This window comes from Camelus ferus, chromosome 2 (assembly GCF_009834535.1).
Source record: "Camelus ferus isolate YT-003-E chromosome 2, BCGSAC_Cfer_1.0, whole genome shotgun sequence".
Lineage (NCBI taxonomy): Eukaryota > Metazoa > Chordata > Mammalia > Artiodactyla > Camelidae > Camelus > Camelus ferus.
In genome coordinates this window covers 97,786,053-98,074,410 of record NC_045697.1, presented here as the reverse complement: position 1 = coordinate 98,074,410, position 288,358 = coordinate 97,786,053, and the positions used below count along the sequence as shown (strand labels likewise).

The following is a 288,358-nucleotide window of genomic DNA, read 5'->3' as shown; positions in this document are numbered from 1 at the left end:
AGCATAAGGTGTAAGAGAAGTGAAAGAATCCCGGGGAAATAGAGGGCATTCTTGACCCTATCAGAGGGATGATACATTTAGGGGATGAAGGTGCCTGTAGTGGTGACTGCCAGTTGATGAGTGAAGCCTGAAATCTTGTGCCCTGAAACTTTGGAGAGACTAGATTTATCTGTGTATTTGCTTGACTGTAAGTCTGTGCTAATGAGCACATAGTCCAGCCCATAATCAGTGTGTGTGTGTGTGTGTGTGTGTGTCCTTTTCTGTCAGTTCTAGAAATCTGGAGTTTCGCTAGGGTTATAAAACAATGCTGGGGCCGTCTGAAGTATTCCAGGAACTATACAACCAAGCAAATGGCTCTTAGACCTTTTGAAATGTCTTGGATTCTTCTAGTTAGGGAAGGAAGAGGAAAGAATCTGTAAAGAATTCATCAGGTTTCCATTGGTTCTCTTAGGCCAGGAATTGTCCCCACGGAGTCGGTCTTGGTGGAGTTTAAGCCGCCCTTGTATTCCCAGTTTTGAATCCCAGCCTCAGAAACTCCTGGACTGTTCTGGGATCTTGGTAAGAGTTAAGTAGTTCAGTAGAATCATGGGCTTTCAAATGACAGTTAACAAAAGGGACTTTGATTATCATTACCTCTGACTCAATTGGCTTCAGTCATGGAGTAAAAGACATTGTGACTCCTGAACAGCTCTGTTCCTATGGAAGCATCTCTTCTTTACATTTGAAGCAAATATTGGGAACTAAGGGTTCCAGTTTATGTTAGCAACTTTACACACACTTGAAAAATTCTATTTGATATATCTTGAGGCTTTGAAAGTAGCCACATACCATTTTAAAACACATTATGCCAAATGCTATGACTCTAATTAGACCTGCAGGAATTAGTGGCTTTTTACCATCAGAGACATTTGCCTTTTTACTATCTAGGGATGCCAGACTAATCACGAAGCACAAATGGCATATGATAATTGCTTTAATAAAATTCCATTTGACTTATTTGTCACCTAGATACAGAGTAGACCTGCATGTATATTTTCCACATATTAATTAAACTTGTTTTCAGCATCTTTTAGAATTCTTCTTTTTAAAAATCTGCATAATATTTTTATTTACTTTAGAAGACCAGAAGTTAAAGAAAGATAGCTTCTGGGAATTTCTTTCCATGAATAGGATTCCAGATCCAAATAGTATTTAGCAAGCTAATGTTGTAAATCTATTTCAGATTCCTGCCATTTTGTTGATTTATAGAAAGAAATGAGTAAATAGCAAATGATTTAGCCATACACTTTATTTTTCATGCTGATTTGTGTTTATAACCTGTATCATCAAGGGGATGAAATCAGGGGTCTGGCAAAGTATTGGTCAGGGTACTGTTAATTCACAAATGATGAGAAGGGAAGAGTTAAAGGATTTTTTTTTTTTTTTTTTTTTAGTATGCTGAATAGTGCTTTTCTGTTGAACAGCACTACATTGTCTGGAAGCAACAGCCCTTGAATGTTAAAACGGAACCATTTTGTCTTGTCCTGTTGCCATGGAAGATGAGAAGGTGAATTTGGAAAAACAAACAGGAAGAGCCATGAAGAAATTAGATAGTGTATTTGAAGGCAATTTGCCCAGTGGTATTCTTTCTTGCCTAAACTGTGTATGTGTGTGTAGCGGGGTGAATAAGCCCTCCTTATAGTGTTTTGAAGACACATTAGAGCTCTCATTGTTTTCCTTGGGCAGTGCAGACTGGGAAGCTATGGTGAAGTGAGACTAGCAGGTCACTGTGTACATGTGGGTCTGTTCTTCTGTTGGGTATTGCTAGGTACACTTACTGCACCACCTTAGGGGCAGTGCAATTACTTTTTGTGTTTATATGGCATACCTACCATACTTTGTCTTTGCAAAGGACATTTGAAAAAATATTTTATCTCTTTGGATCAGAAACCTTTCTCTTTGTTATGCCTTAATGAAAAATAAGTTCAAGATCTCAGTGGTTTACAAAAATAAGTTTATTTCTCACTCTGTCCATTGTAAAAAATTAATAAATAGAAACCTTAATTTCATAGAGTCTGAAGCCCTGAAGGGGGAGCTCTCATACCCTTTGATGATAGCAGATTCCAATAGGAAGAAGAAAGACCCCCCTCTTTTTTCTTGGCAAGGACTCAGTCAATGGAAAACCATGGACTCTTTGTTTATCATAATCCCTTCAACTACCCTTCCCCCTCTGTAAAAGTGTTCTCCTTCCCTTGCTGTGGGGGGACTTGTATGTGGCTTGCCATGGTTGCAGACCCTGAATTTCAGTTCTTTTCTGATCCTGAATAGACCCATTTTTGTTGGAGACATATCTGGCAGTCTGTTTATTTCAGGTCAACACCACGCAGGTTCCACCAGAGCTGTGGCTCTGTATCACATATCTTCTTCATTTGGGGATCCAGACTAAAGGCAAAGGCCTTATTTCAGTCTTGCAGCAGGGGAAAGAGCAATGGTGGAGCCATGCAATGGCCACTGGAGCATCTGCCCAGGTGTTGCAGGTATTCTTTACCTACACTGCATTGGCCATAGTACAGTTACATGGTCAAGTGAGGTGTAAATGAGGTGGTGGTAGAGGTGCCTTTCCCAAAGAGAAACACTGCCAGTCACATGGCAAAAGAGAGGGACATATTGTGAAGGGGACTGAAAATGAATAATTGAGATGAATAGTGCCAGTTTCATCACTCCTGGTCTGTTTTGAAGGCTTATGGAAGTAAAATGGGATACATGGAAGTCTATGAGCCTTTTCTTCCAGGACTAGAAGATTGGCTTGCAGTGATTCCCAAACTTTAGAGTTCATAAGGCTTACTTGAATAACTTGTTAAAAATGCAGATTCTCAATGCCACCCCACCTCCACCCTATCCCCACTCTTGCTACGAATGTGATAGGTTAGCAGTAAGGCCCAGGAACCTGCATTTAAAAAGTATCTTTGTGATCTGACCATGGCTCAGATGACCTCTATCCCTTTGTTTTCAGTCACTGTACTTTGTTTTCAGTTACTGTAACGTTTGTGGTTTGCAAGGTAAGAAGGAGAAGATCCAGGTAGCAAAGAGTTTCTATAAATTCCCATTCCCAGTTTTATATATTTCATAGAATTTTTGGCCTTGTCCAAAAGTACATATATTTTAACATCTCTCTTATTCTTCTCCATTCTCACTTACAGTGGGAAGAGAATTAGAAAAAAAGAACACAGGAGAGATGATTAATATTATTGAGAGGGAAGTTTCTTTGTCATGTAGAAATTCCACTCTGAAGAATTGGAAATAGACTAGGAGGCAGATTCCCTGAAAAGACTCTGGGGTCACTGATTTGTGGATTCTCTGTCATCATGTCGAGATGGAAGGTTGACAGAAAAGACAACCTTCCTAGCCTGATCAGGTTCACTACCAGGATGAAACTGAGATTCTGCGAAGAGAACAGATAACTATAAAAGGGGGAAAGAGATGGAGAGAGAAGGGAGCAGAGGGGAGGAGAAAGATATGGAGAGAAGGAATTCCAGGCAGATTGACCCTCTGTTTCTCTGGATATGACCATAATCCATGATTGGGAAGACTAACATATTCTTTCTTGTCATGGACCATACTGGTGCATCATTTGGGGTATAGTTGAGAGAGGGTGAGGCTTGGAGATTCCTTTACCTTAGGAATCAGCATGGGTTTTGTCTCCTGTTTTGATTTCTATTAATACCAGGATCTTGCCACGCCAGTACTGCTTCGCCCTGATGTGTTTCTGAGAGACTGCTCTACGGAACTGTCGAGCATCCACCTGTGCCTGGTGCTGGAACTGGGATGGAGTGAGCACTAGCATTTTTGCTGTGGAGAAAAGGGCAGAAATAGCAACTCCCTTGCACTGTCATCCTAGACTGAAAGTGTTTTCTATCTTTTTCACTCTACTTTATATCATTTGCATTTTTCCTTGATGCTACAATCTATTCAAACTCGACATTGAAAATGATTGAATTCATGTGATACACTGTCTAGTTAGTATGTTTCATTCAGCTAGTTTGGGAACCACTGCAGCAGGTCTGTCAGGCCTCTGTGATGTGACTTCTGTCTTGCGTGTTCTCCTGAGCACCACAGATGGCTTCATCTCTCCTCTTAACAAGATGAGTCCATTCATGCTCATTTCTCCATTGGAAAAGCCAGTCCAGATTGTGTAACCCTACCTTACATTTCTTGTTGAGAGAGATGTATCTCTTGGTTCAGTTCTACACAATTTCATGGATCCAGGCACGTGAGTTATTGTAAGGAGGAAAAAAGGGATTTGACTTTTAGAAGGTCCATATCTGGTAATCCACAATTCTTTCTTTCCATATCTTATCAAAGGAGTATACCAGCACATTTTAGAATTTATTTGTTTGTATAACAGATCTTAAATAATGTGTGGGCTTTAAATCTGGCTGGCATTTCTGTTATACAGTATATCCTACATTTGTGAGTAGGAGTTAGGGGCATTGGTACTTAGGACCAGGTCAGATCTTCTAACCTCAGTGTAATTTTCCACCACACCAAGTTCCTTCTCATCTCAGGGAAGTGCTACAGTTCCTCCTTTGATTCATGACCTTTCTTGACCCTGAGCATTCATACATACTTTGCACTTTTCTAGAATCTTCTTTTTCCCTCTTTTTCACTTGTGAACTGCTAACCCTGTAGGCCTAAACTTAGAAACATTTCCATTGCTAAGTCCTTCCTGACCATCAGGACTACGGCCAGGTGTCCATCCCAACTACCTGCTCAATAATCTTTACCTGTTGTAGCAACAATATTTCAGAAACTGAATGTCTGCTTAGGTGTTTTTCTTACCACTAACCTGAAAATTCTCTGAAAATGGGAATACCTGTTTTGTAATTTTTGTATTTCCAGAGCCTAGGACAGTCTCTGGGCACAGAACAGGGTACCAAATTGCATTTTGGTGACTTAGGAATCAATAAATGAATGGATAATGTACTCTCTATATATCCTTGCATGAGGATGAGGTTAACTTGTGCTTATTTTAATAAACCCATGATGGACTTGAATTTACAGGCACACATTCGGTTCCAAGGAGCTACCTCAGTAGAATATCCTGTGCTGCTTTTTGTGATAATATTTGACATTGAAGATTACATTAAAATTGATGTTGATGTTTGTACAGATATTTTTCAACATTAATCAAACACGTGACAGGAAAATACTGCTACAAGTTATGAAATTAAGTAGTTGAAGAGTAACACAACCCAAGTAAGTAGTAGCAACTCTAGTCTGTGTTCAGGGGGAAGATGTATAACCAAGGCAGCTGAGTCTACTTTCATTTACCATCTACCTTCTAGAACCATAAAATATTAATAATTTACAAACAACCTTAAAAATCCTCAGTTTAACTTCCAAACAGTGTAAGAATTCCTACAATAATATCTGTGAAAAGTAGCCCTTGAACCATGATTTTGATTCTTCAGAACTATCTCAACATATTAAAATCATTAGAAAACTGCAAATAGTGATAATAATGACATAATAAATACCTTACCCGAGGTTCTAATCTGTGCTGAGCGCTGTGCTGAGTGTTATATATACATCATCTCCTTTAGTTTTCAAAGAAACCATATGAAGTAGGTTTTATTATTTCCATTTTACTAAAGCATAATAGCCAAGGCAGAGAGAAATTACAAAACAAGTCCAAGGTCCATACCTAGCAGTTACTAGTGATAAGATTTTACATTATTCTTTCAATGGCTGCAAGATACAAAACCTGTCTTTTAGGATATTTTATACCCTCTCAAAGGATGTATTTCCTTCTATTTAGTTGTAATCTTTTATTTCCCTAACTTCGTAGATGCATTTTAGTTTTGTTTTTTAGAGCAGCCCAGAAAAATCTCATCCCTCTTTTTTCAGCCCAGTTCTTCAGAAATTTGAAAATATATATTACGTACTTTCTGATACTTTTCTCACTAAACAGATATCTGTTACGGGTTGAACTGTGTCCTCCCCTAAATTCACATGTTGAAGTTCTAACCCCTAGTATCTCAGAAAGTGATTTGGTGATAGAATGATTACAGAAGTAATCAAGTTAAAGTGAGGTCATTACTGTGGACCCCAATTAAATATAACTCATGTCCTTATGAAAAGGGGAATCTGGACACAGACACCTGCACAGAGGGGAGGTGATGTGAAGATACAGGAAGAAAACCATGGAACAGATCTTGTCCTCACAGCCTTCAGAAGGAACCAGTCCTGCCAACACCTTGATTTTGGATATCTAGCCTCCAGAACTGTGAGAATAAATTTCTGTTGTTTATGCCATCCAGTTTGTGATAGACACTTTGCCATGGACGCCCTACGAGACTAATACAACATCCAGCATCCAGGGATTCTTTAGCTACCTTCTGCACCACTACTACCCCGTTGCCTTTGACCACAGTCATTCTGATGTATCATCATTCTACTTGAAATTTGATGCCAAGATTAAACCACTTATTCTGGATATGGTCTGACAAGTGAACAGAAGAAAGCAATGGTTGGTTTAATTTTTTTTTCCTTTTTGTAGCTTCTGTTTCTCTATTAACATAACCTACATTACATTGAGTTTTAACAGCTAAAACTATTTTTTTCACCCTAGATTCTTTTATTTATTTAAAAATTTTTTTTCTCCTTTTTCAGTTTTATTAGGTAGAATTGTTACAGTTTGATTACACATACACATTATATTGCATGTAAATACACATATGCACTATACTGCACATTTTTTTCATTTACATTTATGTACTAATTATTTTTTCTAAGAACAGATTAGAGCTTTAGCCTCTTAAACTTACATAGTTATCAAAGGAATAAAGCCAACTGCAAAATAAGAATCAACAGAATGTGGTAATCCAGTCATAAAGGACAGTCAAATGTGCTTACACATATTCAAGAAACAATCATCTTAGTTATAAATAATGAGTAGTCCATTTGTGTCCTTATTACTATTGTTATTATTTTTTAGATTCCTCATATAAATGATATATGGTATTTTTCTTTCTCTTTCTGGCCCACTTCATTTAGAATGACAATCTTCAGGTCTATCCATATTTCTGTAAATGGCATTATTTTATTCTTTTTTTTAATGACTGAGTAGTGTTCCATTGTATATATGTATCACATCTTCTTTGTCCAGTCATCTGTTGATGGACATTTGGGTTGTTTCCATGTCTTGGCTATTATATATAGTGCTGCTATGGACATTGGGGTGAATGTGTCTTTTTGAATTTTATTTTTCTCTGGCTACATACCCAGGAGTGGGATTGCTGGATCACATGGTAACTCTATTTTCAGTTTTTCAAAGAACATCCATACTGTCCTCCATAGTGGCTGCACCAATCTACACTCCCACCAACAGTGTAGGAGGGTTCCCTTTTCTCCACACCCTCTCCAGCATATATCATTTGTAGACTTTTCAGTGATGGCCATTCTGGCTGATGTGAGGTGATATCTCATTATAGTTTGATCTGCATTTTTCTGACAATTAGCGATGCTGAGCATTTTTTCATGTGCCTATTGGCTATGTATGTCTTCATTGGAGAATTGCTTGTTTAGATCTGCCCATTTTTGGATTGGGTTGCTTGTTTCTTTGATATTAAGGTGTATGAGCTGTTTGTGTAGCTTGGAAATTAGTCCCTTGTCAGTCACATCATTTGGAAATATCTTCTCCCATTCTGTAGGTTGTCTTTCAGTTTTGTTGATGGTATCCTTAGCTGTGTAAAAGCTTTTAAGTTTAATTAGATATACCTCATTTGTTTATTTTTGCTTTTCTTTCCAATACTTCAGGAGCTGGTTCAAAAAATATTTTGCTGTAATGTATGTCCACAAGTGTTTTACCTATGTTTTCCTCTAGGAGTTTTATAGTATCTGATTTTGCATTTAGGTCTTTAATCCATTTGGAGTTTATTTTTGTACATGGTGTTGGAGAATGTTATAATTTCAGTCTTTTACAGATAACTGTCCAGTCTTCCCAGCACCACTTATTGAAAGATTGTTTTTTCTCCATTGTATATTTTTGCTTCCTTTGTCATACATTAATTGACCATATGTGCGTGGGTTTATTTCTGGACTTTCTATCCTTTTTCATTGATCAATGTGTCTGTTTTTGTGCCAGTACTATACTGTTTTGATTACTGTAGCTTTGTAGTATAGTCTGAAGTCAGGGAGCATGATTCCCCCAGCTCCATTCTTCTTTTTCAAGATTGTTTTGGCTATTCGGGGTCTTTTGTGTTTCCATATAAATTTTTAACATTTTTTGTTTCAGCTCTGTGAAGAATGTCATTGGTAACTTGATAGGGACTGCACTGAATATGTAAACTGCCTTGAGCAGCATGGCCATTTTAACAATATTGATTCTTCCAATCCAATAGTATAGTATATCTTTCCATTTGTTTATGTCACCTTCAGTTTCCTTCATCGGTGTCTAACAGTTTTCGGCATACAGGTCTTTTGCCTCTTTGGGTAGGTTTCTTCCCAGGTATTTTATTCTTTTTGGTGCAATAGTAAATGGTATCATTTCCTTAATTTCCCTGTGTATTTTATTAACAGCTAAAACTGTTGACTCACTGTGAGCTTCTGCATTTTGGATCCACAAGTGGTGCTTTGAAATCCTTGTGGACTGAAATCTTTCTCTACACAGTCAGCAGCTAGTTCATCATAAAATTTGAGGGAAAAAAATCCTATTTTTCCCCATCTGTTCTCTTTGATTACACAGAAATGGAGGTCTTTTGTAGTACATCTTCTCTCAGACTACTAAAGTAGGGATAATCTCAATAACCATGTGCTTGGAAATAACAAACACAAAACATTTCATAAAAAAAGGAAGAAATTTGTATAAAAGAAGTGGCTAGTGAGCAAAAGTATTTGCCACAACTAAAGTGGGACTCTTTCAGTAAACATATTAAAAGTAGCATTTCTCATTAAATATGTATTTGACAATATCAGAGTAGAAGTTGAATAAGTGTTCTTAAGAAAGTATTATCTTTACAAGCAAATGATTACTGTTGAGAAGAAATGTATAAATCATGATGTTGACTCTCTCTTTGTAGCTAATGTACCTGAGTTGTTTTCATAAGAGCAGTAATACATTTTTCCTCTAATCTGTACACATTCTTTATATACTCACAAATAAATGTTATACAAATACATATATAAATATACATGTATGTACATATACACATATACACACAGCAACACAGAGATGGAATAACACTTTCAGCAGCAATTTTTTTCTCTTGCAAAACTAGGTAACTTACATGAGTATTAAGCATACGACTTTGAATTAACACCATGATCTAAATGAAATAACTGATCAGGTTCTAAAAACATTCCACATAGGAACATTTATGAAATATAGGCCTTATCTTTACAAACACATTCACACACAGAGACATAGAGTGTGGTCACATCTTATACAAATTTGAAATAGTGTGACATGGCATGTTAAGTCTCACTTATGATTATGAACTAATGCAAATTTAAGCTTTCTTCCCCCCAAATATTCAAGAATTGCATTATTTGCGAGCCATTATTTGAAAACACATTTGAATGAATCATAAACTGAGTTGATGCTATTGTCACAAAGTAATGCCCCTTTATCCTTTGCACAGATGCCCTGCCATCCTTATTGGTCTCCTGCAAGTTGCACTCTTGGTGATACGTCAGGGCTCCTGTACTTCCCTGAGTGAGGGTCTTTTGTGGTGTTGTTTTCATTCACTGTGACACTTTAAAAACCCTTTTACATTTTATAACAATGTCATACAAGTGTTTACTAAGTAGTAAAGCTTATGCTAACACTGAAAAACACTCTTGAATGTCAATTATGTTGCAAAGGAAATCAGATGTAGTATAAGGTAGAGAGGAGTCTGTGGCAGGTAGCTTTCTATTGTGGCCTCCAGTGATGCCGATTTTCTGGCGTTCATGGATATGTGTAATCTCCTCCTGTTGATTGTGTGTTGGACCTAGCAACTCACTTCTAATTAGTAGAATATGCCAAAAGAGATACATGTCACATCTGAAATTAAGTCATAAAAGACTGACTTCAGTCTTGCTGTCCCCCCCCCCCCCCCCCGCAGTTCTTCTTGTTTACTTGTTTTGGGGAAACAAGCTGCTGTGTTATGAGCTCCATATGCAGAGGCCCATATGGTAAGGAATAGAGAGTAGCCTCTGGCCAACAGCTAGTGAGGGACTGAGGCCCTTAGTCCAACAGCCCATGCAGAGCTAGATTCTTCCAACAATCATGGTCCAAATGAGGGTGGAAGCAGATCCTTTCTCACCTGAGCCTTGAGATGATTACAGTTCCTCTTGACATCTTGACTGCATCTTGATTATGAAAGACCTTAAGCTAGAGAACCCTACAAAGCCATGCCCAGGTTCCTAACAAACAGGAACTGTGAGATAAGAAATACTGTTATTTCAAGCGACAGGTTTTGGGGTAATTGGTTATTCAGCAATAGGTAACTAATTCAGTGGACAAATAACCACCATGTTTTGTATTGTTGTTAATGTAGGAAAGCAGGCTCTGTGAGATAAGAAAAATAATGCTGAGAAAAGAGGCAGCAGCATGGAAATAAATATGCATTATAACGGTTTTAAAGTTAGTCTTTCCAAGAATGCATTTCCCCTGGTTTACATTTATTCCCGTGGGAAAATTAATCTTCAATCGAGTGAATTTGGAACTATGTATGATGTTCCAGAGCACATCCCCTCACCTACCTATAAGTGACTCAATTCTATAAATTTTAGTTGTATTGCAAAGATGACAGAATCTTAATGTTCTGTATAATTTAAAATGGCACTTTTGATAAAATCTCCAGATACCAAGAAGTCTTATCCTTGAACTGTTGGCAATTATAATTTGAATTTTTCTCCAACTGAATATATCTGTAAATTGTTGAAATCAATAACAAAATATGCTGATAAGGCTTAGTAGGGACAGTGCTCAGAAATGCCAACTATCTTCAAACTCAAACATTCTTTTATCACAGACAGAAACAGTATGATTATTTTGGATGAAGTCAGTATTTTTTTGTTGTTGTTTTAATTTTTGTTTTCCGTTTTCAGCCTCACATATCTTTCATTTATGTCTTTGACTTCCTTTGGGGGCCAGATCAACACTTTCAGGACACCTGGATACCCCAGTCAACCATCTCTTGCCCCTTGTGCAGAAATAGTTCTGGGTAACTTAAGTTGAAAGAGTTACTATATCTGTAAAGAATTTGAAACTTCATTCTGCCTATCCCTAAGATCAGACCTGTCAGATGTTTAATTCATATACTAGCCTTCTGAGGTCAGGATTATTATCTCTATTTAGAGGATCTGGAAACCCAGGGGAAAAGGTTGAGTCATTTATCCCAGGTCGCAGGAGGGATCAGTGTCTGAGCTAGGATTACAGTTCAGAAAGCCTCAAAATTCCAAGACCTGTGCTCAGTCTGCACATATTTCAAGCTGCCTTGGCCTATTTAATAAGCCCTCCCTCCCTCCCTCATCCTGCCCTAGAGCCCTCTGTTGAGTATTTGAACTCTGTCAGCAAATGTGAAAGAGGTCTACAGGCAGGCTAGAAGATACACGCGATATTCGCTGGTTGTAGTTGCGCTCCATGAGAGTTTAACTTGCAGTTTTTCCTGGAAAACTGGTTTTCATATAGGGACATTTCAAAGGTTTTTTTTTTTTTTTTCCATTTAGAGATATTAAAATAATTTAGAACAATTTAGTCCACCTTCATTAGTCTTCATTATGTGTCAGAATTCTAATGATTCAGGAGTAGGAAACATCCGAAAGGAAGTTGTGTAATCATGGCAAATAATACCAAAAGGATTTTGCATAGCTTTAGGAATATATGTTGGTGTCTGACTTTCTATTTATAATTCTTCCCAACAAGAGCTTCTGTATTTATCGCCTACATTTATTTTGGTTTCTGGAATTAATTGAGACATATACTTTATAAGAAAAGATAAGAGAAAAATGTATGTGTCCATATTTGGTATTATTGTTAATATTATTAAAAGTAATAAAGTTCTTGGGCAGGTGTGAAAGAAGAAAGGAAGTTCAGAAAAATATTTTCAGAGCACTGGACTTGCAGGCAGAAAATCTGGGTTTGCCTTTGCTTTTTTGCCAGCTTTGTAGACTTGAGCAAATCACTTAAGCTCTCGTAAGGTAAAAAGACAAACCAAACAGCTCTTTCTCATTAAAGAGTCAGGGTGATGGGAGAGATGGACAGATATATTATTAGCTATGGGACAGTGTAATTCATGCTATATTAGTGTTATGAACAAAGTGCTCAGGGAGCATGGAATTAGGAACATTTGAGCCTAGTCTTGCTTTTCACTGCATGCAGCACAGAAAGTATTTTGATTAGAAAGATACAGCCTATGTGAGAAAGGATAAGTCCTGGATGACTGGGCCGTTTGAGTGACCAGACAATTTGAGGTAATTTACGGAGATAAAGAGGAAAAAGGAGACGGGGTCAAGTCTGAAATCAGGCTACCAGTCTAGACTATACTGTGAGAAGAAGGGAGCTGTTCATGAATACAGCCATTTATTCATTCATTCAGATGTGTAATTTAGGTACCATGATGAGTATGTAGCAGAGACATAGAGGTTAAAAACAGAGGACTCACTTAGAGGGAACTCTCAGTGTGGCTGGCAGAATTGTTTGAAAGATAAACAAGTAAACAGGCAATTACTGAGTAGTAGTTAGGACCACCAACCATCAGGGCAGAGGAGCATGGAGGCAGAGAAACAAGAAAAGGGGTGCCTTAGTTGAGTCCCAGTGGAGGAGTAGGAGGAAGGGAAGGAAGACTACAGAAAGGAAGGAATTTGAGGCATAAAAAACAGCATGCTTTGTGTCAGGGGACATGGAAATGAGAGTCCCTCTTTAAATTGTTGGTTGAACTTTGTGGCAATGTTACTTATTTCTCCATCTCACCTCAGCATTATAGAAAACGTAAGATACCATAGACTTATGATGCACAGGGAGGTGTGCCAGTAAAGAAAGATTTGAATGGAGCAGTAAGGAGCAATCCTTGTAAGTTACAGAGACACCCTCTGAATTCAGATAGCCTGTTGTTATGCGCAGAATGTTTCATTGCTTAGCATCAGGACAGTTGAACATTAATTTGTTAAATTAAATTCTGATGATGTTTGCCTCTTTCAATTGCTTTTCTGGCCACAACATAATTTATTATTCTTATCGAATTAATTGTAAATTTAGAAACTAAGAAATAAGAAGTTGAGGAAGGGGCTTTAGAGAGCTGACACTAAAGAAGAAGAGACCATTGAGAGGGGACTGGGCTGGAACTGAGAAGTGGGCAGACTTATGTGTACCTATTACAGCAGTCTATACGTACATGACTCCATTTTCAAAAAATAAAAAGGAACTCAAGCCTTCGAGTCTATTTTATATAGTTAATTATGAAACATATAATTAATTATTTTCAATATTCTTCTTAGTATCTTCTATTCTTAAAAATTCCCTATTTCCTCTGTATTTTTAAAATAACTTCACACTTTTTTAGTTACAATTACTTTGAAGAAAGCATATATTATTTACAGAGCAAGAACTATTACAATGGAGAGAAGCTTTTAAATCTATAAAGCTCTGATATTGATAGTCAAAAATGCAGTGTTTTAATCTATAAAGCAATTAGAAGAGGTGCTTATTTGTCATCAGGTCTTAAATAAAAGTTCAATTGTAGAGATTAAGTAATTGACAATTACATATATATGTGTGTATATTTATCAAATTCCTTATTGACAGTCTTAAAATATTAAATAGTGATATTTCTCTGCAGATGATGGTAAAAGTATAAATCAGTCCCAATAAAATTCACATCCACTAACAGTTACATACTCTATTTTTTCACAGTTATTTTTATCCCTTTGCTTTATACATGAATATTAAATATTTTTGACTGATGTACTTCTTTTAGAGACCTCTTTAAGATAAAACAAAGTAACAAAACTTTTAATTATTACCTCAATTTTAACAATTTTTAGGAAGTTCAAAAGGTTATGCTTTTCCTACAAATACACTTAATTTAACAATAGAAACATATTCAGTGTAATAATTTATCCATAGATTTGTAAAATGGGAGAAAATGTGACTTTTTAAAAAATACGTGTTTTGTTGATGATTCTGTGATTTAGTAAGAGGGCTACTTCACTAGGCAAAACTTTCAGAACCCATGAGGATAAATTCAGTGAGTGTACCTAAGGAGCAAAAAAAAGAGGACATACTAACTCATGGTGAATGCCTAATTTATTGTAATTATCATAACAGAATTAAATTTATTTAAATATTCTGACTATAATGGGGGGGAAGTACATTATTTGATTACTTGATTTTTAGAAAAGGAAACTGGGCAAATACTAGAAATAAAACTGAAATAAGAAATTTACAAAAAAACCTTAAAATCTTCAGGAATTGGGAGCTTCTTAAAAACACCATATTGGCAATCCAAGACAACATATTAAGTAGTCTGGCACATATTAAGTAGTCTGAGCTATTAATAAAATCCCTGTATGGCTATGTGATAAAGTAAAAATCACTCTTTTGGGGAAAAAAGTGTATAGTGGATCAACAAACTGAGGATAGAAGAGACCACAGAATGTGACAGAGCATATCAATCAGAAACCAGGTCAATCTACGTTTCCTTAGATTTCATGTTCTTATTTTGTGAAGGATACAAAGAAAGTAGAAGGCACAGGCCCTGAGCTAAGGGAGTTTATTATCTACTTGGGGAAGTCAGATGTACAATAAAAAACATGGAAGAATAGCATGAAGTAATAGGGGTTTACCAACATGATAGTGTTATTTAAATTACATCTGCTAAAGGAAAGATGGCTACACAGGGCATCAGAGGGACTTCCTGGAAGAGGCAGGGTTTAAGGATAGATTTTAGTGAGGTGTGGAATTTAGATTGATCAAGAGGAAGAGAAAAAACATTTGCCTCTCATGGTTCAGAAAGTAAATCAAAAGAAAGTAAAGAACTTCCAACAAAAAAATGAAAGATGAAAACATGCCAAAACAGAACATTACCCAGAAAACCAGAGGATCCTTTGTTTTTCATCCAGAAGTCAGCCCATGAGCATTTATTTAGTGTAATTTGCGCCTAGCTCGCTGCTAGCTACAGTGAAGAAATGTAGGAGCAATCCCTGCGGTCAAGAGGCTCAGTTTCTCAATATCAGAGATAAGAGTGACACGTGAAAATCAACATCAGAGGTAAGAGTGACACGTGAAAATACGTGTACCACCTCACAACGTAATATAAACTTGTATGTGCTGTATGTTAATTTGTGTGGTAAAACCCTACATTTCATAGCATTTGGGAAATGGAGAACTAATGGCTTGAGGAAGGAAATGCAATGACCTGAGCTTTGAAAGATGGCAGGTACCACAGAGCAGGGAGGACATTTCCTGAAATTGGGTGAATGTGTTCTTTTGCAGCTGTTCCTATGAGAGATTGCATATCCAGGGGTCCCGAATTTAATTCTGTTTGAATGGATGACTTGTTTTTTGACAAGCTTATGCCAAGTTCATATTTCCTATGGTAATTTTGTTTCTCTTTCATTTTCCTTCTGATCATAGTAGACTGTGCTAACTGCCTGTGTGATCCTTGTGGCAAGGGAATTTCTAAAATCTAAGCCTTCCTTGTATTGTTCTAATCAGCCAGGGAGAAATCATTGACTCTAATAAGAACTGGGTCCTTTTACTAGTGCTGTTTAAATATTAAAACTTGTTCCAGATTCAGGAGTATTTGTTTTACTATTTTTTTTAAATATTATTACCACCATTGTCTTAAAACTGTTTTCAGTAAAGTTTGACTGTAAGATTTAAGCAAAGTGAATAGAATCTTATGAGTATTTTAAACAGAAGCTGAGGTTTAAATTTAATTCATTTATTCAATTTAAAAAGCATGGAATATCTACTGTGTTCACAATGCCCTGGAAGATGCTCTGTGGGAGAAAGTGACTGGGGTCACTGAAACCATAGATGATACAGGTGTGGGATCATGACTAAACTAACATTCCATTCCCAAGAAAATCTCAGATCCTGGGAAGTGTCTGGTCTTCTAGCAGAAAAGAGTGAAGAAAAGAAATGTATTACATTTTGGATATCCTATAACACATCCTGAGGTACCTCTGCTTTTATTCTAGCTTAAAGTGAACCTTATGATGAGGGTTAGATTGCTTGTGCTAGGTAATGATTATAGAAAGAAATTGTAACCCTTCCCTCCAACATCCAAGTAGAGCTGAGTGACTGGTGCAGTGGGGACAGCTTAGTGAAATGGCTTAAGTTTATGAGTGATGGTGAAAGCTTGTTTGTCTCCCTTTGTCACAGACTCAGTTGGCCAGCAGTGCTGGCAATGACTGAATTCCCTTCTGAATCAGCGACTTGGACTTGGAAAGTGCTATCATTCTTTGTTCTTTCAACTGTTGACAAACTGCTAAATATTACGGGGTACTGATAAAATTTTACATAACTACAACTTTACTTTGGATATGGTCACTTAAAAAGTATCAGGAAGACTTTCATATCATATTTATAGATGCATTATAAATTTTAAAATGACAGGCTTAGGAGTTGGAAAGAAAGATCAGGAACTGAATTCCTAATCCACTTGGGTTTAGTCTTGGGTTAGTGGCTCTGTCTCTCTTAGCCTGAAATTTCTGGTCTGTTAATTGACGTTGACAAGCTTGACCTCAGAGGCATGTTTAGAGAATTACATGAGATAACCAACGTGATGGCCCATCTATATTGGTGATGGCTCTGTAATTATTCCCTTCCCTTACTCAACAAAGTATAGGTCATCAGAAATTGAATTATCAGCAGAAACTGGAGGTTATTGCCAACAAATTCCAGCCTAAGAATCCCAGATAACAGGAATGACATATGAAAGAGGCTATATTTAACTACTTTCCCCACTCATTTTTATTAATCACACTCTTCTCCCCAAACCTTTTGATACTTCAGTGAAAGGTGAAAAATTGTAATTAAATGGGAGGAGTTGTACTTTTAGAATTAAGCATGGGTAAGGCTTGTAAGAGCACAGATGGATGAATGTTAAGAATCCCATTTGCTAAGTGGCTCACTGCATGAGCTTTGGGGAAATGGCTCGTTCATAATTTTCACCAGTTTGTGATTTCCCCTTCAAAGCAGGATCTTCAAGGGGAACGGAATATAACCTCTGTCTCATTCCACTCGGTATTTCAATTTCTCTTTTGTTTGCAAGGTATTAATTATTAAATGTGGTTCATATTGATAATTATATTGCATCTTATTTATTAATGACTCACTATTAAGCTTAAACTTAATATCTCCAGAGGTTTTCAGGTCTCCATTTTTGCAGGTCATTGCTCTTTTTCTTTTTGCAGGACTGAATGCTGAGGTTTCAAGCTTTGGGGCTTAAGGTAGATGCGTCTTGATGGTGTGATTATCCACGACACAGTTCATTACCACTAATGGAGTCACCCATGCAGCCAAAGAGAGAAAAGTTGGCCTGCAAAATAGTGAATTAATAGGCAATAAATTATTACACCAGAGGAAGGCAATCATACATATGAGCAATAAGTGAGCGGAGCGAAACAGAAAGGTATACACTTTTTATTTTGCCTGAAGTATGTGTGTTTCCTTTTGGTTCCTTTTCAGAAGAACACATTTCACTTTCAGAAAAAATTGTTTTTTTCTCATTTCTTCTTTGATCAGTGTAGATATGGCAAGAGATACAAAATAATCAAGTCAAAATTTGAGTTCACTTCTCTTGACGCTGCTTCCTCTAATCCTCATTTCCTTGTTTGGGTTTCTCTTAAATTGAGAATTATACCTGATTCCTGACATTCAAGTTTTCAGTGACACAGATTATAAATTTACATTATGAGAGGATGAAAATTCACTGGCTTATTCTACATGGGAAAAAATACATCCCAACTTGAAAACATTCTTTTTTTTTAAATTGAAGTATAATTGATTTACCATGTTGTGTTAGTTTCAGCAAAGTTATTCAGTTATATATATATGTATTCTTTTCCAGATTCTTTTCCATCACAGGTTATTAGAAGATATTGAATATAGTTCCCGGTGCTCTACAGTAGGTCTTTGTTGTTTATCTATTTTATATACAGTAGTGTATATCTGCTAATCCCAAACTCCTAATTTATCCCTCCCCACTTCCCCTTTGGTAATCATAAATTTGTTTTCTATGTCTGTGAGTCTGGCAAACATTTTTTTTTTTTTTTAGGTTTATTACTTTAATCATTTTCTTTTAACTTTAAGGGAATTTTTTTTTCTGTTGCATGATTTCATTTTTTTAAACTTTATTGACTTACAGTCATTTTACAGTGTTGTATCAATTTCCAGTGTAGAACATAATTTTTCAGTTATACAGGAACATATATATATTCATTGTCACATACTTTTTTTTACTGTGAGCTACCACAAGATCTTGTATACATTTCCCTGTGCTATACAGTATAATCTTGTTTATCTATTCTATATATACCTGTCAGTATCTACAAATTTCGAACTCCCAGTCTGTCCTTTCCCATACCCCTTCCCCAATGGCAACCACAAGTTTGTGTTCTATGTCTATGAGTCTGTTTCTGTTTTGTATTTATGTTCATTTGTCTTTTTCTTTTCTTCTCTTTTCTTTTCTTTTCTTTTAGATTCCACTTATGAGCGATCTCATATGGTATTTTTCTTTCTCTTTATGGCTTACTTCACTTAGAATGACATTCTCCAGGGACATCCATGTTGCTGCAAATGGCATTATGTTGTCATTTTTTATGGCTGAATAGAATTCCATTGTATAAATATACTACATTTCTTTATCCAGTCATCAAGCATTCTTAATACAGACTTTAGAGAGAGATTTAATTAACAACAATAAGCCCTCATAGACCTCAGATCTACAATGCCCATATGGCATTTATGGGACCCAGATGCCTTTGGGTCTTGATCTCCCTCAGTCAGGAATCTTTCCCTCAGAGCACTGAGTCACATTCCACTGAGCAGACAAGCTTTTCTGCCCCTGATGCTCAAGTCCTTTCCAGCAATTGTTTACCTGTGATCTACTGCTCCCAGAGCTCCTCTCTTTTGGAGTGTACTCTGAATATTTCCAAAGTAACCACTTCTTGATTTTTATCCTAAGTAACAGAAATTCTTAATGAGCCCTTTCTCATGCATAAGGAGGAAATCTTCCCTGTTGCTCCAGTGCTCAGCTGAAATTTAGAAGCTCTTATCCATCCCTGAAATTAGAAAAACCAAAATCTTTCATCCAGGTAATTATACCTTTCAGCCTCTCTCTTATGCCTAACCAGTAAAGTCATCCCTTCTTATCCAAGGCAAACCACTCTCCATGATGGTTCCAGTTTGAATGTCTTGGACTTCATTTACATCAATTTTATTGTTGTTGTTGTTGGGGGGTGTGGTAAATATGCTTGGGAATGGGTATGTTTTCTTTGCATTTTTATCTAAGGGGTGAAATACACATTTTTAAAAACTTTTAATTTTAGATTTGCAGAAAAGTTCTAAAGATTAATACAGTGGATGCCTGTCTACCTCTGCCTCAGTTTCCCCTATTGTTAACATTTTATATTACTACAGTACATTTGTCACAATGAAAGGGCCAACATTAGTTCATTATTATCAACTAATCTCCACACTTCATTTGAATTCCACTAATGTTCCCTTAATATCCTTTACTGTTTCAAGATGCATATTACATATAGTTGTCATGCCCCTTAGTTGTGTGGGACTGTTTCTCTGACTTGCCTTGTTTTTGAGGACCTGGGCAGTTTAGAGTAGTACTTGTCAGGTGTTTTGTACACTGTCCTTCATTTTGGATTTGTCTGCGGTTTTCCTCATGATTAGACGAGGCTTATGTGTTTTGGGAGGAAGACCACAGAGATGAAGTGCTGTTCTCATCACATCATGTCAAGTACACTTGCTATCAACATGACATTGCTGATGATATTAGCCTTGATCACTTGCTAAGGAAGCGTGGCCAGATGTTTCCACTGTAAAGTTCCTCTTCCCCTCTCTCCCTTTTCCACACTCTACTGTTTGGAAGAAAGTAAGTACATAAGTGGAGCCTACACTCAAGAATAGGGAGGGGCTTAAACTCCACATCCTTGAAAGAAAAATATCTACATAAATTATCCCGAATTCTTCTGAAAGGGAGATTTGTCACTTCTTCCCTTGTTTATTTACTCAATCATTTATTTTATCAGTACCTATTTTATTCTCTGCTAAGTACCTAAGCAATGTCTGCATATAGTGATAGCTCAGGTAATACACCTTACATGAATTATTATAACCACAGGGTCAGAAGGAACCGAAATGTTCTCTGATCACTTCAACATTAATTCAGTGCAAAATTCTAGTACCTCTTTTTTTTTTTAAATCTATGAAAATGGAAAAGAAAAACTTACCCTGCAGAATTGTTATAGGATAATGGTTAATTCAAGCAGAGCTCCCAAAACGTAGAAAGTGCTATGGTGATAGTGATTATTCTTATCTTCTAGACATGTTTATTTTTCACTTCAGAAGTTGAAGTCTGTTAGAACAGAATTCTCAGCCATCCTTGTGGGCTACATACATATAATTCAGATGATCTTTCTTTTAAGTCTTTTAAATTCTTCTCTAATTGAAAAATAAATTCAATATTTATAAGAGTCTGTTGATTTTCCTATTTAATTTCTCCATCTGCATTAAGTTTTGGCCCATAAAGCTTTTTGTTTTCCTATAGTTTGCATGCTAGAGGGATTAAAATTGTAAGTAGCTTTCTTTTGGTGATACGTAAAAAAAACCCCAAAATCCTTTCCTCCTGATATTAGAATAATACAGTTGTTAAGATTCAATAAAAGGATTGTGCAGAAGTAGTGTTTACTATGTTTAAACACAATGCTTTTTATTTTGAGGGGCAGTTATTCTAGTTGTGGTTTTGCAATGAATTAATGTTGAAGCTATCAGAGAACATTTGGGTTCCTTCTGACCCTGTGGTTATTTTTACTTATTTAAGATTTATTTATTAAGCTATCACTCCATGTGGACATTGCTTTTGATGTTCAGGATATAGCAGTGACTAAAATAGATAATAATCCTGCTCTTATGATAATATATAGACAACAAAAGATTTAAAAGTATATATATTCTCTATCAGGTGATGATAAGGGCTGTGGAGAAAGGCTAAGAGAGAGAAGAAATGCTGGATGGAGGAATGGAATGTAATTTGCTTTTTTATATTTGAAGGACACACTTACACGGTGGTATTTAAGCCAAGGCCTGAAGAAAGTGAAGGAGTGAGCCTTCCTGATTATCAGGGAGAAGAACATCCCACAGAGAGGAAATAGCAAATGCAGGGGCCCTGAGATAGGTTGATAACCAAAGTATTTTAGGGACAACAAGGGAACTGTCTGTACATTAGAGCAGATTTGGGGATGTGGATATTTAGTATTCATGACCAAAGTAAAGTGGAGTTAAATTTAAAAACTCATCTACAGTTATTTTAATCGCCCACCTTTATTTATTCCTATAAATATGCCTTCTTTCCTTATGCAATAGATGTTCTAGAATATTTGAGCTCCTTGTGAGCTAACATTCTCCTTGCTTTTGCGTAGAAATGACATTTTGTTTACTGTCGTTACTAACATTTGATTCAAGAGTCATAAGCTTTATAAAGGTTTTATAAGGGCTTTTTCTTTCCTACAGAACATGTAGCAAATGTATATGCTATTTATGTTGTATTGCTGGCTGTAGCCTTCTTCTCCCAAAATGGTGCACAGATTGCCTTGCTATACACAGATTAACTGAGACCAGGTCAATTTTTAATATGAAAAACAATTATATGAATACTGTAATGCTTCCAAAAAATACATTGATCAGTATTTATGAAAATTGTAAAAAGAAATTGGTTATTTAGGACCCATTTAGTCCCCTATTTGGACTAAATTCATGCTTTAAAATGTCTTGGTTTAAAAAAATCTTTTATATTTTTTCTCAAAACATTCACATATGACATCTTCATATATAATAATCTTAGATCAAGTCAGACATTTTATCCTCTATCCTCAATTCAGGGTTCACAGAGGCCTGTGTTTTCATTGGATCAGGCAGTCAGATTTCAAGTGAGGGAATGTTGTTTAGGACCTTGTGATGTCTTCAGGGAGCCATGTCTAAATGGGTCATGCTCAGTAGGACCTCTGCTGTCTTCTCTGTAGATTTCAGATACCCAAAAGGGTGTGTTCTTTGTGGATGATAATCACTGTATTTGGATTGGAAGATTATGGCCCATGTCAGTGTGTGTGTGTGTGTGTGTGTGTGTGTGTGTGTGTGTGTGTAATTTAGTTTTAATTTAGAACAATAGTTCCTACATGGTTTAAGGTAAGAAGACTTCATGTATCTTTAGAACTATTGACCAGCAAATATTTTTAAATGATATTTGGTTAATGAGGCTAGGTCAGAACTAGGTCAACTTGTTTTTTGATCTAAGATACTGCTTGTAGAGATAATGAATTTTGTCCCACCAATAGAGTGTCATGTGTTTTGCAGATAATCTCTAAAAACAGAAACATAAAAAGTTAATACATTTTGAAAAAGAGAAACAGTTGTCCCAAAGCATATGTTTTTCAATAAAAAAGATAGTTTTTACCTCTTTCTAAAATGCAAACATCCGACTGTAACATGCTTCTGCATGTGCTGTGCAGGTAAATTGGCTCATAGGAGAACAAAAGGCCCAGACTTGTACCATGTGCTGATTTCCCTGTTGTAGATACTCCCACTATGGCTGATTTCAAGTTACCAATAATTTAACAACTGGCTCACAACGTTTCTGAAAATTTGGCAATCAGCTTGAGGGAGCCCATAAGAATAGGTTTTATTTAACACACTTCAAAAATACTTACTCTCTTTCTCTGGGAAGTGTGAATATGGGACCTACTTTGTTTGATTTTAGAACTGTTTGAAGTTTCTTCTTTCAATTTATCTTTATTACTTTTCTGGAACCACCCAGTTTTTGTTAATCTAGGAGGGACAGGGCAGTACCCTTCTGACTGTATGGGAACTGAATGAAGTACTGAATAGCTGTGAACTTTGGGTTGCCCAATAAGTTGTTAAATTAATTGTACCTGGTTGAAGTGCATGGATGGTATCATCTTGATCTTACCCCAGTTCTTCTCTTGATTTCCAAGAAATTTCCTCTTTCTCCAGGCCTAGGCTCATAGCATCAGTGTAGCACAGTTTCATTTAAGCAGAAAAACTAATCATTAGCTAAATTTGTGACTTGAATACAGTATTTTCTCAATTCTAATATGCCATCAGTTGCAAAATATACCCTTGACTTATAATTAGTTTTCATGGAAAATTGTATAGAATATGCTCATCAATTGTAAAATGAATCCTCCTTCAGAAAGAAGTATGTGGTGTGTGTGTATGAAAATTAAAAGACATAGATGGTAACATTATATGAATAATTTGAAAGCTTTGATATGGTGTGAGTAGACCTATTCCAGGTTTTGCTTTTTCAGCTGGGGGAAATAGACATTTTTCTCCTTCAGAATTTTCAAATCACTGGAATTCTTATGTCATAACAATTGTGGGTATTGTGCGGACTCCAAACTTTCCTGTTATCTTCTATCAGAAAATGAGCTTTACCACAACTTTCCAGTTCTTAGCTTTCTTCAAAAATATCTTGTACCCTGTCCATTAAGTTGTTAAACAAAGCTAATACTCCAACTTAGAATCTCATGAGCAGATAATAAATGAAAATACAGAAGCCACCTTTATTATATCACCATCTGAATCAGAACCACATAATTATATGCTAGAAATTGGCATTATTGCATTTACGATAAAACAACAAATGAAGCATTTATACTGGGAAAATCTGTATTTCCCTTTTTTTGTAATTAGATTTTTTTATGTGGCATGTTTTAAATTCTAAGGTTCCTTACTGTCCCTTTTTCTATATCTCAATCATTTTTTTTCTAACTTTCTATTGATCAAGTAATTGTCAATTGATCTATTATAGTATTTAAGGTGAATGCAAGAAGACAACTACAGAGTGAAAGTCTGAAGCATGAAAACAAAATTTTCTCTATTATGTGTGCTGCTGTTACATATCATCTGTCCATTAATGATATAATAAAAAGTCATTTATTCAGTACTTTTTTCCTTTCTTTTTTTTCTTTTTTGCTATTGTTTTGTTTTTCTTAGTGGAGAGCCTTATTTTAACCATTCCCTAAGTTTTCTGCTTATTGGGCATGATGACAAATGTATTAGGTATATGTAACACTGGCATTGTGAGGATTCATTTAAAGGAAACCAAAGTGAAAATTAGATTAGATTGAACCATATTGATAAATTTTGAATTTCTGTAGGTAAGAGACAGATATTACATTGTGAACATATTATTAATTAATTCAGTAAGCATTAAAGGGTTGAAATATCGATAGAAGTAGAAACTTTCCTCTAGGATTCTAATGTGTTGTGGGAAATGTAATAAAAATATATATTTCAAAGTTCTACTCATACCAAAAATATCAGAATATCCAGAGGTTGAACCTGAGCATGTATTTTCAGGATTCTATAGTCAAGTTTAGAAATCTCTGGTCAATACCATATATGATCCACAGAATAAGGCAAATTATTACTGAGTCCATGCTCATACTGCTTGCTGTGTGACAGGCCAATAAATCAAGAGACGAGTTGTTGGGACAAGGAATAGTGACTTTATTTGGAAAGCTAGCAGACTGAGAAGATGGTGGACTGGAATCCCAAAGAACAGTCTTACCCCAGTTAGAATTCTGGGATTTTTTTTAATACTAAAAAGGGAGATGGTATGGCTGGTTGTTGCAAACTTCTTGGTACCAGAAGCCTTTGTTCTTGCAGCTGTCCATGTAGATCTGGTCACAATGTCCCCATAAACCTCCAAAAAGACAAATGCTATTCTCTGTTCTGTAACTTTTTATCTTTACATGAATGGAAAAGTGTTATAACTTTAAAGATCAGAGCCTTGTGGATGGGCTATCATGTGTATTTCAGCCTATAGGCAACATTCTGTTATAAAAAGGCAGCAGAGCACAAGGGTTAGAGCTAAGGAAATGGGTCCAATATGGAGTCAGATCTGGTCTTCTCTGTAACAAAATTAGCATTAAGCGTACCTATTTTCTCTTTTTTCAAAAGGCAAATATATTCCCTCCTTTAATTTTTTTTCCCCAACCTGAGGTTTTACTACAGAAAAAGTTCTTTCCATTTTTCAACTCCATTCACAACTATTCTGAGCATCAACTCCCTGACATACTTCACACCCTTCCCCACTCCTAACCGTAAAGAAACTGTTTTCAACTGGGGAAACTCAACTAGACAAAATTATTTATTTAGCCCTCAGCCAATTCTGTATTGCTTTTTACATTGAAATAAAGATCATCATTTTTACACAGTCTTCCTGCTGCTTCTGAAATCATTTTTCTCCTTAATTTAATGAGCCCCTGCCCTGTAATACACTAACATGGTATAGGAGAAATATAAATATGACATGTGCTTACACTCCACTGGGGGAGGTCAATGTGATTTAAATAAGTATAACATGAGGCAGAAATCAGGTTTGTAATAATAAGCTGAAAGTTTCCAAGTCTCCAGGGCTTCTTGGGGGCTTTTTCTTTTATGTCCAAATAAAACACACAAGACCCACATGCTGTGAGTTCAGTGTCATTTTTCTGGTTTCTGAGAATTCCCGCCTACTGACACTTACGCTTTCCCAGCAGATGCCTGCCTGCATCTTCAACTCCAAACTCTATCCTGGATCACTTCTCATCCTCTCCTGCCTGTTTCTACCCGGTTCTCTGGGCTTTACCCTAAGTGTAGGCATTTCTTCTTCGTTTCCTAAAGAATCATTAACCTCAGGCTGATGTGTTGGGTAACTGAAAACCTAGAAACAATGGAAATTACAGCACAGAATAAGAAACCAACTAAGCTTGAATATTAGATGTTATTCTGAAATTTCTCACTTGGGTCAGATAGTCTTGGTGTATGGAAATCACTGACTCATGTGTTTATTTCTCTGGGTCCCAGACTTGCCACAGACTGCCAGAGATCACCCTCACATTGTCCAAAATCCACCTTCCATCTGTTTCCCAAATGTTAGGCAAAAGTTTCCAAGTCACCAGGAGGGATCAAAAGTTGATAGTACTTAGTTGTGTGGAATAAATTGTTCATTTTAATTTCAGCCTCTCTCCTATCATACCATCCTGAGAGCCAGCCTGTGTACAACCAATGGGCCCAGACAAATATTTTAGCAGCCAAGCATACCATCCTTCAGCATCAGTTGTAACAGTAGCCACTTTTCTTTCTTTGTCCATTCAATTATAGACATTCAGTCATCCCTCCGTATCATGGGTTCCACACCCACAGGTGTGGATGGCTTACTGTATAAACTAAATGCCACTGGGATGTATAGTTTTTGGAATGGGACCTAAAACATATAAGAGAGAATGAGAGAAAAGTGAGCTTTTTGAGGTCAGGAACCATCTTTTTTTCTATACTCCTCAGTTCTAACATAGTTCCTAACACAAAATTTTCATATGTTACCTGCTTGTAGAATGAATAGGTAATTGAACAATTAAAAAATGTGTCTGGCTATTCTGATCATTAAGTATGAGTGCCAAATCATGTTTGAAGTCTAGGAGACATGGAACACCTGTGTGGGCTGAGAAGCGATATGTGGTGGGGTGTGGTCATCTAATTAAGCAGGCAATTACTTTTTCAACATAATTAGTTATTTAATTGACCATTCCCGTGATGTTAATGCATCTGAATTCCTAATTAATCTCCATTTTATTGAAAACATTTTATACCTATACCCCCAATTCTAATTTAACAGTTAAGTGGCCTTGACTTTTGAAGTGCAATTACCACTAAGCACACACATGTACATTCACTCAAAGTACAGTGGAAATAAGAGAAGTCAAGTCAGTTACATTGGATTTCTAGAAGACATTTTTAAGAGATTAGATAGATCTCTTTTCACAGAATTTTATTAAAAAACACAGTTTAATCAAAATTTTAACATCTTTTTCTAGGTCAAAGTTTACTAAACTCTTTCAGTAAAGGGCCAGATAGTAATTTAGTTTCTGTAGGCCACAGAGTCTCTGCCCCAATGGCTGTATAAGTAAATTAAGTGACAATAATGTGTTCCACTAAATCTATGTTTACAAAAATAAACAATGGGATGAATTTGCCCCCTGGGCCATAGTTTGCCAATCCCAGGTCTTGACCCCTTTGTGTGATTTACTCATCTGTTGCCAAATCATACAGGCTCTGGCTTTTAACTTTGTCTTCCTTCCTTTGTATGCAAGTTCATTTCTGTCTTTAAATATATATGGTATTTTGATCTTAAAAAAGATTTTTTTTTTTTTTGGTTAAGAAAGTGCTATTTTAACTAAGATACCTCCTTTCAAATATTCAGTCTCCCTCTTCTTCCACCATCTGTTATTTCCTGTTGGTATCTGGTATTAAATGCCTAGAATCCTCTGGAAGTCAGCAACCCTGGTTTTATATTCCTCTTGTACCTAGCATGATAAAAATTCCCATAGTTCTTTTTAAGTAGATTTTTAAACTAAACTTTTTTATTTAAGGTGAAACATACATATGGAAATATGTACAAATCATAAGTCTACAACTTGAAGAATTGTCACAGAAATTTTTTGTTTTTAAATCTCCATTACCTAAGTACTTTAGACACAGTCTATAGTGGTTAGGAGCATAGACTTGGGAGCCAGATTTCACTAAATCAGTGACTTTGGGCAAATTATTTAATCTCTCTGTGCATTGGTTTTCTCACAAATTATTTAATCTCTCTGTGCATTGGTTTTTTCTCTTGTAACACAGGAATGGCAATACTACCTATTTCATAGGTTATCCCCCCAGTTTTATTGAAATTTAATTGATATAACACATTATGTTAAGTTTAAAGTATATCACGTGTTGATATGATAACACATATTGCCAAATGATTACCAGAGTACCATTAGTTGACAGTTCATCATTTCACATAGTTTCCATTTCTTTTTTGTGGTGAGAACATTTAAGATCTTAACAATTTTCAAATATACAATATAGTATTGTTAACTACAGTCACCATGCTGTACATTAGATTCCTAGAACTCTTCATCTTATAAGTAGAAGTTTGACCCTCTGACTATTATCTCCCCATTTTCACCAGCCCCAGCCCCTGGCAACCACCATTCTACTCTCTGTTTCTAGGAGTTTGGCTTTTTTAGAGTAAATATACATGTGCGATCATACAGTATTTGTCTTTTCCTTTCTGGCTTATTTTACCCAGCGTGGTACCCTCCAGGTTCACCCATGTTGTCACAAATGGCGGATTTCCCTCTTTGTCATGGCTGAATAATATTCCATTGTGTATATATGTACCACATATTCTTTATCCATCCATCCATAGTTGGAATCTTAGGTTGTTTCCTTACCTTGGCTGTTGTGAATGAACATTGGAGTGCAGATATCTCTTTGAGATCCTGATTTAATTTCTTTTGGATATATACCCAGAAGCAGGATTGCTGGAACAAATGCTAGTTCTATTTTTAATTTTTTGAGTAACCTCCATACTATTTTCCATAATGATTGTACAAGTTTACATTTCCACCAACAGTGCTCATATGTTCCTTTTTCTCCACATTTGTTATCTCTTGATCTTTTTGATGATAACCATTATAAAAGGTATGAGTTGATATCTCACTATGCTTCTGATTTATATTTCCCTGATGATTAGTGAAATTGAACACTTTTTAATGTTCCTGTTGGCCACTTGTATGTCTTCTTTGGAAAAAAATGTCCATTTAGTTCCTGTGCCCATTTTAAAAATTAGATTGTTTGATGTTTTGCTATTGAGTTACATGAATTTTTTATGTATGTTGGATATTAACCCCTCACCCAATATATGACTTGCAGATATTTTCTACCATTCTGTAGATTGCCTTTTCATTTTGTTCATTTCTTTTTGCTATGCAAGAGCAAAATATTTTCTTAGTTCGATGCAGTCCCATATACTTATTTTGTTTTGTTGCTTAAGATTTTGGTGTTAATAACCAAAAATCATTTCCAAGACCAAGGTCAAAGAGTTTTTCCCCTATGTTTTCTTCTAGGAGTTTATGATTTCCTGTCTTGTTTAAGTTTTTAATTAATTTCAAGTTAATTTTTGTAATTAATGTAACATGGGGATCCAACTTCATTCTTCTGTATGTGATTATCCAGTTTTTGCAGCACCGTTTATTGAAGAGACTGTTTTTCCCTCAGTAGGTTTTCTTGTCTCTTTTATCAAATATTAACTGACTTTTATATGTAAGTTTATTTCTGGGCTCTCAGTTCTGTTCAGTTGGTCTACGTGTACATTTTTATGCTATTTGGAATTCTGTAGTATTAAAGTATAGTTTGAAATCAGGAGGTATGAAGCATCTAGCTTTATTCTTCTTAAGATTGCTTTAGCTATTTGTGATTCTGTAATTTCATATACATTTTAGGATTTTTTTAATATTTCTGTGAAAAATGCCATTAGAATTTTGATATGAATGGCATTTAGATGGCTTTGGGTAATATGAATAATTTAACAATATTATTTCTTTTCATTCATGAACATAGGATATCTTTCCATTTATTTGTATCTTCTTCAATTTCTGTCATGAAAGTCTTAAGAGTTTTCAGTGTACAAAACTTTCACCTCCTTGATTAAATATATTCCTAAGTGTTTTATTATTTTGGATGCTGTTATAAATGGGATTTATTTGTTTATTTTTCAGATAGTTTTCATTGTTAGTGCATAGAAACACAACTGTTTTCTGTATGTTGATTTTGTTTCCTACAACTATTATTTGTTGATTAGTTCAGTTTTTGGTGGAGTCCATAGGATTTTCTCTATATAAAAGCATATCGTATGTAATCAGAGACAATTTTACTTCTTCCTTTCTGATTTGAAATGTTTTATTATTTTCTTGCCTAACTGCTCTGGCTAGGACTTCCAGTATTATATTGAATAAGCATGGTGAGCGTGAGCACTCTTGTCTTGATCCTGACATTAGAGGAAAAGCTTTCAACCTTTCACCATTGAGTATGATGTTAGCTATAGGCTTGTCATTTATGGCTTTTATTATGTTAAGGTATGTTCCTTCTGTATTCCAGTTTGTTGAGTGTTTTTATCATGAGATGATGTTGTCTTTTGCCAAAAGCTTTTCCTGCATCTATTTTTATTTTTCATTCTATTAATGTAGTGCATGACATTTATTGATTTGCCTTTGTTGAATATTAAATTTGCTAAGACTTGTTTTGTGACCTGTTATATAATCTACCCTAGAGAATTTTCTGTGTGTACTTTAGAAGCGTGTGTATTCAGCTTTCATCCCAGGGATAAATCCTATGTGATCATGGTATATACTGCTTTTTGTGTGCCATTGAACTTGGTTTGCTGATATCTTGTTCAGAGATTTTGCATCTATATCCATCAAGGATATTGGCCTGTAGTTTTCTTCTCTTGTAATGTCCTTATCTGATTTAGGTAAGGGTAATACTGGGCTTATTAAATGAATTTGGAAAATGTTTCCTTCTTTTCAACTTTTTGGAAGAGTTTTAGAAGGATTGGTCCTGGCCTTTTCCTTGTTAGAAAAATTTTAATCACTGCTTCATTATCCTTACTTGTTATAGGTCTGTTCATATTCTCTATTTTTTCTGATTCAGTCTTGGTAGGTTCTGTGTTCTAAGCATTTATCCATGTCTTTTAGATTATCCAACTTGTTGAAGTATAATTGTTGATAGTAGTCTCTTACGATTCTTTCCTTTTCTGTGTCACTAGTTTTAATGTCTCCTCTTTTATTTCTGATTTTATTTATTTGGGTTTTCTCTCTTTTCCCCTTAATTAGTCTAGCCAAAGTTTTGTTAATTTTGTTAATCTTTTCAAAAATCCAGCTCTTAGTTTTGTTCTTTTCTATTGTATTTCTAGTCTCTATTTTGTTTATTTATGATCTGATCTGTGTTATTTATTTCCTTCCTTCTGCTAACTTTGGCCTTGGTTTGTTTTTCTTTTTCTAATTCCTTGCTGTGTAACCTTAGGTTGTGTGTCTTAGAGCTTTCTTTTTTCTCAAACGTGGGCATGCAACACTATTAACTTCACACTTAGAACTGCTTTTTATACATCCCATAGGTTTTGGTATGTTGTTCTTCCATTTTTATTTGTTTCAAGATATTTTAAATTTCTCTTTTGATTTCTCTTTTGGCCCATTGATTGTCCAATAATGGGATATTTAATTTATACATGTTTTGAACTTTCCAAATTTCCTCTTGTTACTGATTTTTAGTTTCAAGCCATTTATTCTTGGAAAAGATACTTGATTTAATTTTAATCTTAAATTTGTGAAGACTTGTTTTTGCCCTATTATATAATCTACCCTAGAGAATTTTCTGTGTGTACTTTAGAAGAATGTGTATTCAGCTGCTATTGGATGGAATGTTCTATATATGTCTGTTATATCCATTTGATCTAAAATGTAGTTCAATTTCAACATTTCCTTATTGATTTCTGTTTGGATGATCTTTCCATTATTGAAAACAGAGTACTGAAAACCACTCTTATCATTTTACTGTTACCTATTTCTCACTTCAGATCTGTTAGCATTTAGAACCTTCAGTGTTGGGTGCATATATATTTATGATTGTAATATCCTCTTGATGAATTGACCCCTTTATCATTATATACTGACCTTTTGTCTTTTGTTACAGTGTTTGGCTTAAAGTCTGTTTTGTCCTTTATAACTATAGCTGCCCTACTCTTTTGGTCCCATTTTCATGGAATGTAATTTTCCATCTCTTTGCCTATATCCTATGTATGTCTTTAAAGCTGAAGTGAATCTCTTACAGGCAGCATGTAGTTGAGTCTTGTTTTTCATCCATCCAGCAACTTTATACCTTTTGACTGAAGAATTTAATTAGTTTATGTTTAGAGTGATCATTGATAGGTAAGAACTTACTAATGCCATTTTATTGTTTTCTAACTATTTTGTAAGTTCCCTTAGTCCCTTTCTTCCTCTCTTGCCATCTTCCTTTTGAACTGATGATTTTCCATAGTGTTATGCTTTGAATCACTTTCCTTTATCTTTTGTGAATCTACAGTGGTTACTATTAGGTTTACATAACACATCTTGTAGATATGACTATTTAATAGAATAAGTCTATTTTATGCTAATATCAACTTAACTTTGGTCATATATAAAAACTATTTTACTCCTGTAACTTACAGTTTTTTGTTAAGAGCTGTCACTTTGGTTTTAATTTATTTCTTTTATTTATTTATTTTGGGGGTTATAGTTGACATATAACCTATTTTATGTTTTTGATATCACAGTTTGCCTCTTTTTATATTGTGTATTCCTTAAATTATTGTAGGCACAGTTATAATAGCTTATTCTTTTACCTTTATACTGGAGGTAGGTAGTTAATATGCCACAACATTGCAATATTAGAGTATTCCAAATTTGATTATATCCTTACCTTTACCAGTATGTTTTATATTTTAGTTTTTAATACATGTTTTAATATATAATTTGTTATTTACCTTCTCCTTTTGAAAGAATTCATTGCCAGAATGACCAGGCAAACATGTTCATACTAAGCTTCAAAGTAGGCAGAGAAATGTAGACCTTTATTGGCTAGGAAGCGCACAGCTAAAAGTTGGAGTTCTGTTAATAAAGAAGGAGAAAATGAATTTTGAGTCTCTGCCACAGGCCTTATTTACCTGCTCTTTATTTCAAACAAGGCAATGGGGAACTAGTGTTAAGGTATCTTGTTATTTTGGGGGGATTGTAGGAGTAAGACTACATTTTAAGGCTTAGTTTAGTTCAACAAATGTTTATTGAGCACATATTGTGTAAAGTTCTGGGGACATAAACAAGGTATTGTTCCTGCCTAATGGGTGCTTATTGTGCACTGGGAGAATAAGTAAATATACAGTTTTAGGGTGATGTGATAAACACAATAATAGGGATACAAGTGGACCTCTATGTACCTGCTGATTCATGGATTTATTTATGTAAAGAATTTTACAGTGATGTACATTATATATCATTATTCTTTTGCAAGTTTCCCTCTTTAAAAAGGATAAAACTACCCGAAAAGAAGTTTTTAAAAGTATACATAGATATATAGATCAGTTCTTGCAACATTCCTCTTGACATTTCAACATTCATTTATTATAATAGTTGATAGTTATTGCTTTTCTTACATTTGATTGAAGAAATGTATTTTCAGATCTCTCTTGGCAAGTCTCATAATAAGTCATGTTTTAGATTATTAACAGTTATTTACTGTTTCATTTGTCAATTATTTGGTTTCCAGTTCCTAGGATTTGTTAAATATTGAAATGACCCCTCAATTTTAGTATTCACACCTTATAATGAGAAGATAATTCAACACATTTGCTTTATGTTTGGCATGCTGATGTTTTCTTATTAAAAGCACTGAATAGTTTCAGCTATTTATGATTACATTTACTTTCTTCAAGTCTCATTAAAATATGATTTAAGGTCACAGATGTTATTACAAAGATTTTTGGAGTACAGTGATTCCATGTCAAGCAAGCAATCAAGATTTTCTCAGTCAACTTAATCAGATAATTTAACATGGTCCCCTCTTATTACTTGCTGCCTTAGGTCCAAACCAGAATGAATACTGTGACTAGCAAGTTCATTCTGTATATCTTACTCAGTATATAAAAGAAAGTCATGATTCAGAAAAAGTAAAGACATTCACGTGCAGCCTTCAGTATTGATAGATTTTATCTGACCATTTGAGAAATCAGAAAAATGGAAAATAGAGGAAAAATTATACAAGTATCATCATAGAATTCTTCTTAAGCAAGGTGTATTAAAACCTCTTTCTTTATGCTTTCATTATGAGAGTCCTAAATTATAGAAACTATGAAAAGGGCAGAAAGTTGAAATAATCTCTTTCAAATAGTTGCATATTTAAAATGTAAATCTTAAAATGTAATTCTTAATTTAAGAGCCATCCTCAAACAATAAATTACTTTTTTGGGAATTAGTGTTTTCTCTATAACAAGTCTGTTATTTTTTTTGCTTTTATATGAAATTTATATAAAATAAGAAAAATATATAGGCATTATTACAAATTGAATATGCCTGGATAAAACACCAAGGTCAAGAACTAGAATAGCATCAGCAGTCAGAAGCCTGCCTGGTGACCCTCCAATTAATATTCCCTTTTTCTGTCCCTTAAAAGATAGCCACTGTTCTGACTTCTGACATTATAATAAATTTTTCCTGTTGTTGAACTTTGTATTACATACACAGATCATTAGTATGTACTCTTCTGTGTTTGGCTTCTTTGCTTCAATATTATGTACATAAGATTTATCTCGTTTTGGTGTAACTGAAATTCACTTATTTTCATTACTTTATAGTATCTCAGTGTATGATTGTTAACTGTTGGAGGCAATAGAATATTGGAAATGTATTGCTGTAACAGTTCTTAGCTATTATCTCTTCCAGTATTCCTTTTGTCCCATTACTTCTATCCTTTCCAATCACACATATAATAGACAATTTAACTTTTAAAAAAATCCTTTCTGTCTTCTATACTCTCTTATGTATATTCCATTCATTTGATTTTCCATGCTTTAGATTGCTTATTTTATTGTTTCCTATCTTATTGTGTGCTAATTCTTCCTTCAATTGTGTCTAATTTTCTGTTAAATCTATCCACTGACTTTTACATTTTGGTTATTGTGCTCTTCAGTTAGAATTTCTATTGTTTTTTAAAATAGTTTCTAGTTTTCTGCAAAAATTATTATTTGCATCTTTTAGTTTCTTGAACTTAAGCAGCATATTTATTTTAAAGTTTATTATCTATCTGAATCTTTAAAAGTCAGTTCCTACTGTTGATTGCTTATCTTGTTTCTGATCAAATTAATCCATCTCTTCATGTGCTTATTTATTTGTGATTGAGTGTTGGATATTAGTGTGAATGTTTATAGGAATAATTTGAGACTTAAGATTCAGAAGATTTGTCTTGGCTTCTCTCAGTTAGATAAGAATTCTTTCTATCCTAGACTGTTTTAACACATTTATTTCAGTAAGCTTCAGTCTCTCTGAGGGCTGGTGTATTTCCTGTTTACTCTTACTACTAAGTTGTAACCTTTAGCTTCTCAATCTAAAGCATGAGAGATTTACCAGGACCTTAGACTGAAACTTTTCCCCTTTGCCTCATAAGGATGTCAAAAGCTCTGCTCAGCTTCTAGGCCTGATAGATGCTAATTCAGAAACAAGGGGATTCCCTTTTGAAGAAAAGAGAGTCTAAATGCCAGGTTCAGTTTTCACGTTCTACTCAACTGAATAGAATACAGTGGTGCAATGATGTAATGGTTTTTCAGAATGATGCTAATTCCAAATCTCTCATAATAGTGTTCAGACTTATAAATAACTTTCTTGGCCAGCATAAGCTTTATTCTCTCCCCACCCTAAGATGTTGGCCTTGAAATTCATGACTGCTTAGTTAAGATCTTTGAAATCTTTAAACAGAGTTTTAAAAAAAAGTGTTTATTCTAAATTTTCAGTTGTTCTTAGCAGGAGGGTTGATCCAAATTACCTGCTCTGCCTGTTGCTAAAATCAGAACATATAAGCACATTTTTGTAACAATAATATCTTTAAGTTAAATAGAATCGTTTTATTATAAACTTAGATAACCCAGAAGAGGTTTTAATTCCAAGAAAAATACTCTAGTGGATTGATATGACAAGCTATTAAATGGAGCACTGACTATATTTTGGAAAAGGATACTGTTCTTACTGACTTGATCTGCATGCCTGCATGAGGCATCTGTGTTTTCTGGTTTAAACCCCACACCTGCCACATACTGACCTTTTAACCTTCACATGTAACTTAACCTAATCTAGGCCTCAGTTTCTTCACCTGCATAATGAAAATAATAAATATTCTTACTTCAAAGTTGCTGTGGGGAATAAATTAAATATTTCATTCAAAACATTCAAAATGGTTGCTGCTCCATAATACACACAAAGTATTGACTGTCATTATTTTGACAATTAAGTGATAATTTTACAATCCATCATTTTTGTTTATTGATTTCTTTGTGTAATTATTTTCCATTAAGGAACAGATAGTGGGTATCAAATAGAGAAAATGTGGTCACTCAGTGGTACTGTTCATTTGAATGATATAGAATGGTGTAATCATTTTTGGAATTATGGTATTTTTATATCTTTCATAGAATGCCATTCAGATTTTCAAATAACTCTGTTTCCACTTGACTTAGGGTAGTTGGCAACTGGATGGTTTCCGTACCCACTACATGCCGGCATTAATCTGATAATCCTGAGGGAATTCCCATCAATTTGCTTGTAAATTTACCCCCTTGCTAATAATGAGGGTCTTCTTGCAAGATTTACTTTTTATACTTATTTTGGATTTTCATGAAAAAAAAGTTCACTTCTGTTAATATTGCCTTAATACTACCATAAAAGGGGAAAATAGGTTTAGGACGATTCAGATAATACAGAATGTGATGAAATTTTACTCTAAACTAAAATTTTCTCACATACTAAGTTGCAGATGGCATTATCCCTGCCGGCTAATTTACCTGTCTCCTAAACTAGTAATCTGTCTCTGCATTTCTTCATTTGTTTACAGGTAAACACACAGACACATTCATTCATTCACTCATTCATTCATTTCTTCTTACTTTTTTGGTGCAACATTTTATATTGATAATAATAGAATATTCTTAATATTCTAGGGGGCAATTTAGCCAGTGACACCACTATTGCTTCAGCAAATGTCAACTGTCAAATAAATCTCAAGAATCAAATAAAAATCTATCCTCTAAACTCAAATTCTGCAGAAGCATGCAATTTTAGATATTATTTAGGAATTTAAAAAAAGAACCATTGTCTTTTTAAAATAATTTTCAGTAAACTATAATGTTAGTGAGCTTGGTACTTAAGTGAGCCAGTTTCAAGATATTTTAAATACTGAATAAATAAATGGAAAACTAGAAATACCAATGCAGTGTGCTTAATCAGTACTTTCTTTGCAATAAAAAACGATGTTACTTCTGAAGTAGAAAATGACAAATATGAGTATATAAACATTAACATTTTCTATATAGTAAAATATACTTATAAAACATCAAATATAACAAAATTATTTCTGAGAAAATATTTGCAATGCATGTGGTAGAAAAAGTATAACTATCCCTACATATCAAAAGCTCCTACCAGTTAAGAAGGAAATGTAAATGTAAATATAAAACTGCTGAATACAAAAACTGAACAAAAGACAAAAGTAGGTCATCTACAGAAATAGAAATGAAAATAGAAAACAAATGTATGAAAAGGTACTTAATCTGAGAGAGATTCAAGTAAAAGATCAGCAATATTCCATTTTCACCTATAAGATAGTTGAAAATTAGAAGATTGAAGCATTCAGTTATTTAGAGGATAGAAAAATGGGTGTTTTTATGCATTGCTCTTATGAGTTATATTCCACAACTTTTGGAGTGTAATCTGCTAATATCTTCTAATATTAAGAGTGTACATTCCATTTAACATAATAGCATGCTTTTGGGAATCTATCTTAAGGATATAAATCATAAATATGTAAGGGTACATTAAAAAGATGTGAATCAGCACTGTGTTCTGTGGAAACAATCTAAAAGATTCACTAACTGGGAAATATTGAAGAAATTAGGGTGCAGTTACTATCGAAACTAGAGAATATTATGCAGCTAGTGACAATATTGACATCCATGAAATATTACTAAGAGGAAAATAAAGGCAGGAAAAAGATGAATTTTCATAACAAAAGACCACACTTTTATAAAAATAACAACACATTCTAATACTTAAAAATACATTTTTGTTTGTATTAACATAGAGAAAAGTTAGGAAGAACATTTGTCAAGCTATTAATATTGGTGTCTTAATAGAGAAAGTGATAGAAGAAAAATTGCATTTTTTTCTTTACCATATTTATGTTATTCTTCATGTTTAAATAAACATTTGTTGCTTTTGTAATTTCAAAGTGAACTATAATAAAACATACCATGCACAGCAAAGGAAACCATAAGCAAAACAGAAAAACAACCTATGGAATGGGATAAAATATTTGCAAGTGATGAGACTGACAAGGGCTTAATTTCCAGAGCTTAATTTCCAGAATATATAAACAGCTCATACAACTTAATAATAATGTTAAAAAAAAAACAACCCAGTCCAAAAATTGGCAGAAGACCTAAACAAGCAATTCTCCAATGAAGACATACAAATGGTGAATAGGCACATGAAAAAATGCTCAGTATCCCTAATTATCAGAGAAGTGCAAATCAAAACTACAATGAGGTATCACCTCACACCAGTCAGAAACACCATCATTCAAAAGTCCATAAATGATAAATGCTGGAGAGACTGTGAAGAAAAGGAAACCCTCCTACACTGTTGGTAGGAATGTAGTCTGGTGCAGCTGTTATGGAAAACAGTATGGAGATTCCTTGAAAGACTAAAAATAGACTTAGCACATGATCCAGCAATCCCACTCCTGGGCATATATTCAGAGGGAACCTTAATTCAAAAAAGTTATATGCACCCCAATGTTCACAGCAGAACTACTTATGATAGCCAGGACATGGAAACAACCTAAGTGTCCATCAACAGATGACTGGATAAAGAAGCTGTGGTATATTTATATAATGGAATACTACTCAGCCATAAAAAGAATAAAATAATGCCATTTGCAGCCACATGGATGGACCTGGAGAATGTCATTCTAAGTGAAGTAAGCCAGAAAGAGAAAGAAAAATACCACATGATATCACTTACATGTGGAATCTAAAAAAAAAGGACAAATGAATTTATTTACAAAACAGAAACAGACTCACAGCATAGAAAGCTTAGTTACCTGGTTGAGGGGATGGGAGTGGTAAGGGATAAATTGGGAGTTTGAGATTTGCAGATGCTAACTAATATATATAAAATAGGTAAACAACAGGTTCATACTGTATAGCACAGGGAACTGTATTAAATATCTTGTAGTAACTTATGGTGAAAAAGAATATGAAAATGAATATATGTATGTTCATGTATGACTGAAGCATTATGCTATACACCAGAAACTGACACAACATTGTAAACTGACTATACTTCATATATATGTATATATATATATACACACAAAACAACCAATAGTAAATGCAACATACGTGAAGGCAAAAATTCCCAAATAATCAGAGATTTTGTAATATGTAATGAGTAATGGTAGTTTTCTCTTATAAGGGTAGCACTATTCAAATTGTGAGCCATATTTGTTTATTAATAAAGATTGGTATTTATTTTTATGCAATACAAATATAAATCAAACTATTTTTCTAAGAAGTAAGCACTTACATTTATGTCACATGCCTAAAAGGACTACTACTGTATTTCTGGTTTTGAAAGTTTGCAAATATATCAGACTAATTTAATCCTATTCTTTAAAGTGTTGAATAAAAACACCATTTTATTAACGTTCCCATGAATATTTATTAGAATCTTCTCAAATCACTCCATCTGATTTATTCATACAATTCCAACTTTTATTGTATCATTCTTTTTATGTTAAAAAATAAAAATCAGTCTCTTAAAATGGATTATAAGTTCTGTGAGAACAGCTGGACCAAGAGAGCTCAATAAATATTGAGTGATTGATTAGAGTACTTAAATAACTAAAATGGTACAGATTAATTTTATTTTTAAATTTATAATAGGCAATGCAGAAGTTTTAAAGAAGTAATTGTTCTGAAGAAGAGAGAATGTGGCTAGTATAAAACAACATTAAACAAGTTGTATATCCTGTGCATACAATACTGCTTCTTTCATGCTCTTTTGGGAGCTTAATTTGTTGATTTTCTTTTGGAAAGTCTAGCATGAAATTGTTGAGAAGTTAATTTCCAAATTCAATTATTTTTCTTAACTCAATCTTACTCAATATTATTCACAAACCTAGGTGATTGTATATGTATTCCCTTGTCATATATATTAGTTTCCTGTGACTGCTGTAACAAATTACTACTTGGTAGTTTAAAACAATACAAACGTATCATCTTACAGTCCAATTGTTTGGACTTCAAGAGGTCAGAAATCCAAAATGGGTCTCACTGGGCTAAAATCAAGATGAGAGCTGGGCTGCCTTCCTTTCTGGAGGCTCTGGGAGAGGATGTGTTTTCTTGCCTTTTCCACTTGCCCACATGACTTGACTCTGGCCCCTTCCATCTTCAAAGCCAGTAATGGCCATTCAAGTCTTTTTCAGATTGTCTAATTCCGACATGGAATCTTCTGCCCCCTTCTTTGATATTTAAAGACCATTGTAATTAATTGGGCCCATCTGGGTATTTCAGGATAATCTCCCTATTTAGAGGTCAGCTGATTTACAACCTAATTCCATCTGTACAGTAAATTCCCCTTTGCCATGTAAACTAACATTCATAGGTTCTGAGGTTTAGAATGTGGACATCTCTTGGGGGGCCGTCTTTTGCTTACAACATCATTTTGTTGCATAAGAAACTACAGATTGAAATGGATCAGGAAGATTCAGAGAGATGATACATTTTTTACTAGGATCACATTCTCTAAATCAGCAGTTTGTATATTATTTTTTAAAATTTTACCGTCAAGGGAAAAAAATATGTTCCTGACTGTGGAGAAAAAATAATTGAAATATGAGAGCTGATTATTTACCAAGGTATTAAACATATTTTGAGATACAGGATTTTAAAAATTGGCTTGGAAATTTTGATAGCCCAAAATGTTTAGAGTCCCAAACTCTAGAATTACTCATTTTAGTAATTCTTCCTGAATTGCTGCCCCTCTTTAAACAATTTATATTATAAAAATTTAGTTTTGATATTTATACTTATAAAGTGGATAGGTTTGTCTTTGAAATAACAGGGTCATTCAAAATTAATAATTACTTTCTCTGAATTACATTTTGTTGGCGAAGAATTGTTACAGGCCTCTGCTCTGAGTTATCTTACTTTTCTAATAACTGGTAACTTCTGGAGCAAGTTCACTGGGCCATGGTTGCTCTGGCAACATTACAGATGGGATTTTGAAGTCAACGCCTCTGCAAATTACTGTGTGCTCTCGAAGAAGGAGATGTTAAGCTCCCCAAATTTCTCTCTTGCAGGAAATAGGTAGATGAAAACTTACATTCCATTCACTTCATTCATCAATAGAAAGGCTGTTCTTGGATACCACTTCACTTTCTTCAGAGGTTTTAAAGGTTTGTGTATGGTAAACTTGGAGGTAAAAGGATGGACAAGGGGGAGCATACATTAATTAAATTAGTAACCATCAAATCTGTTATAGCTGTCCTTCAGTCACTTGCTTTATTTTTGATTCACTTTCCCAATTCATAAAATCGAGAGATTGATGACTTGTACTTCAAGTTATCTTCCGGTTCCAACATTTAATGATTTAAAGATCTATTTTCTTGACTTACTTCTACTTTGTCTCAAGAAGTTGACAGTTATGTTCATAGTTATCTAAGTAATTCTCAGTATTGACTATATGATACTTTCTAATTTTCAATGGGAATGACTGCCATCTTCTCAAAAACCAGTCACCTAGGAGCTGTTCTTTGCAAGTAGGAAAAACCTGAGCACACAGGTTTTCCCGTAATACCTGTTTTAAGTGATGGTCCTCTTGCAGCTTCATGGAAAGAAACAAGGGAGCTTTTCTTTGCACTGATGCTTTCCAAATGTGGGGGTTCTGGGCAGGGAATCTCTGCTTCACCAGCTTTCTTGAATCAAGGGGAGAAGTCTTTCTTTCTAACCATGGACCCCACACCTACTTTACACATTTATGTCTTTCCCCAAGACTTTAAATTCTTTTCTATTTCTAGTTTCTTGGGGTCCATTTTACTTTTCTTTCCTGTACAAAACAGTTGCTATTCACTTTGTACCTTTTTTCACAAATCTGGCTGCTAAATGGAATGCAAACATCCTTCATTTATTCATTTTCTTGTTTAACTTATAACTTACCTCCCTAACTCCTTTGTGCCATTTGCTCTCTCACTGTGCTCCAGCCAAATGGATTTCCATTCAGTACCTCAAACATGCAAAGCTGCCTTTCACCTTGAAACCATACCACATACTGTTTAGTCTAGTTGCTCTTCCCTTTTGCTGTTGCAAGGCTGACTCCTCATCTTAAATGCTGCTTTCTCAGAAAGGGGTTCTCTGACAATTTTACACAGGTGAATTGATCTCTGTCCCTACAAGGTAGGCCTTCTATATTATTCTTCACCTTGCTTAGTATTCTATCAGTTTATGAGAAGAAGATCTACCACATTGACATCTGATACCTGAACACTCACTCAAGGAAGCAGGGTCAACCTGTCTGATTTACTGAGTCTCAGGTCTTTAAAGTTGTCACTGAACAGTGTTCCCAGGAATCATCTGTTCTACTTAAGGCCCTGCTAGGGTTCTTCATGACTATAAACAGTTTCTCATCTGGAATTCCCTCTTTCAGTTTTCATTGACTTTGACCTCCCTCTCCTGCTTTCCCCAAATTAGCTTAAGTTCAGGAGAACAGTAGGCTTGCATCTCAATAATCCGTTTCAAGTAGGGCTCCCAGTTTTCTTCCCCTAAGACAGATGCAGAATTCCCCGTATTTTTGTGCCTTCCTGGTTTCTATCAAAGGCTAGAGAGAACACACTCTTTGTCCATTGTATTAGATGATCCTATCTTTCTGATTAATGTCAGGTCGTAAGATGTGGGCTATTCTTACAGTTTTTTCCTTCTCTCTTTTGGAAGAGGTTCAGTCTTTTGAAAAATTGAGTATCCGTGGTGGTGTGTAAGTATCACTTTCTAGACATCCCTTTCTTTCACGAGAGATCTCTGGAGGCTGCACAGCAATCAGCATCCTCAGAACACTCTATCAGGGCTCTATTCCTGCTATTCCCACTTGAACCTCCAGCTAAGCACTTTATGTCTGCACAGTGGCTTTAAATACGAGGCTGGAAAGTCCTCATTTTCATTTGCATCTCAGTTCTCTGATATTTCCCAAGCCCTCACTGATCTCTGAGAATCCTCATCAAAATTCTGGCATCCGTCCTCAAAGAATGTCATGGCTGTTGTTCCACAAACTCATTGCATCTATTTCTAGGGATGGTAGTTTTCTGTATGTAGATAGCTATGTTCCACATTAGAATTAATGTTGTATTTGAACATTTTATCAAGTTCTGGACATTTAATTATCTTCCTGAATAAACCTGAAATTGATGAGGCACCAAAACATGAACTTGTTTTGCTTTTTCTCCTTGTCACCCTTTAGAGGGACTTAGGAGACACTGTAGAAATTTCCTTCCTGTTTTTTTTTATCATGGAAAAAAGTCCATTCTGGTCTAGAATAGTTTAGAATTCAATCTCATTTGTGATCTAAAACTTTCTCTTCTCCTCCTCCTCACTGATCAGCTCTAAATTGTGTGTGTGCATATGGGTGGGAGAAGCTCTGATCCTGAGACGCTGTCTCCTTTATCTTATATTAGTTTGTCACATTTAGAAAACAAACAATAACAACAACAATCAAAAAAAAAAAAAAAAAAGCAACGCAAGATGCCCAGTTTACTTTGAATCAGACAAGTAAGTTCTTTTTAGTATAAATATAATCCAGATATTTCATGGTACATATTTATACTAATGTTTTTTTCTTGTTGCTGTTGATCTGAAATTCAAATGCATGGGCATTCTGTATTTTGTCTGGTAACCCTACTCTTACATCCTTTGGATCCTCCAGGGTGTTGGAGCTTGGAAGAGGGGAAAGGAAATAGAAAAAATGTCTTTTGTGTAACTGAGCGCATGATACTAAGCAGTTCCCTCTCGATTGCTTCTCAGGATTCTGCTGTGCTGCCCTTAGTGGCAGGAACTTAAACAGGGGTCATCTCATGGGACACATGCACACTCTTAGGAGGCTCTGCAGGTGACTTCCCGGTGCTCCAGTCCATGACCCGAGGGAATGTGTTCCTGTGTGACCCTTCTGAGTCCCCTCAGCTCCTGCCTCTGGCAGGAAACCCCACAGCTGAGAGGGAAGACCAGCAAGTCCTCTGAATAAGCAGAAGTCCAGAGATATTTAAAAGCCTGTTTCCTCTTTTGGTTGACATCTAATCTCTTTGAGTGATTTTCCTGAAAACCCCTGCACGTAGTTGTTGTAGATATATTGTTTGAATGACAATAAGAAATAGATATGACTTTTCAAGTGGATCAAGAGGGGTTTAAAAAAACCTTGAGGGACAAAGAGACTATTTACTTCCTAGTTAAGGCTGAATGGTATTTCATTGTGTGTATATACTACATTTTGTTTATCCATTCATCTGTCGATGCTGTGTTTTAGCTTTGTGAACAATGCTGTTATAAACATGGTTGTACAAAATATCACTTTTGAGACCCTGATTTCAAATCTTTTGTGTATATGCTTAGAAGCAGAATTAGTAGAACACATGTAATTGTATTTTTTTTTTTTAGGAATTACCATACTGTTTTCCATAGCTGTTGTACCATTTTGCATTCCTTGATAGGTGAGTGCCCTAAAGTTCCAACATCTCCACATTTTTACCTGTATTATTATTTTCTGTGGGTTTTTTAAATGGTATTCTTCCTAATGGGTTTGATATGGTATCTCATTGTGGTTTTGATTTGCATTTCATTAATGATTAGTGATACATCTTTTCATGTGCTTTTTGGCCATTTGTGTATCTTCTTTGGAGAAATTGTTCAAGCCTTTCACCATTTTTAAAATCGAATTGTGTTTTTGTTGGTAAGTGTTGGTAGTTTTCCATATAATCTGCATAATTAATCCGTTATCAAATATATGATATAAGTATTTTTCCCATTCTGTAGGTTGTCTTTTTAGAGACAGAAAGTAGAATGGTGGTTGCCAGGGACTGGGGGAGGGAAGAAGAAGGAGTTATTGTTTAATGAGTGCAGAATTTCAGGTTTGCAAGATGCAGAGTTCTGGAGATGGATGATGGTGATGATTGTCCAACAATATGAATATACTTAATATCACTTGAACTGTACACTTACAAGTGATAAATATAGTCAATGTTGTGCATTTTATGATAAAAAAAATTGGAGAAGAAAAAGCTCAACTTGGAAAGCCTATGGGTGAGAAAATATAACTTGAGATAAAGTGATCCAAGTAAAACAATACATTTTACTTATTCATTAAAAAATGGCCATTTAAAAAGATGTGGGAAGGATATAGGAACATCAAAAAGGAGAATTCAGTACCCTGGAATTCTGACAGCCACTACCTCTAAGACTGATAGATTAGGGAGAAAGTGGTTATTGGAGCCGGAGACAGAGCTGGTTGGAGAGAAGTTCTCCCAACAAGAGTTGTGTTTTTCACCTGATAGATGCAGCCAGCTCTTATAACACTACAGCTCTCCTTCCTGTCTCTCATCTCCTGCCCTCTCTTCCCAAGAGTGGCAGCCAAGGACAGCCAGAGAGCATGAATCCACTGATGCAGCCCAGACAGGCTGCCTCTCAGGGCAGGGGCATGTGAAGGAGGCTTGGAAAGTTAATCTGCATGGGAGGAGACGTACACGTTACAGTCTCTCTTTAGACCAATGACTCGTGATTCTTTCTCATTCTCTTTGAGATGTTTAGTCTGCTTTTATGTAAGGCTAGAAGGCTGAGATAGGGTGTGTGATGTTTGGGGTAGCAGACAGAACCCCTGGTGGGTCCTATGGAAATGTATTGCACTCTGTAGAGTCTGTGTGATATTTACCACCAAGAGTTGTCAACTTCGGGACTTCAGTAGCAATCTCAGACTATTGGAAGAATCCTACTCAGCATCCTGGTTCAGGTATAAATGAGGGAAAATTAGTATTAATACACCACTCAGGGAAAGATATAGGTCTCATCAAACCTGACATTCATATAATTTTGTAGAAACTCTTTAAGGAAAGGATACAAAAGTATGAATACAAATTTAGGCAATGAAAGAGACTACTGATACAGAATCCAAAAACCACAGCATGTTTTAAAAAGTTGACTTAATTCCAAGGACATCAAAAAAATCCCCACACCACTAAGATACTTTTTTCCTCCACTTTTGGGCTGAATATTCTTTGAATACCTTTTCATATAAGAAAGGTTTTATAATATTTTCTGTAAAGTATAGAGAGATAATTCTGTCTTTCCTTTGGGATGGTTGATTAAAATTTGTTTTTATTGATGTTTTCACCACTTAATATTGATACCATCATGTCAATTTTTAGGATTGTAGAATTTCAGAAAATCACTATGGTGTGTTTATAATTGTAGACACTTATTTATCAAGTGTATTTTTGACAGGAGTCAATTCCTTTTGACTAGTTGTCGATGTGAATCAAATTCTCTGCTTACAATTTTAACTTATCTAATGATTGTAAAATTTTCCCACAGTCTAGTTTCTGGCTCTGTACATTTCATATCTCACTTCCTCCCTACCCACAAGCTCTGGTTCCAGGTGCTAAAGAGTTTGCTCACATTGTGATCTGATCTCTGGATCTGCCTGTTTGCGTCCTGAAACTGGGTGTGTCTATGCGGTAGTGTGTTCCTGGAAGCCTCTCCCAGCCGGCAGTAACCTAACCACACACATAAATGACTGAGGACCACAGGAATATATCTCATTAAACCCAATATAAATGCACCCCTGACTCAACTTATACTTTAATGGATCCCAAACATGCCTGCAACCACTTGACCCAGAGTAGAAATTGGGATAGAGAGAGTTGGTGGTCTTTAGTGGTTGGCATTAAAACATCTTATGTTTGGTAAATTTCCAAAACTTCATGACCATTCAAACACTTCTTTAAACTCTCAGGCATATTGAGAGTCCTTGAAGCTTAAAGTTCATTTGCTTCATGGTAAACCTATCTTTGCCTCCCGACCCCTTCATCCTGGAGTGTGCAAAGTGCTTCCCATGCCATTGGAGGTGGATGGGTTCTCCTCTGAAGCGCAGGTCCTCCTGTTAAATCCAGCATCCTGTGCTCTGTGCTGCCTCCTTCAGCCTATATAAGATATACTCTCTCAGGGTACGAGCATCTGTGAGTATGGGTCCTTTTGCTTGCTCTTCCCAGTCCGAGAGGCTTTAGTGGACATTTACAAAGTCAAAGTTTTAAGTTTCATTTTTCCCTCTGGGAGGCATCTCAACTCTCAGGTACACCAACAGGTACAACTTGATATTTGGGGTTGAAGTCACCTGTATATGACATATATTTGAGTCCTTGCTTTCTGTTGGCCAGGAAACCCAGACACATGATGAACTGTGGGAAAGCTCAGGATGCTTGGGACCAGGATGCCTGGGACAGTCTCTTTGCTCACTTGACAAGCATTAGTAATACCCTTCAAATAATATTGGCCAGTATTGTCTATATACTGCACATCTTTACATTTATTTCATTTTTAGTCATCTAGGTGAAGAATTAAATCTCTAAATCACTTTTGCACTATTGACAACTTTTTTGTCAAGGTACCTAAATGAGCTGATACTGCTCATAATTTTAAATAAGGCCAGCATCTGAGGAATCTCAGATTAAAATCCTTTTTTCTTCTCTCTACCAAGTCATGGGTAGAATACCAAAGTCAAAAAGTCAGCTTTCCAAGTCTGGGAATAAAAATACTCCTCATCACATTGAATTTTGCTGCTGCCTATTTTGCAGTTTTGAATTTGTAATTTAAATAGTGATCACATATATACGTAAATACAGATGTTTGTGGCATACATGATTTGCACATAAAGTAGTCTTATTTTTTCAAGCATTTTAACAAAAACAGTATCATGTCCCTACAAGCAGTGAAAAGTCTTTCTCCATAATTGGGCAAACCAATGTTCAGGTATTTAACTCAGGATCAAAGCTAGATTGCTAATACTTCAACTATGACGCATATAAAATAAATTCTTTATGACTTCCCTACCAAGTTAAGGCTTAGGTTCTTTCTTTTGTTGTCATGGAAAAGAACAAAAGACAGTGCTGATTGAAAGCAGAGAGAGAAATTGGCCCAGCAAATGCTCAGGGTATACGATAATAACTAATTAACCTATAATACAGGGTCTGCCAACCAAATAAGGTGAAGTACATTAAAACGTTTTAGAAAATATAAAATGCTGTATAAGCCAAGCATATTATGTTTGTGTTTCACAATTATATTTCTGTTTAAATATAAATACTGACCCAATAATCTGTGCATAACAGGAGTTCTTATTTTAAAAATTCACAAAGATTTAAATAATTTTCTAAAACTCTTGGAAGCCTCATGGTTCTAATTATTCCCATTAAATTCAATGTAGTTTTCTAAAAATAGTTTGCTTTGGAGCAGAGCAGTGCAAATAGTACATTTAGAGACAGTTTTCATTGGGGAAAAAAATTAAGAAGGCCAATAAAGACCCAGTCCTGGGTAGCCTTGAATAAATCCAGTGGAATAAATTTCAGGCTAAAGGTTTACTTTGAAACAGTGTTAGCTTATGTTTTACCTTTCTTTACCTTATTCTTACCTGCTTATTTGTTATAATATTGACAATGGTGTTTTCTCACAAATTTCTTTTAAAACTTTTTTCCCTTGCAGTGGATATAATGATCACAGATGTACTTCCTGGTTTCCTTTTCTCTCTGAACATTACTTTGATATTCTAAAGGGATTCCACAGAATTATTATCAGAAAAAAAGAGAAAAAACTTCTCCTTTTCTGATGATTGTAAATGCCTGTTTGTGGTTTGCAAGGCTACAAGCTGTCAAACTTTATGTGTTTAGTTTACAGACTTCGAATGAAGATAATAAATTACACACAATGTATTAATTTTTGGTTGTGTGACTTGCAATTAATATATATCCAAATGTAGGTGGATGTATATAAAAATAAAAATATATACATATATGTATTTTTAAACATTGGGCCATGAAAGATTAGACTTCTGTTTTGCTATTTTATGATGTTATAACCCAGTGGTAACAATAAGATATTGTTTATAAACAAAGTTTCTTCTTTACTAGATTATTTGAATTGTGAAAACATAATCTTTTTGCTTAAAAGAACTGTGGTCTCACATCTGTCCATACTTTTTAAACCATAAAAAATATAACACCCCAAGTTTTTCTGACAGCTGAAGATTAAGGGAACATATCAAACTAAGAAACAGACATAACATCTGAATTTTCATTCTAGCAACACACAGCCCATATTTCAGATTATGTTGCTCCTAAGTGATTTAGCAGGCCTTACACTGAGCAGCATAGAATACCACCAGTTTGATGGGGTACAACTTATCCTGAGGTCACTGGATAAGTATAAGAAAAAAAAACTTGCACTGAATTCCTAAGTCTAGCGCTTTCAGGTTGGACAGTGTTACTCACAAATGTATTTAAAAATAAAGTTTGTAATTGCTGTGCACTTTTAAGATTTACTTTGCTGAAAAGAATGTTCTTTGGAATAAATAGCAATATTCGAGCCAGAATCAAGGAACATTCATAATGGGAAATACTAAGTTATTGTAGTGCAGAAATAATTTTTGGGGAAAAAAAAAGGATTTTTGCATTCATTAATAAAACAAAAATTTCCTTACTTTAAAACAGGGAGGCGAGTTAGATAATTGTGTCGTTTTCTTTTCAGCTCTGAAAGTCTAAGTAAACAATAAAGATCGATACCTTAAAAATAAAAGCAGTAGTGCCACAGGGAAGTTTTCTTTTGAAATTTCATACCTTGGATCTTTTTTTTTCCTGGTTTTCCATTTCAAATAATGTTTTGCTTTGTTTGTTTGTTTGTTTGTTTCAGTATAATAACTCTCCTAAAAAGGAATCACACTCTTACATCAAGCAAAAACTTAGTGATGAAAACCAGGACAAATCCAGAAAGGTAGCTGATGTGTTTATAGTCATTCTATCCCTGTTCATTTCACTTTGAAAATGGAGTTATTTGTGTGCTGCTAGCAAGTTCCTTAGCAAAACAACCTCTGAAACTGTTTTAAAGTGGCTATAAGGGAAAAGCAAAAAATAATTTGATTTCCACTCTCTCTGATATTTTTCCTTCCATTACAAAAATCCATTTGAAAAAAATCAGAGTGTTTAAAAGCTCCTGTTTGTGAGAACCACTGCAGAGGCAGATACTGTGTTTGCATTCTAGTACAGCTGTCAGACATCAGGACCCGGGAGCATCTAGTTGAATAAATCTCTGGTATTATCTGAAATGAGCTATTTGTAATAAGTCATTATTCTCCCCTGGCATCCTGGTCTTCAGTGTTGAATGTGTCTCCTGTCTGAATATATTTTCTAAAGTTGATGTAGGCAGAGATCGTTATACAGAAACATACCCTTCACAAAAATTACGCCAATGTCCGTGCTGGAAAATGGGTGTGATTTACACTGGTTTGTGTTTGCTTTCTGATATGTTTCCTAGTTCCCACAGCATTTCTAAGTTGAGAGTAGAAAACAGAGGCCCAGAAGCAAAGAGGAGAGAATTTGGCAAGAAAATTTGCATCCTAATAATAGAACAAAAACACTTCTGCATCTCTGAAATATATCTAATTTTTGTAATTACTTTAAAGAGAGAGTTAATTTTTTAAAAGCACCCAGTTAAAAAATTATGTGCAACATTTGTATATTATCAATTTTTTCCTTAAAGCTTTCTTAATATAGATATTGTTTTTTTCTATAGAGATTGAGGAAATATTTATTATAGAAACATTTTAAGTAGGATAGATTACAAAACTGCTTATTGTACCTTAGAATATGATTTAATTTTGTCAGGAATGTGACACGGTAGCGTCTTTTTTTCCCCTGAAGTATAGTCTGTTACAATATGTCAATTTCTGGTGTACAGCTAAGTTTCAATTATGAACACCATAGATATTAAATATACAGTATGGTAACTAAGTGAAATATTCTTATGAATAATATTTTACCAATCTCTTGAAAATTATATGGGCTATTTAGAGGGTTTTTTGAATAGAATTTGGAAACAAATCAGTATTGTGTCGACCAACCCATTTTGTAGATGAGGAAAACTGAGATGGAGACAAGATGAATCATTGGGCTCATGTCCTGTTGGTTCTCAGTGTAGAATGGGCTGCAAGGGCTATTCTTGATCTGTCACACTCACTATCTAGTGTAGGGACCCTTCTGGCTTGTAAGACTATCATAGCAATAGGTATCAAGTATAAATCTAGCATTGAAAGTATAGAAAACTTTATGTAATTTTATGTCGAAAATTTGTGAAATATTTCACAGTCACTGTGAAGTAGCTTAAGTAAAATACCTTATGATTCTAATAAAAGTTTTGATTCGTGGTACAATATTTTATAAATATCAAAGTGATTTATTATTTGAACGTGGTGTACTCCTTCTGTAATTGCACTCACTACTTCACTTATTGGACACAACATACAATTTATTAATGGATAGAAATTGTGCTTTTGCTTTTGAGTTTCACGCCTGTTAAATGGAGGGAAAGTAAATAGATTGAATCTTGGGATGATGTTTCATAATTGTGCGATATTTGGTATAGCTAGGAACCTGAATAATGTAATAATTTTTTTTTTTGTAATTTTGGTGAATATCTTCTTTGGAGCATGTTGGCCAAAGATGCAGCTTCTTGATACAGGCATCCTTCAAAGCTTACAATTTTAATAAATTGGGCTTTTGTAGAGAACAGCCAAGACTTCAAATAAAGTTACAACTTTGTAAGAATCCAATAGAGAGAATGACAGATGTGTTTCTAAGCATACTCTTCAATACAAAGGAAAAAATGAAGAATATTGAGAGGTCAGGGATTAAGAGGTGGGTTAGAGATTGAAAAGAGATAGAGTAAACCCTAGAATGCTTCAGAAAATAGAGACCTTGAAACAAACAATTAGACATAGGATGCAATAAGCTTTCCTAGAATTTGTTCCAGAAGTAAGAAATTGCTTGTTTAGGGGCTCAAAGATCACTCTGAAGCAAGGGACATACTGTCAGAGAGGGTATGAAATTGAGGTGATTGAGAAGTGAGATCAAGGGAGTAGAACTGTATGGGAAGAGAATTGAACTTTAAAGACATGTGGGTCCTTTCTTATGCACATGATTTCTAATTTCATACAGTTTATACAAAACACAGAATTGTGGATGAGAACATAGATACTGTAAGCTCTATAATTTAAGGGTTCTTTCTCATTGTAGAATGTGGATAATAGTTCTACTTACCAAATGGTTAGCACTTTTAGAATTCTTATTATGAACCGGGGACTAAACACTTTACATATATCAACCCATGAGACCTCAAGATAGAATTTGAGGTAAATTCTAATGCTCTTGCTATGAGGATTAAATGGACAAATAAATTCCCAGCACTTAAGTGAACATAGCAAACTCTCCAAAAACCAGCAGTTATGATCATCTTAATGAGATGGTCTTCAAATTAAAATGAACGTAAGTTTAATCAAGATCTAATTAAGTCATTGTTGTTATTGCCATCACCATTGTCAAGAGACTAAATGAATTGTTACAACTGGGATTATTTGTGAATTCAAGACTCATAGTATCTGAAGATCAGTATAAATTATCCTGTTAATGTTGTAACACTTCATATTTGTAGGTCACCTCTCTATATTTGTTCCTTATCTTTTGAGAGGTGCCTAGTTTTACTGCACATAGATGTGCCTTGAGAATGGGTTTCTAATGAACACATTTTTTGTTTTTGGCCACCTAGTTCTGCCCAAAATACAATAAAATCCACCAGGTGTAAAATTTCAGGTTGTGGTTGAGTTTAGTTGATCCTTTAAGAATTTCCACCCCTTGTCCACAGTAGTTTTCAGTGTCTTTTCTCATGGTGCCAGGGGCTACCAAAAATCTCATCTCTTACTGTAGAGCTTTGCAGAAGTGGTTGGGGCCCAGGTTCTCGAACATGTTGGAACAAGCACTGTTTCTAACTGACTGAAAGTTAATGACTTCATCTAAAGCTGAAACTGGCTTTCACATCCCTGACCTATGACATAGAGCAATTAGAATTGAGTAAGACTGGTATAATGATTTCTACTATAACATGCATAAGCTGGTACTGTATCAGTGGGAAATGAAGAAAAGGACAAAAGTCAGTGCCTTCTCAATATTCACCCTGGGGAATGAGGGAGAAGAATTGTCTTTCATATTAGATTTTGTGGCTTTTCAATAAAGTATAATTGTGACCTTAAAATATTTAGTTTTCCTAGTTTTCAAATATTATATTTGTATATTGCAATTTAGTCAATTAAAACAGTTATTAATCAACAAGTGCAAGATGAAATACACGATTAAGTGATTTGCCAGTTAGACACACAACTACTTTCATCAACAAGACTATAATTGGGCGAACATTAGGGTATGTTTTAGGTGTAATTTATTTTTAATAGGAGAATGATACAAATCTTCAGCTACAAAATATCCTTGGAGATTGTTGGAAGTTATTTATGCAGTATATTTAACTCAAAATGATAGTATTTTCTGTTCTGATTAGGTTGCAATATTTTAGACATAATTATTAAAGGTAATATGCTAAACTGAAGAATATATTGTAAAAGTAGGGAAGTTGAGCTCCAGTAGTTCGCAGAAAGCTAAAAAAGAAAGAAGTAGGAATTGATTCTGAAAAATATTTGCGAGACTAAAATAATGATCTCAATAAAATGCAGGAATAAAATATAGATTGTGCTTCTATAAACTGGTAATCTCCCTGGCTGGGCTCCAAGTAACGTTTTCAAACTTAGCATTTTTTCTTTAGGAAAATGCAATATGCACCTTGATTTGTGAAGACAGTGAGCCCCTCTAGAATTCTTTGACAACAGTTCAACTCTGACACTGCAAGCGTTTTGTTATCTGACATTACTCATGCAGATGAATTTTTTTACACACGTGGGATATTTTCTCCGTCTTTATTTTAATTTCTTTCTTAGTACAGAGAATCTGTGTTGACTCAAGAGTTTTTTTTTCCCCTTCCTCCTTTTGTCTTTAGTTTTGTCTGGATTCTTTTGAAAGTGGTTCACTGCCAGTGATTTGCTCTAGTACTGAGTCAACTTTATAAATCAGTTTCTACTTGGATCCAAATTCAATCTTAAATGGATACCCTGATTATTCTTATCCCACCATCCCTTTATCAGCAGAAGTGATGACTGCATTGTACAATGATACAGAGGATGTTTTGCTGAAAAGCTGTATTTGGAGTCTGCACATATTATAAGAAACACTAAAAGAAGGCATTTGTCTTTATTGGAGCTTGTACAGAGTAGAAATACTTGCACATACACTTCAAATACTAATTTGTCTCTAAGGATACAGGAAAAGAATGTGGTTTTAGACTTCAAGACTCTGAAAATGATGTCAAATCTTCCACAGTTGAAGAGGCAATGTATCAGAGTGCCAAGAATGTAGGCTTTGGAGAAAAGACATCTCTAAGTTGAAATCACTCCTCATGGGGCTTCCTAACCTTGTGTCAGGTTTCTTAACGTGAGACTCTGTTCCCTCATCTGTAAAATAGGGATTGTTGTATATACCACGCAGAGTTATTGTGAGCAGTAAATAGGGTAATACATGATGAGCAAAGTCAAACATCAATAGCAGGAGATGACTGTTAACAGGAAGAGAAACATTTCATTACATTATAATGGGAAGGATTTGGAGCTTTTCCCATTTTAGAAGATATTTCAGTTGTATCTGGTCTTGTTCTGTGAGACTTGAGAGGTAAAGTGTATAAGGTAGGCATACATGCAAACTATCAGACGGGAAGCCTCATGAACGGTTTCTGACAGCAGAGGAGTAGGCGAGGTCATCCCGTTAGATGCTGTTAGAAGTTTTCAGTGAATAACAGGACCCTGGTCTGGTTCTGTCTCAGGAGAAAAAACAGTGAAGGCATCAGTTAAATAAGGGCACCAGAATATTTCTATCTCAGTGGCATTGTTCTGGGCAAAGGAGGTGGAGCAATGAACAAAAGAGACAACATTTCCTGATTTCTTAGAGTTTATACATGGGTGGGAAAGAAAAATAATAGGTAAGATAAACAGGCAATGTATAACCTCTAACAGAAAGGGAGTAAGTACTTTGGAGAAAACTCAAGCAGAAAGTGATAGATAGCACTGTGTGGGATAGAGAACCACGTTATCCAGGGTGGTCAGCGAGGACCGCCTCCTCACTCAAGACTGGAAAGGAGGAAGTTGCTGGGAGATTCCTGGGTTTCACATGTTCCAGACAGAGAAGAGAGTAAATGCCCTGTGCATGAAGGAACTGGCATTCCCCCCGGGCTGGGAAGGCCATACTGGAACAGACTGAGGGGGGCAGTAAATGCTGTTAGAAGGACTTTGGGAACTTCCAGGCCATTGTAAGGACTTGTGCTTTCACAGAGCATCAGTTAAAAACTAGGGTAGAAACCAAATGGGACTAACATTTTGGAACAACAATCACTCTGTGTTTCAAGTTCTCAGATATCTGTGAAGGAGATAGGGAAGATGATTTATTTACAATCTTAAAATGTGTAATTGAAAAGTAAATGACAAGAGGAGTAAAATATATTTATGGAAAGCTTTACCCAATGGCTAAGCCCTGTATAGATTTAACATTACATAATCTCATTTAATCTTCACAACCAATATAAGAGTTAGTGCATAGCTTATCCCCATTTTATAGATAGGAAAATGAGTTTACAGAGTTTAGGCAACTTGTCTAAGATTATAGGGCCAGTGAGTCACATTAAGAAGATCTGATTCTGGATTCTCAGTCCAGACTCTAATATGTCTTCCATTCTAGGACATTAGATGAGATTTAAAAATTTTATATGTGTGTGTATGTTTGTGTGTGTTTAAAATTTTTTCTTTAAATTCTGTCTTTTTTTAACTGCTAAGCCTAATTATTAGTTTTTAAGAAAATACATTGCCTTTTGTATTATTAACCATGGGTGAATGAAGATATCCTCACATTTTCATCTACTGTATTTTGTAACAGGACTGAAGGTCAGCAGTTTTCTGTAAATCATGTCTTTCTTTCTTCCTTCCTTCCTTCCTCCCTTCCTCCCTCCCTCCCCTCCCCTTCCCTTCCCTTCTCTTCCCTTTCTTCTTTCCTTTTTTTTTTCATTTTAATGCACAGTTTGGCATCTTAATTATGTCTTTCCAGGAAAATAGCGTATTTTAAAGTAGATTGAAGTAAGTAGATATTCACCTTAAATCTAAGCCCTCTTCCTCATCTTTGAAATATCTTATGTTCAGGTTCCAGTGACATAGGTAAAGTCCAAAGTGCAGTGATTGTTTTCAAAGCTTGTTCAGTTTTAAGTTTTAGTAGAAATGTGACCATAATGACCAATCACAGCCTTATGTCAGTGAAGGCATTTCTTAATTTGTATTTCATACAGAAAGGCTAGTCTTAGCTTGCTTCCTGCAGTAGAATAAATGTTACCCCTCCAATGACATCCGTATCCTAATCTCTGAAACTTGTGAATACGTTATACTGCAAAAAGAATTTTGAAGATGTGTTTAAGGATCCTAAAATGGGAAGATTATACTGGATTATCTAGATGAGCTCAATATAATCACAAAGGTCCTTCTGAGAAGGAAGCAGGAGATCAGAGAAAAGAGTAGGAGGTGTGACTACAGACACAAGAATTTGGAGTGATGTGAGGAGAAGCTGTGAGTCAAGGAAAGCAAGTGGCCTCTAGAAGCTGAATAAAGCAAGGAGATGGATTGTCCCCGAGAGCCTCTAGGAGGGACCAGCCCTGCTGACACCTTGACTTTAGCCCAGTGAGGCTGATCTTGAACTTCCGACCTCTAGAAATGTAAGATGATAAATTTGTGTTGCTTTGAGCCATGGCGTCTGTGGTAATTTGCTACAGCAGCAATAGGAAACTAACACTCACTCTGTTTCCCTTGGATTTCTGCTCCAGTGTTGTTACAGGTGAGCCTTTCCCTGAACTCCTGCTGAACCACAGCACTCTTCTCAACAACCTGCCACCTCTATTCTAGTCCCCATCCTCTTCATCTTACATCCTGCTCCCCAGAGTCTCTCCTTAGTGAGGGCTTCATCCCAGAAGGCGCATCATTTCGTTAGTTTCAGGAGTCCATTGGGTCCAGATCGCTCCAGCACAGCCACATCTTCTGTGGTCCCTCTGCCCTCACCCATCAGTTGGAGCAGCAAAGCCCACCTGCAGTTTTGACGGCTCCTTACAGCCAACCCTTCTAAGCTTTTCAGTGAGCACCTCTTGGCGGTATTTGGCTTCTCCAGCTGACAGTGCCTTCAGAAGTCCCCTCTGCCTTTCCTCTACTTTCTCCTTAACTGTCACTGACACTTTGGTTCTTCGTACTTTTGGTGGCTGCGGCCACAGACTCAAATTTGGGGATTTGTAAGGATTTTGTTGTAGATTTTGTCCGTGGGTTTTGGGTCTTTGCCTGCTGCTTATATGGGGGATTCAGGGAGATCCCAAGAATATGCCTTCACTGCTATCTTTTCCTGGAATCTCTTAATATCCTTTGAAAATATTCACAATTCTGGGAATGGAGTTTTTTTTTGTTCCTTTGTTTTTGTTTTTGTAAATAGATTTTGGAGGAGCACCAGAAAGACAAAAATACATTATTTAAGGATTTGAAACCAAAATTTTTCATTGACAGTTACTAAATAAACTATTGACCCAGTGTAGATTTATAATATTTTCCTATGACAGACTTCTCTTTAGACGGGAAGTCAAAGGCATTTTCCATACTCTGTGAGGCACTGTGCTGAGTAATTTGTGTCCATTAGGTCACGTAATCCTCACGGCCTCTTGAGGCTATGTCAGCCATGTGTGAGAGATAAAGACTTGGGCTGAGTGTGCTTGGATAGGATGTTTACAGAACTTGGGCCCCTGAGAGGGATGGAGAATCAAGGGCTCACGGAGAGATGCAGTCGGGGTTGGGATCTAGTTACAGCTGAAGAGAATATATGGAGAAACTGAGGCAGAAAAGTATTCACTTGAGCTGGGCTCGCATGTTGTGGGTTTGAAACAGTAGTAATAGGCTGGGCATGTGAGTGACCAGGAGCAATCTCATTCCTGATCCTGGAGAGAAATGGTGACAAGACTTGCTCATCCTAACTCTGAGTGAATGAGGCTGAAAGCTGGCTACCTGTCCTCAGTAGCACTGAGGCTGGGTAACAGGGGGGAGGTTGCTGTGAAATCAAGATGCCACTGTGCTACAAACAGAAGGAAAAGTTGCCGGCTTTTAGCAAGGACCAGCAGCCTAACTGAAAAATCTACTGAATTGTTCTGTAATGACTCCAAAAATACGTAGAATAAAAGGCTACTCTAGCAGAGTAAGCAAGGGGTGCTTTGAATGCTCCCATGCCAAACAAACAAAAACCCCAAAACAAACAAGCTTCCTACCCGTATCACCAATTGATTTTAATTAGAAAATTCCCCTTTTGGGCTTATAGCAATCATTCACACTTGAATTGAATTTCTGCAATAAAATTCCTTTTTATATTTGTTTAATGTGAAAGAAGAGGCATTTTCATTGAAGAAAGGATTATTTTGTGTTATTGGGTATTTGAGTGAAAAGTGGGTTTAGCTGGAGGATTCCAATAGACCAAAAACATAAAAATATTCAGCTGAAAGGAGGGAAATGGTTGATTGGAGGATGGAGGCAATAAATTTATCCTAATTTGTTTTACCATTACCATTAGGAAAACCTAAGTGTGCCACTGAAAATGCTCTCCTTGAGAGACTTTACATGCAGTAGATTGCCTGACCTTCATCTTTTAAAACAGCAAAAATATTTTGATTCTGTCAAACCATAAAAAATGATTGACTTCAGTTTCTTCCTCTCTTATATTTAAGATGTGTCAGAGAAATATGAGTTATTATAATTGGATGCTTTTCTCATATGGCGTTCTCAATTAAAATGACCATAAAACACTCAGCCACATATATTTTTTAAAAATGACTTTCTTCTGTACTTCTTTCCTCCCACCCTCCCTTCCTCTCTTTCTTTCCTTTTCTTAAAATGCAAACTAGTGTTGACTCAGTTTTCTAGGAAATATATGAAACTAATAGGAACAGTCTGAACCCTTACTTCATTGGCATATTGAATCCCCAAACTTCAAAGCTGTAATTGGTCCAATTTCCTACCATTCTTAAGTAGAAATCTAAGCCACAAAAACATGGTCAAATGCCTAGTTATCACAAATGCACCGATTATTGCTGCTGGATATTCAACTGCAATGGCTGCATTCTGACTTGATGTTCGTGGAAGGAAAAGGCTTCTTTGCCAAATTAAAAACTCACATTCAACATAGAGCTTGGCAAATTTAAGTTATTGTCCATCAGGCTGTATCTGAATATGTAATCCCCAAGCATCACGTAACTACCTGCATTACTTCAAAATTTTCAACACGCTCTCTCTGCGTCAGCTTCACTTATCATCTTCCCTCTCCTTTTCAGGCTTCTTATGAACACCTGTCAAGTCTTGATTTTTCTTTTCCTTTTCTTTTAAGAAGTATTCATTCTAGATTCATTGATATTTTCTCAGGATGTGATGTATGTTTTTGATCAGCCCTAGCCTGGCTTTCTGGCTTTCCTCCTGGGTTCGTTTACAAGTGTTGTGTTTGATCAAGACAGGCTTGGACGGGACAGACTGCTAGGCTGCAGTTTGCTCGTTAACTTAGCAGATTGATCAACTCAGAGTTTCAAAGGAAAGCAGAACAAATGGTCCATGTTGATGTGTGTGGTATGGTTGTCATTTGAGTGGCTGCATTAGCACTTCTCATGTTTCCCTTCCCCACCTTTTCAGCTAGCACCTCTCCAACACACACACACACACACACACACACACACACACACATACAACTGCACAATCTGTTTGACTTTCAGGGGTCATAATGTAACAGGGAAGAACAAATCTGAGTCCATATTGGATGTTTCTTTTACTTTAACTTTTGTATTCTATTGCTTTTGCTACAAGTTAATCAGTAAAGGGTTGTTGCCCGTAGCTTAAAGCATACATAATGGCCCATCCCCAGGAACCCGGCCTCCCAGACCTGAGAATTAATCTAAAATACCTTTGTTTAGCTCACAGGAAACATCCTGACCAGGCCCACCTGTGAATGGCTGTAGGGGGAGGAGAAATTAACGCATCCCCTCGGGAGTCTGGCCAGAACCAGGAAATATTTGCAATAACTCATTACCTTTTTACTTCACCTCCTCACCCCCCATCTTTGTTCAGTAAAACAAAAAACAAAACAAAACAAAAAACCCACCATCAAAACATGGGCAAGATGGTTCTTTGGAACACTAGTCCACCATTTCTTGGTCTGCAGACTACTTCTTGCTCCAACAGCTCATCTCTCAACTTACTGGCCTGTCTTGCGGCAAGCAGTAGGAGCTTAGGCTCAGTAACAGGAACTGTGCCTGTATTTCTGAGGTTTCTACTACTGCCTGCCTGTTCACCGAAGTTTAACATTCTTTTTCCTTTGTCCTCAGTGTGTTATGCCACATTTTAGACTTTTTATTACTCTTTTAGAGACTGATAGATACACACACACACGCGTGCACACACACATTTATAAACTGAACAAAACTTGTATTTGTTGGAGAGAATTCCATTATAACTGCTTCAAGGAAGTACTATTACAATAAGGCACTAGCCAGGACTTTTAGACATACTTATTACAGCATATTTTACCTTTTGATACTATCTTTTTGAGATTGATTTGTTTTGTTTGCTTTTGCTTTGTTTTTTATTTTAATTTAAAATTATTTAATTAAAAATTTTAATTAAATTATTTTAATTAAAAATTTTAATTTAAATTATTTAATTCAAGATTGTAGCAAGGAGGGAAAAAGAACCTGTTAGTTTAAAAACTAGGAAATAATTCCTTTTTAGTAAATCAAATGCATTCTTGAGACAAGTATTGTGATGGGCCGTTTGGTTTGTGGAATGATGACTCTTGGTGTAATAGGCTGGGCTAGGAGTGAGGCGAAGGCAAACCAGTTTCTCTGATGGCAAAACAGGAAGTTTGAGTTTCTCTAGGCAGCCGGAGGATGAGAGAGAAGATGAAAGCAGGTAGGGGAAGACAGATAACTAGCAATTTTCCAACAGTTGGCATTCTCTCTAGAAGGAGGGCTGCCAGGCAAAAGTCTCCAATGTCAGGAATGGCCAAGAGACTTTAAAACCATATATACCTGATGTTTATTTCAAGTTGTTCGTGGTGGTTCTCTGATTTGTAAATTCCTCCTTTCCAAATCCCATTGGCCCATAATTTCATGCTAGTCTGCTAGACACATGTAAAGATGCAATTTTGAGTTGCCATTTGGGTGTATGTGAAAGGGTTGGGCAGTGTCCTTCTGGTGAAGAGGTGAGGAAAATCAAAAGAATGAGCTAGAAACAGAGTAGTGATAGAAAATGTAGAAGATACAGCAAAAGTAAAAACTCAATGCCAGTGGTGGCTGACAGAAATACAAGTGTTGCCTTCTTCTCTGTCCAAATCTGTAGCAGAGATGAGATGAGAGGTTTGGTCAGCTTTGCTTAAGGGACAAGGTGACCTCAGCTCTATGCAGCAGTCATTGCATCCCGGGGTTGACTGTTGCATTTCAAAGTAATCTGCATGTAGGAAGGAACTCTGAGTATACAAAAACCATGATGTAAGTGTTTTGTAAGTGATGTTGATAGCCAAAGGATATAAAAAAGGAACACAAGGAGAAAGTTGAAAAGAAGATGAAAAAAGAAGGAGGAAAAAGGCATGTCAGTGTTCTCCTATGCTTTCAAAACTGATTTTGAACTTTCTGCTGGTGCCCTTCTCTCCTCCTCCTTTCCTCCTTCTCTTCTTTTTCTTCTTTCTATTCTTTTTTTCTCTTCTTTTAGTCCTTCCTCCTTCCTGCCCTCTGGTTCTCATTTTCTTCCTTGCAATGAAAGAAAATGGATTGAGAAGTAGGAGTGATATGTTAAGAAAATGGGGAAAAGGTAGCTTTCAATCAGCACTTCCTGTGTTCGCTTTGGTTTTACTTATCCGATGCCAGGAAATAACAGTGCACACGTGCTCATGTGAAATTTGCATATTCAGTGGGGTGACAGATACTTGCCTAAATACGGAGATGGAGGCCGAGAATGAGCTCATTACCAAGAGCAGATCAGGATACAGGAGAGAAAGGGGTAAGTGGCAGGATAAAGCTGAGTCAAGTCCATAGGGATACAGCATTGGTTTTCAGAGAAAAGCACTATTGAACAACTGGCGCAAGATAAGGAGGGCTGGTTGGTAGAAACCGGGAATGTCCTGTGCTTTCTCATGAACATCATCCCTGACTTTCAGACCATCGCCCTGTCATCTAGACTCTCATAGAATTCCTTCTTATCCCTTATTATAATTGTAATCAATTTACTACTGCTCCTTCCCTACTAGACTGTGAACTTCATGAAGGCAGCAATGGCAAAGTGCTTATTCAGTGCCAAGCACATAACACATTATTGTTATTGTTGTTGTTGTTGTTACTAACTACTAAATATTCCCACCTAGTATAATGCCTGGCACATAGTAAACAGTCATTAAATGTTTGCTGAAGGAAGGAAAAATGGACAGATGCACAGGGGAAAGGCTTAGATTAAAGAGGTCAAGGAGTTCGGTTGGATCTTCCAAAGTGGATGTTCTCATCTAAGGACTGTAGACATTCAGATCTATGACTTCATATATGCTTATATGCTTTCAGAGGATGTTCAAATGGAAAGAGAATTTGCTTAGCAGAATTAATTCAAATATATACCAAATTATTTGGGAAAAAAACCAATTTTAGGAAAATAAATGTACCTTTTTTTTAATACACAATTTATTTGTAGTTCTTTGGGACACCTGCTAGGGTGAGTTAGCCATCTAATAGAAATTATTTTGGTGAATTCTGGCCCTGAATTTCACAGTGAGATTTTCATGTACCTCATGACTTAATTAACTAGGTTTGAATTCACAGTTGACTTGTTTTGTTTAACAGATAAAATGTGTGAATTTGTTTATGTTAGAGGCAAGAATTCAACCCTCCCTTCCTTTCAGTAATGATTTTATTTTATTTGTAACTGTATTTTGGCAAATTCCTCTATTGGTAGGGGGAGGTAATTTGGTTTATTTATTTATATTTATTTATGTATTTTAATGGAGGGACTGGGGATTGAACCCAGGACCTCATGCATGCTAAGCACGTGCTCTACCACTGAGCTATACCCTCCCTGGCATCCTTTAATAAGCTCTTTCCTGGTACAAAGTATGAAGTACAGGACCTCTAACAAATTATTCTACTGAATGTTGACATAAATCATATTGTAGGTATGCTGTTAATAGTGGTGAAGGGTGTATCCTCTTCAGAGATTATTTCCTGCTTCTTAAAAGAACAAAGAGTGGAAATCCAAGTTGAGACTTGCCTGTACCTATATTGTGATGACAGTGTCATGATTGAAATCAAGGCGCATGCTTCTTTGATAGCTTGACTTTTTGAATGGAAATACACCAAGAATCATGTTTCAATTACATGTATTTTTATCTATATTTATAACTGATATTTATAATTTTCCTTCACTGCTTCTGAATATTTTCTCTGGAGCTCACACATTTTCAAAAAAATTGCAGTATGAAAAAAGATTTTAATTACTCTAGGTGTTTTGAAATTACTCATTTATGAATTATTATAGTTTGTTTAGGTTTAATATAACCTCAATCATCTGTTACAAAGGAGTACTTTCAGGCATTCCCTAATGCCTAATAAAAATTTATATTGCAGAAGGCTAAGTAATCTTCCCAAAATCTCTTTCAAGCCACAATTTAGGCTTAGTTAACTAAAATAATTACAAGCAAGACTGGACACATCATACCGTTCTAAAGAGTCCAGTGATTCCCTCACTGGGATGTGTTATGAATCCTTACTGGAGGTGACAGTACTCACTGCGACTTTAGGTAAAGTTTGACATGTCAGATTACTTGATCTTATAATTCAATTAAATTGTATTGATTAAATAATTCAAACCTACAGAAAAATTAGAAAATAATACAGTAACCTCAGGGTGTACAGTTTGGACTTAGATGCTATTGTGCCATGTTTCCTGGGGCTTAACGTCTTATTTTTATTTGAAGGAAAGAAAACATTAAAGATCCCAGCAAAGCCTCACTCCTGTTACCCTTTCCCCTCTTGCCTCCTCAAGGGTAACCTCTCTTCTGGAGTTGTTTATATCCCCATGTGTGTTTTTGTTCTTTTACTGCATATGGAATGGATTCATAAACACTATGTAAAATTTACTGTGTACTTTTAAACTTTACATAAATGGTATCATACTGTGTGCATCCTGCTGCAACTTGCTTTTTTTCATTTAAGCTTATGTTTTTGAAATGGTAATACATGCAAATTTAGTTCATCCATTTTACCAGTTGTATCACATTTTATAGGAATAAACCACAGTTTATCCATTCCCCTATTATGAATGGTTAGAACATCTCCACGTTTTTGTTACTATAAACATTATTGCAATGAGAGGTCGTGCTTGTTTCCTTTGAGCACTTGTATGGGAATTTTTCAAGGTAGATTTCTGGGAGTGAAATTCTTAACTCATAAGGCAAATGCAACTAACTTTTCTGGAAATTTCTAAATTGCTCTCTAGAGTTGTATACATTAATATCTCAGATCATTATTTAGGTTTCTTTTTCTCCATACCTTCACCAAAGTGTGGATATTATCCATTTTAAATATTTGTCAACCTGAGAGGAGTGAAATGTTCATTTTTCTTTCATTTTCCTGTGTGAACTATCTGGTTAAGACTTGTTACTATGAGACCAGGAGGTACAATTACTTCTTTTTATTTCCTTTAGGATCTCAAGCATTACATTCATTATATACCTCGGTTCAAGATCAAAAGTCATTATTAGTTCATGCGTGGCCATGTTTTTATTCACCTATTTGTTTATAAATAATGTCATGGACACCCATGAACTCTCAAACCCCCTCCCTTTACATCCCATAACCCATCATTTCCTTGCTTTTAGGAATTTAGTGGGTGTGTTTGCTTTTGTTTGTTTTTAAACTTTATGAAAAGAGTATCATTTTGAATGGCTTTTGAGGTTTTATTTTACTTAAAGTAAGATTCATCTGTGTTATTGCATGCAGTGTCATTTTCACACTCCATTGTGTGAATAAAACACAATTTAACGGTTCCTCAGTTGAAGGGAATTTGGGTTGTTTGTAATTTTTTGGTTTCTGGGAGTTCTTGTGGACCTCATACAGTGCACATGTGTAAGCTTTTCTCTTAGTTAAATTGCTGTGAGGAAAATTGGTGGGTTGTAGGGTAAGCAAATTTCCAACTGTACTAATCTTTGGACGTTTTGGTTAGGTTCACCTGTAAAACCATCTGTGTTACTCTGTTAAGATGTTATAACTCTTCAATTTCTTTAATAGTTATATTGCCTTTCAGATGTTCTATGTCTTCACAGGTTAGTTTTGCTAGGTTAAGGCTTTCTATTAAGAATTTTTTCCATTTCACCTAGGTTTTTCAATTAAATTTGAATAAAATTGCTGATCATACTCAGTTATTATCTACTTAATTTCAACTCCATCATTAGTATTATGTCTTCTTTGTTATGTTACCAGGTCCAGACTCATTCTGCTCAATGTATGACAGGCCAGTAAATTGGGAGATGAGGTGTTGGGGTAAGGAATAAGGACTTTATTCAGAAAGCCAGCAGACTGAGTTGGGGGACTAATGTCCTGGAGAACCATCTTCCCCAACCAAGTAAGAATTCAGGCTCCTTTTATACTAAAAAAAGAGAAGGTGGGGTTGTGGTTAGTTGTTGCAAACTTCTTGGTTTTGGAATCCTTTGTTCTTGCAGCTGTCCGTGTAGGTCACATGATGATGTTCCTGTAAACCTTCCAACAAGGCATATGTTACTCTCTATTCTGCAACTTTTTAATCTCTGTATGAATAGAAAAGTGTTATTTACCTTGAAAGGTCAGAGCCTTGAATATGGGCTATCCTCTGTATTTCAGGCTATAGGCAACATTATTTTACCAAAGGTACAGGACCGGCATGACTAAGCACAGGAAACAGAGCACAGGGTTAGAGCTGAAGGAACAGATCTAACATGGAGTCAGATTTGTTCTTCCATATTACAGTTATTCATAGTATTACTTGTTCATCCATGTCTCTTTTTGTCTGTCTATATTACCAGAGGCTTGCTTTTATTTTGTCACCTTTCAAAGATCCAACTTAGTGTTGATCAACTTCTCTATTTCATCTTCATCTTCTATTTCATTATTTGTTTTAATTGAAGTATAGTTGATTCACAATGTCATGTTAGTTTCTGGTGTACAGCATAGTGATTCAATTATACATATACATATATATTTACTCTATCCTTTTTAAAATTCTTTCTCATTATAGGTTGTTACAAGGCATTGAATATAGGTCCCTGTGCTATACAGTAGCTTCTTGTTGATCTGTTTTATATATAGTAGTTTGTATCTGCTAGTCCCAAATTCCTAATTTATCCCTCCCCTCATTGTTTTAATTATTTTTCTTTACTTTCTTTGGGATTATTGTTTGTTTCTGATATCTTATGTTGGACATTTACTCTTTTATTTTCAGTCTTTCTTCTCTTCTAATGTGAGCAGTTAAGGCTGTGCTTTCCCCTCTCGGTAAGGTCTTAACTACTCTTCATAAATTTAGGTATAGTGTTTTCATTTTCATTCATCTTCTAAGGATTTTTAAATTTCTTACCACTTATCTTTTGACTAATAATATTTTCATGGGGATTCTAATTTTATTATTTCCAGGTTCTAGCTTAATTGTGTTATAGTCAAAGAACATAATCTATATGATTTCTTTTCTCTGAAAAGCTGTAAGATTTGTATTACAGCCTAGAGTGTGGTCAATTGTGGAAACTGTTCCATGTATATTTAAGAAGTATGTGTTATTTCTTCTGATTCTGGGTTGGATGAGACTATGTTGACCTCTGGGAGGCTGATGAGGCTGGGTGAGAAGATTTGTTCATGTAGGGTAAGTTGTAATCAAATTGTAGATTGTACACTTCTGAGACTGATGAGATAAAGCTGGCCCAGATGAGGTGGTCCTGGCAGTTATTCAGATTAGTTGACGCATAGAATTACTCCAGGATTATGATGTCAGGCTAGATCTGGAAAGTAGATGTCATGCTTATGGAAAGCCAGGGGGACCTCATTCATCTCATTCAGATGTTATGGTCTACAACTGGTAAACTTGAACCTCAGACTGTGCTGAAGAATGTAGCTGAGATCTCCAGGGTATATTTTGAGTGTTCTTGCTTCCTTCTCTGTGCTTTAGGCACATAAACCTCATTTGATTTTCCTAAGTGGCCCTAGTCTTCCAGTCAAATTTATTCCTGCCATTTGTCAGTAAAGTGATTGTGTATCTAATGAGGTACACATTTTTATGTTTTCTGCCAGATGGGTTTTCTTTTCTGGAATAGTTTGATTAAATCCTTTCTTACTTGTTTATCTTTGTAATCCTTTCTTATTGTTTATCTTTCCTTATAGATTTGCATATATATTTGTATATTCTCAACTTTGTCTTTTACTGGAAATATAAATACTGTCTTTCAGATATTGCCTATTTCTATGTTTAAGGTGATTTTTAATATACAGAAAAATTTCAACTTAATATGATAAATTTATAAATACTTAAAATGGATTTTTTTCTGTATTTTTATAATTCTGTATATGTTATCCAGGGAATACTGTGTGCTAAATACTAGGTCCTGGGGAGAGAGGAGTGAAGACAATAGATAAAATCTCTACTCCCATCTCAGCAGTGATGAAAAACAAATTGCTATGATGAAAAATAAAACAGGATAATTACAAAGAATGTCAAGCATTAAGTATGAGGGCTAGTATTTTATAGCTGGTAGTCAAAGAAGATTTTTATGATTAGGTGAAATTAGAGCAGAGGATTTACTGGATGAGGAAGGAAGCTATGTAGATATCTCTTGTTTAAGAAATCTTATTTTCTGATGGTATAAAATTTACTCCTATACATCCTTATAAAATATTTTTTAAAATTTGCTTTCATTATTTAGGTCTTTATCTGTCTGAAATATTTTTGTGTGTGTCTATGGTATGAGATAGGGGTCTAATTCCAACTTTTTCTCAATGGCTAGCTATTGCTACACCATATGTTAAACAGACCACTCTGTCTCCACTGTTCTGTAATGCTACCTGTCATATACCAATAGCTGTATATATTATTAAGTCTTTTTATAAGCTCTCTCTTATATTCCATTGGTCTGTTTATTTGTTTCTATACCAATATCACACTTATTTAATTACTACATTTTTATAAGAAGTCATGATTTCCAGTTGGATGAATCTTCTTCTTACTAGTGTTTTCCTAATTTGTCTTGAATACTTTTGGATTTTCACCATAACATTAATCTGAGGATGAGCTTGTCTAGTTTTATAAAATATTAAGCTTTGATTTTAGTTTGATGTATCAATTTTTTAGTGAAAGCTGCCATCTTTAAGATACTGAGTTTTATCATGCAAGAAAAGGTATGTATCTACATTATAAATCTTTTCGTAAGTCCTTCAATAAAGACTAAACTTTTCTCTAAACTTTCAATTTATTTTTAAGTATTCTGCCACTTTTTCAATTATTAATGACAATTTTTTTAGAAAGAGTAACATGGCATTTCACATTTATTGATTGATTCTTTTCTAGATGTCAGAAAGTATTCTATGTATTTTCACATTATCAGTTTACTTATCCTTTGCCACAGACTCATCATTTAGCAAATCAGAATTAATAATAATTTTTAATGATACTTTTTAAAAGCTTATATTTTATAAGTGTTATATGTATTTAGAAATGTATTTTTTGGTATAATGATCTTATATCCAGCAACCCTACTGAACATTCTTACTATTTTTTAATACATTTTTGGTAGGTTCTTTTGAATCTTTTATGTAGATAATAATGTAATCTGTGAATAACAAAGATTTTTTAAAAATAATTCTTATGCTTTAGATTTCTCTTCCTTCTGCTTTGTTTGTTAGAAATTCTAATAAAATGTTGAAAAGAATATATATTGTACATTTTACTGTGTATACCTATATAAAAATAATATAGAGAGTATATGAAATTTATAATTTTATCATCCATTAATTACATAATTCAAGATTACACTGAGTTTTCTATTGTGAAAATAACTTTATATTACTGAGATAGCCTGGTGATCATTGTGAATTATTAAATGCATTAAGAGTATATTAAATACATTGGGACTATAATTATTAAGAGTTAGGAGTTTTTTCTCTTTCACTACTTTGGGTAACGGTTTGCTTAAGATGGGAATTTTGTGTTCTTTGAATGTTTATGGATCTTTCCTATAAAACTACCTATATGCTTTTTGTCCATTTGTTATAAATTATTTTTAAACTGCTGATTAATTTCTAACTATTCAAGAATTTAAAATTTCTGTTTACCCTTGAATCATTTTGGTAATAAAAGATTTTTTTAGAAAATTGTTTATTTAATCCAATTTTTCAAATAAATTGTCTTGTATTTATATTTCTTTATCAAAGAGTTTCTAAACCTGTATATTGTTGGTAGATATGACCCCTATTTTTCTTTTACAAAGATTTACATCTACCTTGTCTCTTTTTACCTCCATCCATCTTGTCAACAGTATGTTTAGTTTGTTAGCTTTTCATAGGACCATATGCTGCTTTTGTTGTTTCTTATTATATGTGTCTCAGTTTCTATTATTACCTTGTTATCCTCTTTTTCTCTACATTTTTTGGAATTTTCTCCATTGTTCTTTGTTACAGTTTTTGTGGTGGTTGTTGTTAAAATAGGTACTCATTCACAGTAGTTAAATAGAATATAGCATTTTAAAAAGTATGTACTAAAAAGTTCTCTTCTGCTTTGATGCCTGCTTAGTTTCCATGCAGAGATTTTATGCAGTCATATTTATAAACACTCACACAATTATTAACCCTTATGTATTTTATATTTTATATATCGTATCATATGTAATGTTTTAGAAATCTATCTACCTTAACATTAAAATATTTGAAGTTTTTTTTAAAAAAAAAGATAGCTGCTTCGTATTATAGTGCATATTTAGATAACTATTTAACCATTTCAGTTTTGATGGGCATTGATGTTGTTTTGAAGGTTTTCCTATTACAGACTATGATGCAATGTTAAGATTTTACTACATTTGACTTATTTCTATTTACACATATTTTTACTGAACCATTTGGAGATAAATTGCATACATCATGACATATGTATTTCACACCTATTTCTGAAAAATGATATTTTCCTATGCAATCACAATTTATAATTATACCTAAGAAAATTAACGGAAGTTTCATATGTCATCTAAAAAACAATTTATATTCAAATTTCCTCAATACTCCCTAATTTATCTTTTATATTTTCTTTTAAAAATCTGAAGTCCAATCAAGTTTCATAAACTGCATTATGTCTTTTAGATTCTTCTCACTTAGAATAGTCCTCATCCTCCCTTGTTTTTATTATGTTAAATTTTTTTTTTAATTTAGTTGTTACATAGATTTTCTCCTATTAGGAATTTTTCTGATTATTTCCTCATCACTAGATTTAGGTTAAACATTTTGAGCAAGAATTCTACATAGATGATACTCAGTTATCAATATTGATTCCATCAATAGGCATTATTGAGTATGTTTACTTTGATCACTTAATTAAGGTAGTGAAAATCAGATTTCCATGTTGCAAAGGTATGCTTTCCTCTTTAAATGGAGAGGTAATTCAAGATTATGTGAATATTCTCTTTTTTAACTTAACAAAGTTTAAACCCAGTGGTTTTGATACTCAATGATCTTGTCTGAATCAGTTGTTGCATTGAATTGCAAAATTATTTTCTAATTCTTTCCCTCCTTTTACATATATATTAGCTATGGTTTTTAAAAGAATTTGCCTTTTTTTCATTTCCTTGTCTCTCTCCTAAGTGAACTGTGCTCACCATTTAAAAGTATGTTATCTGTTGTAATTATCTTTTCTCATGCTCAAATTATTCTAAATTTGGACAATAGAAGCTACTTCAAGAAAGTGTCTCTTTTGACCAGCTCTTTTTATTTTTGAGCATATCTTTAATTTATGGAATTTTATTTCTCTAAATATCACTAGTTCGAGTATCTTTTCATATTTATAAAAGCCATTAGCATTTCCTTTTCTGTGGAGAATTTATTAATATCCTTTGTTCTTTCCTGTTGGATTGTCTTTTTTCTTACTTACTTGTCTAAAACTGTTAAATTTAAAAAGACTAGATCTTTGGTTGTGATATTAAATATATAATTCCCATTTTATTTTTAAGTTTATTTATTTATTTTTTGCTACATGGATTTTAAAATTTGTAGTCTCTTAATATAATTATGTTTTATGACTTCTGGAGATTGTGCCAGGTAGATAAACTTTCTGGACTCTTATATTTTAAAGGAATTCTACCAAGTTTTGTTATAGGACTTCTATAATTTCATTTTTATATTTAGATCTTTGATCTATTAGGATTTTGTTCCTATAGTACAGTGTGTAGAACTGATTCAACTTATGTTTTTATAAATGGTTATCCAGCTTTCCACATATTATTATTGAATAGTCCATATTTTCCTCAGCAGTTTGAGATGACACTTTTATCATCTAATAAAGTCCTTAATGTATTTGGGTCAGTTTCTGGGCTTTGTATTCTTTTATATTACTCTGTTTTTAATGTACTGATGCCACATAATTTTAACTACTGAAGAATTATAGTATATTTTGATAACCTGGTATCCCCTTGGTGCTCTTATTTTTCAGAATTAAAAAACCAATATTCTTGTATAACTGCAGAATCACTTTCCTACTTAAAAACAAACTCTTGGCATTTTCATTTGGATCATGTTCTATTTACAAATTAACTTTAAAAATTGACAGCTTAATGCTATTAGTCTTCCTATCTAAGAATATAACATACCTTTCCATTTGGTTAAGCTGATTTTTTAAAATATAAGTTTTACAAATTTTTTGTTCATTCTTTGATTTTAAATTTATTAGTTATTATAAATAGCATAACTGATTTTATTATTTAACATGTTTGTATATATACCACTGATTTTCTATGTTTATTTGTTTTTATTAATCACCTCACAAATTATTTGATTTATAATAGGAATTTTTTATAGTTATTGAGTGTTTTGTTTTTTCCAGTCAACTGATCATAAAATAGTGTGAATTTTTGCCTCCTCTTTTTCATTTTTAAATAGTTAAGTTCTTTTTCTTGTCTAGTTGCAGTGGCTAGTATCTCATACATAATGTTAAATAATAGTGACAGTAAATTTTTTTGTCTTATTCTTGACATTAAAAACTTTATGGTAAAGTTCTAGACTGATCCTGCAGGAAGAACTCTTGAGGGTAAATTATACCTTAGCGTTTTTCTCAACTCAAGGCAAGGCCAGTGAACTTTTATATAATCAGATCAGTGGGTCATTGGTTGGCATCTCTTAAAGGACTTCACATTCTGTGGACCTATGGGAAGTGTGTGACTCCATTAGTCCAAGGACAGCCTTCCAAGGGAGAATTACAGGTATGCCTTTATAAAGCAAAATTACAAGCCAGGAAATGAATACACAGAAACAGTAATAGTGATATGAGGAAACTTGAATATCAATAATTGGCTACAATTGATAAAATTTTTCTTACTGATTCAACAAATAGTAGAATAAGAGTGTTGATATTTCCAACAATTGTGTATCACATTTTCCTTATAATTCATAATATTTGCTTCATGTATTTTATGTCTATATTTCGGGTGTACAAAGATGTTTTGTCTGCACAATCACTCTTCATTCATAATAATTTTTTGTCTTATTTTAACTTCATGTGCTCTTTGTTAATAGAACCTAATTGAATGTTAATTTTTTTATAATTCTAAATTTTTGTCTAACTGGTGCTTTTAATTCATTTAAATTTATTGATATTTTTCATATATTTGGGTATATTTTTATAATTTGATTTTCTGCATTTTTGCTTAACTTCCCCTAACTTTGCCCTTTTCCCCTCTTTCCTGATTGTAGTTTGGAGTAATTGAGGTTTTTCTATTTTCTTTTCCCTTTCTTATGATTTGGGAGTCATAGATTGTTTCTTTTTTTTTCCTTTTCTCTTTATTTTTCTTTCTTTCCTCATTTGTTCCTAACTTCCTTTCTTCTCTTTTTATAATTACTCTTAAATTATTCACATGAATACATGACTTTACATAATCTAAAGGCCTTAGAAATCTTTTAACTGCTTGCTGTTTTTTATGTTATTATGTCTAAATTTAACTATACATTGTTAAATTTGTTTGTTTTATATTTATCAAAGATGAGAGCATAGTTTGAAAATTCAAGTTATTCTATAAGGCTTATAACATGAACAGGTATCCTTGTTTTTAAATATCCCTTTCTATCCTCCCTTCTTTTTCTTACTCCCCAGACACAATACATTCCCCTCGAACCTGATTTTTCTCCTCTTCTTTGAGTCCATATCTTTTAATAGTATGCCTATCATGTTATTTTACAGTTATCATTTTATATGTTATATATTAACTTTCTACTGTAAGAGATGATTATTTGGATATTCCTCTTTCCCCTTAATCCACCCCATTTCACTTTCTCAATGGAGGTATATAATAATAATAGTTATGTTTCTGGGAGTTAATAATTATTAGATATATATCCAGTACTTACTACTCTGTAACAGATAACAGGCTACGCATTTCGAGATGCAGAAATAAAATTCAATCCAAGATCTGGGAGCTCATAATCTCATGAAGGATAGAGAAAATTAATAAAACTAACTGAAATACAATGATGAATTGTGATAAAAGTTAGCGCAGGAGGTAAGAGGATGAAACATGTAGCTATTAAGCGAATAGAATTTCAGGTAGAGGGGATAGCAATTGCAAATGCCCTAAGGCTGGAGCATGTCTGTCTTATAGGAATAACGTTAAGCTCTAAATGTGCAAGAAGATTACTAGTAAAAGAGAAAATCAAAGAAGAAGTGGCATGGCAATTCTGCATGTTCTCTTAAGCCAGGGTCAGCAAACTTTCTACGAAGAGCCAGATGGTAAACATTTTCCACTTTTTGGGCCAATCAGTTACAACAACTCACTTTTCTTACAATGTGAAAGCAGCCAAAGACAGTATAAAAATAAGTGAGCATGTCTGTGCTTTAATAAAACATCATGTACAGAATCATCTGTCATAGCCATTGCAGTGACTTTATGGCCTTATCCTGTTTGCAGTCAAGATATAACTAGACCAAAGGTAGGCAAACTACACAAGAGTGAAGAATAAGTTTTACATTTTTAAAGTGTTATAAAAAAAAACAAATACATGCACACACACATGAAGCACCTTGGGAATGGATTATGTGTGGCCTTAAACCTTAGAATATTTACTTTCTGGCCTTTTATAGAAAAAGTTTGCTAACTCCTACACTAGACTCAAAAGAATGAGTTGGATAGTTTTTCTTCTTTTTTCATTCTAATAAATAACTTCTCTAAGAAAAAGATCATTTCATTAAAAATTGGTAGGCCTTATCTATAAAACAAATAAAGCTTACTTTTGCTTTGTTTTGTTTTTTTGAGCCAAGAGTATCCTTGATTACTACCTTAAATGGTTATTCAAATTTTTTCGGTTTTTCTATTTGCTGATTTTTTTCTATTCTAATACAGTTTCAGTATCTATTTGTTTTCCAGAAAGATGTCCACTTACTGTAGGTTTTCATATTACTGGCACATAGTTGTTCATTATATTTCTTTATTATTTAAAAACTTGCTCCAACTCACTAAGGTATTTTCTCTGTTTTGTTTAGTTAATTTTCTGACTGTTTGTTGTTCATTTTTGTCTTGTTTTATATATGTTAGTTATCTTTGCAAATAATTAGAATTTGCTGTTAGAAATATTTTCTCTTTTTACTCTGACTTTCCTTACTCCTGATTTTTTTTCTTTGAACTAAATACAAACTGATAGGATGTTTTTTAGTTTCCAGACATAAAAGATTTATTTTTTGGTTTTATAATTTCATTATTAATTTCTAACTTGATTACTGCTTTATGGTAAGAGTGTTTCATTAGCATGTTAATTTTGAAACTTATTAGGGTTTCCCTTGTATTTTAGACATGGCATTTTTGTTAATGCTTTATATATGCTTTAAAATCATCTATATTTTCTGTTTGGTGGATAGGAAGTTCTCAATAGAACTGTCCTAAATTTATTAATCATACTCTTCAGATTTTCTATAGTGTTGCTTATTTGTCTGCTTCATCTGTTTTTGAGAGGATACCATACACTTTCAACTAAAATGCTTATTTTTAAAAAATTGAACTTCCACCCGAATATAGAAAAGTACAAAAATATAAGTGTATAGTTCAGTGAATTATCACAAAGTGAAAAGATACAAGTAATTGTACCCAGGTTGTAAAATAGTACATTACCAGGACCCCAGAACTGCCTTTCTAACCCCTTCAATCACAAGTATCCATATACCTCAAAAATACTATCAGAGTTCTCACACCATAGAGTTGTTTTTAAGCTTTATATAGATTGAATTATGCAGTATGTATTTTTTAAAATCTGCCTTCTGACATGTGAGAGTCATCTGTATTGTTGCACATAGCCTATTGTTCATTCTATTTTATTGTCTTGTCATATTTCACAGAATAAATATAATGATGCATCTATCCATTCTACTGTTTATGTAAATTTGCGTTATTTTCAGTACTGGCTTTTATAAGTAAAGCTACTACAAATATTCTCAATTGTGTCTTAGTACATAAATGTCCTGTGTTTTTATAGGGCATATTTGTAGGAGTGGGATTTATTGGTCAAAGGGTATGTGTATATTTAATTTCAGTAGATACTACCAAACAACTTTGCATAATGGATGCAACAATTTAGACTACCAGCAGCAGAATATAAGAGTTCTAGTTGCTCCACGTTTTTACTATTCCTGGTACTGACAGCCTTTCTCAAGTGAGCTACTGTGAAGGCAGGAATTAATATTCCCTTGTGGTTTTAGTTTTAATTGCCCTAATGACTAATACTGTTGAGCAGTTTTTCATCAATGTATTGGCCATTTTCTCAAGTGTCTTTTCAAATTTCTGGCCCATTTCATTTTATGCTGGGTTATCTGTTTCTTTTCTATTGATTTACAGGTATTTATTATTTATTCTGGATATGAGATCTTTGCCAGGTGTAAATACCTTCTCCCATTTTATGATTCAGTTTTACAATCCCTTGACCATGTATTTTGGTAAACTGAATGGTTAATTTTAATGTATTCCAATGTATCTTTCTTTTATGGTTAGTACTTTGTCCCTATTGAGAAATCCCTGCTTACACCAAATTGGGGAATATAGTCAATGTTTTCTCCTAGATCAACATTGTTTATTAGGAACGTAATGTGAGCCACAACTTTGAAACACATATATAAGTTATTTTTTAAGTAGCCACGTGAAAAATATAATGAAACTGGAGAAATTAATATGAATAACAATATTATTAAGGAGATATATTTTGTTTTTTTGTTTTTAAATAAGATTTCAAATTCCAGTGGATATTTTACACTTACAGCACATCCCAGTTTGGACTGGCCACATTTCAAGTGCTGATAACCACATGTGTCTAATGGCTGTCATATGTCATATGTCATATGAACCCAGTTCAGAAGCTCTAATGACATGCCATTTACATTTAACTGTGCTATCCATGTGCAGTTGTGTTTGCGGGTAGAGGCGGGGGTGGTAGCATGAAGTAGCACACGTAGTAAGGACACTAGGTAGCTTATAGAATTAAAGGAAGACCTTGGGGAGCCAGAGCCAGTCTGGGTTCCTTAGGAACTAAAACAGGGCATGATGATGCTGGCACTTTCTATGTATCTCTCTTTGTATAGTCTTACTTCGTGAGGATTTTCTCAATATGGCTGGGAACATGACCCCCAGTTGTTCTGGGGTCACATCTTTACAACTTCCAACAGATGAAAAAAAGATAAATCTAATTCTGTTTAGAAATATCCCAGTTCAGGCCACATTCCTATGCCCTGCAGCTGGGGAGGTGATTAGTTTTGGCCAGGTCTTTCATTATATGGCCATATTTATAATCATGAGACAGAAATGATTACCAGAAAAGGGAAGCTACCACAATATAGCATATCTCTTTCTTTCATGAAATGCTTTTAAGGAGTAGGGGCTATTCCTTGTACACTTTTCCTCTCTTCAATATGTGTATTAATCGGGAGAATTGTGTGAATGAAGGACATGGAGGAAGAAGAGAAGTATAAGAATCTTTCTTTAGCTTCCTTTTTTTAGGAGTTTCAATAAGATTGAGGAAAACTACCTATTTTTATTTTTTGAAAGACATGCAGCTGGGAAAAAGTATTTATTTTAACTTAAAAAACACCCCAACTTGGTATACCCAAAGCAGATTATGTAGGGTTTAGGTAGATAATACAGAAAGGAAATGATGTAGTCTTAGTTATTTGGATGCTGGAACATTGATGTGGTGTAATTTTCTCAGGTGCTAACACAACAGAAAATGTTCTGAACTTCTCCGTGCTACTTTCTGGCTGTTTCTTGTATCATCCTGACCCCTCCCTCTCATCCTCACCTCTCATGCACAAGTTTTTCTGCCTGTTGTTTTTGCTCAGATGTTTAGAAGCATACTTAATAGTGTTTGTAAACGTAGCTTCAGGGTAATGATAACATCCAAATCTCACTGAATCCAAAACCACCTATAACCACAGCCAAAAGTGATATCCAGGATTTCTTTTCTTTTGGTATTTGTTTTATGGGCACTTGATTAAGAAAGCTAATAGAGTTGAAGAATGTTTGGTTTTCCTACTGTTTTAAAGTAACTATTTTAATCTTATCTTACATTTCTAATTTACTTTAAATTTATAATTATAATGAAATGATAGTTGATGCACGTTAGAAAAAAATCATATGTAACATGATCAACGTCCACAATTTTATTCTGAGTATCCCTTTTCAAGCCTTTGTTATATGCATACTTTTATGCCATGGTAAACATTGCTTAATTTTGAAATTAGATTTTTTTGGTCATTTGATGGAACAAAATGTAAATGGAGAGTATATCTCTTAGTTTAGGAGATTATCTTGTGCTAATGAGAATCAGAAAATGGCTATTTTCTGGAGTCACTAATTTTTGAAGTAGTCACACTCAGATGGTGATTTTAAGTATTGGTTTATTTAGGTAGTAAGAAATAATTTTTGTCTTTAATGTTATGTAAGGCTCACAATTGTTATATGCATGATAGCAGCTATACAGAATCATTCTATCTTTGTAAATATTAGATCTGACTGTTGCTAGGAAACCCAAAGTAAAAAGAAATTCAAATAAGCAAGAAGCATTATGAAATCTAAATTTTGTTGTCATAAACAATGCAGCTTTGGGTAACTTTCTATGATCAAAACAATTTTGTAGAAATGGTTTTATACTTCAGTTAAAGATAAAAAGAAACTCTGCACAACGCAGTGATCATTTCCTGTTTCATTTTTCATTTTCTTTTCGAGTGAAGCTCTTTTTTCCCTCACTAGGAGTTGCTTTAAATCTCTGGGAAGGTCTGTTCCGAATTTACTCCTTCTGGATTGGTTAAGATCCCTTTTAAGTGTGTGCTTTGTTCTCTGAAAGCTTTGGCCAGTTGAGCAACTTGCTGCTAGTGTTAAAAAAAAAAAAAAAAAGAAGAAAAAAGGAAAAAAAAAAAAAAAAAAGAGCTGAGTAATGCTGGAGACTTCTCATGTGGCTGATGCAAACCTGGAGAATTTGCATCATCATCTAGCTAGAGTAAGTTGGTGTGACAGGCAGGAGCTTAAATACCAGCCCACGAGGAAGCTGAGCTGGTCTGTAATGATAGGGCAGCTGCCGCAGCCGCCGCAGCAGAGGTAGTCGGGGAGGTGGGGGACCCGAGCACCATGAACGAACGCACAGGTGTTCCTGAGGAGTAATTAGATTGCTGAAGGCGAAAATACACCTTAGAGTCTTACCTGTGAGCACACTAGCACTGAGAAAGAATCTGAAAGCAAACGGGAGATCGATCAGTCACACCAAGAGGCATCCAAGTTGAAAGTTTGTGGGCTTTATTTTTTTCCCTCTGTTTCCTGTTTCCTCACACGTGGGTCCCTGCAATGGTCAGAAAGCCTGTTGTGTCCACCATCTCCAGTGGAGGTTACCTGCAGGGGAATGTTCAAGGGAGGCTGCCTTCCCTGGGCAGCAAGGAGCCACCTGGGCAGGAGAGAGTTGTGCTCAAGAAGAAAATCACTCTGTTGAGAGGAATCTCCATCATCATCGGCACCATCATTGGAGCAGGAATCTTCATCTCTCCCAAGGGCATCCTCCAGAACACGGGCAGCGTGGGCTTGTCTCTGGTTATCTGGACGGTCTGTGGGGTCCTGTCACTGTTTGGTGAGTTGCAGCTGCTTCTCTGGGGGTGTGTCTGTGGAGCTGGGCAGTTTGCTCTCTGGGAGAGCAGAAGGGAATTTCTCAGGAGGGAATGAATGGCAAAGGGTACCCTCAGTTTTCGGATTTTTGGTGAGGTATGTGAACTATACAAACGCAGTGTCCACTGTTGGCAGAATCCTGAATTCCCTGAAATTGCTTCCTGTAGGCTGTGCTCTCTTTTCCTAAAACAGATTATCGTCTGACTTTTCCCTGTGGCCATGAGCACCAAAGCTAACTTTGATGACCCAGTAAAATACACTGAGCTTTCTGTCCCAGGCACTTGTGCTCAGTTACGTCTGTTTGGGGCATCTTGGCAGCTGGCATGCTGAATGAAACACCTGTGAAGTGAAACCCGGTGTGGCCTATTTAGACACAGAACTGAGTGTTCAGCAGAAGTTTTTACTGACTTTTTATTTGGCAAAACAAACGGGTAGCAGTCTTTTCCTTTTTAATTTTTTAACGTTGTGTGCTTGTCAATTTCTGATATTCCTTGAAAAGTCCCTGACGTGGAAAGAAGTGTGATGGCATATAATTTAACCTCTGTCATAAGTGAGAATAGTGCAAGTGTCCGAGCATATTTTACATTTTTTCAACCTTTGATCTCTCCCCAGTACCTCTAAACTTCTACAATCTAAACTGTAAAACTGGAATTAGGTGTTCGTTTGCTGTGTTTGCCCAGGTCTGTTTTCTTCATTAAGAGTTCACTTGGCCTCCAGAGACACAGACAATCTGTCCACCTGTTCACTGAGTTAGTCTCAGCAGAACTGGTAGAAGAAGTATGATTCTTAATTTTTCTTCAAAATCTAGATCTCTATAGTAAAGAGGTAATAAATGCCCCCTCATGAGGTGGGAAAATTACTAGAAAGCTACTTGATTTAGTTGTAAAGGTGACAAAAACTGGTGAACGGTCAAGAAAATTAAATTTTATTTATGCTATGTGAAAAATGTCTGAGATATATTTGCTCTTCTTTGGCAAATAGTGTGCTTTGATTCCAAGAGATATTGGACATTAAAGTTACTAAGTCTTTGTCCTAACTCCAGGACCAAGTACTAACTCTTGGTCCTACATGTACCAACTCATTTATTCTTAAGGCCTTGCCATGTTTTAATGCATTGGTTTGAGCATTCATCTAGAAAACTCAAATTCCTATTATTAGGAAGAAGGTATTTTAAATCAAACTTGTTGAAACAAAGGCTTAGTATAGAAAAATCTACTCTATTTTTAAGTGTTTACAAAGAGTTAGTGGTATTCATATGGTGTGGCGTGCATGTTTATAGACAAAGAGAAACTTAATTGTTGATCTTCTTAAATGACTCTGTGCACCCTCAGCCTTTAATTGTCCACAACACTTGGTATACTCAGAATAAGTCAATATCTACTAGGAGAAACCTTCATCAGTTTCCTGGATTTTGCATACTATGTGCAGGCAGCTCCCACTATGTGATTCCACTTTTGTACACAATAAATGGTTATTCATACATAATAAAGTGAATGGCTCTGAGCATTAAGCTAAAGTGATGCAGATTTGTACTATGAAAATATGCTTTTGCATAATTATATTATCTCAAGAAGTTAACAAAAAAGCTAAAGGGACTAGCTAAACTTACACTGAGTTGGTATTCTTTGATTACTAATTGTAGGGAGTGTGTTCCTGAACTAATGTACTTATCTATATTTTCATTGCACTTGTCTTTTAGGTTACTGGGAACTTTTGACAGGAGTGCATTCCTAACAGGAAGCAAAGCAAAATATAAGAGAAAAAAATGTCATCATCTTAAAACTATAGAATTCTGGAACTAAAAATAAAGAATTTGTATATTTGGTTTACAACCTATTTTAAAGCCAGGGTTAATACATGGATGTTTGACATCCTGTTTTGAAGTTTTTTCATCTGGGGAAAGTGGTTATGGAGTTTGAGACCTTTAAATGAAAATTTCATTTGTCCAGAACTCAATTTAAACCTGGGATAACCATCCTGGAGTTTCAGCAAAGTATACACAGGACTAGGGATTGATTCTCTGGCGATAAATTCTGAGGTAGTTAAGACTCTTTCCAATAATATTTTGTATTAGATGCTTTTCTGTACAGTCAACTAGCATGGCGAATGGTTTCCAGCAGAGAGTGAACTGCAACTAATTACAATCAGTTATAAACAGACAAACTGTATCAGTGATCCCCAAATATCAATCTGTAGACTTGTTACTTTAGAATTAGTTGTGTGAATTTTAAAATCACAGGTTTTCTTGAATGCTTCTATGGGAGAGTCTGGCTTCTCTTGGTTAGAGAGTAGGTCTGGGGTATGGTCTTAGCATTTGTTTTCTGTTTGTTTTTAAATAAAAAAAATTTTCCCAGGTGACTCTGATACACTGGTAGGTTCAGGAATAGGATAAGTGACACTAAGATTTTGCTGATTATCTAAATTATATTCACATTGGAGAGGTCTACCTGAAGCTTTACTGAGTAGTAATAATTTCCTATACTTTTCATCTCCAGAGTAATTCAGGTAAAAGTTACACCTTACCTTTGGGTTCTTAGCAGCATGGATAGAACTTTTCACATAATATCAAGGTATATTTTTTCATTTTCTTGAGAATTAATTGCTTAAATGAGTAGATGCAACTGTATTTCATGAGGTGCTTTCTGTGTGTCACGCCCAGTGCTGTCCTTGACACCCATTTGCACATTTATACACACAAACCCCTTATAAGATAACGGTTGAGGTCTTTATTTTACAGAGGATGAAACTGAGGTTTGGGGAAGTTACATAACTTGTGCAAGTCCTTGTGAGTTTTATTGCTACATGTTAAAATTTGGTTTATAATTCATTTTACTTAATGTACATAAATGTTATAGCACCCCTTTTTAAGAAGTATGTTGTTTCAACCGCCCAGAGTGTATACTTGAAAGACATCCAAGAAAAACTTTCCTAAAAATAGAATATCTGAGTCAAAATTCATTTTGTTGACAAACAAAACATATCCTAAAAATGACATGAAGCCTTGCAAGGCCTTGAGTCCATGCTTTTCTGGGAGAGCAGATAAATCTTACTTATTCTGGTATGCCACAGAAATATCATTTATTAAAAGGATTCTCAATATAATGATAATGAGGTCAATTTAGGATAATTCCTTGATGAGAAGTTATGTTCTTTGAAAAATAAGGATTAGCATCTATTTTATCTTCTTTTCTTAGTCCCTTGTTCTTAAGGTTGAGATTCAAAATTCTCAGTAATATATTGTTTTTAAAGTTTGTCTTTACCATTTCAAGTAAAATTGCATTGTTTGAATAGAATTAACTAGATCTCAAATACGAGGAAGTTACAAGAGGAATTCGGAGGCTCTTAGGAATTGGATGACAGTTATTTATTTTGAAAAAGTGATGTCATTCAGACCAAAGAATGTAATAACATCTCATGCAACATAAACGTTGCTGTATCCATTCTACTGCTGGATGACTTGGTGATATTTTAACTTTGCACCTTTTCATTATAAATGTTTCACAGGAGCCTTGTCCTATGCTGAATTGGGAACCAGTATAAAGAAATCTGGCGGTCATTACACATACATCCTGGAAGTCTTTGGCCCATTACCAGCTTTTGTGCGAGTCTGGGTGGAACTGCTCATAATACGGTAAGATCCTAGATAGAAAAGAATTAAGAAAAAAATAAACCTTTTTGTTATTCCCTTTCTTGAATTATCTTGATTATTTTTAAGTAATTAGAAATGTGCATGTCATGGGACTATGTGGTAAACATGGCTACTTCAGGACATGAAATCTGTGATGAAACACCTTTCTCAATTAATGTTTTTTTTTTCCAATTTTTAAAAAAATGTTTTATTGAAGTGTAGTTGCTTTATAATGTTAGCTTCAGGTGTACAGCAAAGTGATTCAGATATACATACATATATATATGTGTGTGTATATATATATATATATATATATATATATATATGTATGTATATGTATATATTCTTTTCAGATTCTTTTCCATTACATGTTATTACAAGAAATTAAATGTATTTCCCTGTGCTACTCAATTTTTTTTTGCCATTCATCCATTTGTTTTTTTAACATTTTTTATTGATTTATTATCATTTTACAATGTTGTGTCAAATTCCAGTGTAGAGCACAATTTTTCAGTTACACATGAACATGTATGTATTCATTGTCACATTTTTTTTCTCTGTGAGCCACTGTAAGATCTTGTATATATTTCCCTGTGCTATACAGTATAATCTTGTTTATCTATTCTACAATTTTGAAATCCCAGTCTCTCTTCCCACCCCCGCCTCCTTGGCAACCACAAGTTTGTATTCTATGTCTGTGAGTTTATTTCTGTTTTGTGTTTATGTTTTTTGTTTTGTTTCGTTTTGTTTTGTTTTTAGATTCCACATATGAGCGATCTCATATGGTATTTTTCTTTCTCTTTCTGGCAAGTAAGCTACTCAATGTTTTTAATGCGTTTTTGCCACTAGTAGTAGTTTGCCAGCCATGCCAAAGTTTCAGAGCAGCTGCTTTTCTTTAATATTCAGTTATTCTCTATGACATTTTCAGGAAGGATGTTGACCTGAAAAGGAGATGAAACATCAAAATCTACCTTGATGAGTCAGACCTTCTGTTTGATTATAAATCGTAATTAGACAATATTAAACATTATGCTATTAACTGGCATTTTTCCTTCTTGGAGGTTATGCCATGAAGTTATTTTAGTTTACTCAGTTTCGTGACTAGGAAACTTCTGTTCTTAACAGCTGAGTAAGTTGCCAAGTTCTATACTCTCCAAAGAAACAAAATTTCACTTGTCATAAATGACTTATATCCTCATGTTAAACAAATCAGTGAACTACCATTGCAGAAAGCTTTTTTGATTTTATTGTTTTAAGAATGTGTTCCTCTTCCTGATTATCTCGTTTTAAAATCAAACCGAATAATGCTAAGTCATTCTGAATAGCAAATTTCCTCCAACTGTGTGGGAAACTTATGACATCACATGAGAAGTTGAGAGTATCACAGCTCCTTAAGGCAGACTACTCCCCTGAAACGTGACTCGCACATTCCGACGGCAAAGTTTAGCAGAAATAACTGTAGAACCTTGCTCTTACTGCAAACTTATCAGACATATACAGCTGAGAGCTCCTGTGAGCTTTTATCCTGTCCTGTGTGGCTAAGTGGCGAATGTAGAGCTCATAAGTATGGACTTAACACTAATCTTGATTTTTATAGTCCTAGGAGTCCCTTTTTCAGCAGAGAGCTGAGAGTAGTGTTTACTTCTTTGTTAGGTCTGTTCTCATTTTAAACAATTCTGCAATACGTAAAACTTGCTATAACAAAATAATGATAAGGAAGTCTTTTGTTCCTTTTCTAACAACCAGAATTTGCCTGGGATGTGCCTTCCACTCTTTTCTGATAATCTGAATATTACTCTTCAAAGGTCAACTTAAATTCTGTCTTTTCCACAGTTAATTTCCTGTTCACTCTGGTTTATGGTATTTCTTTGCTCTCTTAATTCTTCTGAAAAATGCAGTCTCTGTTTCTCATTTGACATTTAGCATGATGTCCTGTAGTCTCCTTAATATTTCAGGCATCTGTGCTGTTTCCCTGTTAAAACTGCAAGCATTTCAAGCATATATGACCAGGTGTCACACTTTTTATAACCCCTCTACTGCTTACTTTAGTGCCCTAATTGTCAGATATTAAATTCTTTTTGAACAAATGACCGAAAGATTAAGGTTTTAATATTTTGAATACAACATACTCAGCATTCCAGTGAGTGTACTACTTACTTAGATAGAGTGCTGGCTGGTCAGGAAGGTGGGCTTTGGAGCCTGATGTAGCTGGACTTGAGTCCCTCTTCAGCCCCGTATTGGCTAATTGTATTGGCTAATTAGCCGTGCTTTGGCTAATTGCTTAGCAGTATGATGAACATGATTGCTCCAATTGCAATAGTAGCACCAATACAGTGCTCATTCATTTATTCATTCATTCCACAAACTGCTACTGAATGGTGTATGGCCAGTTAAAGAGATCTAATGTGGAATAAGCCGCAATTTCTGTTCTCAAGTAGCTCATAATCAAATGTTACTTGAATCCCAAGAGAGCTGCCTTGTGTGTGTGTGTGTGTGTGTGTGTATACAGAAAAAATTACCTAGATGTATTCTAAAGCTTTTTTAAGGGGTTCATATATTTCTTGGTGATAATAGACTCACATTACATGGTTGGACTTTCAAATAGAATAATGAATGACTTGAGGGGTGACAAGATACTGAGGTGCTTTAATATTTCTCTTCTATTGAAAACACCCATGGTACCTAAGTACTCATTATTAAAATTATACTTCAGATTAAGTTACTCTTGTCAGAAATAATCTGTAACACATCAGTACATTGCAGGGGTCATTCTATGGAGTTCACACATCACCATACAGTCAATATTTATTGGTTTTCTACTGTATGACAGACATTATACTAAACACTGAGGATAAAATAGTGATTAAGATGGACACAGTTTTATACTTACAGACTTTCCTATGGAATAGGTTCCCTATGCTGAAGAACAGTACCTCAAGGTAGAAGAAGTTTAGCGAAGATGCTATTTTTTTTTCTGTAGTTAACCTAAATATATTTTTTTTCTAGCCCTGCAGCCACTGCTGTGATATCTCTGGCATTTGGACGCTACATTCTGGAACCATTTTTTATTCAATGTGAAATTCCTGAACTTGCAATCAAGCTCATTACAGCCGTGGGCATAAGTGAGTATCATAGGTGTAAATCTGAAAAAGAAAAAAAACCCACAAAAGTGACTAGAGACATAGTTTCTTCAGACTTCCTGCACGCAGAAACTGTTCCCCACATGGTATTCTTTTTGCTTACAATACCTTGCCAAAGTTGTTCTGGGAAATAAAAAAATAAGGATTTGGAGTGATCCCTGATACTATGTTACATGCCAGTTTTGCACTGGGTCAATAGATATGATGGCTGATCTTTTTAAATACGCAAACAAAAGCACCTTGTTAGTAAAATAGTATCTGGATTGCACATTTAAAAAAAGACTTTTACAAAAGAAAACCCAATTTTTAATTGATTTTCTGAATTAGAAATTATCCTTCCTTGGTAGTAACGTGTTGAACTGTAACACACGTATCCTTGTGGAGTGATGATTCTGTGTTGAGTGTGTTGTGCTCACACATTTCCTAGTGTTAACGTCTGTCACTCTCATTATGCTTTATGATTTTAACTGTCCATCAATGATCATGATAAGAGTCTTCTTTCAATATTTGATTATTAGTAGCATTTCTCAACTAGGAGTTTTCTTTACGGTCTCCAAATTAGGAAGTTGTTCATTTCATTAATGGGCACAGATACTAGAACTTTTTTTTTTTTAAAAAGGAAATAAAAAAGAAGAACATGCACAACATTACATATGTGGTGTGAAGACAAATATGACTCTAATTTCCTAATACAAGAGTCTAGATTCCAGAGCCTTGAATATGATGGGAAATGATTACTAAATTGTAGATACTGTTTGAATCACTGTTTTAGGAATCAATATGATTCCATCTGATTAAATTTGAACTACTTGGAAAGAGACAGCTACACAGGAATAACTGAATTGCAAACTCAGGAATGAAATTTTAGTTATAGATGGCTGAGGTGTTTCGATAGAGCAGTAAAGAAAGAGATGAACAATTACCAATGGAGAAATGAGTGGTTAGTTAGCAGGAAAAAGTTAGGAATTACACATAATGCATCTCTAGTGTTAAGTACATGTATTTCTGAACTTAAACAGGTTCATCCTGGATTTCACCCTTAATCCAAGAAACATATACACATAATTGTTCTGTGTCACCCTTAATCCAAGAAACATATACACATAATTGTTCTGTGAAGTCTCTAAAGAAAGACAAAGAAAAATACTGGAATTAGATATTTCTAAGTTCTGGAGTGGTGATGGTGTACTTGATTCATCTTGTCCTTAACACACACTACAGATGTGAGACGTGGGGACAAGTCACTTAACCTTTCTGCACCAGTGTCCTTATCTGTAAATCATGCTCGGTCTTATAAGGTGTCTTGTCAGGATTTAATGATATTAAAAGAGACGATGTATATAAAGTGTTTTGGGTAATGCCAGAAATTTTTAGAGAACAAATTACAAATGATAGCTATTTATACCCTTGTGGGAAAACATCATTGGAAGTTCCATGAGACCAGGGGCTCATTCTCTGTACTATTTCCAACCCTTCACATAGCTCCTAATATGTTGTTTGTGCTCAAGAAATATTTGTTGACAACTGATTTTCTATGAGAAGAGGTCTAATAATTTTTCTCTAGTCGAGAAGCCAGTGGAATGTCTGCATATTGAACTTGGAGAATGACACATCCTCAAGTTTCTCAGGTAGCAGGAAATTGGTGGTAAATGAAATAGACTTTGCTTGATGTGATATTCAGATCTAACACCATGAATTTTTGAACCATCTTAGCATAGTGGTTATAGCTCAGGCTCTGGAGGCAAACAACCTGGAATTGAAATTCTGTGCCATAGTTTCTTAGTTATGTGATTTGGGGGGCCAACTATTGAACCTCTTTAAGCCTCAGTTTTTTTATTGGTAAAATACCTGTGAAAAGATAATTTATCTTGAATGACTGGAAGGATGAAATTAGTCAGATTTGTAAGACCTTGAGCAGAGTGCCTTTCCCAAAGAAAGTTCTTGATAAATCTGGTGTTCCTCTAAGGGGTCGGATCAGTAGCAATTGCTGTACCCATTATATTCTTGTCCCTCAACTGACTGAGGCAGAATTATTATATTCAAAAAGAGAAAGGTAGGGGTAGCATTTTTTGAGAGTTCTGTGAATTGCCAGTAAAGGTTACTCATTAAAAGCTACTACAGCAAACTTTCAGTAGATATTATATAAATATTTACAGATCCACAGCTTGGACTGAGATAGACTTGAAATGAGATGGATAATGATAACATATTACTATTTGGGGAAGTCTAAATGACTTCTTATTTATCCCAATTCTACTAAACTTTTTAAAGGGAAAATTTGTATTTTAGAAGAGTAAATGGAAACCGTTCAAACCAAATTTGAAAACAATTATAGGTAGGGCTGATTAAGTATGTTGCAGTTTATTTACAAAACTCCTGCAGTAGAGATTGGTGATAGACTAGATAGCAGACAGCCTGAGGAAATCTTGGATTAACCTAGACAGGTCCTTCTATTTTTGCCATTAGTTACAACATGAGTTTACAAATTTTGATGTTTCTTTTGCAAGCTTGAGTCTCTGAGGAAATATGTTCCTAGGATCAGAAGCACTAAAAGAGGAAGCTGGCTATGCTTATGACTCAGTGGTAGATAATGTAAATCAGTGGTCTAATTGGGAATGCCAGACTGTCTCTGAAAAGAATTTAGCTTTAATGGAGCAACAGTAGGTGGAGATGGAGATAGAGAAGGAGAAACGAACCTGGGGGCAAATCTCTCACATTCTGCAGCTTTCAAAGTGAGGAGAGGGGTAGAAGGTTAGTGAGATAGAGAGAAGAGAGTTGAATGGTATGAACTGCTTCCCTGTCTTCCCTACAGGGGAAGGAAACAGTTTGTAGGAGCTTGAATTCTTTCGTTCAAGTACAGAAAATGAGCAAACCTTGAAGGACCTGGTTATAATCAAATCATAGAGAAAAAGAACTTCAAGGTTGGTGAAATGTGAACCAGCTATTTAAGAAATCAGAGTAGGGTGGGCGTTGGGAGTTACTAAATACTAATTTGCCCCCTGCCTTTAATGTACTCTTTTTCATTTGCATCAAATTAATAAAAATTAAGAGTTTTTGCTTATCCAGAATCCTGTCCATTCTGGTAGACATGTCAGACACTTGAAAGTTTAACAGGGAATCTTAGATATTCACCCGTCAACTCACCTCTAGCCCAGTACTGTTATGACTCCCTTTGTCTTCTATGGAACTTCATGAACTTTCACTCTCCTTGTAGCTTCAGTAAGCATTGAAATATGTTCAGTATTTAAAATGATATCTAGTCTTTTGTTCTGGTCTCCTGAAACTAGACCCTATGTAAGTATACCTTTGAATGGCAGAATATTATAGTAAAAATATTTTCCTTACAATGTGAGATCTACTCCCAGAAGCATCCCTAACTTCTCTGAGTCTCAACTTTCTTGCTAGTTTAGTTTATGTAGGTGAGTAAAGAGCCCTATCTTCTGTTTAATTAATTAATTAATGTTAACACCTTAATTGTGGTATGGTTCCTGTACAATAAACTACTCATATTTCAGATGTACAGTTTGATGAATTTTGATAAATGATACACCCATGAAACCACCACCACAATCAAGATACCTGACATTTCCATCACTCCCTAAGAGGTGCAATTTTTGTGTTCCCAATTTATCCCTTCCCACCCCCTTTAGCCTCTGGTAATCATAAGTTTGTTCTTTTTGTCTGTGAGTCTATTTCTGCTTTTGTAGATAAGTTCCTTTGGGTCCTTTTTTTAAGATTCCACATACAAGCAATATCATATGGCATTTTCTTTCTCTTTCTGGCTTACTTTACTTAGAATGATGATCTCCAGGTCCATCCATTTTGCTGCAAATGGCATTTTTATTCTTTTTTATGGCTGAGTAGTATTCTGTTGTATAAATATACTGTAACTTCTTTATCTAGCCATCTATCAATGGACATTTGAGTTGTTTCCATGTCTTGGCTATTGTAACTAGTGCTGCTGTGAAATTTGGGGCACATGTGTCTTTTTGAAATGTATTTTTCTATGGATATATGCCCAGGGGTGGGATTGCTGGATGATATGGTAAGTCTATTTTTAGTTTTTTAAGGAACTTCCATACTGTCCTCCATAGTGGCCGCAAATTTACATTCCTACCAACAGTGTAGGAGGGTTCCTTTTTCTTCACACCCTCTCCAGCATTGAGCCCTATCTTCTTCTCTTAACTTGTGGGCATAATTAGGGGAAGCGAACAAAATAACACTTGTGATTGCATTGTGAGGAACAAAATAACCATCTCTACAAGAGCATTACTGTATTTTCTTTTCTAAAATTGTGTTTTCCTGGCATCATTAAATTACATGAAAGAAAACCTAGGACCGGTTCTGGGCTAGCATTTCAAATATTGCATGTGGAGCGGCTCTGTTTAAGTCTTCTGAAGTCTGGCTATCCCTACTCCTTTTCTACCGAAACTAAATACCATGACAACCAATTCTTAGGTAGAGAAACATAGTACTGAAATAAACAAGGACTGCAGAACAACAACCATACCCTTCATAAGGGTGACAAATGAAATGTGGAACCAGTGTGTCCTGAAGTCCCAGCCAAGATAAACATGAACCTTAGCAGAGACGAAGAGCCACCAGGAGTTTGGAAGAAATAGATATGCTAGTGAGATCATATAGGTCTTTTGAACTACTTCCTCATTGTTACCTGTGAGGGAGGGGTCAAAAGAGTGGACTAGAAAATCAGTTTACTTGGCCCGGATCCTATCTTCACACTTACCTCTGAGAACATAGGCAAGTTAAGTAGTGTACGGATTTTCAGCTGCTCATCTGAAAGATAACGCCAATAATGGTAACCATGTCCCAGAGACATGAGGATTAAATAACATTATCCATGTAAGGATTACATTTATTGAATGCTTACCATTTTTATTCTGAATAGTGAGATCCTAGATATAGTCTCTCTGTTCTGTAAAGGTTTTTTTGGCTACACAACTTCTCTGAAATTAATGCATCCAGGAAGTGAATGCGAACAAAAAGAGAAAGGCAACCCAGGCAGCTGTCACAAAGAACAGTGGAACAACTCACTTTAGCTCAACCATACGGTGCACATATATTTTGCCAGTTTAGCACAAAGCAGAAGTCAGAAGCCAAGGAGAGCCTGTACCTGGGAGAAAACCCAGTATATCCAGGCTCAGTAATCTCACTCTGCAAAACAAAAGACAGACTTGAATTACGGAAATGCAGAAAGAAATAACTTGCCAATCCTTAAATCACTGCATCGGTTCTTAACACTCCTCTAAACATCCACTTCACATGCAGCTCCCTTCCATATGCATTTCTGATCACCGGGATGTATCCATATAGCTTTCATTGCTGCCTTTCACTTCCTAAGAAACTGAATCATTACTGGGTAAATAAAAACTGTATGTCCCTCTAGTTTCAATTTGGTAACATATAATGCAAGCAAAAAAATAATAGTAATAAGCCTAAGTTGATACAAGTAATTTCTAATGTGCGAAATTACCAATTATTATTCAAAGGAAGTAAAATTAGGAGGAGGAAGGCTTACTCAGATTTCTTTGATTACAATGGGTATAGATAGTATATAAAAAACAAAGTAGATATTATTTGTTTCAGAAATTCCGAAAGCTCTTGCATTTAGTGAATCCCAAATCCCTTTTCAATATTGTTGGATAAGTAACATACATAGACTTAAATTTCTCTGTAAAAACACCTTATGAAACAGCAGTTCCAGCCACTTGAGGACCTTCACGGTGCCTCTGTACTGACTGCCTTGTTACCTGTTAAGCTGTGTTCCTCAGGGTCAGAGAGGTACATCTCATCTGGAATTTGGCATACCAAATAATGAGGGTGCTGTCTGGATGCTCAGATAAAGCAGGGTTTTGGGAAACCTTTGAGAGAAGTCAGTTTTAACCAGAATTTTTATTTCCGTTGTCTGAGAGGAAAACAAGGTGAGATTATCAAGGCATAATATTTGTTCGATTTTTGTTTTCCATTTTTCTAAGAAAACTTTATGAAATATAAAAGAAAATTCTTCAGATTCATTTTTTTTCCTTCTGTTTCATCAGGCATTAAGTTCATACGTGCTTTATGAAAGTAACAAACCCTCTTTTCTCTTCCCAAATACATAGAGGCTCCAAATATGAGAATGCCTTTCTCTTTCCTCTCCCTCCCTCACCCCTCCCTCCGCCTGTCCGTTTCTCCCCTCCTTTCTTTCCTTCCTTCCCTCCCTCTCTCCCTCCCTCCCTCCCTCCCTCTTTTCCTTTTCCCCCTTCCTTCCTCCCTTTTCTCCCTCCCTCTCTGTACAACAGCTCTTTCCTGTTGTGGAGTACTTTCAGAAAGTGTTTGGCATTTTAGGAGCTCTGTTCAAAAGAAAACAGTGCTCTTTTGTTGGTGGTGGGAACATGAGTCCAATTATTTTCAGACCAGTGCTGAATCTCCTTAACTAAAAACATAATCCCTTTCATATGATGACTCATTATCACAGAGTCATTTGCATAGAAAAAGGAAAAGAATCACTGGATGATGAAGATGAAGCAGAGATGCATTAAATTATTTTCAACATGTAAGTGCTTTATATAGGGGAGAGGAAAATAATTTCATTTTCTGTTTTTCCACTGATAAAATAATGCACTGGGCTATTGACAATGGGTCTGTCTATTTCTTCATGTTTTCAGCTTCAAAGATAAAATATTTCCCTTAGCCTCCCATGTAGCTTTATTTAGGGCTCCAGCCTTTCTAATTATTCTCATCAATTACTCCTTCAAAACATTTCTTCATTAGTAACCCTCTGTTTAACTTTGTATGGGATCTATTGGTCCCTTATTCTTCCCATCTTAGAATTTTTTTCAGAAATGAAAGTTGCTTTTGTTGATTTTTGTTACTTAATGCTTCATGTTCATTATAAAAATTATTAAAATACTGTAGAAAAATAAATTTTAAAACTTGAAAATTATTCAGATTTCTATCATCTGTAGACATCTTCTGTTAATGTTTTGGTAAACACTCTTTCAGAATTTTTCCTGTCCTTTTTTCTCTTTGCGTCTTTATCAGTCCATTATGCCTCTGTAATTTGCTGTATTGGTTAGTAATATGTCACGAACACACTTCTGTGTAATAAATGTTTAACTTCTTCAGGGGTCTAGGTTATTTAAAATTTTTTACTATTATATATCATGTGTTGATAACATTTGAACCAATTCTTAAATTATGAAATGAACTAATGATACATCTGGCAATGGAAACACTGACAATCACTCATTACTGTACATATGGAAAACTCCCTATCGCAACTTGAATTATAAGAATTCTACAAGTGTTTTGTCCCCTGAGAAGTCTCTTCATACATTTTTGGTATTTGTTTCAGGGAAATACACCTTTTTAAAAATAAAGCTTACAGATAATAACTATAAATGTCAGATATGAAGTAGCTTTTTTGGGGGGGTGGGTAGGAAGTAGTAACACTAAGCGTAAGGTTTTGGAAAGAGCATAAAGTTGAAATCCACTATCTAGAATAACTCAGTCATTGCAGCAGAGTATAGGAGGCAGGGTATGACAGTATCACCCTTTATTCATGCCTTCTTGACTGAAGGTAGGGTTTTTTGTTTATTTTTTTGTTTTTTGTTTTTTAAGCTGGCGACCCAGCTCATTCATTTATTCAAGAAAACTGTGTTGATTATCTTCCTGGGGCAGATATGAAGCTGGATACTAGCAATACAGGGATGGATGATGCTTGTTCTGTCCTCATGGTGCTCATGGTTCACAGTGGGGAGAGGGGCAGTGGATAGTTGTACTGCTCAGAACACTGCAGACAGCATCAAGACAGGGAAATTCTGCTGGCCTCAGACCCAGTGTGCATCCTGCTCGGGGAACTCTTTTGAATTTATCACTTACAACCTTTTTTCAAGTCCCAAAACATATCTTTAGAGTAGGTTCAAAGTCACTCCTTGCTGTGCTAATTGTAAAGTGGAGAGGAATTGCAAAAACTGCTGGCTAAGGCTAGTCCTGAGAGGGAAGAATAAGGTCCCAGCCATCTTCTCAACATACTGTCCCTTCTTGAGTGTGATCCCAGTTCTTGTGTGTGATCCCAGGCTGGCAGGTGAATACGCCTGCAATCATGGAGCAAGGAAGTAGTTGCCTGCTGTATAAAGCTGAAGAGTTACATTCAGCAATCTTGTAACTGAGCAGGACCCTGTGGGACCTTCCTGGGACAGACCCCTCCCCCATATCCTCTGCTGTAGCTCCTCTCTGAAGTACCCAGGTAATAGTGTCTCATGTGTATTTCCTAAGTTTTTTACATGCTAAAAACCACTACCAAAGGGTAGAAATTAACTACTTGATGATTGAGAGCACATAGCACCCAGACTTTCTGGCGCCGAGGGGTTGATAGTGTTGACTGCCCTCTTACCTCATCGTCAACCAATCAGAGGATTGTGCATGAACTGATCACAAGCTCTGTGATCCCCTCCCTTACTTGGCCTTTAAATATGCTTTGCTGAAACCCTTTGAGAAGTCTAGGGTTTTCTTGGCCATGAACCACCCAGTCCCCCTTGCCGGGCCCTGCAATCAACCTTTCTCTGCTCCGAACTCCAACGTTTTGGTTTCTTGGGCCTCACGGAGCATCAGGCACACAAATTTGCATTTGGTAATAATTTGACTGCATGTGATGACTTAAGAAGTTGCTTAGAAGGTTTTATTATAGGATTGTTGGGGCAGTACCTTTTTGTCCCTTCTTATTGACATATATAGAGAACAGAATGAGTGATAACTTCTTACTGTCTGCAGGTTTTATCCAAGCTTCTCAAACTTCAATGTGCATAAAAATCACCTAGAGATCTTATTGAAATGCATATTTGTAGTTCTTAGGTCGGGGTGGTGCCTGAGATTCTGCATTTCTAAAATGCTTCCAGGTAATGCCAACACTGCTGGTTCACTGATGGCACCTCGAGTAGCCAGGACCTAAGGTGTCTTCATGCCGATGAGGATTTGCCTTTTGTAACTTCATCTGTTTCTTTGTAGCCGTGGTGATGGTCCTAAATAGCATGAGTGTCAGCTGGAGCGCCCGGATCCAGATTTTTCTAACCTTTTGCAAGCTCACAGCAATTCTGATAATTATAGTCCCTGGAGTGATGCAGCTAATTAAAGGTATGGACTGAAAAGTAAATGCTTTTTAAAATACGTATCTGCTGTTGGTCTCTTCTAACACTAACTTTTGCTTGTTCTAGCAGAATCCCTTAATTAGTCTCTCTGCTCATGGAACTTACACTCTATACTGTCATCTAATTGATTTGAAAGCCTGCAACCCTGGGGAGTGGGTTGGTATAATGGCAACAAGAGGATTAAGACTGGGCCAAGCAACAAAATAAGGCATCAGTGAATTTTCTCTCAGTATAAACTGTTCGTAGTGAAAACTCAAAGTAGGAAAAAAAATAAGCTGTTAGTTTTAACTATAGATAAATATGTCCACTTATTTCTACTTTAAAGTAGTTCAACAATAGTATTAAAGATTAGAGAGAAAAAGGCATCTGAAAATACTGAAACATGATGAATAATTTACTTTATGATTATTATTCCTTTTACCTTGAGGATGAAATCTGGGCAGAGACAGTCCAATATGGGAATAGCATTCCTAAAATAACAAATACCATCTGACAATAAAAATAGTTGTAAAAAATTTTTTTATTGTTACATTATTTTTAATGTAAAATCTGCATTTCTGCAGAAATGTAATACCATTTTCTGGGATTATTTGCCTTATAGAGTTGTCTATTAAGTAATAAAAGATGAGAAGGGTGAGGATGATGTCATTTAGAGTGTCAGTTGTTCTAGGGAAGAAGGCACACGCAATTGCTTGCATTCAGGGGAAACTGTTGGAAGAGAAGGAGGACCAGGTGAGTTACTCAATGAGCAATGGATGCAGTGAGATGAAATTGTAAAGAAGTGACTTACAAGTTGGGCATGTTAAGTATTTAATGTTTACATTGATATTGTCTGATCCAAGAACAGGATTTTATAGAGAAGTTTAATGAAGTTGCAGAAGATGAATTACACAAGGCAAAACGAAATGCCAAAATTCAGCAAAACCTTTGCTGGTGGTAGAGGCATTAAACAATAACAAACGTGGAAAGATTCGTCACTCTAGCTGGGGAAAGGGAGCTGCTGCTGTCCATTTAATAAGCCTAGTGGGAGATCTTAGAACTCTCCTGGCTAAATGTTTGCATTAAATCCAGCAACCTCAGCCAACTCAAAATAAACACGGTGGAGATTTTTTATGCTATGGCTTATACTGAAGGGAAGACGTGAGCTCATTCTTGTAATTCACATTGGAGTAGGCCTCCGTAGAGCTGGCCTGCTCATATTTTATCTGATCCATTAGAAATGTAGGGAAATAGTCTGTTTTGTTACTGCTTTCCTTTTCTGAGCCAACTCTTAAGACTTCTGTAAGAAATTTCTTCCATTTTTGGAAAGTGTAGAAACTCTGGTCATTGACCCATCTTTTCCTCTAGTTTGGGTTCCAAAAGATGATGCACTATCCTTTAAGACAAAGATTTTTTCTTTCTTTTTTTCTTTTTGATGTAATGTAAGACTGTAGTCAATTTTTACCACTTATTTATATATGTGGGTAAGGTGAGGTGGGTTTTCCCAAATGTTACTGAATTGTAAATTTCGTGAGAGCAGAGGTCATGATGTATCTTTTGGATTTTTTTTTGGACATTTGCAATAGGATGATTCTTTAATACCTACATTTTTACCAAACCAGCCTTGGATCTGCTCACCTTATAGGACTCAGCAAAGCCAATCTACTGACACTGGGTTGTGGTAAAGGAAAGTACAGTGTTTATTACAGGACCAAACGAGGAGAATGGGCAGCTCGTGCTCAAAATACCTAAACTCCCTGATGGCTTTCAGGGAAGGGTTTTAAAAGACAGTGTGAGAGAGAGGGTCTTGGGATGTGTGATGAGCTCATGCACAATTCTCTGACTGGTTGATAATGGAGTAACCGGTAAGGTCACAGGGGTCAGCATTTTCAATCCTCAGGTTTCAAGCTGGTTTAGGGGTTACATGATTGTGGTCATTGTGCAGTTAGCTTCTATCACTTGGTAGGGGTTTTAGTATCTGTAAAATGACTCAAGGATATGAGTCAGGATAAAATCTTCAGCCCCTGAGGAGGAACTGAAGGATCTTGATTTTGTTTTATGGCTAAACTATTCTAATATATTTTGTCTTGCTTAACTGCTTTCCTTTGTTTCTTCATTCTCTCACATCTCAGATTAAACTTGCTCTTTAAAACTCAGGCCTAGGAGACTAAAGCTTTTCTATAAACAAGAGGCAGGGGATAAAGGGGTCTGCCCCTGGAAAGGCCTCAGTTTCAATCTCAAAGCTTTAATGTGACCAGATTTCCTTATATATCTCACATAATAGAAAAATGACCTAAGAGAGTTTTACCACATTTAAAGTAAATTTTCATATTTAGGAGAGCATTCTTAGCAGGAATATTTATTACTATAAAATGATGATTTTCTTTGTAATTTATCACTTGTTTTTCATATTAATATGAAACTTTAGGAAGAGAAAATTTGACTAATACACATTGTGCATTTATTATTAATATAACCCAATCCAGAAAATGGCTGTATGTTATATATTCTCTTATGAGGATTTGATAAACTTCCCTTTGAATATAATGACTTTGATCTTCTTGAGACCAATGTTATGCAGCCAAAATATTGCCAAAGCTTAGAAATGCCTTTCTTTTGTAACACTCTCAAAATGGCCTATTTCAGGATCTGTGCTAGGAATCTGGTCTTTACAAAATTTGGTATCTTTTATAGATTTTTTCAGTGCCACACTCTTAGGAATAGTTACTTAAGGCCAAGGAGACCACAGATCATGATAATGTAATATTCAACAGAAGTTTTTTATCTGGGTTTTAGTACTTATATTTTCCTTTTATGAGGACCCAGAGATGTTTTAGTAAAATGAGTATGTCTGAATTGATGGTATCATTTTAAAAAATGAACTGTATTTGGGAATTGGATGCTTCAAGGGGAAAATCATTTAGTATATAACTCAGCATTCTCCATTTTTGGTTTTAGAACTCTTACCTTTTTTTGATACATATGTTGTCTTCTGGACAATGCAGGCAAAACCAGATTTGAGTGAAGAGAGAGGATCTCATTTATCATCCACCTCCTTTTCCTCTGTTATTTACATATGTGAAGACCAGTTTTGAAACTTATTTCTCATTTGGATAATCTCATTTGATATTTTCTTTGGGAAATGGAGACATTTTATGCTTAACTTTAAATATTGGTTAACTAAAGTAAATCTGAATTTCTGTTTTTTTAATTATCCAAAATATATACAAGAAAAGTCCCATTATGATTTATAAAGTGGAGAAAAATGTGATGCCTTAAAGTGTTCAATCCACGTGTTGATGCAAAATTTGTTAAAACCTATTTATTTTAGTGTTCAGGAGAGTTTCTTTTCAGTGTTTCTAGAAGGAAATCATGCCATTCTCTAGGAAACAGTCAGTGGACTTCCTCTGTAAATGGCCAGAGAGTAAATGTTTTCAACTTCGTGTGCCATGTGGTCTCTCCCAAATCATACAGTTCTGCTGTTGGAGAGGGAAATTAGCCATAGACTGATAGTGTCAGTCAGAAGTAAGTAAGTGGGCCTGGCTGTGCTCCAACAGACCTTTGATTACAGAAGAAGCTTGGGGGTGGGAGCAGATTTGTTCCACAGGGCTTTCCAGCCCCTCTTGGTATCTAATGAACTGTAGGGGAAAAGCAGAAAGTAGAATGTGAAATGATGTAGGAAGGTGGTTCTGGGGTTTCATGCCACCTCCTCATTGAGAAGTGACCCTTCAATATTTCTTCCCAAGCACTGTATTATCTTCATTTTTAAGAATTCTATCACACTCCTAAAAACTAGATTTTACAGAAGAGCCTTTAGCCTTCTTTTGTGGACAAAAACTCTGTGAAGAGCAGAGGCACGCTTAAACAAGGGATTGTGTTTGAAATGCCATTTTCCTCTTTGCCATCATTTTATTAAAAGAAAAGTGAAGTTGTGTTAGTGGTAATCAGTATACTTTGGGGACTCCTTCTCTAGTGTGGGTGCAGCATTGATAAAGTTAGAAATGAGCAGAGAGTAAGAAATCTGGACCTAAACTCTATGTAGTTCATCCCCAGCCCCTCTGTCTTCCCCTCTTCGTGTTTAAGGTTGAAGAAGGAATAACAACCAATTCTTTGAAAAGTCCTAAATCTTTCTATTCTCACTGCAGGACAAACACAACACTTTAAAGATGCCTTTTCAGGAAGAGATGCAAGTATTATGGGATTGCCACTGGCTTTTTATTATGGAATGTATGCATATGCTGGCTGGTAAGTTTTTATCTCTGTCAACTGGTGGTTTGGATACTTAATTCCTTCAAGTACTGTGATCAAGTGCCAAGCAAGGTGCTGGGCAACAGTGAACAGCCATCATCCAGTGCGATGTGCTTTACGTGAAGTGAGAAAGATGGCACGGCTCCCTTCACCAGGCTGATTACTGCGTACACGACTTCACACCAACATCATTCAGGTTTCCAGTCAAGGTGACTGCTGGATTTAGCCTGATAATATGAAAAACAAACAAATGCTGGGTCTCACGAGCCAGTATAAATCACTTATAAGTATGTATAAGTAAGGGCATAATAGTGCCACAAGAAATTAAAGATTAGTCTTTGCTTGTCAAAAAGCTTTCCAACTGAAGCTCCAAGGGTGTATACAAATAGTGATTAATTGATTTTTTCCACCTTCCCATGAGAAAGAAACAGTTCAGATATAGAAATAAGTAAGATGTTTCCAGGAGGTAAAATAGTACTCTAAAGGCAGGAAGGAGAAACCAGGATAATGAAATCAGGTGTGCTAGATTCTCTGTTAATGATTTAAAGGACCTTACAAATTCCTTAAAATTTCCTCAGCATTTGAAAACAAAATGCGCAGCAAAGATGAATAAAATCACTGGGCTTCAGGTATGTTTCCTTGAATGCAGGTTCAACTGTGATACCTTTCTGGTTGAAGCATTAAAACTTTGTATTTTTGTCTTGCTTTGTTCAGGAACTTGAATAACAATAATCATGTCTGTGAGTGGGATTTCTTCCTAATTAAATTTTATTGATCTAGTAAGATTTAGTTGAGGTGACTGTTGGGAGAAAGCCCACTAGGAAGAATAGTGTTATTTAAACATCAAAATAATTGTAAGAAAATTAAATTTCACTGTTTTGGAGTAATTAGTAGCAATATTTCTTTTTTAGTATTTATAGAGCTAGTAGTTGTACAGTGTTAGCTGTGAGAATGTTCTATGAACCTAAAGATAATAACAAACCACACTAGCTCAAAAATCATATAAGTGCATTTCAAACACAAGTACAATTTCCTTTTGTTCTTTAATTTTTAGGATCTTACCTTCCAGCAAATGCATGGAATATAAAAATACATTTCAAAATAAATGGAGGTTTTACCCTATTAATCTCATTGAATTATGGAAATTTAGCACTACAGGAGGATCAGGAGAGGACAGGAACTAAAAATTTTAACATGGCTTTTGAAGCAAAGTGTCTGAAGTTCGTTGCTCTCAGAAGTCTAGTGTGAAATATTTGTGCATTCTCGGAATATTTTGATAGCCATTGTCTGTGAGCATTAGTCTCGTATCACTCAGTATTTCTGAAGTCTTTATATTTTTGTCCAAAGCACAATGTAGTGCTGAGCGGAAAAAAGAACAGAGTTGTGATCACAGGGTTAGCAGCAGAGTCATCTATTCTGTGGCTTTTCAGCCTGGATCAGAGCCCTGGCACCCTGGGGCAACAGCCAAGCACTGGGAGGGTCACCAGGAGATGCCAGGGTGAAGCAGGGAGGTGGCAAAAAGCTTTCAGGCAGAGCCAAGTGTTGGGAGCTCGGCAGTGTTCAATCAGGAATGTGGAATGTGGAGATAGTCACAAGGGAGATTTGATTAATTCTATTGAATGAAGTTTCTTTTGCCTGTGAGTACCCATGCATCTGTTCCCACAGAATCTTAAAATACTCTTCTCCCCAACTCCCTCGCCTACTACAAGTGCTGAATATTCAGGTCACCTGCTTTATGTAGAGCAAATCTTCTCCACTTCTGTAGGCTTTCGAGGGCTGGTAGATTTCTCCCAGTATAAAGACTCTTTTCATTTTGAATTATCTTCTTATCTTAATATTTAGTTTTATTGATGCTGAACCCAAAATGTTACTGTTGTTAAAATGATTTAAAATGACAATTTAGGTGATACAAACAAAAGTCCAAAGAACAGCAAAATAGAGTGGAGGACAGGAAGCTTTTATAGCATGAGGACTAAGGAACAAAGAAGAGAAAAACAGAAAATGAATATGAAACAAGGAAGTAAGTATAGAGCCCAGTGTTGGCTTGGTGTTTGGAGTCTGGCTCCATCTTGAGCCTAGAAATTTATTCTTCAACCCTCTATTTACAGGGTAAATAAGGTTTACATGAACCTTTATTTATACTTTTACCCGTAGAATCCTCATGTCCACTCCCTATTTTAAAGAATGGGAAATTGTTGATTTTCTTACATTCTGGAGGGTTCAATGGGAAATTAAGTCTAGGATTTTAAACAGAATGTTGTCTGATACAAGTGATTTCTGTAGGGGACAGATAGGTAACTGTACTTCTCTAACAGGCTGTTTGGCTACCTAAATGCTGCTCTGTGGACGGGTAGAAATAATCTGATTGTTAATCTATGGCCATCGGTCTTAGAAAAAGGGAGCTGTGTTTAGAAGAAATTGTCTTTTGGTTTGGAGTTGCAGAGGAAAAGTTACTATCTGGATATAAATGGAACATGATGGGAGCTAAAACAGTTTCCAAAGTGGGGGGCATTTAGGCACTTTCCAAATGTGATCCTGCCTTTCTGACCTCTCTTTGCCTTTCATGATAGAATTAAAAGACTGAGTTGTGGAATTATAAACGGGGCACTGTAAGCCTCCACTCCCTGTGCTGCCTCCCTGACAATGTTTGATGCGGGGGGGCGGGGGTAGTATAGGGGCATTGCAAATAAGAAGGCAGAAACAGCTATTGTCTTTAGAACTTAACCACCTAGAGGGTAAGTAAAAGAAGCAAGACCTTTTTGTTTTCTTTGAGGGCCTTGTTCTGTTAATGAGTCAACCTCTACGTGTTGAATGGGAAAAAGACACTGCCAGACCTTGGATCTGAATAGAGCAGGCTTTTGGCCATGAGGCATGCTGGACCTTTTCCAAATGATGAAAACTCCTTCACAGAAACATGATTGGGGGAAAGAAATCATTAACCCAGCCAGGTCACAGAGCTGGGTCAGAACAGCTTTAATTTTATTGCCAATGTCCACATTCAGAGAAATATGTCTGCCAGTCTCCCTGGGGACCTGGGGAACTCAACCAATTTCAGTCCCATATCCTGATCCAAAGCTAAATATTGCTTGGTGGGATTTTTTTTTTTTTAAACTGTGTGATAGAAAATAGTTTTTTTTGGTGTCTTTTTTTCTTCCTTTTAAATCCTATCCTCAGTGGGTTTAGTCTTTCTAAAACACCTGCTGGGATTATTTTGTAGCATTGTGTCAAATCTAATCTAAAGAATAAGCTTCTTTTTAAAATAATTCACCTCGTTGGGTATTGGAATGCATTGCCAGCTTTGTAGTGCTTTTTCTACACAACCATGGAAAAGCTGGAACAATAGATCTTATGAACATTCTCTAGAGAACTTGAGGAGATGTAAAGCAAGGAGGATGCTCTGGACGCGTTGCTGGAGACCAGGAGAGCATAACGGTGTATTTCCCACAGGATGCAAATGTTTGGACCAAAATAAGCAGCTTTCTCCTTCCCACTCCCCCGCCCTTGCCTTTTCTCTGTGGCAAATGTTTGAAATTGGGTTCTTTTTTCATAAATATTTCCTTTCCTGCCTTAACATTGTTGGAAAAGACCAGTTTAGGAGGAACTGACTATTTTTGAAGCAAGAAGCCCGGAAATATTTCTAAGTGTGTGTGTGTGGGGGGGGGTGAGGTATTTTTGTGTTTCTTTGTTTGTTTGTTTTGTTTTGTTTTTTCCGTTTTCCTCCTGTACTTCCCATTGCCTTGGGCTTAGAACAAACACATCAAATCCCTCCGAGCGCGTATTCCAGATATAAGTATTGATTGTTGCTTGCCTTGCTGATATAACTACAACCTCTATTTTTAGCAACTTACTTTCTAGTCATTAAAAAAATACCCTTGGCTGCTCACTTTTTGGTCACCTTTATTGCTACTGTTCTCTCAGATATTCAAATGTTTCTACTTAGAACAGAGTCCTTAAAATATTAGACACCTTAGCTTTCTTAAAAGATAAACTGAGGGATATTAAAATTTTTAAGAGTTTGAGCAAAAATTGATTTGGTCTGGCAGCATCCCATCTAGCAGGTAGAAAGGAGCTCTGGGAAGCTGTACAAAATTAGAAGACTTTTATAGGCAGAAGTGGTCAGGAAACAAGAAAATCATAAGCACAAAAAAAAAAAAAAAAACAAAAAAACCCACCAGATTGGTTATTGCAAAGTCATTGTCATTTAGAGGATGGCAGAATCTGTCAGGCAGATTATCTAAATGGTGCAATTCCTAATTGACTGGCTCAAGATTCCATTTCTGGGAGGTCTGAAACTTTACATGAGTGAAGTTTTGGTTTGTGATGTGAGACTTAACATAAGTGACTCCAACTTTTTTTTTACAACCATGAGCATCAACTGCCTACTTGTGAATTTAGATGGAGTTTTTATAAAGATAGAATAAGACAGGTTTTCTCATCTTCAAGTTATGAAATACTTTAAGTATAAAGGATGATGGGCTAATATTCCAGCCATTTGGTTTTTGAGAATTTGTACCTATAGACCCGTATGTCTGTGTACTTATATGATGGCTAATTTACCTTCTAAGGAATAGTAAGAACACAGAAGAGTATATTGAAAATATGACTTCATTACTTTGTGAAATATTCTTAAGCCAATGCAGTGAAGAGGTAGAAAGGTCTTTGTCTTCATGACTGTCTCCCTCTGGGGCGATCCTTTAGTTTTCTCATCTTCATGATCCAGTTATCTCTATATGCTTATTTGAGGAGTCTGCCTCAATCTTACATCTTGGAACCTTGAAAAAGAACTTCAAGGATTTTAAAAGGTCTCCAGCAATCCCTTTAGATTGGAAAAAGAAGTCAAGGATGCAAGGCAGTAGACATCCCTGGGTGGGACGAGTAGACTCACCAAGTGAAGGAAAGGAATCTGAATCTCTCTAGGGCCGTAACGTAATGTGAGGTAGTATTTGAGCTCCTGCAGAGCTTGATTGTGTGCCTAGGATGCTTCTGGTCTTGTGCGAGACCCACGGAAGTGTTCAGGGCTCAGGGGAAGTATTCAAAATGTTCTGCTGCTTAGTTATCGACTTACAGTATAATGACAAACAATGTGTCTAAAATTAGCTGCCTAAATATACAAAAAGAAAAATAGCAAGTTCATAGTTGCTGTTTTGCATAAGGCACAGTTGCCTTATGACTTGAGGTTATTTGGGCGGGATGCATCCTGGAAAACAGTGACTTGCAAAGAAGAAGTGCAAATTGAGAATTGATTATCTTTCATCCCATTTTCATTGTCTACTCACCCTCTGTGTTTAAATCCAGGGCAAATGCTATTGTCATATTTCTCTTGCCCTACAAGTTTTGATTGACATGTTACTGCTACTAAAATCTGGATTCCCAGAAGCCAGAGGCCACCTTGTACTTACATTGTGTTCTCACTTCCCCCAGTGTTCTGTGCTGCAGAATACTCAGCTCCTGCTCACAGCCCCGTGCTTGTGTGCTACACTCCATCTGGAGTGTCCTCACGCCACTTCACCAGGGCTAAATGTTAAGCATTTTTGAAGACTCGACTTGGGTGATGCTTCCTTTTGAAAACCTTCCCTGACTGACAGTCTGGGTCTGACTTCACCTCTGGCTCCCGTGGTACCCTGGGCATGCTCTAGCACAGCCTCCTGTGCCTGCGTGTCACATGATTCTATGGACCATTTCATGGACTATGAGCTCCTTGAGATGAGAGATTATAGATTTTCTCCTTTTATTTCCCAAGTGACCAACACATGGCAATCTCATATATTGCTGATAAGAATGCAAAAATGGTAGAAAATAGTGTGATAGTAAATACACATCCACTCTGTGACCCAGTGATCATATTCTGAATATATGCCCAAGAGAAATGATTGCATGGTCCCCAAAAGGACGTGCACAAGCATACTTATGATTTCTGTATTCATATTAGCTATAAATTGGAAGTAATTAAAATGTCCATCAATGAGAGAATATACAGTGTTACATTCATATAATGAAAAGCAACAATAAAAAGAAATGAATTACTGCTACATACAACAACATGGATGAGACCCACAAACATGAAGTCCAGCAAAAAAGCCAGACACATAAGAATAAGTATTGTATAATAGTTGTACAAGCAAATATTAGTCTATTGTGATGAAATAAGCAAAACTAACCTATAGTGGTAAAAGTCAGAATAGTGGTTGCATTTATGTGAGGGTGGAGGAGATGATAGTGATTGGAAGGGCCTTGAGGGAACCTTCTAGGGTGTTCGGAATGTTTTGTCTCTTGATATTTTTGTTGGTTACTTAGATGTATAAATATGTAAAAATTCATCAGGTTATACATTAAGATTTGTTCACTTCACTGTTCATATGTTAAACCTCTATAAAAATGTTAAGAAATAACAAAGAACTCCACAAATACTGTTTAATAGAAAACTGACTTGTGGGAGCTTTTGATGTTGGAGATTTTCATCTTAGGTTAGTTGTTTATAAAGTTTTTATAATTCTGAATTTGATTTTAAATACTTAAAATTTGAAATTTTGGATTATGATTATAAAATACATTGATCATTTGTACTACATTTATATCTTTTCAGGTTTTATCTCAACTTTGTTACTGAAGAAGTGGAAAATCCTGAAAAGTAAGTAGCCGTATTTACTCTGCAATATTTATGAGGAGTGAAAGGTAAGGTTATATATTTGAAGAAGTAGACAACGAAGGAGTACAGTGTGGGCCAATTCACTTTCCCATCGTTGTCATCATCTTCTCTTGGGCAAGTAAAACTTACTTAATTTTATCATAAACTAGTTGTAATTAACTGTATTATATATTCTACTTTCAATACTAAATTATCTGGTAACCTGAAAGCACAAAAGGATAGAGTTGCATTTTAGGTGACCTACTTCATAAAAACATACATACAATTTAACATGGACTCTCAGCTGCCCACAGATGTTCCATAAGATGTGAACTCCAAAAGTTGACTATTTCTAGTAACTCATAGGAGTTTTTTGTAACTATACAATTAGTTACAACTATACAATTGTGGACAATTAATGGACAAGCCTTCAAATAACTGCAGATACTCTAGGGACTTGTAAACTTTGGGAGCTGGATGATTGCTTGTAAAAGCTTTTTGTGGTTAGTGATCCTTTTGGTGATTAGATGAGTTGATGATGACTTCATGTTTAAAAATGAATTATTTTTTAACCTAGAACTTTGAAAAATGAAGTATTTTTATTGTTTGTGTAAAAACCTGATTTTTTACAGGAAAAGCATGTAATCTGTGGCCAGAAGAGGGAAATTTTTAAGTAGTACAGAGTAAGATATAGACAGATTCTTGAAGTTGTTTAGTTCATCTGAATTTTATTAAACATCTACCAAGTTCTAACTATTGTGCATCATTTTACATGAGGAGTAAGGCTTGTATTCAAGAATTGTCTAGTCACTGAGTCAAATGTGCAAATAATCGTAACACAGTGTGATTGATACCATATTAGGTTACTTTCCTAGTTTGACAGAGACTAAAGGAGGAAATATTTAACTCTCTCCAGGGAGACGTTGCTTACATAGAGTCTCAGATGATGAGTAGGTGTTCCTTAGATAAATATAGGAGAGAGAAAGGGAGAGAAAAGGGGACAGACCTCCAAGAAAGGGAAACAAGTATGGAGGTGAGTCAGTAAGAAGTAGACTGGACATCAGAGAACATGCCTTAATTCAAACTAAGGTGGACTAAAATTCTGGCACCAAGTATGTTGGAAGATAGTAAGCTGATTAGATCTGGCCAAGTACCAGGGTTGTGAGAATTTTGAGCACACAAACCAGAAGTTTAGGTTAAAATGATGTTTCATACTATCCGATTTAACTTTTATACAAACACTCTGCAATTTAAACATGAGAAAAGTTTGTTTTATTGAGAAATATGATAAATTTATAACAATGTTTCATATTTACAACTGGAATTGTGGTAGAGAACATACATTTACCAGGAACTAGTTGTTTCTGGCATTACTTTGAAATGGTAAACTACATTATGATTACAGAGATAAATAGGTTGCCTTGTCTTTTATTTTTGAGAATAATTAGTGTGTAGGTGGCAATGCAGAGGAAAGACTCCTCTTTTCTTTAAAGTATTGAATTTCCATTGTGGGAAAGAGATTACTATGGTTTATGACTGTTCCTTTTAAGCCTAAAAACATTTTAAAGAGACCAATTACTAAAATCCAGTATCAGAGAGTGTTTCTTATGAAAAGAATGGCAGACTGTAGGTTTGTGGATGTGACCTATAATATGACGTCTATGATACATCAGTGGCATAGAAATAGTTCACATTCTCTTTTAATGTTATTTAACAGTTTGTGCATAGATTTTGTTTGTAATACATACTGTAATATTCCTGTGTATATTAAGCATATTTAAAACTATCTATGCTATTATTAATTTGATCTGAGTTCTGATGCATTCTGCCTGAGTCATATGGCAGTCAATGATTCTCTCCTTCCTTCTTTCTCTTTCTTAATTTAGGAGCCTTAATTTCACACATTGATAATGTCCATGATCAATTTATATACAAATACTAAAAAATCGTGATGTATTGCTTCAGTGTTTTTGTTGTGGCTATGGTTGTGGTTTTGTTTCTAATTGCAAAGAAATTTCCTTATCTCAAAAAAGTAAGAATAATAATAGTACCTACCTCCCTGAGTTGTGGAAATCAGTTAATATGTGTGAAATGCATAGATTAGTGACTTGTTTTTTAATCTCTACATAATTGGTTGTTGCTATGATTATGGTATCTTTATTTTGGGAACAAAGTAAACTGTAACATAAGAGTGTTTCCTAGGTTTCAATATCCTAAGCAATTCTCTTTCTTCAGTGTTTTTGAAAGAAACATGACAAAATTATTTCACACCATATTGAAGCCTGTTCTATAAGATTAAGGCTAAGATTGTTATCACTGCTTACATTGGATGAGGTATTTTCATTTTCTGGAAACCATGATTCTGCAGATTTCATTATATATTCCTGGAATACTTTTAATTTAAAATTATATTTTGAGCTCTCAAACTAAGGAACTTCTCAGGAGAGATTACAAATTTCTGGATTTTTAGGTCAGGAAAATAAGTAACTCTTAAGACAACCTGAAGAAAGAAACCTCTGATCCCTTTTTATTCTTTTATATTAGGTACTCAGATAATCAACTTTTGCACGGAGGATTCTGTATAAAACTCAGACAACACATTTGTTTTCTCAGAATATGAGAAATCTACAAAATCCCCTAAATGGAAAGTAAAGGTTAAGTTTGTACTATATATTAATCAACCAAGGAAATTCAGGGTTTTGAGCAATTTATTCAATGTCTTCAATTTTTAAAATAACATTTCCTTGAAATGTTGACAATTTGTCCAGTTCTTTTCAAACAAAATCTTATTTTTTTAAACACAGAGAATGCTTTGGGAACAATTGATGGTTGAATATGGATGACAGATGGTAAAATTATGTGGACCTAGTCCAGATGTGTAATTTGTATTATTTTGTGGGGAGACACAGCTCCAAAATAACTTTAGTTACCAGGGAGAATAATTCTAATTCCACCTCCTTTGTGACGTGCCAAGATAAATGTGTTTCCCAATCAGTCACGGGTGCATGTGTCCAGGTGTACTATAGCGTGCAGTGTCCTGGCAGCTGGCGAAATGAACCAGCAGCTGAAGATACAAAACTTTTTACTATCCTTCTCGATCTCGGCAATTAAATTTCCCTAAAATTGTGACCTAATTGAAAAAGGGATCATTTATTTAGATCAGGGAAAATACCAATGTGATTTAAAATATATAGTATGTGGAATAAGGTTTCATGATCACAATTGGGTACCTTTTACATATAGTTTAATTTTAGTGGAAATCTTTCAAATTAGCTAACATTACTCTATGGAATAATTTCCAAGCTGCTATCATGAGTATGACTTATAGAACAATTCCTCAATGTAACAAGTGAGAGAGAAACGGAGAGATTAATGGTATCAAAATAATTAGCTCCTGACTTCTTTAGTCTCTTAAGTCTTACCTATTTTTTAAAGCTTGTAAATCACTAATCCTGAAATTCTGGGCAAAATTCCTGTTATATGATTACATCTATAATGTTAAAAAAATGTTCCCATGGTCATTCTTATAATTTGTATTTTCTTCTCCAGGAGTAGCTTTGGGTCTATGGGAGTAGTAATTCTTTAAGAGGCATTTAACATTTTTATGTGAAAATACCATGGTTCCCATTGAAATTTTGTAGTAATATAAAACTATTCCATTTAATAATTATTTATAGCATGGTGACTGGCCCCGCAAATGATATACGTTAGAGTAAGAATATTGTTTTGAGGAGCATGGATGTCCAAAGTTTGGACCATGAAGGTAATAGAATCCCAAGGAATATGTGAATTTTAAAATGCCATTTCCGCCCCAAATGAAATGTGTAGTGGTAATATGTGCTAATTTGTTCTTAAAAATCAAAATGTTTTTGTTTGCGAATATAATGGGTTTTGCCCTATGATATTACTTTTGTGGCGACTGTGCAATCTGTCATTGTTCAAAAAGTCACACGGTGCAGAGAACATATCATTGAGATGTATAATGTTTGTAATCCTGCTCTCGGATTGATAAATCATGTCTTGTATTGATGAAAGCCAAGAAATGGATTGCTTTACTTTGACCTTGGGGGTCTGAGATTAGTCAGTTTGTCTATTAGACTTGTTCCCATGTTCTTCTCACTTCATTTATTCCTTCTGTTCTGAAGAGTTGGAAACAGTAGACTTGGAGGGAGTCAGTAAAGCTGAGACCATCAGTCGTTGTTGAAGAGCAGGCTATCAACATGCTCTGAATAATCAACTTTAATAGAAGGTTTAAATAATCAGAGTGTCATGTTTAATTAATACTTTGCCTGCTTCCAATTTATATTAATTGATGTCTGAAAGTCATTGCACCTTGTACCAATGATAACTTAGAAGAAAAGAGATTTGATTTGGGAAAAATGCCCGAAGACCTTTAAGGCGATGTGATCAATCAGAGTGGTCCATAAATGGTCCACAATTAAATTACTTACACTCAGTTCAGATGTTGCAGTCTTAAATTCTTGGTATATGTGCTTTTATCTTTATTGACTTGTATTAAGCCAGAGTGAAGGCGATTATTAATAATATTATACTGTTTTATAAGGCCTATTTCTTACATGACATATAAAATTAACCTGATTAAAAACATAGCAAAACAAAAACAATTTAAAAATCTTACCCAAATGAGCTGTAGCAGTTACATGAAAAAACATTAAAAATTGACTTGAAGTCTTTTATCTTGCATTATTTTGGTATTTTAAGGATACAGTTTTCTATGAGAGAAATCTTCTTCTCTATATGCTTTATAGGTTTCTAATGTAACAGTTGCTAGAAAATAGCATATAATGTCTTGACTATATATATTCAGATTACAGCAGTGTTATATTTTGTGATCTTTTTATTACAAAATAATGCTACCTACATTCTTAGAATATTTCCAAAGCACCTTTTACCAATACTCAAGTGCTGTATGTTCTTAAGCTATGTAAACTAATTTTCCCAGAAAGTTACCTCACTGTAAATAAACGTATATAGAAAAATAAGGATTATTAAGCAAAGTTAATTTGTGAAAGTATTTGCCAAATGAATTTCTTAAAAAATGGTGTCTCCTAACCAAGTTATTTGTAAAATTGCGTTTATACCCAAGTTTACAAAGATTTGTCAGAATGAAGCATCTCTTTATTAATGACAACAAGGCATTGCTAGAATTATCTTAATACATGACAGTGTTTCTCTTCAGTTGTTGAAATAATTGAAACCTAAATTAAAATCCTTCTATTTTGTGCCTTTCTTCTGGAAATATATATAAAAAGTTTGGCAAATCCATTTTAAAATATATTTTGCGATAGGAGTATAATTACACTGTTTGAGCCACTGAGGCAGACAAAAGATCACTATTTGTCCAGAAGACACAAGAAGAGATGATTCTGTGTTCAGAGAACAAGGTCACCAAGTTACTCTTCCTGGCCTTTGAGCAGTCTGAAAATTCCTCACTAACGGAACATGAGATTGATGTACCCTGGGATCAAAATTCTTGCATTTCTCAGCTTCACATATGCATAAAAAATACATTTGGCTCAAACACAGTTTGTTCATGTAAGGCTGAAGTGTCAAATAAGTGGTGCAGAAATTATAGGATTATGTTATAATATTTTATCAGGCAGTAATCAAAGAAGACAGATATTAATCCTTCAAGTGCTTTGTGGAAGACATTTAGATTTTTTTTTAAATTTTAAGGATTCTAACCCCATTATGAGGCAAAAATTTGAAGGTCAATGCTTTTGACTGTTTTACATCCTTTTATGTTAGTTGTTTCTAAGTTTGAATTTTAGTTTTATTGAAGTTTATATTTTGAGTCAAGAATCATAAACTCGTCTTAGGAGCAACAACAGTGGCTGATTTAATTCTGCCCTGTGCTTCTGTTTCCCTTAATTATCCATATAATAAGAGACCATAAGTGGTATGATGATAAAGTCAAAGAATTTCAAAACTAAAGGGGGACCTTGGACACTATGTAATCTAGCTTTTCACCAGATGCATGAATCTCATCTATAATGTCTTTAAACAGAATTCATATAAAATACAATGAAAAATTTACAACTTGTTTGAACTTGGTTACAGATATTTTTCACTGGCATATGTTGATTATAAACCTGATAATTTCCATGACTATTTCAGTCTTTGATAAATTTTTTGTTGAGTGGCATAAGTAGAGGGGTTATATGTCTTGACTGTAATAGGTACAACCCAAAGGTCATTTTCTCAAACACCAGGGGTTACAGAGTTAGAATCCTCTTATCAGAAAGGAAATACCTTCTGCAATTAGAAGCAATAAATCAGTCATTAGATTGTCTCCTGCTTTGGAGTTCACACTTTAGTAACTCCCCTCATCCATATTCTGATTTATGCAAATAAGCTACCCTTCTCTATGCCTGGATTTGAAAGTTAATGATTGTACCCAAAAGGTGGCTCATAACTAAATTTTACATTCTGGGTTACACTTGGTGAAAAACTTCTTGGACCACTAAAATCTAGTTTGTGGACCGCTGCTTGGTTTTCATTCAGTTTCATTGTTGTTTAAGATTCTCACAAAAACAGAGTAATATCCCATGTCATTCATTATGGGCAGAGACTAAATGCATCTAGGCCATTGTATATGCACTTACCAGGCACTGAAATAATCTTGATAATTTTGGCCAGTCATATTCAAACACTGACTGAGCTTAGCGATCTACTCCGGAAAATGAGCAACTTTTGAACTTGTATAGGCAAAAGCTCAAACTGTATTACCAATAATGTAAACGTCTAAAGTGAACCCAATAAAGTTGAGACTTTCCAGTGAAGAAACATGTCCTTCACTTTTATGAACTGTAAAAATATTTATTTACTGAGTCTTTGAAAATAACACTGGTTCAGAAAATAAAAATTCTGATGCTGTCTCCTCTTAACTAGATGTTTGACCTTGGGCAGACCTCTAAATTGCTTCTAAGTCTGTTTACCCCTTTGAAATAGAGTGTAATAATCCCTATATTACAGTTCTCATGGGGTTGGGAGGATAAAATATGTGAAAATCAAAAATGTTAATGAGCCTGACAAGTAATATACAAACACCATCTGCAACCCAAACCTATGTTCTTCAAAGATTAGAATATTTCATAATCTTTGGAAAAAATTAGAGGATTAGCATAATTGTTTTATGAACGGGGGTGCCTTTTCAACACACATGACCTATTAATCAGCTTGAAAAGTTGTTCTGCCTCATCAGCAAAGTACCCAATTATTAGTAGTTAAAAGGTTCAGAAGATGATGAGAACTGCTTTTTATTTAATAGTCTCTAACCTCCCTCAGGTAGTAATACGCTCACGCATCCTAATCAGAATGAATTTCTTGGCAGATTTTTTTTTCCTACTGAACCAAATATTTGTATACCCACACCCATACTGGCCCCGTCACACTGTTAGCCAATGGTGCTGGTATGATGGATGGACTGTTTGTACTTCCACTGCAGTCACCTATTTTTAGGTTCACTATCTTACCGAGAAATTCCTTTATGAAATCTGACAAACAAGTTCTTGATCTGAGTGGCTGGTAGCATGTATTTAAATTTTTATTTCCAGAAAGGAAGCTGTCGAATTATCAAATTGGTACAAAACAGGAAAACACAAGTTATTAGTTTACCCCCAAATTTTTTTTAATGCATTTTTGGTCTAATTTAAAAATGCATAGTCTTTATTTAAAATATAAATGGTACTTGTTATCTGAGTAATAGATGGATTGCAGGGTAGCCCTTCAGATTATTTTTAACAATATGGTGTGTCTTAGTCCCATTTTTCAGTTGAGAAAGTTGAAGCATGTGGAAGTGGAGTAACTTCTCATAGGCATGTAATTAGTACATGAGAAGACTAGGATTATAATCCATACTTGATACAATGCAGGGACTGTTTGGCTCCAGAGCTCTTTCCAACATGCCAGTCATTTTCTTAGGGTGCAAAGTGGAAGTGACCCATGGGTGTGCAGGGGGCATGATGGCTGACTAAGGAGGTAACTTTGCTGTGGAAGAGGAAGTTGGGAGAAGAGCAGGACCTAGAAAGGAAGAACAGAAAAGTGAAGGCATCTCAAATGAGGGATGGCCATACACAGAGCATGGAACTGTTTAGTGGTTTCAGGGAATACGATGTAGACTGCTCTGGTGAAAACAAAGCATTGTGAAGAGGAGTGAAAGATATGGTAGTTAAAGATGTGGATGCTGGCATGTGGTGAGCTTTAGCCTCTATTACAAGAATTTTGGGCATGATCCAGTAGCCCGTGAGATGGGGGTGTGGGGATCTGTTGCAGGTTTTTGGTGTATGTGAAGCAGTGCTCGGGGAAGATGACCCTAAAAGCAGGTTCAGTTGCTTTTCTTTTTGTGACATATATACAGTTTCAAGAGCATTGCAATCCAAGAAGTCACCTTTCAGTCTTCTTTTATATCTTTATTTTTAACAAAAGCAAATATCTTGGGAAAGGTAATTGCTTCCTGGACTTGAACCATTGCTAGAGTCAGACAAGGTGACAAATCACATGACAGAAAATTCTAGCAAATAGCACCATAATCGCCACACTGTCTCAGCCCAAAGATATGGACTAAACAAACTGCTTAGAGAAGAAGGGTGAGTCAAGGTAGCCCTTACATCCTCTCCTCAAAAATCCAGGGGAGTTTGTCTTGTTTTTTGAATGAAAAAGGTGATATGATTTATTCTCCATGCTAATAAAAGACCATATGAGATTAAATTTAATAAGAGTGCATTTTAGAATAAAATTTATTTTCAAATGTGTTGAAATAAGAATTTGGTCAGGCATTGAAATTTTCAAAATAGACGTAAAAGGGGTTATCATTCAGCTGCAAGTCTTTAGATATTGAAGTCGAAAAAGTGAGAGGCCATTGCCTCAGTTTGCTTCTATAATATAAAATATTTTAAATAATATGTGTTAAAAATCTGACTTTCAAACATTTGGTGTTCTAGGGGAAGAGTGGGGTAAAGAAGGTGGGGAAAATAACAATGCCAGTCCAGGACGGGAGCCGGGCTGGGAGGCAGCTGAGACTCTTTCTTTGTGGAAAGAGCTCTGAACTTGGAGTCAGGTGACTAAGGTTCTAGTTCTGTTTCTGGAAACATTTAATTCTGTGATCTTAGCTACATCCTTTATCCTCTCTGAGCCTCTGATTTCTCAACTGCAGAAAAAGAATGGTAGAATAGCAAATTCTGAGTTTTCTTTCAACTCTGCTATGTTCTATGATTCTTGTAGATGACACACAACTCCCTAGCTTGACAAATAGAAGGAGCATTTGGGGAGCATGGTCAAGGCATGAAACTTAGGATCTCTGTCTCAGGAAGAAAAAATGTCAAGGACACTGACACAGAGAAAGGGATTCTGTGACCAGTTTCTAGATCTCATGATGACTGGGAGATTAGAGTGGACTGTAGCTTTTTGAGTTATGTCAGAAAGTGGTAAGAAGTTTGGATGGACAAACCGGGGACGGGATAAAGCCAAATCGGCGCTCCGCAGTGTAGGAACTTAATGATTAGATCTGAAGATCTAGGGTTAGAGCCAAGCTGTGGAAACTGATTAAGTGGGATCACCCTAAGTACAGGATCTTGTGATGCACGAAGTGCACTGGAAAAATACAGCTGTTAGTACACTTGTTAGGGTGATCAGCAATGTGCATGATGAATCCGGGATCCTGTTTACTGTTTTTAGCATATATGCCTGCAGAAGGTATTAAATGGTGTATGGAGTGGTACAGGTGTTCATGGTAGCATTTTACTATGTGTTTCATTTTTCTCGAGGGTCTAAGTGTATATTATGAAGGAATTACCTATGCAGAGAAATATCTTCTCTGATAAGTCAACTACTTGAGGCATTAGGCATTTCCAATAATCTGGTTAGAATTGCATTTACTTATTTATAATTTTTTGCTGCCTACCTAAGGAACGAGAGAGAGAGTTTTGTAGTATTTTTTAAATGTGTATTTGTTCCCTTACCCAGCTGTTAAGTGGGTATTCTAATGCTTATTGTGGAGAGTTTTGCAAGAATTAAAAATAATATACTCATGTGTCTGACAATATCTTGCTCATAGTAGATGTTTATTTAATGGTCAACCATTTACTTTTTACTGTTGTCATCAAACATCATGTCATTAGCTCATTTGTCAGATCAAGATTTGTGAACTTGGGCCAACTACCACTTTTTTCTGCACTGGTTCAGTGTTGGGTTTGCATTCCATTATGACGAGGTAAAAGACATCCTTGTTTGAAACACTGCCATGGGAAGCAGAAACGATCTCAGTCTCAGAGTCAGGCATTTCTAAATTCTGACATAGAGGGTTGTTTTTCAAAAACATGGAGTATTTCATTGGTTATCTAAGGAGACCAATTTATAGCTTTTAAAAATAAGATGGTTGCCCCAACTATTTACTGCTGGGTCATGTTCTCATTTTCCCCTTTTCTCATATTCTCTCTCTCTCTTAAAATTGTAAATGTGGAACAGAATATCAAAAACTTAACAATAATCAATCATGATGCAAATGAGTTGAGAATGCAGTAATCAATTACTAAGGCCACTGTTTTATATGGTAAGGTACACAATATTATATGAAAGATAGTTTATGAAATTAAGTCCATGGCATAGCACTCAAATTTTTCTTAGTGTGTGAAAAAGTAAAGCTTATATAGTCATATAACACAAAATGAGATAGAGACAAAAGATGATAATGCATGACTTTATAAGCAGAGGCATTTTTAGAACCTGGTAGGTTGCCTATCACACAGTGCTTTCTATAAGCATCTCATGTCCCACCTTATCCATAGTGTCTCTCCTGTTGACCCTTCATGATACCAGTTTTTTCTTCCTTCCTGACATTCTGCTGTAATGGTCATTTTCTCAGGGATAAATAGGAAAGTGTGTGATTGTCTCTAAATGTCTAAATTAGTTCAATTTTCATGTTACATCTGTGTACAAATAGTTCTCCACCCACTTATCTCCTTTCATTTACATGGTGGCCTGGCTGCCCTAGTTTATTAGACTGACTCACTGCCACGGTGAACAACACCATGAACTTGACCTTGAGAAAATAAAGCACAAAGGCCTGTAAGGTTAGAATTGGAAAAGAAGTAACTATCAACTTTTCCATCCCTTTCTTTGGAAAGATAAAGAAATTGAAGTCATAGAGGTGGATTAATTTGTCTATGTTTACAAGTTAAAATCTGAATCCCTTTCTAGTCCTCTTTCTAAACACTTTGCATTGTTGGATACAAATCTGAGAGAGATGAATGTGGCAAGACTGCAGCCTTGAAATTAGCTGAGGGGAGAATGTAATCATTAGGAGTGACCCACATGTCATTTGAGAAGAGAACAAAACTGCTTTTAAAAATGTGCAAAAGCATTAACATTTGCCTGTGTTCCACTTTCTAAAACTGTTATTCAAACATTATAAAAGAGGTCCCAGGTTAGCTGAATTAAGTAATCTATCCAAGGTCATTTATTGAAGGTCTTTTGGTTATAAGAATAAAACAAAAACTTGATGATGAGGAAATGCTAAAATGTTAGGCTCTTATAAGAGTTGCTTTTTATTTTTTCTAACGTCTTTACAGATATGCTGGTACTTAAAACAGTTCTGATAACTCTCTGGGGGGCAATATTTAATTTTTCTGTATTGATATTGTCAAACAATCAAAATCTCACTTCCTTTATTCCGGCCTGAGGCAGACAAAACAGAATTTGATATAGAAGACGCAATTAATTTCTTTTTTTTTTTTTTGAGCCAGAAAATGACAAAAGAAATGAGAGAGATGGATAGCAACTGATGGTCGTGATGCTAAAATACTGTTTTGTAGCTGCTCAGGGTCTGATGGAAGAAAGGTTAAATGTGTTTGAAATGTGTGTGTTTAGCTGTTTGATCCTCATGATGCTGATGGGTGGATGAGTGTACTCTTGCCAAGGAGAGGGGAGCAAGTGGCCAACGTTGGGGGAACACAGCTACAAATTGAACTCGCCAGTGTCTCTCGCTGGGCCACACAGCCATTTGGCTTTCTGCCAAGCCACAATCTGAACTCTGAACTGCAGCGCAGGAGAAAGCTTCTGTTTTGATAGGTAGGTGCTTTCAAACCATCAAGTTTATGATCTGAGACAGTGACTAAACAGAGCCGGAGTTTCCTGTTCTCTAAAAGATAGTGTGAATTGGGCTCCTGTTGTTTCTGTAGCAGCTCCTGGGCGGAAGTCTCTCACTGCTCAACCCAGCCCCCCCAACTCTGCACCTCTCATCGGGGGCACCCAGGAACACGAGATGTCCTGATGATCTCGTTCTTGTATTTCTCCTGACAGACACACTTTGTTTATTCCATTTTTCAATGGCTAGGACACCAATCTCCATCTCTAGTTGTGGTCAAATGATTTAGTCAAGCGATAGAAACATTTCTTTCTATGTATTCTGTACCCTACTAGAAAAAGTCAAAGTAAAACATTATGACCTTCATAGTATTTTCAATAGCAATATGTAGCCTTTCCCCCTTTATCTTTATTTTTTATTGAAGTACAGTCAGTTACAATGTGTCAGTTTCTGGTGTACAGTATTATGTCCCAGTCATGCATATATATACATATATTCATTTTCATATTCTTTTTCATTAAAGGTTATTATAAGATACCGAATATAGTTCCCTGTGCTATACAAATTTGTTTATCTATTTTTATATATAGTAGTTAATATTTGCAAATCTCAAACTCCCAAATTTATCCCTTCCCACCCCTTTCCTCCAGTAACCATAAGATTGTTTACTATGTCTGTGAGTCTGTTTCTGTTTTGTAGATGAGTTCATAGTGTCCTCTTTTTTCTTTTTTTATATTCCACATATAAATGATATCACATGGTATTTTTCTTTCTCTCTGGCTTACTTCACTTAGAATGACAATCTCTAAGCCCATCCATGTGATCAAATTAGAATATCCAAAAATGTGTAGAAGAAAAAGTCATCTCTCATCTCATGATCACATCAAATGAAAGGCCTCATTTTTATTGTTTTGATAGTGTGTTTTTTCCCCATCTGTATGTATGTGTGTGTGTTTCTGCCATGCATGTATGTGTCGCATTATATTACTTGAGATGAATGTACATGTGTGTTTTTCTTCATAACCCTGCCATTACATTTTATATATATATATATATATTTGTTTATTTGTTGTCAGTTTCCCCTGTGTCATTCATTACTGTATCCCCAGCAGTTTGAAGGCACCTTGAAGTTTGCTCTGCCATCTCGATTTGCTGTGTCTCGAGCTTAGCTCTAGCTCTTTCTGTTCATCTAGATTGATCCTGCTTTTTTCATTTCATGTCATTTCATTAGATTTCCCTAGATCTTTAAAATCTAAGTAAACACCATTTTTAATGGTGGTATAATATTTCATTGGGTAGATGTACCAATAATTACTCCTTTTTCTCTTAGGCATTGAAATTGTTTCCAATTTTTCTTAGCCTAATAATGCTGTGTCATGTGTTTAATATATTAATCTTTGTACATACTTAATGATTTTCTCAGCAAGATTGCTAGAAGAGAATTACTGTATCAAAGGCAATGAACTTTTTAAAAGTTTCTTTCTGCATTACCAAGTTGCTTTCCAGAATGGGTATATCAGTTTCCTCCCACAATAACGAGAGTTAAGAATACTTAATCAGCATTGAGTGTCATTATTTACAAAAATATTTGTTAATTAAAAAGCAAAAATTACTCCCCATTGTTTCAAGTTGCATTTTTTTTTATCACACATGAGTCTGTGTGACTCCCCTGTCTAGTAGCTGTGTGTGGTTGCCATGTGGGGGCCTGAATATGGGTGATTCAGCAGAATTCTTTGTATGTTACAGGCGCTGATTCTTTATTTCTTACATTTTTTTGCAAAATATTTCATCAGTTCTTCATGTAACTAAATTTTCCTTATGATTCAGCTTAAAGAACTTTAAATTTAAATATAGTAATTTAATGTGTTAAATATTTAAATTTAACTACTACATTTAAATGTTGCAATTTTTTGAAACTTCTATATACTGCTTTTATATCGGAGATCTTTCTACATCTGTAGATCATGTAAATCTTACTCACATTTTCTGTTTGTTTTCCCCTGATTTCTTTTCACATTAAACTTTTTATCTTATCAGGAATGGATTTCTTTGAATATGATCCAGTGTAAGCTCTTGATTTCTCCCCAAATTCCCAGTATCCCATCATTTATTAAAGTCATGTTACCCCTTATCTTACGATATTTACTTGGTTTATAATATGTACTACACTTGTATTATATATTCAGTTTTTATGTCTTTTACTAGGTTGTATTTCAAGGTAATCTATTCTGCTCTACTTATCTTTCTATTGCTGTATCAGCCAATGACTATATAATTTTTATTATTAAAAGTTCTAATACTCTTTTTAATCTGCAGGGAAAGATGGCCTTAATTATTATTCTTTTCCTCTGAAGAAATCAACGTTGAGTATAACATATTTGTATGAAGGCAATTTCTACTCCAAGCTTTTTATGCATAGGAGGATAATCTAGATAGTGCTTTGAAATGTAAAGTTCACAGTTTTTCAAATTATCTTGGTCATATTACCTCATGATACAACCTGTACTATATAAAGATATATTCTAAATGTAGGGCTAAATTCTTTATAGTCCAGACATTTCTTTTGCTGACTATGCTTAACTGTTAACTTGGTTTCTTTTTCTTCTATTAGATTTTTAAAATACTAACTAATTAAAGTAACCTACAAGGTTTCTGTCGATAATATTAGTCTTACTCACTTCCCCTTTTGGCCTTTCTTTTTTAACTCCCTGAGCTCTACAAATAGAGCACCTTTCAGAATGATTTTCTATTTTCCAGAATATTTTTTAACAAAATACCAAGTGCCAAAATGTTAATGGAAATATCAATGGAAACATGCAAAAAATATTTCTTTATGATCCTTGTAGTTGTTGAAACTACCCTGTAAAGGATTAAACATGAATGAATTTAACTATTATAAATGTATCCAACTAGTCGAATTTATGTTCCTGAGAAATAATCCTTTGCCACATAGGTTATGAACATGGTCATAAACTCGATTCCTAAGCAACATAAATTAGAAAGGATATTTTTCCCCCCTGATATCCTTCTTATCGATGAACCAAGCATCTGTTGGAAAGTATTTGAGTCATGTTTTTATGCCTCTCTTAGACACTTGCTACTTTTCCTACAAAATGAGGATGGCATTATTGGATTTCATTGATTTCGTTACTAGCACTTGTTTTCTCGTGGTGGTTCCAGTTCATTTGGTACATTCTAAGTTTATGTGCAGAAATCAACACAGGACACAGTTGCAATGCTCTCTCCATCCCATAGTCACTCAGGAAGCTCAGTGCTTTGACCAGGAAAGATCAGCTGTTCTCCTGTGTTTAGAAATGAGCCTTCCTTATGCCCTCTTCCCTTCCTCCGTGACATCATCTCAGTCTGTGGTCCACTCCCCATGGCTGCTCCGTCTCGATTGTGAGCCTGATCCCTTCCCTGGCTCTGACACCCTGTCAGTGTGTTCTGCTGACTCCCTGCTGCTGGCTACCAGCTGACTGTGCCGTGCTGTGTTTGTGTTTTATGGGGAAGTGTTCGTGTGTGGTGCTGTGTTTGATATTAAATCTGAGATGAACTTCAGGAGGTTTCCTGCTTTTTATTAAAAATGATTTTGGCTAGGGGCTGTGTTATCCTGTTCATAAATCAGGTGTTCTCAGAGATTTAATAATTTAGAATTCACATGAGGTTTTGATGGAATAAACATTTCTTTTCTCTGTTAAAGCCGCCTCAACTTTTTTCCCCTCTTTTTCCTCTTCACTGCTTCCATTTATTTTTTTAAGTCTTCTTTTGGGAGATTTGTACAGATTTATCTCATGGCTGTGAAAATAATGTAAAAGGAAGAGTCAAAACGATAGCTTAGTTTGGTTGAAGTAATTTAAATTTGGTAAGTTTCTTTGAGTCTTTCCATCGCTATTGTAAACATACTTCTGTTTCACTTTTTTATCCCAAGTTTTATCTTCCAAAGTAGTTATCCTCTCTCTCTCTGTTTAATGAACCATTTCTTTTAGAACATGTCCTACAAATAAAAGGTTGATAAAAAGCAAAAATAATAATAATAAATAATAATAATGATAATAATAACCGAGGCCAAAGAGGCCAGGAACTCTTTCCATTTGAGATTACAAGCTACATAAAAAATAGACTTATCCTTAAGGGCAACAAATAGTTCTGACAACTCCTCTCAAAAATACTTGCACTAGAGATTTAGAGAAAATACTTTGAGGGCGCTTTAAATGCTGAGTACATGGCCTTAATTTCTTTGTAGAATTTAGTGAATAGAATGTTGCAGTAGATGTAGCCAGTGTCCAGGTTCTTGTCCTGTCCCAGAAAGAATTCAGAGATGAGACATGGAGGTTAAAGAAGTAAAGTGGAGATTTATTGAGGGAGGGATAGTACACTCTCAAGGGGAGAGCGGGCAGGCTCAGGTGAGCGGCTGCCCTGAGTTTCTTTGGCAAGTTGGTTACACAGAGTGTAAAAATGAATGGGTGGAATATTCATTGGGGAGGGAAGGGTTTGGGGTCCTATTCCCTGATTTTCATCCCAACTCCACCTTCCTGAGGGGAGGAGGGATTTTTGTCCTTATTTATTCTGGATCGGAAGTGTCATGGTGTGGGTACATGATGGGCACTTCTAATCTGCAAGGCTAATTTTATTGAAATGAGGGCATAATGAGCAAAAGGTTACATTCAGACACTGGAGATTCCTGCTTTTTTCCACCTTTCTTTGTCGGCCTCCAGGACACTTGTCACCCCTAAAATGTGTGACCCCTTATCAGCCCAGAGGTTCCTGCTTTTCATTCTCTGCCCAGGGACCCCTGGTGCTTACGTGATGTATGGTTTCCTGCATTTGGCCTGTGCCCCTCCTTTCTGCCCAGTTCCTGCCATATGGCCTGGGTCCCCCTTTCTCTGCTCATATCTAGCCATCTGCCTGCTCTAACAGGAATACATAAAAATATTTGAAAAGACTATTGGAGTTAGAAAAGGTTTTGTTTTGTCTCCCTCACATTAAAAATCACAGGGAATGAGGAGCACAGGGGTCGTGGGGCATACTTAGAAAAAGGAGAGGTGATTTCTCTGAGGGAGGCTTGATCTGAGCCTGACTGATGAAAATGAGACAATCATGTGAATAACCAGGTCAGGGGGCATCCATGTCTTGTCCTGTTTGAATTTTAGTTTCCACGAGAGAATGAATTTTTGATTGTAGTTGACGTCTTCATCATTTTTTAGTGCCTAGCATAAAGAAGATATTTGATAAACGTTGGTGAAATGAATGAACTTTTTATAAGGGACTCTGGTAGATGCAAATGACAATATCCATAATATTATTATGAATGTCCTCCTAAAATTCAGATGATTCTTAAAAACATATTTGCAATACATTTAAAAAAATTTTTAGTTGAAGTATATAGTTGCTGTACAATGTTGTAGAAGTTACAGATGTGCAATATAGTGATTCACAATTTTTAAAGGTTATACTCTCTTTATAGTTGTTCTAAAATATTGGCTCTATGCCCCATGTTATACCATATATCCTGGTGGCGTGTTTTATACTGAAAGACATAAACTGTGAGTGTCTATGAAAGTATGGTCCATGTAATGTGGCTTTGAGAGACCTGAACTGCAGACACTGACTGTTTCAGAATCTGGAAGAATGGACAGACCACTTATCCTTTAAATGATCTTCTGTGATGACCAGTACTTTTAGCCAGGCTGCGGCTGTGAAGTTGTAATGATGGAAGTTACTGTGATGTGCTGGTATTCCTGGTTGAGGATAGAATCATAATCTCAAGACCCAGGAGAAGAGTTTGTAAAGTCAGTGTCCTGTTTTTCCCTCTGAAGGACAGAACAAGACAGGTGTTTCTTAGGGTGCTCTGGTACGTGAGCAAGTGCTCAGCTGAATTTTCGAAGTATCCTGTTAAACAGTTTTTACCAATCAGTTTTATTTGCTAAAATGATTGAATAATCAACTTTCCAGTGAAATGAACTTCAGGCTTTGTGAATCCAACAACCTCTGTAACTAATGAGGCCGTTTAAGCCTAGTAGGGTCCAGTGATGTCCTGGGTCCCCACTAGTGACTGGAACATGACTGAATTAGAATCTAGATGATTTTTCATACTTTTCATACTGGGTTAAAACAAGTATCAGAGGCAAAACTGCAGAGAAAAGATGTTGCATGAGGAAAATTTACACTTGGGATGGTTTTTTTCTTGTTAAAGGAATTTGGGGATGGGGCTGAGGAAAAATATGGAAGAGAAGGAAAATTATGGGGTGGGTGAATGTGGGGACCACTTCTCTTTCCAGGGCAGTCAGTCCTTCAATGGTTGCATGCTGTGTTTGACTTTAAAAAATTATCCATAGGGAGAATTTGCCTATGAACCCTGGTAGTTGAAGAAAAGGCATCAGCAAATATAAAATAAAGCACAAATGCTTATTTTTCAAAAGGTTTAACTTTTGAGCTGAGAGATAAAGGATGATAAAATTTACATTTCTGCTGGGAATATGAATCTTTGTGAATGAACAGGAGAGGAGAGGATTCCTTACAGGAGGTTCCTCCATCCTGGGGGCCTTTAAAACCTTTGCAGGCAGCTGTCAACTGTTCCAAGCAGGAGTCTTCATCATCACTTTCTTGACAATGACGTGTCGTCTCTCTAAGCTGGCAAGGTGCTGAGCCCATCAACTCTATTTCTTCTCATCTTCCCCTTTCTCTGTGGCTCCATTAGGCCTCAGTGGCACGTTCTCTGTGGCCAGGCCATGTAGATTTATCACTTTGATTAAAGCCAGGCCAGAGCTATTGACTCCCCTACCAACTTCAAACCCTTCCTACTAAGAATTATTCCCTCAATTACCTATAAGTATGATTTGTGGCAGTGAAAAATTATTTTTAAATGTATAGGATCAAATATATACATTCACAACTTTATAATCATTCATTTATCAGTATTTTATGAAACCAGTTTATATATTTTTTGAACTATTTTAGGAAGCCAGTATTGAGTCCAAAGAGTTACCTAAAGACATGACTTGTTCCATCTAATGGAGTGATTTTTAAATCATTTGAAAGCACTAGATCACTTCATTTGTCTGTCGGAACATCAATACATAAAGCAAGTGTGAGACGGCTGATCTGGTTGAAGTGAGATTAGGTCAGTCTATAATCCTATCAATTGTCCACCTTCCATTCTGATTCCCAGAGCACCCAGTTGGAAGGCCAGCTGTCCACTAGATCATCAGATATCAAAGCAAAATGGTTACTAATAATTCCACTTGTGATGGTTGGTCACAAACGTTGAAGGCAGTGTCTCGTGGTAGAAGCAGTAGTTCATTTGTCATGGTTGAACATCTCCATATTTACCTGTTCCATTTCTTATCACACAGCTGGTCAGAAATGTGACTGGATTTGATTTACCGGTTTTATAGTAGAAGTGTTACTAGTTCCTTCTAAGACACATGTTTATGGCCTGAGTGAATTTTGACGCTAATTCCCATTTACTATGCCAAAGTGGGTATATTTATTTTATGTTGTCTTGTTCTCAGTGTAGAGTGTATTTATTCAATAATGCGTTGTCTTATTATGTATCGTTGACCAAAACAAAAGGCAGTTGTGCTATGATCTTTGTTGGATTGGTGATAATTGTCAGAAGTGCAGAAGATTTTATATTTCAAAATAGTGATCAGTCTTTGCTCTATTCCTGGGAAGACTTTCACTATCCTAACTTTTTCAGTGGTATGTATTTTAATTTGATTTTTGTCATTTGTGACATTATTTTAAAGACATTCTATCATATACTGATCTCTTATAAAACAGAAAATTTCATGTAAGATGAAATTTAATGAGGACCCTTTTTTGTCTACTATAAATTAATTCACTGAGATTGACAAAAGGCCTTGATATAATGAGGCCCTTTATTCTTTTATTAGTTAGGGTAACACTAGCTGCTACAACAAGCCATAAAGGTTCAATGGCTTTAAACAACTGCAAGTTGAATTTTTAAATCACGTGATGATCCACTGTTGGTGCCCCCAACTGATTGGTGGACTTTCTTCCACGTGTTGATTCTGTGGCCCAGATTCCCTCCACAGCGTGGCTTTGCCTCTCTTTAGAGCCTTTGAAACTAGCTGTTAGTTCGTGGAAGGGGGCGGGGAGGGCAGGGCAACACCCCTTTTAACCACCTTGCCTGCACTTATCACATCAGTTGACATATAAGAATGAGTCACATTCCCAGCTAGATATCAGAGAGGCTGGAAAATCTGGTCTTCCTGGGTCACTGCTCCCCAGGAATAACTGATACTTGGGAAAGAGGAACACAAAATTGTGGTGGGTAGTTCTTTCCTCAGCCACACATATCTGAATCTCAGGAACTCTGTTATAAAAAAGAAAAATGGTTTGCTGAGATGTTGTATTACCTTAGAATACTTTAGACAAAATCCTGAGGAAAATGATAACATTTTCTAAGGTACACTGTAAAAACAATATAACAGAAATAAGAGTTGGACATTAGTGGAAATGTAATTTATTGTTATTAAACTATATTGTCTTTGTAGTTACTTGTTAGCATTTTATTGGAAACCAATTTTGTTTTTGTTTTTGAACACTCCAACTTGCCTACTAATATCTTAACGTTCACCCATGATAAATATGGATAACTATAATACATCTGGAAGACACACTCTCAATCTTTAGAAAATTAGAAATAATGAGATGCAGACAAGGCAGATTTTTTTGTTTGTAGGAAATTCAAGCAAATGAAAATTTACTTTCAAGCTACATTTTGCTGAATAATTTTATTTAGGAGTGAATTTATTCTAATAGTAGGATGAAAAGTAAAGTATTACTGGAGCTAAAAATGCTTATACTAATGCTTCTGATTGCTTATTACCCTATGTTTCTGAATTGTAAGTTACCATTTTAGTTTATTTTTCTATGTGGTTTTGCTGCACTTTTCTCTCTCCTTTTTGCATATGTGTACATTTTTCCATGAGCCTCCTTCAGCCTGCGGTCTTTTAATCTGTGTCTGTTCATTTCTCACATCTCCCTACAGGTCTCTCTGTCTTCTCTTTTTGTTTATGGGGTTCTTCATCTGTGGACAAAGGAGAATGGTGAGATTTAGGTTAGGCATCAGTAGTATTGAAATTTAAAACGTCTCAGTGAAAACCCCCATAGCCCTGCCCTGGTGCTGTCAGAAGCGGAGGCCAGGTGTTTAATGCTTGAACTCAGTGGGATCACTGTGTACCTTTATGTGACAATCTGCTTGTCACATCACTGTGTTCAGCCTTGGCCCAGAAATTGTCATTAAGTTAGAACATGAACCATGAACCTTTAAGAATGTTTATAAATAGGTTTATTGAATGTATTCTTCTTCTTGCTACATTTTTCTTTCAGCGACAACCCAGGCCTTCCCCCCAGCTACCTGCTGTGTCGCCTTAAGTGCATTTCTTTTGTAATGTTATTAACAACCCAAGTCTCACTCACAATGTACAACTGGAGATTCAGGGATAGCACTAAGTAACAGTGAGGCAAAGTCACTGAAAACATACAGAACAATCGTTTGATTCCAATCATCTGTCATCTAATTATTTCAAGTCTGGAAGACTATCAAGAACACTTACTCGTAATTCATCCCCTGCTAGAAATGCCAGAAATCACATGATCAGACAGTAGAGTTCCATGTCTAGGGGTCTCTGGAGAATTTGATATGAGCAAGAATCAGGGAACAAACGTAAAAATGTATGGGGAGAAAATGGTATGAATGAAAAATATAAATCTTCTTTAAGATACACACATGACTGAAGTTTGAGAAATGAGGTAAAATTAACAGCAGTGGTAATAAAATGAACTGAATAGTTCTCCAAAAATTAATTGATGGATCAAAAAGAGAAGCAGATGTTTGAGTAACTTCTGGATCAGATCTAGAGAAAAGCTTTCAAGGTCTCTATGGGTCATTATACAGAAAATGTGAAATAGGAATGATTCTAAAATAAATACTCAGAATCTGAAGGTACTTATTTATAATTTTAAGTGCTTTATGTGGAAATAAATCACAGCTTTCTTTCAATTACATACAAACAAATAATCCGTAGTTTACTAATAGAGTTAAAAAACACTTTGAAAAATACGTTTTCCTTTTTCTTTGCATCTCATGTATTAAGAAGTTTGCCATTTTCTTGCCGTTATTAATCCCCGTTTTTCCTCCTCCCTCCTTTTTCCTGACTGCCAAATACATATGTTAAAATAGTAATGATTTTTAAATATAAATGTGAAGCATCACGCACTTACTTCTCTTAGAAGATTCCAGAACACACCAGAGTAGGTTTTAGCAGAACCATTGTCATGCCCAGTCCCATGGCTCGAAGACAGTTTTAGACGCCCCAGGGTCAGTGAGTTCTATGGTCCCCATTATGTGTACTCAACACCGTGGAGTGTATGAAATTTATTTTGATTCACACAGATCTCAGAAGATTTTGTACCAGTTATAAAACAATTTTAGGAATAGCCTAAATACCAGTGATTACAGCATTACTCAGATGGTCTGAATATCGGAAATCCTTTTAACCTTCAGATGTCCTCAGCTCTCTGGAGAATCAAGCTAGGTTTACTCTTTTGGTTTTCATGGTAAGAATCTTTTTAGCCAGCATGAAGCCCTGGACACAATGATCATTTCTGATGCTCTGTCATGTAGTTGGGAAGCGTATTAAGATTGCATCCAATGCTGCATCATTTGCATGATTATTTGTGATGACTGTTAGGTGCACAGTAAAATATGTTTGGTTTAAAATGTGTCACGTTGTGACAATCAGCCATCTGATATTTGTATCATTTATATAAAATAGAATACATGTTTCTCAGCATGTAAGGATCCTAGGAACTTAATACCTCGAGTTAAAGGAAGCACGAAGCAGCCATGATATCATGGACAAGGTGTGGAACTTAGGGTTGGAAGATCTGGGTTCAAGTTCCAGCTTTCCCACTTACTAATTTTGTGACCTTGGCCCCTCACTTAACCTCTCGGAGCCTTGGTTCCCTTGTTTGAACATGGTGGTATAACCTGCTATTTCAGGAGGTAGTTGTGAATTTTGTTTGTTCATATTCTATCTTATTCCACAAAGGATTTGAAATGAAATGTGTGTATTTGGAGATAAAACCTATTTGCTAGTGCTTCACAGATTATACAGCTATAAGCTACCTGCCGTCACTGTTGGGACCATTTATATTCCTGGGGAGCTCTATCCCTGAGGATGGAAGTGCTTCTAAGGAGCTGTTCCAGAGACTTCCATTTGATAATTTCAAGTAAAACAAATATTTATCCATGCATGACATAGACTGGTTATAGATGCCAATTTAAAATAAACCTACACGAAGGCTATACAAGACCTTTTTTCCTTTTTTCAAGTTTCGTTTAATTTTTTTTTTTTTTTTTTTTTTGGTGGGGGGAAGTAATTAGGCTTGTGTATTTATTTTTAGAGGAGGTGCTGGGGATTGAACCCAGGCCCTCATGCATGCTAAGCGTGTGTTCTAACACTTGAGCTATACTCTCCCCTGCCTAGCTAAGACCTTTTAATTGAAGACCATTTGTAGCTAATAAAAATATCAGATGGTCGCTTACTTCTCACGTATTAGTACTTAACTGAAAAGGCTACACGTGACAAAAAGCTCTTAAGGATTAAGTATGTGTTTTCAGTATCTTATTAATCATTAAAAAACACACAAACATTTGGGAAAAGAGTAGAACTCATAGATGTGAGTTATTTTTACTCAGCTTAAAGACTATGCTTTTGTTGCACTTAGAATTGGTGGATACCACCCAATAATACAGGGGCTTTGAAACATCAGTGGCCTACCAGGTCCTTTAATTCCTTTTATTATCATGTGCCATTCGCCTTCATCTTGGGTTGCTAACTGTGCTTATCTGCCCTCTGCATCTAAAGCCTCCAGAAAGATTGCTCTGGCGTGGCCTAATAGCTTTTATCAGCTCACCCAGTGGCTCTTAAGCTTTGATGCTTGAAATCCAGGAGTTACTCACACAGTGCCAAGCCCTTCTGAGTAAGTCAGCTGTTTTCCTCGGTAAATGATTGCTGTTTATGCCAAGGCAGCTGCAAACCCCTCTCCTTCCCTTTGTTAAAGTGAAGTGGAACCTTAAGGACAGGTGGCTATTTGGTCACATCCTCTCCAATTCCCATGGCTTAATCTTGCCTAGAGAGGGATGACTGGGCCTGTTATGATTGGCTGCAAGGTTAGAGCCTTTTTCTCTTTATCCTATATTTTAAGCTCCTTTGATTTTTCTCCCTTTAGCATCTCTATAGTATATTTGGCTGATAGGAAAATGGTTCATAATCTATTTTAGCTTGTCTGATAAGTATGCTTACTTGTCCTCCTTTTCCATAGAAGTTGTCTAGGGAAATTTATTCAGTGAGCTTCTGTTTAAAGGCTAAGTTCAAAATAAACTGTTTCCTAAACCTTGAAACTCTTGAAAACATTCACCTGACATTATAGTCCATGTTATACAGAAAAATTGTAAGAATCATGCAATAGATTTTCCCCTCCTTCATACTACAGGAAACTGCATTTTTAGTGAAGACATGAGGAATACAGCCTTGATGAGAGCTTTCCAATAAACATTATGTTCAACAATTATGATTTCTCTGAAAATTAGTAGAGTTTGGAGACTCACATGCAAGAGAGAGAGAGAGACACTACACTTGAGTGGTTTAGATGCTTTGACTTCAAGCTGGATCGATCTGCAGCTGAATTCTGGGTTTCCACTTGCCAGCTATATATCCTTGAAGAGTTATGCAAACTCTAAGACTTCATGTCTTCATATATAAAACGGTGACGATGCCCCTCACAGGATTTTCCAAGGATAAAGTGAGGCAAATATGTACAGTACCTAATAAAATGGTGGGTTAATAGTAGCAGCTGCTGTTGTTTCTTTCTTTCTTTTTTAATTGATGAGCTGAGGACAGAAGGAAAGGGAAACTAACCTGGGAGACTGGACTTCTTTTAGAATCCCTTCTGCTAAAATCAGTTTAGAAATTCTTTCTCAGAAAGACCATACTCTCGGGGTGGGAAACAGGGAGGCTGCCCTGGGAGAGCTGGGCTGAGAGGTGGGATGCTGTGCTGGGAGAGCCACTGCCCAATTCCAGACAGAGTTGGCTCTTAGCAGCATCATGTGATGTGATGGTACCACCTGTCCTGGACAGGGTAGGTGACTTCGCTGTGCTTGACAATACGTCCCGTCACTTTTTATTAGCAGTCTTCATCCTCTTCTTGTCAGCAAATCTCTTGAGTCTCTTCCTCCCTCTCTCTGCTTCTCTCCTCCATGGAAAGAACTTAAAACCCCATTTGGGGTGTTAGAGAAGCTAAAGGATTTGAGTTTAAAACAATACAGGGAGTGGTTGAGTGCTTCACCCACCCCCATGCTCCTCTTTCTAGCCCTGCGCACACCGATGTAGCGCCTTTCTTTCAAAGAACCAGAATTCATCTTTAATTCGCCTTTTGCCATTTACCCCTTGTATTTAATTGGCCCTGTGATTGCCTTTGCTTACATTTAGCATTTATCAGTCACAACGAGCAATGCGTGTTACAGTGTGAACAGAAAATTCCGCAGGACCCTCTTCGCACTGGGGAAGGGGGACATCTGCTCCTTTCCTATAAGGATGCCAGGATTTTCAAGGTCAGTGTGTTTCCCCATCAAGGCTTAAGGCTTTGGGGATCAGGGGGAAGTGTCAGGCTCCAAGCAGCATAATGAATGGCAGTTGCTGACTGGCTGGGTTTGCCTGTTCTCAACGGGGGCTAGAGAATTCAGCGTAATGAGCTGGGACTTAGTGTGCTCAACACACCCGACTTGGGGAGCGAGGCAGGCTGTGCTTTTTTTTTTTTTTCCCCTGGTTCAGAACTGTATTTTCATCTTGTAAGAAATTATATTGAGGTCTTCATTAGTGGCACCCAGCAGGGTTGAGGCTCCATGAGGGCTGATAAGCTGGATGACTAAAAAACCCATCAGCCTTTGTGCCGGGAGCAGAAGGTTTAAGTTGCTTGGACTGGAAAGAGTCTGAAGAGGTGATTATGTTCAGCAAGTAATGTCTCAGTAACATGGGATCAGATTATTAGGGTCAGTAACTTCCTGACTTTCCTAGTGCATTAAATGAAGACATATCATTGCATTTGCACCGGCTACGTCTTGATGCCACCCGGTGTCAGCACTGTCTGGTCATATGTACTTCACAGCGTGTCACCTCTAATTTCATGGGATTATCTACGCTGTTGCTTCAATATATACTCATGATCTTGAGCCTCCTTTGAACTCACAGCAGGGCAGTGCAAAGTCGTTATTGGGAGCACGTCTTTGTTTATTTTGTGTTAGATACAAAATTATTATTATATGTTATTACGTTTAGAAAGGTAGATCTATCCTGCTCTCATGCTTCCAAAAGGGTCCTCTTATTTGCTGGTAAGGGGAATTACTGAAGGGGAAAATGCTGAATGCAAAAGACCTTTTTGGAGACTAGTATTAGAAAGGTGTCAAGGCAAGTGAATTAGTATTAGAAAGGCATAGAGGACAGTGGAACATGGAGTGTGGTCTCCTGGCCAACAGCATAAGAATCACCAGGAACCTGTTGGAAATGCACATCCTCCCAAATCAGAAACTCTTGAGATGGGCTCAGCAGTCTGTGTTTTAACAAGCATTCCATGTTCAAGTTTGAGAAACGCTGCTGTAGCATTTATAGTGTGCAAGAAATGGGCAGACACACGTGTCCTGCGGGTAGAGGAAGAGACAAGATGGATGTCGCATCTCCCCTCGTGGACCTTACTCAATTACAGAGGAGTGTGTGGTGCTGCATCCTGATGCAATGTTCATACATACCCAACAAAGCCTGTCGTTATCCGCACCCTTTTATTCTGTGTTTGAATTAGCCTGATATCTTCTTTGCTTTCAGAGAAATTACTAACAAAAGAGGACTAACAAGCAATTTTTTGTGCATTTCAGAACCATCCCCCTTGCCATATGTATATCCATGGCCATTGTCACTGTTGGCTACGTGCTCACAAACGTGGCCTACTTTACGACCATTAGTGCTGAGGAGCTGCTGCTTTCCAATGCAGTGGCAGTGGTAAGTCGAAGTTGGGAAAATGCCAACTGGAATTTAGGTTAATGAGTTGATGCAGTTTTATACTAGTGTTTTGAAATTCAGTAATTTTTGCAGAACTGAGTGATAATGAATATTTTAAAAATTTAGGACACACCGTAGCATCTTCCGTTTAACTGATACAACTAAAATCCTCTATGATTTTCCTGTATTGTTAATTTCTTGTAAAACATTTCCACCTCTACGTGCTTGAAAACACATTTCCACACATACATGTTGAATAGAAGGCTTTATTGGAAATCATGAATAGAAGTTTTTAAGGACAGGTGGGCAGTTACTGAGTTTAAATAAATGCCTTTTGGGGTATGCAAATTGCAGTTTATTCTGTGCTCTCTCCTATTTGGACACGTTTCAGATGCTAACTTCAAATCTTTTTCCCAAAGTACCACTTAAGAATTTCTAAGTGGACCATATACATTTGTTTTTACTAGTATGTGTGTGTGTGTGTGTGTATATATATGTGTGTGTGTGTATATATATATATCTCCTTTTGAATACTAGTTCTAGGATATTATTAGTGTGGGGAAATACTGAGTTATTCAAAGTTAAACAGATGTCATTGCTGCAGTAGTTCTCAGAATATTATAGAAGCTAATGTGCATTTTAACTCCCTAAGAAGTGAATACTCATAATTTTACAGCATTTTCCAAAATTCATTTGACTTCAGCACCATCTTTGCTCCCGAAGGTCATGTTACGGGTCTGCTATTCTGTGACACACACTTTTTGGTATAAAAACTTAGCTAGTAAGAGAGCATTCATTCATGACCTTCTAACAATGAAGGGTGAAAAAAAAGAACTTCCCATCACTAGATGTCAGTTCCTTTTAAAATAGTCACTATTGCCTCATATGAGAAACATCCACAGGGAACAAATTATCTCATTTCATGTGAACCTATGTACGAGTTCACTGTATGAAGAAAAGACTTTGCCTAGTGCTGTAACTTCTGCCAGACAACCCAGTGCACAAAGCTTCCAGATGTCGGGTCATCATCTCGTCTTACTAGACAAAGTGCAGCACTTATTCTTTGAGCGTAATGTGGCCCATTAATTACACAGCACCAGCTGTATCAAGGACAAGTAAAGAATCCCATTTTTTTTTTTTTTTTTTGGAAAATACACCCTTCATGAAGATTTGCAATGTCGCACATGCCAGGGAATAAAAGGAAACGTCATAAGTTTGGTTTATCTTTTATATATCTGTGGCTTGATTTCCTCAGACTTGTTTTGGTGTTTTAGCCTTATAATAGGAAACTCCAGAAGAAATTGGCAGAGACACCTGAGAGGGCAGGAGTGACTCGATAAACCGAGATTGAGCTAATGTGATTATTCTGGGCAAAAGATTTTCAGAACTGCTCACATCTCTGATATACAGGATTAGGTCATCAATTACTTTTCACCACACTTTTAAATCATTACAGTGGAATTGATATATGAAACACATATCAGTAACACTTCTCAGTGTACCATTGTACTTCACTATTAAAAATGTGGCTTTCCAGACCAAAGAGAAGGTATTACACACAGAAGGACTTTTGTCTCCAAAAGGAGAATCGAGCTTTTTTTTTTTTTACTTAACAGAGTCAGAGATGATAGATATCGCAGTTGATAAAAATTTGATAAATGAATCATTGTTTTTTGAAAGAGGTAAGGTGCTTGCTTAGACCATTGCCAATAGTTTTGCAACAAGCAATAACATAGTACCTGCCTTTGATTATTGTCTTAAGAGGTTAGTCTGACCCTAACTCAAAAGAAAGATTATAAAACATACACATATCACCAAGTGAACAGAAAGTCATAGAGCGAGTTTGGCCTAAATTGTTTCATTTTATTCCACTTCCTGGCAAAGCATTAATTTGCTTCATTCTGTGTTTCACTAGACCTTTTCTGAGCGGCTCCTGGGAAATCTCTCATTAGCAGTTCCGATCTTTGTTGCCCTCTCCTGCTTTGGCTCCATGAATGGTGGTGTGTTTGCTGTCTCCAGGTGAGTGAGTTCAAGCATTTCTAGCAACACATTTCTGTTTTGGAGACTGGATGTAGTAAGGATAAGTTTCAAAGGAAAAGAAATAGTGCCTCCATGCCTGTTGTTTTTAAAGGGACAGGGAACATGAAGTCTTCCTCCAAGTATCAGCCGCACTTCCTGCTCTGTCCATTAGAGGGCACTGCATGTTTAATCATAGCCTGCTTTGAAGTCAGGCGTGAAGTTTTGGGGAGTTTGGGGGGGGTTGGGGTTTTGTTTTTTTGTTTGTTTGTTTGTTTGTTTTGGTTTTTTAATTGTGTGTCTGCAGTTTAACAACAGCATTTTGTTTCTGGTGATAAAATCTTTTGTTTCTCTAAAAGTGACAAGAAAAAAAGTAAAGTAAGAGACATCACAAATCACCAGCCCACCATCTGTATCCCTTCTGTTTGATGCAGAAGTGCCTTTTGTTTTAACATGATTAAAACTTGATCAGATAAATCTGTGTGTGTACATGTGTTGGGTTGGACTGGATTAACAACACACATGCAATTCTAGGAACCTGGAACTAAATTCACTGTCAGCTGTTTATACACAGGCTGAGCTGTGTTGAGCTGGAGGTTGCTATTGTTTCTCCCCAAAGAATCATGCCAGATTTTGGCCGATTTTATACAGTTCTAAGGCAGATTTCTCATGATGTACTCTCCCTTAGCTGAAAAGTGAAGTCTAAGTAACCACCTAAGAAATGTCCAGCCATTTCATGTGAAGAAGATGCAAGTTTTCTCTTAGATTTCTGGATTTTTTTTCCCCTTTGAAATGATCAATTACACAGTCAACTCCACCCCCATTTTTCTCCCATCAGGTTATTCTATGTCGCATCTCGAGAGGGTCACCTTCCAGAAATCCTCTCCATGATTCACGTCCGCAAGCACACGCCTCTGCCAGCTGTTATTGTTTTGGTAATGCATATTAACAAGTAGATCTAGATAGAACCTCGAAGAACAGGTTAGCAAAGAGGATTTCAAACTTGACCTTGGATAGTGCTTTGTGTTCTCCTTCATTGCTGAATTGGCTGTATGTGTGTCTTGGTAGAGTTGGAGAGGCAGGATGTTTTCCATCGCTTGCCTTTATCCAGTATTTCTGATACACATTTGATGCTTTGGGGCAATTGCCACATCACTTGTTTTTTACCTTTGTAGAAATTTGTGAAATTGAAGGGAAATGATTACCTTGGCTCCTGTCATTGATATATAGCCTCGCTGAAAAGGTTGTAGAGTAATGAGTCCCAAAGTGGAGCTAAGTACTACAGTCCCCAAATACCCAGATGTCTCATCCTAGGCCCCTTATAATGACATGCATACAAAATTACAGAAAAAGCCAATGAAATCCTAGACAGTGCAGTGATTTTGTGATTAAAGGTGAGAGCAACTTTGGAGAGCAACCCCAAAGGGAAGAAATAAAAGCCCCAACACTTAAATTTGAGTTGTAGAATTCTTTGTGCAGAGAAAAGTATTGTGAAATGTGAGATATGAAAGACAGTGAGGTGTAAAAGTCCTCAAATCCCCATTGGCAACGTTACGTTCATTTTTACCTACCATTTTGTAACATTTTTCTCAAATGGAATCTGCTGTCAGGAGTGCCATAGAATGCATCCGACACTTTTTTTCCCATGCACTTAATTTGTTTCAAAATGTTTCCTTGAAATTTCTTTGTAAGGTATGAGTACTCTCTGTGTGGAATCTGGACGTTTACATCACTGGTGGGAACAGAATGTATTACTGGGTGCAGAGGGCTTTCATTTTAAGCCTCCACTATCAGTCATGCCGTCCTTGGTATGTGCAGCTGTAGGGACTTGCTATGCTGATCTCTGCACTCCCTTCTTTTCCGCGGTCTCGAGGGTCACACGTGGCAAGCACACGGGGAGAGTAAGTGTCGAGGAAGAAAAGGTCAACGTTTTGCATTCAGGTGACCATAGAGTCACCTCGAAGTGGCTGTATATCCTGTGTGTGCATAGCCAAGAGCTCATCAGAAACCATCTGCAGAGTGTTCTGCAAATTTTTTAATTGGATGCACTTTTGCTTTTTATTGTTGGTTATTTATTAATCATCTCAATCTCTGAGCCTTTACATTTTCAGTCATTGAGTATCCTGTGTTTTCGTTCTTTGGAAACATATTCTCTTAACTCAAATGAAAAACTACTCAAAATAAAGCATCCGTATTTGTGTGTGAGAGAATACCAGAGCAGGATATAGCTGAGGGTTAGTTGAATATAAGTTTTTAATCATGACGGCAGTTTATCTTTATAAATAATCATTTGAAAGGATAATAAGGATGTGTAGCGATGTTAGTGCTTGTGATCACCTGTGTTCTCTTTTAACTCACTGAGTGTGATTTTTCTCTTCCTTCCCCTCAGCACCCTTTGACCATGATAATGCTCTTCTCTGGGGACCTCTACAGTCTCTTGAATTTCCTCAGTTTTGCCAGGTGGCTTTTTATTGGGCTGGCAGTTGCTGGGCTGATTTATCTTCGATACAAACGCCCAGATATGCATCGTCCTTTCAAGGTAACCTCAGCGATCTTGACGGGTTTACATAAATCTTCCTCCTAACACCCAGTCCTCCCTGTGTCATAACTTGATGACGTGGAGCTTGGGCGGAGGACAGCATCCCTCTGGAATAAAATGTTTAACTCTTGCAGGTAGTGCCTTTATATTGGATTTATTTTAGTTTGGAAAAATAGTTCACCCACTTGTTCAAGCGAGGGACTGAACTTTGCATGTCATGTTTTGGAAAGTGGGGGTGTTAATATACAATGTTCATTATGTGGATTTTTTGTAAATGTGTCTGACGACCTGATCTGCTCAAGGTCTGGGATGCTTCTTTCTTTAAGCTGAATAGTTGTGGTGGCCACGCTGAGAGTGAGGCAGATTCGTGTGGAATCCTCACTGATTAAAACTCTAAAAAGCCTGCTGCTTTAGGAAGTGGCATTTTAAGTATTCTTAAATGTTATGACTTATTACATGGCCTTTTTTCTGCATGATACACTCCAGAAGGAATAGAAATGTGAAGTGTCCAGGGAAGGCGAAGCTGTTTGAATTTACCACTTAATAGAATGTCCATTTGCCATAATGAAGCATTTCCTTTCGGGAGAGCTGACGAATATGCTTCTTGTCACCTTCAGCCTTGAATGTTCAGGGATTGATTTGACCTCACTTTTTATTTGCTTTTAAGAAATAACACAGATAATGTTGTCAGTCATGTTGTCAGAATTTCTTTCTAATTATATTCATTGCCTAATGCTGGCAACATCTTTATTAGTGGTTGAATAGGAGTTGGCCTGTTTTATCCCTGTTGGGTCGTCTTGTGAGTCTCCAACAGAAAATCAATAATGTGTAACAAGCAGCCCGTGCTCTTGGCTCTCCATTAAAGTGGATTCTAATCATCATGACCAAAGAACCAATCTTTTAAAATCCAAACCATAAATCATAATGGTTCTTAATGAGGAAAATAATTCAAACAGAACATCTTGAATGCAATATACTTATTTATCCTTAGATTTTGTTCTTGCCAAAGATTTTGTTAAAAATTTAAAGGAATATGTTGAATACATTCTCTGTGCCCTGTGCAAGAGATTTTGGTACTAACTACAGCAAGATAGGATGGTGCCTGTCACCTGGTCACATGACCAGAGCGTTATCACGTGATCACGTGACTGATGGGCTCCTCTTGAACCCTCTTTGAAATGATTTTCATCTGTGCTGTTCCAGGTGCCGCTGTTCATCCCAGCCTTGTTTTCCTTCACGTGTCTCTTCATGGTCGCCCTTTCCCTTTATTCGGACCCATTTAGTACAGGGATTGGTTTCATCATCACTCTGACCGGGGTCCCTGCCTACTATCTCTTTATTATATGGGACAAGAAACCTAAGTGGTTTAGAAGAATGTCAGGTAAGACTTTTAACCGGTTCCTGGACCTTTGAGAAACCAGGCTGTAGAAAACTCATCTCTGTGTACATCTGCCACACTCATACCTTAAAGTTTGAAAATACCAGTGGGGAAATTGCTAGTTTGAATACATTCCTGCATTCTGATTAAAACTGGTAGAAGAAAAGGCAGGAAGGATGTTTAGGGTTGGGCCACTGAATCCTTTCAGGATATTTAGTTTGAGTTGCTTTAATTAATTTTTAGGTAGAATTTCATCAGCAGTTCTGTAACTGACTTAATTGTTCTTCTGATTCCCTTACTAACCTGATTATTTTTATTCTGGGTTGAACGCAGTTTATTGATTCTATATGATAACATACACTTTGATGAGTGATATGAGATTTGGTGGGGAGTTAGGTGGAGCCTGCAAAAATCTTAAATATCATGAGTGTAACACTACCCTATTGGTGACTCACTGGGGGTCATAAGAATGGTAAGAACAACACAAGGAGAGTAACAGCTCAGAGTTATTGAGTGATTTCTGTGTATTAGCCCATATATGACCTTATTTAATCCTTCAAACAACTTTCTGAGGTAGAAAACATGAGCCCCATTTCATAGGTTTTGAGTTCTGGTGTGGGAGAATCCACGTGACGTATTCCAAGTCCTGCAGATAGTACGGAGAAGGCCTAGAATTCAAACTTAGGCAGTTTGTACTTTATAAAAGTTGTCTTGGTGGGGAGACAGTGAGGATGGATTAGAGAGCACGAGGCTAAAGACATTCTGGAGAATAGAGATTGGTGCTTACCCCAGTAATTCTACAAGAACTGAGGAGAGTCTGAACATAGGGAATGTTGGCAGGGTCCGAGAGAAAGTGAGAAAAAGTAAAGAAGAAAAACCAACAGAGCTTGGTGACCAGGTGAGTTGGAAGAGGAGAAAATACAGGAAATTAATAAGTAGGAAGGGTGCTTAAGAAAAGCCTCTGCTGAAGGCCTCTCCCGCTGTCAGGGGCTCTTCCAAGCAAGATCCTTCTCTTACATCATCATCTCATTCAGTCCTCCACGAGACCCACGTGTGAGTTGGTTTATTGGGAAAACCAGGGCTCAGGGAGATGGGAATTTATTTTTGAGTGTGTAGATTTTAAACCATTGAGCTTGGATGTGAACCCACATCCGCTGGACTTCAGATTCATGCTCTTTTTAGATTGGGTGCCTGGGGGAAGAGAGAGAGAGGTTAAAAAATATATCCAGAGGAGCAGATATGTTCTTATGGGTGAGTTTGGTGACTTTGAAGATCAACTTTTCTTCTCATTCATTTTAATTTACTGACTTTACCATCATTAATGTTTAAAAGCCCAGTAAAATGTTCAGGGAGATTGCTGGTAAAATTATTAATAAATAATGTCAGTGTTACTAAAAATAGAAAAACAAAACCCAACTTTGTAGACATACTGCATCTCTAGTGTGCTACACAAACTCACTTAGAAGCTGGTCATTTAAAATAGACTTCTGCTACTACTCTTTCTGAGCTTTTAATTGATATTTGGTATCTTTAGACCTTATGCTACTATTTGTACATGAATTTCATTTCCTAGCTGGCAACACTGTTCCCCAAAGAAGCATTACTATAAAAGTTAGTTTCTTTAAGGCTAACACAGGCACGCTGGTTGCCTAGCAGGGAATTTAATCTCTGTTTCTTGTTAAATCATACCAGTTTTTTTGGTAGAATGTTTTTAGTTATGTTTTCTCTATTGTAGGCACTAAATAAAGAGCCTTTTCTGTAAACAAACAAACACACACACAAAAAATACCCAAGGCTTGTTAAACAATATTTATCATTAGGATTGCTCATTACCGATGTTCAGGGCAGATTAGTACTCAAAACTGTGAGGTTTGTGTCAATCTCAGATCCTGGCTAGGAGATAATTAAAACCCCAGAGCGTGTGGAAAACCATGAGGATTTAGGAAGAAAGAGCTAGCCCTGGAGGTGGACTACAGTGAGAGAGAGCACGATAAAAGAACAGATTCCTTGTTCTTTCCCACTTGTGCGGCTTTTTGGCCCTCCTGTTGGTAGTCAGCCAACGCTAAAAATTCTTCCCTTTTGCTAACATGTGCGTATTTTGTCCCCTTTCTTTGCTAGTGTATATCCACTACAGGTTTTCCACTTGCTCCTTCTTTGGTGTTTTTCCATGCTCACGTAATTTTGAAGTTTTCTGTTATTTTTCTGTCTCCAATGACATTTTGAACATCTCCAAGGACTCCAAATTTAGTGTTAGCTATTTGCGAAAGTGGCAGCAATGCAGTGGTCCCATAATGGTTATTTGGTTTTCGACAATGCCATCGAGTCTTACCAGGGAGCATGGCAATTCTGCCTTTAAACTGCGATCATTGTAACCCTTTATCTTTATAGCTGCCTTGAAAGTGAGTTTGCAAAAAGCAGCACTCCTCCGTAATTTTGTTTGATTTTCCTCTTAGGCAGCATTCTTGGAGTAAAATAAAGAAAATTCATATTTATTGCAGCAGTAGCAAGTATTTCCTAGCCTTTGGCCAAAACAAAACACACACACACAGACACACCACACAGCAGAGTCCTGAACCCCACCTCGCCTCTTCGCCCGACTACCTCCGTGTTGTTAGGAGAAACTCAGTGTGTACTTGGAGGGCAGGGAGCCTCTGCTTGAAGCAATGTGCTCAGATTTACCCTTAGATTGTTTAGTGGGGGAACATTCTTCAGCCTCGGTATGATCACTTATCTTCACCCTACTATACATGATCAGATCAGGCCTGTGAAATGATAGTTTATCAAAATACATCTTACTTGGGGCGCTTCCATTAAAAAGACGCAAGGTCACTGAACAGCATTCAGAAAACGGAGCCAGCTTGCTGAGTTCAGATAGCCAGAGAATGTTCAGAACCCGAGGAGCTGCAAGTTTCAGAGATTTGATGAATTTCTCTGGCCACAGGATGCCAGTATTGAACCACGTTTCGTTTGATAGCATCCCTAGGAAGAAAAGAAAATGTGCTCTTAAGGGAATAGGATACACAGAGAGCTTTTTTCCCACCATCTGTGACAGAGTGCTTAATTCTTCTGGATCGCTCTTTATTTATTTATTTATTTGTAGAAACACGAGCTTCCCACCCAAGGGAAATGGGGCAGATACCCCACTGACAGACTCAAATGCGTGGAGAGAGCTAGACCTGCCCGACCCCGGCTCACAGCAGCCGATTTACTTGGCTGCCTCTCTGGATCAGCCAAAGCCCGTCACAGCTGAGAGTTCGTAGGAGAGGCTGGGAGCTGGTCCCTCTGGCTCGGGGCAAGATACGGAGGACAGCTGTATTTAAACAAAATCTTTAGTTATGAAGAATCGTACTGGGCAGCACAGGCAGAGTGACTACAGTGCATCATCGTGGACAACGATTTTGTAGAAGAACCAGAGTCCTAAAAGCATGTACTGCATACAGTGTGTCATGATAAGTTCGTTTATGATGCTTCACTGAAAGCTGCTGAATGAATACATTTGACAACCTTTTCAGGGAGACTGCGTGCAATGTTTTAAATGAGTTAAGCTTGCCTACATTAGTTAGGAGCCCAAATCATCTTCATGGTAAGGTAAAATGGGACCATGCATGGGAAGAGGTTGTGAAGGTTTAAAAAAAAAAAACAAAAACAGATACTATTTATTCTTATTGTGATTTCTGGGAAAGATGGGTTTTGTGCTCAGACTTCACAGGCTCATTCAATTCTGGCTGTAGTTCCTGTGCTCATACTGGGTGCGACTGGATAAATCAGATTTTGCAAGGTCAGTAGTTGTTTCAGCTGATTTCGGGAACAACTGCGGAACATGAAAAGCAAATCTAAAAACACTACAGTGGCTATCTGGTCTTACAGCTTACCTAACTGACGACAACAAATGAGATTCAATGGCTCAATTTTATTTAGAGAAATATTATCATGGGGCTGGTTGTCCCCAGAGCCAAAGGCCTTCTATTACTAGAGATGTAGTTGGAGGCCACATGATCTGAAGTTTTCCTAGACAAGCAGGAAGCTTCCTCAGAGGCTTACTTGGGTCTGCTGAGCACACCTGCCTGGCCCCGTGGCTGGAGATAGCCTGCGAGGAAAAGTTGGCATGACTCCAGCAGCTACTCAGAGCCAAAATCAATCACTCTGCTCATACCTCCGTTATGAAAATTATTTAAATCTCGAGATCCCAAGAGGGAGCATAAGAAAGCCACAGGAGAGACTGTCATCAGAGCTGGTGGACCATAAGGGCAAAGAAGGGACTGCATATGCAGAACCAGAAGAGAGATTCCTGGGCCCCAATGTGCTCCTGAATAGAAGATCCAAAGTGAGCTCTCAGGAAGAGGAACGTGGCACGAGGGAAGCAACAGGGTCTCTTAAGTGGCTCTCCCTCTGTCTGGAACCCATGCAGTGTTGTGACCTGGGTAAAGTCAGATGTCTTAAGAAAGCAAAGGGCCCTGGGGAGGGGCGTGCTCCAGAATACCAAACACGCTTTTGGAAAAGGCTTTTGTTATGGACATGGAGGAGCAGATGCTGCATATAAAAGGCAGTTGTATTTACAAAACAGAAACAGACTCACAGACAGAGAAAACAAACTGCTGGTTACCAGAGGGGAAGGGGGTGGGAAGGGATAAATTGGGAGTTCAGGATTTGTAGATACTAACTACTATATATAAAATAGATAAACAACAAGTTTCTACTGTGTGTCGCATAGGGAACTATATCCAATATCTTGGAGTAACTTAGAATGAAAAAGAATAGGAAAAGGAATATATGTATGTATATGTATGACTGAAACATTATGCTGCACACCAGAAATTGACACATTGTAAACTGACTATATTTCAATAAAAAGGCAGTTATGGGGGAAAAAAAGAGAAATCTTGGTAGACCAATGCATGAATAGTTACACACACACACACACACACACACACTCAAGAAAGGCAGGAGTTGTGGAGATGAGTTCAGGTAACTACGGCAGGACTTCTCCAGAGGAGGGGCTGCAAAGTCTATCAGTTTAATGCCACTGCTTTGCATCTGACCCTGGCAGACCTCTTGTTGTTTCAACCTCTCAGGTAGCCCTAGCTCTTTCTCTGCCTGCAAAAGCCACATCTCCCTGGCTGTTGATTGATATTTCCTTTTTCCACATTCTATTTTTCTAGAATAATTTGATCACTTCCCTTCTCCGTAAACATGAACTTGTGTCACTCCTGAGTGTTCCCCTGTGCTCCACATACATCTCAATGTAGAGTGGACTGTGACAAAATATAATTTATTCAAGGAACATTTACATATAGTTTACCACTTGACAAAATTGTGGTAGGTCCTTTATAATGAATGTATATTATAAAAATCAGTATGCTGACGAAAACAACTTCAGGGAACACTGTTGTGAAGGATGAAAAACATACCTTTTTTAGTGGTGTTAAATATTGCTGGAAAGGGACTACCACAGATGACAAGTCACAAAAGAGGAAAAAGGTGGCGTGTCTGGATGAGAGATGATGTGGGTCTGAAACCATCAAGACAATAGACGCTTGGGGGCTGCAGAGGTTCTGTAGGGACTGATTACAAAGACAAGAGGTGAACAAGAACTAGTATCTCAGGAAACAAGAGTCACAGGTTCTAAGACTGCCCAGATAAAATGACCTTAGAAGTTGTCAAGCCCAGTGGTTCAGACATTTTAGTGTCTGTCAGAATGACAGATCTCTGGGACCTACCTTCAGTTTCTAATTCAATATGTCTAGAATGGGGCTTGAAAAACTGCATTTCTAATATCTCAGGTGATTGTAATGTTGCTGGCCTGGGGATTATACTTTGAGAATCAGTATTCTAGTGCAAATCCCTCATTCTTTATTTATTAATTTTTTGAGGTATAGTTGACACATAACATTAAGATATAAGATGTATTTACTTGATATATTTATTTATTGCAATATGATACTATATTAGCATTAGCTAATGCCTTATCATGTCACATATTTATCATTTCTTTTGTTCTTATCAAGAACAGTTAAGATTTAGTCTCTTAGCAACTTTTATAATAGAGCCTTATTAAATAAATATGTTATTTATTTAGAGCTCCAGAATTTATTTATTTATTGGTTGTAAGTTTATACCCCTAAGCAACATCTCTTTAATTTCCCCACCTTCTAGCCTCTGGTGACCACCAGTCCCCTCTGTTTTCATAACTTCAGTTTTTTTAGATTCCACACATAGTATCATACAGTATTTGTCTCTGACTTATGTCACTTAGCATAATGTCTTCCAGGTCCACCCATGTTGTTGCAAATGACAGGATTTCTTTCTTTCTTATGGCTGAGTAATATTCCAGATGTGGTATACGTACTATATCTTCTTTTTGCATTCTTCTGTTGATGGACATTTAAGCTGTTTCCTTATCTTGGCTGTTAGTGATGCTACAGTGAATGAGCATGGGTGTACATCTGAGATACTGATTTCAATTCCTTTGGATACATACCTAGGAATGGGATGGCTAGATCATATGGTAGTTCAATTTTTAAGATTTTGAGGAACCACCGTTCTGTTTTCCACATTGGCTGTACTGATTCACATTCCCACCAACAGTGTATAAATATTCCTTTTCCTCCACATCCTCACCATTTATTATCTCTCATCTTTTTGATAAAAGCCATCCTAACAGGTGAAGGTGATATTTTATTATGGTTTTGATTTGCATTTTTCCTGATGATTATTGATGTTGAACATCTTTGCATACACCTGTTGGCCATTTGTATATCTTCTTTGGAAAAATATCTATTCAGGTCTTTTGTCAATTTTTAAATTGGATTATCTTCTCTTTGGCTATTGACTTGTGAATTCTTTATATATTTTGGATTGTAGTCCCTTATCAGATGTATGGTTTGCAAATATTTTCTCCCATTCTTCAGGTTGTCTTTTTAATTTTTGGATTATTTGCTGTGCAGAAGCGTTTTAGTTTAATGTAGTCATACTTTATTTTAGTTTTTGTTGCCTGTGCTTCTGGTGACTTATCCAAGCAATCATTTCCTAGACCAATATCAAGGATCTTTCCCTTATGTTTTCTTCTAGGAGCTTTATGGTTTTAGATCTTACATTTAAATCTTTGATCCATTTCAAGTTAATTTTTGTGAGTATAAAATAGGAGTTCAGTTTCATTCTTTTGCATGTAGAATGCATCTAGTTTTCCCAATTACCATTTATTGAAGAAACTGTCCTTCCTATTGTGTGTTCTTGGCACCCTTGTTAGTGCACTATGTGTATGGTCTGGGCTCTCCATTCTGTTCCACTTACCTATATGCCTGCTTTTATGCCAGTACCATACTGTTTTGATTACTATAACTTTGTAAGATAGCTTGAAATCAGATATTGGAATGCCACCAGCTTTGTCCTTCTTCCTTAGGATTACTTTGTGGTTCCAGACAAATTTTAGAGTGATTTTCTGCTATTTCTGTGAAAAATGTCATTGGAATTGGGATTGGGATTGGGATTGCATTGAACCTCTAGATCTCTTTGGGTCATATGGACATTTTCACATTACTTCTTCCAACTTCGGAACACAGGATATCTTTCTATTGGCTAGAGTCTTCAGTTTCTTTCATTAAAGTGTTAAAGCTTTTTGTGTATGTTTTTCACCTCCCTGATTAAACTTCCTGATTAAGACATTTTAATTTTTGATGCTATTATAAATGGGTTTGTTTTCTAAATTCTCTTTCAGCTAATTCATTGTTAATGTATAGAAATACAACTAATTTCTGTATGTTGATTTTCTATCCTGTAATTTTATTGAATTCATTTATTAGTTCTAACAGTTTTTTAATGGTCTTTGGGGCTTTCTGTATATAAAATCTGTCATTGTTGAACAGAGATCATTTTACTTCTTCCTTTCTGATATGGATACCTTTTATTTCTTTTTCTACCTAATTGCTCTGGCTAGAACTTCTAGTACTAGAATGAATCCTTGCATTCCAGAGATAAATCCCACTTGATCATGGTAAATGATCTGTTTAATGTGCTGTTGAATTTGGATTGCTAATATTTTGTTGAGAATTTTGGCATCTATATTCATCAGGGATATTGGTCTGTAATGCTGTTTTCTTATAGTGTCTTTGTCTGGATTTAGTATCAGGGTACTGCTCATAAAATGAGTTTGGAAGCATTCCCTCTTTTTCATACTTTCATATATTTTCATGTTACTGATTAGCATGTTTTTATTTCAGTTTAAAGAACTCCTTTTAGCATTTCTTGTAGGGCAGGTCTAATGGCTACAAATTCCCTCAGCTTTTTTTGGTCTTGGAAAGTCTTTATCTCCTTCAGTGCTATCTGACAGCTTTTCTAGTAAAGTATTCTTGATGGCAGTTTTTTCCTGTGAACACTTTGAATATATCATCTGTCAAATTTCTGCTGAGAAATCTCCTGATAGCCTGATCAGGATTCCCTCATATGTGATGATTCTTTTTTCTTTTGCTACTTTTAAAATTTCCTCTTTGTCTTTGATTTTTGAGAGCTTTCTTTTAATGCATCTCAGTGAAGATCTCTTTGGGTTGAATCTGTTTGGGGGTCTTTGAGCTTCCTGTACTTTGATGGCTATATCTCTTCCCAGATTTGAGTTTTCAGATATTGTGTTTTAAAAGAAGTTTTCTGGACCTTTCTCCTTCTCTTCTCCTTCTGGGACTCCCGTAATATGGATGTTGTTTCTCTTGATCATGTTCCATGGTTCATGTAGGCTTTCTTCATTCTTTTACTCTAGTTTCTTTATTCTCCTCTGTCTGGATAATATCAAGAGATCTGTCTTGAAGGTCACAGATCTTTCTTTTGTCTGACGGAGCCTATTGTTGAAGCTATCACATTTTTTCATTTCATTCATTGTATTCTTCAGCTCCAGAATTTCTGATTGGTTGTTTTTATGATTTCTATTTCTTTGCTGAATTTCCCATTTTGTTTGTATATTGTTTCCTGAGTTCATTGATTTATCTATTTGTGTTCTCTTGCATATTGCTGAGCTGCCTTCAAATCATTCTTTTGAATTATTTTTCAGATAACACAGATCTCCACTTCCTTAGGATTAGTTACTGGAGTAATATTGCGTTCCTTTGGTGATGTCATATTTCCTTGCTTTTTCATGTTTCTGATGGATCTCTGTTGATACCTGTGCATTAGAAGGTGTAGTAACCTCTTCCAGTCTTTTCAGACTGGCTCCAGTAGGGAAAGACTTCCCCCCAGAGGTGGATGTAGGAGCACCTGCTGGGTAGGATGCAGTGTCTTTGATTCCTGAGGAAGCACAGTGATGTAGTCTCCATGCCACTCCATTGGCTGATGCTGAAATTGGCCACACTTTTATGGCTGAGGTTACAGAGGACCTGCAGGTTGCAGTGGCAGGTAGGGCTACTAGGATTTTCAGAGGCTGAGGCTGCTGGGGTCTTCTTGCTCTCCTCTACTTTTTTTGCACATACGAGGAAGCTCTAGCTGAGGAGACCCCTCTTAGTGCCTGGTCTGATGTGCTGACACTCAGAGGAGTATTGGAACTGGGGTCCTAGGGTCAGGCACACATGGAACTAGCACAGTGCCACGGTCATGGAGCATAGGTGCCCTTGCTGTGACTGCGACACGTGTGTCTACAACGCAGGCATGTGCCAATGGAACTGGTACCCGGGTCTCAAGGGCTCACTGCTGTGACTCGTGCTGATGTCACTGCACAGCAGTGACAAGGGTCTTGGGATGATGGTGCAGTGGTGGATTGGGCCCAGAAGGCAGGGTGCAGTAGTAGCACAACCTGGCAATGGTGGGTCAGTCTCAACTCTAGCCCCCTGGGAACACACGCAGGAGAAGAATAGTCCAACTCCAGTAGTTGTTTGTTAAAGCTATGTGTTGGGATTCAGGGAACTGGGCACAGAGTAGTGGCAGCAAGGCCCTAGCAATGACAATTCAGAGGTGCCACCTGGCATGGCGAGGGAGAGGTGAGGTTCAGGGCAGGGGCAGTATGTCTGGCAGTCAGAGCCAGGACCTGGGACCTTTGAGGCAGGACTCAGGGCAGTAAGAACTCACCTCAGCAATGACAGTTCTGAGTCTTGACCTGGCATGGGAGTTGGGGCACAAGGCAATAGCACAGCCCCAATAATGGCAGCCAAAGCATGACTTGGGACCCTGGAGGCAGGACTCTGGTCAGGGAAGTTGCCTTGTTAATGGTGGAGCAAGGCCCCATCCTGGGGCTGTGGGTAGGCAAAGAGCAGTCACAGCTCTGGTCTCATATATGGCAATGGACTGTGGTACTCAGTCCATGAGAGTGGGGCACAGAAACACTGGGCCCCCTGAGGGCAGGTCTCACCTCAGCAACAGCTCCAGCCTCTGGGAGTAGTCCAGAGGAGGTTGGGGTACCACAGGCCACTCCATCAGCTAGGGTCAGCATCACTGAAGACTGAGAGCCCTCTGTACCAAAAGCTGCAAACAACCGAAATGGTGAGGCTTGCTGTGGTCCTGCTGCTCTCCTTCTCCCCCTGTGATGGGCTTCCTCTGAGAGGATCCCTCCTGGTGCCCAGCAGCTCTTAACTGGGAGATGGGACGATGTGGGCAGAATACTTCCTTTACTTTCCTACGCGGCCATCCTTGACTGGTGAGCTCCGCTGGGTGTTTTTTGCTGCTGCTTCTGTGTTGTCTAGAGCTTTCCCTGAACTGTTTTCTTCCATTTGTAGCTGTTCATTGCTCTTGGGGTTTTTTCTGTTTGTTTATTTTGGGGGGAGTAGGTAAGTGTTGGGACCTCCCAGCCCTCCATCTTGCTGACGTCATTCCTGAGTCCCTCCTGCTGCAGATGAAGCAAACAAGGCCCTAGGAGATAAGATGTTTTGCTCAATACACTACCCATTTGAGACTAGAAAGTACATTGTGATCCTTCTGATTCTTCTAGGTGCAAAAGCAACAAACCAATTTTAGACTGAATATGAAGTGTATTTTTGAACATTTATTTATATCTTGGTCCTATTGTCTCAAAATATTTTCAGTCCCCCCTGGTTCATGAATAAAAGTCCTTATTTGAATACAAAATATTAATGTATTCTTGCTGAGAAGCCATCATGGGAAGTATAGAAGTGACAAATACATTAATTGAACATGATAGGGTTCTAATGAAATAAATAATTCTTGAAAGTGCTCTATGAAGTAGGCAGTTGCGTGTTTTCAGTATTCAACCCCAGATAATTCACATTTTGCTGTTTTTTTGTACATTTCTGATTTCTATGCATTTTTAATTTCTCTTCTTTATTTTTTTGTAGACAAGATAACCAGAACATTACAAATAATACTGGAAGTTGTACCAGAAGAAGATTGCCAAAAATTATGAATTAATGCATTTGAAATCTTGGCAATCTCTCCTTGGCCTTGTTTCTGCCCAAAGAGCTGAAACAAACAAAATAAAATGGAACTTCACTCCATTTTATGAAAATCCAGAGGATTGCAACTTTGGGAATGGACTAAATTAGTTATTTCTGTCTTCTAGTGTATTCAAACTAGCTGGTTTCTAAGAAATTTAGTTTTAACTCTGTGTAGTTATAGAATGCTGATAGGCAGTTATACCACAAGTTCACATGATTTTTGAGTCCCTGATACCTACCAGATGAGGTCAGGGAAAAAGACTAGAGAATGGACAATTACTTTAGGGATCTTTCTCTGTAAATGTCTTACGGCTAAGAACCTTCAAACTGAAGACTGAGATGTTTTCTGTATATATGGGTTTTGTAGAAACAATTTTTATATACTGTAGATAACTGTACTGTGAAAAGTGTTTTCTCTTCTTATGCGGAAAAAAAGTGTATGTCATCATTACAGACAGAGGAAAGAAAGAAATTTGTTTTACATTGACATTCCATTGTTTCCCACAGATATCAACTTAGATACTACTCATCTTTTAATATTATTATACCCAGAGAATTTTGAACGAAGAACAGAGAGGGTATGCTAAATTTTAATAAATATATATTAAAGCCAAGTTTCTAGGGGCTATTGTTGATGAGGAAAATCCAGGAATTATGTTTAAGTAAACAAGTTTTTGAGAATTTATGTTAGGTTTTGTTCACTCATCATCAGAAACCTCTGTGGTTACGTGCTCTTTTGATTTCACAGCCACTGATTTGATCAGGAAAGGATGTATAACACCTTTTTGAGAGCAAAGCAATAGTCAATCTGGAATTAAAGCCTCTTAAGCACAATTCAGTGGTTTCACTAATAATTTACCCGTTGGTAAATGTATCTAAATATGTGCATTTAAAAGTTTTCAAGTTATAATATCAATATAAGACAGAAAATCACCAAGAAACAGAATCCTCAACATATTATGCCTAGCTCTGTAGTTCTATATGCAATGTTAGTAATTCTGAACAGTTTTTTAGTTTCATAGCTATTTTTGCATGGTGATGAATTTTGACAGTTTGTACATTTTCTTTATACATTTTATACTGTGTTAAAATATCTCTGGATAATACTGTCCATATCAGTTAGGAAAAGGCATGTATTTACATAAAAGTTAAGGAAGAAATGTCACTGCTAAGTAAGATTTACAACTGTTTCTAAAAATTTTACCACTACTGTATCTAGGTTTTGTCAGTAATTGCCTCACCTTAATTATCATTCAAATTGTAAAAGAGGTAACTGATAACAAGTTCACTGAAAGAAGGAGAAACTCTGCATGAAGTGTGTGTATTCAGATGGGTATTATTATGTTAGGCTTAGAAAATATTGTGGAATTTCCAAATAAGAATAATATAATGATGAAATTTGTTAACTATTATTTACATAAATGTCATATTAAATAGTTAATTATAGCCAGAGTATTTTTCATCCTTTAATTTTTGTCTATTTGAAAAAGAAGAATTTTCGGAAGAATTACACTGATTAAAATCATTAAGAGCAGATGTAGAGTTCATAAACAATTGATCAAAGTAGAAATGATGATAATTTGAGTCAATTCCAATTCATTAATTTTCAATTCATTAATTTCAATTTCAAAATTCAATTTAGTTAATTTCAATTTATTATATATCCAAGATTGAAAATTTTTCAGCCAAACCTTACCTCTGGCTCTTTAAGTGAACTCATAAAAATTCCTTCCTTTTTCTTCTACCTTGGGTTTTCATAGGGTTTTCAAAATTTGATCTGTAATCTATACTTCATATATCCACTTGTATATATCTGTCTCCACTAAATGAATTTGTTGCTAGAGGTAAAAATAGATTTCCTTTATATTCCTATTTTTTATAGTCTAAGCCTATATAATCTAAATCAGCACACTCTTCTGGAGTTTTTTTCTTTTCTAATGAAAAAAAAAAAAAAAAAAAAGGTGAAGTCTCATGGAGAAGTGTGTATAGTTCTTGCTTACTCCAGAGGTTAATGTGCTTATATCAAAGTGGCAAATAGGTCTCCTCATTTTATTTATTTGTTTAGTTTTGGTTTTAATTTCTCTTTAAATATATCACTATACAAGCTCACTAGGTTACATATTCCTTATTATTTTCATCATTTTTAGAATGATTTTTACATTGTTAAATTTGTAATGCCATTGTAATACTACTTTAACCAGATGGAAAGTCAGTCAATAATTTTTTTTTAAGTGGTGAGGATTAAGTTCCATTTCAACTTATTTTTGGGTTACATAATGACAAGATACAGGGTTTATGTAATCACCAAACTGATACTCATAACATTTATTTGGAATGGTATTATGTCAAGCAGATTCCAGTTTGAAAACTTTCCTGCACATTTTTACACATATGTGTATTTTTATACTAAGTAACTTTTTTCTCATATATTTAGAAAATTTTTTCTCATATATATTTTTTCATATATTGAACTACTACATGTGATATGTTTGTACCAGTGTGCCTATTCAAATGTTTAAAGACATTTTATGAATTTATTATAACACAAATGATAAAAGTGGCCAATATAATTCAAGACAAGTAGAATACTATTTTCAAATGTTCTGCTTTTTGGTACATAGATTCTCAAGTATTTAATTATGAATTAAGTAGATCTAGTAAAGACTTACAAAGCTGTAACAGTTTAATGTAAAAAATGGAGTGATTCTCCTTACACAATTGTGAATATTTCAGTAAATGTTTTTGACCCCTTTTTAAAGGTATTAGATTATTTTTCTGAGAGTTTTCTTTGATCACAAGAAGAAAACTGTTATAAATGGTGTCCTGGTCAGCTGGAAGTAGACCCTGTTCTTGTCTTTCTTTAGGAGATTAAAGATTTGTCCTAGGAAAGATGTTGAACTCTGGTACCAAACATAAACGTTAGATGTGTGTACGCACACATATGCGTGTCTGCTTGTACTGTGTCTCCTCGGCCCCTGCAAGCACAAAATTAGGACAGATTATTAGGTTCCATTAGCAATTTGTGGTAGTTTCTCTAACACTAAAATAAGTACATTGAAACAAATTTCCAGATTGTCCTTCGTGTCTGATACGGTTGTTTTCCCAATTGCTATTTGACATATCAACAGATGGTTAACAAGAGTACAATTATATAACTCAATGGAATTCTATGTTGAACTGTAATCAGTCTTCAGGAAACTCATTCATTTACCTCTATTTGAGATGAATGTAATACAGACTGATAAAGGGAGCATCTTTGACCAATATTTGATTTCTTATAATTGAAGCATAGATTATGAAAAGACAGAAAACTGAAGTCCAGAGTAGCTGGAAATGAAAGGTAGTATATGATTAGAGGTAGCAATATTTTTGTCTAGTTTATAATGCAATATAGATAGAGAAGTATTAAAAAACGGTCTGCTGTACACAGGTGGCTATCCTGAGAAACTAATGAAATGTAAGCTTCAGTGCCCCTCACTTACAGATGCCCCTTCCCTGGTCCTGTACTTAATTTTGCATTAGGAATTTTGTATTAATTTTCCTAAAGTAGATTAGCAAAATTATATATACTTCTGACCCTATAAAATCTGCATCTGTCCCGGTGAGAAAGATCAAAGTACCCCCATTACTTTTTCTTTTAGAAATAAGCATGGGGGATTTGTAGGATATATATTCAAGTAATAAAGTAGTGAGTTAACTGAAATCTTTCTATATAAGTAACTTTCTCATAATATTTATTATATGTGATATATAAGGAGAAAGTGTCTCTGTTGACATTTGATGTGTCAGTTCTGAATGATAGATAAACAAAGAATGGGAATTTAATTGTAGCTTTTTTTTTTTTTTAAGTCTGGAAAGAAATATAGAGAGATTTGGGGTTCGAATGCAGATGAGTCCAGAAATTTGATTTTACTTAAATAAAACCTTGCTCCATTTTACCCTATGTGATATGCTTTATGTCAGTGCTGATGATGTTTACAAAGTTACATTCTACTTTCCTAACCATTCAAAGTCAGGAATAAAAGCATGGCATTGTGCAACTGACAAGAAGCCCACAGCGGATACAAATTAGAGTAGATAATGAGTCATCGTGACAGCTTCTGTTTACATTATTTATATATAGGTAAAACAATTATTACTTATAAATGTATTTTAGGTTAAATTTCCCATATAGTATTTTCACTTTATCCCAATATATTTAAAACCTAAAATTGTAACCTGTATGTATTATTAGTACTGTACTTAAAACAATATTTTAATAGCCAATCTGGGGAGATAATCCTTCTTTTTGTTGCATTTTCAAATTATTTGGAGTCTAAAAAGAAATACTTGGTCTGTTTTTAGATCTGATACAAATTCACGAAGGTGTACAATGTGGTCTCACAGAAAGTTCTCCAGTTTTCCATATGTTGTGAGATACTGTCTTTCTCTACGTCCTCATCAGGATATTAACTTGATCTTTTTGAACCATTTCTGTTTTTTGAATGAATCAGCGATTCCCTTTGTTTTGTCTTTTATTTTTTGACATGATATTTTCAAGATAGGAGTGAGTCTAAATTTAAATTTATACAGCTACCTGTATAAATTTATGCAATTACATTTTCAAGATAGAAATGAGTCTTAATTTGATATAATTACCTGATATTCGTAGTGTGAAACTATCACTTGGATCACTTCCTTGGGAATTCCCTCCTCCTTCTCTCTATTATCATTGGCTTTAAAATATCACTGGAGGATGGTGACAGTCTCCAGTTATCTGTTACATGTGTGTATTTTGGCTACTTGGATCAAGGGTACATTTGGAGTATCAATAACTGCCTTAGCAGTTTTATAGATAGCAGTTCTCTCAAGAAACTGGCGCATTAGGTATCTGGAGCCATACAGATGGATACACTGGTTTTAAAGTGAATATACTTTTTTTCCCTCAACATATACACTACTGATTTTATTTTTAAAAGTATGACTTTCAAGTGAGTTAATTTCTTCGTTGGAAGACTTGCCTCCTGAGTCCTTATTACCTCTTGTTGAAGCCTCTAAAGGCCATGTTGAATGCTGAAGAGAAAGAAAGGAAAAAAACCAAAAAAACTAAAAACTAATGCACAGTAATCTCTTTTGCAGCAGTGACTGTGTTCAGAGTACTTTGTGCAGCAGGATGTTTTGCACAGCATCTTGTGGGAAAACAGATTAGTGCTTTGGATGTTACAGCTATATAACTGGTTGGGTTGTGAGGGGCCTGACTTAAATGAGGGTTTGTGAAGTGAGACCTCACTTACTCCTACTGAGTAACATTCTTCTGTGCATGCTCGGAAGCACATTCGTGTTGCACCAGGGGCCAATGCGATGTGGTTCCCTGGTTCTAGGTTTAAACTGATTTATTTTAAAGGATTTCTGAATTATTTTTTTCCCTAGCATTTCTCCTGCATTCGAATTTTCTGCTTACTGGCTATTGTAATATAAAGTAAAAATACATTGGAGAAATAGAACACAGATTGTTTAAAATGAGTGTATGCTTATAACAAAATAGAAATGATCTACGTTAAACTACTGTGTATATTAATGATTTCAAACACTACCACATAGCACTTTTAAATTGCTCTTTTAAATTGCTCTATAGTGCTATGGTTATCATGTAAACCACAAGAACCCTCTAAAAATTTTAAGTCATCCCAGATTATTTTGATTCTCTTCTTGGAGAACTTTTTTACTTAATAGTTTTCCCTTGTGAATGTTATTACTGCTGCTATAAATTTAGAATTTAACTATTGATACTTACAGTTTGAAAACAGGGTTCGTCTTTTGACATTATCTAAGTTAAGAGAGTGACGTATCACTTTATTCTTGGTTAGTTTGAACACAGGCATTTGCCCCAAATTTCTATCCTTTTGTAGATGAATTGTAGCACAATAGTAATGAATTTTCAGTAGTACCTGTCAGCATTTTGGGAACTTTGTGAACATAAGCATCAGAAGTTTAAAAAAAATTGCTTATTACCGTGTAATACGGTGTCTTCTTTTTTGACAAACTAGCGAACAAACATAGAATTTTTCGCTGATGCTAAATGTTAACTACCTGTGGTTTTATAATAAGTCAAAGAAAGAGGAAAGACAAGTAGCTTCGTGTATTGAATGCTTCGTGAATTGAATTTGTCCTAGTTTTCTGACAAAGACTTGACTCTGGGTTTCCTAGAGCTTGATTTTTACTTATCATAGGGCTGATTAGATGGTAGTGATGCACTGGTAGGGATGGTTTGCAGTTGTTGACTCCGAGTTCATCTCACGATGAATCTTTCATGTTGTTTTATTGTGTGTTTATCTGTATTGACTCTATAAAAATGGGTTTAGTGAGCTTTGGGTTACAATTTGACCTGGTAAGAATCATTTCTTTTTCAACTATCAAGGAATAGAAAACTCCGTATGTATTGGTACGTCTGTGTCAACATAGTGTTAGGAACTATATGTGAATGTATTTAAATGTCTTTCTTAGTCTGTGACAAGCATCAGTAATTTGCACCGATGGAATGAATTTAGCCCAGTGGGAAAGTAGTAGGTTATTCTGGAGGGCCGTGCTCGCAGCTGTCTCTTTGATCTGTGCTTAGAGGTTAATTTATAGACCAGCTCTATCCCTTCACTTGGATCTGGAATGCATCTGTCATGACCTTGTACCATTCCCCAGATTGAGGAGTGAGGGGAGAGGTGGGTTTGGCCTTGTGCTATAAAATGCAACAAGAAGTCCAGCTGAGGGAGAGTGAGCCTTAATGTCCTAAATTGTCCTCATCTGTGGTGGCATTTCTTCCTCCTGGCACTGTGATAAGGAAACTTGGTAAAGGGGATTGTGCGTCTTTCATACAAATTTTATACAATGTCTCAGATTGATAAATTCTTAAAAACCCAAATTCCTTTTCTTCATCTTTAGCCCAACCATATTAGAGGTACTAAGATATTTAACTATGAAAATATAAATGGTGCAAAGGGACTTTCATTTGTGGATCGTGCTGTGTTTCTTAGGGTTCTCTGGCACTGATGCCTCTGCCAGCATGTGATACATGAAATAAAATGGATTTTTCTACAGATTAATGATTTGCCTCTGGGGAGAGTTCTGGTACAGCAATCACACTGCCAGATGGTGTTTATGGGCTATTTGTGTAAGTGGTAAGATACTATGAAATAAGTGTGCTTTCATCTGATGGAAACTCTTGATGCATGTGTTTTTGTATGGAATAAATTTTGGTGCAATATGATGTCACTCAATGTTGCATTGAATTTAATTTCAATTGTGTTTATGTATATATATTCCTGTCACGCTTCTAGTTGCTTCAACCTTTGTGTATGTATTTTTGTACATATTTTTAGTTGAAATATTTTAAATGGAAATGAAATAAACATTTGATAGCTTACCTAATAAAAGTCATGATGTGTGTGTGTGTGTTTTTAAAGCGATATACATTCTATTAAGTTGAAGGCTTTGGTTTTAGTGATTGGGTTTTTCTATCACTGATTCTGTGAATTTGTTGAAGTATCCCACTTAACAGCAATTTCCTGAAAGTGGTGGCAGATTCATCAAACACTGTAGATATTCTTCTTCCTCGTGGCCTACCCATCTGTCCTGTACTCTGAAGCATTTGGCTACTTAGTCTTTTTTCCTGCCTCTTAACTAAAGTCTCATCTCTTGTCTAACTCTAATTCAGCCTGCAAGAGTTTTCCCAGCGCGTTCTTTCTAAAACACAAATATGATAAATATCCTCAATGGTTTCACATTTATGTCTTTCTGGGTGGGTAAAGTCCACACTTCCGTATAACATGCAGGGCTTTCCATAATCTGCCACGTTACTTTCTCCAGCTACGAATGACCACTTCCATATTTGCTGCCACAATAGTAAATGTCTTCTTAGTGGTTGAGGAAAGTTGCCATTGTTTCACCTGACACACTGCAGATTCCTACAGGAACGATATTCCTCTGCTCCCTGTTTCTGTCTCTCATGCCCAGCATCGCACAATTCTACCCAATGTTCAGGATTGGGTTCAAAAGTCATCTCTTCCAGAAACTTTCCCCCAGCTGGCTCAGGACCTGACTCCTGACCATCTTCATCATCCGGGGCACACCTCTTTGTGGAACTCGTTGTACACCATTGTAACTGATTTGCTTGGTAACTTTCTTTCCCTGGATTTGCAGTTAATTTTTTACTGTCTTTTACTGACTAAAGCATAATAGGTACTCAGTTAATGTTTAGATTAATAAATTCAATAAATAAACAAATAACTTTCATCATTAGGTTTCAAGATAAACTTTTTTTAGAAGCAGTTTGTATCACCTCTAAATGTAAGCAATCCATTAGATTCTGCGGAATTCTGTGAAATGTCCTACCTCCAGATTGTGAGAAAGCTGGGGAGTTTCAGTCTCTGTCCACTCTTGTTCCTTCTCTCTTTCTCCCCAACCTCCACCCCACCCTGCTCCGCACTCCATGTTGGTAGGTGGGTCTTGAATAGAGGAAATGAGCAAATGACCTACCATGATCTCTTCCCATGAAAAGACATTTACGTTCCTATATTCTTCATAAGCTATCTTTTTCAGAATACTAATTTGAAAACAAATCTAATGGTCTGAACTGGAGAGCAGAAGAAAATCTATATTTTTGATGACCAAATTTCTCTTTGAAGTAGACATGGGAGATTAAATAGCACTTATTCCGGATGACATATTTTGGGAAAAGAGTGAAAAAGGAAACTAATAACTTTTGCACCTGTTAAATTTAAGCAAATTTGAAAAGAAATACAAACCATATGATATGTAGATATACTTACTTTTAAATGAATGAATATGACTGGAAATATATTTAAGGAAAATGTGTAGGAAAAATTAGATAATATATAATGGCTAATAATTTTTAAACACTAACATTAGGTTCTTAAACATGCTGATTTAGGTTCACAAAAGACTTTTGCAACTGAACTACATCTAGTAATTTTCTACTTTAATTTTTAAGCTATATCTAATTTATAAAAAATTGAGATGATGGATCCTGGGATAGGTGGGCAGGTCATGGATAACTATACTGTTGTTTTTGCCCCCACATGCCCTACAAATTGTATTTGCAGACTCTAGAAATCTGACTTTGAAGGTCAGGTCTTCATAGCCACTTTTTGTTTTTATAGTCTTAAGCTTAAAAACACCTGGTCACCAGCAGGCATTAACTAAAAACTATGATCTTAAAATTTTTGATGTTTGAAAGAATTCAGAAATAAAATATAATTAGGTTTCAATACCCTTTAAAATTTTAGCTTTGAAGATTTATTAATCTCCAAAAGACATGAAACAAGATTTCAAAGGTGTTAATTCAGGTTAAATTATTACAAAAATTGAAATACCCTCCAGCTGTAATGAAATAAGTTAGTAAGTATAAATGAGTATAACCCTAAGAAATGTGTGAGCAAGCCGGTTACTTTCCTCTCATTCTAGTTTTTCTTAAAAATAAGAGAAACTAATCTTACTTTTGTCAAAGTAATTAACATTATAATTATAGAACAACATGTCATTATTATCGTTCTGTATTCTATTTCCTAAAGTCTAAACACAATGTACAAATTTATTTCATGTTCTGAATTCTGCCTTAAACTTCTGTTTTCTTCTTACTCCCCCATTGCTGTGTTCCTTTCAGAATTTGTTACTCAATGTGTTAAAATCAAAATTTAATTATTGATTAAACAGAAATTCACTAGGCACCTTCCCTATGCCAAGCAGTATGATGGGTGCTGGGGAGACCGTGCTAGCAGTTGGTACTGCCTCTGCTTCGTGAAGTTGAGGGCACAGTGTATTTTTTCATAATCATTCAAGTGGATTGTTAAGAATTAGGGTAAGTCTTGGGTGCTAGAAGGCAGCATACCCAGATATGGTCTGGTCTAGGAGGTTGGGGAAGGCTTTCCTAAGGATGTAGTATGACTGATATGGAAGGCTGGGTGCTCACGAACCAGGTAACGTGGAGGGAGGATGGAGAGCGTTACAGGCAAGGTGGACTGTGTGATAGAGGCCCTGAGCCAGTAAGAAGCAAGGTTTGTTTAAGAATATAAATTCAAGACCAGAGCAACTAGAACACAGGACAAAGTACATAATGCACCTCCGGAGAAGAGCAGTTGTAGAGAGCTTATTGGGCGATGTTCAAGACTTCGGTCTTTACCCTGTGTAAGGGAGATGGCACAGACCAGTGACAGCCACACAGAATGTGAACGCTGAACCTTATCACCATTTCAAATCTTACCCTCCCCTAAAACTTCTAAATAGAATTCTTTCAATAGTAAAAAAAAGAATTTATTTTGTTACATTCCTATTCTTCTTCTATTTTGCCTAATTAGTTCACACTGCCAGAAGTATTTGTAAACTGCAGTAGGCCCTGCACATATTATTGAAAGAGAAAATAATTACCAGAATATGTAATCAACAAAGGAGGGAAATCTTTTTTCCAGGAACTTTATTCTTGTCTATCCTTAGCATGTTTACCCCTCTCTTCCAACTTAGATTACATCTGATCTACGGTATTGAACACCCACCAACTATCATCTCTAGGATGGTTTGTAATTTTTTTTTTGAGAGATATTCCTCTGGTGCTATAATTTTTAAAGTTAATCTTAACTTTGAAAATTTATTTTTTGTCCAAATGAAAACATTACACAAAATCTACCTTACATGACCTATTGCTAATAGAGTTATTGTCTTACAAGTAAAGGTATCATACATTTGACTCTAATGGTTTAATATAAAAAATGTCAATGCTATAAATATTTGAATTTATTTTTGGCTCTATACAAATACAAAGAGTAAATTTTTCTTTTTTTTCCCACTCTTCATCATTCACAATGGATGAAAAGTGGCTCTTCTAGGAAGAGAAAAAGAATTTTGTTTAAGGAATTAGGGGAATAAAGTAAGAAAAATTATTTAAGATAATTTAAAGAACACTCCCATGGAAAGCATGGAATTCTCTGATACAGTTTTCCCCCAGCTTTATTGAGATATAACTGACAAATAATATTGTGTGAGTTTAGTACAATGTGATGACTCGATAAATGTACGTATTGTGAAATGATTACCACATTAAGGCTAGTTAGCTCATCCGTCACCACACACAGTTACATTTTTTCTATGGAGACAACATTTAAAACCTATTAACAAATTTCAAGTGTATACACAACACAGTACTGTTAACTAAGTCACCATGCTGTGTATTACATCCACGGAATGTATTCATTTTATAACAGAAAACTTCTACCCTTTGACCATCTCCTCATTCCCCTCACCCTTCAGCCCCTGGTAGCCACCAATCCACTTTCTATGAATTCGACTTTTTAGTTCCTACATACAAGCGAGATCAGAGAATATTTGTGTAGTCATTTTTTGGTGGAATATCTATAGTTCACTAAATAAATGATCATGTCAGCTGCAACAGAAGACAATTTTACTTCTTCCTTTCTGATCTGGGTTCCTTTTATTTCTGTTTCTTATCTAACTGCTCTGACTAGGACTTCTGTTACTATGTTGAGTAGGAGTGGTGAGAGTAGCCCTCTTGTCTTGTTCTTCGTCTTAGAGGAAAAACATACAAACTTCCAGTTAGGGATGATGTTAGCTGTGGGTTTGCTGTCTATGACCTTCATCATGTTGAGGGATATTCCTTCTATGCTCAGCTTGTTGAGAGTTTTTATCCTGAAAGGATGTTCTGTTTTGGCAAATGCTTTTTCTGCGTCTATTGAAAAGATCATGATTTTTATCTTTCATTCTATTAATGTGATGAATCACATGTATTGATTTGTATATATCTTACCATCTTTACATTCCAGAAATAAATCCCATTTGGTGATTTTGTGCAGTCCTTCTAATGTTGATTTTGGTTTGCTAGAGTTTTTTTGGTTTTGTTTTTTGGAATTTTTGTATCTGTATTCATCAGGCTGTGCTTCCCAGCTGGAGGGGGCCCCTGGCGGGACTCTGTATTTAGGCTGGGCTGTAGCCTGTGATCAAGCTGGTTGGCTCTATTCTAAGGCGAGGTCTCTGGCTGGGACCCCTGGTTGAGCAGGGCCACCAGCTGTACCTTGCAGTTGGGTGGGGCTGGAGGCTGTGATCCGTGGTCGCTAAGTGTTGCTGTCCAAGCTTCCTGGTTAGGTGGGGCCACGGGTATGTTCCATGATTGGGCAAGGTTACTGGCTGGGCTCTCTGCCTGGAAGAGGCTGCTTGCTGTGCTCAGCAGTTAGGCATTATTGTAGGCTCGGCTTGAGGCTGCCTAGGCTCATGGTTTGGGCTCCCTTGCAGACGGGGCTCAAAGTTATGTTCTGCAGTTGGGCTGGGCTGCCAGCTTGGCTCTTGGCCTCAGCTGGGCAACCAGCATGAGCTTCACAAGTGCCCAGAGTCTCTGGCTGGTTTTGCTAGTCAGGCGGGGCTAGAGGCCAGGCCTAGCAGTTGAGTGGAGCTGCTGACTTGCTTCACTGTCCTGGCAGTTTTGGAGAATGGATTCTGCCATTGGGGCAGCCTGCTGGCTGTACACCCAAACCAGGCAGGACTTCCTACTAAGCTCTCTGGCCAGACAGGGCCACCATCTTGGGTCTGCGGATGGGCAGAGCCGCTGGCTGAGATCTGAGGTCAGACGCACTGCCAGCAGAAATGTTGTCTGCCAGGATCTATGCACTGGTAATTGCGAGCTCTGTTCCTCTTCTCCATCTCTAGCTGATTCCCCCAGTTATCCCTGTGAGGCCATACCTACATGGATTTCCTGGGAAGCCTTCTGGAATGCTGAGGAAGCTGGGTGTCCACCTGGATCTCTCCACTGGAGAAACTATAGGCCAGGGAGGACCTGCTAGGTTGGTGGTATACTGGCCTGGGGAAGGGGAGACATGGTCAAAGGAAAACCATCCTTCCTACCCTTCTAATGTGTGTGGTTGTTTTTTTTTTTTTTTTTTTTTGGCTCAAAGGGATGCTTCAGCCTCACCCCCATGTTCTGGTTTCTTGGTATCTTCACAAAAGCATCTTACCTGGGGTTAATTGCTAGTTGCTCTTTCTGTGAGGGGAACTGAAGTCAGGAACTATCCATTTTGCCATTTCGCTCTGATACAGTTTTTGATACCCAAGTTCCCCTATCCTGAAGTTCCATTAACTAGATGTTTCTCTTATGCACTTATAGTGATATATTGATTTCCTTAAAAGAATAATTTGATATCATCCAGTTGTGCCTAATGATATGAAAAGGTTAATGTAGAAAGTCTATGATTATTAGTAAAACACTTTCTCAAATTAAAGCTCTCAGATTTCAGCGAGAGAGTATTGAATCAGAGGACTGAAAGGGCAGAAGAAATTGAACAATGGTTCAATTTTGTAATAGATGTTATTTATCATTTTTATTAAACTTTGTATTAGCCATGTGCTTTGCATTGACTAGGATACTCCTCACCATTGTCTATGAATAAAACAGATGACAAGTCTTACTTCCATTTTTGGATTAACAAAAATAGTTAAAATGGCTTGCCTCAGGCAACAGAGAAAGTTAGAGAGGTCAGGGTAGAAATTCTGATTATCAAATCCCTCTGAAATTTCAGACTGTTGAATCAAAGCATCTCTCAGGTAAATACAGTTACTTGATTTATAAGTTAATCAGTCATTAAATGTTTATTTTGTATCAGCTATATGATTAACAATGAGCTTTATGGTATGGGAAATGTACCATGATTCTTCAGCCCAAAGAACTCACAGTAATTCAGCTTGGATAAAGAAGAATTTGTAATAAACCACAGGAACACACAATTGAATACAATGTGTGATTAACTGTGAAAATGTGTGTTGGGCTTTGCATTTGACCTTAAACATTTGGAGGAGATGGTCAAGAGAGTCGAAGCTGATTTTGGATGATGATGATGTGTGTGTGGTTTACAATTTGATGAAAGGCAGGAACTAAAAGCACACTATGCTTTTAGTTAATAAAAGAGTTAAGGCTGAGTAGAGTCAAGGGTAGTAAATACAGAGAGGTTGATTGTATCACGTCCACTTACAGTGGTGCCTTTGAATCAGGAAAATGAGTTTGATCTGAAGATGGAAGCTGCTGAGGGCATTTCTGAAGGGAGTCATACAGTCAGAGTGGCAACGGAACAGGGTTGTCAGCTCTGCTAGAGTTTATGAGGAAAACTCTGGGATCAGCAAAATCTAGCTGACAAGCTTTTGCAGTAAACAGCTGTGAAGAAGTCTAGACTGGGATTGGAGCTAAAAGGGCAGATGAATGAGAAATTTTGGAGGAGAAACCAGACTTTGTGCCTGACTTACTATAGAGGATTCAGAGGAGGAGTCATAGGTGACCTCATGCTGTCAAGCCTGAATGCATGGACTTAACACGCATGCTTGGTGGTAAACGCCTGGTTTCCTGGTACGAAGCGGTTGGAGCACATTTCCATTTGGGATGCGCTCAATTTGACGTACTGAAAATTCCATCTGGAGACATTCTCTGATCCTTAGATTAGAGGGCAAGAGCTCAGGTGAGAGGAAAGGGTTTGAGATACGCAGCATCAACTTTCTTGGGGAGGCTTGTAAATAACACCTCTCTTCCCCACTTGAATTATAAATCAATTAAGGCATAAGTCAAAATTATAAGACAGATAGGAGAACAAAATATCGCCATTATTGCTGATGCAGCTAAGGGAGAAGAATGTGATTCATAGCCATGGGCAGGTGGGTTTTGTAACATTGAACCCTAGGGTTAGGGAGATTTACTCCTCTCACTGCAGGCAGTCTTGTACCATTTGAGGCCTCTTTCCCGTGGGTCTCTGACTCTATAAAATTTAAGATGTGGAGCGGCATAGCAGAATTAATGCCCTCTGAGGTCAGGATGGCTCCCAAGAGAGAAAACACAAACACTCAGCTTTTTTTTTTTTTTTTTCTTTCCAAACTCACCAGTAAGAGTAAGACACTACTCATCTAGAATGAGGCTAAGAGTGTTTCCCTAGCACAGTGCCTTCTGCATGGAAGTAAACATCAGCTATGGGAAGGAACCCTCTCCTCTTTCCCCAGCCCTTCACACTTAAGAGTATGCTGCATAGAAATGCACCTTCATGGGTTCAGAAAACATCTCTTTTGCATTTTGTATACACAGTTTGACTTAAGCATGGTACCTGGAAAATGTCAACTACTCAACATACTCTTTGATTAAATGGGTGGATAAGATTGGCAGTTGAAGATGATGTGACTTAATGGCTTTCCATTGGAGGGGATGTGAAAAGAGAAGAGTGTCCCCCAGGGAGCGAGCTTGATGAGCTGGGTGGGAAATGGAACAAGGCAGGGGGACTGAGCAGGGAAAGAACAGGGGCACCTGCCAGGACTCGGGATTGAAGCTGGATGTCTGTTTTGGATGATGACAGTATACTGTAGTTTCAGAATACTTCCACTGATGTCATGCTCGAGTTCTCATATTTTGGTCAAGTCGACAGCCATTCTGGGCTTTCTGGTTTCAGGTCTGTGGTAAATGAAAGGATGTCAAACAGTGATTCCTCTTCTATCTCCTGATCCTGGAAGCCATCAAAGACACAATCCCACCTTTAATAAGCATGTTTCAGCCTTACCAAGGTTGTTGTGGTATATTATATTATATTGTTTAGGACACTTTTAGATGCAAGTAACAGAAACCAGTTCAAGTAACGGAAGCAAAAGAGGGACTATGATATGGATAGAGCCATGGCTCAAAGGCCCATTTGTCAGGAATGCAGCCTGGCCTCAGAAAGGGCCCCAGGTCTGGCACTGGAAGCTACAGGAAGCTAGGCAACGCTCTCTCCATTTCTCATCTCTGTCTCTGTGTGACCCTGTCATTTATCTCTTCTTCCCTATACTGGCCGCCTCTCTACAATGCCTGAGTTTGTGCATCTCTTCCGATCAAGAGGAAAACTCAGACAAAAACGCAAATTTTTATTTAAAGGCATCTAAAATGTGCCAGACACATACCACATGACTTTGGACAAACTGCTTAATTCCAACTTGCCTCATAAAGTTGTCATGAAGATTCAATGAGTTAGTAAATAGTTTGTGCTATTTACTAACCAACCACGAGCAGAATCCAAGCGTGGCGTTCAGGTTCCTGCACAACTGAATGCGTGAAGGGTTTTGAGGAGGCAGAATTCCTGGAGCTAGTACTAACTACAAAAGGTTTTCTCCAGAAACACACACACACACACCCCTCACATACGCAGACACCCATTCACATAAATCATGACTAAATCAAGAAATTGGAACGAGGAGGAAGAGTGAAATGCAGCCAGCAATTAGATAAAAATAACTAATGTTTAACGAAGACATACTACATGCCTTTAGCCCTGTTCTAAGCACTATTTACTAACTCATTGAATCTTCATGACAACTTTATGAGGCAAGTTGGAATCAAGCAGTTTGTCCGAAGTCACGTGGTAAGTGTCTGGCACATTTTAGATGTCTTTAAATAAAAGCATTTAAAAATTATTCCTATTCTCCAACCACCAAATGTTTTATTTTCAGTCTATTCATAAGTACTGAATCTTCTTTGTTTACTAGGCAAAAGCAGAGGAAACCTCCGTCGGTAGGAGAACTGATGGGAAGGATTGATGATGAGTTTTGCTGGTCCTTTGGGATTCCCGTAGGTCACAGGGCAGACTGGATGGTGCACACGTGGACAGTGCCTTATCCAGCTGTGGGGAAATGTTAAGAGTAGAGGTATAATTTGCCAGGTTCTCACCACTGGAAAATCCTGCGAATAGGAAGGCAATTCAAGTCAAATTACAGGCCTCACTTCTACAACCCTGCCCTGAGGCCATAGCTTGTAAAAATGATTTTACTTCTAATTAACAATTCCACATTCCTCTGGGTTTCTTGGTTTTAAATTTTTTTTTTTTTTAAATAGAGGCAAAGTGGGGGTGAGCAGTGGACATAACAACAGGGAGATTTGGATGAATTACCAATTTTAGTTGGAAATGCTAACACTTCCTCAGAAATTGGTTAGGTCAAACACACAAGACAGGAACATACAGAATGTTAGAAAATCACAATTCTATATATCTAATTAATTATACATAAAATTGTATATATGTATATATACATATATGTATTTAATACCCAATAAGTAAATATTATTTTTGAGCACCCATGGACCAGCCACAAGAATTGAGTTCTTATTGGGACTCAATGAAAGCCAATCAAATCTCAAGCAATCAATATCTTGGAGACTATGACAATAATAGAGTAAAATTAAAAATTAACCATTAAAGGAGTGCTTTAAGAGGTGTGTATGTCTGTAATCTTAAAAAGAGACTGCTAACAAAACTACGATGAGGTATCACCTCACACCAGTCAGAACGGCCATCATTCAAAAGTCCACAAATGACAAATGCTGGAAAAGCTGTGGAGAAAAGGGAACCCTCCTACACTGCCTGTGGGAATGCAATTTGGTGCAGCTACTGTGGAAAACAGTGTGGAGATTCCTCAAAAGACTAGGAATAAACTTACCATATGACCCAGTAATCCCACTCCTGGGCATATATCCAGAAGGAACCCTACTTCAAAAAGACACCTGCACCCCAATGTTCATAGCAGCACTATTTACAATAGCCAAAGCATGGAAGCAGCCTAAATGTCCATTAACAGATGACTCGATAAAGAAGAAGTGGTATATTTATACAATGGAATACTATTCAGCTATAAAAATGACAACATAACGCCATTTGCAGCAACATGGATGTTCCTGGAGAATGCCATTCTAAGTGAAGTAAGCCAGAAAGAGAAAGAAAAATACCGTATGAGATCGCTCATATGTGGAACCTAAAAAAAAATAAAGAACATAAGTACAGAACAGAAAACAGACTCATAGACATAGAATACAAACGTGGTTGCCAAGGGGGCAGGGGGTGGGGAGAGACAGACTGGGATTTCAAAATTTGTAGATACTGACAGACATATGTAGAATAGATAAATAAGATTATACTGTATAGCACAGGTAAATACATACAAGATCTTGTGCTAGCTCACAGTGAAAAAAAAGTGACCATGAATATATGTATGTTCATGTATAACTGAAAAATTGTGCTCTACATTGGAATTTGACACAACATTGTAAAATGACTATAACTCAATAAAAAATGTTTTAAAAATAAAAAGAGACTGCTAAGAAACTCTTAGGTAAAAAAAAAAAAATTACAGAATACTTAGAACTACATGATAATGAAGAAAGCCACAAGCCAGCATTTTTAGGTGACAGCTAAAGCATTCTAAGCGGGAAATTTGGAAGGCAAGGCGAACGGTGATGTGGATATAGGGGGAAGTTAACAACAATAACAACACAACGACAGTGACGAAACCAGGAGAGGGACTGCACGGGCTGATCAAGGTGAAGGATCATGAACTGAGAAACTGCTTAGTGGTATTTTCAAAAGAAAATAGTTTTTAACAAATTAACCGTAATATTGCAATAATGATGTGTTCAATTCAAATCAGTTTTTAGAATAGAAGGGGGATTATTTAACAGGAAATCAAAGTGATGCTGAGGAGCTATAATAGAAGTGTGTGTACTAATGAAATAATTGTCAATACATGTTGTAAATTACCACACATTTCTTTAGCTATTTATGCATCTGAGGCCCGTAAAAGACAGAGGCCCATAAAAAAACAAAGAAGAATAGAGGATCTTTGGTTTGCCTTGTTAGCAAGAGACATCCATCTCACTCCTGGGCTACCACAGTCCTCTGCTTCATTATCCAGGGAATTCACAACAGTTTTCTAGATTTCAGAGAAAAATGAAGCATAGAACAAACTTTCTCACTTCTCAGCTTGCCTGACAAAATTTTTGACCTAATAATCAAGTTTCCAGGTAGTATAATATTCAAATAAATATATCACATGAATCATAAGATATTCTCCACAATTTTCCTTTAACTCTGTAGCAAATGAAGCAACAAAAAGAAGCCTTGAGATGGGCTTATTAACTTTTCAGCTACATAGTAAGATAAATGTGGCAATAGAAGATCATTCCAAAGATTTTGATTTGAGTTCCAATATGAATATAGATTCTAAATGACTGCTTTGTCCTATAAAATCTTTTCCTTCATTGACCAAATACGAGTCTTATCTGTATCATACCAATGCAAAGGTAATTTATACTTTTCAACTGCACATTTACCATTGCAACCCTGATTTCCTTTACACAATATTTCCTGTCTTAGATGAATTTTCCAGGTTATAAACAACAGAATGAATTGTGATGTTTTACAACATGCGTTAAAATTTCTTTCACTTGTGACATATGTTCCTATCACAGTTGCTCAATATTATTCCAATTTGCGGTGAAATTAGTCCCTTCCCTTTGTTTGAAACTGATCTTTTTATAGATGGACAATATTTTAATTGTAGTTTAATTCGATAACTTAATTCATTCAACAAATGATAAGCAACTACTATATGCCAGGTTGAGTGTTGTGTACTCGAAGATAAAGCACTGTTTTCCTCAGGTAACCAATAAAAAAGAGACCCATAGACAGATATAAGACAGTATTATAAGGGCCCAACAGAAGCAGGCATGGGGTCTTCTGGGTGCATTTAATACTAAAACATAATCATACCTCAGGGGAATAGAGATGAGATATTGGAGGGATGAGTAATAAATGAGCATTGAAGTCTCACCAGGCTAAAGAAGTAAGAGAGGGTTGGGGTTGTGGAAAGCATTCCGGCTGGGGGATGCAACGTGTACAACGCCAAGGAGGAAGAAATTGTGCAGAGTGCACAGGGAATGTTAGTGAGTCCAAAGTTGTACTGCTCTTCACACGACAGGCCAATAAATCAAGAGATGAGTTGCTGGGGCGGGAATAGTGACCTTATTCAGAAAGCCAGCAGACTGAGAAGACGGTTGATTGATGTCCCAAAAAACCATCTTACCCAAGTCAGAATTCAGAATTCTTTTATACTAAAAGGGGAGGGGGTGTGCTGGTTGTTGCAAACATCTTGGTGCTCAAAATCTTTGTTTTTGCAACTGCCCATGTAGGTTTGGTCACAATGTTCCTATAAATCTCCAACAAGACAAATATTATTCTCTGTTCTGCAACTGTTTATCCCTATGTGAATGGAAAAGTGTTACACCTTTAAAGATGAGAGCCTTGAAAATGGGCTGTCCTGTATTTCAGGCTATAGGCAACTTTATTCTACAAAGGTACAGAGCCAGCATGACTCAGCACAGGCAACAGAGCACAAGGGTTATAGCTAAAGGAATAGATCCAATATGGAGTCAGGTTTGTTCTTCTCTGTTACAGGACCTCAAATGGTGTTTGAGGCAGGAATAAAGGCATAAAGCTGGAGAAGTAGCCAAAGGTCAAGCCATATGGGAATACATCAGCCTTGGTGAGAAATCTTTATATGACTCGTTGGAAGGTAAGCTTTCAGAAAACCCTGTGGTGAGTAGAGACTGAATTCTAGAGAACCATGTAAGAAGTGCTACAATAAAGAGGTTGTGACAGTGTTCTAGGCAAGACATGACAAGAACCAAGCCAGGGTGGTGGACATAGAGACTGATACAAGGGGTGTATTGGTCCTATTGCTGTGATGATAAATCACTACATACTTAATGGCTTAAAAACAACACAGATGCATTATCCTACAGTTCTGGAGATCAGAAGTCTGAAATGGGTCATAGAATAGGGCTAAAATTAAGGCTTCAGCAAAACTATGTTCCATCTGCTTGCTTTAGGGAAGAATTTGTTTCTTTGCCTTTTCCAGATTTCCTGCATTCCCTGGCTCGTTCTCTCTTCTTTGCATCACTCTGATTTCTGTATCTGTTATCACATCTCTGACTGTAACCCTCCTGCCTACCTCTTATAAAAACTATGATCACACTGGGGTTGGCTCACCCAGAGAATATGAGATGGTCTCCTCATCTCAACATCCTTAACTGAATCACATCTACAAAGTCCCTCTGGCCATATAAGGTAACATATTCACAGGTTTGGGGGATTAGGCTGGAAGTATCTTTAAAGGGCCGTTATTCTGTCTACCACACAGGACGTGCTGAAAAAATATTTACAAGGACTTGGTAATTTATGGAGAGAGTGTGGGATGAGTGAAAGAGAAAGTAAAGCATTCCCACGTATTTAACTTAGCTGACTTTAAGAAAGATGTCATCGACTGACATGAGGCATAGTGAAGGAAGAATCATTCAGGTGTGAGGTGTGGAGCGTGGAGAGTTTGAGGAGCCCGTGGAACTTCAAGCCGACAGGAGATGTCTAGCTATCTAGCAGGTGTGTTGCTATCTGAACCTGCAGCTTAGATGAAAATTGTGTTGGGAGTTTAAATTTGGATGTTTTCAGCCGTTAGGAAGCGGAGTTGAAGCCATGTTGGATGGAAACACATCAGGAGAGACTGAGAGTGAGAAACACAACAGGAAGCTGGTATTAGGGGTGTTTGAAAGAGCAGCCCTACATGTTGACTGAGGAGGATTTGTCAGAAATGGAAAATTGGTGGAACAGAGATTCTTGGGAGCCCAGGCAACTGAGCAATGGTTTTTACACTGTGCTCCTCAAAGTACCCCTGAGGGTTACTGCATTTCCCAATAGCAGAGAGGAGTGAATCAATGGGACTCCACACCTCTCACCAAGATCAGAGTAACTATGCTTTTATTTGAGTCATAGGTTTGCATTTCTCCATAAGGTTTTATTTAAATGAGGGGCTTTGTTATGAAATTGTATTTAAAATTTGCAAATCTCTATAGTAGAGAAGTTGAGGTAGAGTGAATGATGAATGTCCCGTGATCCCTTGGCGAGGGCATAGCATGAATGTAGCCAAACCAATGCAGCTACTGATTACTCTTATTAATCTGTGTAATCAACAGTGAGTGGTGTTGGTTCCCTGTGTTCTTACAGCATCTTGTGCGGTGCTTGATCGTGGCACTTTTCATATTGCATTTTCATTTTTGTTTTAGTGTCCCTATATCCCCCTCTAGATTGGGAACACACTAAAAATCTCTCCAGTGGCTTTCATCTTTGTATTGCAGGTGTAAAAAGATGAGGAAAAAATTATTCCTGAGATTTCATCCTAAGGAGAAACTTTGCCTATTTTCAGGGAGAGAGAGACAGACCTCAAAAGCATGCTTAAACAAAATGTGATGCTTACTAAACTGCTTTGCAGGATAAAGGGAGAGAAATTTTGTTACCGAAAAGAAAGGAGAGGAAAAGGAAGAATGATCAAAGAATAAAGGGAAAAAGAAAGCAAAGAGAATGCAGGGGATCTTAAGATGCAACTCTGGCCCATAAATTGCCAATAATGTTCCTACATTTATAAATCCTTCCCTTAAAATTAATAACTGATAAAGGTTATGAGTTTTTGGCTGAGCTAATATAGAGCAAAACGGAGACAGTGTGTATAGAGGAGATATTTGACATAAGTACCATGGAAATGTAATATCTGGGAATTTGAAGAGATCACAAAGAGGCTTTGAACTTTAACAGGCAAAGGGTATTTCAAATAGGATATTTCAGACCAGTGCAGCCCAGTAGAAAAGTAATGGGAATCACAAAAAGCAAGCCACAGAGGTAATTTTAAATGTTCATGTAGTCATGTTAAAAACATAAAAATGAATAGTGAAATTAATTTTAATGATATATTTTGTTTAATAAAATATATCTAAAATACTTTCATTTAAGAATGTAGTTAATATAAAAATTATTAACAAAATAATTTACATTCCTTTTCTGATACTAAAGTCTTCAAAATCTGGTGTACATTTTATACTTACAGAACATTTCAATTTGAGCAAGACACATTCGAGGACTCAACACGTGACTAGTGGCTTCTATTGGACATCAAAAACCTAGATCTCCATAGGATAGGTAACCTGCAGGTGACAGTATGATTTCATTTTCAGTGCTCCTCTGGGATTGTTGAACTTGGACCAGATATGGAACTACATCTTGAATGATGCTTGGCCAGTAATACATTCTCACCTTAGCTGCCTAACTGGTGGATGCATGGAAGTTAGGACTCAACTCGGCGTCAGTGGACACACAATTTCTTGAGTAGGAAGGAAATGGTTAAGCATCAGGTCTTCAGTCCATTCTCTCCCTTTACCTAAAAAATGCCTCCAAGAAAGAACGAAGATGACCCAGTCAGTCTTCTCACAAACCTTCCAATTACAGAACTCCTGGGAAACACACTGGTGGTATTTAGTGTTGGGAGAGTCTATTTTTATCTATGGAATGCTTTGAGCAGATGCACTGGGTCTGTCAACAATTCCTTATGGAAGTCTGTGGGTCTGGGGGCAATGAAATCTATGGATATGTGGGCATGGCCTTCTAGGAAATGTCATGAATCCTATTTGGTATAAAATAAAGATATTTCGTGATTTAAATAGGTCTCTTTTGTGTAGGTAGTGTAGTCACATACATTATTACTGATCTCATGCATTAATTAGTAATTAATCAGGGCTGGCAGGTATTCTGATGTGGCAACAAAGCACCAGGGGAGCTGCCCTAGGGATCCAAGGCTTCTCTTTGCTTTGGCTGTGCCATGGATTGATTTAAAACTCAAAATTATTACTAAAGTGTGAAACTCTGATTCAAGTGAGTCTGGTTTGATAGTTCAGTCCTTGGTGTCTTTTCATTAAGACTTTAAAATATTTAACATGAAGAAAATGAAGTCTATAAAGAGATACTTAATGACTTGGTTGCTTATATAGCCCTGATTATTAAGCAAGTACTTGAATGTTTGGCAGAGATTACTTTATCTAGAGTCGTGCTGCTCTATGCGGTAGACCTTAGCCACCTGTGGCTGTTAAAACTTTAATTAATTAGAATTAAATACAAATTCAAGTCTTTATGTATACTAGCTACATTAAAAACATTCCACAGACACATATGACTAGTGGCTACTCTGTAGACGAGATGAATATTGAGTGTTTCCTTCACTGCAGAAAGTTCTGTTGAACAACCTTGCTCTGTAAATTAGAGATTTTATTGGGAAATAAAGTGTCACAAACCAGAGAGAGACTTTAGTTTGAGTCAGAACATTTCAATGAAATAAGACAGAGATGTCAGGTATGGAACTAGGAAAAAAATTTGGTTAGGTCTTGCGAGATGAAGGAGAGTGGACAAAAAGGGAGAGTTTTAATGGGGGAGATACACAGGGAACTAGAGAGATGGGAGAAGGCTGGACATTCTGCCATATAATCCTATACTTGGGAACACTACATTTTTAATAGCAGTACTAGTCTTGAGAGTGGGCAGAAATTGTATGTACGTATGTGTGTGTGTGCATATGTGTCTTCTTAAGGGAACTCAATTTCAGATGTGGATGGATCTGGAAGGAGATGGCATCAAGATAAGGTAGGGCTCTAGAATCATATCAATTGTGAGAAATTTTTTGACTTTCCTAGTATTTTAAAATTTGCAGTTCAAGCCATATATCTAGGTCCCAAGAGAGACAGGGAAGATAGACTTAATATTTTGATCATGTTAGTATATGCCATGCTGTCTGACACTAAATAGATCCTCAATAAAATGATCAAAAGAATGGATTAATACCCAGTATCAGCTGACTTTCTTGAAGCAACTTCTGTTCATAGACAACTATTAGAGTATGGGAATTCAACACAGCATAATCTTTGACTTGCTTTGATTTTGTAATGACAATGTAAATTTAGATCAATGGCAGTTCAGACAGAAGTACTCTTAGAAGCTAAAAGTAGACTAGCTTGTGCTGGAGGCCCTAAGCTTTGAAAGTCTCAAGTGTTTCTTTATGTAAATTTATTGCTACACTCAAAACTCTGGTATACAGTATTCACTAATCTGCAGCACATGTTTAGCTACAGAATAAATCTTGTAAATTGAAAAGATTTTGCCGACACCATCACATTGAAAAAATGCAGAAAGTAGCTGACATGAAGATATTGACCTTTTGGACTCATTCTAATAAAGACAATTCTAGCAGTGCATCTCAGTTTCGATCCTGGCAGACCAGTCCTGAGATCTGACTTCAGTGCTGAAATAATCTTATCTGGAAACTGGTTTAGATTCAGCATTACTGAACAGCATTAAAAAAAAAGAAGACTTCATTAAGTTGGCTTTCTATTTATGCCTTTGTCATTTCTTTCAGTGTTTAAATGAAAGTAACATGTAAGAAATCACTGCTGACAGGCTTCGAATTTATCTTCAATAATTTATTGTGATACTCCTCTCTCCACCCACCATTACACTGTAACAAGTCAAATATCAGTTAAAGCGATGTTTAAGACCCTGTAATTCACAGCATGATAACTGTTTTGACTATATTTAATGGCCAGCACTTACTCCAAATGAGTTAAAGCATATTATTGTGTAAGCATTTATTTTTCACTACTTTACTACCTTGGTAAAACATTTTCCTATTTCTCCACTGCTTTTCTGTTCTCTTGTAAGTTTAAATCACAGGATGTAACTAGCTAATGAACAGGATTAGATACTGCACCAACCAGGTTGATAAGTGTCAGGAATTACAAGCAAATGGACAAATGCTTAAATGCGTATGTACACATCCAACACCCTGGTCTCACATTTAACAACATGTTCATGACTACATGAGTCTTTTCCCCTTCAACTCAGCCCCTCAACCTGGATTTCCCTCTCTTAGAGAATCGTATCACCATTTATTGTGTTGCTCAACTCAGAGATTAGGCTGTCATTCTCAACTCTCGCCCTACTCTGCCTCATGCGTACCTTACATATGGTGAATTTAGGGTCTAATTGTATAGCAGACATGGTAATTGGAGTGAAGCTCAGTTCTCCTCCTTCACCCCCTTTTGGAATTATCTAGATTGTCTGCATGAATGGGTATCGTCTACGGATGATTAGTTATACAGATTTTAGTTTTTCTTTCATTCATAGACTTCTCTATTTTACAACTGAATCAGTCATGATCTTGACTTTGTAAAATCTTACTGTGTTTAATAGCTTTTAGTTATTGAATGAGAAGGGAAACAGGAATTTGGATATATGAAAATATTGGCTTTTGCCATTTTTCTTAAATTGTCTTCTAAAGAACTTTGATGAGCATCTGGACATATATATCAAATGTAGAAGAAAACTGAGAATTAACCTTCCTATAAGTACCTATAAATGTTTATGCAGTTACATCACCCACACAGCAGCTATTGTTAAGAAAACATTCCACCATCCTGTCAATTATCTTTATGAGAGTCAGAGAAAAGTATGCTCATAGCACTATTTGGTTAGTTCGCTAGTTATAATTATTATATGCATCAGCTCTGTGTAATTTACTGGAATAAGCATCAAGGGAAATGAAGAGAAAATAACAAACAAAATTTGTGCATATAAGGAGCTACAATTTAATGCAAGAGACAGTACAAAAGGAGACTTTAAATAAGTAAAATTCACAGTCAACTAAGGTTATAAAATACACTCAAAACTTGAGTACAGAGATAATGATGTCTTTTATAGTATCATTGCAATGGTAAATAGGAGATGAATGTGAATGGCACAAAAAGTAAATAAATGAGATAGAACATAAGCATTAAGAATGTTGTTTTCCAAAAATGTTTAAAGCATGAGAAATGCTCACAGTATGATGTGGAGTAAAAATAATGTATGAATCAAAAACAAATACATAGTGAAAGCACTAAGTCAGTGCAGCTTCCAGGAATTCACCCTTCACTCTTCGGTAAAAAATCAAATCTCTGTTGCAGCTCAGTTTTTCCAGCTGGGTTTTGCTTTACCCATTCTTGTGGTGGTGTCACCTGTTCTTCCCTCATCTGTCTGTGAAATTTTTGGCACGTGGCATATATCCATCAGAACAGGTTATTGTGGACGATGGTAATAAACAACACACAAATCCTGTTAACTTATAACCATAAATGTGCATTTCTCTCATGCTGATATCCTCCACTGCTCAGCTCTGATTCTGCTCCTTGTTGTATTTCCTTTAGAACTTAGGGTGCTGGAACCATCTCTCTCTGGAATACTGTCACTGCAGAGAGGAAAGAGGCATAGCAAACTACACAGAGGCTCTTAAAGCCTCTGCATCTCATTAACTCATAGCACTCCGTGCACGTTCACTTGGCCAAAGCGAGTCGCACTCAGTAAAGTGGGGCTGTGGGAGCGCGCCTCCAGGAGGCGCACTGAGAGGAGGGAAGTGATAAAATCTGATCTCACAGTAAGTCGTGCCCTCATCTCTCATTTCCTCCACTGTCTCACATTAAATAACTTTTGCCATTGCTCGCCGTTCATTGCCCATACTCATGTCACACCCTTTACTATGGTTTTAGCTTCCCAAAAGAGCTCAAATCCTGTTTCCCCACAGAACTTCCTCACTCCTTATTCAAGAAGAGGTGGGAATACTTCAGTTAATGTGCCTCTAGGAGATGGGTTGCCCAAAGCCAAAGAGGTATTGTTATCCACTTGAAAATGGGCAGGGGCTTCGTCTGTGCTGAGCCGGAGCGGCCTGGTACTGTCAGTAGGCTGAAGCATCCTCTTTCTCATGGATGGTTAAGGCATTTATATGTACCCACTCTCTCCTTTGAATTCCTTCCCACATAACCAGGTAGGGTGGGTGAATGGAATGGGAATGGGACCAGTGAGCTCTTAGTAACAATTGAGGTAACTATTCTCTGTCCCTTAAATATCTTAAATATTCTTCTATCTGCTTCTTCCTGAAAAAGTGTCCTTTCCTTGTGTTGAAAATGCAAAACATGTGGCCGTTATGTGGGCTGTGGTCTAGAAATAGAAAGAAATTTCCTATTTAACACTTTAGCCTCAGAACTTTTTGACGTAAGCACAGTAGGTTCTCTCTAAAACATAGTGATTTTCTCTGGGTTGTGGGATTATATGTGTTTTAATTTTTTTTGTAGTTTTCTGTATTTTCCAGATATTTATTTAACAATAAGCACATCATTACTTTTACATTTAGAAAAAATATGATAAAGTTATTTTCAAAAACAACATAAGAAAAAATAAAGAGTACAACTAAGGCAGACTGATTTCAGGAAAATTGGGGATAATTCCATGTCACTTGAGAGTATTTATAATATCTTATTCATTTTCTTATTTCTTATAGTTCCCAGTGTTGAAAGATGTTAGCATGACTTTATGGTGGTATTAGTTTTAAGACCACGTACACATCCAGATCTACACTGGACAAACAAGCCTTTGTGAGTGTGTGTTTGCTTCTGGGCAAAGATGAAAAGAGACAGTACCCGAAAAGAAAAGGACACTGCAGGAGTTTCCAGGGCTTTAGATCTATACTCCAACATAAAACTCCTGTGAGTTATCTTGAACCCAAAAGATAGAGAACTTTTTAGATGGATTTTCTCCATCTGAACCATCTAGGTTCTAAGAACCTAGAAGTAAAGTAGACCAAATATCTTACCTTGTTATTTCCTTACTGAAGCACAAATTTGTTTAAGAATTTCTAATTCAGAGCACACCCAATAGTAAGCAAAGGAGAGTGCAGGAACAAGATGCAAAGCCTTGGCTGAGTGTTAACATTTTCTTAGGTGTAGACAAGTTTTCTGCTTTTGGATCCATTTACATAAGGTAAGACAGGGGGAGCTGGAATCAATAGAGGCAGAGACTCAAAGAGAGGCACACCAGAAGGAAAGGGAGGGACAGAAGGAAGGGGACAGAGGGAAGGAAGGAGAGAGAAAGAGGGAGGGAGGGATAGGGAAGAGACAGTGATAGAGAGACTGATTTTCTCATGGGATTTAGGTCATGGAGCATTATTCTATGATTCCAGGAAGAAAAGGTCTGGAAAATGTACATCCACATGCATTCACTAGCAAAGTGTCCAATAAAATCTCCTAGGATCTGAGCATTTCACAGCAACACTCTTCCTCTTGGTTGAAGAAAAGTGAAACTTGTTGGGTGCATTCTGTAGCCAACACTTGACACATTGCAGAGGCTAGTCGTTGAATGTTGAAATGAAGAGGTGGCAGTAAGGATGGATGGATCTTCTAATATTTCAAATGGATTTGAGGTAGATTAGGGTATTTTTTTTTAAGAAATAAAATCTTTGGCTTTTATTCATCACTATATTAAGTCTTTTCCCCAACCAACTGGAAGATTTATTATCAAATTTTCGTGCATAAATTTTATGAATAATATTAATGAATTCTAACATGTAACAGATCTCTGAGAAGCATGTATCTGAATTATCATATTAATAGTCACAAAATGGACAAAACTAACACTTCAAATGGACAATCCTCTGTTGTACTGACAGCTTTACTAACTACTATTTGCATTATTTTACAAACAACTTTTAAGGATGTTATGGTTTACTGGAGTAATACATTTGTATTATCATGGCTTTTCTGGCTGTTATAAAATTCCCTTTTGTGAACACATCAGAAGATATTTCTGACTTTAAAAATTCAGGTCAAATTATGAAAATTAAAACAATCCTAAACTCAAAACTGACCATGGAAGGAGTGAATAAAATTCAGCAAGAGGAAGAAAAGTGAAAGCAATCTGTAGTAGTTTAAAAGAAAAAAAAATAGGATTTTTGTATAAGAAGAGAATTCTTTACCGGCTTAATCCGTTATTAAAGGTGACCATTCATCCTTAGTAATCAGATCAATTTGTGCTGAAAATTTAGTTCTATATGTGTGAATTGGAAGTGATCTTATTAGTGTTCTACTACATCAAGTTTGATAAAATCCCCAATCCATTTCAGTTAAGTTTCTATTGATCCACTTAAGAGATCAATTTCAACTTGTTCGATTCTTTTGTCAAGGGATTTCATCAGGCTTGAGTTTAACGTTATGAAATAAACATGATTTAGAAATGTAAGATGGAATAAAAAAGAGTCCAGAAGAGTGCTGACAATTATTTGAACTCAAGAATTTGCATTTGAGCATTTGATAGGGCACTGGCACTTAGAAATGGACTAGAAATACAATAGGACAAAGAAGTCAGAGTGCCTTTCAAAGTAGTGAGGAGTCATACCTCCCCTCGCTTACACTAGTCATTATGTTTCTGTGTCATTTAACAGTTTGAAGTCTATTTGTCAATAAAAAGAGAGTTTTAGCTTTATTCTTAAATATGTTTTACATCGAATTATATACTGCCTTTCATGAACTAAATACTTCCTTCATTTCTATTTTTAATTTCCTATTATTGTCTGCATTTCACCCTAATTTTTCTTAGGAGAGGATGAATGGATGTTAAAACTGTGTGAAGATCTCAGGAACAATGACAGGAGTTCCTCCTGATAACCATTTTTCTGTCTCCTTCTTCTCTTCAGGAGCAGTTTTAGAAGGGGTGCTAAAAAAGAGAACTGCCCGGAAACATTTCTCTTTCATACCTAATTCTATTCTCATCTTCACAGAATAGACAAGGAATTCCTTTTAGCAGGAAGCAGTCTTCAAGACCTTCTGTTGCACCTGGTAAATAACATGTGTGCAGGTAGGCAGTGATTCAATGTATTGCATTGTCGGGGAAGTTCAAAGTAAACCGAGGACAAAGATTTAAAGGTAGAGACCAAACATGCAAACAGATCAGAGGCTATAAATGCTGGTCAACGTGATGTGTCTGTCATGCCATTGTACCATCAGCTTTCAGTTAGGAGAACAGAGCTCCTCTAAGTACCATGGGATAAAGAATTTATTAGAATTTGTGGAAGAAATTAGACCATAGACTAACATGGGGGCTTGCTGAGGAAGTGATGTTCTGGAAGTGTGATATTGGAAAATTAGGGAAGCAGTTACTAAAAGTCATGCAAGTCCTGGTACAAGCAGACAAACTGAATCTTGTGGGCAACCCGAGAAACTAAGCCCTCGTGGCAGTCAAAGTGGGACCAGACATGCGTGCACACACTCTCCCGCAGGTTCCAACAGCGTAACAAAGAGGAGGAAAAAATGATGAAGAAGACAAGTTCCTGGGTGAGGACTCAAATAAGAGGCCCCCTTTCATCACGTTTTTATTTCAATTATTGTGATTATTAGTTATTCAAGGTAGATTGGAAAGACTTCTGTGATGACTGTTTCTCACATTCGTTGGTTTACTAGATGAAAGGCAACAGGCTACTTAAAAAGTGTCACCCAGACATACAGCGAAGTTTTGGGGGTTCAACTTGTTCCATTTTACAGATAAGTAAGTTGAGACCTAGAAATGTAAAGCGATTCATGCAATATGACATAGTCAAGATAGAGTTCCGTCAGCCAGCTCCTACCTCAGTGCTCTTCCCGCTATACATCATTCCTCCTGGAAGAGACATTTTGATTTAAACTGCTGGTCTTGTACTTCAGAACTCTTTGATCCTGTAACTGGTCTTATTGACCTCTACCTTAGCAAATCCACTTTTCAAGGCTTAGGTCCCAAGTGGCAGGATGGTGTCTTGCTTCTGTGAAGACCATGTTGAAAGAGGTGGGAGATAAAGTATAATTTACTGTATTCTTACAACATAAGAATGTTCATCTTTAACCAGTTTCACCCAGCAATTCTGAGAACCTGTTCTGTGCCATATACTGTACTAGACAGTATGAAGAGATACAGAAAGAATCAGAACTGACCCCCTGAGTGAGGACTGATGTAAGTTTCAGATAATTCTACTGGTTCATCCTGTTTTCTTGTGTTGCCTTCAGCTGGTTTCTCGCCAGCTTTTTCATGACTGGAAATGCTCACTGTGCTGGCGAGCTTATACACCCCCTCAAGTTTATCCCAGCAGGTAGAAAAATCAAGGGTGTGAAAAGGGGTTAAGCAAAGTATTTTTGTCAAGGAGAGCAAAAATAGTGGGAAAAAGACTTGCAGTAATTGCAGACTATGTTTTTGGCATAAGAAAACTTTACGTCCTTGAAAATGGGAACATGTTATGAACCAAACTTTATCCTGAAATTTTACAACTTAAAATCAAACTCTGCTGGTGCAGTAGTAATGAAAATCAGAACGCCTAGACTTCTGTACCCTTTGCTACCTCTTTTGTCTTCCATTTTCAGGAGATTTCTAAGATTACCTGAATGAATTACAACCCAATTTAGTTGCACTTGCTGATTTTTCACAATTGCTCTGTTTCTGTCACGTGAAGTAGCAGGTTGCTGATGCCATTGATTAATTCTCACAGCAAAAATTGGGAGCTTAATCTGATCTTCAGAAGGATTTTTTTTAGATGTCTAGAGAGTTTTTTTTTTTTTAGTTGAACTATAGTTGATTTACAATGTTGTGTTAGTTTCAGGTGTACAGCAAAGTGATTCAGTTATACATATGCATATATATCTATTCTTTTACAGATTCTTTTCCATTATAGGTCATTATAAGATCTTGAATTTAGTTTCCCATGCTCTACAGTAAGCCCTTGTTGTTTATCTATTTTATATAGTAGTGTGTATCTGCTAACCCCAAATTCCTAATTTATCCCTCCCCCCACCACTGTTCCCTTTGGTAACCATCATTTGTTTTCTATGTCTGTGAATCTATTTCTGGTAAAACAATTTATTTCTTTTGTGTAGTTTACAGCCAATGCTGCAATAGAGATTTTTCTTTTCATACATTTAAAAATCACAGAGGAATCATGTTTCTTTTTCCGTCAGGGTGATGGGCTGTTGCTTCCCTGACTTTCTGGAAGTGGTTGATAGGAATGAATTATTGTTAGCTTTTCAATAAGTTTCTGAAGATGGAATCCACTTTTCAGGAAAATAGTGGCCTTTCTACCACCCTGTTTCTTATGTCAAGAGGTTGAGAGCAAAAGTACGTTTGGGCAAATGAAAATACAACTAATGGAAGTGATGCAGCATCAATTCCCAGGAGACAGTTACTGAAGAAGGAATGGGCGGAGAGGGAAGGGGGGGGGTGTATGCTTAACACGCTGAGGCATTTCTGCTCCAGACTGTGTCTTGTGTACTCTTCTTGATTTCTTCTGCTTCCTGTTGCCGAAAGCCCTCCCCTAAACCCGTGTGTTCTGGTCTGTTCTGCAGCTCCGCTTCTGCTCCATGTGCTGCCCTATCTGCTGTGACATCTGAGCTAGTTCCCCGCTGTTCCTTCTGGCTGGAAGGGCTTCTACAAGCACAGGGATGCGGCTGGAATCCAGGCCTGAAGTGGGTATCGGGGGTTTGGCTGATTTGTATCACAGGGAAAGCACAAGGGAGAAAAGGGGGAAGAGACTCCCAGGGCCAGGTCCCCACTCTTTCTGCTTTGACAGCATCCCCTCAACAAGCTGAAGACGCGGGGCTTACACTCTGCTTTGTTTCAGTTGCTTTTGTGAGATCTCCTCTGTTTCATTCCCTCATAGATTTTCTTGATGTTCATTTTAACCATACCTCATAGGGGAGTAGGGAAACCAATTTTGATTTGCCCCAGGTCTGATGCCTCTGCCCTTTTGAGAGCACCATTACACTGAACTGAGAGAGCTTCCCAATGGTCAAGGAAGGGCCTAAAGATGATAAAATTAGAGGGAGGTAGAGACCTATGAGAAAAATCTATTGAGTCATTTTTCATAAAGAAATGAAAAAAGAACAGAGACAATGAACATGTGGTGGCAAAGATTCCAGGCAACCAGCGAACAGTGCCTAAATAGAAACATGAAACAGCTAAGAGTGCATAGGATGGAAACATAAACCCCAAATTGTATTATTGGACCCTTGGTAAGGAATTGGAAGTGATTCCCTGGTTCTCATATGTTGAAATCACATTATATTTCTCAATCACATTTTTAAAAGACTCCCCTCCAATGCTACCTTTTCACAGGTCTTTATTTCTCCTGCTAGATAACCCTTCCATTGTGTGCCTCGTGAGACAATGTCATCTCTTCTGTGGCACTGACAACCTGCCACCAGTTATTACAGAAGTTTTTATTCAGCCGTATTGCTTTCATGGTGACTTTCCATAAGGACCCTGAGCTCTGTGAAAACAGGAATCATATTTCTTAAATATTTTTATAATTGAAAATCTGTCATACTGCTTCATGTATAATTGGTGCTCATTGAGTATTTTTTTAAAAGTCATCTGAAAGAATTTGTTAGACAATTCGCTTGATTTTGAAACAAAGACTTTAGTGAAAAAAAAAAAAGGTTTAATATAGGGATCTCTCTGGAGCATTAGGCAATGGGCAACTCAGCTGGTCACATCTTTGTACCAGCCTTGAGTCTTTTTCCAGCTTCTGGCCTTTTCCCACCATCTTCTCAGATCCTTATCAGCAGTCCTAACTGGCTACAGAAACTTGATAATTAGCAATCAAAATGAACTCAAATCAAAGTTTTAAAACCCCAAATAATGGAAAAGAAAATGAGGACATAGAAGTGGTCCACTGCCATTCACCCACGATTCACTGACTTTTCAGTAGAATCTAGGGCACCATATGGATGTGCTGAATGAACTGATTCTCTGGGCAAGAAAACTGAAGCAGCAACTCTTTGTGCATCTATGGGAACAAAATAGTACCAAGAATATGTCCTCTGTTGGAAATTGGCCCACAGGACTAGGAAGGCCATTTATTCAATATTCAGTTATTTGTATAACCAGTCACAATTATTTCCTATAAATAAAAGTGACCAATATAAATATTCAGAACTAATCCTCCAATCCTTATCCTAAGTACATGTAGTATATTCTTACCTTCAGCAAAAACTGAACCAAAACAAAATGCTGACCCCGTGAAGTTTGTTTTTGACACTTAGGTCAGCATCTCCTTTCCTCTGATATTCTCCACATACCGCCTTCGCGCTCTGCTTTTTGAGGGCATGGCCACCATGTTTAATACAGCACTCCTTCGTATAAGTGAGTTTAATTGTTAGGTCTAATTGAGCAAAGGAATGCCATGTTCCTTTTTAAAGGATTTTGAGAAAAATAATAGAAATCAGGGCTTCAGTGAACACATAAAAAGGGAAACAATATATTTGCATTGGGGTGAGGAGACCATTCAATGGCACTGAAATCTGAGTCGGTGGGTGACCACCTCATCTGGATAGGTAGGCTGGTCATGGCATTCAGCAACAGAGGATAGCAAGCAGGATTTTGAAATATTTGTTCAAGTTTAATAGTTGATTCACTTCCCTGAATGGCTGGTTTCTTAAAGAAGCTTTTAATCTGAGCCTTATTGTATCCTGACTACATGAGGGGATATGAGTCCGTTAGTAAATAAATAGGCTTTCTATGTTCTAAATGAGTGCAGTATTGACCTCTCCTCTTCCCAGCAGTGTAGTGGAGCAGAGTGGTGGAGATGACTTATGAGGCGAGCCTACCACATTAATTTAGGTGACACCCTCTTCCCTTCACAAATAGCTTCCACATTCTCTGCCCACACAGCAAGTGTCTTCTTTTGAGTCAGCAGTAATGAAACATTTGCTCACTTCCACACATTTAAATGACTGGTTTATAAAAAGCCTCATAGTTTGTTTAAACATATATTTTTAAAAATTCTGTTTTTGTGAAACTTCATATTTTGCACTGGCCTTTCAATGACTGTTTTTAGTTACAACATTAATTTTTGAAACATTTTAATTGGAAATGAAGATATGCAAATAAAAGCAAAGCATATATGTCATAGCATTACTAGGAATAGGAAGGTTTTGGAAATAAAAAGAAGTTATGACAAAATTTCATTACACTTGCAATGATTTTGCTGTTAATTAGCTTCAAGTTCTAAGTTTCCATCTTATTTTAGTGAAAGAACTACATAGTTTAAAGGTGTGTAGGGTCTTTCAAATGCTGAATAGCCAATAGTGTATCAGAGTTATAGTTTATTTTCTTGATGCATGCCTGTAGCCTTGGAAAAGAAGGTCCTTAATGAATATGACCACTCTGCATTTCTTAGAATCATCCAGCTCTGTATTACAAAGAATTTTGAAAGCCAAGACTTCTTATCTTTATACTTTATGATAGACTTGTAAAAGTGAAGTGGCCAGGTGAGACTTTTATTTACCTTACCCTTTAGAGGAAAAAAAGATTAAAATGAATAAATGACTTCCTTCAACTTCCATTCTACTTTTAAGAAAATATACTAAAAGTGACAGTTACTTTTTTACTTAATAATATTATGTTCCTGTGTAATATACTTGACTTTAGGATATCAAACTGTAAATAAGAGTGGATTACTTTAATTGTATGTTTATTATTTATACCCTTCATTGTTAAAATAAAAAGTATTTAAAGGGGCTTATAGGATACCATTTTTAAAGCAATAAAATGGGAGAATAGGTAAATAAGTAGAAAAAATAAAATAAATCTGGGGATAGTTTTAACCATAAAATATATTTCATAATGTCCAATAGACTTTGCTATAGCTTGGCTGAAAATTTTACTTCAGTTGTCCTAGCAGCTAACACAGAGAATATTCACGGAGTGCTTTATTCATGTCAGCAGTATAAGATTTTTCCTATGGATCCTACATTATTTATGTGAAATATATATTTTAAGCATATATTTCCAAAATGGTGGATGTAACAGAAGGGTAATATAGTGAAATATATTGTTCACTTAAGTAAGAAAGCAGACTAAATTTTAATCAAAACATAACCTAAATTAGTCTTGGTATCAGACTTTTAGGTGGGATGAAATAGTTTCCTGGCTATGCCAAGAAAAACTGAAGAGAATATTAAAATGGACATTTCTATATTTCTGCAGTGATATTTATTAAATACCTTCCATATATCATGAGAATATAGTGAATAATTTTATTCTGACAAGTTAGAAAATTGATTGACTAGGCCCATGAAGAACTGTAGATAACAAGATATATTCAGCTTATATTGAATATTTATCTCTATAAAACCTATTGTGGGGATGCCAGTGATGCTGGCCAACTGAAAGAACATCCAGAGAAATATTCTGACCCTGAAACCCCTTTCCTTGTTCCGTATCATGCAAATATTTGTTCCCTACAAATGTTCCCTACAGATGTTAGTTAAAATAATGTTAATAATATTTATTGAGCAACAGTTTCACATCAGAGTTTGTAGTTGCTACAGTTGATATTAAGAAAGAACGCATCCACAACTTACAGTGTATATAATATAGTAAAGGTACAAGATAAATAAATCAACGACTGTAAAATACCAAAAAAATGCAATACACAGTCAGCATAAAAAAGGTGATCGAGAAATACCAACCGTGTCTGATGAAATGAAAATGAGGGAAGGTCACTTCTTTTGAAGGGATAGGAACAGGTTTCATGGAGAAGATTGTCTTTGAGATGGGTCTTGAAGAATGGGTTTGATTGGAACCAGTGGAGGGAGATGCTCTTTGCAGAAAGAGTGTTATGAGTAGGAGAACCAAGGTGGCATTTAGTTCCATTATATCCTTAACCCTGTCCTCGGCCACCCAGAGAAGCAGCCCCTGTAGGAATTCATTTTATCCCTCCCCTCATTTATATGGCTTTAGACTGCATCTCAGCCCCTCCACTGTCAAATGTTTCTGGTCCTATCTCTGTCTTCCTGGTTTCATCACAGAACCCTCATTTCTGCAGCACTCATTGAAACTGCCAACTTATATGGATGGTCTGCCTGACTTTTCTCATTGGCAACTCAGAGATGATCTGGCTCAGATCACTTTCTTAGTTGCACACCAGCTGCCTGTTGATAAGATTACAAGGAACACCTCTTCCTTCCTAGGCCCCTCCCTCCCTTCTCTTTGAAACAGGCATCTAACAGCCCATCATACTCTAGACTAGTTGACTCCAGGGCCCTGATTCTCTGCTTATCTAGGAGGCAGGATCAGATAATCTGAAAGTGCCAATGACACAGGAACTGTGAGTAATCTTGTTTCCTAGGAATATGAGATACACTCAGGAGATTGGTAAAACATAGGCTGGAAAGATAATCTAGGTTCATATTGCAGGAGTCCCTGAATGACATGCTAAGAAAATTGTATTTGATTTGATAAGAAATGGGAATCCAATGGAGGATTTTGAGCAGGATTTACTGTGTGCATGCATTTCTCTCTCTCTCTCTCTGTCTCTCTAGTGTGTGTGTGTGTGCGCGTGTATGTGCGGGGGTGTGTATGTGTGTGTGTGTGTGTGTGTGTGTGTGATACGTCTTACAGTAGAAAGGAAGGGGTCTATTAGATTTTCTTTATGGTGCCATTCATAACTGTGTGCACACAAGAAAGGCCTTGTAGAGATGAGGGTGAGGATGAAAGCTGGGAAAGTTTGTTAGACCTTAATACTATTCAGACTGACATCTTCATAAAAGGCTCAAGCATCCTTGAGAGGGAAGTGCACCGCTTGTAAAAGAGTAAGTAGACAATGCCAGTAAAAATGGAAATATGTATTTACCCCGGTGGAAGTCTTTAGTTTTAACTGGCAGAGACTGGATGGAAACTGAAACAAATCTCAGAGTTTCATGCTCTGCTGACAGCAGAGATGTGGTTCAGTTAGCTTCTAGCCGAGCATTTAAGGGATATTGAAACCCTTCCAGTTTACAGTACATTTGGCAGCTCTCTCTTGGATAATCTTTTTTATGTGGATTCTGTTTGGAAGTAAATTGGACACCAGTTATTTTAAGTAGTATTTTTTTAATCTGTTGCTGTGTTAATTATAGCAAAGACAGCGGCAACACAGTCATAGACTGATGGGAATATTTTATGCAATGAACCAAAGAAATATCCACCCGGGCTGTACAGAAATGGCAGTGGACTGAAAATAATCAAATATGAATGGGTTTAGGTAGCCAATGGCACTGACAGCTTATGAAGCTGAACACCAGATTTTTTTTTTTTTTTTTTTTTTGCTTCTGCAGTTTATATGAGAGTCACTGAAGAAAGAAACCCTTGGCGTGATTATATTTTCTTGTGGAATGTAACTAATTTCACAGTGGAATAATTTTGACAAGAGTTCTTCATTTCCTTCCATATGTTTTATTTCATTTTCTAGAAAAGGGGTCCTTGCCCTGGCACATTTGAGTGCTATTGAGCGCCATAGGAAAGCTGTTTATTTTTTTGTGCAACCATCGGTCGCAAAAAAAAAAAAAAAAAAAAAAGATACAAACAAACAAAAAGGGAAGGTGAGTCTGGGTGAGTCACTATTCAGCGGTCACATGCTAGTACAGAGACCTCAAATCCTTACAAAACAAGGGGACATCTTGGCTCCTCATTAAGGTCTGAACCAAAGAGAAAATTATGGATGAACATGGGTGTGGAATTCTACGCCTTCCTCCCACCCCGGCTGAGCAAGTAGACAACAACCTTTGTTGTCAGTGTGTCTTTGTTCAACTCCAGAAACACTTGTGAAGCAATAGCATGAGAATAAGTGGCTGATACTAGAAAATTAAAGTTTCATTTTTTTTTCTACAAAAAGATAGCCTAAAATTTGTGTCTAGAATAGGCAAGGAGGGAAATAAAGAACAAACAGAGGTGGTACTGAGTGATGTTAGATTCACTGAAGGGTAGGCTTCTTATTTCCTTGAATTTTCTGTTGATTGACTTCAAAGTATCATTTCTAAATAGATTTCTGGGACTAGGAATCTTTTATTTTTTTTAATTGAAGTACAGTCAGTTACAATGTGCCAGTTTCTGGTGTTCAGCACAATGTCCCAATCATGCATATACATACATATATTCATTTTCATATTCTTTTTCATTAAAGGTTGTTACAAGATACTGAATATAGTTCCCTGTGCTATACAGAAGAAATCTGGGGATAGAAATCTTGGCACAAAATCTTCAGCATGTTTCAGGAGGTTTTACTGTGACACTTGGTCATTTTATATATTAAAAAAGAAACTTACATCCTTCAACGGTTACATGAACTTGCCTCCTCCACTCCATCCCCCCCCACACGTGTGTGAATACACTTACACACTCACTCATGACATTTTTGGAATTGGACCCCAAGTAAAAACCAATCTGCTGAATAACTTCTGCTTGTTATTGTTCAGTTAAGTATCAGCAGAATAGGAAAGGCAAAAGCAGTGCCACAACACAGCACTGCTGTAAAGGCTGTTTATTTAATAAATGTAGCTAACACGTCTTAGCCTTTCCAGTTTAGCATTCTTTTAAGCTTAAAAGGGAAAAACAAACAAGCGAGCAAACGCTAATGCTTTATTCACAGAAAATTTATTGCTGACTTGTAAGTGCCTGGCATTGTGCGAATGTGCAGAAGGAAAGTTGAGTAAGAAATGTTATCTGTTCTGAGATCCTCCAAGTCTAATAGCAATAGCATTTTATGTAATAGCAAATATAGACACATTTGTGACATAATATACTGAGTTCAATAGTAAATAAATAGGTAATGGACAGCTAGAAAATTAGGTGGATTACTATAAAGAGAGTCAAAAGCAAACAGTACAAACTGGAAAAAAACCTGCAGCTCATTTAACAGAAAAAAAGACCTGATTTCCCTAAAATGTAAAGAGCATCTCTAAATGAATGAGGTTACCCAGGAGAAAATGCGGAAATGATACTAACAAAAACTTCATTAAAAAGGAGATATTCATAACCTTAAAACTATGAAATGGTACTCAATTTTAATCGTAATAAAATAAATGAAAACTAGTATCACACCAAAATAACATCTATTACCTATTAAGATTGACAAAGATACGTAAGTTTGATAATACTGTGTTTATTGTGTTATCAAGAATGGGGAGCGAATAAGCACTTCACATATTATTACTTGAGAAAGTATAAATTTCTACAACACATATGTGCAGGGCTTTTTAAAATGTTTATCAAAATTTCATACTCTCTGATAGAACAACTCCAATTTATTCTGTAAGTATAATAGTACATATGTGCAAAAACATTATGAGACTGTTAATTGAATCATTGCTCAAAACAGCAAGTTAGAAACAACTTGAATTTCCATCAGTAGGAAACTAATTAAATACACTATGTTATAACCCTGCAATAAAATACTATACGTAAGAGAATATAAGAGAATTATGCTATACTCTATATATTAATATGAAAGCATCTCTCTCCAAAACACATCATTAAGTGGGAAAAAAAAAGCAATGTGCAAAACATACTGTGGAGTATGCTAAAAGTTGTGTAAAGCTAGAAGAAACTTATGCTTGTCTTTGCTGCGTAAGTACCTTTGGAGACCCCAAAATCAACTGATGGGAAGAAAATTTGGGTGACAGAAAACAATGATGTAAAGGAGACTTCACTGCATGCCCATTTGTATTTTTGGCTTTTGAACTCTGTGGATTCATTCCCTGTTTGAAAAACTAAATATATTTTTTAAAAAGAAAAGAGACAAGAGCAAGTCATTCCAGCCTGGATGGTCAGGAAAGACTTTAGAAAGGACGTGGTATTTGAGGTCAGTCTTGGAAGATAAGAAATTCAAGCAGAGAGGAGGCAAGAAAAGAATATCATGAGCAAATACTCAAAAGTATGAAAATATGTGGAGGGTCAGCAGAGCCATAAAGTGGCACTTAGAAGGAAGCTTCAAAGAACCCAGACGAGAGCAGTGACATATAAAACAGAGGGAATGGGAGGTTCGGAAGGAGGGCACGGTCATTAGCATCAGGAGCTGCAGGGAGGTCACTGGGGCTGCGCACCTCTGCAGTTCACCTGCAGCTGATTTTACTTTCAGCCCAACTTTTAGTCACTGGACTCGGGTGAAGGGTGTTGGTTTTATTTCTAGTTTCATTAACCAGTCATCTGCAGATTGTTTTCTGTAAATGCGTCTCTTTGTAAGACATCTGCATAATAAAAAAGTAATAGGAGGTGTAACAGGCGACTTCAAAAGTTTTAAAGTCTGTTTTGTGAGAGAAATTGCACATGCTAGGCAACTTGCAGATGGCTGTGAAGCAGTCTGTCTAAAAAATGCAAAGTCGTACAAATTCTTGATTTTCCCAGCACTAGGTTTATTTAAGATGCTTCATAGTTCTTGTTGACTGGTCATTGAACAAAGTAACATGTGGGTTAATAAACCACTATAGATTGCCATATAAATATAAGAAATGATGATGGAGAGGATGATGATGACATAATCACGATAATGGTGATGAGACTGGGAACCCTGAAGTGAAGTGAATGTTTCCGCCTAGCTTTGGCTTTTCTCTCTGAAGCCAGTTCCTTCCTGTGTTTTCCTTCAGACTTTGGGTAAGTGCTCAGCTGTGTGGTGACATAAATAAAATTTCCTGGGATTCCAAAAGGGCTTTGTGGATTTATCCTGGGAAAATGAATAGGACATAATCAGGAGAAGAGAGGGGATCGGGTAATGGAGACAGAAGAAATAACAGCAAGAGCAAAACTGTCGTCTCCTGAAAGGGACTGATGTGTTGCAGTGTCAGGAGCAGGGGGAGTTTTACTTCTGACCTGGTCATTGCCTGGGTGGGCGACATTGGCTTGATCATTTCACCTTTCTCAACTTCAGTCTATTTACTTGTAAAATGAGGAGTATGGACAAGATCCATGGTTCTTCATTTTTCCCTTAACAGTACCATTTTATTTTCCCAAAAGAAACTCCACTTAAAAGACCAATAACAGATAGACACTACTGTATATAAAATAGGTAAACAACAAGGACCTACTGTATAGCACAGGGAACTATATTCAATATCTTGTAATAACCTATAATGGAAAAGAATCTGAAAAAGAGTATATATGTATAACTGAGTCACTTTGCTGTACACCTCAATGCTTTCCTTCATTTTAGTATTTTTTTCAACTTTTCATTGCATTAAAGCCATTTACCTGAGTATCCTGGCGGTTTAGGTCACCCTACTGAGCTTACTGAGAAATGGATCTACCAACTGCAAAATCTTATAACTGAAAGCTATGTGGACTGGCCATTATATAATATACAAATTCCAAAAGCAAAGGTAATTTGAGCCATTTAAAACAATCTCACCTTAATTTCATATTATATTTATTGGCATTATACTATTCTATTATTCTCTTATATCTGTAGGGTGGTCAATTATTTTAGAACAGAGGAGTAATGTATCAAAAAGTTCATTTTCCTTACAGTGTGGCCAGCTTTCTATCTACAGTTGATTATGACACACACATTAAAAGGTCATGAAATCTAAAGTGTCATCACAATTTGGGCTAAACTTTTAGGCTATTCTTGAAGCAGCCCAAGTTAGTTTATTATAGAGAAATGGTACCAGCCAAAGAGTTAATTGATCCATATTTCTAAACCTCTTGCGTTGTTTAACTCCAAGTTGTAAGTCAGCTTCTTGTTTACCAGAAAGATGGACTGACGTTGCCTAACTGAAATCGACCAACATTCTCAGAGCATTTGCTGAAACGAATTGTTTAGGAGAAGAACTCATGGTGCTTTAACACCCAATTTACTCAATGAAATGGACTGGAAAGGGTTAACTGCTGGTGGGTGAGGACTGTGGTGCCTTGGGGTGCCTCTTGAGAGCAGGGACGGGCATGTATCAGCAACATGTTTTATCTTGGGCTGAGAAGTCAGGAGATACCCTTGTACCTGTGCCCAGGACTGGCTCCTGTGGCTGAAATAAATACTGTCATGTTGCGTAGTCCTCACAGTTCTTAGTGAGTGCTGTGCGTGATTGGCATGTGTTCCAGAAAGCAGCGGGGCTGGAGCTGAGGCAGAAGGGAAAGCAAGAATGATATCAGGAAGCCCCCACAGGGGATTTATTTTAAAGTCTGCCATCTTGTCAACATTGTTTCAATATGACAGCTGAGGCTTTTGCCAAGTATTGAACATCTGACCCCATTTGGCTCGTCACTTTAAGCTGTGCCATAGTCTAAATGCAAGGGCTGACCCTCTGAGGAGCCGTAGTCTGAATGTGAGCTTGGTTCATCACTAAATTCAGGATGATTATCTGAAGTTTGTTTGAACCTCAGGGGAGAATACAATTGAACTGAAAATCTCACCAGAGTGAAATTCTCTAGTGATTGTTGGCCTTTCAGCTTTGGCTTAGAAATGACATGAAAGCAGCTCTGTTTTCTGGCCACTTGAGACTGGATGGTAGATTCCAAATATATCATATGCCATTCTGGGGTGAATCCATCTGGGAAAGAAATGTATTTGATCATTTCTAAAATGATAAATAGGACATAGACTTTAGTGTCAGGTTTGAACCTTGTTTTAAATTGTGTTTCTTTAGCTGACAGGTAATTGTCATATACAACAGTGTATATTTCAGCCTCTAGAGACTGAGATTTTTCCTACTAAAACTTCAACAACTAGGATTAGTGAAAACTCGCAGAAATAGTCAATAAGAATGCAAACTTTGATGTTAGACCTGAGTTTGAATTTTGGCTTTACCACTTCTTAGGGATGAAACCAAGAGCAAGTTACTAACCTCTCTGAATTTCTACCTGCTTATGTTTGAAATAGGACTGGCAGTGTCTCCTCTACAGGTTAAACATAATGTCTGGATCCTAGTAAGTTCTCTAGACATGTTAACTATGTTTATGTTAATAGAGCACACTGTAGACACATAATCTATGCAATTAACCTACAAATACTTTTAGTCACATTTACCACTGTCCCTTCCAAGGCAAGAGGTTTTATTGAAAACAATAATGACAGTAATGCAATGCTGACTTTGGAGGGAATTATTATACTAAATATTGCCATTATCAAACATTATAATGTTTGTAAGATAGGAATCATATTATATTTCACTGCATGTTGTTGGTATTTGATCATTTTTGCCTTTAAAAGAAAAAATCCATCATGCCACTGTACTCTACCAGTCAATATTTTAACAATTTTTAAGGAACAATAATTCTGTTCAGAATGATGAGACATGGGAGGCTTTGTTTACATTAAAAATTACAATTTAAGGAGTTTTGACCCTAAGACTCCTGTCTTCCTAAATGGAGGAACATGACCATTCTTTGGATTGTAAACGACTATGTCAAGAGTGAGTAATAGTCCCAAGCTGGCTGCAGAATTTGCACTAGTATTGAGCTGGTTTAAAGTGGCAATTAACTAAAATATATTAACTAGCTTGAGACATTTCACCTGCACAGGATAGGCCACTTTTCTTCCTAAATGTTTATCTGATGATATAGAGGAGCCTCACGTAACCAAATCAATAGTAAACTAGTAGATTAGGGCATTGGCTCATGACAATTCACAAAGCACATTATGACACCAATATTTAAAGACCATGAATCTGTATTTAAATTGCTAGTTCTGAGTTTTTAAATATTTTTAATTCTTTTAATTTAATTGTATGGCTCTGTGAATAAAATGAGGAGGCAGCAAATATTCTGAGTAAATAATATTTGTTTGGCTGTATTGGGGGAAGCAGCAGAATTTGAGCTGTTACACGGGATACGGCAAAGCTCCAGTGCCCGATTTCCTGTACAGCATGTATTACGTATGAAGTCAGTTCTGAAGTGGTGTTTTCAAAATAATTAGGACAAAGTCATCATTAGAGTAATAGCTTCTTGTGGCGATCACCTTGAGGGAAAATACCCATTTATTATGTGACAGGTAGTTTTAACACTTAAACACTTATATGGTCACATATTTCATTGTTTTTATTTAAGAACTTTTAGTCTTTCTCCTGAATATTAGCCTTATGCTGCCCGTTTTCCCTGTCACTTCATTAGACACCTGAAAATTCTGAAATAATAATTAAAAACTCTTCTAAGTTCCATATAAAAAGAAAACCACTGGTTGCTAGTAGCCAGTGATTATGTTGTCCTAGTCATCCTTAAACATCAGTCAGACTTCACAGGAAGAGAATACAACGGAGGCCTTGATTGTTTTTGGTTCTCTAAAAATAGGTACTTCATTTCTTTCAAAGGAAAACAAAAACCCCCCCCCCCCAATATTGACTAGTTAAGTGTATGAATAATCAAAGCAACCAATTTGGGAGCAAAAGACAGTTGCTTATGATTCAGTCCATTTACTAAGTGCACAAACTTATTTTCTAAACTGTATCATAAGAATAGTAATAGGAATGGCCATCATGAATAGGCCTATAAGAAGGATGGCGTTCAAATGTTTCACATGACAGTGCATGTGTTGATAAAGACTCAAAGGCTGGTGTCTTTCAGGTTCTGTGTGTGTGGTCCTAGATTCAACTTCATTCTCTCGTATTACATTCTCAATTTTTTTTTATTGTATGTTCTTTGGAATTATGAAAACACAGAGTTACCCCTTCTTGCTGAAGTCTGCTACATGGTAGACGATCCTCTGGGTATAATACATGCTATTCCTTCAAAAAAAAAATACACACACACACATATAATTTAATCTATTCTCTCCTCTAACCTCTGTGAATACTTCTATCTCCCTGATGAATTGAGAGAGTAAACTGACCACTGTTTTGCCAGATGTCTAACCATTCCAGTGGCTCCTGGATTATCCAGATTTTCCCCCAAAAGATGACTGTATGCAATAGGAAAATTATTTCTTTTTTCTTCTTCATCACATGAAAGCCAATGATGTTCCTGCTATTTTTCTTTTAACAATAGTATTGCCTTGTTGATAACTATTTCTTTTAATCCTACCAAAAGGCATTAAAAAAAAAACAAACAAGTTGTTCTACTCACCCTCTTTGTAACTGTGTTCTTTCAGTTTTGGGTCACCTCTCCATTTCATCAGTGCTACTTTGAACACCACTTCAATCTAAGAATGGCTGGGTACTTGGAAGGTGAGGGAAAAAAAAAATGAAGGAATTGGATTTAATGATCACTAAAACCACCATGAACGTTTTATTCTCTCTTTATTAATGTGTGTGATCCCATCTCAGAGGGGATTTATCTTATTTCTCATTGAATGATGGAGTTGACAAAATGCTGTAATTCAAATTCCACTCAGGTTAATCTTAAAAACTTAATTGTCTTTTGTGCAGCCAGTTTTAGGCTTCAAATCTCTACCATGCTTTCTAATTTACTCTTATGGCTCCATGAGCACAGACAACACAGCCATGTCTTCTGTGGGTTATTATGAACTAAAATGAGATGCTTACTGAGTGCGCAGTGCCACTGGCCTGTGTCTTTATAACGTTGCTGCTCTTAAACACATTCTGTTAATGGGAGGGGGTGCTTTAGACCTATTTTTCTTTCTTGTTCCAGTAATTCTTTCTTCCATTTTTCTATTATTAACTGGTACCAAGGAGTAGTGCTTTCACGTAGCGTCCAGTATTATCCTCTTTAACCAGCCACCTTGGTGTTCCTGTCTCCCCTGCACCCTCCCTCCTGGCAGGGGTTCAGTTTCTCATCTGATCTCACACAAAGATGAGGAGACGTTTTCCTCCCTGGGCTTTTCAGAGTCTTTTAATGACTCTTAACGTTGCTCAAAGATACTTCTTTCCAACCTGGAGTCTTTAGAAATCCTGATTTCATTTTTTTTCCTTGTTTGTACTTTGAACTGATAGGCTTTGCTTGGAAAGTTAAAATTCCTAGTCTAAAACTTTGAACATGACAAGCTGAATATCAATTTCCCAATCACTATTTCTTAGAAGATGGACCGTTATAGAACATGGGAAAATATTTAGTTTGTGAAGAAAACAGACAAATTCGGTCATAGCGATTGAGCCAAAGAAATGAAAGAAACTTGACAAGTTGAGGTAAAAGAATGTTTTCCAGTTTAGAAAAAGTAATTCATATTCTAGGTCTGTGGAAATCTCTTTTAGAGTAGTGCAGAGGCCAGAAAATATACAATTATTTCTCTCCCCTGAGAGTGGTTTAGGACTGGAACAACAGAATAATTTAGGGGAAAAATAAATCACTTCAGTTATATTTGTGCTTTGTTCCCATGAACCATTTCCCTTGGCTGCAGCCAAAGGGCTACTAACCTAGTCTGTGAAATTTTGCGGTGCCCTGGAATCCTGTTTTCTGTGAACAGCTAAAACTATCTGGCATACTAGGCATAAAATGAAATTTCAGCAACTGAACCCACAATCTTAAGATCTTAGGAGGGGATGATAATCAACGGAATTAATGACAGGGTTCGATTTCATGCAGCAATTTTCACAAAAGGCAGCGCGCCGTGGTATGCGTCGGGGTTGGGCTCCTCTTGTAATCCATGAAGGCCCTTAATTTATTGAAACTAATTTCGAAATCTTGGTACTGTGCATACTGTCTACTGTAGAAATAATTTATAAACATTCATTGCAGGAAAGAGAGGAGCCATTTGCTTCAAAGAGCCCATCAGCAAGCTGTCCTTCCTGTTTTATCAGTAAGCAAAGCTGAGAGCAAATAACAGATGGAACCGTCCCTTGGCAGTGGCACAGAGCACTCATGAAATATAGCACAATCTTCCTCCAGTGTGTTCTGTTTTTAACAGGGGAAGATCAGAAGCAGGCACGGTGTGGGCTGGGACGAATGACCGGCCCTAATGAAACAGCCTTTTCTTCTAGGAAGATGCCCATGGCAGATTGGGCTTTGGCAGTTGGTCTCAGCGGCTTGATAGAGTGTCATTACAGAATGCACCTGGAAGATTCTGTGGGGGAGAGACAAACCTCAGAAGACCAAGGTGAAACTGAGGCCTGATGTGTCCTCTTAATGGGTGGTTAAATTCTCGTTCCTTTAAGTAGCCATCAAAGGCACCGCAAAACCAAAGAGAAAGCTGTCCCAGACACGGAAATTTGGTACTCATTTACCATCTGTCAGCATCATTTCATGCTCCTGCAATATTTTATTCTACTTACTATAACTACAAGAAGGTATCTGTGCATTTGATGTGTGTGGGTGTCTGGCTAATATTTTCTTCTGCATCTGTTGTTTGTATAATTACATTGAAGGCTGTTACCAGAGTGGGGAAGCTGAATTCAGTATATACTTTTCCTTTTTCCCCCAATGGAAAAATTATCAGCCCAACTTCGGTGAGTATTCAGAGACAGCTTTTTCAAATAGGAAGGGGTCCTCAATTCCACTAGCAGATCATGTATTCGAGCCTAATTCATTATTACTTTTCAGAGTAGCTTTTCTCAATGTTCCCACTCATCCGCCCATTCCTAACTCTGCCTTTAATACTGAACACACTCTGATCTGTAAGAGGAAACAGATCAAGGCTGTCTGAGAGAATTACATCAATAAACAATTGCAACCTGCCCCTCCAACTCATACTATCCTCAACTTCATTAATTCCCTCACTTTCCCCAGTTTTAGGGAGAAATTTACCCTCCTTCTTTATAAAGTTAATCCAGACACATGTGTTATTAATTTTATCCTTCTATTCATTCTTCAGTTATTCCTTAATTACTAAAATATTCAGCCTTTTTCTCTTAAATACATCCTCTGATTGACTTGCATTTACCCCGTAGAAAGGAAAAGAAACAAAACGTTGCTTCCAAAACTAATTGCCTTTCCGGCTGCTGTTGCTTCTATTCCTACAAAAGTTCTTGAAAGATTAGTCTGCAGTTTCTGTCATCTTTCCTCTTTCTTTGCTTTTCTCTTTTTTGTAATCTCTTTTTCTCTTCCCCATTCTTTGAAACTATGCTATGCAAGTGCACAGTTCCTATCGAGTACTGTTGTCATGGTTGTGGACTATAAGTCATCTGAGTGCTCTTTCTGCTAAGGGTGAATTCTTGAGTTTTCACATCTTGGCAGAAGGCAGGGTTCATGCACAGGGATGAAGAGATCAGATGCTATGTCTTTCTACGCCCAGGCACCTAGGGCCAGGTATGCAGTCTTGGCTTGGCAGTCAGATGATCCTACCTGGGGACAGAAGAGAAATTCTTAACAGAGGAGTGGCAGCCACAGAACAGAGCCTGGGACGCAGACACTCGAGTCCATGGTGTCCCAAACTGGACTTTTCCTCTGCAGTGTTTTCTGTTGACTCATCTCTTTGATTTCTTCCTACTTTCTTCCTCTCTTTCTTTTAAATTGTACATTTTATTTATTTATTTATTTATTTTTGTTTATGTATTGTTTAGTTTTTTGGAGGGAGAGGTAATTAGGTTTATTTATTTACTTCTCACAGAGGCACTGGGGATTGAACCCAGGACCTCATGCATGCTAAGCTCACACTCTACCTCTGAGCCACACCCTTCCTCTCTCCTTCTTAGTTTCTGAGCCTGGTTTTCCAAGTTTCATGTAATTCTGTGAGCTAACTAATATCTTTTCTGTAAATGTCTTTCATCCCTTAATTGAAACACATTTGGGTTACGTTCCTTTGAGTTAAAGACCTCACTGATATAGAAAGTGGTACTTGGGAATGGGTTTAATGCAGTGGATCCTTAGGGAAAGTGGGGTGAAGAGTGAGGATGTAGGACTCAGTATCAGACTGGGGATGAAAACAATGAATTCTGTTCGTCTTTGGTGACAGGACTCTGGCAGCCCATTGCGTACTGTGATGAAGAGCTAATGAAACAAAGCCTCTGGTCTCTGGAATGAAAGACTCCCTTGGAATGAAATGCCTATTCTTGAAGGCTTTGGGGAAACTTACCCCCAAACTTAACTAAATTACCAGTGTCATTAAACAGATAAAATAGAAGACTTTGGGCGTACTGGGAATGTTTTGAGAACATTGAACATCTGACAAAGGTAATAAGTTTCTCCCCTTAAATTCTTGGTTATGGGGAAGACTGGATCTCAGGAACTCTAACAATGCTAAAAGAGTCTCCATTCTCTCAGCTTCTTTCAACTTCCATGTACTTGCAAATGAAACTCAGGGTTTGATAGGTTTGCTGAATTATAATACCAATGAACTTTACAATCCTGCTGGTCATTATGTGAGAGTGGCAGCACTGGCCAGAAAAATGTAGAATCCTAGGCATCAGAACTGGACCACGTGAGCTGATTCTAAAGACTTGCAATGCCCTGAACCCCAGGCTTTTCCTCCCGTCTGCAGTGGTGTGTTGGGGCCAGCTCTTTATGGCTCATGAGGGCTGAGTGCATTACCTCTTCCCATTCCCATGCTCAGTGATGTCACGTGGACAACTTGAAGTCAACTATGGTGGAAGTATTTTAAATGTTACAGGTCAGAACTCCCTATCCCCCTCTTGCTGGAGAGTGGGTTGTTAAACATTTACCAGCACATCACTGTGCTTGGGATTTCAGAAGTGTCTTTTACCTTGTTTGGTAGGGCCAGTCTCTTCTTCTTGTCTGGAGGCTGGATTTCTTTTTCTCCAGGGCTGACTTTGTAAGGGAGAGCCAATTCACCACCTGGAACCTACAGGTCTCCCATTATCTCCAGGCTTCTAACTACTGGTTAGATGCCGACATGTCCCAGAGGAGTCAATTGTGTTGTAAAGCCTGGGTGGAGAAGCTTTTTCCTTTTATTTTTTCACAAAACTTGAGTCTATATGTAAGAACAGTAAGACTAATAAGAGTGATTGAAAAAAAAAAAAAAAGAGTGATTGACCTTGAACAGATAAAGCATAGTTTTTCAAAGAGGTGGTCGTATCCAGTCTGAGCTGGCAGGAGTGTGTCTGATCCTTGGCTCATTTGCTTGACTATCATCTGAATTCACTGAAGACTTAGGACAGTAAAGCTGAGATTCTAGAAATCCTTATAAATAACACAGAGAAGGGTAGCAAGTGCTCTGGAGTAAAACTGTCATATACAAATCACTGTCACTCCAGTTTGTCCCCCAAGAGGTTCAGGATCAGTACCAAGTTCTTAAGAAATGTGCTGGTGAGGGGAGTGGCAGAAGTTTTGAACAGTTTGTGCTACTGTCCTTTCTAGGCTCTAGGCTCAGGGTGTTGGTGGCAGATGCTATGGTTGAGATGGTTTCCCTGATTGAAATGAGGAGGAAACTTCTGTAGGGTCACTGGGGCCACATGGCAGCATTCAAAAGTAAAATTGTTGTGGTTACCATAATATGCAGCAGGGCAGATTCATCAGTCGGAATGTTCTGAATTACAGGAATTTTTGGTAGTGCTTGGTGGCTCGTAGGGCCCCTTGTTTGAAATATGTGCTAGTCCTTCTTGATTTGTGTTGTGGAAAACACTCCACAACTGGGAAGTATACGCCTGACATGGTCCACCGTTACAGGGAGTCTCTCATTTTCACTCAGTTCTCAGCTTTGAGTTATCTCCATAATCAAGAATTACTTGATGATGGGCTTGGCAATAATATCACCTGCATGTGCAATAAATCGCCTTCCTAGACTTCACCAAAAAAATCTGTGGCCATTTCCTCTGTATTGCAGATAAACAGCCCTTCCTCTGGTTAGCCTATTCTTTGTTCTGGGTTTATTCAGAGTGGCTGGGAAATGCTGTCTTTTTGGAGAAAGAATTTCAAAGAACTATCGCTCTTTCATGCCAACGATCTAGCAAGCATTAAGAATAGCACTATTACATCCTAAGGGTAATGGGCTTGCAGGGGTCAACATTCACATAAACATTTTCAGGTACCAAACGTTATTGTTTTGACTTTGTAACAAAAATAGACTGCTTGCATTTCAGGTCACGCTGCTACAAACACATCCTAGAATCCGGCTACACAGACATTTCACGCTAGGTAGTATCTGTATATGAATAGAATGCAAAAGAGCTGTAACATTCCATATAGTAACTATATATACAAGACATGCCCTGGGAAAGGGGGAAAAAAAAACCCCGGAGCTTTGAGATACTGATAAACACTGATTCTGAGCTACCTAATTCCTGAAGACTAAGAAAACTACTGATTGGAACAGCAAATTGTACCTCCAGTTATAGATGGAGTTTTCATCTGAGTCTGCCTCTAGGTGGTCCAGTCCTGCAGTTGTTTTTCTGAATACATGAGAGGAATACGTCTCTTAAGCAATTGGCACGATTCCCCTATTGGGTCCCTGTACCATGAGTAGGGCTATTATGATTGGAAAAGCTAAGCTTCTGGAGTTGTCTTTACCTACCAAAGTACTAAAATCCAAAGGTATTGCATCCAGAGGTGAATCACAAAAATTAAAGACATCATCAAAAGCATAAAAGATGATTATTCTCATGTCTCTATTTAGGTCATCTAGAAGATGAACATGCTTGGAAGACATGGAGAGATATTGAGTGATTATAAATTATACCCAGTTATCCATTTCATACAAATTTATTTGGTACCAACCAAGGTTCCTGCCCTGTGCTACATGTCAAGGGTATAATTATGAGCAAATCCTGACATGCCTTTGCTTTTGTGGCACAGATATTTTGGTTGGGGAGACTGGCACTGCTCAAGATAATTCTATGAGCTTGTTTTGTAGGAGACCCCTGTATTGTCCTGGTGTTTGTGTGTATGTGTGTGTAGAGGGGATTTGGAGGAGGGAAGATGAGCAAAGTCCTCCTTTAGCAAGTGACACTTAGACGAGCTCTGAGGCAGAGATAGGTGTTAGCTAGGTAAAGGGAAGGGCCAAAACACTGTAGACAGCAGGAAAGGAGTGTGTGCTTGAGGAACCAAATGAAAGACGTATACTTGGAGTGATGGGTGTGAGGGGCAAAGTGGCAAGAGAAGAGCCTGAAGTAGTAGACGGGGGCTAAACGTGCAGGATTTGCTCCTATCTGACTATCCCTAAAGTCAAGTGCATGGTTATTAGTAGGGAAGATGTCACAATCAGATATTTAAAAGACTTCTCTGGCTGCAATAGAGGTTTCTGCAGAGTGCCAAGGTATGTTATTGAGCTGTTGCAGCAATCCAAATGCGAGCTTGTGGTATGGACATAGAAATAGGGGGGTAGATTTATGAGACATCTAGGAGGCGCTCTTAACAGGATTGGTGATGGTCTGTTGATGATGGATTGCATATTGGGCAGGCAGCAGTGGAAAATGTAAAGCAATATTCTCATATTTCTGGCTTGTATAGCAAAAGATTATCTATCTGTATCTATGTATGTGTATATACTATCTGAACTGGCTGGAGTAGGTCTAATTTTTGGCTCATTTGCTTTATTATAATCTGGATTCAGTGGAAAATATCTGTCTATCTGTCTATCTACCTGCGTATCACTGAGTGAGAATAAAACTGGGGCAATGATTATATGTTAATTCTTGGGCCCGTAGAGATTAAGGGGCATGACACATGGGAAAATGTTGAGTGAAAAATTAGACATAAAGATGAGGGATGAGAACTGGTTTGGTGATGAAATAAATAATAAAGATGGAGGTCACTGGCCCATAGGTGGGAAGTGAGGCCAGAGGTGTGGAGAAATGCTCAGTGAGGAGAGAAGAGCCTGGCACTGTGCCCTGAAGGAATCCGGCAGATAAGGCGCAGGTGCCCCTGGGAGGCAGTCAGTATCACATGATGCACTGCCAAGAATTCACTAAAGGTTTATGGGCTTAAAAAAATAAAAAACAAGAAACAAAACTGATAGAAAAATAGAGCACCTCGTTAGGCCCTCTCACTTTTTCCTAGCTTACTCTAAAATAGTAAAAATAAACGCAGAACATTCCAACTTGGATTGTAATGTTTTGCTCAGTTCCTCTGTTCTGATAATGTTGGCTACTAAGTATTGGATCTGGTGATTCAAATAAAGTTTAAAATGTTTCTCATTTATCCAATGACTTTCTGATTCTCTCTGTTTTACTCCCATCCCCGCATTTCTTTGAGATGACTTTCAGTACTTAGAAAACTCTGCTTTATATTTGATTTGCTCAGCTGGAAATCTGTCCACCCTCCAGACCTGTGAAATTTGGCAGAGGACACTCTTGTTTCATTCACCTTTGTGTTCACAATGCTGGTGGGGTGCCTCGCTGATAGTAAGTGCTCTGTCTCTTATGAACATTTAACTTTTTTTTTTTTTAAATGTGTTTCAATCCCTAATGTAAAAAAAAAAAAGTATATATATTTTATATGTAATATACATATTTTTTCAAATTTGCAAAAAATTAAATACAAACTCTCCATTTTATTATTTGGCTTAAAAGTAAACATCAGGTACATTAATAAGCTAATGATGTTCTTTGCATATTTCACCCAGATGGTCCCGTTTTCCTTTCCTTACTATAAAAGTGCATTTCCAAAACTTGGCCACTGGGGGGAAGCATGGTGCAAAGCTAGCGTTTTGTTCATTCTTCCCATAACCAGTGGAGACTCTCAGTAAAATCTCCCTGTCATAGACTCATACTGTGCCTTTAATGGAAGCAGAGCTTTTGTCTGTCTGTCTGCCTGACTGTCCATCCGTCTGTCAGTGGTCAGATTTCCTTTGTCAAATTCTTTCCTCTGCCTCTTTTTCCAGGTTTTAAAATTTATTTTTTATTTTGAAACTTAATAGTTTCAGGAGCTTAATTAATAAACATGAAAACCCATTCAAAGCTGGCACCGTGCCCTTTTTTGGCTCAACCACATGGGCATGTGAGGGTAATTGTAGTTATTTACATTTGGCATCCAGCTGACTCCAGGAGCAACATTGCCTTTTTTTTTTTCCCTATGAGTACTGAAGCTATTAAATTAAACAGGTTAATGTGGCTACAGCATTTCGCCCCCTACTATCCCCACAGCTATAGTAAATCTGCCACCTGTTTATTTCCATAAAAATTCAATTACAGCACCACCAGTTATTCTTCTTATGCGAGCAATTAACTTCAGGCCGTTTCAGGCCCCAAAGAAAGGCCAGGCTGGCCTGCTCCTTTTTTACCTCTTTGCTGCCTTTAGCCGCCGGTGGTTTCCTTGGCTGAGTGACTGTGCACCCCTGCACCAGTGAAAAATGAAAGAATAGACTAGACTGCTGTGCACTGTCATTTCAGTGAAAAAAAAAACTGAAAAAATCACAAACAACCCTTCTGCCTCCTCCTGTCCAAGCAGTCGGGGAGCCTTAGAGGCCAGAGAAGTGAACAGCAAGCCCGCAGCCAGGGCTGCACAGACAGCCCAGCATTGCCGGAAAACACACCCAAATAAAGAAGGAATTGCTTTAAAAATTGTTCGTTTTCTTTCTTCTTTATCTTTGTAAAAGATGTGTCTGGGTAGGGAAAGGTTGGTAAAATGCATCACATCCTGGCTAAATCAACAACATAATTAAGAAGAGAGAAAACCACATTCATCTGTGCTTCCCAACAAAATTGATATAACCAAAGGCACCGTGAGGCAGCTGCATTTCTTTTCCCCTTTAAGAGGAATGAGTCCTTAGTACCAGGTTGAAAACGCTGACTTTTATCTCTCTCTCTTTTTTTTTTTAAATGCCTGCTTTCTCTTTGTCATATTTCTTTCTCTCTTCTCAAAAATCTACCAGTAAAAATTATGATTACCAAATCTTACCTGAAGTGATTTTCTATGTGATTTAATATTTCTTGAACAGTGATTATGGTATTTGCTTCCCATGAATCCCTTTAAAACTACTGACACTGATTTTGTTCAAATAAATAGTATTGATAGTAAATGTGTAAACATAGCTTTAAAAGCAAATTAGGCTGAGATGATCATTAATTAAATCATACCTAGGTTTCAGGATAAAACAAATGCTTCTCATAAGTGGGTTCTTACTAACTACTATTGAGGTGTAGTTATTATGAATAAATTCAGAGAATGAGAGAACATCAAAAAGGAAAGAAATAGGGTGTGAGTAGATGATAGAACCCCTGGTGACTCTACCTGCTGGCTCAGACAGGGGAGTGGGAGACTCTGGTGGCTCCTCCCAGTTGTCACATGTCCCAGTTGATCCTTGAGCAGTAATTAGGTGTGTTGCTGGGGCTGGCATGGATGTCCGATGTCAGCTGGTTCCAAAATACTCCCAGGGGATAAATGAGTATATAAATATCTCCTTCTCTTCCTCCTGCATCTTGAACGTGCCCTGTGCCAGCCAGCATTAGTACGCTTCTGCTTTGGTAGAAGAATGTGATAAAGTGAACTTTGAAGGCAGCATATCCCAGGAAAAAGATACAGTCTAATTAAATTTAATCTTCTTTTAAATGCTTACTCAAAAGAGAGACTCTATTTGAAGTTCAGAAGGGCTTACATAAACCCTCCCCAGGCAAGTCCCTACCTAGTGCTAACTCATGGCAGGTGGAAGACTGCGGGAGATTTTAGGACCTGTGTTTTATCTTGATAGGGCTGATGGGACTTTAATGAAGAAAGACCAGTATTCCGTGGCCCTGAAACCACATCCTCTGCTGTCAAATGGGTGCAAGTTCATGGTCTTGAAAATTGTACTTTTCCTGTCTTCAGATGTTCTCATGTGTCCTTTTCTTTTCAGTTCAAAGTAGAAATTAAAATGGGTTTTAAGTGTTTATTCTTCAGCCTAGATTTTGGGCAGATGCCTAATTTCCACTGCTTCCTTACGTCCTGAAGAGTTTACAGGCTTTTTGCTTCTGCCAAAATGAAGCAAACATACAGCTTGGTACTTTGAAGTCTGAGTTAAAGCAAAACTAAATGGACCATGTTTATCTGATCAATTAAGGCATTGCCTACATCCTTAAAACTGATGTTTCTCATTTAGGCAGCATTCTATACAATCCTCAGGAAATTAACAACAGAGACTGAGTTTAGGGAATGGAGGTCATTATACAAAAAAAGCAGGGAGAGTGTGGGAGAAATTGACTAGGCTCCAACATAAGCTTCATAAATTGACTGGGCTCCAATATAAACTGAAGAATGTCTTTGTAGAAGTGGGGCTGTAGGAAATATTAATGACAGTTCCCAAAATAGAAGTTTGATGTAAAGGTCCTATTATGTAAAGTGATCTACTAGATTCAATAGTCTTTAGCACGATGGACGTTTATAATTACAAAAGCCTTGTCTTTTTCTCAGAGATTAGCAAGTGCGCAGTTCGGTTTAACCACAGTTCAACGGGGCATGCTCTCTAAACAGCACCAGGCTGAGCAGAGCAACAGATTTAGAAAAACAAAAAGAGCTTATATTAAAAGTCTCTTAGAAGTTTACAATTTTTCTTTTGGAAACCAAACTGATCACCACCAATTAATTAGAGTGATATGAAATGGTAGGTAATTGAACCCTCAGGCCTGTCCCCCATTAACCTCCTAGCCCACTCTTCTCAGAAATAGTTTGAAATAGCCCTTCTTTGGCTTCCTTTCCAGCTACCCCAGGACCTGGGAATGTGACCTATTCCAGAAAGACAGCTTTCACTCTTTCCTTAGAAACTCGGCTAGGTTCTTTAACTCCTTGGTTTGAGTGAGCTACATCATCCAGTTGGCGCCAACAGATTTAACTTTAAGCTGTATGAGGATAATGGTTGTGTTTTTTTTCCCACTTGGCAGTCTATGAAGATTGCCTTCCAAATTCTAAGGTTTGTCTCCAGAATTGTGGCTTGGCAGGAATACCAATGTACAATTTTCCTGTGTAGGTTTTTGGGTTTTTTTGGTGGATTTTAATGCTATAGGTCTAGAGGCAACCTGGAATTTTATAAAATAGCTTTCCTCGAGGGCCATGTTTTAAGCCCTCATACTCTTCTACCATAAATGGTGGGGGTAATGGGGGATGGCAAATGCAAGGCTATTAAACTCTCTGACCCATACTTCCCCCTAAAATTTGCACCACCCCCGAACCAGTTTGATTTTCTAAATGATTTATTTTATGCATCTATCACTCCTACCAAGGAGAGGATGCCTGTTCAGATTTTTAATTAAGTTGTAATTACCCTTTTACTTGACTGTATACTACACATTTTTATATATTATATTATATACTTTTGTGGGTATCTGTAGAAGAGAAAGCTGCTCTGGGGAAAACTGTTTTAAGATGGTACATTTCTTGACAAAGAGCTGTGTCAATTTAATGAAAAACTTATTTCTCATTGGATTGATACATAAACTTTTTTTGTATACATGTTTATTGAAGTATAGTCAGTTTACAACATGTCAGTTTCTGGTGTACAGCATAATGCTTCAGTCATACATGAACATACCTATATTTGTTTTCATATTCTTTTTCCCCATAAGTTACTACAAGATATCCCTGTGCTATATAGCATGAACTTATTGTTTATCTATTTTATATATATTAGTTAGTATCTGCAAATCTCGAACTCCCAATCTATCCCTTCCCACCTCCTTCCCTTCCTGGTAACTATGTTTGTTTTCTATGTCTGTCAGTCTGTTGACACATACACTTTTGTATCATTAAATGGCAGCCTATGGGGCAAATTTGGAAAGCTATTCACTTATATATATAAAAAAATTCATGTATATTTTAACCCCTGAGACAATGCTACTGGTTATATTATATGAACTTATTTGCTTTGTTTCAGCCCGAGATGAAATATCGTGGTTTGTCTGGCGTGGATGTAGGTGTTCTTGACTCTGCCTATTATCCTTCTGTAGACTAGTGAGATGACAATTCTGAAAAGAGTGAGAAGGAGTAAGAAAAGTTTTTATTCTATTATCTCCTATTTTTTTAAGACTATTTCAAACTGCCTTCACTGTTTTAAAAGTGAAGATTCTTCTCTTATCAACAGATGATTAATAAAATCTGGTCTAGTTCATGTTTGGAAAAATGTGGGTCTTGGACGTAATGTTCCTAGTTTGACAAGTGCTATATGAGAAAAGAAAAGAAAAAAAAAGAAACAGCAGCAAAATAGAAAATCAGTGAGGCAAGTGAGACAGAATCATGAAAGGCTACTCCAGATCTTAACCTATTTAACCTTTTTGCATTTTGCTTCCAAATACTCAATATACTATAAGCTTTGGTATAGATGTTGGGTTCGTACTTTCAACTAGCATTGAGCTACATTTCGCTTGACTGTTAATTGGCCATCTCAGTAATGTGGTATTTTTCTTTCTCTTTCTGGCTTAACTTCACTTAGAATGATGATCTCTGGATCTATGTTGCTGCAAATGGCATTTTATTCTTTTTATTGGTTGAGTAGTATTCCATTGTATAAATATACCACAGCTTCTTTATCTAGTCATCTGTCAATGGACATTTAGGTTATTTCCATGTCTTGGCTATTGTATATAATGCTGCTATGAACATTGGGGTGCATGTACCTTTTTGAATTTGAGTTTCCTTTGGATATATGCCCAGGAGTGGGATTGCTGGATCATATAATATATCTGTTTCTATTTTTTTGAGGACTCTCCATACTCTTTTCCATAATGGCTGCACCAAACTGAGGGGTCCATGTTGAATGGCACTGGTAGAGGCTGTGGTCTGTGGTTTAGGGCTTTGGGAGTTTGATCAATAGGTTGTTCTTTTATTATAGCAAAATTGTAATGAGTATTCAGGGAAGATGCGTTTCTTTCTAAAGGAAAACTTTTAGCCCTGCTTTATAGAAATAAGATATATATCTATTCAGGATGGAATTGTGGATTTTTTAAAAAAGGTTGTCAACACTACCATTTACTAATTAGTCTGCTGTGTCTTATAACACAGAATACGTGTCTATAGTCCAGTAATTTGCGAGAGAATTTAACCTTGGAATCCAACTCCTGTCAGAAATCTATGTGGAAGAAAATATTATATCCTCTAGATGTCTTTTAGATATTCCAGGCTATGGTTTAAGTTTTATTTGCTTATTTGCTTTTCACTTGAAGTGAGTCAAATCATCAAATATCTGAGTATGTGAATCACAGTGCCTTGACTACTGGTAGAATCATTTAGCTGAGATAATTACAAATCATGCCCCTGGCGTCTATTTAGAAATGACATAAAAATATGCTTGCCAAATTCAAGTATTACATTCTCTTCAGGTATTTGGGGGGACATTTTCCATTTCATATTCTGTGTTTGAAATTTCATGTGAATAATCAAGTTTATTTCATTTTTTGTAGAGAAGAAACTCTTTTGCAAGTTATTTTTTAGACCCAATGCACCTCGACGTTGAATGAGAATGAGTTGTTAATCTAGTCCAGGCTCAGATGTTACTGGAGCATTATTCATCTATCCATTCAGCAAGTAAGTATTAAGTGCTTACTGTATGCTGGACATGGTACATAAGTCCTGCTAATTCAATGGTGAGTAAATAAGGCTTTTTTTTCTTTTTTTGCTCTCAAAGAATAAAGAGTTAGTGGTGGAGAGAGGCATGTAGTTAAGTAATAAAACAAATAAATGTAAACATGAGTATGGTAAGTACTCTAGAAGGAAAGTACATTGTTATAGACATGCATTTAATTGTTTGGTTATTCAGCAAGAAGAGATGCAAACATGTTCCTCTCCTCCATTCCCTTGTTCTGTGCCACTAGGTCATGATGACTGTTTGGTTTAATACATAGCATGCAAATCATCCCTGTGATATCAGCAACCGTGTGGTGTTGTGAGTCTCTAAGAAGAGAGACAGTCAATTCAGACAGTGTTTCTGCAGGGAGACAGTTGATGCACTGGTGAATCTAATAAACTTGGCTAATGTGGGTGGTTCTTAGCATACATGGCTGTGGTGTTGCTAGAGAGAGTAGTCTGGGGGGTGGGGTAGGGGGTGGGGAGGCTAAGTGGTGACTTCAAACAGCATAATGGGACCAGGCTTGGAGAGTCCCTCCTTGCGGGTCAGGGCCAGCACTCTTATAGGCCGTGACTACAAGGCCATCTCCTAGAGCCTGGAGGTCCATGTGGACATGGAAGACCTCTAGCTAGGGTCAGGAAAGTTACGTCACAAAATAAGCTTGTTTCCTATTGTAGCTGCAAACCACAAGGGGACCAGGATAAGTGCTAACAGATTGCTTTTGTGGCAAGATGTCGGGTTTTGCATTATTAGTCCTGAACCTTGGTAGGCAGCATCGGATGAGCTGCTAACGATTCCGCTTATCTTCATCTTGTTGAGACTTTTATTAATCTTTTACCTTTTTCTCCTGTTTCTTAACCTTGGCTGGGGAATAGTGCAGCCAGGTCCTGCTGGAGCAATACTATCAAAGGTGGGAAGGAAAATTTATGCTGACGCCAGGGTGGTGGAGGTTAGCCAATATCTGGGAAATAAAATGCTGAAAAAAAGGTGAGATCAGGACAGAGCATCTGGCCAAGATTGTTGCTTCTCTTTGGGTCTCTAGCAGCTCAGGTTTGGGAGGGTCAAGGGGAAGAACACAGAGATAAATAAAGACACTCTGGGGCTTCCTCGGGTTTTAACAAAGAGCAAATGGCAGCACCACTAACCTCTAATGGAAAAAAAAAATCATAACTTTAAAGAAACTTTAATACCTGCCTGGTTAAAATTCAAATATATGTTATAATGGTTGATGATAAAGTCTTAGAGGGAATAAAAGTGGGTTAGTAAATAATCTCCAAACAGTGACTACAAATGTGTTAAAAATTGCCCAAGAAGCATAAAGGCCTTATTCAGGTTGAATCCTCGTGTGTTCTGCAATTTATCTTTATGAATTTGCCTTCCTATATATTTTACGAAGAAGAGCAGAAACTCTCCTTTGATGTTTGGTGCTTAGCTATGAAGGTTTTGTTGTTTTCCCTGTGAACTGCAAGCTGTGATTGCAAGCAAGCCTTATGAAACATACATGTTAGGAAATCGTATTTGTTCACTTACATTTATAGACTGTCATCAGTAGTTGAATTTTATCACTAACTTTGTGATAATTAACCTAAGGGCTTATGACTTCCTGGTCTTACCTTTACTTAAACTACCAGTATAAAAACTCTGTACATTTTCTTGTTAGTTAGAGGATACCTTGGATCTTGGGTCTGTTTTTCTTTTCTCCTATTGATCATGTAGGAGAATAAATGGAATGACCTACAGCAGAGATGGCTACTGTCCCACAATATCCACGCCATTTTTTTCCTTAGTAACAGAACTCCAACTTTATTCGATGCAGCAGTGTGCCTAGCTGGCTAAGAACCCTTTGTGTTTTCTCAATATTATTAAGGACCAGGGATTATCATGTACTAACCTGCCTACTGACACAGGAAAGACTTGCATGGTTCAGTTCAACTTTGGAAACGTTTAAAGAGTTTCACTTATTTCGGTGGTGGCTGTATTTTTCAAACCTCACAATGCCTGTTGAAAGCCCTCCATTCGCCCTGACTTCTGAATGAAATCATGGAGCTGAACTAAGCCGCAACAGGAAATTGTGAAGGAAAGGATATTGGACTTCAATATTTTACCACTTTAACTTACACAAAGATGGGGCTTTTATTTGGCCTTTTAATTTCTGTGTGGTAAAATGATAATGGAATATAGTTCATTATGTTCAAATTTGGGAAAACGTTCCATTCGTGTATTTGGACTGTGATGACCAATTGTGTGCCTGAGACATCTGTCATTTCGGTTATTAACAAACAACCAAATAGCAAGATGATAGATTTAAAATCAGGCATATAGAAAGTTAAATTTTAAATTTAACTGAACTGAAAATTCTATTTAAAGGCAGAGATAATCAAAATAGATTAAAAAGTAAACAAGACCCACCTATATCCTTCCCACTCCCTGCCTCCGCCTCCTTTGCTAATAAAACACTCTTGTTTTGCTTTATTGAGCATCCTTCAACAATTCTCAGGTCATGGCATTGGGGATGGTTGATCTTTTCTCTGTCTGCAGGGCTGGGGCAATTCCAAGTCCTGGCCAGCCAGAGTCACGAGACTCTTGTTTCAGGAATAGGCATGTGACATAAGCCTTTAGGTCATCTCTCTTGCAGGATTAGTGAGGCAGACGGATGTACACACTGAGATGCTATTGATTCGCTTTTTAAGGAGCCTGCCTGGGAATGAAGCCCGTACAAAGGTAGAAGGACTGAAAGATGGAGATCGATCAAATCCCGATGTCATACTTGGCAGCACATGTCTGAGGCTGCACCATATCTGAATTTCTCAGTTACATGAAACCATACTTTCCTTTCTTTGTGTCAGCTTTGTTTGGGATGGTGTTCTGTTACTTGTAATAGAAAGAATTCTGACTAACATATGGTGCCCTACCACTGTCTAGCTCTTTCTTATGTACCAAGTTGGGCCATGCAGCTGGGCACAAATTGGGATTAGAAGCAAAATAGGGGGAGAATTTAATCTAGTATTAAATGTGTTTTAGAGTTAATGTTTGGTGGCTGTTCTGACCTACTTCAGAGACTTAGTGGGAGAAAACTTAATTTCCCACTCCACAAGGCCTCGGAGGCTACAGAAGGAGCACTTCTCCTAAAAGAGACACCGTTTCCCTGGTTGAAACTTTATTGTTGGCTGTAGATTAAAATGGAATAAAAATGAGAGGGTACTAGAGAGATGTGGGGATATTGGACTGTCTCAAGCCACATTCAGCTCTGCTAATGCCTCTCTTCCAAGAGAGGAAGAGACGCCAGTGTGGTGCGTCAGTGTGCAGAGCCGGTACCGGGCCACGCTGATTTGTGGGTGGAGTTACTGTGCATTGAAACCCTGTGCACGTTTGTGCAGCTGGTGGGTCTATTTATGTGAAGGCCCTTCCTGGGACATGGTACTTTTCTTCTGCTCTGGTTCTCCCTCTTTGTTCCTCTCCTCCTCGTCCTTTCTCAGCCATGCATGGGTGTAATGTTCTTAAGACTTTAGATCCACAGATTAAGTGGTTCTGCTTGGAGCACTTAAACCATGTCCTCCAGCTCAGACTTTACCAGAGTTCTGAAATTAAGGGTCAGAAGCTGGCATACCTTTGAATGTAGGGGTACTTTGATTCACATTCTGCTATGGTTATGTGGACAAGCAATAGTACATTTATACAATAAGAATGGGGTGGATAAACACATGTTCTTTTTGCATAATCTGTCATGAAGCTCTAAGCCAAATGTGTGCCTTAATTTTTCTATATGTGAAGAACCCTTAGGCTTTATCTGTATTTGTAAGGTGATGTGCAGGTGTCACTGGGCTGCATTCTCATCTGGAAGCTCGATTAGGGGAGGCCACTTCTATTCCCATTCAGGTCATTGGCAGAGTTCATTTCCCTGTAGCTATATGACTTACGGCCCTGGCTTTTTGCTGAGTGCCAGCCAGAGGTTGTTCTTAGCTCCTAGAGGTTGCCTGCAATTCTCTGCCACGTGGTCCTCTCCATAGTAGTTCAAAATATGGCCATTTGCTTCTTTGAAGCCAGCAAGGCAGTATCACATACCAGTCTGCTCAGAAGGAATCTTATCCAACAATGTAATCATAGATGTGACCTCCCATTACTTTTGCTGTATAATGAAACCTAACCAAAGGATGGATATCCTATTAACTTTGCCATATTCAATCGGGGAGAGGAAGGTCACAGGTTCTATCCATTTTCAAAGGGAGGGGATTCTGCAGAGTGTAACATTAAGAGGTGGAGATCATGGGGGTCATCCTAGAATTCTGTCTGCCATAATCAATATTTCTCAAAGTGTGTTTCATTGAAGATTACTCCCATAGGTTTTAGGTCTGTATTCATCAATTCATTTTCAAAGGGGAATGTCTAGCTCAAGTGGTAGAGCACATGCTTAGCATGCAGGAGGTCCTGGGTTCAATCCTATGTACCTCCATTAAGGAAAAAAAGTAAATAAATAAACTTAATTACCTACCTCCTCCCCCACCAAAGACTCATTTTCAAGTAACAAAGTGGCAGGAGACTGATTCAAAACATCTTAAGAAAATAAACAAAAATGTAATGTTATTTATTCATAGAACAGAAAATCTGAGCTTTAGGCAGACCGGACAACAATGCAATTAGGATTGAGAAGGACTCTGCTTCAGTAGAACCTTGATACAGTGAATAACAAGAGCATAGCAGGAATGGGACATTACACATTGAACAGCACTCAGGGAAAGATCTAATAGAGGAATCAGACATTAACACTGGGTGTGCTGTGGCTAGGATCAAGGGCAATCCACTTGCATTCCCTGTGACTGACACTAAATCTGTGCCATGTGCAGGATGAGAAAGGAGGAGGACACAGGATCACGTCTGGCCACCGGTCATAGTCTCCTATACAAACAAAGCATTGTCCATTATACCTTCTGCATTTGTAAATGTCGTTGCTTTTGCTTCTACAATAATCTTTGCTCAACTCATCCTTGCCTACTATGCACCTGAAAAACTCCTATTCATTTTTCTGTGATTCAGTTCAGTAACTGTAAGATGTCTTCTCTCATCCCTGTTTGTCATTTAGGTAGATTTGGGTGCCACCCACTGTGTGCCCATAATTTGGGAGACACTGCTCTAAGCTCAACCAATTCCCCATTCTAACCCTCGTCTTTCTTAATATCTCTAGCCAGTCACAGCCATCTGACATGGTTCTTGCCAATGAGACATAAGCTAAATTTTGATGTGGGAAAAGCTTTTGTTTTCTTGAAACAGGAGTCTACTTTTTCTCACTCTATTGTCCTCTGATATTAAACACACACATAATGGCCAGGGCCACACTAGTGATCTTGTGACTGTGGGACTCCATGTGGAAACGACAGAAGACTCGTAAAGATCTGCTCTCTTACATCCTTAAGCTGATGAGTCAGCCCAGCAATGAACTCTCACTTTACTTCCTATATGTAAAACAGAACAAAACAAAAACTAACCTTTAACTGTTAAAGCCATTACAGTTGGGTTTTTAAACTCGCCACCTAATAAGATCCTAAATGAAATACAGTCTTATGCATTTCAAGATGACAGCACTGATGTTAGAACAGGCAAGTTACGTATGTAACTTTCCACCTATCCTGTGGCACCATAATGAACTGCTTCGTGTTATAAAGTTTGTCTTGTTATTTCTATCTTATTCATAGTAGCATCCATATTCTTAGAAGAGTACCTGGCACATAGTAAACATTCATCAAATATTTGTTAAATGTTTCATCTTCCAAATTTTAACAGCTTATTTGGAGAGAATAATGTATCTTTGATAATCACCATAAAAGATGTCTAGTTGTATGATTTATCTAGGTTTTTAGTTATTTTTTTTCAGCATGTTGTCAATAGCTTAGAAATGCAGAGAATGCAGATGAATAAAATCTGTAGGTGTTGCAAAACTGTAACTATAGCTAAACTATGGATGATAAAAGCAGTATTCAAAATGAAATGCTAAAAAACTTGGGAAAATCTCATCCTAAGTGTGGTAAATTCAAAAGGAATAAATGAACTTAGATCCAAAACAACCACCACAAAAAAACCTCAAAATGGCAATTTTAGATCCAGAGTAGATCAGAAGCAAAAACTAACAAACTTGTTGGCTGAATGCGAGGCACTTCCAGGTTAACACTGGATGGAAGAGCGCTGACAGAATGAAGAACCTGTAACTTGGGAACGATGAGTCTTGTAGATATGGAAAGGGTAGTGAGAGAGAATATTTATAACCTGTGACATATCTGAAGCACTTTCTTTTAGGAGATGAGTTACATTTATTCAATATAGTTTCAAAGGGACTAAGAGAAAAATTTTGGGAACAAAGTATGGAAGCTTCAGGTTGAGAAATTGGAGATCAACATGAGGAAGATGTTAGCAATACAAAATCCCCCAGAGTGGATCTGTCTGACTTGTGAGGCCCAGAGCTGTGCTGGCAGCATCAATTGGCAACAAGTTGTCATGTAACAACCCGCTGAGGATAACGCCAACGCTTGCTGCTTTTGTTAGGAACTTGACTAACTTGCCAGTTAAGATGCTTTCATCTAGGATAAAACAAGTCGACAGATTTTTATTGCTTGTTGGAATTTGGGTTTTTTTTTCTGAAATAAAATGACAAGTTTTTGGTAGTTATGAAGTGAGGACTTGTTAATCAAAGTCTTTGTTCAACTTGGTTCCTATAATAAGGGGGTTCCCTGTGCTGCTCCGTAGTTTTCTCAGGAGGAAAGCGCATCTGATGCTGCCTGTTGGTGTTGGGGGAGGCAGGCGCTACGGTGCTTGCCTATTTCACGTTCCGTGTTGGTGGTTACTTATATACAAACACAAGCATGTTCACATTCTGAGAATCACTAAGCCGGAGGTCATAGTATACCTATCAGCATGCCTATAGCCTATTTTTAATTTGGCTAGTACAGTTTTGGACTTTTTTTGAATTTTAATGCTTTTGAAGGTGTAATCAATGATGGACAAAAGGGGGTCTGCTCCAGGTTTTCCAGCCTTTGTTGTATTTCATTCTTTCCAGAAAGCATTAGCTTTTGCAATCCCTGGAAGCTGTTTTAATTTCCAGGGATAAATCTGAATTTGGCATAATGGGGATGCGTTATTGATCTGATAACTCAGGAATTAGTATTTCTGGCCCTCACTGTCTAGACCCAAGGCAGTATGTATTTACCACATTTCTAGTGCTCAGTGGCCCCAGGTGGCTGGTGGCCACTGCACTGCACAGGAAGGGCACAGAAGCTTCCCTGTATTTGCCATGTGAACAAACCCTCTTTCTGAACCCTACCTCTTCTGCTTCCTCTGTATCTCTCTCTCTCTCTCTCTTTTTAAAAAACGCCTTTAAGTCTCCTATGGTCCTGTATACTTCTCTTTCCAAAATAATTTACACCATTTTTAGAAACCATTGAGTACCAAATCCACTTTTGTGTCATGTAAGTTGAAGAACAGTGATTCAGTAATTCAGTACTTGTGTTCACTGCAAAATCCCCCAAACCTAGAACAGTTACCGACACATAGACAGGAGTTAAGAAAAATTGGTCAAGTGAATGAATAGGTGAATGAATGAATTCATGCTCTAGAATTAGCCATGGATTGAAAAATGTTTCCAGTTCTACCAGACTTCTGTAGACTCTGTTCCACCAGATTTACCTGTTTGGGGAGAAGAATAGTCTCTTGGGTGAAGAAGGGATGACCCAGCTTGGCAGACCACTCCCTCGGCTCCTCCAGGAATACTTTTTAAAATCTAATATCCCAGACTATGGAGATTAGTTTCCTCAGTAAGATAGTTTCATCTCATTATCAAGAGATATTGACTCTTTTCCTGATGCAGGTTATGTTATAAATCCTCTTCAATTAATTAGGAAATGAAGGGGTCCAGGTCTGCTATTATTGCTCATATCTTGCTACAGTGCTATTAAAAAGGCTAAGCTTATCAAATATATTTTAAATGTATATACCTTGAGGGCTATGACTACCTTTTTTTCCTTTACTAGCTTAGCCAGGTGCCTTCAACATAGTAGGCAGTCAGTAGACATCTTTCAATCATGCAACAGAGCCAAGCACCATCCAAGTCACAAGAGTACCTCAGTCAACAAACCAGGTGAAGATCCCAGCCCTCATGGAGCTCACATTTAAGCAGAAGAATAGGAAGAAAGAAAGACAATAAGCCACACTCACAATAAATAAGATAAAAATATAATTTATTAGAAAGTGATTGGCGTGATAGAAATAACTAGTAGAACAGGAAAAAGAATCATGATGGGGGAAGGGATAGCAGTGAATTAAGACATTTTGATGGAGGCCACTATGCTTTGATCTTATATAATATAATATGATTTTTAAAAGAGAATATAGCAATAACATGCACACGTTTTTTCCATGTATTACATGCAACTGAGTTAATTTTAAACTGAAATTTTATTTGTATAATATTACTTGGCCGTCCTTTAGCTTGGATGAGACTGAATTGCTATAAACAGAGGTAATAATAGAGGGCTTTGCAACCAACTGAGAAAAATATAATAAAGGAAAATATTATACGCCTTACTCAATAATCCTTGGTTGGAAAAGGATAGAAAAATCATGCCAACAAATTGTTACTGCAAATACCAGTTATGAGAAACCAATAATAACAATGAACTAAAAAGGGTAAAATTACAAAATGGAATTCTACTTGAAAAAGACATGTAACATACAGAATCAAAATTATAGAGATTTAGAAAACAGTAATGAGGAAACAGGAGCTATAACAACTTAGAAATTACATATATTAAGTGGTTTTTTTTTCAGATTATATGTTAAAAATGAGCCATTGGAGCAGGTTGCTGCCCAGATGTACGCATCCTCATTCATAACTAGATAAAAATTAACTTTTTAGCCATATTAGAACAACCATTAAATTGAGAACAATAGTTTAAAAAAGTAGCATGGTAGAAGAAATTATAGTGCTCTGTCATCAAAAGATGTGAACTTGGTCTCACCTCTGACAAGTGACCTCTCATATTTGTAGCTATAAATGAAATGGTTGGGCCAAATGCCCAGTGAGTTCACTTCTAACTCTAGAATTATATGAGTCCAAATATTCTTCTGGATTATTTCAATTAATAGAAATAATTATCTGGGCTTAGAGAACTGGGTTGATGCTATTTAAAATCATGTAATTTCCGTCATAAACCGAAGGAACATTAATAGCATAAATACTGCTTTTAGTTGGCCTCTTCTGCAATCTGAAGCCTTTCTTTCATTTCTGATACCAATCTATTCTGTCATTATGTTGGAAATAATAATGGTGGAGGATTAAATGGGCATATAGCTATATGGTTAGTCCTGATGCAAAACATACTTGTAAACATATTTTTTCTTAAATCAAATAGGTAGCAGAGAAATAACGATGCCTCTAGTCACAGTGGCCTCAAGACCAGGGATATGACAATAAACTAGTGGGATACAAAAAATAAAAGCCACTGATAGAAAGACTTTAAATAGTGTTGGACCATCATCATGTTGTCTTACCTTTAAGACTGAAGCCCAGGAGAGCTATACTTTCAAGACACGAGCATGAAGAGTTCAGTGAATTGAAAACCCAATGAAACAAACAAGGCTAGTGCAAACTATAAAAAATAGTAATCCAATCATTTAAGTTTTCTGGAAATAGTCCTAAGGGCATACAGCAAAGCAGTGGAGGGAGAAACATTTATTCAATAAAATCTACTAAAACACAGTAAGATGAGTGAGACTCTGTGATATTTGAACACAACCCACTTCATCTTGCTCCCTTTTTCTAGCTCAGACTGGCAGAAGCTTCACCCTCAGTGGGTGTGGCCAAGAAGATGCAGGCTCCCTCTCCCCTCAGTTCCCAGTCAAAGCTTACCTTATCGCACTGAGGGGGAAAGTTATCAGAATTTCTCATCCCTTCCAACTCCATGTTGAAGAAGCTAAGTTTCTGGTGAGTGTGGCCGAGAGGTTGGGGGCTACTTTCTTCCACCCCGCCCCTATCCACAGGTTGAAGACTCGACCCCACACAGGGAAGGTTGAGAATACCTGGACCAAGACTGCCCTCCCTCCAGTTTACCTTAGGAAAGAGGTAGCGTCATGTGGAGAGGCAAGCTGAGAAGACCACATGCTGCCACCATGCCCGGTGCCCAGAGCAGTGGCTCAGCTCGTCCAGGGGAAGAGGCAGTCCATAGGAAAATAAAGTTCTGCAGCTCTTCCCAAAGGAACTGATCCACTTGAAGCAGAGTGTGGAGAAGTATAAGGCTGAGGGATCCCCTGCCAACGATAGTTCCTTTTTATTAAGAACAACACTCAAAACCATAGGTGAGCTAGTTCAACAGACAACTAGGAAAAGAACCACCTATGAAAACCCCCCTAAGATCAGTATAAAGCTCAAAGATTGGCCTCAGAAAACGACCCTTACAAGGGAGCCCACATTAAATTGGATTAGACTGCCGAGCAACGTGTTCTCAGTCAACAAAAACAGTCAGCTGGTGATTAGAAAAGCCCAAGGGGTGGGGGCTAACACCAAGTGAAGCAGACAGCTTATCGGAGAAACCTAGGAAAGAGACAGCCCTGTTAAAACTGCTGTTATCTCAGGATGGTTCTGCCCCACCCTAAGCTGCACCCAGGGAAGGATGAAAAAGGTAGGAACAGATTTCACTGAAAGAGCCAAACCAAGTCACCAAAATATAAACAAACAAACAAAAAACAGACCTGGGGGGGGGGTGAGAATTAGTATCCAGAGTTGCTACAATAAAATGTCCTAAAACCTAAAAACCTAAAATGTCCAGTTTTCAGCAAAATATTATAAGGCCAGCAATGAAACAGGAAAGTGTGATCCACATATATGAAAATAAGAAAAAAGCAGAAACAGAAACTGTGAGAGGAACTGGTATCAGATTAAACAGGCAGAAGAGAAAGAACAGAAAACAATAGAAGGAATCTTTGGAGGCTACCGAAGACTGAAGTCAAGAAAACCATACAGCCACTTAGGAGGTGGGACAGGGTTATCTGTACATTTGCTCTCAGCTCCACTTCTGATCCTCTGTGCACTGCTCTGAATCAAGGCTGGATGCCTGAAAACTGTCTTCTGAGATTTCTTTGCCAGCTGGCTCTGTTAGGCTCTGACAGTGTGGCAGAGGCACTGGCAGGTGATTAGAGGTTGCAGGAAGGAAAAAAGCCAAAATCCTGTACCTTTTTTGATGGGGAGGGTAGGGCTTTTAGCACAGCCTTCAGCAGCATTTGCAGATGGTGGTGGTGAGCACTTGGGCCCCTCCTCAGGCAGCATGCTTCCAGCGGCAGCAGCAGCCCAGGCTTTGTGGGGCGCAGCAAGGCAGGGGCAGCAGCAGGTACTTCAGCGGCTGTGGCTCGTGTGCCCGGACTCCGTTGATTCCCGTGCCAGCTGCAAGGAACCTTGGGCCCCGGGATTCCTGCACTAGCAGCAGGAGAATGGCCCATGGATTTCTGTAAGACGGCTTCAGCAGTGCTCAACAGTGGAGGCTGCAGTAGGGCTCCAGCCGGGCAGCGAGCACGTGCTGTGGGTGACAGCCTTTCCCCTCTGCTCCGAGAGGGGGCGTCGGAGGGCAGCGGCTTACTGCAGATACTAATCGTTGGGGAACGTTTCCTTTTCCCTTCCAGATGTTTTGTAACTTATTCCCTGTATTAAATTTCCTTCAATTGAAAAGCCAATCAAAGTTTCTGTGGTCCTGACTCGACGATGATACCAGATACATGATGAAAGCACAATACTGCAGAAACCAAACCGGTTTTTCCTTTGTCTTTTCTTCCACAATTACTCACAATTTAATTTAGTATTAGGTATTTTAAAATTTGCATATATGGAATAAATCATCTCATTGATTTAATACATAGTGTGTAAATAAATGAACAAAAAATGCATAGTAAAATATATACCAAATAGAAATAAGACTATTAAGTCAAAAATCTTTTATTTTTTGTATTTTAATAAAGATGTACTAAGTATACTTAATAGTATATTGAAAATATCCTTACTATAGTTAAATACTAAAATATACTAAGTCTTCCTGGAATTTAATACATGGAATATAAATAGTAATGACTTAAATCAAGATAGGAATCACGTAAGTAAATACATCTTCCTTTCTCCTAGTTCTTTATTTGGCACATATAGAGAAGAAACTATAATTATGCTGTTAGACTAGAAATCTCTTCTAATATTGTACACTTGAATCCAAATTCCAAATTTTGATTTTTTGTGACTTGTCACGATGAACCGATTAACAAGTATTGTACTTCCTGATTGTGTTTGAATTATGATAGTAGCCTATTTCTCCATTGAGTTTCAAGGATCATGATGTGATTCATTATGTATACTTTGAGTTGCAAATACAATTACAGAGAGAAACAATACATATAAAATGAAAACGTAACTTAGGCATAGGAGAAAAGCTTAACTTTTATGAACATTACCAGTGAAACATGTGACACAACAAGAGAGAAACACACCATGACATAAGAGAATGTGCTAGCCTAGTTTTGTGCATTCTCGTGCATTCCTATATCTGGAAAAGTTCTCAACATCCAGGAATAATAGATAATTGTATAGGAAAGTTCTTTGATCCAGGATTTTCAGAGGATGACTAAAAGATTTGTTGAAAATGATTGAAACTTCAATCAGAATTAGAACTATAAATTTCACTACACTGAATTAAGCACTAGTCAATATATTTGTACATTTATAGGTGATATTTTGATAAGAGATTTCTACTTTTTTCTTTCAGTTCTTTGTATGCAGCTGATCCCCTTATGGATCAGTACAGATTGTTTTTAGGTGCTGTAACAGAGAGGGCAAAGAGTGTGGGCTCTGGATGCAATCTGTCTGGCTTTGATTCCTGGTTTCATCACCAACTGTCCAGTCTTGAGTGAATTTCTTAATCTTCCTTCAGTAACATCATTTGTTAAATGTTATGAGTGTAAAATGGATCACACACGCCAAGTACTTTGCAAGATGTCTGCTCTAGTCTCAGTATATTACTGCATTAAGATGGTTATAGCTGGAATTCCGAGGACAAAGTAATCAAGGTCAACTCTTTCCACTATAAAACAGGCTCTTGAAGTCCATTTCATACATTAAGTGACTAAAACTAGGCTTTCAGTTGTAAAGGACACTTGAGAACAGTTTTCTAAATTATCGAATCTTCTCTTTAAACATCACATCAGGAACAAAAGCTTGGAAGATTGAACATGAAGTTTTTACTACAAACTATGGAACAGGAGGAATGATTTGGGGCAATTTCCTGCTGAACAGTGATTAGATAAAAGTCCTTGGCTAGGAGAAATCATTGAAGCAAGAGAGAGAAGAGCACACTGAGGCTTCAAAGGGAAGCCTGCTCCCATATCTTAGGTAAATTTCAGGGAGAGGGAGTGTGTTCTCTGTTTCCATCTGGGAGGCAAGGCTTTACAATGCTCCCCAAATGGGATGACCGTAGGATTTTTCTGTGGCAGTTTTGCACATTCATGCAGAAACAGGGCTTGGATTACATCCTTGCTGCATTGCAGATTTCTGAAAGGCCTGGTATGGAGAAAATCACAAAATTGCTTCATGCCCAAAGAGAGAACGTCCGATTGTAAGAAGGTTAGTAGATCTTTGGAGGCCTGGGGTTGACATAAGGAGCAAAATAAGAGCATAGACATCAAGGCCATGCTAGGGGCTCTGATCACCACTCCCTCTGTTGTGATGACCTGTCAGTGACTTCTTGCTTTTCAAAGCTTTCCTCCAGAGGAGCAGGTTAAGAGGCAAGTACACAAGAGGAGAGCACATCATTAACATTGCTATCAAGTACATACTGAAGAGAACCAAAGGGAACGTTGTTTCAACCAGATGTGACTAAATTACTTGCAGAAGACTGAATTACCTGGATTATATTTACTAGAAAAAGAGACTTTAGTTTATAGAGCAGTTTTAGGTTCACAGCAAAATTGAATGGAAGGTACAAATATTTTCCATACAGCTCTTGCCCTACACATGCATAGCTACCACCAGTGTCCACAACCTCCATCACACTGGAACATTTGTTAAAATTGATAAACTCACAATAATACACCAGTCTCAGTGAGAGTCCAAAAACCTGAGGGTTTTTCTAAGAGTCTTTATTTGTCCCTTACTTTGGAAGGATGATTTTGCAGGATACAGGTCACTGGGTTGGTGGTTTTTTTCTCTCAGCACTTTAAATATTGCTTTCCTCTCTCTTCTTGCTTGCTGGTTTCTGAGAAGTCAGATGGAATTCTTATCTTTGTTCCTCTGTCAGTAAGGTGTTTGTTCTCATGGTGTATTTTAGAATTTTTCTTTATCTTTGATTTTATGTAGTTTGAAAATTATATCCTTAGCTGTACATTTTAGGGGTATTTATCCTGCTTAGCATTCTCTGAGCTTTGTGGATCTGTACTTTGGTGTCTAATATTAATTTGGGGGAAATTATCAATCATTAATTTTCCAGTATTTTTTCTGTTAATTTCTCTTTTCTTCTTCCTGTTTCCACTACATGTTTGTTACACCTTTGGGAGTTGTCCTGTAGTTTGTGTATGTTCCTTTCTGTTTGTCTTTATTTCAGTCTTTTTCTATTTGCTTTTCAGTTTTGGAAGTTTCTAGTAAGATATGCTCAATTGCAGGCATTCTTTCCTCACCTGTGTCCAATCTGCTAATAAACCCATTAAGGCAGTCTTCATTTCTGTTACAGTGTTTTTATTCTCTAGCATTTCTTTTTGGGTCTTAGGATTTCCATCTCTGCTTATATTGCCCATCTATCTTACATGCTGTCTACTTTATCCTTTCAAATGCTTAAAATCTTAATAATAATTATTTTAAGTTCCTGGTCTGATAATTTCAATATCCCTGCCATATCTGTTTCTAATGCTTGCTGTGTCTCTTCAAAGTGTGATTTCACCTTGTAGTATGTTTTGTTTTGTTTTGTTTTTGTAACCAGATGTAGTATGCTGAGCAAAAGGAACTATATTGTCAATAGGCTGTTAGTAATGTGGGGGGAGTTCTGGGGGAAGGGAGGCATGCTATAGCCCTTGATTAGGTCTCGTCCTTTCAGTGAGCCTCTGTTTCTTGATTGTGAGTTTCACGTGTGCTTTTCAATTACACACCCTGTTACTGGGAGGAGGGGAATAAGAGTTACCTCAGTTCTTAGTCACCCGAAAAAAATGAATTTTTAATAAGAGACAGAAAGCATGATATAACAAGATTTTATTAGTAAAATAAAAAAAGTAATAAAATATAGTACACTCCCAAAAATTGGAAGCAGGCCAATCCAAGAGAGGACAAATGGCGCCACTCCTTTGTTTTTCCTGTTTTTATATCCTGGCTTAGGGGGCGGGCCTTTTCGTGATTGATTGGTTGATTTCCATCTAGGCTCAGGTTTTTTGCGTGCTCAGCCTAATTGACAGCTCAGATTGCTTGTGCTCAGGCTGATTGACAGCTCATGTGCCTTGTGCTCAGGCACGCCTATCTCTTTTGCGCATGTTCTTACCCATGATGCACATGGAAAAACCGACGGGAGGGGCTCAAACTGCAATGTTAATTATTGAGCACTGGGCCGGCTTAAGCCGGTCCGTCTCTCTTGCGCAGCCGCAGTGTTCCATCCCAGTCGGCTTTGTTGGCCCTCATTTAGAGAAAGTAAGTTTTTGGAGCCCCTTGTCCTAAGCACGTGTGTACTTTTATTTTCTGGGTTGCTCCCTCCCCCTTCCTCTCCCCTGTCCGGGTGCTCCTTTCTATGTAACAGCCTAACACCCCCATCTCCCTATCTTCAACCCATCAGGCGGGACAGGGAGGCAAGAGTGGGCTGGAACTGGGAACTGCCCTTCCCCCAGGTCAGTTAGACACTGATGAAGCCCAGCAGGTGAGGCTCAGGTTAAATAGCTTCTCCTTGTTAAGAAAATCAGAACGCTCTGGTGTACTTCAAAATGGCCTCCTCTTCGTCCGCTGCTAAAGGCAGGCGAGGATTTCCCCCTGCTGTCAGACCCTGGTAGACCTCCAGAAGGTCAAACTCACAAAAGTGTGGGGTCCTCGCATTGGCTGGGTCCTCCTGGAGTTTTCATCGCTCAGACTTGTCCACACGGACGAGCAATTCGTCAGTTACAGTTCAGGTTTTCATACCCCGGCACTGGTTCCCACAGAGGTTTCTGCTCCTGGGCTTCTGCGCCGGTAAGTTGTGATTCTTTGTATTCGCCTGTCAGTGAATTTGGTAGCAGCAGTTTGTCCTGTGACCTCACTTCACTTAGGGGTCTAAGAAGAGTTGTTGGTTTTTCACTTGGTTCAGCTTTTCACTTCTTGTTAGGACAGAATGGCAACTTGCAAACTTCTCTTGCATGGAACAGGGAACTGGAAGTCTGTATTACATTTTTAAAAGGAAGCTCAGAGAGCAGGTTGAACGCAGCAGGGAGAAATAAGTAAAGTTATTTTTCTGCCCATCTGAATCAGAATGCATAAGTATCAAACTTGCTATAAGTAAAAATAGCACCATACAGCACACTGAAACAGGAACACGTGCGGGAAAGGAAAGGGCTCCTCTTCCAGGTGCTTCTCTTTCTGTCTGCATTGTCCTCCTGCACAGCTCTCCTCCCTCCCTTGCCCCAGGCTGTGTAGGGCTGAGATACTACTTCATTTTAAAGTCTTGCTTCCTGACTTCTTAGTCATTGAATTTGAAAACACTTGATATTCCCTGCCTGCATGGGGTTTATATTTGCATTGTTTTTCTCGGTTATGTTATTCTTTAGCCTTGGTGACGATTTCTACGTGTTTCTAGGTTCTGCAGCTCTGTCTAAAGCAAACACCCTTAATCCCACATCTCCCTCCTCTGTTTCTGCCTTGTCCTGCTATACAATCACGTTCTGGGTGATGCATCAGCGAGAGGGTCATAGTAAATCACCTTTGTCAGGATGACTTGGTTTGTGCTTAGAGTTGAACTGAAAGGTGATTCCTCATTGCAGAGCGAGATAGCGATTCCTATTTAAACATTTAATGTTCCCATGCCAGCAGCAGCTAGCAGATGTTACCCCTCCAGCATTTTCCATCTGATAGTGTTTAAGTGATACAGGAAAAACAGATGTGGGGCGTGAGGAGGGCCCTGTCTGGGTCTCATTTGAACCCCTGGGACATACCCCCCAAGTGTGGGTCCTTGGCTTTGTGCAGGAAAGAATTCAAGAGCGAGCCACAGTTGAGTAAAGATAGAATAATTTAGAGAAATACATACTGCATAGAGTGTGGGCTGTTTCAGAAAGCCAGAGAAGGGCCACGAGGTGTGGGGGTTGGGTGCTCAGGTTAAAGTAAAGTAGACAGAGTGCAGGCCATCTCTGAAGATGGAGCGAGAGAGGTGGCTGCCAGGCGCAGTGTTGCCAGTTTTTATGGGCTTGGTAGCTTCATATGCTAACAAGTGGGAGGACCATTTCAACCACCCTGGTAAAGGGGCTGGGATTCCCAGGAATTGTGCCACTGCCCACTCTCACCTTTTGTGGCTAGCCTTGAAACTGTCATGGCACCTGTGGGCATGTTATTTATCATGCTAATATGTTACAGTGAGTTTATAATGAAGCTCAAGGTCTACTAGAAGTTGAATCTCCCACCATTTTGAGCCTCAAGGCTCACTGGGGGTTGAATCTTCCGCCTTTTTGGTGTTAACTGCTGTGTCCTTTCCTTGAATGGCTGTGCCCTGCCCCCTTCCCTCTTGTCTCATAGGCTACTAAAGATCTAATGTAGAAATGATAATACTTTTCATTGTGAAGATTAAGAATGCTGTTTTGTGGTATTCGTTTTATAAGACAAATTGAAAAACAATTTATGGCTTGCTACTGTTTTTAATTTTCAGTAGTTTTGAGTGGATTTGAAAGGTATGGACTATAAGTCACTGAAGAAATTAATCTTCCTTGTTGAGGAAAGATAATCACAAAGGAGCCGAAGTTAAGTTTCACACACCAATTTTGATTACCTTTCTACAAGCAGTTAGAATGTTATTTTCTAAGCTGCAGAGCAATTAATGGCTAGAACTGCAGGAAGTATTTAATTGAGTATTGATTTAAGTCCAAGCTGTTGTTTGGCTGAGGTATTGCATTATAATTAATAGACCTTAACCAGAGTTTAATTTTTCTACACTATACCTGAATTTTCAAGGATTGTAATAACAACCCTCAAACAATCTATAGAGGGAGCCTTGAAGTTTTCCTAGGCTTTAACTTTTTAAAGTTTTAACTGAATTTTTAACATACCCAGAAGACTTTTAGCTTTTGATAGTAACTTCAAAGTCTGCTGCCTTTTGCATACATTGAAGATTAAATTCTCCCATTGACATATTGCAAATTATTCAATAAATTCATTCATACAAATTTAGTACAGGGTAATATTATTAACAGCATGATTTATTGAAGAGGACTGTGCCTGATCCTCCCCTGGAGTTCTGTAAAGGAAGGACAAATTCATTTTTGTTTGAAATAGTCCTAAATGCTGAAGTAATGCTGAATGCTTACCTGAAGGGCCAAGGATGGGCAAAAATTCCTTTCAAGGGCTCATCAATAATAACATCCAATGATTAGTCCCCAGAGAAAGACAGAACTATATGAGTTTGTAATTTTAAGAATAACCATCTGGCCACTTTCTGATTTAGCACATCACTTAAACTCTAGCCTTGCTGTGTTCAAGATGATGTCTTAAATTTTTATCAACTTAAGTATCAAATGCATAGCCTCCTTGGGATCTACAAGCACACAAAAATGAACAGACAGATGGGAGTGACCACCGCTATGGATGGCCAGGATGGAAGAGGGCAGGGCACAGCCACTCAAGGAATGACAGCAGTTTAACACCACAGTGGTGAAAGATTCACCAGAATGGTGGAAGATTCATTTCCTAGTTGATCTTGAGGATTGAGAGGTTTGGCTTCTAGTAGATCTTGAACTTCATTATATGCTCATTGTAACAGCGTGATAAATAACATACCTGCAGGCGCCGTGACAGTTCCAAGGCTAACTGCAAAAGGCCAAAGAATGGGCGGTGGCCCAATTCCTGGTAACCTCAGCCCCTTCCCCTGGGCAGTTGGAATGGTGCCACTTGGAGGCGTGTGAAGCTACTGAGACCATAAAAACTGGCAACACCACGCCTAGTGGCCTCTTTTTCACTCCCTCCCCTTGGGAGATGGCCCGCACTCTGTCTATAGAGTGTGTACCTTCTTTTACTTTAACCTGAGCACCTGATTCCCACACTTCTTTCCTTGCCTTTCTCTTGCCTTACACTCAATGCAGCATCCCTCTAAATAAATCTGCCTTTACTCAACAGTGGCTCGCGCTTGAATTCTTTCCTGTGCGAAGCCAAGGACCCACATTTGGCGGGGCACGTCCCAGGGGCTCAACCGAGACCTGGGACACAGCCCTCCTCATGCCCCACATCCGTTTTCCTGCATCATCTCTCCTGCCCCCTTCCATCCGGTCTCATATGCATGTTAGAGCCTATTTTGAATATAAACATTGCAAAAATAACTAAACCATATAGCAATATGTGATACATGTTATAATAAAGAATGCCTTATTAAATTTGTTAACAAAATCTTCTAAAGTGATCAGCCATCTCATTTTCTGGGTCCTGTTTGCAAGTCCTTACCTTTCTCTCCAGTCACTCTTAGAGATACATCCCCTTAATTTCAGGTCTTATCCATGTTACCCGACAGTTGCCTCAAAGGATTCTGCGAAGTAAAGGTTTCAGTCTCTTCAATCTCATCTTGCTATTTTAACATACCAGCCTAGCTAGCTGTTTGTTTCTGCTGCAGGGTGTTTTGGGAATTGGTTGTAATCCCAGCAGCAATTTCAAGTCTGGCAGCTGGTACTCCCTTTGTGAAGTGTGGAACAGCTACTCGGTGTCAGCTCCCCGGAGAGCTTAACTTTGGGGAAAAAGCAGTGAAACACTTGCAGGAAGGGTTATACTCGCTGCATTTTAAAACACTTAAACGGATTCAAGTACATTTTAACGATAATGGAGCCCAGAGCATGACTGGTTGAATCTATCAGATAGTAGGTGTTCAGGATTAACCTTGAGGATTTTAGCTATGAGTCACTGAGTGACCTTTAATTTATTCTGCATCTTCAAAATTAGGTGGTGTGAAGAAAAATGAGGAGGTAAATTGTAGGTATATTTCCATTGCAGATCAACTAAGTTACCTGCTGGTAAAACAGCATAAAAATTAGCATGTTTATAACTATACTCATTTCGGTTTCCAATCAGTACATTTTAGGGGGTGGAACTGTGTTGGAAAACGTAGGTACTGATGAAAAGGGTAATTCTTATCTTTTTGTGAATGTGTTTTATGTATAAACAAGTCTGAATGTCACTTAACACTTGTAGAATTGTCAGTTCACTTAGGGAATTGCACTTTTTCCTCTTTAAACCCTGGTATTTATTCCTATAGCATTTGAAATATATGATGAAAAATCTAAACCTTTTTGAGTTTGTGTTTCTATGACTTGGTTGTCGAGCAATGTTATAGAAGAAAACACTTTCTTAAATACTGATTATCAACATACTAGTTCCAATAGCATTGTGCCTTTTATTTTTATATTGAAGTATTTTCACTAGGAGCACAGAGAATTATAGCAGTATTGTAGAAGCAGAGGAATTCTGGACTCTGAGCTTTTCCTAACTGACTGAGTTAGCAACTGAGAAGCATGTATCAAAAGCAAGTGCTCTTACAAGCCGATGAGAACATGGCTTCTCCTGGGGAAGGAGTGGGCATTTGGGCCTCCAAGTGCTTGTGGGTTACATGGTTACCATTTGGGGCACAACTAGGGTGAATTGGGTAGAGAGTGGGTACCTTGTTCAATGAATGAGTGAATGAATGATAAAATGAGAGAACAGGCAGGACTTTTGTTGACCCCCATGATTAAGTTATACTTTCTGTCACCCACCTGTGTTTCCTCAGGGCGCATAGAAGACCGGGGAAATACTTCTTGAGGTGATCTATCTAAGTAACAGTAACAATGATATCAAAAAGACTGGACACTGACAGGGGAGGCCCTAGGAGTAGTAACCCAAGCCTCCCCTTTCCCTGCCAGGGATTCTGTAGAGGTGGAAGCACAGACTGCAGCTAGAACAGGCTGTTTTTTCAAAGCTCGGTGTACTGTTTTTGTTTTTGTTTTTGTATTTTGCTATGTAAACCACAGGTAAATAACTTAGCCCCTGCCTCTCAATTTCTTCATCTTAAAAAGAGGATACTAATTGTTCCTACCTCAAAGAGGTGGTTTGAGTATCAAATGAGATAATTTATATAAACTATTGAGAGTACCCCTTGACAAACTGGAAAATTTTTCTAAGTATCATCAATGATTATTTTCACCACCGCCAACTACATCATTGCTTCATCGGTGGAATCCTGAAGGTTTTATTGATTCCCTTTTGTAGCCTTTAAAATAATCTTTCCGAAAATGGTGTTGGGCATTTGTGTTCCTGTCCTTACCTACTGTCCATGTGACTCTGACGGGGACACTGATCTGAACCACACTGCTGTTCTCGGGGTGTCCCAGCTCTGATGTCACTCTCCCTTTCCTTGTGTGGTTCCTAATGTTTGTCCTCTCTGAAGTTTTTAGCTGAGGGAAAGGATGTCCTATTAATGTAGGGCTGGCATTCTCAGTTTCTCATAATACCTTGATATTAACACAGTACTTACTAGCCTTTCCCTTTCTCTTGTAGGTATCTGTGCAAGATTCTCTAGGAATCCTTTGGAAAACAGTAAAAGGTGACGCTCACTCCACTAGCTAGCAGCCCAGGCTGGACCTCAGCCACTGGCCTCCCCTGCAGGTATGTTTGCTCAGCACTCAGACTGCACCTTAAGGTTTCATAGAATGTCTTACTTGAAAGACATTTTGTGCTTTTGACTATTTGAGTCATTTTGAAGAGGCTAAGTGCCAGTCTAGATAGTGACCAAACAGGGGAAAGTGTTGCTTTTTTTTTTAATGATAAAAATCCAGTGGAGTGGATAAAGAGGCTAATTTGTTACTCTGTCATGAGAGATTTCAGCAAAAAATCGCCACCATTCAATAGTATTGACTGGAGCATCATTATGGGAACAAAGTATGTAAAAGAATGAAATGCATAGAGAGACAGAAATGATGAAAAGGAAAGGCATTGCTCCAAAACTACAATCTTTCTCATTCTTAAAAGGGATATGAGAATGTGAAATAAAGTGATGACTTTGAAAGCAGATGTACAGTGCTGTGTGTGCTGTTCTGTTGGTATAAATCATAAAAATGCTCCACAGTGTAAATGTTGAGGATACTTTTGTTGAATTACTGCAACAATACTAACGTGCTATGAAAGAAAGGCATCCATATATATGCTAATGAAGAAAAGACAACACACTGTAACTACGGCACAAATCATAAAATACTCACTTTGTGTTTGTTGAGAATCCAAAGAGGTTCTGTTTTAACTTGATACAAGGTGCAATTTGGCTGGAAAAGAGGTGTATGTGAAACAGATTGTTAAATGCTCTTTTACTGCTACTCGCTGTTTAACAAGGTGCTCCAGTGTGATGAGAGGGAAGGACAACTTGACTTAAATATGCTTTTAAATCACTTTGATGAGTCTGGAGGAGGATATTGACCCCAAAAGAAGTGGCTTTGGAAATCCCTTTGATGAGTGTGAAGTCTGTTGGGTAGCCATTGACCAAGTGGATGTGGTTGAATAGTTGGAATGGTTGGCTATACATTTGGTTGTACCTGTTTTTTTATCTGCCTGTTAAACTCAGAATGAAAGATTCTCATGAGCCCCCTAACGCATTCTTGAAGTGGCCTTAAAGGTATCCCACCAAATTGTCATTGTTCTTTCTACATCTGGGCATGAGGGAATTTAACTATACGTGACTGAAATGTGTCATTTCCATTGTCACATTTTAGGGTGCATTGAAATGAGTTTACAAAATATACTGTATCTTTTCTCATTTGTTGCTTTATATCTCTTTTAGAATGTTAATATTTCAATATTTCTAGTCTTTGAGCCAGACTTATAAAACTTTTGGACCCTGAACTTTACGTTTTCTAAGTAACATGCCTAAATTACTTTTGCTTCTGCGACTTTGTAGATAATAAAATTTGCTCCTTAACTCCTTTCCCTCCCATACCGATCACACGGGCGCTGTCTTCAGAGTTGGTGAGGAGATAGCGAAAATGGCTCAGCGCACCATGCTCAGAACTGCTGTTTGGGGAGCTCCACACACCCTTTCACCTGCTGGTGACTCTCTTTGTGTTCCGAGTCCTGTAATGATCAGGGCAGTTTTAGCCTGGTGCTAATAATTTTGTAGACCAACTGCTTTAACTTAGTTTCCTCGCTATGGCATAAATCCTGGTCCCAGCAAAATTGCTAGTAGAGGTCAGAAATTACCTGAGTTGTGTCGAGGGTTTTGCACCAAGTAGTGCTCTGGCCTAAGGAATTCCTCAGAGGGTATGTCTGCAGGGACACTTTATAGAAGAGAAGCGCATTTTGTATCCTAATTATAAATTTGCTAATAAAAACCCTCAAGGCTGGACAAGGCATATAGATTCAGCTCATCATCTGAAAGAACCTGGTCTTACTCTAGCTGATTAGAAATATATTTGAAATGTATCCAGAGTGCAGACTTTTTCTCTTCCCATCAGGTCATGTTTACTCAATGTGGAGACTACTTTGAATTAATGCTAGAGGGATCTTTTGAGTCTTGTTCCTTTTTTACGTCTCCCTTCTGGAAGTTCCAATTTTATCCCTCCCACTCCCTTTGTAATGAAGCCAGCTCATCTCATTTTTGTTGTCTCTCCCGGAATTGGCGTGAGAAGACTCGTTTTGCTCTGAATGTCACCTCCTGCGGAGTGGAGTGTTAATGATATGATGGTGGCTTTGTAAGGTGTCACCTTGGCCAGGATGAACTAACTTCCTAAAATTGCTTTTCCTGTATGTTTCTGGTTAGGATGAGATTAGGAGAGATTCTTGTGGGAGATGAGGAGGCGGGAGGTGAAGCAGTAGCCGTATCTTGCACATGTCACTGACCTGCTGGGGCATCTCGTGGGTGGGAGGCAGTAGTGGGGCTGCTAATACTCCACCTTCTGCTCGATCCTGTGTCAGCTTCTCTGACTCCTGGGCCAAGTGTGTGTGCTCGGCACCATGAAGAAGGGTCCTAGCCTCTGTAGGACACCCATATCACCAAGGTCACACAAGCATATAGAACCGATGTGGGTTTCCATTTGTCATTGTGGGACATGGCTTAATATTCATCTGTATTTATAGCCTTATCTACATATCTATCCTAGTGAAGGCAATTAATTGTCAAAGTAGACATGCTTATCATAAGATACAGTATATAGCTACCTGGTATATAGCTATTCACCTGCACAAAAAACGCAAGAAGTAGTATATTTTCAACTGGCAGGGCTGATGATACACTTCCACTGTCCTACTTCAGGGATATATGAACTTCATATGTTACAGTCTGTGCCACAGATATCCCCAGCAGTTCTGTTCCACAGGACAATAGCCTTGTCCATTACAGCAATTACATACTTCTGGTTGGGCTGGTGTGCGGGAAATAGCAACCACTCTAAGCATATTGGTAAGGTACGTGAATGATGGTGAGAAATAAAATGCGCCAAAATCGTCTGCTAGCTTGGAGAAATTTCTAGGCATCCAGCTATAGAGGGGCATGCTGAGATAGCCCTTTCAAGGTGAAGGGCAGGTTATAGCATCTGACTCATCCAACCACCCAGAAAAAGGAACAGTATCTAAGCAGGCGTTTTTGGGTTCTGAAAACAACACATGACTCCTTTGTGAGTGTTACTCTGACCCATTTACTGAGCGACCCAGTAAGTGGCCAGCTTTGAGTGAGGCTCAGGACAGACCAGGCTCTGTACCAGGGCCAGCGGTGCACAGCCTGCTTTGCCAAACGGACCGTGTGACGTTTCCTTTGGAGGGACCTTCTGTGTGCTTTGTTTGTGTTTCTGCCTCTTCTCTGTACAAAACTCAGAGCCACTGTTCCAGAGCTGGAACAGTGACCTACTTGTTTTGGCATGACCTCCTGCATTATGGGCAGGGCACTGGGCAGGACGGGCAGTTTTGACCTTTTTGGCTTACCTCTCCTAACCTGAAGCCTCTACCCATTGAAGGAGCTGGGGTGAGGACGCCTGAGACCCCCATGTTCTCAGCCCCCTGTGTCTGGGCTAGAGCCTCTGCCAAATAGTGGGGGCTGCTTGGAGAGCCCCCAACCCCTTATCTGCACTCATCTGGCATTTAGCCTGATACAGGCTGTGGGGCGGTGGGAAACACTAGAAGCTTGCCTGTCTGGGGGGCTGCACAGCCCTTGACCCGAGGGGCAGTGGAGTTCCCTCTTCTTGGCCACACCCACCTGAGTGCATCTCCCATTAGCTGACCTGTGGAGGGGACAGGGTGAGCAGGTCATGCCTCAAGTGCTCCAGGCTCTTATTGTCCCTATCAAGATGAAACAGACTTTTGAATCAAGTTGTCTTCATTTGATATATGTCCCTAGAACAGTTTCCGAGACACTTCTTTGGTAATTTTTACCAACTAAAATTCCTCACACTGCCTTCCTGGTCGTGTATCTCTATGCTCCATGTTAACTTGCTTTTTTTTTTTTTTTTTTTTTAAGTGAAGTATAGTTTACAATGTTGTCAATTTCTGGTGTACAGAATAATGCTTCTTTCATTCATGAACATACATATATTTGTTTTCATATTCTTTTTCACCATAAGTTACTGCAAGATATTGAATATAGTTCCCTGTGCTATACAGAAGAAACTTGTTTATCTATTTTATATATAGTATTTAGTATCTGCAAATCTCAAACTCCCAATTTATCCCTTCCCACTCCCTTTAACACTGGTAACCATAAGTTTTTCTCTATGTGATTCTGTTTCTGTTCTGTAAATAAATTCATTTACGTCTTTTTTTTTTTTTTTGGATTCCACATATAAGTGATATCATATGATATTTTTCTTTCTCTTTCTGGCTTACTTCGCTTAGAATGACAATCTCCAGGTCCATGCATCTTGATGCATATGGCATTATTCTATTTTTATGGCTGAGTAGTATCCCATTGTGTAAATATACCACAGCTTCTTTATCCAGTCATCTGCCGATGGACGTTTGGGTTGTTTCCATTGTCTTGGCTATTGTTTATAGTGCTGCTGTGAACATAAGGGTCATGTTAGCTTGCTTTTGATTGCACTTGATATTTTATTGTATCTCATTAAGTGGAGGTGTGGCTTTGCTTTGATCTTTATTTGGAAGTTGAGGATGGTTTAATGAAATGTCTGTGTATACCAAATTCAGAAGGGGTTGATCATGGTCATTGTGTGTTGCGTCCATTTGGCTAGGCTGAAATACATTTCCCAGAACTCTATTTTCTGTATGTATCTGGTTAGGGTGGGCTGCATGAGACATTCTTCTGGGATATATAAAATACAGCAATAGCTATTTCACACACACTGTTGCTTATTTGACGATTCATGTTATTGTTGTGAGGGAGCCACAGGCCTGTGACTGTCCCAGCTTTCTCTGGAGCCGCGCTCAGTTTCTCTGGTTCCTAGTCTGAGGTGTGGCTTTAAGATGTCCCAGCTTCTGGAGTTCCACCGAGTTCCAGTGCAACAAGTCATGGGTTTCTGTGTGTGGTCATGGGCTTTGCTTGTGTTTGTGGTTCCAGTGTATTCGTGCTCTTCCTCCCAGACTTTTAGCTCCAGCATCAGATAGGAAGGCAGCCCTTCACAGACACTGCTTAACCAGCTCCCGCAAATCTATAAAGTCAAATTCCTATTTAAAAAACCATTATCTATCTCCTAGTGTTTCTGCTTCTTTGAAACCTAAATAATATAAACATCAGCAAACCTTCCTCTTGTTTACACTGAGGAGCTTTCTAAACATGACTCCAAAGCACAACCGTGCAAAAACAGTAAACATAAACACTTGAGTGTCTTTGAGGGGGCCAAAGCATCTGCTGTGGAAAATAAACTTCAGGACCTCTCCTCTTGTAGAGGGGACGTGAAGAAACTTGAGTCAGAACGTTGTGAAAACCTCATGCCTCTTCTGAGGGACACTGCCCTTCTCAGAAACATGACCAAGATGCTCTTCCATTGGCTTTAGTGGAGCGCTGGTGACCTAAGACAGTGTTTAGATGAACGATTTCTAAAAAGGAAAGAAAAACCTCAAACAAAGCTGTTGTTTCAGACACACTTGGATGAGTTGGAGACTTTTCCACAGAAACACATAATGGGTGAGAATGTTGGCTTCACCCATTTGAGACCTTGAGCAAGTTGTTTAACCACCTGGCATCTCAGTTTCCTTGTAACACATAGACTTTTGTTAGGATTGCAGAGTTCATGCTAGCTACTTACTGGGATTTGCTCCCCTCCCTCAGCCCTTCAGTTCACCTCTGCAAAGGAAGTTTGGGATAAACTAAGGAGATTCTCTGGCAATCCTTCCCAGCTGACTAATCCGGGGCTGTTTAGGTCCTGCTCTTGGGGTCACTGGCTTTCTCAAGCACTAGTGTTTCTATTCTTGGGTTCTTTCATTTCCAGATCTTGCTCTGGTCTTCTTGGCGTCCCTTGTTGTTGGCCCAACATCCAAACTCTTTGCTTAGGACAAATGTAAGTTTTGCTCCTAGAGGAAATAGTCTTTCCCTACAATATAATGTTTCTTTGTGACCTTCTGAGGGGTTTGGGCCTTTGGGATGCTGAAGAACGCTGCTTTTATAGGTGTATTGCCCCCTCTGCTGGCGACATTTATAATAACAGCAATAGCTGAGAGCTGAACTCTTCCCATGTTCCTGGTGCAGTGCGAGATTTGTACATACCACATCATTTAACTTCACACCAGCTCTATCAATCCTATCTTATGGACAAGGAAACTAATGCTTGGAGGGAGTAACTTGACATCACACAACTGGTGAACCAGCATAGGACCCAGGTAGTCTGGTTCTAGAAATTGCTCATTTCATCAGTATTCTACACAAAGAGCTGCTTTGAGCTCTGTTAGGATTGGCGTATAAATCTTTGCTACCTGCTGACAAACATTGAACTCTTATCCCACGCGGGACCTTCCCAAAGGAACCTAAACTCACGTAATCAGATAAAAATATCTATCTCATGAGATTGTTGTGAGGATCAAGGAAATTTTAATGTAAACAATCAGCATAATATCTGACATGTAGTAGGTCCTAAATAAATACTGCTTAATTTTCTCCCAGGTCTATCCAGTGTCTTTGCACTTCTAGCTGCCATGGGAAATTTTCCTAACAGCCCTGTAGCCTTTAAGCATCTTTCTAGAGAACTAAAGATATTTTAATCCCTTTTTATTACAGAATATTAAGCTTCATGGTGTTTGAAACTGTCCTTAATTCTAAAATCTCCATTCACCATTTTTCCCACCCTCATCCTTTTCATAAGACTTATAGCCCTTGATGCAAATTAGAGCCCTGATGATTTGCCTTGATACCTCAGGGTGACAAGACAGAGACAAGATCAGTTTGCTTTTCATACAGGTAAACCAAGGACTATCATATAGCAGGATACACACTGTGCAACTAGTACACAAAATGAAGTTCAGGTTCACTAGGCACCTCATTTAGGAATACTTGCAGCTGCAAGTAAGAGATTTACTGTGGCTTAAACAGAGTTATTTACCTTGTCTATTCCCTCAGGCTTGTCACATTATGACACCAAAATGGCTGCTGTAGCTCCAGGCATCATGTCCACATTCAAGGCAGGAAAAAAGGGAAAGGAATTTTGGATCATCAGCTGATAAGTGCATAGGTAGACATGGTAAAATGTTATATTATGTTTTTCCACTTCTCAGGAAAAGCAAAAAAAAAAAAAAAAAAAAAATCAGTTTGCTCCTTCATTCCCTGTGTCCTTGTTCTAGATTGAGTGATGTCAAGACTAATTCATGTTTGCAAAACTCTTTTTAAGTCCAGGTTTTTGTTTGTCTGTTTGTTTTTTCCTGGGCAAACAAGGTGATTCAGGATGCCTGGCATTTAGTTTAGCATGTAATGTAGTCATTTGGATGAGTCAATGGAAACTATGAGTCCCCATACCTGCTATTAGATCCAAATATGAGTGCACACCTGCTCTCATATCAGAATGGCTTACAACATATATGGTCATTGTTTCAAGAAAGTGAGGGAATTTGAGTGCCTTTGTTTCCAGTGCCGACTTTGCTAAGTGAGGGATATTTAAACATGCTAGGCCTTTGCCTTTTAACCTTTTTGTGCAAATTAGAGGGGTTGGAACCAGTGATCTCTAAAGTTCATTTCTCTTGAATTCAGCGGTTATCAAATTTCAGATCTCTTCCTGCAGAGTTACTAGCAAAAACCTTGACATCCTGCTGGGTGTTTGTCTATCAGATTCAGAAATAGGCACTAGAGTTATTGTTTGCATATAACTTGAAACTATAATAACATAGAAATTAAATTTATAATACTTCTAGTGACATTTTACAATGTTTTTATTGCAAGTGAATCATTTTCTTAAATCTTGGGTTATCAATTATCATTAAAAACTTGAATACAAAAGCTTGGCTGAGCTGGCCAAGGAGAGGTTAGATGACTGAGAAACAAAGGATTCTTGGTGAAACTGAAGACTTCATTTGAGAACCAAAAATCTTATCAAATAATCTCTTGGACCTTGAGCCACATATTTTCCCTGAAAAGTATGCATTTTTTTCCAGCGAAATTTTGTTGAGGTTTATGTTATTGAGGAATGAACTGAGATGAAGATATAGAAATGTTATTTAATGGCATACTGTCCTAGAAATCTGGAGACCTGCAGGAGATTTAAAAATTCCAAGCCTTGTGATAACTTTTCAAAAGACTGTCAAATTATCAAAATGCACATGAATCAAGTTTTAATATACTTGATGGGTGGGTGAGGCTGTCCTTTGTACCATTTCTTTCTTTGAATTCTCAAGCATGGTTTGGCAGTGCAAGAACTCTGTAACTTTAACAAATTCAATGAAAAGTGAATATATGGGGGAAAAAAGAACTTTTATGTAACTCTTGATAGAAAAGTGTACTAGGTTTGAAATACAATGGAAAATATTTTATAACTCTAGAGGTCACAGTTGTAATTTATTTTATTCTATTTTTATTGAAGTACCATCATTTACAATGTGTCAATTTCTGGTGTACGGCACAGTGTCCCAGTCATGCACGTATATACATATATTCATTTTCATATTTTTTATTAAAGGTTATTACAAGATATTGAACATAGTTCCCCCTGATATACAGCAGAACCTTTTTTTAAAATCTATTTTTATATATAGTGGCTGACATCTGTAAATCTCAAACTCCCAAATGTATCCCTTCCCACCCTCTTTCCCCTGGTAACCATAAGGTTGTTTACTATGTCTGAGAGTCTGTTTCTGTTTTGTAGATGAACACAGTTGTATTTTAAAATTGTAACATACTATCTCTTACTACAGTATCACCATTCCATGTATAATTACGGATATTGCTGAATAATTTAAGTAGATTAGTTAAAATATACCTTGACAAGAACGTTTTAGGTTTGTTACCCCTTAGTGGGAGGATAGTTGGCGTCCTTGAGGCTAGTGATCTGTGGTTCTGATCCAGATCTTCTTTATAAGACATGAATAAACTTCAAAGAATTTGAGGATAATCTTATCAAAAAGGGTTAAAAAATATAGTAGAGGAAATATGATTTGTCTGAAGATGGTTCACACAGTTCTAACTTCGCACAGTATAGTACAACAGACTGATTACAGCTTCTAGCTTATCAGGATTAAATATTATAATTTCAAAACTGCTCAGGTATATTAAACCCTTGCCTAGCCACTCTTTGGCTTGTTGACATTTTGTGTTGTAATTAGCATGCAAAGGAAGTTTACACGTGTCTATTGTAGGAGACTCCATACCTGCTCCCCCTGGCTATCTCTTTCAACAGATTGCATTAAGGACAATACAAAATACTTTGATTTTACAAATAGTCGTCTTAGTAATATGGCACTGCTCGGATAACTAATCAATTATTCTACATCTCAAACCCGGTGGCCAGGAAGACAAGGAAGTTCCAACAGCAGTGAGGGGAAGGAGACTCACACAACAGCAGGACTGGCGTGCCATTCTGCCTGCGTGGAATCAACCTGTAGTGTTTTCTATTTGTGTATTTAAGAAAAATAAGTGAAATCAAGAAATTTGAATTTATGTGTCTCAGGGAAAGCCCAGTAAACTTTGCTTATATTGAAAAGTTAAGAACAACTAGGTAGACTTCTACCTCTCACCACTTGCTACCAACTGTAACACTGTGCCCTTCCAAGGCCATTCATTTCCCTCTCAGGACATGGGACCTGGTGTCCTACGGCACATTTATCATGCACCAGCATGATTTATATGCCTACATCTTAGAATTCCCTTGCTTCAGAGATGAAACAGCAACCGAATACAAAGTTAAATATTTGGGGTTGGAGTGTCAATACACAGAAATAGTGAAAGTCTTAGTATTAATTGTTATATAACTTAAATAGAGTAAGGAGCAGAGGAGAGTTCAAAAAAGAGAGCAAACAAAATAAAGCCTTTAAGGTACTTTGCTTATCTGCATTTCTTATTCCAGCTATAACTTGCCTTATAAATCAGTACTTTCAGATCTCGCTCTTGATGCAACGCTCGAGCTGACTGGGCTGAATAACAATTTTGTCCTTAGGTGGAGAGAAATGAAGAAGGGGTAAACAGGCCTTCTAGGTAATTGCATCAGCCTTCTCCACTGTTCCAATGCCATGCTAACATTTCAAGTAATGTCCCTTTGTCTCGCTGAGAAAAATCATTTCATGATTTATTACACTGGATTAAAGACCGTATACTCTCTGGAGCTAGAACATGATTAAAGGGCAATCCGGCAGGAAGGATGTCGACAAAGTTGGTATGTTTAAATTTTTCTGAATTCCTAAAATAAATTTTTGGGGCTACTTTCTCAAGAAGGCAATCGGATGATAAAACAGACATGAGTTACATAAATATAGATGATGATGCCTGCCTTGTTATCTCCATATTCTAGAATTAAGATAAGAAATCGGTTCTGCAGAAAGCTTGCTTTTTTTGAGATGTGTGTTTCATCACCATTTGTCAAAATGAATTTCATAATGCGGACTTCTTTCAACAGCTTTCATTGTCCTTGAGGTCAAGAGCCTGAGGTTTTGCACCCGTTGCTCAAATGTGCAGAAAATGCCATAAAAATGAGCCTTTGATTTTTTTCTAGATATCACTTTTAAAAAGTATGAAAATCACAGTTTATTATGGCTTTCTGTGTTCTCCATGCCTGAAATAAGAGAGGGGCTTCAGTCAGTATGGGAGTGATGAAATGTGATTTCTCATTTCTGTGATGGTTTCGCTCCAGATAAGAAAGTTAGCCATTTTATCTACTTATTACTCAGTGACGGCCTCTTTGATTAAATAAGATGACAAGTTTCCTTCTTAATATGAACTTTAAATTTTTAAAAGCAAAAGAAAGATATTATTTTCAATGCTTTGTGTGGAAAGCTGAATCCTCTACTATATACTCCAATACGTGGAATATTTAAATAGTTAGAGGTTTCAGCAGAATCCAGTTCTACTCTTCCAAGAACACAGTCCATCCACTCTTTTCCACTCAGGCATTTCACAAAATTTTGTAAACAGAAAGAGAAAACCTGCTTAGCCAGCCAATTATCTGTTTAAGTCAGATTATTTATCACAGAGGGTGATGGGTATTGTGTTCCATTCCCATTCATTCATGTGTATCATTTGTACACTTTATTAAAACATAAATTCAAAATAAAAAGGGAGCCATGACATATCATCATCACCAACAAAGTTACACTAATCACAGAAACCTTATGTTTTCTAGGGACTAATCTACTCTGAAAGCATAATTTTCAAAATAGTTAAGACTTGATTTTTACGTAAGTTGAATGAGCATGAATAAAAGGTTATTTAACTCATTAACAAGGTAACCAAAAGGATGATCAAACTAATTAAAAATTTACAGACTGACATATTTATAATCACTGAAAGATAGTATTTGGGCATACAACTGCTAAATTAAATAAAAATGTTATCAATGCCTTTCTGGGATTTGTGGGTATGGCTTTTGACTGATGGAATAAACCTTCATGAGACTCACTGAGGGCCACAAAGTTCTTCCCATACTTGGACTGAAAGAGAGAGGGACAGTACAAAATGAAAGCAGGTCACTCAGCCCCAGAAAGCAGGCTGAGAAAACTAGTTAGTGGCAAGCTTGTGCCAAATTTCTCAAAGGAAACATTTTGATAAAGATTTGTTGCTTCCAGTCATTATGTTTTGGAGGAATTTGTTACTCAGCTGTAGATAACTAAGATACAATGAAAGATTCAATGTTGTATTTTAAATAAGTGACTTACACATAATTTAGCAATAGAGATGAGAGGTGCGCAGACGTCCGTAACACAAATTAAGAAAGATAAGGATCAAAAGAGAAGCTCATAGGAAGACTTACACTAGCTCATTGAAAAAGAATGAGCAAGGAGCACATCTGACCATGGGGACAGGAACAGGCAAGCCAGATGTGTAAGGAGTCACTGAAAACACAGGAGCTGGACTTGAACCCTGACTGCTGATTATGAGTAGTGCATCTGGGTCTAGTCAACTTCCTTTACCAGTTTCTCTACATATAAGATGTGAGGGTTAAACAGGATGAAGATGCATCTTGTTTGCCAGGGACAGTCTGCCTTTATGCCACTTCCTTAGCATGTGTATTAATAAGTGATCTCTTTCACTCTCAACACGGTCTTGATTTGGATGCTAAATTATATGGTGAAATTATTAATTGAAATAATACATATGCAATTTTGCAAGTTATATTAAAGAAAAAAGACCCCAAATTTACTCTTCACAACAAACATAATTAACATTTAGTGAGTTTTATCCAGTTAACCCTTTGCACGTACATATAGACATGTACAGAGATATCATCTGTTTTTGCATGTGAGTCTATACGTGAATGTACACACACTATATGCCTATAGAACATATAAAATTAGAAACCATGTTTACACAACAGTTTAGAAGACTAGTTTGTTGATGGTAAGTCATCTAACTCAGAGGAGGGGATGGATATCACAGCAGATCTGGTACTGGGTTATCCCACTTCATGTACAAGATGGATCTGTTTCTATCTGATGGGATGTAACGTGTGAAATGAGAACTTTTACAGTCAGTCACAGCTGTAGTGATGTCACACCCAGAATAAAATATTTAAAAAGTAAACCCAACAAAACAAAGAGCTAAACTTCAAGCAGAATCAGCTGGGGGTGGGGGGTGGTGGAGGCAATGGGAATAGGAATTAAGAAGTAACCAGTCACCTCTGTTTTCATCAAGTATCACTTTGGTGATGAGGACTTTGATTATTCTTACAACAACTAAGGGTACATAGACATGAACACCTTATTTGGGGGTTTGGATATTCATCCTGTTATAACTTTATACAAAACAAGTTCTTAAAACTACTTTAGTGTCACACTCACCCTTCAGTGACGATGAGGAGTGGTACTCAGCTGACTTCACCTTGCTGATTATGGAGAGTAGTTTATGGAATCACTCCTACTGTCACTCCAAGGTGATTCACTGGAAATCTAAGTCTTCAGAATTAAAGCATTAAGAAGAGTGTTTAATAAAATCTTTAACTTAAAAAAAAGTTCATTGTCTTGGGTACTGTCTCAGGACATGGATTTAACAGTCTGGCAGGACCATGGGTGTGGGGCAAACTCGCCACTCGTGTAGCTTTTAGAAAACTTGAGAAAGTGATAACCAAGTGAACAAAGGAAAATGTGTGTGGCAGATGGTAAAAGAAGTAATAAAAGGCTTAGATGTGAATGCTGCAATGTATGTATGCAGTGAGACCGGAACACTTGCCAGAGGATTATTTTCCATTGGTGTAGGGGGAGGCGGGGTCCAGAGGACAGACCAGTCCCCAGGGCCACCAGGAACAGCACCAGCATCACTGAACTCAGTGTGGCCGCCCCCGCAGACCAGGGCTGCCTACCTCACGTGAGGGGTTACTTCCCTGTGTGTCGTAGTCTAAGAAGCACAGCTGCCGACTTCATGCTTTTAAGACAGTGCTCATTCCCTGAAATTCTCTCAAGGCTGGTTCTTAAGCCCGAACTGTACAAAATTACTGTTAATGTACTTTTTCTTAAGAAAACAATTGCTTTTCTCTTTGTACTAATGTATTTCTTGACTTCTAGAAATTACTGTCCATAGAATATCATCATAATATCCTGAGTGGTCAGAAAAGTTTAGTAGAAATGAGCACAGGTCTCAAATTAGAAAGAGCTTTTTTTTTTTTTCTTTTTTTGTTACCAGATATGTAATTTTGTCTATAAAAGTCTCTAACTTTTAAATTCCTTATATTTAATAATAATAACAACAACAGCAGCAGCAGCAGCAGCAACAACAAACAGTGACATTTATTGAGTGCGTAATTTGTGCAAAGCACACGTCGAAGCACCTTACCTGGAATTATTTGTTCAATCCTCATAAAACCCCATGAAGTTTGTACTGTTACCTCCAGTTTACTGATGAAGAGACTGAGGGAAGGCAAAATTGGTAACTAGTAACATGACCAAGTTTGCAATGGTTAGATCATTCCAGAATGTCTGACTTCAGGACCCACAGTTCTTAGTCATATGATAACTTGCCTTTCCACTTTGATTCATTATTTGAAAAAGTGTTTATTAAGTTCTTACTCTGGTCAAAGTCCCGTGAATACAGTAGAAAATCAAATAGAAAAGGTCTCTACTCTCTTGTAGCTCACATTCCAGTGAAGAGATGAAAATAATGAGAGGATTGTTGTCAGGTTCAAATACATAATCCAGGGTGCCTGGAACATGGGATGAATTTTTAATACCTTCCTCCCTTGAAATGTCAGAGGAAAGAATTAATATTTGACAAAGAACTGAAAAATTCAGAATAGATGGAATCCCAAGACTTGCCATTGTGAATTTTGGCAAAATGCAGTAAAATTTATGATTTAGTGATTGAGGTTTGATGCAAACTACTGCTCCTCTGTGCATAATAACAAGCTTGTTACAGGCAAATAATTCTGTATATTAAATGATAGCTTTTCCACATTTTAGGTGAATCATTATCTCTTCAATCTCTGACGTCATAACAGCTTTCATGTTTATACACTTTTTATCAAATTTGCCTTGATACGAAAGGCTTTTACAAATTTACTGATTATATCATGTATGATGTTATTGGGAGTAGAATAGAAATATAAAATAGATTTTCATCTTGAATGAATTTATAATCGAAAGTAGGGTGGAAGGGAGAGAAACCTGTAGCAGAATATTTCACTGGCAGCTTTGTGGTAATATATATAATTTTAAGGAAAAGTACAGAGAAAGAAGGAATTGGTGTGTACTGACATGGATTTAGCAAGTTTTACTATATAGACTGGCATTCTGACATTCACTGATTTTTAATTCCTGTCATCAGAAAAAAAATTATGAGGGTCCTCAGAAAGGACAATATAATCTACTGATGTTTCTTAAATGTATAACATAGAAATGATATGTCTAACCACAAGTAAAATTCATATTAACGACAAGTTAAAAAAAAAACGACTTCACACAAAAAAGCAAACACCAGGTGAAACAATAAGACTGTATTAATTTTCAGGATTTTCTTTTTGTTGTTAAGCCACATGTAATTTAGATTTGTCCTGTAGATTTGCAATAAATGATTGATATAACAAAATTTATGGATTATAATTGCTTACTGGGCTCATGCTGCGCATAGGAACAAATACATATATTTTTAAAATTTAATGATGGTTCACTTATCAGAATTCAACCAGCTGCTCATTATGGAACCTGATGGTCCTACCCTTAGGCCCCGCAGGGAGATGTCTGTAATGTGGTGCTAACCCGGCAAATAATGAAGAACCTTTAGTCCTTATTTGGCTCAAGTAGGCACTGAAGATCTTTTTGAGGAATATAGACATAAGTTGCTATTTTATATATATATATTTGACATTTCCAGTCTCTGTTACAAGCACACATTAGCCAACTGCTGAAGTACAGATGTTGCTGGGTGACTGTGTCTGGAAACAACCTATGATCACTGCAAAGGATGGCGTTCTCAACATACTTGTTATGGTTGTCAAGGAAGGCATGATAAATACATAAAGGCTGCCCAACAGGGGGAAGGATTAAAACTGTAAATTTATTTTTACTTCAATAGAAAATTGTCTAAGCAGAAGGAAGCAAATATTAATTCTTCGAGAGTCTATTGCAATGTTAATTTTAACTTAATATTTTTACTTTGTGATCTATTTTTAGTAGAGCAAAACTTGGTTGATATTGTGAGTATTGATACTGAGTTAAATTTTTGACTGTCTGGGTAAGTATTACTCCTATGATGATAACCCTTGCTTTTGTGTTGGAAACAAATGGGAAAATAAAATTCACTAAAAGCAAAACAAACCAATAGATTTCTCCCAAACTGAGAAGTATTTTCTCATTTTTTTCCACCACTACCATTCCATCGCAATGACCACCTCTTTTCTTTTCACTTTAAAGTGTCGTTTGGCCAAAGTTGATAGCACAGTTCTAGACTTCTGAAGTGTCCAAGCACATAAATTAACAGTCCCTGTGTCACTGCCTTAAGATTGACAGGTTAATCCTTGGATATTCCCATCTGAGCATCTATCCTCAAAGAGAAAAGATCTGTGGGAGTTCTTGAGCCCCAGTGCTTCTTTCAGAAAGCACACGTCTCTTTCCAGGAAGCAAATGTTTTGAAACTCAGTGAATTAAAATTCCCACTGACTCCTCATACTCCTCACTTCTTTCCAGAAACACTGGCTGAAGACGTGCAGTATTCTCCCAGGATCAGTTCAGACTCTATCCAGTCAGCCACACATGTCAAGTACACTTGGACAAACTGATGCTTCATACTGTTTTTAAATGATGGACACCTAAAGGCTCCTCAAGGGTTCCTCTAGCCAAGCAGTACTGATTATTTTATGCCAAACATTATTATTGAGCACATAATGTGCCCCAGGCATTGGGGGATATGAGGGAGAAAAATGAACAAGATTTTTCCATAACAGCAATTATGGTTCCGTTACAGTATTGTGTGCAGTAGCTTCATTCTATTTCTCATGTATATTGAGCTTTCTTTTCCAAGATGATTTATACTGATGCAATTTCTAACTAAAATATTTTGGGGAAACTACTGAATTTATTTGAAGAAGTGCAAAGGGCAAAATACAGGCCTGTTCCTCAGTTCATATTTGTCTAATAAACCAAGGGAGAGGGCTAAGTATAACTTGTTCGGCAGGCAGTATCACAGACTGTAAGAAGAGTAGCTTACTTATATTAACTCCAAGCACCTTCCAGAGAGAGAAAGGAAAAGACCATTATGTGGCCTGATGGAGAAGTTGGCCAACTTCTCCTTTTCCCGTGGGTGGGTAGTCTTGAAAGGATAGAGCCTTAACTCAAGAGATTGATTTTCTTTTCCAGCTGTCCTAACAGTGGAGTGAACACAATTAACTGTGAACTATTCTAATCAATTGCTCAATGATTGACTCAAATAGACTAGAAAAGAGTTAATTCTTTGTCATGGATATTTAGATACCTTGATGTTTCTATTTTGAACTCACTAGAAAGGCAGTCTATACCTACTGTATAGAAGATTCAAAGCTAAAAATCGTTGATTCTCATGTGATTTTTTTACAGTAACTTTATGACAATGAGATTAAAATTTTACACACATTGGTCTTTTTTTGCTCCAATATTTTATTGGTCTTCCTGAGCAAGACTCAGAAAGGAGAACAGCTATTACATAAAATACTATAATTTTGACTTTCTCTGCCATTCTTACTTAGAAGTTTCCTTCATCTTTATTTTTTCTTGGATGTCTAGGATGAAACAGACCAAACTGTATTACAAATAAAGTATTTTGAGGGAAAAAATATATATATAAATTTTGAGAATGCCAAGAAATTAAGATAATGCTTTAATAACAAAGATGATTCTAGTTCTATAATTAGTACTGAATTTTAAAAGATACTAACGATGAATAAGAATTTTCTTTTTTTAACATTTTTTTTTAATTGAAGTATAGTCAGTTTACAATGTGCCAATTCCTGGTGTACAGCACAATGCTTCAGTCATACATGAATATACATACATTCGTTTTCAGATTCTTTTTCATTATAGGTTACTACAAGATATGAATATAGTTCCCTGTGCTATACAGAAGAAACTTGTTGTTTATCTGTTTTATATATAGTAGTTAGTATCTGCAAATCCCGAACTCCCAATTTATCCCTTCCCACCCCCTTCCCCTCTGGTAACCTGCAGTTTGTTTTCTCTGTCTGTGAGTCTGTTTCTGTTTTGTAAATACAACTGCCTTTTATATGAAGCATCTGCTTCTCCATGCCCAAAACAAAAGCCTTTTCCAAAAGCATGTTTCTGTGTTCTGGAGCCCAGGGCCCTTTGCTTTCTTAAACATCTGACTTTACCTATGTTACAACACTGCATGAGTTTTATTTGCAAATCTCAAATTCCCAACTTATCCCTTCCCACCCCTTTTCCCCCCTGTAACCGTAAGTTTGTTTACTATGTCTGTAAGTCTGTTTCTGTTTTGTAGATGTTTGTTAGTGTCTTCTTTTTTCTTTTTTTAGATCCCACATATGAGTGATACCATATGGTATTTTTCTTTCTCTTTCTGGCTTACTTCACTTAGAATGAAATTTTCCAGGTCCATCCATGTTGCTGCAAATGGCATTGTTTTATTCTTTTTTATGGCTGAGTAGTATTCCATTGTATAAATAAACCACAGCTTCTTTATCCAAAGTCATCTGTTGATGGACATTTAGGTTGTTTCCATGTTTTGACTATTGTATATAGTGCTGCTGTGAACATTGGGATGCATGTGTCTTTTCGAATTAGAGTTCCCTCTGGATATATGCCGAGGAGTGAGATTGCTGGATGATACGGTAGTTAGATTTTTAGTCTTTTGAGGATTCTCCATACTGTTTTCTATAACCACTGCACTGGACTACATTCCCACCGGCAGTGTAGGAGGGTTCCCTTTTCTCCACACCCTCTCCAGCATTTATCATTTGTGGACTTTTGAATGATGGCCATTCTGACTGGTGTAATACATCATTGTAGTTTTGACTTGCATTTTTCTGATAATTAGCAATATTGAATTTTTTTCATGTGCTTATTAGTCATTTGTATGTCTTCAGTGCTTGTTTAGGTCATCTTCCCATTTGGATTGGGGTTTTTTGTTGTTGTTGTTCTTGTTATTAAGTTGTATGAGCTATTTATATATTCTGGAAATTAAACCTTTGTCAGTCACATCATTTGCAAATATTTTCTCCCATTCCATAGGTTGTCTTTTTGTTTTGCTTATTGTTTCCTTTGTTGTACAAAAGCTTATAAGTTTAATTAGGTTCCATTTGTTTATTTTTGCTTTTAATCTATTGTCTGGGTAGATTGCCCTAGGAGAACATTGCTAAGATTTATGTCAGAGAATGTTTTGCTTACATTTTCTTCTAGGAGTTTTATTCTGTCCTGTCTTATGTTTAAGTCCTTAAGCCATTTTGAGTTTGTTTTTGTGTGTGGTGTGAGGGAGTATTCTAATTTCCTTAATTTTCATGTAGCTATTCAATTTTCCCAACATCACTTGCTGAAGAGACTGTCTTTTCTCCATTGTATATTCTTGCCTCCTTTGTCGAAGATGAATTGACCATAGGTCTGTGGGTTTATTTCTGGGATCTCTAGTCTGTTCCATGATCTATTTTGGGGATAATACCATGCTGTTTTGACTACTGTAGCTCTGTGGTATTGTCTGAAGTCTGGGAGGGTTATTCTTCCAGCTTCATTCTTTTTCTTCAGTATTGCTTTGGAAATTTTGGGTCTTTTGTGATTCCACATACATTTTAGGATTATTTGTTCTAGTTCTGTAAAAAATGTCCTGGGTAATTTGATAGGGATCACATTAAATCTGTAGATTGCTTGGGCAGTATGGCCCTTTTAACAATATTAATTCTTGCAATCTGAAAGCATGGGATATCCTATTTCTTTTTTTTTTTTTTTTAAATATGAGAATACAGATTTACTATACATACACGTAACATAATGCCTTATACAGAGTCAACATCTAGGAGACATTTCCCATTTCTTTAAGTTATCTTTAATTTCCTTAATTAATGTTTTGTAGTTCTCTGCATATAAGTCTTTCATCTCCTTGGTCAGATTTATCCCTTAGTATTTTATTGTTTTGGATGTGATTTTAAAAGGTACTTTCTTTACCTTCTTTATCTGGTATTTCATTGTTATTTCTGTATGTTAATCTTGTATCCTGCTACCTTGCCCAGTTCTTTTATCAGCTTTAGTAGTTTTTGTGTGGAGCCTTTAGGGGTTTCTATATATAGTACTATGTTATCCTCTTATAGTGACAGTTTTACCTCCTCTCTTCCAATTTGAATCCCTTTTATTTCTTTTTATTGCCTGACTGATATGGTGAGGACTTCCATTACCATACTGAATAGAAGTGGTGAGAGTGGCATCCTTGTCTTGTTCCAGGTTTTAAGGGGAAAGTTTTCAGTTTTTCACCATTGAGTACTATGCTGGCTGTAGGTTCGTCATACATAGCTTTATTATGTTGAGATATGTTCCCTCTGTACCCACTCTTGTAAGAGTTTTTATCATAGATGGGTGTTGAATTTTATCAAATGCTTTTTCTGCATCTATTGAGATGATCATGTGATTTTTATCCTTTTCTTGTTGATATGGTGTATCACATTAATTGAGGTGCATATGTTGACCCATCCCTGCATCCCTGGGATGAATCCAACTTGATCATAGTGTATGATCTTTTTATGTTTTGTTGGATTCTGTTCTTCCTTCCTTCTTTCTCTGCTTCTGTATTTTTAAATTAAGTGTAACACGTATACCAAAAACTGCACAAAATATAAACAGCTCAATCATCTTATATTTTGTTGAGGATTTTTACATCTATGTTCATCAATGTTACTGGCCTGTGATTTTCTTTTTTGGTGGTGTGTTTGTCTGGTTTTTATTTAGGGTGATGGTTGCTTCAGGTGAATAAGAATTTTCTAAAATAGTACACTTTTATCATTAACTAATCATTGAATAATTAAGTATATATTTACATAAATATTATAATCTTCATTCAAGTTAATGCAAATATTGTAAGTAATAAAAACCTTCCAATGGAAAACAGTTTTTAAAAATATGCCTTCACCACCCTTAGTTTTCTGAGGCAAGAGAGTTTTTAAATTATAGTTTTGATAACTCAAAAATTAGAAGAAAATGTTATAATAAGAGTCTTTGTAACATTAATAAGGAGTGTAAGGGAAGAGGAAAAAGAGCAAACATTTTGAGTGCTCACTTTTGACTAAGTACTGAGTTGCATATGTGATATATGGTATTTCATATGTTATAAAGATAATACTTTCCATTTTCTACAACCAGGGATAATGAGACACACAGAGGTCAGTGTCATTTGCATACAAATGATTACACCCATTGGACATTTTGAAAGGGATCAGTGGTAAAACCATTCTGCTCTCAACATTGCCATTGACATAGTAGTTCTGTGTTCCCCAGTGTGCATTTTCTCTTCACCTGTCCCAGCCTAGCCATGTGCCAGCTGTTGAACCCATTAATTCAAACAATAGAAATGCTAACTCAGGAACCATTTCCACTGGGTCCTTACACAGAGCACCTTCTCCTTAGCAAGAAGCTAAAATCCACGTGCATCAGAAGGAAGTTTTCACTAGTAAATGTCTCCTTATAGATGGACTTGTCACAGTACTTTGGTCATGCTTAAAGTCTGATATATGGCACTTTGATACAGCAGTTTGGATTTGGGGACTATTTTAACTTGCTTGAAAAATTAACTGTTGGACTTGTAGCTCTAAAATTTCCTAAGTCACATGTGAAACCCACATTCTTAGTTTCCCCCAGAGTCTTACCTGCTCCCTGCCTGAGTGTTAGGGATGTAATTAAAAAAAAAAAAAAATTGGTAAGAGAAACAATGAATATGAAGACTGAGTTAAAGTTAAGGATTGACTATGGCTTATGTCTCTTATACATATTACTTGGTAGTAAAAGATGATATATACAGGCTTAAATTATGAAGCTTCTCATTATTCTGAGACTCTTATCTACAAAAAGATAAATGAGGATACCACCCAGAAGCTTACAGAAAACAATGTGGAATAAACTAGGAGAGAATCTACAAAATGTAAAACTTTTATTTCTATTTTAAAATCTTATTGGACTAATTTGAACTTCTAGAAAAATGTAAAAATTAAATAACAATAATAGACTTCTTTCTGATTTAAATGTGAATTCTTAGAGCATTCATCATATAAAACCAATTTTAACTATAATTTAGAAGTTGCTTTGATATACTTTTATCATGTTAAGAAATTTTCTTCTTAAAACTTAAAAATCATTAGCAAATTTTATTAAATATTTTCCCCAATCTGAAGAGAATTTCTTAACTTTTAGAATTATTAATGTGATATAATATTTAATAACTTTTCTAACATTAAAGCATGCTTGACATTCTACTTCTAAATTTATTTTGCTACAAATTCATTAAAATTTTATACTAACAGTCACAACATTAATATGCAATCTTTTAAGTGATACTTTCTTATAAGAATTATTTTGCTCAATAAAATAAATTGGGAGGCTTAATGTATTTTTATTTTGAAATACTATTATATATAGGGTGACAATTATTACTTCTTTGAAAATCTGAAAGAACTAATACCTAAAGCATTTGGAGATAATACCATAGGCATTTGTATTGACTTCCTACCATTGGTCTGTTTAAGATTCCTTCCTCCCTCCCTCCCTCCCTTGCTTCCTTTCTTCTTTCCCTCCTTCTGTGTTTTTACATTAAGTATAACATGTATGCCAAAAACTGCACAGAATATAAACAGATCAATCATCTTAAAAAATATATATGTATATTCTTTCCCTGCAAATGTAAACACTGTCTCAGAGTTTCCAAACCTCAGCACTATAGACATTTTGTACCAGATAGTTCTTTGCTGAAGGGAGCCCTCCTGGGCATTGTAGGAAGTTAAGCAGCATCACTGGTCTCTGCCGACTAGATGTTAGTGGAACACTCTGTCCTCCTCTGACTCACCCGCTCCCCTTAGCCCCACAATTGTGACAAGCCAACATGTCTCCAGACGTTGCCAAATGACAGGCTGTTGCGGGGAGGGATCACCCCTAGGTGAGAATCGCTGCACTACACTGACCTTTCTGGGAATCACTTCCTGTCTTTAGTCTTCTACAGCATAACCATGTATCCTTAAACATCATCAGGTAGTATTGCTTGAAGGGGATTCTTTATAGAATAATTTAACCTGTTAAGTAGGCTCCTGATCATGGGCCCCTAAAATGGTCCTTATAGGTGATCATATAATTTATAACCCAAACTGGAGCCACAGACATTAAACATGATGGTTAAACCTTCATGCTCACCCTACTTCTACGGGATATCAGCCGTGAGCATTATCCTCACAGCCCACACATTGAGGTCTTCCTTTTCCAGTGGATAATAGTGCATAAAATGAGAGCAGAACAGTGAAAAACAAGGTATCCCCAAGGGCAAAATAAGGCCCAACTCAAAGCATTAAGGATAAAAAGTTGCAGGATACAGCATTCATCCAATTTGGGTCTTAAAAAGGTGATATTCTTCAAATGATTTTCTCTACCACTCTATATAATAACTGTGTTCACCACATTAGCACAACATACTTACTAAAATAAATGTCTTCCAAGATTTGCACATAATTTCAAAAAAGAATCAGTTATCACGTGTAAGAGATTTGGGGTCGGCATGTGTGTTTTATTGTGGTATAATTCATACAACATTCAGTTCACACATCTGAAGTTTTTAGTATATTCATAGATTTATGTGTGCACCTATCATTACTGTCTAATTTCAGAATATTTTTTAACACCCCAAACACAAGCCCCAAACCATTTAACGGTTCCAGTTCGTCTCTCCCCGTAGTCAGGCAACCACTGATCTACTTTCTGTCTGTATAGGTTTGCCTATTCTGGACATTTCATATAAAAGGAATCATAGAACGTGTCGTTGTGACTGAATTCTCAGATGTAGCATATTGGTTTCAAGGTTCATTCATGCTGTAGCATGTATTGGTATGTTATTCCTTTTCATTGTCAAATAATATCACGTGTATATATATTTTGCACTTTGTTCAGGCACTCATCAGTTGATCGACATTTGTATTTTTTCCAAATCTTAGCTATTATGAATAAGGCTGCCGTGAACGTTCATGTACAAGTTTATGTGTGAATGTATGCTTTCATTTCTCTTTGTTCTATACCTGTGAGTAAAATTTCTGGTCATAGGGCGACTCTATGTTTTACATTTTGAAGAATTGACAAATTGCTCTCCAGTGTGGCTGCATCCCTTTACAATCCCATAGCAATGTCAGCATTACAGTTTCTTTATATCCGTCAACACGTGTTATTGTTGATCTTTTTTATTTTGTCATCCTAGTGGGTGTGAAGTGGTACATCATTATAATTTTGATTTGCATTTCTCTTGTGGCTAATGACATTAAGCATCTTCTCACATTATTTAGCCGTTTATTTATCTTCCTTGGAAAAATGTCTATAAAGATTTTTTCCCCAATTTTGAATTGGGTTGTCTTTTCATTACTAAATTATGAGTTGTTATATACTAAATCTTTATCTGAGTTATATGTCTTATAATTTTCAAATATTTTTTCCCATTCTGTGGATTATTGTAATAAAAAGTTTGACTCTTTTTAAAAAAAATTTTTTTTTTTTGCTGAATTCCCCTTCTCCACAAGAAGCTTTGAACAAGCTGATATTTTCTTGTAAGAGTTTTATCACTTACCCTTAGTCTGTGATCCATTTGAACTAATTTTTGTATATGATGTGAAGGAAGGATACAATTTCATTCTTTCGCATGTGGGTATCCAGTTGTCCTAATACTATTTGTTGAGAAGACTATTTCCCCCCACATTGAATTGTCTTGCCACACTTGTTGAAAATCAACTGACCATAAATGTTAAAGTTAATGTCTGGACTTTCAATTCTATCTCATTGGTCTATATCTCTATTCTTACGGCAGTATCATATCATCTTGATTGGCATATCTTTGTAGTAAGTTTTAAAGTTAAAAAAAAAAGTGAGTCTTCCAAATTGTTCATTTTCCAGATTGTTTTCGCTATTCTAATCCTTTCCAATTCCGTATGAATTTCAGGAACATCTTGTCAACTCTTAAAAAAAGAAAGCTAGAATTTTGATAGGGATTACCTTGAAAAGATCCATTTGGGGAGTATAGTCATTGTAGCAGTATCAACTTTTAAATCTATGAACATGGATAGTTTTCCCATTTGTTTATATCTTCTTTAATTTCTTTCAAGAGTTCTGTAGTTTTCAATGTACAAGTCTTACGCATCTTTTGCTAAATGTATTTCTATTTTTTTTTTTTTGATGCTATTGTAAATAAAAAATGTTTTCTTTTTTCCCCCGGCTTTATTGAGGTATAAGTAGAAAGTGTTTTCTTAATTGTGTTTTTGGATTGTTCATTGTTAGGTATACAAATACAATTGATATTTTATCCCACCACCTTAATGAATTTGTTAATTTGTTTTAATATTTCTTCTGTTCATGCGTTTGGATTTTCTATGCACAAAATAATATCTATAGATAGAGGTAGTTTAACTTCTTCCTTTTCCAATATGGATGACTCTTATTTCATTTTCGTGACTAACTGCCCTCCCTAGATCTACTCCAGTACAGTGTTGAATATAAGTGATGATACCAGTCTTGTATTTTTTCTTATTTTAAGGGAAAAGCATTTAGTCTTTCATGATTAAATATGATGGCATTTGTCAGATTTAATCAGTGTCCTTTATCAGGTTGAGGAAATTTCTTTCTATTCCTAGTTTGTTGAGTGATTTATCGTGAAGGACTGTTGAGTTTTGTCAAATGCTTCTTCTGCACCTATTTAGGTAATCATGCAGTTTTTTTCTTTTAATTCTGTCAATATGGTGTGGAACATTGACTAATTTTCAAATGTTAAAGCAACCTTACTTCCCTGGCATAAATCTCACTTGGTCATACTGCTTAATTATCTTTGTATGTGTTGGATTCTGTTTGCTAATACTTTTGTGAAGATTTTGCATTTTTGTTCTTTAGGGATTTTGTTCTGTTGTTAGCTTTTATTGTGATATCATTATTTGGTTTTGGTAACAGGATAGACGTGACCTCAGAATGTATTGGAAAGTGATTTCTCCTCTTCTGTATTTTGATAGAGAATGTGAAGGATTGATATTAATTTTTAAAGGAATAGTAGAATTCAAAAGTGAGCAGTTTGGTCCTGGCTTTTCTTTTGGGGAAAAAAATGTTTATTACTAATCCAATATATTTACTTGTTATGGTTCTATTCAGATTTTCTAGTTTTTAAGATAGTTCTAGCAGTTTATATGTCTTTCTAGGAGTTTCTTCATCTAGGTTATCTAATTTGTTTGAATACAGTTGCTTGTAATAATCTATAATTCTTTTCATTTCTTAAGGTTAGTAGTAATGTTTCTCGTTACTGATTTTACTAATTTGAATCTTCTCTCTTCTTGGTCAATGTAAAGTTTTGTTATTTTTTAAAAAACTTTTTATGGGATATACATTCTCTTTTGCATGGCTCATAAGTTTTTGATAAAAACTGAACAATTAAAATAATAATAGCAGTAAATCTTGAAAATCACATGTACTTCCCTTGGTTGTTGTTTTTTTTTTTTTTTTTTTTGGTCATTGTTGCTTTTACTGTTTATTTTTAGTGACTTTATAGGAGAAATTCTGTTAAAACTACATTCTTTTGTCATATGCTACTACTGAATTCTCTGGCAGTTAGCTTAGTTGTCAGCTAATAATTGAATAGAAATTTCTTTAAATACACTGAAGATATTAAAGCCTCCCCCCACCCCCACCTTCTGTTCTGTGCATATGATGGGGCATACTTTCATTGCTCTGGCAGATTACAATTCTGCCTTAGTTTATACTTCCTTCTTGTACAGAGATGAAAGTCAGCCAGAGTGAGAGATTAAGGTCTTCTCAATCTTTCATGGTCATGTGCACAGCACTAGACATGTAAGTGACCATCTTTATTCCCTGGAGTATGTTGGAGGTTTTCAAAGCCCCCTATAGACATCTCATTTGCCAGATGTTCCTAATACTTTTTTTTTTTTCCTGTTTGCTCAATTTTGTTTCACTGCTTCAAGCAGCTGCAGTTTTAAATAATTGCTGTTGATTATTTTTGATAAACATCCTGGGGATAGAGTTTTTCTCCCTGAATGAGCTGTGAGTCAGTTCAAATAAAGACAAGCTGTATATATGAGATTTTTCCAAGTAACTCCCAGATCAGATAGAATTTTCTGACGTAAGGCTTTCGGAGAGATCTAAACCCATACCCCCACTCCTTTGGCTGTAGGCTGCTGGTTTTCAATACTGTGGTCACGATGCTATTGATTTGCAAAGCTACCACACAGGGGTTAGAAATAGAACAGATTAACATGCTGCGAAGCTCATTGTTCTTACATGGTATCCAGCTCTTCTACTGAATAAATCCTCTCAGATTGCTGCAAGTCTTTAGTTAATTTCCAGAGTTCAGAAAAGTCAATTTTGAAAAGTTCTGCCATTGTTAATGCTTTTGTGAAACAGCATGTTTTCTGAGCATTTTGGAAATGCTTCTTTTTTTAAAATAATTTCGGAGTTTTATGTTTTTCTAGAAGTCATATAATTCACTAAGAATTTTCATATTATTAGGATATAACAAACATTATCTTTTAATATTACTTTTATTCAATATAATGTTACTTTGATGTTTTCTGATGGTGCTTTTTCCCCCAGTGGATTTCAGCATTTTAATACTCCTTTTGGATATAGTTTTCCTTATAAATTATTATTTATTACTTTAATTCTAATCTTTATTATTCTTGCCTTTGTTTTTTAATTTGTTAGTTATTCAATTACTTTTTTTCTGATTAAATAAATACAGTTATATTCACATGAGAGTACATCAGTTTTCCCCAATAGCTGTCCTTTTTTTCCTCAGTGATAGATCCTTGAATATTAATTGAGTATATATAGCTTAGAATAAAGGCAACATTTTTTCAGCTATCCTTACAACTTGCTGTTCAAGTGGGAACAGCACATGCAATTTCTGGGTCATGTCTTTAAAGGAAACCATTGCCTTTCTTCTCGATTTTTTACTCATTCATTTTCTGCAAAGCAAAAATGTGGTAGCTGATGCTAGAACAAACATATTGGAACAGCAAGCTGGAAGGATACTGATTACCCTCAAGTTGATTTACTAATTTTGGATTTCTTGTTTTCAGTATTTTTTCTTTAATGGGAAAGAGAAAATTCCATTTTGTTTAAAGTACTTGTTATAGAGGTTCTGTCAATTACAGATGAAAATAATCCTAACAGAAACAATCCCTAAGTGCTGGTTTCATTAAATCCTATATGTTTAATGTAGTGTTACTTTTATTACTTTCCAAGAAATCTCATTTCTATGTGATTCTATCATTTACTCAGTTATTATTCAGAAAAGCCTCATTTTATTAAAATTAAAAATGACTTGGGGTTTATGTCTTATAATTTATTTCTAGTTTTTTTTTTTTTTTTTAGAAGCATATTATAGACATTTGGGTAGAATAGTAAGAGGTCACATGAAACAAATACATCACACACAATGTATTGGCCTTTTGGAATGGCCACATAAGGAGCTCTGTGGATTGCTCTCCAGTGAAACAACTACATGGAGAAAATTATGTTAAAAACAACCATACAGTGTCTCTGAAAGTTGTCCTAAGGGCGTACAACAAATGAATATTTACTTATTTTAAAAAATCAACTAAATCTTGCAAGAATAGTGAGTGTCTGTAGCACTTGAGCTACAACCTATTTTTCCCTCCACCAATGCCCCCAGTTTAGTGGGATGGAAGCTCCATCCTGAACAGAAGTGCAAAGAGGTTGAGGATACCTCTTCCTGCCCTGTCCAAGTCAAGAACTACAGTACTTCCTGAAGAGGGGAAGATGGCCAACATGTCTTTCACCTCTGTGTTGCAGAGGATAAATAGCAGGTGCATGCAGTCAGTAGGTTTGGGCCCCTGTCTTCCACCAATCCCTAACACACAGGCAGAGACTGCATTTCAGGCATGGCTGACTGGGAATACCCTTACATTTACTGTCAGTTCAAAGTGTGCCATGAAAATTCAGTGGAGGAAAGAGTAGTCTTTCCATCAGTGGTACTGGAACAACTGGCTAGTCCTATGAAAAAGAGAAGCTGGACCCATTCTTCACACCACATACAAAAATCAACTCAAAATAGACTACAGACCTAAATATATTAGTTAAAACTCTAAAGCTTAAAGGAGAGCATAGGAGTAGATTTGTGATTCTGGATTAGTAATGGTTTATATGATATGAAACTGAAAACAGAAGCAATGAAGAGAAAAATGGATTAATTCTACTTCATCAAAATTAAAAATTTTTGTCCTTCAAAGGACACAGTCAAGAAAGTGAAAACACAACACATAGAATGGGAAAAAAATATGTGCAAATCGTATACGTGATAAGGAACTTCTATGCAGATTATATACAGAATGCTTTCTATTCAATAATAAAAAGTCAAATAATCCAATTAAAATGAGCAAAGCATTTGAAAAGCTATTTCTTCCAACATAATATATCTATGGCCAATGAACACATGAAAAGATTCTCAACAAAAGACGCTCAAGGCAGATTTTTTACTACACAGAGAGTGAGCACCCCTAACCCCTCATTGTTCAAGGGTCAACATGTATTCATGATAAAAAATTGGTTCACATAATTATAGAGACTGAGAAGTCCCGAGATCTGCACCCAGGATTGCTGGTATGTAATTCCATTCCAAGCCTGAAGGCCTGAGAACCAGGAGAGCTAGTGGTCTAAGTCCCAGTCCAACAGCCAACAGGCTGAAGACCCAAAAAGAGCCAATGTTCCAGTCCAAGTCCGAAAGCCAGAGAAGACCGGTGTCCTAGATCAAGCAGTCAGGCAAGAGGAGTTTCTTCTTACTCAGTATTTTTGTTCTGTTCAGGTCTTCAACTGATAAGGCCGACCCACATTAGGGAGAACAGTCAGCTTTAGTCAGACTACCAATTCAAATATTAATCTCACCCATAAACACCTTCACAGACACACCAGAATAATGTTTGACCAGTTACTTCTGGGTACCCAATGGCCCAGTCAGGTTGACACATAAAATGGCCCATCACAGAAAGTTAAAGGGACAGAATACTGCCCCCTCCATCTTCTAGAAGTTACCAATGTCCAGATCCTGTGACCTATGACTGTGTTACGTTACACAGCAAAAAATAATTGATGTTGCAGATGAATTAATGTTGCTAAACAGCATATAGAGAGATTATTCATATTATCCAGGTGGGTCCAATGAAATCCCAAGAGTTCTTAAAAGTGGAAGAAAGAGGCAGAAAAGATCAGAGTCCCTTGTTTCTGATGAGAAATTAGTCTTCATTCTTATTGTTAATCCTACATATGGAATGAGCTTTTTCTTGGGCTTCTTTTAAATTTGTCTTTTTATATTTGGTTTCTAGCAGTTTGATTATGATGTATCTAGGTGTGTATTCCTTTCTTTGTCCTTCTTGTTGTTCACTGAGATTCTTGGAGCTGAAGGCAGTTGTTTTGCATCAAATTTAGACATCTTTGGTTATTATTTCTTAAGTAGTTTTGCTCCATTGTTTCTGGAATTCTAACTACATGAATGTCAGACTACATGTTACAGTCCCATGGGTCAGTAAGTTATATGCAATCATTATAACTGTATTTATTATATTATTATGATAAATAATTATTATTATTTCTCTATGTGCTTAAATTTGGATAGTTTCTGTTTACATGTCTACAGGTCAGTGATCTTTTCCTTTGCAGAGTCTAATTACAAGGCTGCTGTAACTCTTCTGAAATTCTTCATTGTTTGATTATATTTACCTTTTTCTGGACATTTTAAATGTATTTATAATAGTTATTAAATAACATTGCTAATTCCAATATCAAGATCCTCTTCAGATCAGCTTCTCTTGATTATGGATTGTATTTTCTTCCTTCTTTGTATAACTAAAATTTGATCTACCACTGGTAACTCTGGATGATATGCTGTGAGACTCCAGATTATGTATTTTTTCTAAAGAAAATTGAACTTTGCACTATCAGACAATTACATTACTAATCACCTTGCTCTGGTGGAAGCTTGATTGTAGGGTTTATTAGAACAACAGGCAAATTTCAGTTTTGGACCTTAACATAGTGGGTGACCCTGATTCCTTGGCTATTTTCCTTATTCTGAATGTGTGCCTTTTCTGGGGTAACTGTTTTTCAAGCTTCCCTAACTTGGTTGGACTTGGTGGGATCTACGGACTGTGTCCTAGGTATTGGGCAGCTGCTGAAAATCTCTATTTAGCTCTTTAGCTTCCAGATGTTTGTTTCTTTGGATTCTTGAGAATATCTTTCTGTGCATACACAGATTAAGAATCAGCTAAAGGTTTGAGGGGAATTTATATGCAGGATTACTCCTTTCTGAGATTACCCATTGCGATTCTCCATTCTATAAGCATCAATATTCACCTTTTGACAACATCTCAACCTTCTGAGATTTAGCTCTCTCCTCCAAGTACTATACGAACTGGGCAGTGCTTTCATGTTCTGGATCTCAATCAGTAGGATTTTCATTTCTCTTATGAGCCACATCCCCTCATTTCTGCTACATTTTGTACACTCTCCCATAACTTTCAGCAGTTATCTTTTTACTTTTCTTCTAGGCTTTTCATTGTTATTTTCGGGAAGTTTAGTGCTAGATAGGCTGATACGCCATTAGTTAAGGAAAACTCTCAATTTTTTATTGAGAAAAAATTATCTGGTTGGAGAGTCATTAAGTACACTAACATAAGACAATATCTAAAAGAATCAAGTCTATTATGATGCTGGAAGCATAGGCAACAAAAGAAAAAAATAGGTAAATTGGGCTTTATCAGAACTGAAAAATTTTGTATATCAAAGGGCATTATCAAGACAGTGAAAAGACACAGAATGGAAGAGAACATTTGCAAGCCATTTATCTGATAAAGGATTAATATCCAGGATACATAAAGAACTCCTACAACTTAGCAACAAAAACTAATAACTTAATTAAAAAATGGGCAAAAGATTTAAATAGACATTTTTTTTTCCCAAAGAAAATACACAAATGGCCAAGCACAAGAAAAGATGCTTAACATCATCAGTTATTAAGGTAATGAAAATCAAAACCACAATGAGATAGCTCTTCACATTCATTAGGATGGCTATAAACAACCAACCAAAAGCCAGAAAATAACAAGTGTTGGCATAGATGTGAAGAAATTGGAACCTCATAGACTTCCAGTAGGAATGTAAAATGGTTCAGTCACTGTGTAAAACAACTTGGCAGATCTTCAAAATCTAACATAAATTACTATATGATTCAGTAATTTCATCCTTGGTATATACCCAAAAGAATTGAAAGCAGAGACTCAAATAGATATTTGTACACCAGCATTCATAGCAGCATTATTCATAATAAGTAAAAGGTGAAAGCAACCCAAAACTTCAGCAACAGATGAACTGATTTTAAAAAGTAATATATACATACAATGGGATATTACTCAGCCACAAAAAATAAAAATTCTGGTACATGTGTAAACCTGGAAAACACTTTAAATGAAATTAACCAGATGTGAAAGGACAAATATTGTACGATTCCACTTACATGTGGTCCCGGAATAGGCAAATTCACAGAAACAGAAAGTAAAGTAGTTACCAGAGGCCAGGAGGAGGGGAAAATGGGGAGAGGACTTATTATTTAAATGAGTATGGAGCTTCTGTTTGGGATGGTAAGTTCCTGAAGTCGATGTGATGTTTACACAACATTGTGAATATATTTAATTCCACTTAAAATGCCAGTTAAACTGTTTAGAATGGTAAATTTTATATCATGTGTATGTTACCACAATAAAAATTCAAATCTACCCTTAAAATGAGGCTTTGTTGTTAAGTGAGGATATTCAGTGGTAGTTGAAAAAATTCAATAGTATTTGCCAGCAAAGAAAGCATTCTCAAAAGCAATTTGAAAACCAACCAAAATCAACCATCTTGTGACAGAAAATATATGGTGAGATACACTTTTGAGTAATGTATGTCTTATAGCTCCAGCTGTTTTAAGTTCTTATAAGCATAGAATTTGTCTTATTTTGACTCATTCATTCATATTCACTGAACAGTGTTTCATAGTAATGCTTTTCTTATACATATGACTTTATTTTCTTTTTGCCCTTCACATAAATTCACATTCAGAAAAAAAAAAAAAAAAACCACTTCATGAATTCATCTATGTTTTAATAGGTTTTTGGAGAGTTTTTATGTTTTCTGCTATTATGGTTCATTTAACTATCTATAAAATGTCTTTTTCTTGTAAGTTATTCATCCTATTTTGTGTTATGATATTTTATGTGATTATTTTGTTAGGCATATAATCGGTGGATGTTTAGTAAGACACTGTTTTACGACTGACTCTCTTCATCCTTAGTAATTGCTTTGTCAACACAAATCATCCAAACCCTTTGCCTAATCGTTTCTCAGAAATTCCCCAGCAGGTTAAAGACAATTTTTGGTTATGTAAATGGGTCAAATAGTTTGAAATTTATTTTTAATATGAAATTTATTTTTAATATTGTCTTTTTTTCTGTGTTAATTTTATTATGAATCAAATAAATGTACTTAAAAGGTATTTAGTAGTAGACGTGTACTTCAGAAGTAAGTCAAATATTTATGATAGCATCTACAAGGGGTATGGTACATCTGGAAATGTCTTATTAACTATTGTCACTGTATTTTTTTCCTTTAGTGTCTTTGTGTTCAAGTAACTCAGTTTTCATCCTTTAGGGAATCTCTTTCCATTAAACATAATTCTCTTTTCTTCTTTTTTTGTCATGTAATTCCATTTTGACTCCCACCCACAAGAACTTACTATTTCCTAACAATAAACTTACTCTTTGAAGAAGTGTTTCTATAGCCTAGGCAATGTTTTAACAAATCCAAGATTATTTTCTCATTCTTTTATTCCTCAGATGTTCTATGACATTGAATTCTAGTTTTAGGTTAGAAGAATAGGAAAAATAATCACTAATATTTATGGTTGCTGAATTTTGCTAATGAAAGTATAAGACACCTGTTAAATTAGAATCTTAGATAATCAACAAATACCTCTTTTTAGTATAAGTATGTTCCATGCAATATTTTGGATATGCTTATACTAAAAATTTTTGTTTTTTAAAATTCAAAATTAACATTTAACTGAGTGTCTTGTATTTTATCCGGTAATCCTACTGATATACCCAAGATACCAGTAATTTTAGTTTCTCTTGGGGTGATAATTTTTTAGAAACTTATGATTTCTGAACTCCAAAGTGTTTCTCATGGCAAATAACATTCATATTTGAATACTGTCCAGTGAGTAACTCTATAGCAAACTCTTAAAGCATTTTAGATCAGTTTTATATTGTTTTCAATGAATAAATCAAAATTCTTTTACAAATTAGGAGTCATATGTATTTTAGTGGAATTAAAATGAAGAAACAAAGAAATGTGAAAACATAACTATCACCTAGATTTATTGAATTTCCTGTAAACTACACACAAGTATGTTTCCATTTTGAAAAGAATAAAACACACCTGCAAACATTTTTGTGGAACTACATTGGTTTTAGGGGGAAAAAAAACGTTTATTTTTATCGTGAAAATGAAGACCTACATGCTCATCAGTTTTGAAATAGCTTTTTTCCAAATTTGTCTTTTTAGAGCTAAAAATAAAGAGCTTCATAGCTCATATCATGTACTCTAAACATGTACAGCCCAGAGCACAATTTTACAGCTGAATTTTAAGCCCCTGTGAAATGGGGTTTCTAATGGAAATGCTGACAGACTGCTAGCTACAGGGACATCAGCAGGCACCATTATAATAAATGGGTCTGAGGGAGACATGATACAGGCCCACAGGTAATTAATGGCAGGAGTAAAATAAAATATAGGCACACCATCCCCCTGAGAGCATGATGCAATGGAAAAAACTTGTAATAAAACACACAGAATGTCTTTAGCAAAGAACTGTGAGGAAAGACTTGTAAAATAAATCATGAGCCAGAACTGTAGCTATAAGCAGTCACTGCATATTCCTTTATAATTAGGATTTTTAAAAAACACACTATAAAAATCATTTTTGGCTAAGCAAAAATTATTCTGTATAATGGATTGAGAAGTCAATGAAATATACTCTACTTAAACAGCTAATAATATACACTACTCAAGCAGCTAATAATAACCAGGGCTTTCCATTTGGAAAGCTAGCTGTAAAAGGTCCAAGATTATGACTCCATTTTGCAGAAGAACTGATTGTAATGTATGTTCTTAAACTCTGGAGACCAAGAAGATCCTAAGAACTTTGGGGCATAATTCTTGAGCTTTGAAATCTGTTGTAAATTTTGGTTCTTTTTTCCCCTTGATTAGTGGATAGCTGACATCAATTTTAGTGACTGAAATCAACTTTAACTTCATCTCTACATGGGACTTTAGCTCAGCCATTTTCCAGAAAGAATCAGTGTTTTAAATGTACACTTATTCCTTTCTAGACTGAAATGTGTCTTAGAAGATAGAGCATGCAGATTAAGACACTACCGCTCACTTGAAAGGATACATGGTGGGGTGTGTGGTAGGTGGCGGAGGACAGTAAGAAAGGAAGGAAGGAAGGAAGGAAGGAGGGAAGGAAGGAAGGAAGGAAGGAGGAAAGAAGGAAAGGAAAGAAAGGAAAGAAAGAAAGAAAAAATTACTATGACAGATTATTGACCTAAATCTTGAAAAAGATTTCCATCAATCCTCCATCTTGTTTCCTGGCCTCAGGGTGCTAATAAATTAATTCTATATGTTTAATGAAATCACTGAGTCCCTAAAAGTTTGGGTGACCTGCCAAGGTCTCATAGCCAAGAAACTAGAGAAGTAATGACAAATATCAACCACATCCTCCTGCTAAAGTTTTTCCATTTTAACATATTGCCCTTGTAATTTCAAAAAAGAGTAAAATTTTTGCCTGAGTTAGAGATATTCTTAATTGATTTATAAGCAGAGATTTGGGCTGAATAATTCAGATAAACTGGCTTCTGCATTTTTTGATAGTATGTGCTTCCAATTTCCCAGCTTGAAGAATTATAATTTTGGAGTTGGAATGTGGTGATACCTAAATTGTTTTCAAATTGTTTATCTTAAGAATACAGTGGAAATATAGTGGTCAGTATTTTAAAATTCTATTTTAATTGCATTTCAGACCTTGTATGAATGTACGGAAACTCCTTTAAGATGAAAAATAAATAGAATGTAGGGATCTAGGGAGATGAACAGGGTGAGATGAGAGACTCTACCATCTCTGATCACCTTACACTTCTGTTTTGACAGCCACATGAGGTGACAGTTGTAGGAGGCAAAATCGAGCCCCACCCAACATAGGATATTGGCTGGAAAGCATGTCATAAGGGCCAAAGGGGGTACCTTCAGTGAAAGAATGAACTCGAGGGAGCCCACTCTACGGAGAGAGGTGGTAGGGAACCTGGCCTTTTTTCCCCAAGTGGAGGAACGTTATTTCCTGTGAAATAACTTCATGGAAAATTTGTAAGGCATCTTTCATATGAATTTGTAGCCCAAGCACACATGCTTTTTTGTTCCAAAATACCTTCAGCCCAGTGTTTAGTTTTAAGTGACCTCTGATATATAAAGCATTCACTATGTAGCCAGTGAACTTACTGTATCTCAGGGTTTTCATTTCTTCACATTAGGGTGTGTTCATTAAAGTCCTCAATCAATAAACCAGGTTCCAGGCCTCATAAGATTATCAAAGCATAAGTAATAATTTGGCTTCAAGTTATTTATAAAAATGATATTTACCTTTGTATTTTTTATGGATATATACTAAAGCAATGGAAATTCAATTATTAGTGTCTAATTGGAATTTTAGTATGTAAAATGACTATTTGCATCACTCACGTTTAAATTAATAATTGACTTATTAAAACTACAGATTTTAAGAACTACTTTTATCAAGTTTAAGTGTAACATAAGTTTTGCTTCTAATTTACGAATCTGATAGGTTTTGTAAAAATATTAAAAGTTATTAATTCCTTGATCATTATTAAATTAATTCAGTTATTTTACAGGTTAAAATCTTCTTTAATGTATTACATCATTTACATAGTTGATTACATTTATAAATATATTTCAAACTATAGTCACAAATTTACTATATTTTAATCTCAAGACTTTGAATACCAAAAAGATAAATTTACAAATCTACCAATGCACTTAAGCTCACAAATTAATGTCTAATTTTTTTTTCCAAGCATGGTTTGAAAACCTAAACATTTAAAATTAAATCCAAAGCCTTACTATGGTAGGTCTTCAAATATATCAGATTTTTAAAAGTATCTCAAATGTTTAAATGACAGAATGATCACCATAGTTAGAAAACATATTGCTAAGTTTAATACAAAGCTATTAATACTGTTCTGATTTTTTCCCTTATTTTTGTATTTATTTCTGTACTTTCTAGGGATTACAAACTGATTTATAATAAAAATAAAGAGATTGGAATTAAGATCTCAGACTAGCTAAAGTTTCTTGATCTCAGACTTGGTGCCAAAATATATTTACAGATTTGGGTTATGGCCCAAGATTCTGGACAGGCATGTGGGATCTGGGGTTGATTACTTGATAATTTCCAGCCGAGCTGCAGGTTAATGTGGCTATTTTAGGAATGGAGTTCTGTCTGTATTGAAGAAATCAAGGGGAAGTGAAGACTTAACAGTCATACTTTTCAACTTGAACTTTGTATTTTAATTTTTCAACTCAGTGCATAAAGAGTTCCCTTGGTAACTTTTAAGACTCATCCTTATTATATTTTGTTTTTAACCTGTTTTGAATTTTTAACCTTATTTGGAAGATGGGATGCTGAATCCTACAACCAAGTGCAACTGATCTTGCTCTTGGATTGCAATGAATAAAATTCATACTGCAGATCCTGATAATAAAACTCTTCGTTGCTCAAGTGAAAATAATTGATTTCATCATGCTTTATATATTTTACTTTCTCATCTGTCTAATTGATTATCATTCTTTCTATACTTACTGAACTAAATAACAAATTACTTTCAAAACTGCTGAATTATAAACGAGTGAATGAAAATAACCTTTTTTTTTTTTTTCTTGTTGATCATAGTCTTGTAAGCCAGGAATTTGGAAGGGGTCCAGCTGTTGGCTGTGGCTGTAGGTATTTTTAGGCTTGACTGGGTTGAGCATCCAACATGACTCTCTCAGGTGACAGGCAGCTGATGCTGACTGTTGGCTGGGAGTTCAGCTGGAGCAGTCAACTAGAGAGCCTGCACACAGCCTCTCCTTACTGGTGGCTCATAGGATGGTGGCTTTAGGGTAGTTGAATTTCTTATAGGGTGGCTCAGAGCACCACTGTGAGTGGCCCCATGGGTAGGTTGGAAGCTGCATTTCTTTTATGACCTAGCCCTGGAAATTAAATAATTTCACTCTCTCTGTGTGCTACTAGTCAAAATAGTCACAAATCTAAACAGATTCAAGTGGAGAGCTTAGACCCCATCTCTAAGTAAGAGAAGTGTCAAAGACATTGTTGCCACTAAAAAAAAAATTCTGTACGTATCTATTGATAAAGCTGAAATCACTTCAATGAAATTGATATAAAAACTAAGACATCCAAACCTACAATTATATCTTGTTACGTGGGCTTTTTCATTCAGGTCAAAATTCAGGAAAACTCTGTGTGTGTGTGTGTGTGTGTGTGTGTGTGTGTGTGTGTACGTACTGTTTCATTCGTTAAATTTGCTACCCAATGTAAATTAAATGGTACTTCTATAACTTATTTATAAGAAAAGATAGGAAACTATGATTCACTCTCACAACGCTTTTCCATTTAAGAATACTTTAATTTATGACATTATTTTAACAAAGTATTTTCTTACTACTAGAAATAAGACATTCTTTACTTGATTAATAAAACTTTAAGGGCCTTATTACAGATGTTACAAATAATTTATCAAAGGCACTTCACTCATCAAGAAAGCAGAATGATAGTGCTTGAACATAAGGTACATCAAATCACACAGGTAACAATGCAAATCAAGTGTTGCTCCAAACTGGAAGACAAGGCAGATGCTTATGAAGAATAAAATGGCAAAGACACTTTTAATACTAATGTTTTGATTTGTGGTGATCAGGTTGTCTTTAACCAAAGAGTTTGCTCAGGAATAGGATGTTTTCTGACACTTTGCAGCGGCTCAAGACTGGATTCTCACACGACTGCTGAATTGCAGGGAGTCTAAGCTGGAAGTATGTAGCATAATTGGAATCTGGCTGGGAATTGATACCTCTTTGTGTTCATGAATCTCTCAGACCTCTCCCCTCATGTTAGTTTTCTGAATTACTTTTGTTTCTAAAGTACTTATAAAAAGACTTTTTTTTTTTTTTTTGAATTTTGAGATAAATGCAGATTCACATGCAGTAGTAAGAGAATGCAGAGTGCCCTTCACCCAGTTTGCCCCAGCGGTAACATCTTGCAGTAGTGGACTATGATACCACAATCAGCAAGTTGACATGGGTATCATCTGGCAACCTTACTCAGATTTCACCAGTTCTACATGAACTTGTGTGTATGTGTATTTAGTTCTATTCAGATTTCTAACATATAGGTTTATTTATTTATCGTCATAGTCAAGATACAGGAAAGTTGCATCACCATGGGGATCCCTGTGCTGTCCTTTTATATTTACACTCTCCTTCCCTTCCCCCACTTATTTGCTATTAGATTCAACAGACATAAAATTACATTTTAATAAGCATAACTAATACAACTAAAATATAAGGTGAAAAATGAGAATTACAGAAATTGCAGAGATTTTTAATAGGAAGTATTCTTCGAGATGATTAACATGGAGAATTACTATCACACTTGTAATTTTGTTGTTCCACAAATGCAACAAACAAAATGTGTAAATAAAATAGCAATTCCCCTTATTAAATGCCTATATGAATACTTTGAATGAACATTGTGCATATGATTATGTCAGATTTTAAGTGACCAAGTATTTACTTCCTGTTTGCTGATTTATATACTCCAGAATTTTTTGTGTGTTGTTCTAACAGCACTCATAGAAGAGGAACAGTCTCACAATGGTATGTTAAGGGGAATGACAGAAGAGTTTTTAAAGTAATTTTAGTTGTTGGTCTAAAACAAAAAGACTGCTAGGTATTTCTCCAGCAAAGATGGGTTTATCTGGATTAGCAGAGAATTGAAATTCAGGGTCTGCAACCATAGCGAGACACGTGCAAGTCCCCCGCATGGCAAGGGAAAGAGAACACTTTTATAGAGGGGAAAGGAAAAACTTGGTGAGGGGGCTATGGTAAACAGAGTCCAAGGCTCTTCCTTGACTGAGTCCCTGCCAGAAAAGAAGAGGAGTCATTCTTCCTGTTGGGCTTTGCTGTTGTCATGGGGTGTGAGTTCCCCCTTCTGGTCTCCTGACTCTATTTAACTGTGGATTCTGTTTATCAATTTTTTACATAGCAATCTCAGGACATTTATTATTTTTTATCCAAAATGAGGCAAGTGATTCTTTATTTTCAAAACTCATCTTAAATTCTTGGTCAGTATTTATTTCCAATAATTTAGCCTTTAAAACTAGGTTCAAACTTAAATTATCTTTAGTTGAATAAAATGGACTTTGGATCTATTACTTTCACATGTTTGGATCTTCTTTTGATGAAGAATAAAAATTTTTAAATTCATAAGTCATACTTAATAACTTTCACTAACTGCAATATTATCTCCATGTCCATCATCTGTTTCACTGTTCTTTCATATGTCTAACTTTGTTTTAGTCCTTCAGTCTTATCTTTCATTAAGAAATACCTGAAGCATTTATGATTGCTTAGATATATTAAGATAAATTTTAAAATACCTAAACTATCAGGCAAATAATCAAGTGTGGTGAAATAATTTACATTTTTTTACAATTTGGACAAAACTTAAATTTATTTTCAGCCATGCTAGAAGTTTGTTCCATGATTCAACAATAGAATCTTTCTCCTGGATAATAGTCGTACATCAGTATGCAATAACATTTATTTATAATCAGTTTCCATTATCATACAGTGAAGAGCATAATCTGTAATTCAGCGCATTAGCCTTTATATAATTCACAATTTTTGCTGTGGTATGAAACACACTGTCTAGTTTAGCTGACATTCATCAGATTTTCTGTGAAAAAAGCAATGAGTTGATTTACATTCTGGTGCAATCTTCTTAATCTGAGTATCGACTCAGAACTATTTTCCTGTGGTTATAGCTGGACTAACAGAAGTTAATCCTGTCCAGAACTAAACTCCAAACCACATGTACTGACATTGAGGACATATTTAGGTGTCACAACAAAGTCAGATTATTATAAAGTGCACACTCAGTTTCTGAATTTAGCTGACTGATGGGTTTAACTTGTGTGTGTGTGTGTGTGTGTGTGTGTGTGTGTCTCAGTGTGTACCAGCACTGGTCTGTATGTCTTTCACACACACAGTAACACTGTTTCAGATCCTTTCTCAGCCTAGTATTAACGCTTTTCCATGTCTCCTGAGAGTGAAGACATGCTAAATTATCACACTTAATATTCCTTAAGAAGCATTTTGGGGGGACCCAAAATATTAAATTTTAAAAACACATACCTTCATATTTTTAAACTTTCTAAGGTGAACGATTTGAGGGAAAATTACTTCTGTACTTTTCAATATAATGAAAGGTTTATTAGAAAAGTTTATCTCAAATATACCACCCATCAAGTAGCTCTTCCTTTCATTTACAAACTGAATAACATGTCAGGAAATGGCTAGAAATATTGCCCTAAAATTTCACTTTTGATGTATCTTGCCTTAGCTTTCCTTTGCTTTTTATTTTAGTGTGTCTCATCACTGTCAGTGCTCTGATTAGTTTCCCCTGGTATGAAATAAAAGTGATTCGCACATCATCTGTTAGGTGTGATCCTTTCATATGCTGTCCTTAATCTCAGACACAACTTAAAAATTGTCCTGGAAAGAGAATCCCTTTTCAGTTCAATTTTGGTCAAGTACAAACAGGTTGTACGTACAGTCAATTCTGCTGTATCCTTGAGCAGAGTATAAACCCAGTTTCAGGTATTTTTTTTTTAAGTTGCAATCATAATACACATTTATAGTTTTATGTTTGTAGTTAAGCAGCCTTTGAATTATTAAAGGCACACTGAACGGTTTGTGGAACTATTGTTGACATGTTTCTTCTAGTAATGTAGTTTCCTTTATACACAGATTAACAAGACAACTGATCATTAAATCTTTCTCCATACGTAATTTCTGAATTTTATTCTTCCTGCATAGCTAGAAAATATTTTTAAATGCATTTTAAATGGCATACACGGTATCCAAATAATAATATCCTGGGCTAGATTTTAAGAACAATATTACCTGCTTTGGAAACGTCTCACACACAGCAGCAAACTTTTGAGCTGAGGCGAGTATGGTAGCGCAGTGCCATTCAGGATATGCCAGTAGAAAATCTGAATATCGTAAATGTAAATGCCAAAATGTTTTAAATTGTACTGATTACATTTCACATGGAAAATTGTGTCATTTTACATTTTATTAGAAGCAGGAGAAACTATATCCATTTCTCTTATTTATTCAACCTAAAGTTCTTCATATTCAAAATACTACTTATTTGCCTTTTGGAATGACATATTTGTTAGCAGTATGGAAAACTACCTCTAAGGGTATAACATAAGAATTGAAGGTCTTTCATAGTTTAAATTTATTCTGTGAACCACTTCTGCTCATGCATGCAAATGGGCTTACAGTGCTGTGACTGTCATTAACCCAGAGTCACCTGCAAAATACGACGCTGAGAGATGATTTTCCGTGATTATAGTCTTGGACTTTCAGTTCCATGGCCTATTTTTGAGTGTAATGTCTGTTTTTTGATTTTTTTTTTTTTTTGTCTCTTAGCAAAACACAAAGATTTTGCTAAAATGAATTAACCCTGTGGTTGATTGCCTCCCAATTGCAGATTCTCTCAACGGCAGCTACTGTCTCTCCCCAAGCTCAGTGTGTTGCTGTAGGTCGTGCCCCAGTAAGTCACTGGCATACCTTTAAATGTGCTTGTCTCCGTCAGTCCACTGAGTGGCATGTCCTGTTCGTCATCGATTCTTTTCACATGACCCACCTAGCAAATCTGAATCCCAGTGAGCAGCACCTGGGTGCTGAGGAAGTCCCTGTTCTGCAGCATGTTGCTGCATCCTTCTATTTCATGGTAGGGATTTTTTAAAGTATGTAGGTGGTTTTAGTAAAAGCAGCTAGCATCTGAGCAAAATTTTAGACTAAAATATGAATGTTTTATAGTTCACTGGAATTTGTATGTTGGCCCTTGAAAGCTAACTTCATCTGGAATTATATCCCTTGCTCATTTATCTTTATAATATCTATATCGTACCTATAGGTAGAGCTAATCATTTCATCCGAAACTCTCTTATATTCCTACATCTGAGTTTTGTCAGAATCATTGCTGCTCGTCACCAGATGTGAAAGTCGGGAGCCATCTCTACCTCCTTGTTCACCCTTAGCTAACCGTTCCCACTCTGTCACTCAGTAAGTCTTGTTTTTACTTCTTGTGTTCCTCAAATGACTTTGCATCACTGTGTTTCACCCCTTCAGTGACTCCCTCCCTGTTTCACGCAGTAAGAACTGAAGTCCTTACGTGACACACCTAGGGAGAAGTAGAGCATGGTCAAGTGGCAGGCTCAGGCTACTTATGACAAGGGCACATTTCCTAAGAAAATCTGAGATGAGCACAAGATTTTATGTATAAATGTACTGTACACATTGAAAATTGCTTTTAATGATGATCTTTCTTCCGATGGCTGTTCTTTGTGTCATTGCTTCCAATGAAGTCATGTATATTCAGGGTGTCCTTGGTAGAAATTCAGCTTTGGAGAATCTTCACAGAAAATTATAATTTTCAGATTCCTTGAAATTCCTTCCGAGTCCACTTTTATCATCATTTCAACCTAATATTGTCTCATGGATCTTCATTCTGATTTCATACATGCTGTATCTTCTTGCATTATTTTTTGGAATGGCAAATGCTTTCCTGAAATTTTTTTCTGGATACAGCAGTAGAGTATTTTCAGAGGTGTTTAGTTTTCATAAATCTTTAGGATGTTTTCGTGGCCCCTTTCTTTTTTTTTTTTGTAGTGTTCATCAACCACGAGGACTTTTTCTTTCCTTTCTTTCCTTTTCCTCCCTTCTTTTCTTGCTTGCTTGCTTCCTTCCTCCCTCCCCTTCTCTTTTCCTTTTTTCCCTCCCTCATTTTAAAGTGAGATAACCTCCCATAAGACTCAGTTTTGCTTAGGAGGTAAAAGGTTGGAATGTCCTTGCCTTGGCTCCCTGTTGTCTGGGTGGTGTTTGCAGGTTCCTCCAGCCCCACAGCTGAATTTAGGTTGATTTGTTCAGGTGCCAGTCCAACACTCAATTTCTGGAAAACATTCTTTTCATTTGAAATGTAATTTTTCCTACCCCTATTACTCTAAAAAGACACTAAAACAAAAAACAAATAAAACCTTTCATTCTCCAAACTCGTTATCATTAGGGTTGTATTTTCTCAAAAATACTGCACTTTACTTTTTGGAATCATTTGTCCCAGGAAGTGGTGTAACACTGGCAACATCCCTTCCCAAAAACCCATTTTCCTTACTCCCCACTCCCACGTGGTTTGTTCCAGGTCTGTTGACTTTAAGGCCAGCTGTTTCAGGCTTTCAGCTTTCACCATTGAGTATTATGTTGGCTGTGGGCTTGTCGTAAGTAGCTTTTATTATGTTGAGATACGTTCTTTCCCTACCCACTTTGGTAAGAGTTTTTATCATGAATGGGTGTTGAATTTTATCAAATGCCTTTTCTGCATCTGTTGAGATGATCATGTGATTTTGTCCTTTTGTTGATGTGGTGTACCACATTGATTGATTTGCATGTGTTAAACCAACCTTGTGACCTGGGGATGAATTCGACTTGATCTTAGTATAGCTGTTTCAGAATTAATGTAGAAAGCTAGAATTCTGGGTGTGGAGAAGAACTCTGCCTCAAAAAAAAAAAAAAAATTGATTAAGATGACTGCCTGTTTTTTTCTGATTGGTAAAAATTCTAGATCTAAGGTAGAGGCAACTTGCCAGGTTGTGAGCCTGTGCTATAATATTACATGTGTATATTACCAGGGCAAAGCTATGATTTGCTAAGACCAGTGCTACTTTTTAATAACAAGTAAGTATTCTCCCAAATTTCTGGAATAAGTTGTCTTTGAGCCTTATTTTTAAGGTTTCATATTTTCTGTGTCATTTAAAATATTTTAGGAATCTGAAAGAGGTAAGGCAGATAACATTTAAGCTGAGGAATCTTGTGGTCTTGGTTTGGCTCACTTGTTTTTAGATACATTCCCAGAATTTCACTGCAGCCTTCCTTTTCAGATCTCAGTTGTGAGAGCAGATTATTCAGTTTGAGCTCTGTTCTAAATGCAGTAGTAGATAAACTCTGGGCTGCAGACAGTTCAGCCATATTGTTTTAAAGCTGTTGAATTGGGAATATTTCTGGCCATTAAGATATGTAAAAATGTGAGCTCAACTAATTTAATTTAACAGCAATGATTCTCTAGTAGAATACTATAAGAGGTGGAAAAATTGAATACCATTTCAAGAGGGTAGATAGAATCATAATGAAACATTTGGCAATGATGAGCGTAATATTTTCATATGTGAGAAAAAATAAGGCACAATGCAGGTCAGTCACTCTAGCAGAGACCTGAAATGAGTGCTGAACTGAAATTTGAGATCGGCAGCTCTATGGACTTAGTAACTGCTCTGTTTGTAGCCCCTAATAAGGAAGTGTGAAATTGCTGATGGAACAGAGAATGTGATTTCTGACCTTAGGAAATTTGCAATTTGATGGATATTCCAACCTTTTGATGTTATGCAGACCAAATAACTCAAATATATTTTTTAGAAAGCAAAGCCATATACATAGCTGATCCCTGAAATGCTGATTTTTCAGCACAGATCAAAACAGCAATAAACAGAGAAAGGAAATGGCATATTTTCCTACAAAGGGTAGATGATTTAAAAGAACTTATACTCTGAAGGTTTCATCAAGTCAGTTTATTTTAAGTGAATTTAATTTGTTCATAGATACTTACCTTCCATTAGAATCTGTTGACTACACTGAACTTCCAAAGGTTAGGAACACATGATACTGAATACATAGTAGACTTTTTAAAATGTTTCTTGCTTGGTAACTAAATGAATGAACATATAATGTTATTTTGAATAAGGGAACAAGATTTACCTGCATTTAAAATATTTTTCTATGGAAAAAGTTTTTGACCAATTTCTTTAAAACTCTGTTAAATGCCTAAGAAACGTACAGGTGGTTAAGCTGTTCTTCCGCATTGTTTGAACAATAAGCAATCGATTAGTGTGATAAAAGTTATGCTTTGACTCATTATTAACCTCTTAATGCCTACAATTCTGATTTTGTGTTTTCTTACTATTCAGTAAAATCTGCTATGAGAGGTTGCCATGGATCTTTATAATGTTGGGTTTTAGTTTAGCAGAATCCTAGCCGCATGTTTGTTTGCCAGAAAACAGACTAAAAATCTAGGAACCTACTCCAAAATTCTGCATGCTAGATCAATCCCATTTGCCCCTCCATGTCGGCTCTCTGTTCTTCTCTGCCTTGTTCTCTGCTCCTGGAAGGCTGAGTAGGGTGGACAACGTCATTGGCTTCCAAAAGAGTTTGGGCAATGGGGAACCTAAGAAGCAAATCGAAAGAAAAGGGGAGTGGGATATGGAGACCTTTTGAAAGAAGGTTACAGTTTCTCTCAAGGCAGCTCTTCCTGGTAACTATAGCAGCCTTGACTCCTCCAGCCTAGCTTTAGGGACATAGGGACAGCCCTGTGATCTGACATTCCTTCTAATGATTTCTTTACACACTTTACACTTGTTTATTAATACTTTGTTAAATTCTGTTGGAATAATCATAATTTGAGCATTCAATTTGTTTCCTATTGGGATCCCACAAGAAGAAAGTTTTCTTACTTTTATGCTCAATACTACAGTATCAAAACATTACCTTTCTCAAAAAAGACTACAACATAACATGATAACGTTAAGAGAACCTTTAGGAAAAGTAATAAAAATACCTTTAAATCCTTATTTGAATCTCTGCAAAGCTTTCTTCTTTTTTTTTTTTTTTTCTTTTTCAAAATGAAATTACTGAAAGACAGAAAAATTTCTCATTCGGTGACTTTTTTCTTTCTCTTTTTTACAAGCTTATTTACAGAAAGAATGCAACAGTTATGCATTATGAAGGGAAGTTGTTCAGTGGGAAATGCTCACAGACATCTGAATTAATGAACTAAATCTGTCAATTTCAAAATGCTAAACTCATTGGGTTTTTCAAGGAAATGAAATCAGGTCTACTGCCTGAAAATTTTTTTAAAAGAGATAACAGATTCAGTTGAAACACTGCAATTGGCATTATAAAACCTATTTTAACAATGCAGTCAAGGGACTTTTTATTAGTGTTGTATAAATCAAACTGCTTCACAATATTATTCATCAGATTTTTACTTTGAGAATGTTATTTGCCCTTGAGTTCAGGCTGTATAAATCAATTTATACTCAGGATCTTGAGGTAAACACAATCCACATTAATCTTTTGGTCACATGATATTTTCTTAACGCCCATGCGAGAGCCTCTATACATCATGTGTACTTGCTTATTGCTGCCTTAATCCTTTTTTCAAGCTGTTTCCCATGAGAAAAATTTCATCTCTCTTTCAGGATTATGAGGGTCTTTTGTTCATGGACTGTGTTACATACTACTTTAGGATTCTCTAAAGTTCATGTTGCAGTTCATGTGTACGCTACAAATGTTTATTGTTAGAGTTCAATGATTAAAGCCATTAACTTATAACTTCAGTGAGCTTATTTTATGACTTAAAATATGGTAGACAACCCCTAAGCGTTTTAGCTTATTCAAATTTAAACATTTAGGAGGAGCTCTCATAAAGTAAGTTATGCTGAGAGTCAAGGCTCCACTGCTACCATATTGAAACTGAGAAACTTAGATATTCCTTCTTCCAACAGCTGGGAAAGAAAGACATAATGTGCTGAGACTTTGAATCTTAAGGATTTAAAGCAAATACATAGGGAGATTAAGACATTATTTTTGGCATTGAGGTTGAGGTACGAAGCAGCAGAGACACACAGCACATCTCATTCAGACTGTTTCTGGAACCAACCTGGACTATTTTCCTGTTTCCTAGCATCCCTGGATCCTGCTTCTATCCCAGGCCTGATTCTACAGGCTTCATTAATTATGTAAGTTCTTTGTCTCCTGAAGTTATCTAGAGTTGGTTCAGTAACTTGCAGTCAAGAAATGAAATGGATGTATAAGATAGAAAAAAACTAAACTGTATACAGATATTTAGAGAGTTAAACATTACTCATGGTAGTATCTGTATGTGACATAAAGGATGAGTGTGGATCTGGTTTTCATGAAAGGTTCCATGGATTAGAAGATATATGTGTTGAAATTTGATGAATGAGTAGAATTGAATAAGTAGAAATAGAGAAGGGAAGGAATTCCAGGCCATACAAGCAACATTGCCAATGCCAATGGTTCAGGAATGAGTGGGGTTATGGAGAGGCAGTGTCTTTTTTTCCAGAATGAAATTAATTGTCATTATTTCTTTTGAATCTCACTATAAGTTTCTTACATATTTTAGTCTTATTAATTTATATATAATCTCCAAATTTGTTAAAAAAAAAATCTCGTGATGAGCAGTATACAGTATGGTTTATGTATATTTAGAAAACAAACATCAATAGATTATTAACTACATATGTATGTGAATCACACACACACATGCTCATATATGAACACTTTCTTACTGAATCAATTAAACTCCATCTTTTGGGTTCTTTCATTTAATGAATCCCCAGCTGCTGCCCACTGTCCTTGCCGTGTGGTGGCAGTGGGAGGAGGCAGGTATAGGTACTTAAGAAGGACTTTGAGCCAACCATCTCTTGAACTCCTGATCCAAGGCCAGATCAAAGCTATTTCAATGACTTTGGGTAATGTTTACAGAGGTTAAGTAAATAAGGTTAAATTTAATTATATCAGGTTGAGATCGAACAACAGAAAACTGAAGTTCAAACTCACACATTTTTATATAAAGAGGTGCTTTGAAAAGGTGCTTTCTTCCTCTCAGGTATTTAGTTAATTGTTCTATCCACGCTTCTCAATTTCAAAAAACATGATAAACATGAAAAACAAGTTTCATTAAGCCTATTTTAGTCAATGAATAAGAGCCAGATATTAAAATTTGATTGAAACTGGCTAAAAGTAAGCAAATGTTTGTAATTTAAAATTCAATTAAGTTAAGCAAAATTTTATTAAGTATCTTCCAAATGCTAGTTAATGACTTAGTGGGAGAAGAGCAATGATAAGTAGGAGGAAATCCTGGGCTTCAAGAGGCTTGCATCCCAGAAAAAAGGACATTATTTTGTCCCACCCTTGGGGTCAGGGTGGGCTTCATGAAGGCTTATAAATGGGAACTCACCTGCTATGTTTCAGGCCAACATTTTTTTCCCATTAAATGTGGGAAATCCTCAAGCAAGTGCAATTCCAAAAATGCTACCTCAAGAATATGCCCCTCCCCCTACCTAGGGATTAATATTTCTCAGTTAAAAATTGGTAGGTAAATTACTTTTTATCAGAGTCATCAGACACATTTTATAACTGTTTTTATGATTCTTCAGGAAGGAGGAAATGAAGTCTGAATCTAGGGGCACCTTGTCTCTTAAACTTAGAGCTGCCTCTGAATTCATGTTTAATAAGTTTTCTATGCTAAACCACTATTTAATAATACCCTTCAGATGTCTCATTGTTTTAATGATAGCAGGTCTTTCCTGATAAGTTGCTATAAAGGAAGTACAGCAGAGACTAAGTCTCAAAATTCTTACTGTAGTCTTAGTTCTTGTGCTTACAAGCTGTGCAACCTTTAAAGAGCGCAATAATCACACCCAATTTTCCTTCATCAGAAGCTTGTTGTAGGATTATATATAATAATGAATATAAAATCTCAAGTGAACTGTGAAATGCTACAAATAGAAGCAATTATATTTTTAAGATTTTTAAAAGATGCTCAGTAGAAAATGGTACAGTACATTTAACAATTAGTTTCTACTCTTTATGGTCCCTGACGTTGGAGAGCTTATGATTTCTTAGGGGAGAAAGACAGGGTTCTATGTTTACCTTACATATAATAAGATAGTGCTATTATCCAACAATGCTTGGTATAAATTTTTCACAGAAAGAAATAATTCAGCAAGGATTCATAAAAGAGGTAAATTAACCTTAGTTCAGCTTGCCAAGATGTACGCCCTGACCCTGGACTACATCAGCCTTGAGGAGGGGATACTTCTTAAATTTGTACCTACTTCTAATTTTCACATGATTGTTGGGTGTGTTAGGGGCATCCTAAGTGCCTTCTATAGATTAGGAATGAATTAAAATTATCAATTTTTATTTCTATTGTCCACAGTATAATGTTGTCCATAGTACATTTTGGAGATCTAACATCAGGTTTATTACTTGAGTGAGATTAAAGAAATTGTTCTGATGATTTTTTTTTGTTCTTCTTAAGACTAACAAACATAATGTGTCCTACCTCTATACTTTGGTAAATTTAATAAACCTATCAAATTGTAACATTTAAATTATAAACATTGTTACTTAGCTATTTAAGATTATCAAAATATGGTGACAAACAAGTATTCCTCTGTGATCTAATAGTAACTATATTTAACTACTGATCATCTTAATGATTAATTTATTAATCTTTCAAATTTATAAAACAATGACTTCTCATTTATTATACTGTGTATCTCGAATTATACTGAATTTTTGTTACCCTTCAGTATATTTGCTACACCAGTGATTACTGCTTGAAAGCTCAATGAATATGAGCTTTGAACACTATGATGAATTAGGTAACCATTTAGTAAGAACCATATAAAATCAATAAATATGTGTGTCCTATATTAAAAATATTCTACATACTCTTATTCAAAAATCTTGCAGAAAGCAAAAAGATTGCTCCCCTTCAAATTTATTATCTGTAGGATGTTTTTTTCATTGTAAACTTGTCTACTAAAATTTCAAAATAGTACAATATTCAACAGGGACATAGCATTCAACACTTCATGTCTCTTCTTGTGCTGGTGAGAAACACACATTGCATAGTCACAATCACATTCAACTTTGTGTATATTTTTACCGAAGTAACATGCTGAACTTTAAAACAAAAATAAATATTTTAATCCACTCTGCTTTCTCTGCTTTATTATTTCATCAAAGTGACCCCTTCTCTGTGAAATCCAGATGAGACATCATAATGGAAAATGCCATCAATAATGGAGTATCTGTCTTTTCATAGAGAAGAATAACAAGGCAGCCTAAAATTCTGAGACTGCCTCCTCTCATTTGTCTACTAAAGGGTCTCCTCTCCTTGCTGGATAAAGTTTCTTACACACGTACTTACATTTTAGTATTAGAATAATCACAAAATGCATACTAGTAATTAGTTTAAATATTTAAACAAGCAGTCCCACTGATATTTAATTAGTTTTAATTATTAGGATAGAACTTAATATATTCTTTTTGTTATTTTTCAAGGATTGCCAGATTTTGTTCAGAAATTAAATATTAATCATTTTCATTTGGAGGACTTGTAATAGTACTCCCTAAAGAAGATCCTACAAAATAATTTTTCTAATGAATTTCACATGCTGTAATGAACAGTTAAGATATTCTGGAGACTTGAGTTCAAGTAACACACATGCACATCATGTGTAATAAGACATGACTTTTCAAAGCCCCAAGAAAGATGATATTATAAACCTTTTCTGGGATAAAACCTTTTTGTATGATGTAGTTCATGATCTTCTCCTGGGAGGAAATTAACTTTCCTGATAAAAAGCTTAAAAATATATAATGAATTACAGTGAGACTAAAACTTGTTTTTAGGAAACTACTCACTCACCTAATTGATTCTCAGTTGACTATGAAACAGACTGTCTTTAAAAATGCATTCATTTCTTTTTGTATGTAGTTTAACAGTGACTATTGAATAATTCTTTCCCTATAAAACACCAAAAGTGAATCTTTGAATTCATCTTAGTATTTTTTGTTTGTTTGTTTGTTTTAATTTTTAGAGCAGCTTTAGGGTCATAACAAAATGTAGAGGGAGGTAGGGAGATTTCCCATATGTTCCCTGTCCCCACACATGCATAGCCTTCCCCATTATCAGTAACCAACACCAGACTATTACATTTGGTGCACTCAGTGAACCTGCACTGACACATCATCACCCACAGCTCACAGCTTACATTAGGATTCTTGGTGCTGTACATTTGGGTTTGGACAAATGTATCACGACATGTATCCACCATTAAAATAACATGCAGAGTATCTTCACTGTCTTAAAAACTCCTATGATTTTCCTAGTCATCCTCCCCCCACCCCCAACCCCTGGCTACCATTGATCTTTTTACTGTCTCTACAGTTTTGCTTTTTCCAGAATGTCAGATAGTTAGAACCATACATTACTATGTAGCCCTTTCAGATTCACTTCTTCCACTTATAATATGCATTTAAGTTTCCTCTGTCTTGATAGAGGAAGTTTCATGGCTTGATAGCTCATTTCTCTTATGGAATGGAATAATATTCTATCGTCTGGATATACAATAGATTATTATCCATTCACCTATTGTAGGTCATCCTGGTTGCTTCCAAGTTTTGGCATTTATGAATAAAATGACTATAAACATCCGTGTACAGATTTTTGTGGGGGGCATAGTTTTAAACTTCTTTAGGTAAATAGATTGCTGGGTCCTAAGATGAGGGTGTGATTAGTTTTGTAAGGAATGGCTAAACTGTCCTCTACAATAGCTATACTATTTTATATTTCCACAATTAATGAATGAGAGTTCCTATAGTTCCACATCTTCACCAGCATTTGGTGGTGTCAGTGTTCCAGGTGTTGACCATTGTGATAGGTGTGTAGTGGCATCTCACTGTTGTTGTAATTTGCATTTCCCTGATGATATATGATGTTGAGCATCTTTTAATATGCTTATTTGCCATCTGTATATCTTCTTTGTGGTGTTTCTGTTTAGGTCTTTGACTTTTTTTAACTTGGGTTGGTTATTTTCTTATTGTTGAGTTTTAAGAGTTCTTTGTGTATTACGGATAATAGTTCTTTATGAGATGTGTCTTTTGCAAAGATTTTCTTTCAGTATAAGGCTTGTTTTCTTCTTTCTTGATATTATCTTTTACAGAGCAGAAGTTTACAATATTAATGAAATCCAGTTGATCAGTTTTTTCTTTCTAGACTGTGCCCTTGGTTTTATATCTAAAAAATCATCACCATGCTTAAGGTCATCTAGGTTTTCTCCTATGTTATCTTCTAGGCACTTTATAATTTTACATCTTACTTTTAGGTCTATGATCCATTTTGAGTTAAGTTTTGTGAAGAGTGTTAGATCTGTGTCTAGGTTCTTTTTTTTTTTTTTTTTTAATGTGAATGTCCAGTTGTTACAGCACTAATTGTTGAAGAGATTATCTTTGCCCCATTGTATTGCCTTAGCTCTTTTGTCAAGGAGTGGTTGACTGTATGCGTGAGTGGCCATTTCTGGACTCTCTATTCTGTTCCATTGATCTATAATTGAATTGTAGCCTTATAATAAGTCATGACATCAGGTAGCGTCAGTCTTCCAACTTTGATCTTCTCCTTCAATACTGTGTTGAATAGTCTAAGTCTTTTGCCTCTCCATAGAAACCTTAGAATCAGTTAGTTGATACCCACAAAATAACTTCCTGAATTTGCTAGTGGATTTTAGCATTAAATTATACTGAAAAAAATACCTAAATGGGCCAAGCAAATGGGGGAAAAGATCAATTATTCTAGTAACTCATAATTCAAAGTTATTAAAACGTAAATTATTGTTGAACTCTTCAAATCGAATGCACCTGGCTAAAGCATGAATTGGTAACTTGCATTGGCTCAGAAACTGAGGCAGAGATTCCTAATGAGTTTATCAGGTGTGCATAACCAGATATTTGTCCCATGTTTGCTTTTAGTAGTATCTTTATTAAGTAATTTGGAATGATAGGAAGAAGATTAAAAGAAGTCTGGAGGGAAGAATTTTAAAATGTTTATACTGTACTTGAAATACATAGAAAAAGAGAAATATGACATATGTGAAAGATTAACCCACCACGGAAAAGATTTTGCCTACTAATTATGAGGGGTATCTTTTAGTATGAGATGTTAAAATATTGACATATTGTTGATGTTTGACTTCCTTGGTATATAGCATTTTAATTAACAAGAAAAGGAATGCAATAGCAAAATGAAAAACATATTAAAAGGGAGGCATAAGATGGTATTTTTGCATATGTATTAAGTTTTGGGTAGAGTTTGTATGCAGAAAAGATCTCATGGGTTTATCATTTATATATTTAATATACAGATACATAAAGCTACAGTTCCAAACCTAATTCTTTTTTATGCTTTTAAGTTCAGCATGGAAATATTACTATATTTTATAAAACTCAGATTTTAGTAATTATTTTCATTTCAACATTGAGTCATGTCTGGTCTCATTTAAAATTATATTTAAACATTTTCCAATATTTTAAACTTCATAAGTTTAATATTCAGTTTAAGTAGTTCAGTTTTTAAATACCTTTCTGCATATTTAAGGAATACTTAGAAATGTACTAAATTAAACTTAAATAGAATGAAGCTTAAAGTCTCCTTGAAGTTTGAAAATTGACTATAAATATCTTTATTTATAATCACAAATCCAAGCTCGTTACTTTACTACATATTAGAACTTAAAGTTACAGGATTCTAATTCTTGTCAGAAAAATGTCAAATGTTTGGAAAAGACATGAGAAATTACTGGCTATGGAGTTCTGGGCCATGTCAACTAGACTTTCTAGACACTATAAGGTTCCATAGTGCGGGTGCACTTTTGATTAACTGATTTACAACTTGATAGAGATAGAAGTTACATTGTAGAAACTGATAACAATTCATGTTTGTTGACCATTGAAACACAAATCACTCCTGCAGATGATAATACAATTGAGTTTTTGTCTGATAGAGAATAGAAAGGTCAGCAAGGCGAATTCTTATTTGAACCAGTTTTAACATCTTGTGGGTTCCATCAGCAATTAGTAAGTTAAATACAATCTTTGACAGTGTTCATTTTGTATTTGTATGATAGGATTTTACTCTGTTGAAAATTCCTCTTTGCCACTCCAATAGGCCACATTATCTAAAATATATTCAAATATGTAAAATAATTATTTTAAAGGAACAGGTTCCTTCATAACACAAAGCTATAAATACTAGGGTTTTATTTTAAACGTTACTGTAACTGGTTTCCTCTCCAGAGTTAAAAGGTGTGTACACACTAAAAAGGACACAGAGGAATCCAGATAAATCATGTCAACAGAAATTTTGGCCTAAGGCTGGAAGTATCTGTAGTTGCTTCTCAACTCCCTAGCTATCACACTG

At 36.6% G+C, this 288,358-nt stretch overlaps 1 protein-coding gene across 4 annotated transcripts; it reads left to right on the top strand.

The window, feature by feature from the left end:
• The first annotated feature begins 78,941 nt into the window (after positions 1–78,941).
• SLC7A11 (solute carrier family 7 member 11) lies at positions 78,942–174,237 on the top strand. 4 transcript variants are annotated; one of them, XR_004313813.1, is made up of 13 exons: positions 78,942–79,532; positions 83,072–83,198; positions 86,202–86,317; positions 95,342–95,467; positions 99,606–99,705; positions 106,292–106,336; positions 133,396–133,519; positions 135,435–135,538; positions 136,374–136,470; positions 137,925–138,074; positions 139,278–139,455; positions 171,077–171,194; positions 173,553–174,237. XR_004313813.1 is itself a non-coding variant. In XM_032463545.1 (12 exons), exons 1-12 carry the CDS (start codon positions 79,256–79,258, stop codon positions 171,112–171,114), a joined length of 1,482 nt encoding a protein of 493 aa, XP_032319436.1. In that variant the 5' UTR covers positions 78,942–79,255; the 3' UTR covers positions 171,115–171,352. The 4 variants fall into 4 exon arrangements, 3 of the variants coding, with proteins under 3 accessions (XP_032319436.1, XP_006177097.1, XP_032319427.1); XM_032463545.1 differs by lacking the exon at positions 173,553–174,237 and having other exon boundaries at positions 171,077–171,352; XM_006177035.3 differs by lacking the exons at positions 171,077–171,194; positions 173,553–174,237 and adding an exon at positions 150,714–152,772.
• The last annotated feature ends 114,121 nt before the right edge of the window (positions 174,238–288,358 follow it).

Excerpts from the sequence above, each read along its gene's own strand:
- SLC7A11 (XM_006177035.3), top strand. The coding sequence starts at position 79,256 with ATGGTCAGAAAGCCTGTTGTGTCCACCATCTCCAGTGGAGGTTACCTG. Across the intron at positions 95,468-99,605 it reads AGTGATGCAGCTAATTAAAG|GACAAACACAACACTTTAAA; the intron begins GTATGGACTGAA and ends TTCTCACTGCAG. Across the intron at positions 99,706-106,291 it reads ATGTATGCATATGCTGGCTG|GTTTTATCTCAACTTTGTTA; the intron begins GTAAGTTTTTAT and ends ATATCTTTTCAG.